The sequence below is a fragment of the Pleurodeles waltl genome, chromosome 2_2 (assembly GCF_031143425.1).
Source record: "Pleurodeles waltl isolate 20211129_DDA chromosome 2_2, aPleWal1.hap1.20221129, whole genome shotgun sequence".
NCBI lineage: Eukaryota > Metazoa > Chordata > Amphibia > Caudata > Salamandridae > Pleurodeles > Pleurodeles waltl.
The window spans coordinates 1,182,099,527-1,182,387,884 of record NC_090439.1 but is presented as its reverse complement, the minus strand read 5'-3'; the positions used below and the strand labels follow the sequence as shown (position 1 = coordinate 1,182,387,884).

Genomic DNA, 288,358 nt, shown 5'->3' with positions numbered 1-288,358 from the left:
GTTACGTCTCCACTCACACCTGCATGCACAACATCTTCAGCCACTACATCCATCACCAGCACACCCACCAGAACACTCCGCACACGTGCAGTCACCACCCCCACTACCATTTACACGTCCCCTGTGTCCTCTACCACTGTGTCTGTCACCCCCTCTTCCAAACCACACAAATGCAGGCAGCCACCCACCCAACAGCCATCCACCTCACGACAGCCTCCAGCACCAGCACCTGCACCTGCACCCAAAGACACCAGACTTCACTCTCCTACAACCACATCCTCTTCCTCCACTCCCATAACCACTACACCTACCCGTCCCTCTCTTTCTAAATTGCTTTTCCTTTCCAAACTTGACCTCTTCCCAACAACTCCCCCACCGCGTCCATCGAAAAAGACTCCAGTCAGCACCTCAGCCACCACAACCCCTGGACCTACAAGCACCATAGTCCAGGGATATTGGAGTCCACCACCTTCGAGGGCAGCTACATCGGCCAGCAGCAAAGGGACAGCCAGCCCACCCCCTGGGAAAAAATCGAAAAAAGGCAAGGCCCGGTGCAAGAGGACAGAGACGGCAGCCTCCACAGCCACCCCCCTGGCACCGTCAGGAAGTGGGGTGCCACCTGGCACATCTACAAAGGGAGGCAAGGGCCACAGAGACTCCAGGAAGGATGGCAAGGGCAGCACGGCCGACAAGTCCGGCAGCAGGCGAGCTGCCCAGGAGGGCCCAACCAGCCCCATTCCGGGGGTGAAGGAGGACACCCACAGGCACGGGACACCAGCACAGGAGGGCCCCGCAAGCGAGAAGTCGGATGGCGAGTGAACACCATATATGTGCCGGATCTGGTGCCCTGGAGACACATGTGAAGCACCGCTGAACAGGGCCCTTCAAGACCAGCACCGCTGAGCAGGGCCCTTCAAGACCAGCACCGCTGAACAGGGCACCGCCGTCTCAAGAACCGCTGAACAGGGCCCTTCAAGACCAGCACCGCTGAACAGGGCCCTTCAAGACCAGCACCGCTGAACAGGGCCCTTCAAGACCAGCACCGCTGAACAGGGCACCGCCGTTTCAAGCACCACTGAACAGGGCCCTTCAAGACCAGCACCGCTGAACAGGGCACCGCCGTCTCAAGAACCGCTGAACAGGGCCCTTCAAGACCAGCACCGCTGAACAGGGCCCTTCAAGACCAGCACCGCTAAACAGGGCCCTTCAAGACTAGCACCGCTGAACAGGGCACCGCCGTCTCAAGAACCGCTGAACAGGGCCCTTCAAGACCAGCACCGCTGAACAGGGCCCTTCAAGACAAGCACCGCTGAACAGGGCACCGCCGTCTCAAACACCGCTCCGCTGGGCCCTTCATCTCAAGCACCGCTCCGCTGAGGACCGCCGTCTCTGCACCGCTCCGCTGGGCCCTTCATCTCAAGCACCGCTCCGCTGGGGACCGCCGTCTCTGCACCGCTCCGCTGGGGACCGCCGTCTCTGCACCGCTCCGCTAGGCCCTTCATTTCAAGCACCGCTCCGCTGGGGACCACCGTCTCTGCACCGCTCCGCTGGGCCCTTCATCTCAAGCACCGCTCCGCTGGGGACCGCCGTCTCTGCAGCGCTCTGCTGGGGACCACCGTCTCTGCACCGCTCCGCTGGGCCCTTCATCTCAAGCACCGCTCCGCTGGGGACCGCCGTCTCTGCACCGCTCCGCTGGGCCCTTCATCTCAAGCACCGCTCCGCTGGGGACCGCCGTCTCTGCACCGCTCCGCTGGGCCCTTCATCTCAAGCACCGCCCTGCTGGGGACCGCCGTCTCTGCACCGCTCCGCTGGGCCCTTCATCTCAAGCACCGCTCCGCTGGGGACCGCCGTCTCTGCACCGCTCCGCTGGGCCCTTCAAGTCAAGCACTGCTGGCCCATTGGCAGAAGGGGCAGGCCCGGTTCTGTGTCGGGCAGGGCTGCACAATACACTCTGGGCACCATGCCTCCTCCAGTACCAGTGGAGTCTGTAATCCACTTGAGAGACTGTGGCTTTGCACTCCCCAGGATGGCCCAGTGGGCAACCCACCCACTGTCTAGACTTGAGAGACTGTGGCTTTGCACACCCCAGGATGTAACAGTGGGCAAGCCACCCACTGTCTAGACTTGAGAGACTGTGGCTTTGCACTCCCCAGGATGGCTCAGTGGGCAAACCACCCACTGTAGAGACTTGAGAGACTGTGGCTTTGCATTCCCCAGGATGGCTCAGTGGGCAAGCCACCCACTGTAGAGACTTGAGAGACTGTAGCTTTGCACTCCCCAGGATGGCTCAGTGGGCAAGCCACCCACTGGAGAGACTTGAGAGACTGTGGCTTTGCACTCCCCAGGATGGCGCAGTGGGCAAACCACCCACTGTAGAGACTTGAGAGACTGTGGCTTTGCACTCCCCAGGATGGCTCAGTGGGCAAGCCACCCACTGTAGAGACTTGAGAGACTGTGGCTTTGCACTCCCCAGGATGGCTCAGTGGGCAAGCCACCCACTGGAGAGACTTGAGAGACTGTGGCTTTGCACTCCCCAGGATGGCTCAGTGGGCAAGCCACCCACTGTAGAGACTTGAGAGACTGTGGCTTTGCACTCCCCAGGATGGGACAGTGGGCATGGAGGCCCCTTGTGGATCTGGCGTCGTGGACTCATGTGGCTGAGGTGCCCCCCTTTCCTTCCCCCTGAGGTGCCTGTAGTTTTGCTATCTGATGCCCCTGCAGTGTTCTCTCCAATGGATTTGGGTCTCCTGTGTGGGCTTTGCCCATGTGTTTTGGCCCAGTGGCCCACGAACAATGGCTGATACACATATCGGACTGGACAATTTATATATATATAGTTATAGATGTTTGATATATTTTATACTCAGCCTTACAATATAATTCTAATTTCATAATCATTTCCTTTTGTATTTGCATTCTTCTGGGGGGTTTGGGGGTGTAACTCTGAGTTATTGCTATGCATTGATGTGTGTGTTGCAGTGGGTGAGGGTGGGGGTGGGTGTGTCGTGTATGTGTGTCCCTTAATTTTTTCCCTCCCCTGTGTCGTAGGTGCTGTACTCACCGTTGTCTTCTGCGCCGGCGTTCGTACTCCTGGTAGAGGAGCAGGTAGACAATAGCTGGTAGGATGTGTAGTTCTGGTTCCATGCTGTCCAGATTCCTCGTGGAGTGTGTCGAGGTGAGCGTTTTCCCGTTCGTTGTCTGTTTCCGCCGTGTTTTTATCGGCGGGGCTCCCGCCCCGGAAAAGGTGGCGGATTGGTGAGTTGTGATAGGGTGGGCGGTAAATTGTCTTCCGCCTGTCTGTTGGCGGTGACCGCCGCGCTGTTTGTTTGTTCCGCCGTGGCGGTCGGAGTGTTGAAGTGGCGATCTCTGTTGGCGGTTTCAGCCAGGGTCAGAATTCCATTTTTTTGACCGCCTGCCTGTTGGCAGGTTGGCCGCCGCTTTAACACCGACCGCCAGGGTCCGAATGACCACCAGAAGAGTTACTAAAAATAAAGGTACTTTATTTTTATGACAATATGCCACAAGTATCTCAGTGAGTACCCTCAGTAAGAAGGTAAGTAAAATACACAAGTTATATGTACACAAACCACAAATAGGTAAGTAAGAGTCAGAAAAGTAATGCAAACAGTGTAGAATTACAATAGGTTGCAATAGGCAAGCATAGGTCTAGGGGCAACACAAGCCATATACTCCAAAAGTGGAATGCGAATCACAAATGGACCCCAGACCTATGGGAGCTTGTAGAGGGTCGCTGGGACTGTAAGAAAACAGTCAGGGTGTCCAGGATACTCCAACCCAAGACCCTGAAAAGTAGGAGTAAAGTACACTTACTACCCCAAAAGAGCACAATAGTCGTGATAGGGGGATTCTGCAAGAACAACAAACACCAACAGTGCACTGACAACGGATTCCTGGACCTGAGGACCTGCAAAGCAAGGGGACCAAGTCCAATAGTCGCGACAGTGTCCGGGGGGGCAGGAGCCCAGGAAACCCCGGATGAATGTGCAAGGAAGCTGCCTCCGGATGGAAGAAGCTTGGAATTCTGCAAGAACAAAGAAGACTAGGAACTTCTCCTTTGGAGGGAAGATGTCCCACGTCGTGATGAAGGTTGCAGAAGTGTTCCCACGCAGAAATAAAGCAAACAAGCCTTGCTAGCTGCCAGGGTCACGGTAGAGGTTTTTGGGTGCTGCTGGGGACCAGGAAGTACCAGGATGTTGCCCCTTGGAGGAGGAGACAGAGGGGGCACTCAGCAACTCAGAGAGCCCTCACAGAAGCAGGCAGCACCCGCAGAAGTACAGGAACAGTCACTTGGCAGATTTGTGAACCGGAGTCCGCACAGAGTTACAAAGGAGGGTCCCACGATGTCGGAGGCCAACTCAGTGGCTTGGGCACTGCAGGATGGAGTGCTGGGGACCCAGGCTAGGATGTGCACAAAGGAAATCCAGGAAGAGTGCACAGAAGCCGGAGCAGATGCAAATCACGCAGTACACAGGTTTGCAGTCTAGCGTGGGGAGGCAAGGACTTACCGCCACCAAACTTGGACTGAAGAGTCACTGGACTGTGGGAGACACTTGGACCCACCTCCTGTGTTCCAGGGACCATGCTCGTCAGGATGAGAGGGGACCCAGAGGACTGGTGATGCAGTCTTTTGGGGCCTGCGTTAGCAGGGGGAAGATCCCGTCAACCCACGAGGCTACTCCTCCCCAGCCCTTCACACCTATTTCCAAAGGGAGAGGGTGTAACACCCTGTCTCAGAGGAAATCCCTTTGTTCCTCCATCCTGGGCCAGGGCTGCCTGGACCCCAGGAGGGCAGAAACCTGTCTGAGGGGTTGGCAGCAGCAGCAGCTGCAGTGGAAACCCCGGAAAGGCAGTTTGGCAGTACCCGGGTTCTGAGCTAGAGACCCGGGGGATCATGGAATTGTCCCCCCAATATCAGAATGGTATTGGGGTGACAATTCCATGATCTTAGACATGTTACATGGCCATGTTCGGAGTTGCCATTGTGACGCTATACATAGGTAGTGACATATGTATACTGCATGCGTGTAATGGTGTCCCCGCAATCACAAAGTCCAGGGAATTTGCCCTGAACGATGTGGGGGCACCTTGGCTAGTGCCATGGTGTCCACACACTAAGTAACTTGGCACTCAACCTTCACTAAGTGAAGGTTAGACATATAGGTGAATTATGAGTTACTTATGTGCAGTGGAAAATGGCTGTGAAATAACGTGGATGTTATTTTACGCAGGCTGCAGTGGCAGGCCTGTGTAAGAATTGTCTGATCTCCCTATGGGTGGCAAAAGAAATGCAGCAGCCCATAGGGATCTCCTGGAACCCCAATACCCTCGATGCATCAGTACCATATACAAGGGAATTATATGGGTGTACCAGTGTGTAGGAAGTTGGCTCTGTATGTACTATTTTTTGCACTCCCCAGGATGGCTCAGTGGGCAAGTCACCCACTGGAGAGACTTGAGAGACTGTGGCTTTGCACTCCCCAGGATGGCGCAGTGGGCAAACCACCCACTGTAGAGACTTGAGAGACTGTGGCTTTGCACTCCCCAGGATGGCTCAGTGGGCAAGCCACCCACTGTAGAGACTTGAGAGACTGTGGCTTTGCACTCCCCAGGATGGCTCAGTGGGCAAGCCACCCACTGGAGAGACTTGAGAGACTGTGGCTTTGCAATCCCCAGGATGGCTCAGTGGGCAAGCCACCCACTGTAGAGACTTGAGAGACTGTGGCTTTGCACTCCCCAGGATGGGACAGTGGGCATGGAGGCCCCTCGTAGATCTGGCGTCGTGGACTCATGTGGCTGAGGTGCCCCCCCTTTCCTTCCCCCTGAGGTGCCTGTAGTTTTGCTATCTGATGCCCCTGCAGTGTTCTCTCCAATGGATTCGGGTCTCCTGTGTGGGCTTTGCCCATGTGTTTTGGCCCAGTGGCCCACGAACAATGGCTGATACACATATCGGACTGGACAATTTATATATATATAGTTATAGATGTTTGATATATTTTATACTCAGCCTTACAATATAATTCTAATTTCATAATCATTTCCTTTTGTATTTGCATTCTTCTGGGGGGTTTGGGGGTGTAACTCTGAGTTATTGCTATGCATTGATGTGTGTGTTGTAGTGGGTGAGGGTGGGGGTGGGTGTGTCGCGTATGTGTGTCCCCGTAATTTTTTCCCTCCCCTGTGTCGTAGTTGCTGTACTCACCGTTGTCTTCTGCGCCGGCGTTCGTGCTCCTGGTAGAGGAGCAGGTAGACAATAGCTGGTAGAATGTGTAGTTCTGGTTCCATGCTGTCCAGATTCCTCGTGGAGTGTGTCGAGGTGAGCGTTTTCCCGTTCGTTGTCTGTTTCCGCCGTGTTTTTATCGGCGGGGCTCCCGCCCCGGAAAAGGTGGCGGATTGGTGAGTTGTGATAGGGTGGGCGGTACATTGTCTTCCGCCTGTCTGTTGGCGGTGACCGCCGCGCTGTTTGTTTGTTCCGCGGTGGCGGTCGGAGTGTTGAAGTGGCGATCTCTGTTGGCGGTTTCAGCCAGGGTCAGAATTCCATTTTTTTGACCGCCTGCCTGTTGGCGGGTTGGCCGCCGCTTTAACACCGACCGCCAGGGTCGGAATGACCACCAGAAGAGTTACTAAAAATAAAGGTACTTTATTTTTATGACAATATGCCACAAGTATCTCAGTGAGTACCCTCAGTAAGAAGGTAAGTAAAATACACAAGTTATATGTACACAAACCACAAATAGGTAAGTAAGAGTCAGAAAAGTAAAGCAAACAGTGTAGAATTACAATAGGTTACAATAGGCAAGCATAGGTCTAGGGGCAACACAAGCCATATACTCCAAAAGTGGAATGCGAATCACAAATGGACCCCAGAAGTGAGGGGAGCTTGTAGAGGGTCGCTGGGACTGTAAGAAAACAGTCAGGGTGTCCAGGATACTCCAACCCAAGACCCTGAAAAGTAGGAGTAAAGAACACCTACTACCCCAAAAGATCACAATAGTCGTGATAGGGGGATTCTGCAAGAACAACAAACACCAACAGTGCACTGACAACGGATTCCTGGACCTGAGGACCTGCAAAGCAAGGGGACCAAGTCCAATAGTCGTGACACTGTCCGGGGGGGCAGGAGCCCAGGAAACCCCGGATGAATGTGCAAGGAAGCTGCCTCCGGATGGAAGAAGCTTGGAATTCTGCAAGAACAAAGAAGACTAGGAACTTCTCCTTTGGAGGGAAGATGTCCCACGTCGTGATGAAGGTTGCAGAAGTATTCCCACGCAGAAATACAGCAAACAAGCCTTGCTAGCTGCCAGGGTCACAGTAGAGGTTTTTGGGTGCTGCTGGGGACCAGGAAGTACCAGGATGTTGCCCCTTGGAGGAGGAGACAGAGGGGGCACTCAGCAGCTCAGAGAGCCCTCACAGAAGCAGGCAGCACCCGCAGAAGTACAGGAACAGGCACTTGGCAGATTTGTGAACCGGAGTCCGCACAGAGTTACAAAGGAGGGTCCCACGATGTCGAAGGCCAACTCAGTGGCTTGGGCACTGCAGGATGGAGTGCTGGGGACCCAGGCTAGGATGTGCACAAAGGAAATCCTGGAAGAGTGCACAGAAGCCGGAGCAGCTGCAAATCACGCAGTACACAGGTTTGCAGTCTAGCGTGGGGAGGCAAGGACTTACCGCCACCAAACTTGGACTGAAGAGTCACTGGACTGTGGGAGACACTTGGACCCAGCTCCTGTGTTCAAGGGACCACGCTCGTCAGGATGAGAGGGGACCCAGAGGACTGGTGATGCAGTCTTTTGGGGCCTGCGTTAGCAGGGGGAAGATCCCGTCAACCCACGAGGCAACCCACGAGGCTACTCCTCCCCAGCCCTTCACACCTATTTCCAAAGGGAGAGGGTGTAACACCCTGTCTCAGAGGAAATCCCTTTGTTCTGCCATCCTGGGCCAGGGCTGCCTGGACCCCAGGAGGGCAGAAACCTGTCTGAGGGGTTGGCAGCAGCAGCAGCTGCAGTGGAAACCCTGGAAAGGCTGTTTGGCAGTACCCGGGTTCTGAGCTAGAGACCCAGGGGATCATGGAACTGTCCCCCCAATACCAGAATGGTATTGGGGGGACAATTCCATGATCTTAGACATGTCACATGGCCATGTTCGGAGTTACCATTGTGACGCTATACATAGGTAGTGACCTATGTAAAGTGCATGCGTGTAATGGTGTCCCCGCACTCACAAAGTTCGGGGAATTTGCCCTGAACGATGTACATATTTGTATATACTGATTTTTGAACTTGCACTATCTGATTTTTATTGATTACAATCATTACAATCATTTAATTTTGTCCTTGCGTTCTTCCAGGGGGTGAGGGGGTGTATATGTAATGTTGCTGCATGTATGGTGTTGTATGGTGTTGTGGGTGAGGGTGGGGGTGGGGGTATTGCATGTTGCGTGTGTGTGTCACTCTCTTTTCCCTCCCCTCCTCCCCTGTGTTGTAGGTGTAGTACTCACCGTGGTCGTCGACGGCGTCTTTCCTGCTCCTGAAACAGAAGGAGGAAGACCAGCATGGGCAGGACGTGTAGTTCGGGCTCCATGGCGCCCTGGTTCCTCGTTGGGTGTCAAGAGGTGAGTGGTTTCCCTTCTGTGTACTGTTTCCGCTGTGCTTTTGATTGCGTTGGTACTATCCCTGAAAAGGTGGCGGATAGGCCTTTTATAATAGTGTGGGCGGTACTTTGTCTTCCGCCTGTCTGTTGGTGGTTACCGCCGCAGTGGTTGTTTCTACTGCCGTGGCGGTCGGAATGTTAAAGTGGCTGTCCGTGGGGGCGTGGTCTGGCCACGATCAAGGATGGCCGCCTAAGTGCCGAGCTCCGCTAGTCAGCGGGCTGCGGACCGAGGACGGCGACACCGGGGGCGCACGGAAAGCCCCCCCTGGCCATCGTTGCACTGGGGAGCAGGGACCGGCACTGAATGGAGGACTGGGGGAGAAACGGGAGACGTGCTCCCTTTCCCGAGCCCCCCTTGGGGAGCAGACAAGACGCTGAGGCCCGCGGCGAGGCCTGATGCCGTGGCCTCGCGTGCCAACGACGGGGGCGCACAGAAGGCTTACCCCCCGGGCTATTGTCAAATCAGGCATCGAGGGCCGGCATTGAGCGGCGGACTGGGGGAGAAACGGGAGACGCGCTCCCTTCCCCGAACGCTCCGCTGTGAGCAGACGACGATGCGGAGGCTCGCGGTGAGGCATGGAGCCGCGGCCTCGCGTGACGTCGGCCCCGAACCGGGTGACGTGCCTCTCCGCGCAGGGGTCTCCGGAGGCAGTGGTTCCCCCATGGCCCCCCCCACGCACCTCTTGCTCTTCTTCGCTGCCCTCTTCTTCCTTCCCTCACCCGGAGGCTTGGGGAGTGCCGGTGGGGGCCTGGCGGTCCGCGGGTAGCGGCAGGGAAGCCAGAGACCCCTCTCCCCCACCCGACCACAGGATCTTGATCCTCGGAGCATCTCTCTGAGGAAACACATATGGTTTACCGCCACCAGGTGGATGGGGGCATCACCTGAAGCCACGTCGGCCCCAACCTGCCTGCAGTGAAAAAGCACAGCAGTGGCCTGGGATACAGAAAAGGCCCCGTCCAAGAGGTACACCTTACTCTCACTTTTCCAAGGAGGACTATCGGGCAGACACCGGGGGCGACGAGGGTTGGTGAGTCGCTCCACTTACTCCCAATCCCCCCCCCACATCGCTTGTACTCTGGCGTGACCTGGTCCTGAAGGGGACTCTCCAGATCAACCTGGAGCAGGAACCGGCGGTCCCCCCGCACCTCCCCCCTTTTTTCTTTCTTCTTCCCTTGTTGGGGATTCAGGACATGCTACGTTCTCTAGGTGGGGGTGGACCGTCGCCCACAATGGGGCCTTATCGCGCCCCCCACATCAGTAGTCAATCGCGCTGACCTCCTTCTCCCTCCCTAGAGAACCGGAAGATTGCACGAGACAGCATCTGCACCGGGCCCCCCCCTCTGCACTGCACGGGTGACTTGAAGCCCGCTCCTCGCGACCCTGTTGTGCATCAACAACACACGCACTTGAAGCTGGTGATTAACTCTCCTTCCACCGGCCTCTCTCTGCTCCCTTCCACTTTTTTCGGGTCTACCGAGTCAAAGGTAAATAGCCCTTGGATCCCTACCTAAACGGGGGAACGCGCAATGCCCAGGTGTAAGACGGTGGGGAAAACACTGTGTAAACCAACCCGCCAACTACTTTTCTCTGAAGCCCTGCGTCAACAGAAACCACCCCCTGCGGAGGTCCCTTTACCTTCCCTCCCTAGCAGCATGGCAGGTGACACACAAGTTGCGACAATGGACCGTATACTGCAGGAGATATCGGCGGTGAGTCGCAAACTGGAGGGCATGGACAGTGCCATGGTGGCGCTGACAAAGGAGACAAGATCTATGGGCCTGGATATAGCGGGCTTCCAGTCGCAAATCTCCGGGCTTGATCAACGAGTGGCAACAGTGGAGACGCAGGTGGCCTCATGGACCGACAAAGATCAAGAACTCCGGCACCTTCGTAGTAGGCTGACTGACTTGGAAGACAGGAGCCGCAGGAATAACGTCCGCCTTCTTGGATTTCCGGAAGGCGTTGAGGGCACAGATCTGTTCTCCTACCTGCGGGAAATGCTACCCAAACCAACGGAGATAACGTTCGATCCTCCTCTGGAATTTCAAAGGGCACATAGATTGGGCCCCAAGAGACAAAATGGAAACGGCCGTCCCCGTTCCATCATAGTCTATTTGCTGCAACACATGCAGGCTTGTCAACTGCTTCAGGCGGCTAAAATACAAGGCCCATTTAAATCAGGCGCCCTGGAAATCCGACTCTCAGCTGATTTTTCCAAGGAGACTGCCGAACGGAGAAAAGCCTTCCTATCCCTCCGTAGTTGCCACCGTCACTTAGATGTGAAATTTGGCCTGTTCGAACCAGCCAGAATGTGGATTACCAACAACGGGGAGTCCTGGAACACTTACGACCCGGAGGATCTGAGAGTGTTTTTAGATGGGCTACATGACCAGTCCCAAACCATGGAACTGACAACCCAGACCCTCCTGGACACACAGGACCTATCCACAGGAGCCTGCCTTCCGGTACCAACACCTGCATCTGAAGGAAGGTCCACCACTGATCCCCAAACCAGGGGAAGAGACCTAGACAGACTCACAAAAACCTACGACGACAGGAGTCAAGTGCTCCAGGCAGTGGCGATATATACACAGACATCAGACAGAGACAAGTCCCATTCTCCTTTGAAGCCCACGGCGGCCCCTACCTGAGCAAAAGACAGCATTGGACTATGGGGGGGCGCTCGCAGCTGTTGCCTGCAGACCGCCCGGACACGCAGGTGGGACCTGGTGGCGGAGAGGACGAACCGGGTGATGAGTATCTGAATTTGTGAATTAACATATATATTGTTACGAGGGGCTTTCACTCTTAACTGTCCTTGTTTGTTGTTCCTTTTTTTTCCCTTTTTCTCATTGCTTGCCCAAGCCTGTTATAATCTTGCTACAATCTGGTTACAAACCGGTTATAATTTTGTTATAACTCTGCTATAATCACCCATACTTATGAATTTCCGCATATCTCTCGTACTTCTAATTTCTTTTTCTAGACGTCGAGAAATGGGGTCGCCTCTAGCAACACAGCCCCCGCTCAATTTATCTGTCAATTTAATTGCTTATTTGATTATAAGAAAAACACTAGACACCTCCTTAGAACCGTTGCACTGTTCTCACTTGTTAATAATCTACCTTCTTCTGGATTGCTTTTCGTGACTGTTGTTGATTGTCCTTTATCGGTGGTAGCGCATGTAGGAGGCTGGCCTGGCTTGTAGTAGGTACCAGAGGTACTTACAGCTTGTGCCAGGTCCAGTTACCCCTTATTAGTGTAGAAGAGGTCTTTCTAGCAGCTTAGGCTGATAGAAGGTAGCTATGGCAAAGCAGCTAAGGCTGAACTAGGAGTCATGTAAAGCTCCTACTATACCACTGGTGTCATAGTCACAATATCATAAGAAAACACAATACACAGAAGTACTAAAAATAAAGGTACTTTAAATTTATGACAATATGCCAAAAGTATCTCAGTGAGTACACTCAGTATGAGGATAAGTTATATACACAAGATATATGTACACAAACCAAAATTATGCAGCTTATAGCAAGAAAAGTAATGCAAACAGTGTAAAGTTACAATAGATTGCAACAGGAGCACATAGGTATAGGGGCAACACAAACCATATACTCCAAAAGTGGAATGCGAACCACGAATGGACCCCAAACCTATGTGAGCTTGTAGAGGGTCGCTGGGACTGTAAGAAACCAGTGAGGGTTAGAAAAGTAGCCCACCCCAAGACCCTGAAAGGTAGGTGTAAAGTGCACCTACTACCCTCAGAGAGCACAGAAGTCATGATAGGGGGATTCTACAGGAAGAACAAACACCAGCAATGCAACAACAGTGGATTTCCAGACCTGAGTACCTGTAAGACAAGGGGACCAAGTCCAAGAGTCGCAAAAGTGTTGAGAGTGGGCAGGAGCCCAGGAAATGCCAGCTGAGGGTGCAAGGAAGCTGCCACCTGTTGGAAGAAGCTTGGTGTTCTGCAAGAACAAAGAGGACTAGGAACTTCCCCTTTGGAGGATGGATGTCCCACGTCGTGAAGAAGCCTGCAGAGGTGTTCCCACGCAGAAAGACCGCAAACAAGCCTTGCGAGCTGCAAGGATCGCAGTTAGGGTTTTTGGATGCTGCTGTGGCCCAGGAGGGACCAGGATATTGCCACTTGGATGAGGAGACAGAGGGGGTGCCCAGCAACGTAGGCAGCCCTCACAGAAGCAGGCAGCACCTGCAGAAGTACCTGAACAGGCACTTAGAAGAAAAGTGAACCGGAGTCCACCCGAAGTCACAAAAGGGAGTCCCACGACGCCGGAGGACAACTCAGAAGGTCGTGCACTGCAGGAAGGAGTGTCGGGGACCCAGGCTTGGCTGTGCACGAAGGAAATCCTGGAAGAGTGCACAGGAGCCAGCAATGCAGTCTAGCGTGGGGAGGCAAGGACTTACCTCCACCAAGCTTGGACTGAAGAGTCACTGGACTGTGGGAGTCAGTTGGACACAGTTGCTGAGTTCCAGGGACCACGCTCGTCGTGCTGAGAGGGGACCCAGAGGACCTGTGATGCATTCTTTTGGTGCCTGAAGTTGCAGGGGGAAGATTCCGTCGACCCACGGGAGATTTCTTCAGAGCTCCTGGTGCAGAGAGGAGGCAGGCCACCCCAAGAGCATGCACCGCCTGAAACAGTCGAGAAAGCCGGCAGGATGAAGCGATACAAGGTTTCTAGTAGTCGTCTTGCTACTTTGTTGCGGTTTTGCAGGCGTCCTGAGCAGTCAGCGGTCGATCTTTTGGCAGAAGGTGAAGAGGGAGATGCAGAGGAACTCTGGTGAGCTCTTGCATTCGTTATCTCCAGAATTCCCCAAAGCAGAGACCCTAAATAGCCAGAAAAGGAGGTTTGGCTACCAGGTTAGGAGGATTGGCTACCAAGAGAGGTAGAAGAGGGGCGCGACCTTTTAGAAGGTGAAATAAGTAGTCAGGAAATAGAAAGGGTTTTCTCAGACCTTCCATACCACAAATCACCCGGAGAGGACAGATTCCCAGCTGAATTTTATAAATGGGTAGGGAAAGAGGCGACTGACATCCTACACGCGGCCTTAAACGAAGCCTGTACGACGCAGGCCCTGGTGGCTATCTCCAACATTGCCACAATAGCCATCATACCTAAACCCGGACGGGACCCCCTACTGTGTGGCAGTTACCGACCTATTTCCCTTCTAAACAATGACATCAAAATACTAGCAAGCATCCTAGCAAATAGACTACTCAAAGTTCTACCGTCCCTGATCCACCACACGCAAGTAGGGTTTGTACCGGGCCGCACCTCTAGGAACCACTTGTGCACCCTATGCCATACCCTATGGACCTCAAGGGACCTACCGGAGGCGGCGCTAGCTCTGTCCTTGGATGCCGAGAAGGCCTTCGACTGCATAGAGTGGCCTTACTTGTTTGCGACACTAGAGAGATTTGGTCTATGAAGTGGATTCATATCAATGGTGTGTATGATCAACCTACGGCAAAAATTAATTGTGGAGGCTTCCTCTCAGACCCCTTTCCGATCTGTAGAGGCACACAACAGGGTTGTCCCCTCTCGCCCCTATTATTCCTGCTGGCAATGGAGCCCCTTGCGGCAGCTTTCCGATCCTCCCCTTCCATAGTAGGCCTCCCACTGCCAGAAGGCATTTCTAAAATCTATTTATATGCTGATGACGTCCTACTAACTCTCATGGATCTGGAACGATCCATCCCAGCGTTACTGGAGATTATAGATGAATTTGCAACCCTCTCCGGCTACCGCATTAACTGGGTCAAGAGTGAGGCGCTCCCTCTCTCGCGGATGACTACGAGAGCGACCCTCCTAGGCTTCCCATTCCGCTGGACACCGAAACGCCTTAAATATTTGGGGGTGCTAGTCAATCCGGGACTGGAACACATGGTGGCGGACAATATTGACCCTCTCATCGCACGTACGAAAATTGACAATTGACTTAGGAAATTGGAACCAAATAGGCCTCTCTATGTGGGGCAGAGTACAGGTGGTCAGGATGGTCACGATTCCCCGCTTCACTTATATTCTGGGACTTCTCCCCCTGCAGGTGCCCCTTCACATGTGTAGGAAGTTGGCTCTGTATGTACTATTTCAAAGTTAGAAATAGCATGCACAGCGTCCAAGAGTTCCCCTTAGAGGTAAGATAGTGGCAAAAAGAGATAATTCTAATGCTCTATTTTGTGGTAGTGTGGTCGAGCAGTAGGCTTATCAGAGGGTAGTGTTAAGCATTTGTTGTACACACAGGCAATAAATGAGGAAAACACACAGAGACAATTCCAGGCCAATAGGTTTTTTAATAGAAAAATATATTTTCTTAGTTTATTTTAAGAACCACAGGTTCAAGATTTACAATTAATGCTTTAAATGAAAGGTACTTCACTTAGGAACTTTAGGAACTTTGAATTAGCGAAATAGCATATACAGTTTTCACATAAATGACATATAGCTATTTTAAAACTAGACACTGCAATTTTCAACAGTTTCTGGGGGAGGTAAGTGTTTGTTCGTTTTTGCAGGTAAGTAAACCACCTACGGGGTTCAAGTTTGGGTCCAAGGTAGCCCACCGTTGGGGGTTCAGAGCAACCCCAAATTTACCACACCAGCAGCTCAGGGCCGGTCAGGTGCAGAGGTCAAAGTGGTGCCCAAAACGCATAGGCTTCAATGGAGAAGGGGGTGCCCCGGTTCCAGTCTGCCAGCAGGTAAGTACCCGTGTCTTCACAGGGCAGACCAGGGGGGTTTTGTAGGGCACCGGGGGGGACACAAGTCAGCACAGAAAGTACACCCTCAGCGGCACAGGGGCGGCCGTGTGCAGTGTGCAAAGAAGCGTCGGGTTCGCAATAGAGATCAATGGGAGACCAAGGGGTCTCTTCAGCGATGCAGGCAGGCAAGGGAGAGGGCCACCTGGGGGTCGCTCCTGCACTGGAGGTCGGATCCTTCAGGTCCTGGGGGCTGCGGGTGCAGAGTCTTTACCAGGCATCGAGTCTTTGAAGCAGGCAGTTGCGGTCAGGGGGAGCCTCGGGATTCCCTCTGCAGGCGTCGCTGTGGGGGCTCAGGGGGGTCAACTCTGGCTACTCACAGCCTCGTAGTCGCCAGGGATTCCTCCCTGTGGTGTTTGTTCTCCACAAGTCGAGCCGGGGGCGTCGGGTGCAGAGTGCAAAGTCTCACGCTTCCGGCGGGAAACGTGTGTTGTTTCAAAGTTGCTTCTTTGTTGCAAAGTTGCAGTCTTTGTGGAACAGAGCCGCTGTCCTCGGGAGTTCTTGGTCCTTCTAGATGCAGGGCAGTCCTCTGAGGCTTCAGAGGTCTCTGGTCCCTGTGGAACGCATTGCTGGAGCAGTGTCTTTAGAAGTGGGGAGACAGGCCGGTAGGGCTGGGGCCAAAGCAGTTTGTGTCTCCGTCTTCTCTGCAGGTTTTCAGTTCAGCAGTCCTCTTCTTCTTAGGTTGCAGGAATCTGAGTTCCTAGGTTCTGGGGAGCCCCTAAATACAGAATTTAGGGGTGTGTTTAGGTCTGGGGGTGAGTAGCCAATGGCTACTAGCCTTGAGGGTGGCTACACCCTCTTTGTGCCTCCTCCCTGAGGGGAGGGGGGCACATTCCTATCCCTATTGGGGGAATCCTCCATCTGCAAGATGGAGGATTTCTAAAAGTCAGAGTCACCTCAGCTCAGGACACTTTAGGGGCTGTCCTGACTGGCCAGTGACTCCTCGTTGTTTTTCTCATTATCTCCTCCGTCCTTGCCGCCAAAAGTGGGGCCGTGGCCGGAGGGGGCGGGCAACTCCACTAGCTGGAGTGCCCTGGGGTGCTGTAACAAAGGGGGTGAGCCTTTGAGGCTCACCGCCAGGTGTTACAGTTCCTGCAGGGGGAGGTGATAAGCATCTCCACCCAGTACAGGCTTTGTTACTAGCCACAGAGTGACAAAGGCACTCTTCCCATGTGGCCAGCAACATGTCTGGTGTGTGGCAGGCTGCTAAAACCAGTCAGCCTACACAGGTAGTCGGTTAAGGTTTCAGGGGGCACCTCTAAGGTGCCCTCTGGGGTATTATGTTACAATAAAATGTACACTGGCATCAGTGTGCATTTATTGTGCTGAGAAGTTTGATATCAAACTTCACAGTTTTCAGTGTAGCCATTATGGTGCTGTGGAGTTCGTGCATGACAGACTCCCAGACCATATACTCTTATGGCTACCCTGCACTTACAATGCCTAAGGTTTTGCTTAGACACTGTAGGGGCATAGTGCTAATGCACTTATGCCCTCACCTATGGTATAGTGCACCCTGCCTTAGGGCTGTAAGGCCTGCTAGAGGGGTGACTTATCTATACCTGTAGGCAGTGTGAGGTTGGCATGGCACCCTGAGGGGAGTGCCATGTCGACTAAGTCGTTTTATCCCCACTAGCACACACAAGCTGGCAAGCAGTCTGTCTGTGCTTGATGAGGGGTCCCCAGGGTGGCATAAGATATGCTGCAGCCCTTAGAGACCTTCCCTGGCACCAGTTACAAGGGACTTACCTGGATGCCAGGGTGTGCCAATTGTGGAAACAAAAGTACAGGTTAGGGAAAGAACACTGGTGCTGGGGCCTGATTAGCAGGCCTCAGCACACTTTCAAATCATAACTTGGCATCAGCAAAGGCAAAAGGTCAGGGGGTAACCATGCCAAGGAGGCATTTCCTTACAACATGCTACAAAATATAGATGCACTTATAAGAGCATTCGTATGGGGCTCAAAGTGGCCACGCTTATCGCCTGCCAAACTCATAGCCCGTCGCTCCCCCTGGGGCATGGGGCTCCCGTCGGTGGAGCATTATTCATTGGCAATGCACCTGTCCCAGTTGTCTCACACCCTGACCAAGGAGCCAGACCAGCCTCAAGGGTTGCCATGGAAAGGTTGTTGCTAGCCGCGAGCGAGGACTTAGAGGGCCCTACCATGACGACCTGCCTTCCGCTAACCCGGTGAACCCTATTTTGAAGGCATCCCGGGCAGCCTGGCGAACGGCTACCCGCTTGCTTGGGATCCACCCTCTCCTACACGCTCAAGCACCCCTGTTGCGCAACAGTGGACTCCGGATAGGAGGCAAAGTGCTCAATTGGCCACAGTGGAAGAGGGCTGGCATCCACACCCTCTCCCAGATCCTGGAAAATGACACACTCAAATCTTTTATTAGACTACGGGAAGAATTTGATCTTCAGCCGAGCCAAGAGTGGAGGTACATGCAACTCAAGCACTGCATTAAGCATGGGACCGACGTTGCCCGACAGGGGTCCCAGTCCTCACCTGTGGTGTCCTATCTTCAACAATGGGGACAACAAAACAGAGTTATGCCGGGTCTATATGACCTACTAACCCGACAACTCTACGTCCAACCCCTTCTAGACAAACTACGCTTACAGTGGCAAACCCGACTACAACAGACATTTGACCCAGATGACTGGGAGGACATTTTAGAAGCCCTGGACAGAGGTACCCGGGAAGCACGCTTAAAGTTTTGCCTCTTCAAGATCCTGCACGATTGGTATTGGCCTCCTGCGAAATTGCATAGAACAGGACTGCTTCCACATGCGAAATGCTGGCGATGTCCAGAGACACACTGTGACCTAAAACATATCTTAATCGACTGCCCAACAATCCGACCAATATGGTACGTGATGGGCTCCACTCTAGCCGACTCCATGCCTCTTCCGTCACCACTCCCTCCCTCTCTCATACTTTTACATGACACGACCTCCCTCCCGGACCTCTCTAGACCCCGCAAAAGATTGCTGCACACAGCAATAGCCACCGCAAAAATCTGCATTCTCTGTCACTGGAGGTCGGAGCTCCGCCCAACCCCAGAAGAATGGATTATAACCATGACCCGTATTGCTATGCATGAAAAAATCATCTATAATTTGCAAGACCAAGCTCAAATATTCAACCAAGTGTGGGCTCCCTTCCTCACTGTGGGAAGACAATAGTCTTTAAGATGACACCTGCCACCCCTTCCCTTCTTCCCTTTTCCTTCCCCTGCCCCCCCTTCTTCATCTCCCCCCTTATTTTCTATTTCTTTCTTTTTCTTATTCTTTTTCCCTCCCTCATCCTTCCCCTCCCCCTTCTCCTTCCCCACCCCCCTCTTCCTCCTTCCTTTTTAGGGAAGAGCCTGCGTCGCATGCGCACCGCTAGCGAGACGCTTTAGGGATTAGAAAACGGCTTGGAGCCGTGTCCACGTCATCTCAGTGTCTTTCATTGGTTCGTGGGCTCGCCTGTTAAAATCGGCTTGCTTTCATTAGTGGAAGGCACGCATATGTGATGCCTTTTCTGGTGGTTAGCCCTCCTCGAGCGCAGCGACCAAGTACTGTAAACATGCGTGGTTCGCTGTTTCCAGTCAGGTTCGTGGACTACTTTTTATCTATTTTTGCAGCGCGATCTCGCTTGTTTGGGGTTGTTTTCGTCCATCTGGGTTGCAGTGCCTTTGGAAAGTTTTTCTTTCTGAATGTTTAGAGGCATCACACAGACGTCTGAGGGTAGGAAAAGGTCTTATCACAGCACATTAATCGCACAGCAATTTAGATTATGTAGTTAACAATTCTGTTTGTACTTCATAATAGATAGTTTGGTTGTCGTGGAAACTTCCAGTTTGAAAGCAGACGAGCGCATACTTGCTTTCGGTTTCCTCCGGGCCTTTACAAGTGGCCAACATTGCGGTATTGTAAGTGGCAGCGGACTGGCACTTTGTCCCAAGTTCGCTATAACTTTCTTGGGCTCTGCGAACTTCTTAGCTGGTCTGTAAAATTTGTCTCGCTCAATCCATAGTGTCAAATTATATAAACTGCACTATTGAAAAATTTAAAGAGATCTATTAAACCTGGGCAATGCTGTCATGCCTATTTACGTACATAATAAATAAAGCTGTGTTTTGCATACAGCGCTTCATTGCTATAAAGAATAGATGTCATTATTAATCCATTTAATGTTACTTGAGTTACCAACCTCAGAAGGAAGGAGGTCTAAATTGGTCCCGCAGCGGTGGGACTTTCAGATCAGTGCATATTCCAGCACCAAGCATTAATTGGTGGGGACATTTTATTAACGATGTAGTTAGCAGTTGAACAAATACATTCAACATTTTGAAAATTAAACTGTTTGGAAACAAAACAAACATTATTTAGATCCGTTTCTTATTGCATATGAGACATAACTGTCGAAAAAATCCGTGTTCCTTATTATTTGAAAGGGCCTTTCTGCAGGGTCACCCCCAAACTTTTTGCCTTCCTCCTTCAATTTTTCAGACCTCATTGTTGCTGTCTTGAGGACTCTGCAAACTTTACCACTGCTAATCAGTGCTAAAGTGCATATGCTCTCTCCCTTAAAACTTAGTGACATTGGCTCATACCCAATAAGCATATTTATTTTACTTGTAAGTCCCTAGCAAAGCGCACTACATGTGCCCAGGGCCTGGAAATTAAATACTACTGGTGGGCCTGCAGCACGAGAGGCGGCTGATGAGGTATTCGGGGCCCATGTTGTGGAGAGCTTTGTGTGCGTGGGTGAGGAGCCTGAAGGTGATCCTCTTGTTGACAGGGAGCCAGTGCAGGTGTTTCAGGTGGGCGGATATGTGGCTGTGGTGCGGAATGTCGAGGGTGAGGCGTGCGGAGGCGTTCTGTATGCGTTGAAGATGTTTCTGTAGCTTTGCGGTGGTCCCTGCGTATAGGGTGTTTCCATAGTCCAGACGGCTTGTGACAAGGGCATGGGTAACTGTCTGTAGGAGGCTGGCCTGGCTTGTAGTGGGTACCAAGGGGTACTTACACTCTGTACCAGGTCCAGTTATCCCTTATTATTGTAGAAGAGGTGTTTCTAGCAGCTTAGGCTGATAGAAGGTAGCCATAGCAGAGCAGCTTAGGCTGAACTAGGAGACATGCAAAGCTCCTACTATATCACTGGTGTCATATGCACAATATCATAAAAAAACACAATACACAGATATACTAAAAAATAAAGGTACTTTATTTTTATGACAAAATGCCAAAAGTATCTCAGTGAGTACCCTCAGTCTGAGGATGCCAAATATACACAAGATATATGTACACAATACCAAAAGTATGCAGTAATAGCAAAAGGAAGTAATGCAAGCAATGTAAAGTTACAGCACATAGGCATAGGGGCAACACAAACCATATTCTCCAAAAGTGGAATGCAAACCACAAATGGACCCCAAACCTATGTGAGCTTGTAGAGGGTCGCTGGGACTGTAAGAAAACAGTGAGGGTTAGAAAAATAGCCCACCGCAAGACCCTGAAAAGTAGGTGTAAAGTGCACCTATAACGCCCAGAGAGCACAGAAGTCGTGATAGGGGGTTTCTGCAAGGAAGACCAACACCAGCAAAGCAACAACAGTGGATTTCCGGACCTGAGTACCCGTGAAACAAGGGGACCAAGTCCAAGAGTCGCGACAATGTCGAGAGTGGGCAGATGCCCAGGAAATGCCAGCTGAGGGTGCAAAGGAGCTGCCACCGGATGATAGAAGCTGTGGATTCTGCAAGAATGAAGGGGGCTTGAAACTTCCCCTTTGGAGGATGGATGTCCCACGTCGTGAAGAAGCTTGCAGAGGTGTTCCCACACAGAAAGACCACAAACAAGCCTTGCTAGCTGCAAGGGTTGCGGTTAAGGTTTTTGGATGCTGCTGTGGCCCAGGAGGGACCAGGATGTTGCCACTTGGATGAGGAGACAGTGGGGGCGCACAGCAAGTCAGGGAGCCCTCACAGAAGCAGGCAGCACCCACAGAAGTACCGGAACAGGCACTTGGAAGAGGAGTGAACCGGAGTCCACCCGAAGACACAAAAGGGAGTCCCACGACGCCGGAGGACAACTCAGAAGGTTGTGCACTGCAGGTTAGTGTGTCGGGGACTCAGGCTTGGCTGTGCACAAAGGAAATCCTGGAAGAGTGCACAGGAGCCGGAGCAGCTGCAAATCACGCGGTACCCAGCAATGCAGTCTAGCATGGGGAGGCAAGGACTTACCTCCACCAAAACTTGGATTGAAGAGTCACTGGACTGTGGGAGTCACTTGGACAGAGTTGCTGAGTTCCAGGGACCACGCTCGTCGTGCTGAGAGGGGACCCAGAGGACCGGTGATGCAGTCTTTTGTTGCCTGCGGTGCAGGGGGAAGATTCCGTCGTCCCACAGGAGATTTCTTCAGAGCTCCTGGTGCAGAAAGGAGGCAGGCTACCCCCAAAGCATGCACCACCAGGAAACAGTCGAGAAGGCGGCAGGATAAGCGATCTTTTCTACTTTGTTGCGGTTTTGCAGGCGTCCTGAGCAGTCAGCGGTCGATCCTTTGGCAGAAGGTGAAGAGAGAGATGCAGAGGAACTCTGGTGAGCTCTTGCATTCGGTATCTGAAGAATTCCCCAAACCAGGGACCCTAAATAGCCAGAAAAGGAGGTTTGGCTACCTAGGAAGGAGGATAGGCTAGTAAGAAAGGTAAGAGCCTATCAGTAGGAGTCTCTGACGTCACCTGATGGCACTGGCCACTCAGAGCAGTCCAGTGTGCCAGCAACACCTCTGTTTCCAAGAAGGCAGAGGTCTGGGGAACACTGGAGGAGCTCTGGGCACCTCCCCTGGGAGGTGCAGTTCAGGGGAGTGGTCACTCCCCTTTCCTTTGTCCAGTTTCGTATCAGAGCAGGGCTGGGGGATCCCTAAACCGGTGTAGACTGGCTTATGCAGAGATGGGCAGCATCTGTGCCCATCAAAGCATTTCCAGAGGCTGGGGGAGGCTACTCCTCCCCAGCCTTCACACCTATTTCCAAACGGAGAGGGTGTCACACCCTCTCTCAGAGGAAATCCTTTGTTCTGCCTTCCTGGGCCATGGCTACCTGGACCCCAGGGGGGCAGAAACTTGTCTGAGGGGTTGGCAGCAGCAGCAGCTGCAGTGCAAACCCTGAAAAGGCAGTTTGGCAGTACCCGGTTTCTGTGCTAGAGACCCGGGAGATCATGGAATTGTCTCCCCAATGCCAGAATGGCATTGGGGTGACAATTCCATGATCTTAGACATGTTACATGGCCATGTTCGGAGTTACCATTGTGACGCTATACATAGGTAGTGACCTATGTATAGTGCACGCGTGTAATGGTGTCCCCGCACTCACAAAGTCTGGGGAATTTGCCCTGAATGATGTGGGGGCACCTTGGCTAGTGCCAGGGTGCCCACACACTAAGTAACTTAGCACCCAACCTTCACCAGGTGAAGGTTAGACATATAGGTGACTTATAAGTTACTTATGTGCAGTGTAAAATGGCTGTGAAATAATGTGGGCATTATTTCACTCAGGCTGCAGTGGCAGGCCTGTGTAAGAATTGTCAGAGCTCCCTATGGGTGGCAAAGAAATGCTGCAGCCCATAGGGATCTCCTGGAACCCCAATACACTGGGTACCTCAGTACCATATACTAGGGAATTATAAGGGTGTTCCAGAATGCCAATGTGAATTGGTAAAATTGGTCACTAGTCTGTTAGTGACAATTTGTAAAGCAGAGAGAGCATAACCACTGAGGTTCTGGATAGCAGAGCCTCAGTGAGACAATTAGACATCACACAGGGAACACATACATATAGGCCACAAACCTATGAGCACTGGGGTCCTGGCTAGCAGGGTCCCAGTGACACATAACAAACATACTGAAAACATAAGGTTTTCACTATGAGCACTGGGTCCTGGCTAGCAGGATCCCAGTGAGACAGTGAAAACACCCTGACATATACTCACAAACAGGCCAAAAGTGGGGGTTAACAAGGCTAGAAAGAGGCTACTTTCTCAGACTGTCTTTCTGGTTTCGGCGGGGATCCATCAGAAGATTATTCGGAGCATGCAAAGGGTGTGGAAGCATGATGATGAGACAGCATTGACTTGCTTGGTCATAATCCAGGATGGTCCAGGATGAATCCGAGGTTGCATGCGTGGTCTGAGTGGGTTGGTGCAGTGCCCAGAGCCGTGGGCCACCAGGAGTCGTTCCAGGTGGACGGGGATTGTCCGAGGACTTCCGTCTTGTCTGAGTTCAGATTCAGGCGGCTGAGCTTCATCCATTCCGCGACGTCTTTCATTCCTTCCTGTACATTGATTTTGGCGGTGGTTTGGTCTTTGGTGAGGGAGAGTATCAGCTGGGTGTCGTTGGCGTAGGAGATGATGTTGTGTTTGTGAGCGATGTCGGCAAGGGGGCTCATGTAGATGTACATGTCAGCAGTAGGCACATTAACCCACTGAGCTAGTACTTTGAAAGCTGACTGACAGGAAGAGCACATACGCCAAGCCAGAAAGCAACAAACCAAATCAGGCACGTTCAAGGAAATCACCCGAAAATCCAGCTTCACAGCTCTCAGCTCTCAGGACGTCTTTAGTGCATCAAAACCCTGTAGGCGGAAGGCAAGGCACTTCGAGGCACTAGAGGGGAGCGCTGAAGCCAGTTCATCAGGAGCAGGTCAGCGCCAAACCAATTCAGAGAAAAGCTGTAGGCTTCACCGAAGGGACAGGAAAGGGCGCGGTCTGTTTTCATCCGTCTGGCCTCTTCAATCATTCATGGGGCAGGGGTGGTTGGTGAGGGGGCAGCACAGAGTCCGACCTCTGACCGGAAGCCGCTCCGGTGGCATCACACAGGACCTCAGAGGGCGCTGATTGAGTGGTGCCAGCTGGTTCCTGCAGTGTGGGTGGACTGGGCACCCCGAAACCCTGCAGCTGTGAGGATCCAGTCGCTGGTTGTGCCGAGGGTGTGAACATGCCCGTGGAGGGCATAAAATAACTGCCCCTTTACCTGACCTGTTGCATCTCCTAAGTATAAAGAACTTCATTGTTTTCTGTTAATAATATGCTGAAAATTACCCAGGAGTTTACTTAAATCCTGTGAAGAGGTTAGGAGTCTGTACTGGGCACATGCTTGCCCACGATGAATGTGCCCACCCAGGGCACGAGATAGGGCAATACAAAGGATGAGAGGATGTGGCATAGCGGATAGAGATTGCAAGGATGCAAGCCAGTTTTAAGATTTATATTAAATACAGTATATTTCACAAGCAGGTAAAACGTAACAAGCACAAGCGCTGTGCAGGTGAAAACTTTAAGAATGATCCACATTTGCAGAAAAGGCCAGTTTTGTACTTTGAAGCAAGCACTGTAAGGATGGTTTGCAAGGTGTGAGAGACTGCATGATTTTTAGTTGGCTGTAGGGAATGCTTGTGGTGATATCAGGGAACTCAGCAGTAAAAACCACCCATCTGGTCATAAACAAGCCCATACACAGCTAAACAAAAAGACGCCCGCGCACTGACATTCTAGACCATCCATCGGGCACTGCTGACCGCCCCATGGGCCAGTCTGTCCCTGCTAGCCACACTTTCACAGTGAAAGAAGGTTCAGGTGTCGCAGCGCTATGTGCTCTGGCACATGGGAGGTATGTGAGGATTAGAATAGGATGCAGTTCTGATTTGGAGGAAGAGGCAGTACTCAGGACCTAGGAGGAAGGTGGGCTTAGTCCTGTTTCCACAAAGGGAACCTTCTAGGCAAGATAAGGCAGTGAGGGAGACTCTGCAGGCAGGGGTGTAGGAGACAATACATTTCTGGGGGGGACAGGGACAGCCTTGAGGACTTTCAATCAACCCTATACAAATTGTTCGTTGTTTACGAACTGCAGGCTCCGATAAATATACACAATCATATATATTGGAAGTGAAATAGGGAGAAAGGAAGGCATTTTTTCACAGTCTGAAAGTATCTTTTATTGTTATTTACATTCACAAAGTAATTAGCTCAAATGTGGAAATAACATGTTAATTAACCGTGCATCTTCATGCACCAAGCAAATCAAGGTAGGAGGGTAAAAAGGATGAACATACCCTTTTTGCCCCACACCCATCATGCCCTTGCCTCATGCCAATTGGAACCGCACTGGAGAGATCAAAAGCGATTAGGTACAATAATTGTAAACTGTGCTCAGCAACCACAGTTCTAATAACACTTCTACTCCTGTGTGTGATCTTGGGCAGCTCAGCTCCACATCAGTCATAACTAGAAGCATTTCAACTGAAGAAGCTCTTGGAGCTACAGGCTATATAAACATGGATTCTCTAATCTCTGTATAAACTGCAGTCACTAATTTCTTTAGAAACGGCTGTTTGTGATGCACCAAGTCACAGCGTGTAAAGAAAAGACATTCACTGATTATAAAGAAAAGACATCGGAAAATGACTATGATAGGGCTATTACAGTAGAGTTCTGACATTACAGTGCCTTCTGCCAGAGCTAGTAGCCAAGGTAAAAGGCAGATCAGGTCAAGGAGCATAATTAATGCAGCTGTTTAAGCAAAAAATGGAATGTTGCTTTTCTTTCTTCTGCTCTACTTTAAAAGCTTGGAATGACAGAAGCTATGCCCTAGGGTTTTAAGTGGTTTGTGGGAAAGTTGGTGGTGTGACCATGTATTATATGGGGTAAAATACCCCCTGAATACATAAGGATATTGCAAGTCACCTTAAAGTTCATACCTTATAAACAAGCATTGGCAAAGCCAATAGGTCTCGCCTATGCAATGTGTTTTAGCCATGCTGTACACTAGTGAGAATACTATTCAGCATGGCTCAAAGTTAATGGCATAAAGGAGAATGATGTGTCATTGACTGGTGTGACATAGGCCCTCATTCTGACCCTGGCGGATACAATCCGCCAGGGCCAAGGGGCGCGGGAGCACCGCCGACAGGCCGGCGGTGCCCCTAAGGGCATTCTGACCGCGGCGCTAACGCCGCGGTCAGACAGGGAAAACTGGCGGTCTCCCGCCAGTTTCCCGCTGCCCTGGGGAATCCTCCATGGCGGCGCAGCATGCTGCGCCGCCATGGGGATTCCGACCCCCTTCCCGCCGGCCTGGCTCTGGCGGTTCTTACCGCCAGAACCTGGCCGGCGGGAACGGGCGTCTTGGGGCCCCTGGGGGCCCCTGCAGTGCCCATGCCCATGGCATGGGCACTGCAGGGGCCCCCTAACAGGGCCCAACTAGGCTTTTCAGTGTCTGCGATGCAGACACTGAAAAGCGCGACGGGTGCTGCTGCACCCGTCGCACGCCTTCCACTCCGCCGGCTCGATTCCGAGCCGGCTTCCTTGTGGAAGGTGCTTTCCCGCTGGGCCGGCGGGCGATCTGATTCAGATCGCCTGCCGGCCCAGCGGGAAAGTCAGAATACCCCTCGCGGTCTATTGACCGCGGGGCGGTATTCAGGCGGCTTCCGACGGGCGGGCGGCAACCGCCGCCCGCCTAGGTCGGAATGACCACCATAGTGTCATGGAGTAAGTAGGGTGTCCTAAAATGGAGCAGTAAACTTAACTTTAAAGGAACAGGGGTCCTTTGAATAAAATGCCACACCACTCCCATAAACAATGATAATAAAGTAGTATGCAAATGGAATGTTTCATACATTTATTCAATCAAAATATAAAAGATCAAATGTAGTGGGAAAACATCAACAGGGGAAATCGAGAAAGACTGGCATTCGGGCATTACACAAGTTATCTGGATGACCCAATATCACCGATCACAATAAAAATGTAAAAAGTAACCTATATAGTACAGTGGTTTAGAGGAGGCTGGCCTGGATTTTATTGGGTACCTATGGTACTTACACCTTATACCACGTCCAGTTATCCCTTATTAGTGAAATGTAGTCAGTGTCTAGAAGCCAGGCTCTCTAGGGGTAGCTTTAGCTGAGCAGCCAAGACTTATCTAGGAGACGTGCAAAGCTCATGCAACACCACTGTAGTCACACAGTACTCACACACATGAAAGAAAAAACTCAGCGTTACAAAAATAAAGGTACGTTATTTTGGTGACACAAATGCCAAAAATACCATAGAGACTATACTCCCTTAGGAGGTAAGTAATACACCAATTATATACACTAGTATGCAGCAATAGCAATAAAAACAGTTAAAAAAGTGCAATTAGTGAAAATCACAATGGTTAGAAATGGACCTAGGGGAAACACAAACCATATACTAAGAAAGTAGAATGCGAATGTCGGTTTCCCACCTAGGCAAGGGTGGTGTGTAGAGGGGCGCTGGTAGTATTAGAAAACACCAAAGGTAAGTAATAGAACCCACCTCAGAGCCCAGGAAAGCAGGAGTAAATCACAGTAACTCTCCTAGAACACACAAGAACACGAGAGAGAAGATAATGCAAGAACCAGAAGATAATTCAAGACACAAAGGGTGGATTCCTGGACCTAAAGACCTGTGGAAGAATGGGACTAGGTCCAAGAAGCACAGAAGAGTCCAGGGAGGACAGGAGCCCCTGATAACCCGAATCAAGGTGCAAAAGAAGAACCACTGGTGAACAACAGCAGTCAGTACTGCACCCAAGAAGATGAATGCGGGTTCCTGGTTGGTGCAGATGATATCCCACACCGGATGGATGATGGCAGTCTGGTTTGCGTCACTGGATTCCGCCAACAAACCTTGGCACACGCAAAACTCACGGTTAGCGGAAAATGGCACTGCCTGGGACCAGGAGGGACCTGGTGGACTCTACCCAGGAGGAGGAGTCAGAGGGGGCTCTCAGCAACTCAGAGAGCCCACAAAAGACCAGCCAGTGCACACAGGAGTCCTTCATTACCTAAGCACCATATACTAGGGACTTATAAGGGGGCACCAGTATGCCAATTGTGGGTGAAATACTGTGTTACCAGTATGCAACAATCATAATTTAAGGGAGAGAGCATAACTACTGGCGTCCTGATTAGCAGGATCCCAGCAGACACACTCAAACACACTGGCAAACAGGCAAAATGTGGGGGTAACCAAGGTAGAAAGAGGCTACTTTCCTACAAGTTTAGCATCCACAATAATGATTTACAAGCTTTTATACACTGACTTTTACATGAATGACTCAAATTGTGAATCAAGAAGACATTAATCATAGTACCTATGCTTAGGACAACTTATGTACAATATCACAAATTCAAGTCAAGGTACTTTGGCTGACGATATTTCGATCCCCTAGACAAGTATCAGGATCATCCTAAGCCTTCGTTAAGCTTGAGTTAAAAGGGTTACAGAGTGCTTGTGACCAAAACGGCGAAGGTAAATCGGACTCACGTCTCATATGAGTGAGAAGGCGATCTGAATCTCTAATCAAGCGCCAATGCCATAAAGTAGTAGTAGAGTGGAGTAGTGTCACAGTGTAATAGAGTGTCGTAGAGTGGAAAGGCATAGGGAAGAGTGAACTGGAGTAGAGTGAAGGTAAGTAATGTGAAGTGGCATAGAGAAAGTTGGGTAGAGTGTTACAGTGAACATAGTACATTGTTGTATAGTGGAGTGCCATAGAGGGTTGTGCAGTGGCATTGAGTAGAGTATCGTATATTGAAGTGGCATAGAGTGGTGTGGAGTGGCATACAGTGGAGTAAAGTGGAATGGAGTGGCGTATAGGGAGTTGTGTAGAGAGTTACAGAGTGGAGAAAGTGTTAGAGTTTAATGGAATAGAGTGTCAGGGTCTAGTATCATGGAGTGTAATGTCAGAGTGAAGTGTCAGAGTGGAGTTGGGTGGTCTAGAGTGAAGTGGCATAGAGTGCAGTGGTGCAAAGTAGATTGGTGTAGAGTGTAGTGATATAGAGTGCATTGGTTTTGAGTAAAGTGGTGTAGAGTGCATTGGTGAATCCTGCACTGGTTTAGCGTACAGTGCAGTAGCGTAGAGTGGTGAAGAGTAGAGGGGAGCAGAGTGGAGTGGCACAGCATAGATTGCAGTGGTTCATAGTGCTGTGTCATAGAGTAATGCGTTGCATGGTAGAGTGGAGTGGTGCAAGGTAGAGTAGACTGGTGTAGAGTGCAGTGGTGGAGTGCAGTGATGCAGAGTAGAGTGGCATAGAGTGTAGTGGCATATAGTACACTGGTGTAGAGTGCAGTAGAGTGGCATATAGTTGAGCGGTGCAGAGTCCAGTGCTGTGGTGTAGAGTAGAGAGGAATATAGTTCAGTGGCAGAGTGCAGTGTTGCAGAGTAGAGTGTCATAAAGGGCAGTGCTGTTGAGTAGAGTGGCATAGAATGCATTGGTGTAGAGTGCAGTGATGTAGAGTGATGCAGAGTAGAGAAGAGTGGCGTAGAGTACAGTGGTGCAGAGTAGAATAGAGTGCAGTGGCATGGAGTAGATTGCTGCAGAGTACAGTATAGTGGTGAAGGGTAGATTGTTGCAGAGTGGAGCATAGTGATGTAGAGTGCAGTAGCATAGAGTGGTGCAGGGTACATTGGCGTGGTGTAGGATAGATTAGACTGGCATAGCATAGAAAAGAGTTGCGTAGATTGCAGTGGCATAGAGGAGATGATTTCAAAGTAGAGTGAAGTGCCCTACAGTGGAGTGGTGTAGACTAGATTAGAGTGCAGTGGTGCAGAAAAGAGTGCAGTGGGACAGAGCACAGTGGCATTGAGTGCGGTGGTGCAGAGTAGAGTGGCGTGGAGTTCAGTGGCAGAAAGTGCAATATTGCAGATTAGAGGGTCGCAGAGTACAGTGGTGTATTGCAAACTGACAGAGTGCAGTGACATAGAGTGTTGTGGCGCAGAGTACAGTGGCATTGAAAGCAGTGGAATAGAGTGCTGTGGTGCAGAGTAGATTGGCATAGAGTGCAGTGGGATAGAGTGCATTGGTTTTGAGTAAAGTGGTAAACAGTGCACTGGCAGAGTGCAGGGGTGTAGTGTACGATGGTTAGAGTAGAATAGCCTAGATTGCAGTGGTGTGGTGTAGAGTGGAGTGGTACAGCATAGATTGCAGTGGCGCAGAGTAGCACAGAGTGGAGAAAGGTGGTGTAGGGTGCAGTGGGATAGGCATAGAGTAGATTGTTTCAGAGAACAGTGAAGAAATGCTAGAAAAAAGATAATATACTTCAATATGCTGAAGTATGTAACGATAACAACAACATAAATAATAACGCTAGGCATAACGGCCCAAAATGAAATATGGCTTCTCCCTGTTAGCCACACTGTAATCAAGCCCTTCATTACCTAGATAACAAAACATTAAACATAAATGTTAGAAAAATATACCCTTCTAATAGCTAAATTGTTGTGTGAAAAGGTAAAATCTGGGCCCAATCTCGACTTCACTGTTTCACCAACTGGTGTGATCTTAGGCAAATACAAATATTGTGTTTCACAGAGTCTCCTTTCTAGCCTGCAGGTGTCAGGCTGAGAGGTACTCTGTTCTCTCTTTAGATCTTCCTCATTGTCTTTCAGCTCCTCTAGAAGGCATCCTGCAGTGCTCCTCTTCAAGGCAGCAGGTGATGCAGACGTAATCATCCAAAACTCTTTTCTCCTCCTTGTGCCCTTTGTTCTTATGAGCACCCTTAATGCCCACAGCTGTGAACAGGACAAACAAAAGGGCAGAGGGCGCAGGGGGCCTCCGGACTCACCTTCATTCTGTTACCATCAGATTGGAGGATGGTCGTTACAGGGCTATTATAAGTAGCGCTTTTGTGCGCTAATGGCCCTCTGAATAATAGATGTGAGAGGGGAAATTATTGTGTCCCCTTGTCCCCCCCACCTTCGTCCCCCGTGTCCCCCACCCTCCAAAATCTGGGGGGGATATATCCCCCGCGTCCCCCACACTTCCTACGCCCATGTCTGCAGGGGTGAGGAGGGTCATTGAGATGGTGGAGGGCTTGTGGTCCAATCAGAGGAGCACAATTTACCCCCGTGGCATGGTGGCATGCAAGGACTGATCACGGCTCTTACAAACGTGTTCAAAGAAGAAGCAAGAGAAAGCGATAACTGGAAACTGCTGCAGATAAACCGACTGTGTAAAGTGAAGCTGTACTTAGCTTCAGAGTCCACTAACAGACACAGGACACACCTCAGTTGGTGCAATAAAGATAAGGCTGAGGTGCTGCTGACGTGCAAGAGATATTGTGTAAGTCAACAATGGCAGAGACACCCAGGGTAGAGCGAGATCTCAAAAGCACCTTATCAGGCACTTTCCTGAAAGCGAACTGAGGACCTTTGAGCAGTGTACAACAGGTTTCACATTCAGCCACGCACAGAAACAGGCAGTGGTAAACCATCTGGCAACGATGGGACAGCCACGTTTGTCACTATTATCCCCCCGCCAGCCATGGGATGCCTTGAGGAGATATTTAGTGATCTCTTGAAGCTCCAGTACTTTATAAATCATGCAAATAATCCTAAACTGAGCATGAAATACCAGTGACAAGCACCACTAGTGCCTTGATATCCTCACAGGTGACAAGCAGCGCTCTACAAGTCCACCTTACATTACATTACAAGCAGTCATCTATAAGTCTATGACCTCATTTACAGAAGCTCCTGGAGAAGGTTAATCTTTGAGTCTTAGCAGCGATGCTATTAGCGTAAACCTTTGTTCAGATGATAAGGCTGGATCCTTATTACAACACTTCACTAACCGTCAACCTGCAGGAGAGGTGGACAACATATGTCATAGCTTAAATATATGTTGATTACACAGAGAAGTGTCTCCCTAGATGCAGCCAAAGAGTTCGGCTGAGAGTGGCATATGCCCCCCTGCACTACATAATTAGCCACAACTTTGTAAAATTCCTAGTAAACTTGCAATCTACCTACCTGGCTGGTTATTGCACCAGATGTCAACAACAGAATATCATGCGGCCTAAATATCTCAGCAAAAATATCCAAAATTAAAATATTTTATAGTAAGTTTATATGGCTAAGCATGGCTTTACTATAAATATTGCCACATACATGTACATACATACATATGACATATGCATATATATAATATACATATTACCTAGTGCGGTAGCCACTAGGTAGTTATCGTTAGGACCGAGGTGCTATAGAAAGAGCGTTTTTTCTTTCGCTAATAACTTTGACACCGTTTGATGAACCTTCACGAAACGTTCCAAGAAAATACGATGCTCACTTCAGCTTCTGTTTTGGGGTGATCTGTCAAGAGGGACCAAGAAAAAGGAGGGGACACCAAAACGTGCTTTCCCCATTCATTTTCTATAAGGATTTTGCACAGCGATAGCCCCAAAACCACTGGGCAGAATTATGCCAAATTTCGCACAACAGTTGGTCCAGAAAGAGCCCTTTTTGTTATTTAGTGGAAATCTGCTTCGTAGTTTTTGAGAAGTTTAAGGATTCGTGACACCTCCCAATCTCGTGCTGAGATCTCATTGGCTGCCAACACTTCAACAAGGAAGTGTTGGCAGCCTTGTTGGGACTCGGCTTCAGCTGATTCCCAGAAAAAAAGAGTAAAAAACACAAAAGCTGCCAGGATATGAACACCCTGACCCCTTATCTCTGGTGCCGGGGTCCCAAAGGGACCCCCTAGGGCTAAAAAGCATTTTTTTTGTTATTATTACTGTGAAATTGTGACAGGGTTGCAAATTTGCAGTAAAAATGTTTTTAAAAAAAGCTCAGACTCCCGCGCTTATTTTTAAATAAGCCAGCAGGTGGGTCAGGTCCCAGGGGCACTGTATTGTTTTCAATAGGGGGGTCCTCCTGACCCCCACAGCCCGTGGGCCACCACCTCCCCAAGGCAAAATGGTTTTATAATGTTGGGGAAACATGATGGCATCCCCCACTACCCCAGGGACCATCTTCTCCCGGGGTAATATATTAAAATATGTGCAGAGGGCCACACTGCCCCCACCCATGCCCCGGGGACCACCACCCGCTGGGGCATTACAGAAACTGGGTGCAGAAGGTGCACAGACCCCCCCCCCCACAGCCCTTAGGACCACCACCTCCCTGGGACAGTTAACCAATAAGGTGCAGGGGGCCTCACAGTCCACCACAGCCCCGGTGATCACAACCTCCCCAGGGCAAATGGTAAAACATCTATTTCGACCCCCATTAGCCCCAGGGACCACCACCATCCTGGGCTATTAGTGTTGGAGAGGGACCACGCAGCTTCCCTTGTGGAGCCGCTGAGGGCCCTGGGAGCTGCCACCCCCCAGGGCTTGCTCCTGCTATGTCCCAGGGTGCCCACCCATAGGACATAAATGTTTGTTTGTGGCTTGGCTGCATGAGCATGATACCCACTCCTGCACACATCGTTCCCACTTAAGGCAACACAGAAGAAAAGAACAGATGATATACGGAATGCTGAACAATGTAAACATTCAGCCCTAATCACAGATCTAGGTTTAAACCATTATTTTTTGTTCACCGTGCCACCCTAGTTTGGACACAGCCATATGCAAATCAGTCTTGACCCTGCTCCCCATGGGAAACATCCAGCCCAAACCTCCAGGACAGGTCCTCCCTGTACCAGAAACAAGGATTCTGGGACCGGATTTGGGGAATCACCCCTCATCCGCCAGGCTAGCTTGAATCCAGTGTCAGAATGAGCGAGGGACCCACGTCTGAGCATACCCTTCCCACTTAGGGCGACAAAAGCAAAAAGAAGAGATGATTGATGGAATCCTGAACAATGCAAACATTCACCATAGTCACAGATCTGAGATTAATACATCCTTTTCTTGCTCACCACATGATTCAAGTTTGTGCACTGCCATATAGAAATCAGCCTTGACCCTGCTTCCTGTGGGAACAGTCCAGCACGAACTGCCAGGCCAGATCCTCCCTGGACTGAAATCTAGCATCCTGGGACCGGTTTTGGGGTATCACCCTTCATCAGCCACGCTAGTTTGAATCCAGTGTCAAAAGGAGCGCAGGACCCACTTAGGGCGACAAAAGCAAAAATAACAAATGATGGACGGAATGCTGAACAATGTAAAATCTTACCACCAGTCACAGATATGTGATTAATCCATCATTATTTTTCTCACCACACCACCAAAGTTTGACCAATCCATATGTGAACCAGTCTTGACCCTGCTCCCTAAGGAAACTGTTCATCCCAAACTGTCAGTTGAAGTCCTCTCTGGAGCGGAAACAGGCATTCTGGGACCAGTTTCTTGGTATCACCTCTCATCAGCCACGTTAATTTGAATCCAGTGGCACAGCGACTTTGGGACCAATATCTGGGCACAACCTACCTACTTAGGGCAACAAAAGAAAAAGAACAAATGATGGACGGAATGCTGAATGATGCAAATATTCAACCGCCCATCACAGATGTGGGTTTTAGCCATTATTCTTTTGCTCACCACGCCACCCCAACTTGGAACTAACCTTATGCAAACCAATCTTGAACCTGCTCCACATGAGAACAGTCGAGCCAGAACTGCCAGGCCAGGTCGTCCCACAACCGAAAACAAGCACTCTTGGACTGCTTTTGGGGTATCATCCCTCCTAGGCCAGGATACCCTGAATCCAGTGGTACACTGAGCGCGGGATCCACGTCTAGGCGTACCTTTCCCGCTTAGGGTGACAAAAGAAAAAAGAGCAAATGACAGACGGAATGCTGTACAACGCAAACATTCACCCCCAGTCACAGATCTGGGTTTAATCCATTATTTTTTTGCTCACCATGCCACCCCACTTTGGACCCAGACATATGCAAATCATTCGTATTTCTGCTCCCCATTAGAGCCATCTGGGCCAAACTGCCAGGCCAGGTCCTCCTTGGATCGGAACAAGCATTCTGGGCCATGTTTCAGGGTATCACCTCTCATCAGCCAGGCTAGTTTCAATCCAATGGCACAGTGAGCACAAAACCCACATCTGGGCATACCCTTCCCATTTAGATTGACAAAAGCAAAAAGAACAGATGATGGACGGAATGCTGAACAATGCAAACATCCACCTGCAGTCACAGATCTGGGTTTAATACATTGCTTTTTAGCTCACCATGCCACCTCAGTTTGGACATAGCCATAAACCAAACAGTATTGACCCTCCTCCCTTTGGGAACAGCCTAGCCCGAACTGGCAGGGCAGGCTCTTCTTAGACAGGAACAAGCATTCTTGGACCTGTTTCAGAGTATCACCCTTCATCAATCAGGCTAGTTTGAACCCAGTGCCACAATGAGCATGGGATCCAAGTCTGGCATTTGCTTCCCACTTAAGGTGACAAAAGCAAAAAGTAGAGATGATGGCTGGAATGTTGAACAATGTAAACATTCAACCCCAATCACAGATCTGGGTTAAATCCCTCGTTTTTTGGCCCACATGCCACCCAAGTTTGAACGTAGCCATATGTAAATCAGCCTGGTCCCTGCTCCCCATGGGAACAGTCCAGTCTGAACTGTCAGGCCAGGTCCTCCTTGTACCAGAAACAAGTATCCTGGGACAATTTGGGAGTATCACACTTCATCAGCCAGGCTAGTTTGAATCCAGTGGCACAGTTAGCACAAAACACATGTCTGGGCATACCCTTCCCACTTAGGGCGACAAAAGAAAAAGAACAGATGATGGACGGTGTTGGAAATGGCCCTTTCTGCAGGGTTTCCCCTGTCTCTTTGGCTTCTGACCTCCTGTTTTTGATTCTTTGTTGAATTTAGTTTGGGCTGACTTTAGGACTCGAGCAAAAAGAACATATAATGGACGGAATGCTAAACAATGCAAACGTTCACCCCGAGTCACAAAGATCTCGGTTTAATCCATCATTTTTTAGCCAAACAAGACACCCCAGTTTGGACCCAGCCATATGCAAATCAGTCTTGACCCTCTTCCACATGGGAACTGTCCAGCCTGAACTGCCAAGCCTGGTTCTCCCTGGACTGGAAACAAGCATCTTGGGACTGGTTTTAAGGTATCACTCTTCATTAGCCAAGTTAGCTTGAATCCAGTGGTGCAGTGACCACAGGACCATGCCTGGGCATACCCTTCCCACTTACAGCGACAAAAGGAAAAAGAACAAATGATACACGGAATGCTGAACAATGCAAACATTCCCCCCAGTCACAAAGATCTGGGTTTAATCCATTGTTTTTTAGCCCACCACACCATGGACCTGGCAATGTGCAACTCAGTATAGACCCTGTTCCCCATTGTAACAGTCCAGCCCAAACTGCCAAGTCAGGACCTCCCTAGACCGGTAAAAGCATCCTGGGCCTGGTTTTAGGGTATCACCCTTCATCAGCCAGGCTATCTTGAGTCAATTGGTGCAGTGAGCAAGGGACCCACATCTCACTTAGGGTGACAAAAGCAAAAAGAACATATGATGGACGGAATGCTAAACAATGCTGAACAATGCAAACATTCACCCCCAGTCACCAAGATCTGGGTCTAACCTCTTGGGTGCCTTGGACGAGATGATCTGTTGCCTGTTTTCATTAGATTCCGCGATCGTGGAGCAGGAATCTCCACTAGCCACCAGGGATTTACTGTGTTGATTATTTTGGGGGCGACCCCTTGGGCAAGGGTCGCCCCCCCCCCGGGGGCAATTATTTTTAGTATTTCGCCCCCGCCTGGGGGCAGATCTGCCGTTTTTTCGGCGGATCTGCCCCCAGGGGGGGGGGGGGCGAAAACCACTAGACACCAGGGATATTGTGATTTTGCCATTATTTTGGGGGCGACCCCTTGGGCAAGGGTCGCCCCCCCCGGGGGATTTTTTTTTTGTATTTCGCCCCCCCTGGGGGCAGATCCGCCGATTTTTCAGCGGATCTGCCCCCGGGGGGGGCGAAAACCACTAGACACCAGGGAAAATGTATTATATTGATTATTTTGGGGGCGACCCCTTGGGCAAGGGTCGCCCTCCCACGGGGGCATTTTTTTTTTGTATTTCGCCCCCCCCTGGGGGCAGATCTGCCGATTTTTCAGCGGATCTGCCCCCAGGGGGGGGGCGAAAACCACTAGACACCAGGGATATAGTATTTTATGTTTATTTTGGGGACGACCCCTTGGGCAAGGGTCGCCCCACCCGGGGGCAATTTTTTTTTGTATTTCGCCCCCCCCTGGGGCAGATCCGCCGAATTTTCGGCGGATCTGCCCCCGGGGGGGGGCGAAAACCACTAGACACCAGGGATTTTATATTTTGTGTATATTTTGGGGGCGACCCCTTGGGCCAGGGTGGCCCCCCCGGGGATTTTTTTTTTGTATTTAGCCCCCCCCCCCGGGGGGCAGATCCGCTGATTTTTTGGCGGATCTGCCCCCGAGGGGGGTTGAAAACCACTAGACACCAGGGATTTATTTTTATTGTAAAGTTTTTTTTGGGGGGCGACCCTTTGGGCAAGGGGCGTCCCACTGGGGGACTAATTTTTTAGTATTTGCCCGCCCCCTCCCCCCCTGGGGGCAGATTGCCAATTTTTGGGCTGATCTGCCGTCGGGGGGGGGCGGGGGGGCGGGGGGGCAAAATCCACTAGACACCAGGGATTTTGTTTTTGTTGTTTATTTTGGGGGCAACCCCGAGGGGGGGCAGGATCCACTTAGGTACCAGGGACAACTTCTAAGTTCTTGGTGGTGGGGTGTTTGTCAACTGGCAAAGTATTTGTATTTGTGATTATAACAATTTATTTCTTCTTTTTCTTCTAGTTCAACGCTTTTGCTTCCTTTGCTGTGGATCTTAGCGGTTTTGGCAATAGTTGTCCAGTGGTTTGCATAGCTGCATGTTTTAGGTAAGTGAAAGCAATTTACTCCAAAGGAGTATTGTTGACATGCATGAATGACATGTTTGTAGGTGGTGTACTAAATGCAGTATTGTGTGTTTGACATTGTCCTTAGATTTGAGCACAGTGATGTTTGTGTTGTCATATGTCTAATTTGCTTTTTTCTTTTTAGTGGGATATCATTGGTGATTGCTGTGTCTGTGCAGAGTAGTTGCTTGATGAGTAGCTATTTCAGGCAACTGAGTGGTATAGTTTTTTGTAGTACATAACTCTTTGTGATAAAGCTACACTTTGTTTATTAATTATTTTAGTGCTAGTTGTTGTTGGCAATCCATTTGTTGTTAGGATCATGGCTAGCCGCAAAGTGACCGCTCAGCAGGTTGTTCGCATGCTCTTTGAGTCGTCTTCAGACCATGATTACGACACTGACTCTGCATCTGAGGCAGAGGAGGAAGCAGGAGATTCTGTAAGTGAGTTTTCTGTCCAAGAGTATTATTCTGATGAGGAAGCTACTCTCAGTGCAGATGAAGGGCCTGAGTTAGAGGAGGACATTGATGTGCCAAGAGTGCAGCAGCCTGGGGCTGAAGGGTTTCCCATTAGAAGACCTGACACCTGGATTGCCCCAAACATGGAGCAGCCACAGTTACCTGCATTTACTATTCTCCCAGGGTGTAGAGTTAATACGGAAAACTTTCTGCCTGTCCATTTCTTTCACTTGTTTATGGACGATGTATTTTTGGAAGAGATTGTGGAGCAGACAAATGTGTATGCAGAGCAATGTTTGCGGGACAACGCTGCCAGACTTAAGCCTCAGTCTAGAGCTACTCATTGGGTTCCCACATATCTGGAAGAGATGAAAAGGTTTTTAGGTTTGTCTTTTTTGATGGGGTTGATCAGGAAGCCGTCACTGGCTTCTTATTGGTCTACTAGTCCCTTGATGGCAACTGCTATATTTCCTGCAACTATGACACGTAATCGGTATTTGCTTCTTCTTCGTATGCTGCATTTTGTAGACAATGCTTTAGCCTTGCCACGAGATCACCCTGATTGTGACCGCCTTTTTAAGATTAGGCCTGTCCTTGATCATTTTGTGGATCGGTTTTCAGAGGTCTATGTTCCAGGCAAAGAGATAAGTGTGGACGAGTCTTTGGTCCTTTTCAAGGGGCGTTTAGTTTTTAAGCAGTACATTCCTAGTAAGAGGGCACGGTATGGGATTAAATTGTATCTGCTGTCAGAAAGCAGTACAGGATATGTTTATAATTTCCGGGTCTACACTGGTAGGGATTCCAGTATTGACCCTCCTGGTTGTCCGGCCACTTTTGGAGTTAGCGAAAAAATTGTGTGGGAACTTGCTAGACGGCTGTTTAACAAAGGTCACCATTTGTACGTAGATAATTTCTACACTGGAGTGCAGTTGTTCAAGGAGTTGTTTAGGGTGGACACTGTTGCTTGTGGCACAATCCGTTCTAACCGCAAAGGCTATCCAAGGGAGCTTGTCTGTAAAAAACTTGAGAGGGGACAGTGCAGTGCCTTGCGGAATAATGAGCTGTTAGCTATGAAATTTTCAGACAGGAGGGATGTGTACATGCTATCGACCATCCATGATGAGAGTACTTCCCCTGTGGCTGTTTGGGGTCAGGTTGCGGAAGTGCGCAAACCTGCGTGCATTTTGGACTACAATAGGCACATGGGTGGTGTTGATAGAGTAGATCAGAGGTTGGAACCTTACACTGCTCTTCGTAAGTCGTATGTGTGGTATAAAAAGTTGGCCCTACATTTATTTAATTTGGCAACTTTTAATGCCTTTATTGTATACAAGGATTGTTCACCTGAGTCAAGGATGACTTTTGTTAAATTTCAGGAGTCGGTGATAGAAAGCCTTATTGTGGTGGAACCGGCAAGAGTTCCTAGAGTAGAAGTGGTGGAGGATGTGGCTAGATTGAAAGATCGGCACTTTCCAGATCACATTCCTCCCACTCCCAAAAAAGACATGCCCACAAAGAAATGTAGAGTATGTGCCCGGAGATCAATCCGGAGGGAGAGCCGGATGTACTGCCCCGAATGCCCTTCAAAGCCTGGGCTGTGTGTGCCCAGCTGTTTTAGAAGTTACCACACAAGGAAAAACTTTTGGGAAATACCGTGAGCGTAAGTTGTCTGTTTTATATTTTCATATGTTTCACGGTTGGCATCTGTCGTGTATTTAGTTTGAGGTTTTGTGTTTGTAGTTTTGTGCTTATTTTATAATTAGTAGTTTATTTGTTGTTTATAAATAAAAAAAAGTGATTGCGGTGTGCGTGGGGTGGCGCTTGGCTGGCGGTGTGCGTGGGGTGGCGCTTGGCTGGCGGTATGCGTGGGGTGGCGCTTGGCTGGCGGTGTGCATGGGGTGGCGCTTGGCTGGCGGTGTGCATGGGGTGGCGCTTGGCTGGCGGTGTGCGTGGGGTGGCGCTTGGCTGCCGGTGTGCGTGGGGTGGCGCTTGGCTGGCGGTGCCAGCCAAACGGCAGTCCACACTCCCATCAGCTGGTGTGATTCTTGTATCAGGCATGTGGGTGTATGTAAGTGATGGGCCCTTGAGTGGCGCGGTCTGTCGATGTGAGTGTTGTAATGTGCTGGGCCCGTGGCTGGCGGTGTGAATGGTCTTGTGCGTGTCATGTATGAAAGGTGTGTGAATGGACTGTAAAGCGGTTGGTGCCTTGTCGCGGCTTTACAGCTCACGAGCTGTGAGTCATTGGTTTACTTTTTTGCCTTTCAGTTATTAGCAGTGCATTTCATTTTTGTGAAATCTCTTGTTAATAAAATTTGATCCACTGAACCATCACTCACCCTCGTGCCAAATCCAACCAGTATGTGTTGTAAAAAATGACAAAACCTGCTCCGCTGTAATCAGGCGTCGCAGCACACCTGTGACACGCTAGGTGCCTCGGGTGGGACCCCGATGATGAAGCATGCCACCAACTTGGTTGGTGGGTGAGGGGTCTTCTTCACATAACCTAAGTGTGTTTCTTTTCACAATTTTAGTGTTTGGCACATCACGGACGCATGTGCACACATCAAAATGATGTATTTTTGCAATATATCTTCAGGTTTTGGGCCTTATTCTGTTGCAGGCACCTGGCCCACCCACACAAGTGAGGTATCATTTTTATCGGGAGACTTGGGGGAATGCTGGGTGGAAGGAAATTTGTGGCTCCTCTCAGATTCCAGAACTTTCTGCCACAGAAATGTGAGGAACATGTGTTTTTTTAGCCAAATTTTGAGGTTTGCAAAGGATTCTGGGTAACAGAACCTGGTCCGAGCCCCGCCAGTCACCCCTCCTTGGATTCCCCTAGGTCTCTAGTTTTCAGAAATGCACAGGTTTGGTAGGTTTCCCTAGGTGGCGGCTGAGCTAGAGGCCAAAATGTACAGGTAGTCACTTTGCTAAAAACAGCTCTGTTTTCTGTGATGTTTCCACGTTGTGTTTTGGGGCATATCCTGTCGCGGGCGCTAGGCCTACCCACACAAGTGAGGTATCATTTTTATCGGGAGACGTGGGGGAACGCTGGGTGGAAGGAAATTTGTGGCTCCTCTCAGATTCCAGAACTTTCTGCCACAGAAATATGAGGAACATGTGTTTTTTTTAGCCAAATTTTGAGGTTTGCAAAGGATTCTGGGTAACAGAACCTGGTCCGAGCCCCGCCAGTCACCCCTCCTTGGATTCCCCTAGGTCTCTAGTTTTCAGAAATGCACAGGTTTGGTAGGTTTCCCTAGGTGCCGGCTGAGCTACAGGCCAAAATCCACAGGTAGTCACTTTGCTAAAAACAGCTCTGTTTTCTGTGATGTGTCCACGTTGTGTTTTGGGGCATATCCTGTCGCAGGCGCTAGGCCAAACCCACACAAGTGAGGTATCATTTTTATCGGGAGACGTGGGGGAACGCTGGGTGGAAGGAAATTTGTGGCTCCTCTCAGATTCCAGAACTTTCTGCCACAGAAATGTGAGAAACATGTGTTTTTTTTAGCCAAATTTTGAGGTTTGCAAAGGATTCTGGGTAACAGAACCTGGTCCGAGCCCCGCCAGTCACCCCTCCTTGGATTCCCCTAGGTCTCTAGTTTTCAGAAATGCACAGGTTTGGTAGGTTTCCCTAGGTGCCGGCTGAGCTACAGGCCAAAATCCACAGGTAGTCACTTTGCTAAAAACAGCTCTGTTTTCTGTGATGTGTCCACGTTGTGTTTTGGGGCATATCCTGTCGCGGGCGCTAGGCCTACCCACACAAGTGAGGTATCATTTTTATCGGGAGACATGGGGGAACGCTGGGTGGAAGGAAATTTGTGGCTCCTCTCAGATTCCAGAACTTTCTGCCACAGAAATGTGAGGAACATGTGTTTTTTTAGCCAAATTTTGAGGTTTGCAAAGGATTCTGGGTAACAGAACCTGGTCCGAGCCCCGCCAGTAACCCCTCCTTGGACTCCCCTAGGTCTCTAGTTTTCAGAAATGCACAGGTTTGGTAGGTTTCCCTAGGTGGCGGCTGAGCTAGAGGCCAAAATGTACAGGTAGTCACTTTGCTAAAAACAGCTCTGTTTTCTGTGATGTGTCCACGTTGTGTTTTGGGGCATATCCTGTCACGGGCGCTAGGCCTACCCACACAAGTGAGGTATCATTTTTATCGGGAGACGTGGGGGAACGCTTGGTGGAAGGAAATTTGTGGCTCCTCTCAGATTCCAGAACTTTCTGCCACAGAAATGTGAGGAACATGTGTTTTTTTAGCCAAATTTTGAGGTTTGCAAAGGATTCTGGGTAACAGAACCTGGTCCGAGCCCCGCCAGTCACCCCTCCTTGGATTCCCCTACGTCTCTAGTTTTCAGAAATGCACAGGTTTGGTAGGTTTCCCTAGGTGCCGGCTGAGGTACAGGCCAAAATCCACAGGTAGTCACTTTGCTAAAAACAGCTCTGTTTTCTGTGATGTGTCCACGTTGTGTTTTGGGGCATATCCTGTCGCGGGCGCTAGGCCTACCCACACAAGTGAGGTATCATTTTTATCGGGAGACGTGTGGGAACGCTGGGTGGAAGGAAATTTGTGGCTCCTCTCAGATTCCAGAACTTTCTGCCACAGAAATGTGAGGAACATGTGTTTTTTTTAGCCAAATTTTGAGGTTTGCAAAGGATTCTGGGTAACAGAACCTGGTCCGAGCCCCGCCAGTAACCCCTCCTTGGATTCCCCTCGGTCTCTAGTTTTCAGAAATGCACAGGTTTGGTAGGTTTCCCTAGGTGGCGGCTGAGCTAGAGGCCAAAATGTACAGGTAGTCACTTTGCTAAAAACAGCTCTGTTTTCTGTGATGTGTCCACGTTGTATTTTGGGGCATATCCTGTCGTGGGCGCTAGGCCTACCCACACAAGTGAGGTATCATTTTTATCGGGAGACATGGAGGAACGCTGGGTGGAAGGAAATTTGTGGCTCCTCTCAGATTCCAGAACTTTCTGCCACAGAAATGTGAGGAACATGTGTTTTTTTAGCCAAATTTTGAGGTTTGCAAAGGATTCTGGGTAACAGAACCTGGTCCGAGCCACACAAGTCACCCCATCTTGGATTCCCCTAGGTCTCTAGTTTTCAGAAATGCACAGGTTTGGTAGGTTTCCCTAGGTGGCGGCTGAGCTACAGGCCAAAATGTACAGGTAGTCACTTTGCTAAAAACAGCTCTGCTTTCTGTGATGTGTCCACGTTGTGTTTTGGGGCATATCCTGTCGCGGGCGCTAGGCCTACTCACACAAGTGAGGTATCATTTTTATCGGGAGACGTGGGGGAACGCTGGGTGGAAGGAAATTTGTGGCTCCTCTCAGATTCCAGAACTTTCTGCCACAGAAATGTGAGGAACATGTGTTTTTTTTAGCCAAATTTTGAGGTTTGCAACGGATTCTGGGTAACAGAACCTGGTCCGAGCCCCGCCAGTCACCCTTCCTTGGATTCCCCTAGGTCTCTAGTTTTCAGAAATGCACAGGTTTGGTAGGTTTCCCTAGGTGGCGGCTGAGCTAGAGGCCAAAATGTACAGGTAGTCACTTTGCTAAAAACAGCTCTGTTTTCTGTGATGTGTCCACGTTGTGTTTTGGGGCATATCCTGTCGCGGGCGCTAGGCCTACCCACACAAGTGAGGTATCATTTTTATCGGGAGACGTGGGGGAACGCTGGGTGGAAGGAAATTTGTGGCTCCTCTCAGATTCCAGAACTTTCTGCCACAGAAATGTGAGGAACATGTGTTTTTTTAGCCAAATTTTGAGGTTTGCAAAGGATTCTGGGTAACAGAACCTGGTCCGAGCCCCGCCAGTCACCCCTCCTTGGATTCCCCTACGTCTCTAGTTTTCAGAAATGCACAGGTTTGGTAGGTTTCCCTAGGTGCCGGCTGAGCTACAGGCCAAAATCCACAGGTAGTCACTTTGCTAAAAACAGCTCTGTTTTCTGTGATGTGTCCACGTTGTGTTGTGGGGCATATCCTGTCGCGGGCGCTAGGCCTACCCACACAAGTGAGGTATCATTTTTATCGGGAGACGTGTGGGAACGCTGGGTGGAAGGAAATTTGTGGCTCCTCTCAGATTCCAGAACTTTCTGCCACAGAAATGTGAGGAACATGTGTTTTTTTTAGCCAAATTTTGAGGTTTGCAAAGGATTCTGGGTAACAGAACCTGGTCCGAGCCCCGCCAGTCACCCCTCCTTGGATTCCCCTACGTCTCTAGTTTTCAGAAATGCACAGGTTTGGTAGGTTTCCCTAGGTGCCGGCTGAGCTACAGGCCAAAATCCACAGGTAGTCACTTTGCTAAAAACAGCTCTGTTTTCTGTGATGTGTCCACGTTGTGTTTTGGGGCATATCCTGTCGCGGGCGCTAGGCCTACCCACACAAGTGAGGTATCATTTTTATCGGGAGACTTGGGGGAACATAGAATAGCAAAACAAGTGTTATTGCCCCTTGTCTTTCTCTACATTTTTCCCTTCCAAATGTAAGACAGTGTGTAAAAAAGACGTCTATTTGAGAAATGCACTGTAATTCACATGCTAGTATGGGCACCCCGGAATGCAGAGATGTGCAAATAACCACTGCTTCTCAACACCTTATCTTGTGCCCAATTTGGAAATACAAAGGTTTTCTTGATAGCTATTTTTTACTCTTTATATTTCAGCAAATGAATTGCTGTACACCCGGCATAGAATGAAAACCCACTGCAGGGTGCAGGTCATTTATTGTCTCTGGGTACCTAGAGTTCTTGATGAACCTACAAGCCCTATATATCCCCACAACCAGAAGAGTCCAGCAGACATACCGGTATATTGCTTTCGAAAATCTGACATTGCAGGAAAAAGTTACAGAGTAAAACGTAGAGAAAAATTTATGTTTTTTTCACCTCAATTTCAATATTTTTCTTTTTCAGTTGTTATTTTCTGTAGGAAACCCTTGTAGGATCTACACAAATTACCCCTTGCTGAATTCAGAATTTTGTCTACTTTTCAGAAATGTTGCGGTTTCTGGGATCCATTGTTGGTTTCATGCCCATTTCTGTCACTGACTGGAAGGAGGCTGAAAGCACAAAAAATCGTAAAAATTGGGTATGTCCCAGTAAAATGCCAAAATTGTGTTGAAAAATTGGGTTTTCTGATTCAAGTCTGCCTGTTCCTGAAAGCTGGGAAGCTGCTGAGTTTAGCACTGCAAACCCTTTGTTGATACCATTTTCAGGAGAAAAACCACAAGCCTTCTTCTGCAGCCACTTTTTCATTTTTTTTTTATAAAAACAAAAATTTTCCCTGTATTTATGCCAATTTCTTGGCCTCCTTCAGGGGAACCCACAAAGTCTGGGTACCTCTAGAATCCCTAGGATGTTGGAAAAAAAGGACGCAAATTTGGCTTGGTTAGCTTATGTGGACAAAAAGTTAAGAGTGCCTAAGCGCGAACTGCCCCAAATAGGCAAAAAAAGGCCTGGCACAGGAGGGGGAAAAGGCCTGGCAGCGAAGGGGTTAATCCAAAGGACTGTGGGCACCTTACCACTGCTGACCAGTGCTAAAGTGTAAGTGCTACCTGTCTAAATTGAATTGGTGATTGGTTTATCCATGATTGGCATTTCTGATTTCCTTGTAAGTCATTAGTAAAGTCTACTATGTGTGCCCAGGGCCTGTAAATCACGTTACTAGTGGGTCTGCAGCACTGATTGTGCCACCCACCTGAGAAGCCTTCTAACCATGTCTGAGACCTGCCACTGCGGTGTCTGTGTGTGCAGTTTTAAACTGCCATTTCAAACTGGCAAGTGTACCCGCTTGCCAGGCCGAAACCTTCCCTTTTACTACATGTAAATCACCCCTATGGTAGTCTGAGAAAAGGCTTCTTTTGTCATGGTTAGCCCCCTACCTTTTGCCTGGTATTTGATGTGGTCTCAAAGTTGTTAGTGGCCAGGGCCCCTGCTAACCGGATTCCCTGGGCCAGATATCTTTCCCAAAACTGTTGTGATTCATTGGCACAATTGGCACCACCTTTAGCTGCCACTAGAAGCCTCTAGTAAATGGTACTTAGGTACCCAGGGCATGTGTACTAAGGGTAGGCCCTAAGGGTCGCAGCACAGATTGTGCCCCCCTCAAGGGCCATGCATCCAGATGCACCCAGCACTGCCATTGCAGGTTGAGTGTCCTGGTGAAATCCTAAAATGCAAACTTGACATGGCACACATCCTGTGTGTCTTGTCCACTATACATTACATGCAATATAGGTAATAACCCCTCTGGCAAGCCTTCTAGCCCTAAGGTAGGGTGCACTATAGTGTATGCGAGGGCATAGCTGCATGAGCAACATGCCACTACTGTGTCCTTGCCAAACCTAGGACACAGTAAATGAACAGAGCATCCATTTTAAATGCATGTGCTGGACACTGGTCAGTACAATTTTCCTAGATACACGATGGCTACTCTGAGCCCTGGGTTGTTTGGTATCAAACAAATCAAATTGATAAATCCAAACTGGTACCAGTATTGGATGTATTGCCAAAGATCCACAGGGGCCACCTTAGAAGTGACCCTTGCAAAGCTAACTAACCTTGGCATGGCTGCTGGCCAATCACAACCAGTCTGCCACTACCAGACAAGATTCTGGAACCTTGGGGTGAGAGATCCTGCTCTCTGGGTCCCAGAACAAAGCCCTTCCTGGGTGGAGGTGGAAACACCCTGTAGGAGGCTGGCCTGGCTTATAGTGGGTACCCAGTGGTACTTACACCCTGTGCCAGTTCCAGTTATTCCTTATTAGTAGAATGGAGGTGTATCTAGCAGCTTAGGCTGATAGAAGGTAGCTATGGCAAAGCAGCTTAGGCTGAACTAGGAGGCATGCAAAGCTCCTACTATACCACTTATATGCACAATAACATAAGAAAACACAATACACAGAGTTACTAAAAATAAAGGTACTTTATTTTTATGACAATATGCCACAAGTATCTCAGTGAGTACCCTCAGTAAGAAGGTAAGTAACATACACAAGTTATATGTACACAAACCCAAAACAGGTAAGGAAGAGTCATAGAAGTAATGCAAACAGTGTAGAATTACAATAGGTTGCAATAGGCAAACATAGGTCTAGGGGCAACACAAACCATATACTCCAAAAGTGGAATGCGAATCACGAATGGACCCCAGACCTATGGGAGCTTGTAGAGGGTAGCTGGGACTGTAAGAAAACAGTCAGGGTGTCCAAGATACCTGTAGGAAAGTACCATCTTGCCTGGCATGTTACCCCCATATTTCACTGTATGTATGTTGTTTTAGTCCATGTGTCACTGGGACCCTGCTAGGCAGGGCCCCAGTGCTCATAAGTATGTGCCCTGTATGTGTTCCCTGTGTGATGCTTAACTGTCTCACTGAAGCTCTGCTAACCAGAACCTCAGTTGTTATGCTCTCTCTTCTTTCCAAATTTGCACTAACAGTCTAGTGACTAAATTTACCAATTCACATTGGCATACTGGTACACCCATATAATTCCCTTGTATATGGTACTGAGGTAGCCAGGGTACTGGGGTTCCAGGAGGTCCCTATGGGCTGCAGCATTTCTTTTGCCATCCATAGGGAGCTCTGACAATTCTTACACAGGCCTGCCACTGCAGCCTGAGTGAAATAATGTCCACATTATTTCACAGCCATTTACCACTGCACATAAGTAACTTATAAGTCACCTATATGTATAACCTTCACCTGGTGAAGGTTGGGTGCAAAGTTACTTAGGGCCATATTTATACATTTTGACGCAAAGCTGCGCCGGCGCAGTTTTGCGTCAAAATTTATACCGCCGGCTAACGCCATTTCGATGCGCCGTGCGGGCGTCAAATTTATACTTTGACGCACGCTGGCGCAACCAACAGGTTTTTTTACGCACACAACGTCGTCAAGTCGTAAAGGAAAACAACGTTAACGCGACGTAAATGACTGTGGGTCGATTTACGACAGCGCAACCCGGAAAGCGCCGTTTTTTTTGATGCAATAGCGTCAAATGTACCCGCGAACACTGCCCTTTCAGCAGAGGAGAGCCAAAATGGATCCCAGATGCCACAACAGACCCCAGGAAGATGACAGCAGACCAGGAACCAGCCAGGATGATCCATACAGGAACCAGGACATATATAGAAAAAAAAGAAAGTGTCGCTTCAGTGCAGAGGAGCAGGAAATCCTGGTTAAAGAGGTGACCGAACACCAGCACCAACTGTTCATCACCTCTAAGTTGCCAATCAGCAGGAGAGAGGCCATATGGCAACAAATTGTTGACAAGATCAACAGTGTGGCTGACGTATGCAGGACAGTCACCGAGTGTAAGAAACGCTGGCATGACTGCAAACGTAGGACAAAGGAAAAAATGGCCAGGAACAGGAAGGCAGCACTGCAGACTGGAGGTGGGAGTCCATCACACCAGGAGGCCCTGGACCACATGGAGGAGATGGTCGCAGCCGTCATCCCTGAGGAGATCGTCACAGGGATTCAAGGACAGGACAACGCAGACTACCACGAGACAACGCACATGCAGGGTAAGTCGCATGGGGAATTAAAATGCAATAATGTGAACTGCAACCAAGGGGGGGGAATACCTACTACACAATGCATGTAAGTCAGCATATATATGGAGTGGCATGGGTAAAGGGGCACGGCAGGGGGGCATGCCCAGCACAGACAGAAGCTGGGGCACGACATAACACAGCACCAACAACAGTCCCATGGGGGCATCCTGTCATGACAACAATGGAGCTAAGGGAAAGCCGCGACAGGTGGGAAGGCCACTACGTCAAACTTACATCCTGGCACTCGTCAGTCAAAATAGATCCTACATCAACTAGGTCCCTATCAGTAATCCAGTAGCCAAAACAACAACTGCAATGTAACTGCAACAACAGTTGACACTAACACCTCTAATCTCTGTGCAGCTATAGTAGCCAATGGCAGTAACCTCCCCATGGAACATACATACCTAAATTAGGGGGTGAGGATGACATCTGCAATAATCTCCAGAAATAAGACAAAGGCACCAGTACACTCAAATGTCAATGCCCATAGTTGAAACATACATCAGCCAAAGTAAACAGCAATAGGAGCCACACAGCACTAAGGACACACACATGCTGCATACGTCAGGGTCCCTCACGTGCCTGGCTAACAAGGCAACATCACTAATGTCATACTGCTCAGACAACAACATTGAGGAGGGGACACATGCAACTGGTCACTGAAACACACCTGCACAGTCAGAGGACCAAATAGGAAATTGATACGATAAACAGGGCAATCCAATTAAACACACATTACCCAACATCAGCTGGAAACATCAACAATGTCTACATCCATATCACATCGTAACATTGCCATGCATAGGATATGCCACATAACAATTACAATTAGGTCAATGTGAACAAACAGATTTTGGGGCAGGTACTGAGAGAAAAATGTGCTGCCAGGCCAATCACAACACCCACAGCCAGTGAAAGGTCTCACCATAAGTATAGATATACACGGAGGGTCGAGTAGGACAAAAAGATGGCTATTCCCTAATTGGTACAAAGCAACACCTAGAGGCGATTAGGCAGACAAGTCTGATAACTCTATATCATACATGTGACACACAGGTGGGGCATAGGCCTATAACAATGCCCATATGAAGGGCAGCAGATACCAATACCAAACAAGATCACAAAGTAAAGTCATCAAAAGGCATGCATGTTACGTCAAAACTGTCACAACACAGACACTAATTGTACCCTGTTTCATTGCAGAGGAACATGGATCTCCTGCCGATATACCTGTCCCTGATTTCCCTGATGACATGGATGACGATCCCATAAACATTTCCCAGGAGACCATCCAAAAGGTCCTTGAAACCCTCCAGACCCCACCTTCAGTCACAAGGAGGAGCACAGAACAAGCAGCCATCACAGAAGAACCACCCACCACCCCAATTCTAAGACCTGCCAGCTCCAATGCAGCTGAGGACTCTGACGACACTGGCACCAGCTTTGAAAGAACTGTAGTTGGTGTACAGCGGGAGCTGGCCAAGGAGGTGCGGGAGGGGATGCAAAATATGGCAGCCAGCCTTGAGGGGGTGCGCTCGTGCATGTTGTCATCTGCAGATCAGGCAGCAGCTATGCAAGCCCTAACATCCATACTACAAGGACTACAAGAAACTATAAAGGAATTCACCACTGCAGTAAGGGAGTTGCCACAACACCTCGCACCCCAAACTTTTCACTGCATGCACGAATGCAATCATGACTCCCTCAGGGCTGACCTGGCTGCCTACCATTGTGATGTGGCTTCTATTCTCAAAAACCAGCAGGCCCACCTTGCAGCAGTACTGCCCTTAAGAACTTCACAGGGAGCAGCCCCCGGGATGTCTGACTCCACGTCTTCTAACACTGAGGTGTGTGTTGCCCCTTCACAACCAACAACAACAAGGACAAACCAGGCAACACACACATCAGAAGAAGAAGACATGGAACAGATCACATTCTCACGGAAGAGTACCCGGAAGCACTAGTCCCTGCACCATGGCCTACTTTGACCAAGGTCCTACGTTTTGTCAAATGCCAGTCTCACTACAACTATACTCAATGACTGTTCTGCTAACCACTGTATGACTTGTCAGCATTGCCAGTGAATGTCTCTCTCCTACTATTCGGCAAATCCTGTCCCTCTGCACTGTCTGTTACATCACCCCAGCATGTCAGGAGCATCATCCACACCCCTACTGTAGGATCACCATGTAAGAATGCACCAGAACGGACTCAGCAAACATGGACAATATACATTTTGCACTACAGCACCTATCAATAAATAGCACTTGCACACCTAATATGTCTCTGTGTAATTTGACACATCAACTGTGCAGTAGGTAACTCGAAAGTGCCTGTGTGACAACCATGTAGCTTGTCAATACAACTGTCCTGACATCATGTAGTCTGATACATCTGTGAAGTGGCCAGGATTGCATCATAGCCTGACCATCCTGAGGAGAATAACTGATGAAGGGACAAACCACACACAATTATGCTGTGTTGGACAGAATAATGCTCCAGCTATAGCAATCCAAGTCAACTAATGGTGGCTGATAAATGTAGGCACCATGCAATAGTAAAAAATGAATTTATGCAGCATAATCTAAGCAAACACAACTAAACACTGCATCAATCACCCTTTCTGAGTATACTTCCATGAAGGGAAGTAATGCTGAATTTATACACACATGATCTATGTCAGCAATGAAGACAACAAGACAAGAGTGTTAACAACACCTCATCTACAAAGATGTCCCTGAACATCACACTGCAGTCCGACCTAATAAATTTACCACAATACCAAGTCTGAAAGCACACTTTGTGATGTAGAATACCTACTCATCAACACAAATCCTTGATGATCTATGTAAACTACTGATGGTGGGTCTACCAAATGGTGGATACTTACCAAGTTAGCACAGGGTTAGCTGCCATGTCAAACCTCCATTTTCTGTGGTGTGTAGCATAGGACACAAATGTCATAGAAAAACATTCACCTACACTGATGTCAAGCCCATGATCAAGTAGCAGTTAACGCATAAAGCTAAGGGTTAACTATATGTTTATTCATATGTATTCACACCAGAGGCAACTAAGGGAAAAGTCATACCTACACTAATCTAACCTGACTACTCCTAACCCACAACTGTCCCTAACTAACCTAAGCTAAACTTACTCTACACATATAACGAATCGATCTAAACATCAACCCCCCACCCACCATTATGAGACAGGACACTTGCAGGACAACACATACTAACCTACACACATACTATACTATCCTAAACAATCATATATTTTTTTGTAATGTTTTTTTTTTTTTTTTAATATATATATATATATTTTTTTTTTACAACCAGACAGGAATCCCAACATTGACCAACTCCCACCCACCCACACAAAAATGAAAAATAGAAAGAATAAGGACCCCCTACCCTCCTCCCTAACACTAACTAAGCTAACAACCTACACTAACCTAACACTAATCCCCAAAACCCAACTATCAGTACAAAAAGGAAAGAGGAGAGAGGGGAGGGATAAATTTAAAACAAGCAATAAAGTAGTAGAGGTTGGCCCTCCGTAGGGTCCGCCTGATGGACCGAACCCTTTCTTAATGTAGGCCACATCCTGGCTTAGCTTGTCCACCTTGGTTATAAACCTGTCCATTTTCCTGTTTAATGCCAGGAATGCCGCAGGGTCAATAGGAGGGGCTGCTGCAGTCTGTGTGCTGGCAGAGGTGCACGGTGTGGGAGTTGTTGTTTGCCCACTGGACTGTCCTGCAGCTCGGAAATTGCTGGGTCCAGGTCGCGCTGCAGAGGCAGGGTCAACTGTCCCCGCCGTTGCTGGGGCCTCTTGGGTAGAACTGGTGGATGTGGTGGTGGTGGCTGTTGTGGGCAATGTTGGGCCACCCTGTGGTGAGGCCCACCATGCTCCGGAGGCCCGATCTGCTTGGTATTTTCGGGCCATCCTTCTGAACCCCGACTGCACCTGCAGGATGTGCCGGTATCTCATTGCACGCCTTTCGAACTGATGTCTCTGTGCGGCACTCATGTTTGCAGCTGTGAAGAGAAAGGGCAACTATTTACCATAGGAAATGCATTGGGTGAAATAGCACAATGGGTCAATTGCACATTACTTGTACTGTATTTGTAACAGCGATTTTCACAACATTGATCATTGAAAGTCTCAGAGGAAGTACATGGTAAGCCTGCATACAAAGGGCATCTCACACCTAGCATATCCATGTCTCTACATGATGGGTGACATCAGCCTAAACTTCTCATCCAAATAATGGGTAATGCAGCTGACATTATGGCTGAACCTCTTCCGCCTACTGAATTCACTACATATGTCACTCTATGTGATAACAATCACAACCCTCAATATATGCCATTTGTAATTGTTTTTTGCTAATATAGAACTCATGTGCCATAACCGAATGTGTACACTAGGTTCAAAACAAAGTTGCAAAAGGTCACAAGTATGCGTAACATACTGGTTGCTACAGTCCTAGGTACCCTATTCCCAAACCCATGGCAGTCTTTGAGGGTGGGGTGGGAAGAACAACCAACAATCCCATATTCAATGCACACCCAGGAGAGTATAGAAAGCTCAACAAGTATTTGCCTCCACACACAACACCAATGAAGGGCTAGCAAAAAATTGGAGTCAGCCAAACCTTGTCCTATCCAAGGTCCACACATGTCAAAATGTACTGACTTAGGCCAACATCACATACTACCAGTGAGGCATATTTTATCACACACACAGAGGAGCAAGAACACCCATGATCATGAGTAGAATTAACACCTAGGCCATTGCACTCTAGTCCCACACACTTCTAGTTCAACTTGTGGTAGTACATGCCCCCGGAAGATCCAACCTACAGTGTACTCAGTCCATCCTCAACTAGGGAAGCTGCATATTTAAGACAAGCCTTTTGCAGAAGCTATCTGGGAGAATGTCAGTCTGAAATGCAGACTCAGTCCAAGGCAAGTCCCAGAGCAACTCTTACATTAACCAGTGTATTCCACATGACTCATCCCATTCCCCATAGCGGGCCCGACTGGAATGGCCTACAGACCCTAAATCTGTGAGATGGATAAGCATAGGTCTACTGAAACTGAGGTGATATTTGAAATCCCACTAATGGAACAATACTAATGAATGGGCAGCGCATCAAACCTTGAATTCTGTTGAACACACAGTAGTCCATCATACATCACTAGCAAACAATAAAAATAGCACACATGCAACACTCACTGTAGGTGTCGGGGTCCTCAAAATGAGCCACCTCTCCCACGGTGTACGGTGCAGGTCCACCTCTAAAGCATGGAAGGAAGAATATACTCAGACTCCGTGCACTGACAAACAATTGCAATTACAAAGACAATGTGAGAATATGACATGCGTAATTAAACACTTTGACACATGCTCATACTGCATGGAATAATTCTTAATCAACATTTACATTGGATGAGTCTCATGCTACAGTTACACACCCTACTACACACATGCAGTGGCCAGGACAGTCATGTGGTGTCAAAGATGCACCTCCATTAGTATGCCCCAACAATATCGGGGTGCATTAATCTCATCATGTGCATCCCAGAGAGACATCCAAAAGCTGGTTACTTGAGGACTGCATGACCCCTCAAACTCAAACAGCCTATGTGGTCATTTTCATCACACACCAACCAGACACACATGTGACATATGTGTGGACAACATAGCTAACTTCAATTGACGTGAAGGCAGCATTCATTTATAGCATAATTTTGGGTTTACAAATTTCAGTCTAGCTATGGAGTCTACATATGTAGGTATGATGTTTCAACATCCATTTTTCACTGGCTATTGTGACCTGTAGAGTTCAAATAGAGGCATTAACGTGTTGCTTGTCTGACACAAAGGCAACACTACATTACATACAGCTACAGGCAACCGGTATGTGTAGAAAACATGAGCTACCTGACTGCTAGCATTTGTCTTCCTACACATTGTGCAACAATTACCCAGTAGGTTTCCCTAGCATTACACACAGTCAGCTATTTATCTAGCAGATTGGGTAACAATCATCACATGTCCCCACACAGCTTTCAATTGTTCACATGTAATTGATCTGTACTCACCAACATGGCCACCAATCCTGATTCCCAGGTGGTCCAGCAGATCCTGCTCCCTGGATATCAGATCAGCCCAGCGGTGCTTGAGTTGATGGTCATTCCTCAGGCTACCATAGACACGGACCAAGTGATGGCGCACCTTCCCCCACCAGACTTTACGTGCCTCCGTGTGATACCCCTGCATCACACAACCCCCAGCCTCCAGCATGAGTGGGAGGAAATGGCAAACAAGCCATATAAATCCCCCCAATTCCTCCTCACCCATCCTGGCAAGCCGTGGCCTACCTGACATCTCTGCACTAACAAAGTGCAAAAAGTAGGAAAAAAAGGAAAAGGGGGAAATGGGGAAAGGTAGAGTAGTGAAAAACAAAGAAAACTTAGGAATAAGAGCCCAACTAACCCCAAAATTACACTACCCAGAACACACTCCCACAGACAATAAAAGAAACACTGGACTTGACAAAAGTATACAATACAGACTCAGACAGTATTCAACACCAAGACAATGATGACAAAAGCACAATAGAGAAGTACACTGGACACAAAAGCACTAAAACACAGGACAACACTTTCCACACAGCCACACAGCCACACAGTCTAGAATAATCTGAGACTGCAAAGTGAAAGTGAAAGTACACCCACAGTACAGAATCTGTAAACAGGATATCCTATTACATCACATCCTGCCTAAAATGGCCGCCGTTATTATTTTTCCGTTATGCGTAATTTTTTCACGCATACAGATTGTGCGTCATATTTTTTGACGCATAAGAGTGCACATAATGCAGAGTCAAAAAATTTTCGGCATTGTTCACTTAGATTTGTGTGAGGCTTATTTTACAGTTCTAGAGTTGAAATTTAAGCCGCTGGCAAATATGATGACCAAATCTGAAAATTAATTTTGACTCTGCATTATATGCACTCCTGTGCGTCAAAAATTTATGACGCCCAAGATGTATGTGTGGAAATATGACGCATTATAGAAAATATGGTGGCCATGTAATGCTGGTTATTAATATATTTATTTTAAAATGACATTTTTTGACTCAGCATTATGTGCACTCCTATGCGTCAAAAATTATGACGCACAAGCTGTATGCGTGGAAATATGACGCATTTTGACAAATATGTCTTTATTTTGTCAAATTGTGAAAAGAATTTAGTCATGATCAAACGGTGCTAAGTGATACACATTTGGGGTTAGCTATGGCACATGTCCCTTATAGGATGTAAAGAAGGCATTCACAGTGTAATAGTAATGATTGCTCCAAATGGTTATTACCCATAATTGTACACATATTTTGGGTAATTGCTGATGGCTAATTTTAAATGATGAATGGGATACCAGGATGTATTCCTTAGCAAAAATGTGTCCACATTTATCATGGTAATCCAAATTATCTATGGGCCAAATAGGTAGTGCAATTGTCACCTACACTTTTTATGGGGGTAACCATATCCTAATTATGAATTTTTGTATCTTATATGTGTTTTACTTTTGACATGTAGGCCACACATGCGCCTTATGCATGTGTGTACTTCACATGTGCATATTTCATGTATATTTGGGGGGCGGTAGAGGTGGACTTAGGCCCCCAGCACCCTAGGGGTTGCCCTTCCAGATTTGCAAATTTATCCAAGGGTTTCATTTATTCAGTAATGCTAAACCTGCAGCAGCAGGCTCATGGAAGCCCATAGGGTATGATTCACTGTTTGCCATTCAATAATCCCATTTGCCCATTTGATGTTTGCCCTATTGATTCTTTGGAGCAATCTGACATACCATTTTGCATTCATATTTTTTGCTAAATCTTGACGTTCCTCATGTGCTGATGACAAATAGGTTGTTGATGTATGTGGCCCTTTATGCATTACCTGGTTTAGTGGCATGTTTCATTATTCCTGCTAGGTTCCAACTGGGACACTACTGTGATCGGCTGCTTGCAAATATGTTGTTGATTGGATGGCACATGTTTATATGTGTGGTCCAATGTAGATCCACTATCAACTGTCAGGGTGTATGTTGTCACTGTAACTTCCAGGTCTCCTCATGAGTTAGTGGCAGCTAATCTTGTTCCAATTGGGCATTGTTTGTAGAAAAAATGGAGAGAAGCCATTGAGGACATGGTCACCTACACATGGATGGTCCCACCCTGTCAATGAACACGTGTAATGAGACTTTCAAATGGGCAACCTTTTTGTGCTGAGTGAGAGAATGTCTCAGGTGTCTGGATCTGGCATGTGTCATTGCCACATTTGTACTCCAGTTGGCCTCTGTGGATGGTAATGTATAATGAAACATCATAGTCTCTGTGTAGACGTAAATGGCTGGTATTCAACACACAACTCATCTTTATCATTTGAAAAAGTGTTACTCAGAGTTTTGAACAGTCAGGGTCCTCATATGTGTTGACTTTTCATGGACATTATCTGAGGTTGCTGGTTTTGATGGAGGCCATTTACACCATCATACACTATGGTCCTGGTCCACTGTCACACTTTTAAGTTTAGGCATTAATGAAGGTCAGACAACGGAAGGGCCAAGATTTGCCTATTCATGGGCACTGTCACAAATCTGATGCAAATGACAGTCAGATGATGCACTACTATGTATTTGAGTATACATTGATGAGGCTAATGACAAATTATTGTCTGAGGTACAAAAGGTATTGGACAGCATGTGTGGTCCATAGGTGGACCCCAGGTATCTGTAGAGTGACCCACGGACAGGTGCCAGTCAGGCTGACAGGATGCTGGGTCAATCAGGTGCAAGCTCTTTCAGTAATTACATGATCACGTGTTCTGACTAGGACTGGTCAGAGGGAGCATTAGACAGTTGAGATATCACACTGTGTATGTCCTGTGTTGCTTTGAAGGTGACACATGAACCCTGATAAAGTGTTACACGGCAACATTAGTGTCAAAGCTTAATGATGTAATGGCTCACATTCAAACATGTATGCAGTAGGAGGCATCTTCAGGGACAGGGCATGTACATTTGGGTGGTGTGCATGGAGGGGATCACAGGTGTGGCCTCCATCTGTGTCTCACTAGTCCTGTCAGATGGGATTAGCTGATATATAGCCTACAATACCTTTCACAGAAGAATCAATCTACAGGTGATACCAGGCCCTATGAACTCCAAGGCAGTGAATTATATGAGCTGTGTTCCATGCAGTGAGATGGTAGTATGACAATGGTCGGCATAGTAAAGGGTGTGGCACACTGGATGACTCTTGTGAGTGTGTGTGTGTAGATGAGGGAATCTGAGTGTACACAAATCGGACTTCCAGGGACCACTTCAGACAGGTGGGGTGTGAGCAGCTGCAAGTGTGTGTATTGTTTTTAGAAAAGGGCTGACATGTAGATGGGATGTGATGTGCTGGATGCTTGTCATAGGTGTAGCACTTGTGCTGTGTATGTTCTGCTTATGTGTAACTCTAGTGACAAATAGTCATTGCAATGATCGTAAGTAGTTAGAATTACTGTTGGCAAGAGTCTAGTACTACATTCCTGTTCCTGAAGCATTAGCATGTGAACTGGCTGACGTATGAGGCCTGTCTTCCCCTAGTTGAGTGATGGTGTTTTAGTTGTGTGCCATCTGCTGCGATGATACATGTTTCCTACATGTATGTGAGTCATATGTGTGGTCCTCAGCTATTGCCCTTCAAAGGTGAACTGTACAGGATGTCTGTCATTTACATGGTGTGTGTATTTGACCATTGTATGGTGGCCATTACATTTGTGGTGTATATTTTTTGCGTGATGATTGTTATGTCATTATTGCTCAATGAGACGACATTCTTCTTCAGCTATTTCAAACTAAAGGTGGGCAGAAATGAATAGGCCAAACCATGATGTGGTGTTTGTTATCTGTGTTTATTTACAATTGTGCATTAAGTGGTGATAGTCAAAATTAAGAAAATAAATTATTTACAATCTGTTGGCGCCTATGCACTCCAGCAGCCGTGTTTGGTTGTTCCCCCTCCTGTTGCAGGCCAGCATCCTCCTCTTCGTCGTCTTCAGGCATGTATGGGTCTGGTTCCAGGAGGGGAATGTTCCTTTTTACACAAATGTTGTGCAATATGGCACAAGTGAGTATGATCCTACAGACCATCTCTGGGGAATATAGTAGGCTACAGCCAGTGTTGTCAAGGCAGCGGAACCTTGACTTTAGGATCCCAAAGGTCCGCTCGACAATGCTGCGTGTCCTCTTATGGGCGTCATTGTATGCCCGCTCTGCAGCAGTAGTCGGGTTCCCAAATGGTGTCATTAGCCACGGCTGGATGCCATACCCCTGATCAGCTGAAAGAAAAACACAGAATGGGATCATGTAGATGTAGCTGGCACTATTGAAAAGACCTTTAATGGCAGTAGTTGTCTTGTGTTGTCTGTGACTCTTTTGTGTACTAATGTGACAACCTATACTTGTAGGCTATACCTTCTGCATTGTGTTTTTTCCTTGGCTGAGCAAGTGTTTGTCTGCTAACCGTTTGTCAGCAGTATGTTTTGGAAATTGCAATAGAGTGTGTCCTCCCTAGCATTGTGACTTGTGATACAGGTGTCCGTGTGTCTTCACTGGGGGTGAGATGATAGTTCCATGCAGAGTTAAAATTGAAAGTGTTGTTAACACGTTCATATCAAAGTACCCTGGACATCCCATCCCTTTGAAACTTATGCAATGTATTAATGTAAAGGTTATTGTGACACTTACAATTTGCAAGGTGATATTTAGGCAACCACACTCATTAATGTCTTCACATTAAGCTGTAGAGTAAATTCCAATGTGTGACAGGTTCAATGGTGAGTTAAGAAACATGGCTAGTGATGTGAGGACCTCAGTGTGTTCCTGTCTAGGTGTTGCTGTTGTGGTGTATGTGTTGTGTGTCCTAGAGGGTTGCTGTGCAGTGCGTATATATGTAGGTTTCTGTACTTACCAACAAGTATTCCATTGCCATACCATCCATCCTGGAAGTGTTGGTTGATGGTGCTGTGACGGAAGATGAATGAGTCATGTACACTCCCAGGATATTTAGCCACAATGGTGGTGATCAATCCCTGGTGATCGACTATGGCCTGCACGTTGATTGAATGTGTGTGCTTCCTGTTGCGGTAGAGGTGTTCTGTTGCAGCAGGTGGCACAAGGCGTACGTGTGTGCAGTCGATTGCACCAAGGATGTGTGGGAAGCCACTGATGGCGTAGAACGCCTGTTTAGTTTCCTGCTGCTTCTGCAGTGTGTTAGGGAAGCAGATGTGGAGGGTTGTCAGGCGAATGATGGCATCCAGTACTTTTGGCAGCAATGCGGAGAATGATGGTTGTGATATTCCGCCAACCAGGGCACCAGTTGTTTGAAAGGAGCCACTTGCCAGCAGGTGTAGTACGGCAAGCAGCTTTATTTCTGTTGGGATAGTGCGGGGTGTCACCAAAGTGTGGGCCAACTGCTGTTCAATGTTTCGCAGCAGCTGCTGAATGGCCTGCCAGTTCAACCGGTACCTCTGTATGATGTCGTGTTCCCTGTGGCCATGCAGGGTTGTTCTTGGGCGGAATATCCTCTCCTGCCTTCTGCGCTGCCTTTGGGGTCCCTGCTGTTGTTGTTGTAGCTGCTGTTGTTGCTGCAGGGCTCTGCGTCTACGTGCACGCTGGATAAAAATCACCTCCATGTCTCCCTGTTGCTGCTCTGCTGCTCTGTTGTTTGTTCTGTGTGTTCTGATTCAATACAGGTGTGTTTGCCCCATTTTAACGCCTGCCCTGACCCAGGCATAAAATTTTGACGCACATCAGGCTTTGCGTCATTTTTTTGCTCCGCCTCCCGGCCGAGAGTCATTTTTGCCCGGAAGCATAAATACGACGCACGGCCGTGTGCGTCGTTTTTTGGACGGGAACGCCTACCCTGCACATCATTAAAGCAGGGCGGGTTGCCGCATCCAGAAAATGGTGCACACTGCGGATTTTTGTTGTCCGCATGCTCGGGCGTCAGGGTTTAAATATGGGGCAACGTTTGCGCTGATTGTGCGTCAAATTTTTTGACGCACAATCGGCACAAACGGAGTATAAATATGGGCCTTAGTGTGTGGGCACCCTGGCACCAGCCAAGGTGCCCCCACATTGCTCAGGGCAATTTCCCCGGACTTTGTGAGTGCGGGGACACCATTACACGTGTGCCCTACACATAGGGCACCACCTATGTGTAGTGTCACAATGGTAACTCTGAACATGGCCATGTAACATGTCTAAGATCATGGAATTGTCACCCCAATGTCATTCCGGCATTGGGGGGACAATTCCATGATCCCCCGAGTCTCTAGCACAGAACCCGGGTACTGCCAAACTGCCTTTACGGGGTTTCACTGCAGCTGATGCTGCTGCCAACCCCTCAGACAGGTTTCTGCCCTCCTGGGATCCAGCCAGGCTTGGCCCAGGAAGGCAGATCAAAGGACTTCCTCAGAGAGAGGGTGTTACACCCTCTCCCTTTGGAAAAGGTGAGAAAGGCTGGGGAAGAGTAGCCTCCCCCAGCCTCTGGAACTGCTTTGATGGGCACAGATGCTGCCCATCTCTGCATAAGCCAGTCTACACTTGTTCAGGGATCCCCCAGCCCTGTTCTGGCGCGAAACTGGACAAAGGAAAGGGGAGTGACCACTCCCCTGACCTGCACCTCCTAGGGGAGGTGCCCAGAGCTCCTCCAGTGTGCCCCAGACCTCTGACATCTTGGATTCAGAGGTGTTGCTGGCACACTGAACTGCTCTGAGTGGCCAGTGCCAGCAGGTGACGTCAGAGGCTTCTTCTGATAGGCTCTTACCTCTCTTGGGAGCCAATCCTCCTAACTTGGTAGCCAAACATCATTTTCTGGCTATTTAGGGTCTCTGCTTTGGGGAATTCTTCAGATAATGAATGCAAGAGCTCATCAGATTTCCTCTGCATCTCCCTCTTCACCTTCTGCCAAAGGATCGAACGCTGACTGCTCAGGACACCTGCAAAACCGCAACAAAGTAGCAAGACGACTACTAGCAACCTTGTATCGCCTCATCCTGACGGCTTTCTCGACTGTTTCCAGGTGGTGCATGCTCTGGGGGTAGCCTACCTCCTCCCTGCACCAGGAGCTCTGAAGAAATCTCCCGTGGGTCGACGGAATCTTCCCCCTGCTAACGCAGGCACCAAAAGACTGCAACATTGGTCCTCTGGGTCCCCTACCATCCTGAAGAGCGTGGTCCCTGGAACTCAGCAACACTGTCCAAGTGACTCCCACTGTCCAGTGACTCTTCAGTCCATGTTTGGTTGAAGTAAGTCCTTGCCTCCCCATGCTAGACTGCATTGCTGGGTACCACGTGTTCTGCAGCTGCTCCGGCTCCTGTGCACTCTTCCAGGATTTGGACTCCGGTTCACTTTCCTTCCAAGTGCCTGTTCAGGTACTTCTGCAGGTGCTGCCTGCTTCTGTGAGGGCTCCCTGAGTTGCTGGGCACCCCCTCTGTCTCCTCCTCCAAGTGGTGACATCGTGGTCCCTCCTGAGCCACAGCAGCACCCCAAAACTTCGACCTTGCAAGGGGACCACATCCAATAGTCACGACAGTGTCCAGGGGGGGCAGGAGCCCAGAACACCCTGGATGAAGGTGCAAGGAAGCTGCCTCCGGGTGGAAGATGCTTGGAGTTCCTCAACAACGAAGAGGACTAGGAAATTCCCCTTTGGATGGAAGATGCCCCACGTCGTGATGAAGGTTGCAGAAGTTTTCCCACACAGAAATACCGCAAACAAGCCTTGCAGTGGAGGTTTTTGGGTCCTGCTGTGGACCAGGAAGGACCAGGATGTCGCCCTTTGGAGAAGGAGACGGAGGGGGCATTCAGCAACTCAGAGAGCCCCCACAGAAGCAGGCAGCACCCGCAGAAATACCTGAACAGGCACTTGGAAGATTGGTGAACCGGAGTCCACGCAGAGTTACAAAGGAGGGTCCAACGACATTGGAGGCCAACTCAGAGGGTTGAGCAGTGCAGGACGGAGTGCTGGGGACCCAGGCTAGGATGTGCATGAAGGAAATCCTGGAAGAGTGCACAGGAGCCGGAGCAGCTGCAAATCACGCAGTACACAGTTTGCAGTCCAGCTTGGGGAGGCAAGGACTTACCTCCACTAAACTTGGACTGAGGGATCACTGTACTGTGGGAGTCACTTGGATAGAGTTCCTGTGTTCCAGGGACCACACTCGTCAGGATGAGAGGGGACCCAGAGGACCGGTGATGCAGTCTTTTGGTGCCTGCGTTAGCAGGGGGAAGATTCTGTCAACTCATGGGAGATTTCTTCTTGGCTTCTGGTGCAGGTTGAAGGCAGGTGATTCCCAGAGCATGCACCACCAGGAAACAGTCGAGAAAGCCGGCAGGATGAGGCGCTACAATGTTGCTGGTAGTCGTTTTGCTACTTTGTTGCAGTTTTGCAGGCGTCCTGGAGCAGTCAGCAGTCGATCCTTGGTAGAAGTCGAAGAGGGAGATGCAGAGGAACTCTGGTGAGCTCTTGCATTCGTTATCTGAAGAATTCCTTAAAGCAGAGAACCTAAATAGCCAGAAAAGGAGGTTTGGCTACCTAGAAAGGAGGATTGGCTACCAAGAAATGTAAGAGCCTATCAGAGGGTGTCTCTGACGTCACCTGTTGGCACTGGCCACTCAGAGCAATCCAGTGTGCCCCCAACACCTCTGTTTCCAAGATGGCAGAGGTCTGGGACACACTGGAGGAGCTCTGGGCACCTCCCCTGGGAGGTACTGGTCAGGGGAGTGGTCACTCCCCTTTCCTTTGTCCAGTTTCGCGCCAAAGCAGGGCTGGGGGATCCCTGAACTGGTGTAAACTGGCTAATGCAGAGATTGGCGCCATCTGTGCCCATCAAAGCATTTCCAGAGGCTGGGGGAGTCTACTCCTCCCCAGCCCTTCACACCTATTTCCAAAGGGAGAGAGTGTAACACCCTCTCTCAGAGGAAATCCTATGTTCTGCCTTCCTGGGCCTGGGCTGCCTGGACCCCAGGAGGGCAGAATCCTGTCTGAGGGGTTGGCAGCAGCAGCAGCTGCAGTGAAACCCCGGAAAGGCAGTTTGGCAGTACCCGGGTTCTGTGCTAGAGACCCAGGGGATCATGGAATTGTCCCCCCAATACCAGAACGGTATTGGGGTGACAATTCCATGATCTTAGACATGTTACATGGCCATGTTCGGAGTTACCATTGTGACGCTATACATAGGTAGTGACCTATGTATAGTGCACGCGTGTAATGGTGTCCCCGCACTCACAAAGTCCGGGGAAATTGCCCTAAACAATGTGGGGGCACTTTGGCTAGTGCCAGGGTGCCCACACACTAAGGGGCAGGTGTAGCAAGCATTTTGCATGGTGCAAACTGCGAAAATCGCAGTTTGCAGCATGCAAAATGCCGTTTGTGATGCTTATTCACAATTTGCGAGTCAGTACCGACTCCCAAATTGTGAATGCGATTCGCAAATAGGAAGGGGTGTTCCCTTCCTATTTGCGATTCGCATCGCTATGCTAAATTGCTTTGTGACCGCGAATGCGGTCGCAAAGCAATTCGCAGTTACCACCAGTGTCACACTGGTGGTAACCCATTCGCAAAAGGGAAGGGGTCCCCAGGGGACCCCTTCCCCTTTGTGAATGTTGCCAAAAAGGGGTTTTCAGAGCAGGCAGTGGTCCAATGGACCACTGCCTACCCTGAAAAACCGAAACCAATAGGTTTCGTTATTTTTTTTATTTTGCAACTCGTTTTCCTTTAAGGAAAACGGGCTGCAAAATAAATTTAAAAAACTGCTTTATTCAAAAAGCAGTCACAGACATGGAGGTCTGCTGACTTCAGCAGGCCACCATCCCTGTGAGTTCAGGGACTAGCTATGGGGTCACAAAATGCGACCCACCTCATTAATATTAATGAGGTGGGTCTTTGCGACCCCATAGCGACTCGCAGAAGGTATCTAAGACACCATTCTGCATATGGTTTTGTGACTCGGAAATTGCGAGTCGCTCCGAGTCGCAATTTCCGAGTTGCAAAACCTAGTTTTGCTACATCTGGCCCTAAGTAACTTGGCACCCAACCTTCACCAGGTGAAGGTTAGACATATAGGTGACTTATAAGTTACTTATGTGCAGTGAAAAATGGCTGTGAAATAACGTGGACTTTATTTCACTCAGGCTGCAGTGGCAGGCCTGTGTAAGAATTGTCAGAGCTCCCTATGGGTGGGAAAAGAAATGCTTCAGTCCATAGGGATCTCCTGAAACCCCAATACCCTGTGTACCTAAGTACCATATACAAGGGAATTATATGGGTGTACCAGTGTGCCAATGAGAATTGGTAAACTTAGTCACTAGCCTGCAGTGACAAATTTAGAAAGCAGAGAGAGCATAAACACTGAGGTTCTGGTTAGCAGAGCCTCAGTGATACAGTAAGGCACCACACAGGGAACACATATAGGCCACAAACGTATGAGCACTGGGGTCCTGGCTAGCAGGATCCTAGTGACACATAACAAACACACTGACAACATAGGGTCTTCACCATGAGCACTGGGCCCTGGCTAACAGGATCCCAGTGAGACAGTGAAAACACCCTGACACATACTCACAAACAGGCCAAAAGTGAGGGTAACAAGGCTAGAAAGAGGCTACCTTCCTACACACCCCCATCCTCAAGATGTGCCCTGTCCTGTTAGTGAACTTCAAAGGGCTTACCATTCTTGATACTTGATCCCCAAGCCTGCTGCTAGTAGCGGATGGCCACCCCCATTGCAAACCCCCACTTTTGGAGGGAGCAGCGGTGGCAAAACGCACAAAGGACAGGAGGAGTGGTCAGCCCCAGCTTGCACCACCCCTAAGGTGTTGTATGCGAGGTGACCCCTCCATTTAATTTCCTCCATCTTGTATGGAATGAAAATCGCCAATAAGGTGCAGGAAAGTGACCTCTGCCCACAGTAACTGGTCACTTAGTGGGTGTAGCCACCCTAAGGTAGATGACCCATTGGGCACTACTAGGTACTCTCCTAAAAAATAACTAAATACAGTATTTATTTGGCACTCCTAGACCAGAGTTTGAGATTCCAAGGACACAAGAAGATCAGCAACAAAGAAAACCCCAGGCTCAAGAACTGAAGTCTTGCTGCACAAAGACGAAGGCGCCAAACTCCGCCTGCTGCACCCACAACTCGACAATCACCGCTGAGGGGTTGCTCGGACATTAGACAGACACTACAAACCCCCAGAGTACCACCACACTTCTGAAAATAACTGAAGATCTTCCTCCAGAGTAATGTTGGACACCCAGAAACCTAGTCCACTCCGAATTGTAAAAGGACCAGGAGGCCCTGTTCAGCGGTGCTGGAGACGGCGGGGCCCTGTTCAGCAGTGCTGGAGACGGCGGGGGCCCAGGACAGCGGTGCTTGAGACGGCGGGGGCCCAGGACAGCAGTGCTTGAGACGGCGGGGCCCTGTTCAGCGGTGCTTGAGACGGCGGTCCCCAGCGGAGCGGTGCTGGAGACGGCGGGGCCCTGTTCAGCGGTGCTGGAGACGGCGGGGCCCTGTTCAGCGGTGCTGGAGACGGCAGGGGCCCAGGACAGCAGTGCTTGAGACGGCGGGGGCCCAGGACAGCGGTGCTTGAGACGGCAGGGCCCTGTTCAGCGGTGCTTGAGACGGCGGTCCCCAGCGGAGCGGTGCTGGAGACGGCGGGCCCTGTTCAGTGGTGCTTGAGACGGCGTTCCCCAGCGGAGCGGTGCTGGAGATGGCGGGGCCCTGTTCAGCGGTGCTTGAGACGGCGGGGGCCCAGGACAGCGGTGCTTGAGACAGCGGTCCTTCTATGCCCATCTGGCCAGTGGCTGGTGGGGTCCTCCTGGGCAGCGTGGTTGGGGCTCCTTCATTGCCCACCTGGGCTGTGGGTTGTGGAGCCCTCCTGGGCAGCTGGGCTGGGGCCTCCCTGGGCAGCAGCGATGGTGCTGGTGGGGTCCTCCTGGGCAGCGGGGATGGTGCTGGTGGGGTCCTCCTGGGCAGCGGGGAAGGGGCTGGTGGGGCCCTCCTGGGCAGCTGGCCTGCTGCCTGTCTTCTCCGCCCTGCTGCCCTTGCCCTCCTTGCCTGAAGGTCTGTGGCCCTTTCCTCCCTTTGGAGCTGTGGCAGGTGTCGGTGGCACGTTAGTGTCCCTGGGGGCTGCTGTCTGAGGGCTCCCGCGCCGGCCCTTCTGTTTCCTGCTCCTCTTCCCAGGGGGTGGGCTGGCTGTCCCCTTGCTGCTGCTCGAGGTTCCCGCCCTAGGAGCTGGGGGACTCCAAAACCCCTGCACCTTAGTCAAGGGTGCTGCAGGGCTGGTGGTGGCTGAGGTGCTCTTTTTACTCCTACCAGATGGAGGGGGGGGGGGTCAGGGTCAGGAAAGAGGTTAATTTTAGAGAGGAAAAGTTTTTTGGGAGCAATGGGAAGGGTAGGTGCAGTGGGTATGGGAGTGGAGGAAGAGGATGTGGTTGTAGGTGAGTCAAGTGTGCTGTCTTTGGGTGCAGGTGCAGGAGCTGGAGGCTGTCGTGAGGTGGATGGCTGTTGGGTGGGTGGCTGCCTGCGTTTGTGTGTTTTGGAAGAGGGGGTGACAGACACAGTGGGAGAGGACACAGGGGACGTGTAAATGGCAGTGGGGGTGGTGACTGCACGTGTGTGGACTGTACTGGAGGGTGTGCTGGTGATGGAAAGACTGGCTGATGGTGGGGTGCATGAAGGTGTGAGTGGAGACGTCACAGGGAGGGAGGAGGGAGACGAGGAGGTGGGGGACACAGAGGCGGTAGTGACTGTGGGCATGTCTGCATCTGGATGTTGCTTGGGTGAATGCTTGCGTGATCTGTGGTGCTTATGTTTGGATGAGCTGCTCTTGGGTGTTGAGGTGTGTGCAGGCTGGTCTGATGGTGTGGATGGGACAGGCAGAGGAACAGGAGACTGGGAGGAGGGAGTTAGTAGAGGGAGGCTGGAAACAGGGACAATGGCTGCCGTCAGTGCTGAGGCCAGAGCCTGGAACGATCGCTGATGGGCAGCCTGACCCGAATGAATGCCCTCCAGGTATGCATTGCTGCGATGAACCTCCCTCTCCACCCCCTGGATGGCATTCAAAAGGGTAGACTGCCCAACAATGAGCGTTCTGAGGAGGTCAATGACCTCCTCACTGAGGGCAGCATGGGTAACTGGGGCAGGGCCTAAGGTGCCTGGGGCGAAGGAGATGCCCGCCTTGGTGTGCGAGCGGGCACGGGGCAAACTCTGAGGGGCTGCTGAGAGGGCGGAGCTGGTGCGCTTGGTGGCGGCTGTACCTGTAGGCGCGGGGGGCACGGATGTTGCCGCCACCGCAAGGGAGCTCCCTTCCGAGGACGTGTCCGTGTCGCTGTGGTCTCCACGCGTCCCCGTTGTGGAGCCCCCCTCGCCCTCCGTCTCACTGGTCCAGTCTGATTCGGTGCCATGGGCCTCCTGGCCCATGTGAGATGCAGCTCCCTCCTGCCCCGATGCCACTTCTCCTCCGCCTGATGATGCTGATGCACACATGCACAAAAAGACAAACAAAAAGGGGGGGGGAGAGAAATAAATATATTTTGAGTGCATGGATTACCGCTACCGTTGGCGGACATGACAGACACAGATGCCCCCTGCACTACGTCGCGCACTTGGGGTCCGCTACGCAATCCGTGGCACATGCCCTACACGCCTAGAGATGACAACTGCACACATACATGACACAGGCCCAGGGATAGCTGTACTTGGCACACTACTGGGGGGGGGACACAGGGGCTTGCGGAGGGGCCTAGCCTACAGATTTCGCCCTGGCCTAGGGGGACCCACAGCCCTCCTCCCCCACCCAGACACCTCCACTGTGCGCCAACATAGCAGATTGTGCTTGTACTCACCCCCTTGTGTCTGCTGTGCTGCCCTCAGGCGCCCATCCAATTCAGGGTAGGCCACCGCCAGGATCCGGAACATCAGGGGGGTCAATTGACGGCTGGCACCCCGCCTACGTTGGGAGGCCATCCCCAGCAGAGACTCGGCGGTCTTCTTGGTCCCGCGGCGGATGTCCTCCCACCTCTTGCGGCAGTGGGTGCCCCGTCGATGGTGGACCCCCAGGGTCCGGACGTCCTTGGCGATGGCACGCCAAATCCCGATTTTCTGATGGGCGCTGACCTATGTGACACGGACAGGGAGAGAGAAATACAAAGTTCAAGTTTGTCTGCGTTATCGTTGGGAGTGGCCCCCCACCCCCGAATCCTGCCATGTGGCCCGCCACCCCCGAACCCTGCCATGTGGCCCCCCAGCCCTGCCATGTGGCCCCCCACCCCCGAATCCTGCCATGTGGCCCCCCACCCCCCAGCCCTGCCATGTGGCCCCCCACCCCTGAACCCTGCCATGTGGCCCCCCACCCCCGAACCCTGCCATGTGGCCCCCCACCCCCGAACCCTGCCATGTGGCCCATGATCTCATCTGTCGTGCGATTCATACCTCATTCGTTCGCCTTCCCACCTTCGGCCATTCACCCCACTCAACCCAGGCAGTGGCCACAAATCCATTTTGCAATTTACTTACTTGTTGGTCTGGAGGACCGTAGAGTAGCGCATACTGGGGGAGGACCCCATCCACGAGTTTCTCCAACTCTTCACCAGTGAAGGCAGGGGCCCTTTCCCCAGTCACAGCAGCTATTGTCCCTTCCAGACCGAGGTCACAGCAGCACTTGCAGTATAGGTCCTCTCCTGTGGAAGATCAGGTCTCGAGTGATTCATCAGTTAGAAAATGGCGGTCACGCCCGCGGCGGTGCGTACCGCGGCGGTGCGTACCGCCACCGCCGGCGCCCTTCGCCATTGGCTCCTGAAACCCATAGGCTTCAATGTTAACCAATGCGGCTTCGTGCCGCGGTCTTCGAACGCCGACCGCCGCGGTGTGCCACGCCAGCGCATTGACCTCACATCCCATTGTCACACTTCACAGGTCAGGCAGCCGCCATTTCGAGGGCCCACATGGCTTAATTTCTACTGCGTCACACAGGCCTAGGCCTTGCATAGCCACTCATACAAGCCATTCAATGCATACACAATTGTTTACTCTGCAAACTGTGGCCACGTACCTGTGGGTTGTTTGACTCTGTGCTCCATGTTGTCCTTCCTAGGCACCGTCCGCTGGGTTTGGCGAGGAGAAGGAGGAATGTCCCCGTGTACAGACCGCTGGTGGACCTGTCGACAATGGAAGAACGCCTCGTTATACTCACATACCGGCTTGACCGTGCCACTATACATGAACTGTGTGCCCAACTGAAGCCAGACCTGATGTCCCCCATCCGCCAACCCACAGGGATTCCCCCTCTGGTGCAGGTCCTGTCAGTACTCCATTTTCTGGCAAGTGGGTCATTTCAGTCAACAGTGGCCATTTCTTCAGGGATGTCCCAGCCTATGTTTTCCAAGGTGTTATCCAGAGTGTTGTCTGCCCTGATGAAATACATGAGGAGCTACATAGTTTTCCCTGAGGTGGGCGAATTGGCTACAGTGAAGGGTGATTTCTATGCCCTTGGACATATTCCCAACATCATAGGTGCCATTGATGGGACCCATGTGGCTTTGGTTCCCCCCAGAGAAAGTGAACAGGTGTACAGAAACAGAAAAAGTTACCATTCGATGAACGTCCAGGTGGTGTGTTTGGCTGACCAGTACATCTCGCATGTAAATGCCAAGTTCCCTGGGTCAGTGCATGACGCCTACATCCTAAGGAATAGCAGCATCCCTTACGTGATGGAACAGCTAGAGAGACACCGTGTCTGGCTATTGGGGGACTCTGGTTACCCCAACCTGTCGTGGCTATTGACCCCAGTAAGGAATCCCAGGACCAGGGCAGAGGAACGGTACAATGAGGCCCATGGGCGTACTAGGAGGGTGATCGAACGCACCTTTGGCCTCCTGAAGGCCAGGTTTAGGTACCTGCATATGATAGGTGGATCCCTGATGTACTCACCAAAGAAGGTGTGTCATATCATCGTGGCCTGCTGTATGCTTCAAAATCTGGCTTTGCGACGCCAGGTGCCTTTCCTGCAGGAGGATGGTCCAGACGGTGGTGTTGTGGCAGCGGTGGAACCTGTGGAGAGTGAAGAGGAGGAAGACGATGGGGATGAAACAGACAACAGGGACAGAGTGATAGCACAGTATTTTGGTTGACACACAGGTAAAATGTGAAAACGTACTTTTTACAATTTCTCCTACTCTCCTGCCTCTCTACTGCCTGTCTATTTGCCCCAGTGTATGTTGACTGAGTTGTGGCTTTTCCCTTCCAATTTCAGATCTGTGGCCCCCACTGCGTGTCCTCTGCTTCGTTTCCCCATGGACTACAGCTGTGTGGCAGCGGTTTGTTCGCATCCCTATGTACATAAACATTTTTGCCCTGTCATGTCTAATACATAATTTAGAAATCACAGCCAGACTCCTGATCGTTTTGTGCAATAATTGTGTTTATTGAAGTGCTCAAAATGGGATGGGTGGTTTCAATTGGGTGGGGGCTATGGTGAAGGAATGTCCATGGCAGAGTCCAGAGTTACAGTCACACAGGTGCATTGTCCGTAGGCCTGTGGAGAGATGGAGCAGGGGCAGTTTAAGGATGGACAGGGTGACAGGTCTCCTGTGCTTCTGTCTTCTGTCTTCTGTGCTTCTGTGCTTCTGTCTTCTGCTCTTCCGGTCTTCTGTTCTTCTGTCTTCTGTCTTCTGTGCTTCTGTCTTCTGCTCTTCCGGTCTTCTGTTCTTCTGTCTTCGGCTCTTCTGCCTCCTCCGTCTTCTTCCCCCGAGCCTGCCCTCCTGCTCCTTCCTCATCCCCCTCCCTCACTCGCCTCCCCCTCTCTCACCCCTAGCTAACCCGTTCGCTATCTACCTCCCTCACTCCTCCTATCTTCCTATCTCTCTAGCTCCCTATCTCACTATCTAACTCCCCCACTCTCCACCTCCTCCTATCTACCTATCTCTCTATCTATCTATTTCCCTATCTATCGACTTCTCTATCTATTTTCTCTATCTATTTCTCTATCTCTCCCCCCTCCCGCCACCCCCTCTACTACCTATCTCCCTATCCTCTCACTCTACCTCTCTCCCTCACCCACCTCTACAACCCCCCCTCCCCTATCTTCACAACCCTACTCCTATCTCTCTCCCTAATCTCCAAACCTCCTAACACTCACCCCCCTCCACCCTAAACCCCCCTCCCCCAGCTCCTCTCACTCTACCTGTCCCCCCCTCCCTCGCGCTTTCCCGCCGCGACCTCCTGCACGCCCCCGCCCCCCAGCTCCCATTCGCCCCCAGCTGACCCCTCCCCCCCTCCTACCTCTTATGGCGGCCGCTGCACGACAGTGGTAGCGACCCTTGACCCAAGGGTAGGTCGCTCCCCCTGCCGCTGCAGCTCCTCCAAGTTCCCGAGTTCCTGAGTTCCTGAGACCCACCTAACTGTAAGTACCCCCCTCCTCCCAGCCCCTCGCCCTGCCCCGCGCCACTCACCTTCTCTCCTGCTCCTGCTTCTTTTCCTCCTCTCTGTCTCTTCCTCCTCGCTCCCCCTCTGCAATCTTCTTCTGTGTTCTTCTGTTCTTCTCTTCTGTTCTTCTGTTCTTCCCTTCTGTTCTTCTGTGTTCTTCCGGTCCTCTGTGTTCTTCTTCTCTGTTCTTCTCGGTTCTTCTGTGTTCTTCTGTGTTCTTCTTCTATGTTCTTCTCGGTTCTTCTGTGTTCTTCTGTGTTCTTCTCTGTTCTTCTGCTCTTCCGGTCTTCTGTGCTTCTGTCTTCTGTCTTCTGTGCTTCTGTCTTCTGCTCTTCCGGTCTTCTGTTCTTCTGTCTTCTGTCTTCTGTGCTTCTGTCTTCTGCTCTTCCGGTCTTCTGTTCTTCTGTCTTCGGCTCTTCTGCCTCCTCCGTCTTCTTCCCCCGAGCCTGCCCTCCTGCTCCTTCCTCATCCCCCTCCCTCACTCGCCTCCCCCTCTCTCACCCCTAGCTAACCCGTTCGCTATCTACCTCCCTCACTCCTCCTATCTTCCTATCTCTCTAGCTCCCTATCTCACTATCTAACTCCCCCACTCTCCACCTCCTCCTATCTACCTATCTCTCTATCTATCTATTTCCCTATCTATCGACTTCTCTATCTATTTTCTCTATCTATTTCTCTATCTCTCCCCCCCTCCCGCCACCCCCTCTACTACCTATCTCCCTATCCTCTCACTCTACCTCACTCCCTCACCCACCTCTACAACCCCCCCTCCCCTATCTTCACAACCCTACTCCTATCTCTCTCCCTAATCTCCAAACCTCCTAACACTCACCCCCCTCCACTCTAAACCCCCCTCCCCCAGCTCCACTCACTCTACCTGTCCCCCCCCTCCCTCGCGCTTTCCCGCCGCGACCTCCTGCACGCCCCCGCCCCCCAGCTCCCATTCGCCCCCAGCTGACCCCTCCCCCCCTCCTACCTCTTATGGCGGCTGCTGCGCGACTGCGCAGCGGGCACGCCAGAGGCAAGCCCGTCTGCGCCAGTCCGCGCCTGGCCCGCGCCCAGCGCCACGACCCCTGGTCCCCAGCTCCCCCAAGCCCCGCTGATCCGCTACGACCCCACCACCGTCCACGCCCTCAACCCAGGGTGCTCCAAAACCTGCTTCCTAGCTCACCCCAAACGCACCCATGAACCCTTCGCCTGCAACTCCTGCAAACGCATCTTCCACCACGCAACTACCACGACCACAAGCCCACGCGCCATCAACCACCTCAAGTGCATCCTGATCAACGCTCGTTCCGTCCACAAGCACGCCGTTGAACTTTGGGACCTCCTGGACTCCACAGCCCCGGACGTCGCCTTCATCACGGAGACATGGATGAACGCCTCCTCTGCTCCAGACATCGCTACCCGCCATCCCCGAAGGCTACAAGATCTCCAGAAAAGACCGCACCAACCAAGTAGGAGGAGGTGTCGCCATCATCTTCAAAGACTCCATCAGCGTCACCACCTCCACCGAAGACACCCCCTCGCCGCTGAACACCTGCATTTTCAGATTCGCACCGACCCGAGGACCACCCTCAGAGGATCCCTCGTCTACCGTCCTCCCGGACCTCGCGCTCTTTCAGCGACGCCATCGCCGACTTCATCTCCCCGCACGCCCTCGCCTCACCGGACTACATCCTCCTAGGCGACCTCAACTTCCATCTGGAACAAAACAACGACCCCAACACCACCACCCTGCTCGACAACCTCGCCAACCTCGGCCTCAAACAACTGGTGAACACCGCCACCCACATCGCCGGACACACGCTCGACCCTATCTTCTCCGCCAGCAAACACGTCTTCTTCAGCCACACCTCTGCCCTACACTGGACCGACCACAGCTGCGTCCACTTCACATTCCGACGCGAGACCTCCCACCTCTGCACTCAACCCATCCCTCGTCGACAGTGGAACAAGATCCCTGAAGAGCAACTCTTCTCCGCTCTCGCCGCCAACCAACCCACCCTCACCACCGACCCCAACGACGCAGCTCTCAACCTCACAAACTGGATCTCCAACTGCGCTGACAACCTTGCTCCCCTCAAACGCACGCATCGACAGACCAACACCAAAAAACCTCTCTGGTTCTCTGACACCCTCAAAGAATCAAAGAAAACTTGTCGCGCCCTTGAGAAGGCCTGGCGCAAGGACCACACCGCTGACAACATGACCGCCCTCAAGAACGCTACACGCGAACACCACCACCTGATCCGCACTGCCAAAAGGAACTTTTTCACCGACAGACTGGACAAAAACAGCCACAACAGCAGAGAACTCTTCAGCATCGTCAAAGAGTTCTCCAACCCCAGCGCCAGCGCCAACGCCGTCACGCCCTCACAGGATTTGTGCAAATCCCTCGCCACTTTCTTCCATCGCAAGATCAGCGACCTCCACGACAGCTTCGGACACCAGACCCAACCATACACCACTGAACCCGCATCCCCGGACATCACCCTCAACAACTGGACCCACATCAACACGGAAGAAACCAAATCCATCATGAACTCTATCCACTCCGGCGCCCCTTCGGACCCCTGCCCGCACTTCATCTTTAACAAAGCCGACGACATCATCGCCCCGCACCTCCAGACCGTCATCAACTCTTCTTTTTCTTCTGCTACCTTCCCCGAATGCTGGAAACACGCTGAAGTCAACGCCCTACTAAAGAAACCTACGGCTGACCCGAGCGACCTGAAAAACTTCCGCCCCATCTCTCTTCTACCTTTCCCAGCCAAGGTAATAGAAAAGACCGTCAACAAACAGCTGACCACCTTCCTGGAAGCCAACAACCTGCTCGACCCTTCACAAACCGGATTCCGAACCAACCACAGCATGGAAACCGCCCTCATCTCAGTCACAGACGACATCAGAACCCTGATGGACAACGGTGAAACAGTCGCCCTCATTCTCCTCGACCTCTCGGCTGCCTTTGACACTGTCTGTCACCGCACCCTAATCACCCGCCTACGCTCCACCGGGATCCAAGGCCAGGCCCTGGACTGGATCGCCTCCTTCCTCGCAAACCGCTCCCAAAGAGTTTACCTCCCTCCGTTTCGCTCAGAACCCACCAAGATCATCTGCGGCGTACCTCAAGGCTCATCGCTCAGCCCGACACTCTTCAATGTCTACATGAGCCCCCTCGCCGACATCGTACGCAAGCACGACATCATCATCACCTCCTACGCCGATGACACCCAACTTGTACTCTCCCTCACCAAGGACCCCGCCAGCGCCAAGACCAACCTACAAGAGGGTATGAAGGACGTCGCAGATTGGATGAGGCTCAGCCGCCTAAAGCTGAACTCTGAAAAAACGGAAGTCCTCATCCTCGGCAACACCCCGTCCGCCTGGGACGACTCCTGGTGGCCCACGGCCCTCGGCACCGCACCGACCCCCGCAGACCACGCCCGCAACCTCGGCTTCATCTTGGACCCTCTTCTCACCATGACCAAGCAAGTCAACGCCGTGTCCTCCGCCTGCTTCCTCACTCTCCGCATGCTCCGCAAGATCTTCCGCTGGATCCCCGCCGACACCAGAAAAACCATGACCCACACCCTTGTCACGAGTCGCCTGGACTACGGCAACACCCTCTATGCCGGGACCACCGCCAAACTCCAAAACCGCCTGCAACGCATCCAAAACGCCTCGGCCCGCCTCATCCTCGACGTACCCCGCAACAGCCACATCTCCGCACACCTGAGACACCTGCATTGGCTCCCAGTCAGCAAAAGGATCACCTTCCGTCTTCTCACCCACGCACACAAAGCCCTCCACAACAAGGGACCGGAATACCTCAACAGACGCCTCAGCTTCTACGTCCCCACCCGCCTCCTCCGCTCCGCTGGCCTCGCACTTGCTGCCGTCCCTCGCATCCGCCGCTCCACGGCGGGTGGGAGATCTTTCTCCTTCCTGGCGGCCAAGACCTGGAACTCCCTCCCCACCAGCCTCAGGACCACCCAGGACCACTCCGCTTTCCGGAGACTCCTAAAGACTTGGCTGTTCGAGCAGCGATAACCCCCCCTTTCCCCGTAGCGCATTGAGACCCGCACGGGTGAGTAGCGCGCTTTATAAATGTTAATGATTTGATTTGATTTGACAATGTGGGACAGTGGGATGACATCAGGTGGTATCCTTTGCTGGCGGGGGTCTTGACATCCTACTCTGTCTTCTTGCGTGATCTCAGGGCCCTCTTCCGGGGTGGTTCTTCTCCTGCAGGAGGTGGGGTTCTGGTGGGCTGCTGTTGTGCGGGGGCCTCCTGTCCACTAGCGCCGGCGGAGGTGGTTGGCTGTTCTTGGTCGAGGCTAGTGGCAGGGGCCCTTTGTTGTTCGAGAGTGTCCGTCCTGGTGGTGAGGATATCTTTCAGCAGCCCTACCATGGTGGCCAGGGTGGTGTTGATGGCTCTGATGTCCTCCCTGAACCCCCTATACTGTTCCTCCTGCAGTACCTGGATCTCCTGGAACCTGGCCAGTACTGTCGCCATCGTCTCCTGGGAGCGGTTGTATGCTCCCATGATGATGGTGAGGGCCTCGTGGAGAGTGGGTTCCCTGGGACCGTCCCCCCCCTGTCGCACAGCTGCCCTCCCAGTTCCCGTGTTTTCCGGGGCCTCTGTCCCCTGGACGGTGTGCCCACTGCCACTGCCCCCAGGTCCCTGTTGTTGTTGGGGTGTTGGGTTATCCTGGGTGCTCTGTAGTGGTGGACACACCGCTGATTGACGCGTCCTGGAGACAGAGGCATGGGCCCGCTGGGTGGGAGCTGTGCTGGTGTTCCCAGTGGGGGTTGGGTCTGGTGTGGCCTGTGGCTGTCTGAGGGGAACCGACTGTCCCGAGGTCCCCGATGGTCCGGGCTGGTCATCAGGCTCCAGGTCGACAGAGCTGCTGTCATCACTGATGGCCTCTTGTGGGGGTGGTGTGGAGATTTCTGGACCCTCCTGGGCGGTGTGGTGGCGTTCGGGTTCTGCAGGGGTATAGAGGTATGGTTATTGTTTCAGTGTGTGCCATATCGGTGATTGTGTGGGTTCCCGTGTACCCCAGTGCTGGCATTCCTGTGTGGTGGCTTTAGTGAGGGTGGCTTGTGGGGGAGATGTGTATGTGCAGTGGGCATGCTTTGGTGATGGGTGTCCATGTTTAGTGGACGCATGCAGGGCTAGGTGTTGGGATGGGTGGGTTGTGATGGTGAGACATTTGCAGAGAGTAGGTGTGCTGGGGGTGGGGGTGAGGGTGGGGGTATGAGTTGGCATGCAGGTGGGGTGGGGGGGAAGTAGTATTGAAGAGGTGACTTACCAGAATCCATTCCTCCGCCGACTCCTGCGAGGCCGTCAGGATGCAGGATGTGCAAGACTTGCTCCTCCCATGCTGTAAATTGTGGGGGTTTAGGTGGGGGTCCACCGCCAGTCTTGTTCACGGCGACGTTATGCCTGGATACCATGGAACGCACCTTCCCCCGTAGGTCGTTCCATCGCTTCCTGATGTCCTCCCGATTTCTGGGGTGCTGTCCCACAGCGTTGACCCTGTCGACTATCCTTTGCCATAGCTCCATCTTCCGGGCAATGCTGGTGTGCTGGACCTGTGTGCCGAACAGCTGGGGCTCCACACGAACGATTTCCTCCACCATGACCCTGAGTTCTTCGTCCGAGAAGCGGGGGTGTCTTTGTGGTGCCATGGAGGGGTGTGTATGTTGTGTGGGGGGTGTGTTGTTAAGTGTGTTAAGTGTGGTGGTGTGTGTTGTTTAGTGCTTGGAGATTGTGTGGGTGATGTTGTGATGTGCCTCTGTGTGATGGTCTACTCTAGTCTATGCAGTGGTGTCTCTCTGTGTCCTATTCTCGCAATTTTTGACGTAGGGGTTTGTGGGTGATGTGGGTGCGTGTTTTATATTGTATTGTGTGTGTGGGAGTGGTGTGTGTCTGTGTATCAGGTGTGTGAAATTCAAATAGTCCAATGTTGGTGAGTTTTGTTCGTTTGTGTGTATTCTGACCGCGGCGGTGTGTACCGCCAATGGGATACCGCGGTTGAAAGACCGCCGCGTGGATTCGTGGGTCGGAATGGCATGGGCGTATTTCTGTTGGCGTGACGGTGGAGGTTTGGTCATCTCCACTTTTCCGCCGACCGCTGGTATGGCGGCCTTTTGTGGATGTCGGGTTTTTGGCGGTTTGGCTTTTGCGGGTCAGAATGACCGTGGCGGTTAACCGCGACCGTGGCGGGATTATGGCGGACTTCTGACCGGCGGTAAGCGCCTTTTACCGCCGAGGTCAGAATGAGGGCCTATTTGTGCTAAACTTAAAAAATTAATAACTCAGAACGTACTTACCTGATTTTTGATAATCTTGGTCTTAAAATTTTTATAATCTGAAATATTTTTGTAAATTGGTCTTGAGGTATTCTTTTGGGTGTGTGTGTTGCTTTATCGATACTGTGAGTATAACAAATGCTTTGCACCTCTCCAAGATTATCTTAACTGCTCGACCAAGCTACCATAAAAATTAGAGCATCAGATTATCTAGTTTTTACCTCTGTAAACCAACATGTGTTTGCCTGAACCCTCTGTACAGTGCGCCTAGTTTTTCACACTACATAGAGAGCCAGCCACCACAATGGCTATGTCCAACCTGGAATGGTGTGTTGAGCAAAAAAAAGACGGATTAATTAAACCCAGATCTGTGACTTGGGTTGAATCTTTGCATTGTTCACCATTCCATCCGTAATCTATTCTTTTTACTTTTGTCATCCTAAGTGGCATGTGTATGTCCAGACATATGTCTCATGCTCACTGTGCCACTGGATTCAAGAAAGACTGGCTGATGAGGAGTGATACCCCCAAACCAGTCCCAGCTTGCTTGTTTCTGGTTCAGGGTGGACCTGGCCTGGCAGTTTTGGCTGGACTGTTCCAATGGGGACCAGTATCAAGACTGATTTACATATGGCAGTGTTCAAACTGGGATCATTTGATGAACACAAAAAGGATGTATTAACCTCAGATCTGTGACTGGGGTGAATGTTTGCATTGCTCAGGATTCCATCAATCATCTCTTCTTTTTGTTTTTGCTTTTGTCGCCCTAGGTGGGAAGGTGTAGGAGGCTGGTCTGGCTTATAGTGTGTACCTTGTGGTACTTACACCTTGTGCCAGGTACAGTTATCCCTTATTAGTAGATTAGAGGTGTTCTAGCAGCTTAGGCTAATAGAGGTAGCTATAGCAGAGCAGCTTAGGCTGAACTAGGAGACATGCAAAGCTCCTACTATACCACTTACATCACTCAGCACTATATCATAAGAAAACACAATACTCAGAGTTACTAAAAATAAAGGTACTTTATTTTAGTGACAATATGCCAAATGTATCTCAGAGGATAAACCCCCTTAGGTGGTAAGTAATATACACAAAATATACACACAAACCAAAATCCGGTAAGTAAACAGTTAGAAAAGTAGTGCTAACACTGTAGAATACAATAGGATGCAATAGGCCTAGGGGCAACACAAATCATACACTAAGAAAGTGGAATGCGAACCACTTAGGGACCCCTGGCCTAGTGTACTGTGTAGAGGGTCACTGGGAGTGTAAGAAAACACTAAGGGTGTCCAAGATACCCCACCCCAAGACACTGAAAAGTAGGAGTAAAGTTACCCTACTACCCCAGAAAGACAGTAAAGTTGAGATAGGGGATTCTGCAAGGACAACAACCGACTGCAAAGCAGTGAAGACGGATTCCTGGACCTGAGGACCTGTAAAGGAAGGGGACCAAGTCCAAGAGTCACGAAAGTGCCCAGCGGGGGCCGCAGCCCACTAAACCCCGGATAAAGGTGCAAAATGGCTGCCTCCGGGTGGAAGAATGCTGAGGATTCTGAGACAACTGTAGATGCCAGGAACTTCTCCTTTGCACAGAAGATGTCCCACAGTGTGCTGGAGGATGCAGAGTTGTTTCCACACAGAAACACCGCAAACAAGCCTTGCTAGCTGCAAAGGTCACGGTTGAAGCCCAGGAAGGACCAGCAGGTTGCCACTTGGACGAGAAGACAGAGGGGGTGCTCAGCAACACAGAGAGCCCATGCAGAAGCAGGCAGCACCCGCAGAAGTACTTGAATGTGGGTTCAAGAAAACTGAGCATGGCAGTCGTCTCAACACTACAAAGGAGGGTCCCATGAAGCCGGAGATCAACTCAGTGAATTGAGCAATGCAGGACGGAGTGCTGGGGCCCTGGGCTGTGCTGTGAATGAAGGAATCCTTGCAAGAGTGCACAGAAGCCCTAGCAGCTGCAGTTCATGTAGTAACACAGGATTACTGTCTGACGTGGGGAGGCAAGTACTTACCTCCACCAAATTTGGACAGATGGACCACTGGCCTGTCGGGGTCACTTGGATCCAGCTCCTGTGTTCCAGGGACCATGCTCGTCACAATGAGAGGGGACCCAGAGGACCAGTGAAGCAGAAGTTTGGTGCCTGCGGTAGCAGGGGGAAGACTCCATCAAGCCACGGGAGATTTCTTCTTGGCTTCCATTGCAGGGTGAAGGCAGACAGCCCCCAGAGCATGCACCACCTGCAAACAGTCGAGAAAGTCGGCAGGATTAGGCGCTACAATGTCATTGGTAGTCTTCTTGCTACTTTGTTGCAGTTTTGCAGGCGTCCTGGAGCAGTCAGCGGTCGATCCTTGGCAGATGTCCAAGAGGGAGATGCAGAGGAACTCTGGTGAGCTCTTGCATTCGTTATCTGAAGAGAAACCCACAGGAGAGACCCTAAATAGCCCTCAGAGGAGGATTGGTCACCTAGAGAGGTAAGCACCTACCAGGAGGGGTCTCTGAAGTCACCTGCTGGCACTGGCCACTCAGAGGCCTCCATTGCGCCCTCACACCTCTGAATTTAAGATGGCAGAGGTCTGGGACACACTGGTGGAGCTCTGGGCACCACCCCTGGGGTGGTGATGGACAGGTGTCAACATCAGGACAGTGCGCGCTCTACGGGTGACAAAAATGCAAAAACCCAGCCTTTATGCAAGAGCATAATTCATGCATTGTGTTTATATGTACTATGTTAACCTTTTGCATTGCAGACTTTAACCTTGAAAAAACACTATTAATGATGTTTGCAATAACTGTTCATTTGTAAGGTATTGCTGCAGACTGACTGAGCGTGTTGGGGTGTGGTCCCTTTCTCTGACCTTTTTGAAGCTTTCTCTGTAGCATGACTGGGTATGGTTTGTGGGCTGGGCCAGACTCTATATAAGGGAGCCAGCCCAGCTCCACATGCTCACTATTCAGAGGTCCCGATGCAGAGCAGCATCAATATCCTGAGCTCCTGTTCTGGAGGCCTACCTTGACGTTCCAGGCGTCCCCTGCATTATCTTGGTGATCCTTGAGCAGAGTGGTAAGACGGAGGTCGGGCTGGGCCCCCGACCCCATTCTAAAAGACCCTTGAGTTTTGGGCCTACTCGTGAAACTTTCAGAGTACGCGATTCATTTACCTCATGTAAATCTTGGTGTTCTGATCGGCAAAGGCTTGCACGATCATTTCATGGCATTTACACATTCTTGTTAGAATCGGCAGTGTGCGCGATTCATTTACCGCATGTACAACTTGGTTTTCAGATCGGCAAAGGCTTGCGCGATCATTTCATGTCATTTACATATTCTTGTTAGAATCGGCAGTGTGCGCGATTCATTTCCCGCATGTACAACTTGGTGTTCAGATCGGCAAACGCTTGCACGATCATTTCATGGCATTTACACATTCTTGTTATAATCGGCAGTGTGCGCGATTCATTTACCGCATGTACAACTTGGTGTTCAGATCGGCAAAGGCTTGCGCGATCATTTCATGGCATTTACATATTCTTGTTAGAATCGGCAGTGTGCGCGATTCATTTCCTGCACGTAAAACTTGGTGTTCAGATCGGCAAAGGCTTACGCGATCATTTCAAGGCAATTAAAAAACTTTGATGTGTAATGTTTGTTGAAGTGCACACATTTATCCTGAGCCTATGGATTTCATGAGAAGATGACAAATTCAAGATGTGACGTTCTTTGTGCATATTAAGTCCCTAGTACAATTCCAATTGTTTTCATGGGAATGTTTCAGATTGCCTTTTGTTCTCATGATAAAAAAAAATGCAGCGTTTGTTCTGAAACAGTATTCTAGAAGGTTCTTGTATTTCTAGACATTATGTGATACTTTATGAAAAGCTCATATGAAACATTGCATTAATCATTCTTGATTTATTCCAGGTACCCAGAGTTCTTGAGGTCTAGTTAAATTCACTTCTTAGATTATCCATGGTTGCAGTAAGACAATGCTTAGAACCATAGTCTAGTGAAAGTCAATGTGATCATATTCTAATATTGTGTTGTTTAACCTTTTGCTTCCTACAGGTCTCCTTCCCAGCTGTTTCCTACCTAATCCCCTTTTCCCCACTTGGACTCTGTTTGGCTCTGTGACAATTCTATCAGAGTTTTGGAGCTGTCTTGTGTTGGACATGTTGGGAACGTGCACAAGCCCCAAGGATCTGGGGGATCACTCCCCTTTCCTTTGTCCAGTTTTGCACCAGAGCAGGATCTGGGGGATCCCTGAAACGGTGTAGACTGGCTTTTGCAAGTAGGGCACCACCTGTGCCCTTCAAAGCATTTCCAAAGGCAGGGGGAGGCGACTCCTCCCCAGCCCTGACACCTATTTCCAAAGGGAGAAGGTGTAACACCCTCTCTCAGAGGAAATTCTTTGTTCTGCCTTCCTGGGACTGGGCTGCCCAGACCCCAGAAGGGCAGAAGCCTGTCTGTGGGTTGGCAGCAGTGCTAGCTGCAGTGAAATCCCCCGAGAGCTGGTATGGCAGTACCCGGGGTACATGCTGGAGCCCCGGGGATGCATGGGATTCGCACCCCAATACCAGATTTGGCATGGGCGGACAATTCCATTATCTTAGACACGTTACATTGCCATATTCGGAGTTACCATTGTGAAGCTACATATAGGTATTGACCTATATGTAGTGCACATATGTAATGGTGTCCCTGCACTCACAAAGTCCGAGGAAATTGCCCTGAACTATGTGGGGGCACCTTGGCTAGTGCCAGGGTGCCCTCACACTTAGTAACTTTGCACCTAACCTTCACTAAGTGAAGGCTAGACATATAGGTGACTTATAAGTTACTTAAGTGCAGTGTAAAAGGGCTGTGAAATAACGTGTGTGTTAATTCACTCAGGTTGCAGTGGCAGGTTGTGTAAAAATTTGTCTGAGCTACCTATGGGTTGGAAAAGAAATGCTGCAGCCCATAGGGATCTCCTGGAACCCCAATACCCTGGGTACCTAGGTACCATATACTAGGGAATTATAAGGGTGTTCCAGTGTGCCAATTGAAATTGGTAAAAGTGTTCACTAGCCTACAGTGACCAATTTAAAGGCAGAGAGAGCATAAGCACTGAGATTCTGATTAGCAGGGCCTCAGTGACACAGTTAGGCACTACACATGTATACATATACAGGCCACAAACTATGAGCAGTGGGGTCCTGGCTAGCAGGATCCCAGTGAGACTTATAAAACACACTGACAAATACTCAAAAACATGCTAAAAGTGGGGGTAACAATGCTAGAAAGAGGCTACCTTCCTACAGGTAATACAGTAGGTTTTATTTTTCATCCTCATAAAGAATTAACCTGTCAAAAAGCGAGTGTTTGTCTGTGAACTGGAAAGAAGACAAGATAGGTGAGGGCCTGAAAGTGGTGCAAGATCACATCAAAGTTCTTGATTCATTTTTTGGGAGTGGGTGGTAGTTTGCAGAGCTGGTCAGAAAACATGTCCAAGGTCAAGCAAAAGATTACACTTTGGGGTCTGAGGTCACTTACTATGACCAGTAAAATTCTTGTTGCAAAGGCAGCATTCTATCAAGTCTTCTGTATGTTGGGAGGCATGGCCGGCAAGATGTCCGAGTAGTCGCATCTGAGCCCACCTCGTCTTGAAGATATCAGAAAAGAGGAAACAGCACTAGACAGTGCTGTATTAGAGAGGGGAGGTAGAAATCCGCTGGTAGACCTCGAGGTGCGGCGGAACAGCCTGACTCCAAGATGGCGGAGCCGATCATATGAAGGCCCAGTTTTGCCCCTAAAAGCTGTGGATTATTAGTAGAGGATCGAGAGTGGACCACTGAGAGGCCGCAGAACATCCCCTGAGAGGGGACCGTTCTGACAGATAGACCGACCAGCGCTAAACAGCAGCAAGACACTGGGTGGTCGGGAGGCTGCACCGCGTGGTCCGAATCAGCACGGTCCAGCCTTTTTCTCCGATGGCTGGGGGCCCAGAGAAGAGAGATAAGGCACTGACAGTGAGGCGAGAGGTAGGGCGAGGGAGGATTGGGGGATGGGAGGGAGCCGGGCCACAGATGGACCGACAAAGACATGCACTATAGTACTGCAAAACGTACTGAAGGGAACCTCAAGGCCCACACCGGACACTAGTACATGGGACCCGCCCCACCCCCCCACCCTCCTGCCTGCTCTGCGACTCAGAAGCTCTGAAACGCATTGGGCCCACAGGACCTGGAGTGGGCATCTATAGACAACAAAGGCACTAGACTGAGTCATGTAAGTGACTATCAAAGCCGCCCCCCTCCCATGCAGCAGGAGAAAACGTCAGTGCCTCCTCCCCCCTCTTTATTTCAAACGATATCAATAACATTGAACCACTAACTATTTGGCAAGTGGCACCCACCTGTGAGGTGATCGACTTGATGGATTGGGAAGACGAAGCTCTGGAAACTAGTAGGGTGTAGTGAGAGAAAGCCCCCATATGTCAATAGTTCCACCCTAAGACACAAGTCTCCCCGCCACACACTGAAGAGTCGCAGAAAGACGGGCAAGGATAAGCTTCAGAGGGGGGCCCATGCTAATAAAATTGTGCAATACACCATTCCCGGACAGGGATCAGGCGATCGTAGGACAGAGGACCCTCCTAATACGGAAGAGAGACCACAAACCCAAGACACGCACAAAATCCTGGAAGCTATGCGAGGCACCAGGGTGGCTCTTGAGGCAAAAATGGACATGATGGCCATGGATATTAACCACTTAAGACTTGACCTTCGCAAGGTGGCGGAAAGGGTCATGTCAACCTAAGGGGAGATCAATGAACTTCAAAATAAAGTCCGCACGCTTCAAGCCACTATAGAAACGCTTCAATCTGAGGTGACTCGAATGGCAATTTGGGTCGAAGATGTGGAAGGCCAATCCAGGAGGAACAATATACACTTCCTTGGGTTCCAGGAGAAGCCAGAGGGTCCCTCAGCTGAGCTGTTCCTGGAGGAGTGGATACCGAAAGCTTTTGAGCTCAATATAATTGTCGCATTTTTTCTCGATTGAGAGAGTGCATAGAACACTGGCTCCCCACCCCAAACCGGGGGCTCCCCCTCGAGCAATTGTGGCATGAATGTTCAGTCATAGGGACAGAGACGTGATACTCCAGTATATTAGAAGGCATGGTCCTCCTCGGTACCAGGACAGAGAAATTCAAATATGCCCAGACTATACGAAAAAAGTTCAAGATCTTCGTAATAGTTTCCTTGGAGTTAAACGTAGGCTAGGTGACCATGATATTCTGTACAGCTTGATCTTCCTGGCTAAACTGAGAGGGCAACGTGCAACAAAGGTACTATTCCTTGAGAATCCTCGAGATGCAACAGACTGGATGGACTCCATAGGGGTGAAACAAACATTGCCCTTTTCGAGACCTGACTGTGAGTCAAAAGAAAGATTGGCAACGCACGGAGCACTGCAGACCTACCTCATTCCAATCGGACTCCAAAATGGGTGAAAGACCTACAGGAAGAATAGTGGTAGCAGAAGACGGCACCTTGAGAGTAGAACCTAAGCATCTAACAGCGAGAAACCTTTTCTCGCCACACGCATCGACACAGGAAACTCGCGAGGGAGAAGAAGATGGAAGACCTGATAGTCAAGGCTGAAGTTGAAAATTGTGAGATGGAACTTGGATGATCATAGAGTGACAGGGAATTTGTAAAGCTCACTACTCACCCGTGAGGGTCTCAAGAGAGGAGGTGAAACAAAGATTGCTCCCAAAGACAGACTCTCATAAAGACTCCACTAAACAGGCTGCAAACAATATAGCAGCATCTACCAGGGGCCTGACGCATGCACCGCAATGATCCCTCTATTTGGAGCTGGCACTGGGTGTGGGCTTGGACACTCTGGATACGCTGAGTACATAACAGTTTCGTAATATACACTGTTTTGATTTAAGGGGAAGGGATTATTCAAGTGGGGCGGGACTCGCAGCCCTCTTGCTTACTGTTGAGCTGGGATTGACATGGGGTTACTGTCTGTTTGATCGGTTTCGTAGTTGCCATATGGAAAAAAGTGTTTATGTTTTTGAAGTTGGGGAGCTAAGGGAGAGGGGGGAACTGTCCATGCCACCATACCAAAATACTAGAACCTCGCCCAACGGTTGGTTGCCATACCATCAAGATAAATGTCGGGATCACAGAATGTTTACAAAATGATGACCTGGAATGTTCGTGGGTTGAATAACTATGTCAAACGTAACAGAATCTATGCTTATCATGAAGGTATGGTATATCGATAGCTTTTCTGCAAGAAACACATTTGTGGGGGGATTGAATAAGATATTTACGACAACGTTGGAGGGGCCGATTGTATGCCACCTCCTACTCTGGCTGAACACGAGGAACTCTGATATGGGTTGCCCCGGCGGTCCCTTTTAGGCTCATTAGAACCTTCAGGGATGAGGAGGGCAGATATACGATGATTGAAGGCACACTGGATGTCCACCCTCGAAGTATAGTGAGTGTATATGCTCCAACTGGTGATGGCGGAGAGTTTTTTGGGGCGATGCTGGGGACACTACACCTACCCCCAGACATGGGGATTATAATGGCAGGGGACTTTGACTGTGTTTTGAATGCTGAATTAGACAGAACTCCACCCTGTCAGGGCACTAAGCCACGGGCAACAGCAGCCCTGAGAATGTTACAGGATAGCCTTAGTCTTATTGACATTTGGAGGAGCCGGAATCAAACTACCTGAGCCTATTTCTGTTACTCTCCGGCATCTGATACTTACAGCCGCTTGCACGTATTTGCACAGGCATCAGAAGTACAAAATATCTATGGAGCCCAATATTTGGGGAGGAACTTGTCCAACCACTAGCCACTGTTGGTCACATACTGTTCCTCGCCCTCCGATACTATTATGGCTCCTGAATTCTTCATCGCTTAGAGATCCGGCTTTCAGGGACCAGATTGAACAAGGTCTGATAAGCTACTTTAGAGACAATTGGGGATCTACCAAAGAGAGGGCCCTGGAATGGGATGCAATGAACGTAGTACGAGGAGCTTGTATATCAGCGACAAATGGTATGAGACACACTCTGGAAAAAAAAGTGTCCTTACAAGAAAGCAAATTAACAAGCTTGGAAAAGTCTCTCCCGACAGGGCACATAGGGAAATCGGAGTGAAATGCCCAACGTCAGAAAGTAGGAGAGATATGGGATTGGCAGGACAAACACAACCGATCGGTCGGTTGCAGCCGGCGGTACCGGGAGGGTGACAAATCAGGGCGCCTACTGGCACGCTTAATAAAAACAGAACATCAACCCCAACCAATCCTAGAAATGCATAATGACCATGGAACACTAGTACACCCACAGCAGGCTGTTAATAAGATATTTGCATCCCACCTACAGAGGGTTTACACTGACAACCAGGGACTGATGGTGGATCAGCGAGTGCGCACTTACCTGCAGACAATCCCGCTCCCAAGTTTGACCCCAGAAGCTTGCGCGTCACTGGAGACTCTGATCAATCGATTGGAACTCTTAGCAATGAGGGCTTTAAAACCAGAAAAATCTCCAAATCCTGACGGCCTCCTGGATCAAATTTAGCACCAGTTCTCTGAAACTGTGGTAGATAGACTGCTAGAAGTATATAATGAGGTGTTGGAGAGGGAGGACCTGCCGGGCTTGATGAAGGAGGCACTCGTAGTGGTGATACCAAAGCCAGATAAAGACCCAACCAGACCTAGCTCCTACAGACCCATATCAATGTTAAACGTAGATCTTAAGGTGGTTAGTCACGTGATGGCGACATGGTTGCTGCCTTTCCTGCCACAGGCGCAGAAATACTCTACGTAATATTCGTCAACTGGCTCATGTGATGCACTCATTACAGGGGGAAGATAAAGATTGTGCCCTGGCCTTTTTATATATACAGCAGGTGTTTGATACGGTTAGTTGGAGGTATGTCTGGGGGGTGCTGGAAACCATGGACCTGGGCCCACGAGACATTAAATGGATAAAACTTCTCCATAAGTCCCCACAGGCAAGGGTACGTACAGGCCGCACAGTCTCGGCAGCAATAGAGCTTCAGCGTGGCACCCGACAGGGCTGCCCTTTATCGCCCCTGATTTTTGCTTTAGCTATGGAGCCGCTGGCATGTAGACTCCGACAAACACCTAAAGGTTGGGGAATATGGGTGGGAGCACTGGAACACATCGTCTCTCTTCATGAGGATGATGCATCACTCTATCAGAGGGAGCCAGTGGAGTCGTCCCGAGGCTGCTGGATGAACTTGAGGCATTCACAATAGTCTCTGGCCTCAAAGTGAATAGAACAAAATATTTTCTTTTCCCCTTAGGGGGATTGGTTGGCACCCCGATGAAGCGGCTCCCACTGGAAGACTTACCTTGGGTAACAGATGGAATCTGATACCTGGGAATGCAAATCACCCTAGATGTGGTTTCCAACTATGAAAAAAATATAGGCAGGGTGATAGACGGATTAAAGAGATCCATCCAGTTCTTGAACACTCTGAGGCTATCCATGATGGGCAAGGTAGCAATTATAAAGATGTCTGTGCACTATGCAGGGCACTTTTTATGAGATACCGTGGAAGACGTTCCGGGAATTAGATTCCCTACTGGTGAACTTACTTTGGAACAGGTGGAGGAGCAGGGTGAGTCTTGACACACTGCGGAGGGAGGGTAAACGTGGGGGACTTGAATTGCCAGACCTAGAATTATATTACCTAGCTGCACAACTGCAGCACGCAGTGAGTTGGTTTGATCCAGACCCATGCTGGGAGCGATCCCTCTTGCAGACTACGAACGCTCTGCAACCACTGGGATTGTTATTTCTGGGAGGTGGAAACACTTCCCACTACCGGCCCTCACCTGATACTCCTAATGGCAAAACTATGGGTGACAACTATACAAAAGAGCCCTCATGCTCACGATCTCGATATATTGCTCCTACCCCCCTTTACAGATCCAGAACTCAATGTCAGTAGAGCGTTGGCAAAGGGGAGGGTGTTTGACACTAGCTGATCTGTATCTGAACAGCCAGTTTATTTCCCTGCAAGACGCTATGGAAACTTTTGCGCTAGGGAGGGGACAGTTTCTTCAATATACAAAACTAGCGGCCACGGCGAGGCGACTATGACCAACATTCCCAGAGACCTCACACAGACACTCCTTCGTCTATTGTCCATGACAGGAGGGGGCGTAAATTAGTGACACACTTACATTGAGCATTACGATCGGATAGACCAGTGAAGCAACTAAAAATAGAGCGGAAATGGGGAATAGTAAGTGAAGAACCACTTCCCTCGATGACTGGTCCCAAACACACAAGGAAATTTGGAGGGTATCGGTTTGTGCCAGATTTAAACAAATACAATACTACGTAATACACATGACCCACCTCTCACCCAGAAGACTTCAGTTGATTTACCCGGCACGGGATTCCAAGTGCCCAAGATGCCTCATTGTGGAGTCTGATTTTTTACACAGAATCTGGCTCTGCCAAAAGTTACGTACATATTGGAGAGCTGTCACAGATTGTGGTATGCAGAACATGGGGCATGGAAGTATCTAACAGCATGTCTCATTCTGAATCCTGCCCTTTTGCTTATTTTTATGTCAGGAAATTCATTAAGAAACACACGTTAAGAGGGATGCCTTTGGGCCTGATCTCACTTGTGCTCATTCACAAAGTAGTTACTAGGGAACAGCTACAGGTACCAGTCAAGGGCTTTTCAGATCAGACTTCAAACACTATTTGGGCAAATGTTTCTGTATTGTAACTGCTTAATATTCATAGTGACCTGGCATGGTCTATGGCACATGGTTGCCTGCCTCTCCGCCATTTTTGTGTTCTAGAACCCGATTTTATGTCAGGAAGGGTTGTTTTTTAGATTAATCCAATGACCATCTTTTTTGGTACTGCCCTAAGGCACGGAAGGTGTAGACTTTAGTAGAAGTATGGCTCTCCCCGTAAAAACTTGCCTTATTACATATCTATGAGGCCATGCGAAGCCACGCAGGGTGGCTTTACGTTGCCTCATAGATATGATTGAGAGGCTTGCACCACCGGAGCATCTAAAACAGTGATGATTCGGCGGTGGAGGCCTCTTGTAAATAAGCCAGTTGGGGGTAACATGAAAATATTACATAGTGAAGCCTAACCAGCCTCACTGCATAATATTCCACTTTTCTACACTCACACTGTGGTAGTTTTCTTCATCTGATAAAAACACCAGGGAACAGTCTTGCGTCTGTCTCACTTGGAAGGTTATCGGATGGGAATGCAGGAGCCTGCCCCAGACAGAACTCTAATCCCGACAGGAAAACCACATTGAAAACACAAGCCAGAATGCATTTACCAAACCGGCAGCACAGTGCCCACGCTTGAAGACAAAGACCAAACCGAAAGACAAGAAACTGTTGCAGAGCTGCACCAAGGAACACACTTATATCAAGAAAGTGAAACTAAGGGGCTGATATACAAGCCTGTCTGTGCCACTGAAAAGTCACTTTTAGTGATGTTCCGGTAGTGCACACTGCAGGGCCTTCTTTACAAGGGCACGTAAAGCCACCCTGCATGGCTTTTCATGGCCTTGTAAATATGGACTGGGGCAATGCAGCACAAGTCACTTCGTTAAATCACCCTGCGACAAGGAAGAGTGACATGGACATTACAGTGGGTGCTCTCATGTAACAGCCATGGTATTTGACACATTCCAAGATGTTTGAGATTCCATGAACCTATGAATGTGCCAAAAGCCTAATCCTTCCCAGTGGAGGTGTAACAAGGAGAAATACCTTTATATCCCCTTGTTTTTCGCCTTTCCATGTGTGCTGAATTATGCAGCACACATAGAAGGATGAAAGCGCATGTTGTGATAGTTTTGTGTGCAGGGAAACTTGTAAGTATGATCCTAAATACAAAGGGGGTTATTTACAGCCCAGGCACAGTGTAAATGCCACGCAAAACCACTTTGTAAAGCAGTGAAGAGAATATCGCAGCATTGCCTTACACTGCGTCAGGGAGGCATTCCATGGGCGTTGCGGTGGGTGTTTCCACGCAACACCCATGGGTTTTGATGCAGTATCAGATTTACAAGAATCTGTAAACCTGGGAATGCATCAAAATCCTATGCCTCCCAGGGGAGGAGCAACAAGGAGAAATATCTTTATTTCTCCTTGTTTTTAATTTTTCTATGTGCGCTGCATTCTGCAGCACACGTAGAAAGAGGAAAAAGCCTCCATGGATCCTTTTAGTGCAGCAGTGTGTCCCTTCCTGCACAGAAACCATCCTGTCTGGGGCGTAGGCATCCTTGCACCATGGTGTAAGAGGGCATGCGTCTGTGCGAAGCAGACTTTTGTGCACCAGCACAGAGGGAGAGGACAGAAATGTGCAGTATCTTGTAGACACATGCATCTCTGCCGTTTCCCTGCGGGGCAGCGCAGTAAGGTCCCTTGCTGCGCTGCAGTACCCTGCGCCATTGGCTTGTAAATAAGCCCAAAGTGTGTCATTAACCTGAATCAGACTCATTAAAGTAAAGCTAATGCTGTCACTGCACAAACAATAAAGAGCACATCACAGATCAGATTAGAGATACCACAGGGTGGGACATTCCTCTATCAATGGGTGTATCCTAGGTTTATTGCCTTGCGATCTAAAACGTAAGCTTAGCAGGAGATTCACAGTATTAGGACTTACAGTAGCTAAAAGACAAATCGCAATACACTAGATGCGCGATCAGATCCCAACTAAGGAACGCTGGCTGGGCCACTTGTTGGCGTGAGCAGGGGTGGAAGAAGTACATATGAGACAAATGAGTAGAGATGCGAAACTACCAGAATTGCTGTTGACATGGAGACACATGATACAGGAGTTATCAGGGGCTATGAAGGAGCAACAATGGGGATTGGCCTCCCAATGGTCCCAGCGAGGGATACCATATGAGAGAATAGCTTTAGAATATAAACCAATAGAATAATCCATGATTTAGGTCGATAACCACCTTGGAAGAGGGCAAAAAAAACACATCATCAGAATAGAAGGAGACTGTGAGGTATAGATTTTCATTTTCGTACTATGGGTAGGGGGAGATGTTACGGTGAGAGAGGGGGGAATAGTTGGTAACGCTGGGGATTGTTTATGTTCATTTCTCCTATTTCTCACAAAAAAAGACGACAAAAGTCGAACTGTGATGGTATTCCATAAATGATGTTTGAGTTGTACTATTGATCACTTAGACTGCATGACAATTGTTGCACCCAAGATGTACGGTGTGGAGACATGTTGATACAATAAAAATGAAAAAAAGTCTTCTGTATGTTGAAGTGGTTTACCCCATCCCCTGCAACTGCCTGACCCTACTACAAAGGTGGGGTTCTCAGCTTATTTGGGGAGGGAACCAAGAATGAGTGGCTCATGTGACCGTGTTTAAATAAATCTTGTTTATTTGCAACATGATAAAAGGGATCATTTGTCAGGACAAAGATGAAAGGAAATGTTTGTGATATGCAGAACATGGGGCATGGAAGTATCTAACAGCATGCCTCATTCAGAATCCAGCCCTTTTGCTTATTTTTGTGCCAGGAAATTCATTAAGAAACACACTTTAAGAGGGATTCCTTTGGGCCTGATCTCACTTGAGCTCATTCACAAAGAAGTTACTAGGAAACAGCTACAGCTACCAGTCAGGGGCTTTTCAGATCAGACTTCAAAGGCTATTTGAGGAAATGTTTCTGTATTGTACCTGCTTAATATCCATTGTGACTTGGCATGGTCCATGGTACATGGTTGCCTGCCTCGCTGCCATTTTTGTGTTCTAGAACCCCATTTTATGTCAGGAAGAGTTGTTTTTCAGATTAATCCAATGACCACCTTTTTTGTTACTGCCTACACGGAAGGTCTAGGCTTTAGTAGAAGTATGGCTCTCTTCCCTAAATTCAGACGTGGTTTTATCCAAACAGTTTGCGGCATTTGGTCTGATCAGGTGCTGCTTCCCATGTCTGAAATTTTGGATTATTGTGAATTGCTTGAAAGATGCTCTGTGGAGATCCAGGAATCTCTTGCTTTTTAAAGGCCTTGATCTATGTTATAGGATGTTCTGTGGTCCAAGATTATATGTGCAAAGATATATTACAGAAGGGCAAAGTGACCTGAGTGATCATGGGTGATGTTTGTATTTTTTGATTTTGAGTTTTTGAAAAGACATGAGTTAACGTGTTTATTAGGTTTACTCTTTTTTGGCATATTAATTTTATCCCATATTGTTAGACCTGACAGCCTTAGGGTGGTCACCCCTAACTTTTTGCCTGCCTCCCTCTACTTTTTGGACACTGTTTTTGCTGGTTTTTAGACTCTGCGCACTTTACCACTGCTAACCAGTGCTAAAGTGCATATACTCTCTCCCTTTAAACATGGTAACATTGGATCATACCCAATTGGACTATTTAATTTACTTATAAGTCCCTAGTAAGTTGCACTGTATGTGCCCAGGGCCTGTAGATTAAATGCTACTAGTGGGCCTGCAGCACTGGCTGTGCCACCCACTTAAGTAGCCCCTTAACCTTGTCTCAGGCCTGCCATTGCAAGGCCTGTGTGTGCAGTTTCACTGCCACTTCCACTTGGCATTTAAAAGTACTTGCCAAGCCTAAAACTCCCATTTTCCTACGTATAAGTCACTCCTGAGGTGTGCCCTAGGTAACCCCTAGAGCAGGGTGCTGTGTGGGTAAAAGGCAGGACATGTACCTGTGTAGTTTACATGTCCTGGTAGTGTAAAACTCCTAAATTTGTTTTTACACTACTGTGAGGCCTGCTCCCTTCAAAGGCAAACATTGGGGCTGCCCTCATACATTATTGAAGTGGTAGCTGCTGATCTGAAAGGAGTAGGAAGGTCATATTTAGTATGGCCAGAATGGTAATACAAAATCCTGCTGACTGGTGAAGTTGGATTTAATATTACTATTGTAGAAATGCCACTTTTAGAAAGTGAGCATTTCTCTGCACTTAAATCTTTCTGTACCTTACAATCCACGTCTGGCTGGGTTTAGTTGACAGCTCCTTGTGCATTCACACACCCCAAACACAGGGTACTCAGCCTCACTTGCATACATCTGCATTTTGAATGGGTCTTCCTGGGCTGGGAGGGTGGAGTGCCTGCTCTCACACAAAGGACTGCCAAACCCCCTACTGGGACCCTGGCAGACAGGATTGAACTGAAAGGGGACCTGGTGCACTTCTAAGCCTCTCTTTGAAGTTTCCCCCACTTCAAAGGCACATTTGGTATAAAACAGGGCCTCTGCCCTACCACCTCAGACACTTCCTGGAGAAGAAACGTGTAACCAGAACCTGCATCCTGCCAAGAAGTACTGCCTGGCTGCCCAAAGGACTCACCTGACTGCTTTCTCTGAAGGACTGCTGCCTTGCTGTTGCCCTGCTGCCTTGCTGTTCCCTGGCTGTGGTGAAGAAGTGCTCTCCAAGGGCTTGGATAGAGCTTGCCTCCTGTTCCCTGAAGTCTCAGGACCAAAAAGACTTCTCTCTTGCAACTTGACTCCTCGTGCGGCGAAAAATTTGGCACACAGCTTGCTCCGCAGTGAAAAATTCAACGCACGCCGACCTGGGATGCCGCCGCTCAACTTCGCAAGCAAAAGATCGATGCACCGCCTGCGGTGGCACCGGAACTTTCACGCACGGCCCACCAGATCGACGCACAGCTGACTTGGGACGACAACGCCCGACTCCCCAAGGGGCAATGGATGCCGCGCCCGCTGTGAGGGAGACATTTCCCTGCATCGCCCACCGGAACGATGCAGAGCTTGCCAACAAGCCCAGGATTCCACGCACAGACCCCGGGGCGTCTGAAAACCCCGCACCCCGAAGAGGAGGCCCGTCCGCACGCCGGAAATCGATGCAACGTCTTGCCCGCGTGGAAAAGAACAACGCAAGTCTGTGTGTGAAGGGGCGAAACCGACGCACACACCATTTTCCACGCATCTCCTCCTCTGTGACCCTTTGCCGAGATTTTTTACTCCAACCAGGTACTTTGTGCTTGAAAGAGACTTTGTTTGCTTTTAAAAGACTTAAGACACTTTATATCACTTTTCAGTGATATCTTTACATTTTCTTATTGCATCTTTGATCGTTTTTGACCTGCAAATATCCAGATAAATATCATATATTTTTCTAAACACTGTGTGGTGTATTTTTGTGGTGCTATATGGTGTTATTGTATGACTTATTGCACAAATACTTTACACATTGCCTTCTAAGTTAAGCCTGACTGCTCTGTGCCAAGCTACCAGAGGGTGGGCATAGGATAATTTGGACTGTGTGTGACTTACCCTGACTAGAGTGAGGGTTCTTGCTTGGACAGAGGGTAACCTGACTGCCAATCAAAGACCCCATTTCTAACATTGGTGATCAGCGTGGAGGATAGGACTTGTATTTGTGCAGTGACATACAGTAGCTAATTATTCCACTACCTACCCACATTTGAAGGTCAACTTGATTTTTTATCTCTTTTTGCAACTCTGCTTTTCCTGTCCTTTGACTGAAATCCTCACTCAACATGTCTCAGGCTGGGTCTCAAGCAGGAGATTTTGACCTAGCCCTGTTGGAGACATATACTGTCAAACAGCTGAAAGGGTTCTGCAGGGATATGGGAGTACCCACCCAAGGTGCCTCCAGAAAGGAGGAATTTCAAATGGCGCTGAGGGCCTGGGCAGAAGCCCATTCAGCGGAGGATGCTGAGGAGGAGGGTCCAGAGGATGGCCCCTCAGAGGATTTCTTTCCATTAATGGAAAATGTTACCACTGCAATTGTGCCCCCTGCCAAACCAGGGAGCTGTGTCTCTGATCAAAGCCTGACCGCAGAGGAAAGGAGAGAGGAGAGAGAGTTTCAATTGCAAATGGCAAAATTAAAAATTGAGGCTCAACAGTAGGAAAGGAGGGCAGAAAGAGAAGCCAAACAAGCTGAAGCTGAAAGAGCAGGGAAGCAGATCGAAGCTGAGAGAGCTGAAGCTGCAGCTGAGAGAGCCTTGGCTGAATAGAAACTTTTGTTGGCTCATGAACTGAGTCTCAAGGAGCTGGAGATCAAGGCAAGACAGTCTGAGTCCAGCAGTAATGGTGGCAGCATACAGACAGGACCTGCTGGAGAAAAGAAGGTTTGTATACACAAAAATGTGGTGCCCAGTTTTGTGGTGGGAGATGACATAGATAAGTGGCTAGCTGCTTATGAAGTTGCACTAGAAGCTCATGTGGTTCCTGAAGGGCAATGGGGTACAGCTATGTGGAGTTATGTGCCAATACTGGGTAGGGACACACTTCTCACACTGGATCCTAAGGATTGAAACACATACCCACTTCAGAAAGCCAACTTACTTTCCAAGTTTGGGCTGACCCCTGAGGGATACCGTCAGAGGTTCAGGGACAGCACCAAACAATCCACACAAACATGGGTAGATTTCTTTGACTTTTCCAGTAAGGCACTGAATGTATGGGTGCGGGGCAGCAAAGTAGATGATTACAAAGGGGTATATGACTTGATTCTGAGAGAGCATATGCTCAGTGTTACTTTTACAGAGTTGCGCCAGCACTTGGTGTAGGAAAGTAGCCTCTTTCTAGCCTTGTTACCCCCACTTATGGCCTGTTTGTGAGTATATGTCAGGGTGTTTTTACTGTCTCACTGGGATCCTGCTAGCTGGGGCCCAGTGCTGATAGTGAAAACCCTATGTTGTCAGTGTGTTTGTTATGTGTCACTGGGATCCTGCTAGCCAGGACCCCAGTGCTCTTAAGTTTGTGGCCTATATATGTTCCCTGTGTGGTGCCTAACTGTCTCACTGAGGCTCTGCTAACCAGGACCTCAGTGGTTATGCTCTCTCTGCTTTCCACATTTGTCACTAACATGCTAGTGACTAAATTTACCAATTTACATTGGCATACTGGTACACCCATATAATTCCCTTGTATATGGTACTGAGGTACCCAGGGTATTGGGGTTTCAGGAGACCCCTATGGGCTGCAGCATTTCTTTTGCCACCCATAGGGAGCTCTGACAATTCTTACACAGGCCTGCCACTGCAGCCTGAGTGAAATAACGTCCACGTTATTTCACAGCCATTTACCACTGCACATAAGTAACTTATAAGTCACCTATATGTCTAACCTTCACCTGGTGAAGGTTGGGTGCAAAGTTACTTAGTGTGTGGGCACCCTGGCACTAGCCAAGGTGCCCCAACATTGTTCAGGGCAATTTCCCCAGACTTTGTGAGTGCGGGGACACCATTACACGCGTGCCCTACACATAGGGCACCACCTATGTGTAGCGTCACAATGGTAACTCCGAACATGGCCATGTAACATGTCTAAGATCATGGAATTGTCACCCCAATACCATTCTGGTAATGGGGAGACAATTCCATGATCCCCCGGGTCTCTAGCACAGAACCTGGGTACCGCCAAACTTCCTTTCCGGGTTTCACTGCAGCTGCTGCTGCTGCCAACCCCATCAGACAGGTTTCTGCCCCCCCTGGGGTCCAGGCAGCCCTGGCCCAGGAAGGCAGAACAAAGGACTTACTCAGAGAGAGGGTGTTACACCCTCTCCCTTTGGAAAAGGTGAGAAAGGCTGGGGGAGGAGTAGCCTCCCCCAGCCTCTGGAAATGCTTTGATGGGCACAGATGCTGCCCATCTTTGCATAAGCCAGTCTACACCAGTTCAGGGATCCCCCAGCCCTGCTTTGGCGCAAAACTGGACAAAGGAAGGGGGAGTGACTACTCCCCTGACCTGCACCTCCCAGGGTAGGTGCCCAGAGCTCCTCCAGTGTGCCCCAGACCTCTGCCATCTTGGATTCAGAGGTGTTGCTGGCACACTGGACTGCTCTGAGTGGCCAGTGCCAGCAGGTGACGTCAGAGGCTCCTTCTGATAGGCTCTTACCTCTCTTGGTAGCCAATCCTCCTAACCTAGTAGCCAAACCTCCTTTTCTGGCTATTTAGGGTCTCTGCTTTGGGGATCTCATCAGATAACGAATGCAAGAGCTCATCAGAGTTCCTCTGCATCTCCCTCTTCACCTTCTGCCAAAGGATCGACCGCTGACTGCTCAGGACGCCTGCAAAACCACAACAAAGTAGCAAGACGACTACTTGGAACCTTGTATCGCTTCATCCAGCCGGCTTTCTCGACTGTTTCCAGGTGGTGCATGCTCTGGGGGTAGCCTGCATCCTCTCTGCACCAGGAGCTCTGAAGAAATCTCCCGTGGGTCGACGGAATCTTCCCCCTGCCACCGCAGGCACCAAAATACTGCATCACCAGTCCTCTGGATCCCCTCTCAGCACAACAAGCGTGGTCCCTGGAACTCAGCAACTCTGTCCAAGTGACTCCAACAGTCCAGTGACTCTTCAGTCTAAGTCTGGTGGAGGTAAGTCCTTGCCTCCCCACGCTAGACTGCATTGCTGGGTACTGCGTGATTTACACCTGCTCCGGCTCCTGTGCACTCCTCCAGGATTTCCTTTGTGCACAGCCAAGCCTGGGTCCCCGACACTCCTTCCTGCAGTGCACAACCCTCTGAGTTGTCCTCCGGCGTTGTGGGACTTCCTTTTGTGACTTCAGGTGGACTCTGGTTCATTTCTCTTCCAAGTGCCTTTCCGAGTACTTCTGTGGGTGCTGCCTGCTTCTGTGAGGGCTCCCTTCATTGCCGGGTGTCTCCTCTGTCTCCTCTTCCAAGTGGCGACATCCTGGTCCCTCCTGGGCCACAGCAGCACCCAAAAACCCTAACAGCGTCCCTTGCAGCTAGCAAGGCTTGTTTGCGGTCTTTCTGCATGGGAACACCTCTGCAAGCTTCTTCACGATGTGGGACATCCATCCTCCAAAGGGGAAGTTCCTAGTCCTCTTCCTTCTTGCAGAACTCCAAGCTTCTTCCAACAGGTGGCAGCTTCCTTGCACCCTCAGCTGGCATTTCCTGGGCTCCTGCCCACTCTCGACACTGTCGCAACTCTTGCACTTGGTTCCCTTCTCTTACAGGTATCCAGGTCTGGAAATTCACTTTTGTTGCATTGCTGGTGTTGTTCCTCTTGCCGAAACCCCCTATCACGACTTCTGTGCTCTCTGGGGATAGTAGGTGCACTTTGCACCTACCTTTCAGGGTCTTGGGGAGGGCTATTTTTCTAATCCTCACTGTTTTCTTACAGTCCCAGCGACCCTCTACAAGCTCACATAAGCTTGGGGTTCATTCGTGGTTCGCATTCCACTTTTGGAGTATATGGTTTGTGTTGCCCCTATACCTATGTGCTCTTATTGCAATCTACTGTAATTTTACATTGCTTGCATTACTTCTTTTTGCTATTATCTGCATAATTTTGGTTAGTGTACATATATCTTGTGTATATAACTTATCCTCATGCTGAGGGTACTCACTGAGATACTTTTGGCATATTGTCATAAAAATAAAGTACCTTTATTTTTAGTATATCTGTGTATTGTGTTTTCTTATGATACTGTGCATATGACACCAGTGGTCTCTTAGTTCAGCCTTAGCTGCTCTTCCATAGCTACCTTGTATCAGCCTAAGCTGCTAGAAACACCTCTTCTACACTAATAAGGGATAACTGGACCTGGCACAGAGTGTAAGTACCCTTGGTACCCACTATAAGCCAGGCCAGCCTCCTACACTTGGTAGATAGTAAGCTGACTGGTCCCAGGAAGCTTGCTGAGGAGGCGGACCTCTGGGTTAGAACCAGAGTGTCCTGAAGGGTATCTGGGGGGGACACCCACAAAGGTTGTCAGGGTTCCCAACAGAAGAAAGAGGGGGGAGATAAAATTACAGATAAGGAACTCTCAAAAGGCCCCCAAAAGAATTCTCAGGGAGGGGGTGGCAACTATTCCTCTTCCAGATTTGGGAAAAAGACAAGGTATTTTGATAAATCATCATGGAAATAAATTCATCCCCAAATGCTTATAGTGCTACCACACCTGGGTTGACTAGTGTAGCGCTCGGGGGGGGGGGGAGACAGACCCAGATAGCTTTGGGGAGCAGGCAGAGGTTTTCCTAGTATCCCTGGGAGAAAGAGAAATGGTGCCCTAAGCCCACATGCCACAAAATACTTCCAAGTATATGCAGTGGGTCACCATTGATGGGCAAAGGTTGGAGGCTCTGCGTGACACAGGAGCCAGCATGACTACTGTCAAGTGTCAGCGGGTGTCATCAGAGCAGATAGTCCCAAATACATTCCACCAGGTCATAGTCGCTAACAATCGTGAGAGTCACCTACCGGTGGCTCTGATTCCCTTTGAGTGGGGGGGGGTCTCTGGTACTCTGAAAGTAGCTGTGAGTCCTGCCATGCCTGTAGATTGTCTGTTAGGCAATGGTCTTGAGCATACTGCCTGGAAAGAGGTAGAGCTCAGATCCCACCTGGAGATGTTAGGTTTGCCTGAGTGGGTCTGCATGACCACACGGTCCATGGCTGCCCGGGAAGGGAGTCAAGGGCGCCTGGAGCATGGAACAATGGCCCAGGCAGCTGCAAATAGGAAGGGCAAGAGGGGCGGGAAACCCGCCTCAAATGTTTCCACGATGGTGGACGGGGGCCCTGAGGAGGACGAGGCCCCTGAGCCAACTGAGGAGGACATGGCAAGTAGAGGGTGGGCCAACCAGGGCAGAATTCTGCATGGCGCAGAAGGAATGCCCCACCCTTGAGGGTCTGAGGTGACAGGCCACAGCCCAAGCAGCAGGTGACGCCTCTGGCACTCACCATATTTAATGGGAGAATGATCTCCTTTACAGTGAGCCTAAGGTTCAAGGTCCTAGGGCAGCCCGTGTGCTGGTGGTCCCCCAGTGTTACCGGGCCTTCCTACTGGGTCTGGCTCACGACATCCCCCTGGCAGGACACCTGGGCCAAGACAAGACCTTTAACAGGCTTGTCACCCACTTCCATTGGCCCAGAATGAGGATACCCTCAGATAATTTCTGCAGAGCTTACCCCACCTGCCAGGCTAGTGGGAAGACAGGGAAACAGCTTAAGGCTCCCCTGTTCCCACTCCCTGTGGTTGGCACCCCCTTTGAAAGGGTGGGCATCGACATTGTTGGTCCCTTGGACCCCAAAACTGCCTTGGGCAACAGGTTTATCCTGGTTTTGGTGGACCATGCCACCCACTATCCGGAGGCAATCCCTCTGAGAACAGTGACTGCACCAGTGGTGACCAGAGCCCTCTTGGGAATATTTACCCGTGTGGGATTTCCTAAGTAGATTGTGTCTGACAGGCGCACAAACTTCATGTCTGCGTACATGAAGTCCATGTGGGATGAGTGTGGGGTGACCTACCGGTTTACCACCCCTTATCATCCTCAATCCAATGGGCTTGTTGAGAGATTCAACAAGACCCTGAAGGGCATGATTAGTGGCCTGACCGAAGCCATGAGGCATAAGTGGGACGTCCCCTTACCATGCCTTTTGTTTGCTTACAGAGAGGTGCCCCAGAAAGTGGTGGGGTTCACCCCCTTTGAGCTTCTCCATGGTCACCCTGTCAGGGGACTCCTAAGCATTGTTAAAGAGGGCTGGAGAAAGCTCACAAGACACCTCTCCAGGATGTGGTCAGCTACATGCTGTCCCTCCTTAACCAAACCCAATGCTTCTGGAAGCAGGCCAAAGATAACCTTGAGGCCAGTTAAGAGGTGATAAAGGAGTGGAACAACCAGAAGGCCACTCTGGTTGAGTTCTCACCTGGAGACAAGGTTTGGGTGATGGAGCCAGTGGAGCCTAGGGCTCTCCAGGACCGCTGGACTGGCCCCCTTTGAAGTTAAGGAGCGAAAGGGGGAGGCCACTTACCTAGTGGACCTCAAGACCCCTAGGCACCCCCTAAGGGTTCTCCATCACAATCGACTCAAACCTCACTTTGAGAGGTCTGAGGTCAGTATGCTCCTGGTCACAGATGAGGGCATGGAAGAGGAGAGTGAACCTCTCCCCGACCTCCTCTCTGCAAAAGAAGGTGATGGGTCCGTGGGGGGTGTCATTCTATCTAACTCCCTGACTCTAAACCAGAAAGGAGACTGCTATGAGCTGTTAGAACAGTTCTCTTATGTGTTTATGTGTTCATGATTTTGACACTGGAGACAGCCCCCATGTAAAGAACAAAATTTACAGGTTATCGGATAAGGTCAAGGCCAGCATCAAGGAGGAGGTCTCCAAGATGTTGACCATAGGGGTTATTGAGAAATCCAGCAGTGCCTGGGCCAGCCCTGTGGTGCTGGTCCCTAAAGCTGCTGCCCCCGGTGCCAAGCCAGAACTCCGGTTCTGCGTGGACTACCGGGGTCTCAACTCAGTCACACGGACTGATGCTCACCCCATCCCCCGAGCTGATGAGCTTGTTGACAGACTAGGCACTGCCAAGTTACTAAGTACGTTTGATCTTACTTCAGGGTACTGGCATATCACCCTGACTGAGGGGGCTAAAGAGAGATCAGCATTGTCCACACCTGATGGCCATTACCAGTTCCGGGTGATGCCATTTGGGTTGAAAAATGCCCCCGCCACCTTCCAACGGTTGGTTAACGGGGTCCTAGCTGGCAAGGATGCCTACTGTGCCGCCTACCTGGACGACATAGCTGTCATCAGTTCCAGCTGGGAGGAACACCTGCTCCACCTCAAGGAGGTGCTTCAGGCTCTGCGACAGGCAGGCCTTACCATCTAGTAAGTGCCAGATTGGGCAGGGTTCAGTGGTGTACTTGGGACACCTAGAAGGTGGTGGCAAGTTGCAGTCACTTCAGGCCAAGATTGAAACTATCAAGGACTGGCAACCACCTAGAACACAGACTGAGGTGAGAGCCTTTTTAGGCCTCATTGGATACTACCGCAGATTCGTCAAGGGCTATGGTACCATTGTGTCACCCTTGACAGAACTCACTTCCAAGAAACAGCCTAGGTTGGTGAGTTGGACAGAGGCTTGTCAGAAAGCCTTTGATTCTCTGAAGGAAGCCATGTGCACGGCCCCCATGCTCAAGGCCCCTGACTACTCCCAGGAATTTAGTGTGCAGACAGACTCTTCAGAGCATGGCATAGGGGCTGTTCTAGCACAGCTAAATGAGGAGGGCTCAGACCAACCAGTAGTCTTTATTAGCAGAAGACTATTACCACAGGAACAGATGTGGAGTGCTATTGAGAGAGAAGCATTTGCTGTGGTCTGGGCACTAAAGAAGTTAAGACCCTACCTGTTTGGGACTCACTTCCGGGTTCAGACAGACCACAGGCCCCTCAGATGGCTCATCCAGATGAGGGATGAGAATCCAAAACTCTTGAGGTGGTCCTTTTCCCTACAGAGCATCGCCCGGGGTCCACGCCAACGCTGATGGTCTCTTCAGATACTTCTGCCTTAGCGATGAGAGCTCCCAGGATGTTGAGTAGGTCTCCCCACTTTCAGCTGGGGGGGACACATGTTAGACCTGACAGTCTTAGGGTGGTCAACCCTAACTTTTTGCCTGCCTCCCTCCACTTTTTAGACACTGTTTTTGCTGGTTTTTAGACTCTGCGCACTTTACCACTGCTAACCATTGCTAAAGTGCATATGCTCTCTCCCTTTAAACATGGTAGCATTGGATCATACCCAATTGGACTATTTAATTTACTTATAAGTCCCTAGTAATGTGCACTGTATGTGCCCAGGGCCTGTAGATTAAATGCTACTAGTGGGCCTGCTGCACTGGTTGTGCCACCCACTTAAGTAGCCCCTTAACCTTGTCTCAGGCCTGCCAGTGCATGGCCTTTGTAGTAGGGGTGACTTCAAAGCAGTTCCTTGAAGTGCACACTTTCCCCTTTCATCCCAGCCCTGGCTCAAGACTATCAGTACGGGGTAATCATCCCTTTGTGTAGGACAGAGGAAGCTGCCCATTGAAGTGTAAGTGTCAGCTCCCCATCTCTTCCTGACCAAGAACAGCTATCAGAATGCAGATGAATTTTCTGCCACACCCACCGTTCCTGTCTTTGTGGCTATCTAGAGAGAATGCACAAAGTGTAGTTGTCACCTACTCCGGACGTGTATTGGAGACAGGCCGTAAGGCACACACAGAGCAGTAAGAAAGGAGAAATGGCTACTTTCTAAAAGGTGCATTTCTAAATTAATAATGTTAAATCTAACTTTTTTTTTAGTAAAGGGGATTTATCATTAGAATTCCAAAGATATGAAGCATGACAAAGCTACTCCTTTCTGATCAGGAATTACAGCTTCAAGGTGTATTAAGGAATTGCCAATGCTGGCCTATGAGACGAGTAAGCCTTACAGTAGTGAAAAACAACTTTGTGTGTTTTTCACCACCAGGACATGTAAACTTAAAAGTTCATGTCCTACCTTTTACTTTCATAGCACCCTGCCCTATAGGCCACCTAGTGCCCATAGGGGTGATTTATTTCTAATAAAATGGGGTATAAGGCTTGGCTAGGGGTTTTAAATCCCAAGTCGCAGTGGCAGTGAAACTGCACACACAGGCTCTTCAATGGCAGGCCTGAGACATGGTTAAGGGCTACTGAAGTGGGTGGCACAATCAGTGCTGCAGGCACTCTAGTAGCATTACATTTACAGGCTCTGGGTATATGGTATACCACTTTAAATGAGAATTATAAGTAAATGAGCCAATTGTGTATACACCAATGTTACCATGTTCAGGGGAGACAGAGCACCTGGCCTTTAGTACTGGTCAGCAGATGTAAAGTGCTCAGAGTCCTAAAGCCAACAAAAATGTAAGGCAAGCAGGCAATCATTTGGGGGAACATCACAATAAGGCTGTCAGGTCTAACACTCACCAAAGACAATGAAATTGTCTACATCAAAACATTTTTGCTAATTCATAACTGAAGTAAAGCAATAACTCAAACGATAGTTGACAAATGCCCATATATTAAGCATTGAGCATTAAACGTGTATAAAATAGTCAGTGTAGTTCACTAAGGTTCCCAAGGGCTCCAGTGATCACACAGTGACATGACATGAAATAAAAACAAATATATACAAAATGGTTAATAGGATAAATCAAAATGTGTAGTAGACAAAGCACATCTTTTGTTGTGCATCTAAGTGATTGCATAACAATAAATCACCCTAGTAACCCCATGATGTTTCGGTCCCTTAAACAAACAAACAATTTACAAATTGATGACGCATCAGCCCCGATGCATCAAATTTCTTACGCTGCCCTATGATCCCCTAACTATGGCATATAATACAGAGCTCCATGGTGCACAGATGTGTCTGAAATCCTGACAGATATGTGACGCTAAACTCATGCATTGCTGGACTAGTGTCAAAAAATGTTGATACTCCCGCAGTGCGAGGAGGCCCCATAGGGAAAAGTCCTGCATCACTTTTATACTGCTCCGAGCATCAGTTTCACATCTGGAGCACTGCTAGCACACCCCGCTGCATCACCCAAAAACTCAAAGGCCTTGTAAATGAGGCCCCCTAGAGTATGAGCACAGTGGCCTTTAAAAAAAAAGAATTAAAAGGGTTAAAAGAGATGTGTAATTGGTTGAATTCAAATTCAAAACGATGGAGTAAAAAGAAAGAAAACTTGCTGAATTGCAAAGAGGTTAGCCAGCAGGTCAGAATCCAAGCTGAAAAAGTAGGATAGAATGGATGAGAAGGTGAACTGTGAAGGAAAGAAGCCAGTGACACTTCACACAAGGGATATGTGTCATCTCAGGAGGTCTCACTATAGGGATAAACTGAAAAATGAATTGAAAACTGAAAAATGTTTCCTTCTCTCACAATGAAATAGAAAACCAATGAAGTAAGTCAGCTAGTCGCCCTCTGTGCAAAAGAAAGTTAACTTATGACAAGTGGGTGTGTCCCATAAGGTAATGTGTGCAACAAAATCCTAGTAACAAGAGGTTCAATGTGGTCCATTCCACCTCAGGAGAAAAATTAATAACAGCATCTGGGGCTGAAGGGCAAAAACCTGGCCTGGAGGATGCCATTTTTGAATGGTTGTTCACTCCAGGTCTTCTCAGCCAGCGCTAGGTCATCTCTTTCCTCTGGCGTTCCCCAGGGCTCAGCTCTTGGCCCGATGCTCTTCAACATTTACATACGCCCACTAGTGGACGTGGAGGAAGGCTGTTCTCATAGGCTGATGATACGCAAATTAATTTTTCATTGTCATCGGGTCAGGGTTACAGCACTGAACTTATGCCTGAGCATGATCTCTACTTGGATGAGAAATAATGCACTTAAGCTTAACTATCCAAAGAAAGAGGTACTGATTCTTGGCCAGAAGTACTCGGAACCCTCCCTGTAGTGTCATCAATGGTTAAGAACCTCGGCTTTTGTAACTGGATGGGAAGCTATCTATGAAGCGTCAAGTACCCAAGGTGGCCTCTATGTGCTTTGGGGTGCTGAGAAGGGTCCCAAAGATCTTTGGCCTTATGCCACCACCTGCTCAGAAAGCTGTGGTGCAAGCCTTAACTCTCTCAAAAATAGATTATGGCAGCATCTTATATGTAGGAACAGATGAGACGGCCATTCAGCATCTACAAATGTTTCAAACGCCAATGCTAAGCTGCTCTATCACATGCCAAAAAGTGCATCGGCCTCTTATCTTCTCCCCGAGCTTCCTGTGAATAAACAGATACTATTTAAGGCCCTGTGCTTTATGCACATTCCATCAACGCTTTTGTTACAAGTTGTTCTAACAACTTACGTGGTAAAGGAATGCATTGTAAAGATGCACTCGTGGTTCGGACTACGTTAAAGATGTACAGCGTGGTTCGAACCCCAACTACAGTGTCTCAGCACAGAGGTTGTAATAATGCTCATTCAAATTTAGGAATATAAAATAATCTAAATAGGACATTGCATTTTATCTCTTTTTATATCCCTTCAATCGAAAAATAGGTGTCCTCCCAAACTGTATTATAGGTATGCACCAGTTGGGAAATCAAATACCATTTCATGAGAACACATGAATGGCCATCAGTTTCTAAAGTGGCAGAGTGCGACGCTGCAAATTTTGATGCATCACATCGCTGCATCATTTTTAATGTAAATTTGGCCCTTAGTGTTTACTAATGACTTGACACAATATACAAAACAGGTATTCTGCAGTGCACCAAACTGGCAAGCTTCAGGCATACATTTATGAAAACCTTTTCTACTGTTGGACCTGACCTTTTTGCAGGGTCATCTCCAAACTTTTTGTCTCCTTCCTCCTATTTCTTCTGACCTGTTTTTGTTGGCTTTAGGACTCTGGGCACTTTACCACTGCTAACCAGTGATAAAGTGCATATGCTGTCTGTGTAAATTGGATTGGTGATTAGATTATAACTGATGTATATATCTGATTTAATAGTTTGTCCCTAGTAAAGTGCACTATGTGTGCCCAGGGCCTATAAAGGAAATGCTACCAGTGGGCTTTCAGCACTAGTTGTGCCACCCACATGAGTAGCCCTGCAAACCTTTCTCAGACCTGCCAGTGCAGTGTCTGTGTGTGCAGTTTTAAACTGCCAGTTCAACCTGACAAGTGTACCCGCTTGCCAGACCCAAACCTTCAATTTTACTACATGTAAGTCTCCCCTAAGGTAGGCCCAAAGCAGCCCCATGGGCAAGGTGCAGTGTATTTAAAAGGTAGGACATGTACTGGTGTGTTTTACATGTCCTGATAGTGAAATACTGCCAAATTCAGTTTTCAATATTGCAAGGCCTATCTCTCCCATAGGTTAACATGGGGATTGCCTTTAAATATCTTTTAAGCACAGTTTCCCATTGGGAGCAGATAGAGATCAGGAGTTTGGGGTCACTGATCTCACAACCTAAAAATAACATCTTTTGGTAAAGTTGGTTTTGTTAAAGTTGGTTTTTAGATTCTCTGTTTGAAAATGCCACTTTTAGAAAGAGGGCATTTTCTTGCTTAACCATTCTGTGCATCTGCTTGGCTGCTGAATCCACATCTGGGTCAGACTGACACTTGGGCTGTTTGTGAATTCACTCTAGACAGTCCCCCAGAGAGAGCTGAGGTGTGTCCTGCATATCCTGATGAGTCTTCCTGGGCTAGAGTGGGAGGGAGGAGCTGACACCTGCACTTCAAAGGGCTGTGCCTGCCCTCACACAATACAGTCTCCAACTTCCTAAAATGTGTCTGGGGCAGGGCAAGGAAGAGGCAGGGTCTTCTGCACTACAAAGACTTTCCTTAGAAGTTTGCCTACTTCAAAGTCAGAAATGAATATACATATTGGATTGCTGGCTCCACAACTTCAGAACACTTCTGGACTGATGACATTTTACCAGGAAGAACTGGATGCTGCAGGAGGGACTGCCACTCTGTCTGTTGCTTTGTTGTGTTGGCCTGCTGCTTGCTGCTTCTGTCCTGGGAGTGAAAGTGACTGGACTTTGCTTTCTACATCCTGCTTTCCAAGGTTCTCCAAGGTCTTGAACTGAGCTTACGTCTGGTTGAGAAGTCTGTAGGACATCAAAGACTTCATCTGCCAGTCCTTGGGCTCTTCTGCTGAGAGTCCTGGTTTGTCAAGTTGTGCCAAATCAGTGCCTGGTGCTTAGAATTGGAAGCTCGTAACCTGAGAGGAAATCCATGCACAGAGGCCGATGTGGCAGAAAAATCGACACAGCGCCTGCACGTGGCTAAAAAATCAACGCAGTGCCGATTAAACTGACGCATCGCCCACTCGGCGTGGATTCATTGTTGCCGTGCACCTGGATTTTCCACGCAACGTCCCTAGACGTCATTTCTCTACACCAATGCTGCACCGCAGTAAGGAATCGATGCATCGCTAGTCTGGCGGGAAAAGAATCCATGCATTGCCAGCCGGGCGGGAAAAGAGTTAATGCATTGCCATCTGAGTGGAAAAAAAATCCTTGCATTGCCTGTTCAGTGTGAAAATAATTGATGCATTGCTTGCTTTTCCAATGCATCACCTCCTTTGTGGCCTGCATCATCTTTGTTTTTGACGCAGCAAAGTTACTGTGTGTTATAAGGATACAACCACTGTTTTCTCATATTTGAGCCTCTTTTAAAACTTTAAAAAGTGATAACTCTTCTTGTATATGTTGGATTTCTTTTGTTCTGGTCTTGCTTTACTCATATAAATATCGTCTATTTTGCTAAACTGGTGTTGAGTACTTTTGTGGTGTTTTCACTGTGTTATTGTATGTGTGTGTACAAATACTTTATACATTGCCTCTGAGATAAACCTGACTGCTTGCTCCGAGCTAGCAAGACGGTGAGTAGGGGTTATCTGAGGTTTGTGACTCCTTTACCCTGACTAGAGTGAGGGTCCCTAGTTGGACATGGTGTAAACTGACTGCCAACTAGAGACCCCATTTCTAACAGTATAATATTCTGTAATTCTATAATAGTATAATGTATTATAAAGATAATATTCTGTAATTCTATAATAGTCTGTAGTGTGCCAAGTTCCCTTGTGAATCATTAATGATGGTTATCTTGGGTTTTTGCTTACATATTTTGAGATCATTAGCTTCCAGCTTTGTTGCGTCCAGCATAGAAACTGGTGTTTACCTTTAATAAAGAGGTGCAAGCAGTATGAATAGATATTTTGTTATACTCTAATTTGGTTTGAATTAAACTTGTAAGAGTGTTATGTTTATTGGAGGAATAATATTCACGTTCCAAAGTTTTATTTTTCTTATAAAATTATTTCACTATCATTAGGAGCTTGTATTTGAAAAATGTGTCCAAAAATTGACAAAATTGTTTTACAAACTTTTTATCAAGTAATAAGGTGTTGTTGAATCACTATTTGTTTGATCGGGGAGTGTTGTTTAGTTTGTCGAAATCAACTGAAACAGGGGCGCGATCTCCTATGATAGTGGGGCGAATATTAGCATGAGTTAGATGCTGAAAAACATTTTGGGTAACAAAAATATAATCTAATCTGGATTTGGACTGATGTACAGGGGAGTAGAAGGTATAGTCTAAAACATCTGGATCGACCCATCTCTGGATGTGACTGCATTTTATAGTGTTTTTTGCATTTTGTTGTATATGTATCTAGGTAAAGAACTTCCATGAACAAGAGGGCTCATTAAGTGCTTGCAGTCTCCCCCTATGAAGTGATTTTCTGATGAGCAGGAAAGTAAGTGGGTAGAAAATTGTTCCCAAAATTGTGAATCTACCCATATCATCCTTAACCTCTTTTTCTACTTGAAAATGTAAGAGTTTATCAATTATTATGATTAGAATGCCATTTTTATAATTGACAGCAGGAGACCCAAAGGTGTGCCCAACCCATTTTGTGCATAGGGGTGAAAAGCCTGTTTCCTTAAGGTAAGTTTCTTGTTAAGAGTGCAATTTGACACTTTCATTTTGATATGTGAGTGAGATCTCTTTGGGGCATACTTAAGTGCCCCTAGCGCCATCTTAGCACCGCCATAGTGTCATTTTTTTACGTTAAGGCAGTGCTAGAGTGGCGTTTTCCCTTCGACATATTTACAAAGTGGCGCAATGCATGCATTGTGCCACTTTGTAAACCCTTGTGCCACATTATGCCTGCACCAGGCATAATGTATGCAAGGGGAGCTTTCCCCCGTTAGGGTGGTCGAAAAAATGTTGCAAGTAAATCTAATCGATTTCCTTGCGTCATTTTTTCAGCACTTTTAATGTCTGCTCAGAGCAGGGCTTAAAAGGGGGCACGCCATTATTTATAATGGCCCCTATGTACTCTTCAGGAGTAGCGCCAAAATGATGGGGCTACTCCTGCAGAGTACATCAATAGCGTCATAAAAAAGGACACTATTGCCCCCTACCCTTGGCCATTGTGTGCCGTATTTTAAATACGGCGCACACATTGTGGCGGTAAGGGGGTGCTAAGGGGCGCAAGGAAAGTGGCGCTATATTGCGTGCAGCACCACTTTCCCTAAATCTGTCCCTTTGTTTTCTTAATGGGATTTAACATTCCAGGAAATAATGTGCTCAGATAAGATATTTAGAGGTGTCATTATTAGTATAAAGGAAAACGAAAGATACATATATGTATGTATAAAAAACGCTGTCGCTGAAATAAAAACATAAATAATGAGGAGAGAAGGGAATGAAAATAGGAATGAGAAATATGAGGGGGTGAATGAAATCAAGGGAGAGGGTGGGAAGGAATGGAAAAGGAAGAAGGCGTACCAAGACTCCCCAATGTTAAAAGATGGAAGATGACAGAAAGCTTAATGACTTTAGCCATAAATTTCAATTATAGGTTGTAGAAAATTTGGTAGAGAGGAAGGGGGGTGATAGTTAGCAAAGAAACCAACCCGAAATAGACCCCTGGAAAAAAGAAACATTTACGAGAGATGTGGAGGAGGAAGAAACACTGGAACGCAACAAATGATAAGTAATAGCACAGACCATGGAATTGAAATTTGAGGAAGACTTACCAAGATGGACATAACTCTGGAAGATGTTGGAAACGTAGAGAAAAACATTGTGGTCTAACTGGAGCATAGTATTCCATAGCCATATGAAGGAATAAAAGGAATATAAGAATCTGCCAATGTAGGAAAGTAGCCTCTTTCTTGCTTGGTTACCCTCACTTTTGGCCTGTTTGTCAGTGTGGTTGACTGTGCCTACTGGGATTCTGCTAATCCGGACCCCAGCAGTTATGCTCTCTCCCTTATATTATGGTTATTGGATACTGGTAATCTAATATTTCACCCACAAATTGGCATACTGGTGCCCCCTTATAACTCCCTAGTATATGGTACTTAGGTACCTAGGGCATTGGGGTTCCAGGGTATCCCTGTGGGCTGCAGCATATCTTTTGCCACTCATAGGGAGCCCATGCAAAGGCTTCTACAGGACTGCCATTGCAGCCTGTGTGAAAAGGTGCATGCACCCTTTCACTGCCATTTACACTGCACCAGGTCACTTATAAGTCACTCCTATTGCAGGCCCTCCAGCCTTGAGGGTAGAGTGCAGAGTACCTATGTGTGAGGGCACCCCTGCACTAGCAGAGGTGCCCCCACGACCTCCAGGACCATTTTCCCAGACTTCGTGAGTGTGGGGATGCCATTTTACGAGTGTACTGGACATTAGTCACTACCTATGTCCAGCTACATAATAGTAACTCCAAACATAGGCATGTTTGGTATCAAAGAGGTTGGAATCATACCCCAATGCATTTGCAAGCATTGGTTGTATGATTCCATGCACTTTGGGGGCTCCTTAGAGGACCCCCAGTATTGCCATTCCAGCCTTCTGAGGTTTTCCAGCCAGCCCCAGCTGCTGCCACCTCTCAGACAGGTTTCTGCCCTCCTGTTGCTTGAGCAGCTCAAGCCTAGGAAGGCAGACCAAAGGATTTCCTTTAGGAGAGGGGTGTTACACCCTCGCCCTTTGGCAATAGGTGTTACAGGCTTGGGAGAGGTAGCCTCCCCAAGCCACGGGAAATGCTTGCATAATCCAGTCTACGCCAGTTCAGGGACCCCAGTCCCTGCTGTGGTGCGAGACTGGACAAAGGAAAGCGGAGTGACCACTCCTCTGTCCATCACCAACCCAGGGGTGGTGCTCAGAGCTCCCCCAGAGGGGCCCTGGACTTTGCCATCCTGAATTCCAAGTTGGCAGGGAACTCTGAGAGCATCTGAGTGGCCAGTGCCAGCAGGTGACGTCAGAGCCCTCCCCTGTAGGTGCTTACCTGGGCTATTTAGAGTCTCTCTCCTGGGTGGTTCTTCAGATTCAGATTGCAAGATTCCAGCAGGAATCCTCTACATCCTTTAATTCACCTTTTTACCGGAGAAACTGTATCTGGACCCACCAGGAACTCTACAAACTGCAACAAAAAGGCAAAGACGACTTCCGCAACATTGTATCTTCCGGTCCTCCCAGCAACTGCAACTGTTTCCCAGTCATGCATCCTCAGAGGACAGCCTGTCTTCAGCCTGCAACAGAAGAATGAAGGAAACTCCCTTGGAGTGAAGGAGTCACTCCTCTGCTTCAGCCAGCACCTCTCTGCATCGTCGACTGGCTGCGTGAGTCCCCTCTCCTGACGAGTTGCGTGAATCCTGCATCATGGGTGGTGGACTAAAGTGGTCCCAACAGTCCTGACGTCCTAATGTCCATCTTTGGTGGAGGTAAGAGCTTGGCTCCACATGCAAGTCAGTACTCCCATGCACTGTGTGTTTTGGAGTTTCCAAGGCTTGTTGGCATCCTTTCATGGAGTTCTTCATGCACTGTGAAGCACTGGCCCCCAGCACTCCTTCCTGTGCTGCACAGCTTCCTGCGTGGTTCTCTGGTGGCGTAGGACCCTTTGTTGTAGTGTTATAGTGCTGCATGGGCCTCCTTTTGCACCTTCTTTGTCCCTGTGCTGTTGGACTCCTGTGCATGCTGTCTGGTCTTCTGACAGCTCTCTGAGTTGGGGAGAGCCCCCTCTGACTCCCCCTCCTGGGTAGAGTCCACCAGGTCCCTCCTGGTCCTGGGCAGTGCCATTTTCCACTAACTGTGAGCTTTGCGTGTGCCAAGGCTTGTTGGCAGAATCCAGCAACGCAAACCAGATTGTAATCATCCATCCGGCTTGGGACATCATTTGCACCAACCACGAGCCCGCATCCATCTTCTTGGGTGCAGTACTGACTGTTGTTCTTCACCGGTGGTTCTTCTTTTGCACCTTCGTCCAGGTTAGCAGGAGCTCCTGTTCTCCTTGGACTCTTATGTGCTTCTTGGACTTGGTCCCCTTCTTCCACAGATCTTCAGGTCCAGGAATCCATCGTTGGTGTCTTGCAGTCTCTTCTGGTTCTTGTATTATCTTCTTTCTCGTGTTCTTGTGTGTTCTAAGAAAGTTACTGAGATTTACTTCTGCCTTCCTGGACTCTGGGTGGGGGTTCTATTACTTTGATGTTTTCTAATACTCCCAGCGCCCCTCTACACACTGCGCTTCCCTAGGTGGGAAACCAACATTCGCATTCTACTTTCTTAGTATATGGTTTGTGTTCCCCCTAGGCCCAATTCTAACTTTTGTGATTTTCACAAATAGAACTGTTTTCTAACTGTTTTTACAGACATTTCTGTATACTAGTGCATATAATTTGTGTATTACTTAACTCCGAAGGGAGTATTGTCTCTATGTTTTTTTGACATTTGTGTCACCAAAATAAAGTACATTTATTTTTGTAAAACTGAGTATTTTCTTTCATGTGTGTGAGTACTCTGTGACTACAGTGGTTTTGCATGAGCTTTTGCATGTCTCCTAGATAAGACTTGGCTGCTCAGCTTCAGCTACTCCTAGAAAACCTGGCTTCTAGACACTGCCTACCTTTCACTAATAAGGGATAACTGGACCTGGTATAAGGTGTAAGTACTATAGGTACCCACTAGAAACCAGTCCAACCTCCTACATTGGTGGTGCAACAATGGGATAAGTACTTGCAATTACCTTATCACTCTGTCACCGGTGCTTTCCACAGGAAAAATACTCTATAACTAGAACTACTGTATACACAGATAATACAGGGTTCTATTCTCTTAATTTCCTTTCCAAGCGACTTAGGGTTAGGTAGGTTAGGTTTTCCCTACACTACACTAACACACACAAATCATGCCTCCTGCTGGGCGTAGCTCTGAAGTCATGGGTACTCCCTATGAGGGCATGACCTTCAATGAAATGAAGGGGCTTTGCACAGATAGGAAACTAGATGTGGGGAAGAACCCCAACAAGAATTTCCTTTTGAGCCTCCTTCTTCAGGATGACCAGGAGCATGCTGGTAGCCAGGAGGAGGAGGAGGTAGAGGGAGATTCTGACCCCTTAGAATCAGAAAATCATCCTTCAGGTTCAGGGGAGGGCTCTTCCAAAGATCTTACACCTAGCAGACCCAATAGTGTAGCTGGTAATGGGAGGGAAAGTCCCACAGGTAGGGCTCCCTTCCCACCCAGAGGTCAAGTCACTATGGTCACAAAATTTAGGGAAAGATCTACCTCTGCCCATTCCCATATCACCTCTGTGTCTGAGGGATCCCATCGTACAACTCCAGGTGACGACTCCATAAATAGGGAGCTCAGGAAACTGAGACTGGAAGAGGCCAGGCTGAGGCTGCAGCAGCAACAGCTAGCCCTAGATGGGGAGGCCTTGGCTGTGGAAAGGGAAACCCAGGGGTTGCGGTTGGTTTCCCATTGTGGCAGCATTAGCAGTTTCAGGAGTTATGGAGTCAGGGAGAACATCATTGACTCTAGAAACTTGCATAAAATTGTTTCCCAATACAAGGTGGGGGATGACATTTACAAGTGGTTCACTGCACTTGAGAGGGCATGCAAGGTTCAGAGGGTCCCCCAAAGGAAATGGGCTGATATTCTGTGGCTGTCCTTTTCTGGCAAGGGGAGAGATATACTTCTCACTGTCAGAGTAGAAGACTCAGACAACTACAGTATTCTTAAGACTGCACTCTTAGATTACTTTGTGGACAGTTCTGTTAAGTCTTTAGAAGGCTGGTTACATGGCAGCAAAGTGTCTGACTATGACGGCTTATACTATCTTCTTTTGAGAGAACATATTTTGAATAACTGTGTGTCTGACTTGTTGCATCAGTACTTGATAGACTCAGATCTGACCTCTCCCCAAGAATTGGGAAAGAAGGCAGACAAATGGGTCAGAACAAGAGTGATCAGAAAAGCTAATACAGGGGCTGACAAGGAAAATAAGAAAGGTGGTGATAAGTATCAGGACAATGGTGGGGACAAACACAAAAGAAAAGACTCCTTATCAGGTCCACAAAACATTTTTTGTTCTTCCTCTTCTGCACACACTAAAAAGCCTTGGTGCTATGTGTGCAACGTAAAGGCCATAGGCCAGGGGACAAATCATGTCGAGGTTAAGCTCCTGAGCCTACCACCACTACTACATCCACTTCCACTTCTAGTGCCCTTAGAAGTAGTAGTAATAGTGGCGGGACTACTGCCAATAGTCAAGGCAAGGGTGTAGATGGATTCACTTTTGGGTCCGTAGTAGGAATAGGGGTAGGTGTAGAAACCCCCAAGACAGTTTCTGTCTCACCTGGTGGAATTGGCCTTGCCACCTTAGCCGCTTGTCCCCTTAACATGGATAAGTACAAGCAGTTGATTCAAATAAATGGTGTTTGTAGGAAAGTACCATCTTTCTTGGCATGTTACCCCCAAATTCTGCCTGATTGTCAGTATGTTTTGACTGTGTCACTGGGTTCCTGCTAGTCAGGACCCCAGTGCTGTGTCAGTGTGTTTCACTGTTTTCCATATTGTCACTGGAGTACTGATAATCAGAACTCCAGTGCTCATGCTCTCTTTATTCCTAAATTTGTCACTATAGTTTAGTAACCCCGTATTTCACTCCAAATTGGTATACTGGACCCCCCCTTAGAAGTCCCTGGTATATGGTACCTAGATACCCAGGGCATTGTGGTTCCAGGAGATCCTTATGGGCTGCAGCATTTCTTTTGCCACCCATAAGGAGCTCAGACAAATGCTTCTTTAGGACTGCCATAGCAGCCTGAGTGAAATAGTGCAAGCACTATTTCACAGTAATTTTCCCTGCCCCAGGTAACTTATAAGTCACCTACATATCTAACCTTCAGTTCCTGAAGGCTAGGTGCAAAGTTACTGTGTGTAAGGGCACCCCTGCACTAGCAGAGGTGCTCCCACGTTGTCCAGGACCAATTTGCCAGACTTCGTAAGTGTGGGGACACCCTTATAAGCGTGTACTACATATAGGTCAATACATATATGTAGCTTCACAATGATAACCCCGAATATGGCCATGTGAAGTGTCTAGGACTGTGAAATTGTACCCCCAGTCTGATTCTGGTATTGGGGGGCAATTCTATGCACTCTGGGGGCTCCACTATGGACCCCCATTACTGCCGAGCTCTCTGAGATTTACACTGCAGCCCCAGCTGCTGCCACATCACAGGCAGCCTTCTGGGGCTTGGGCAGCCAAAACCAGGAAAGGAAAAACAAAGCATTTCCTTTTGAAGAGGGGTGTTACACCCTCTCCCTTTGTAAATAGGTGTTAGAGCATGGGATGGGTATCCTTCAGAGCCTCTAGAAGTGCTTTGAAGGGCACAGATGGTGCCCTCCTTCCATAATCCAGTCTGCACTGGTTCAGGGACCCCCAGTTCCTGCTCTGGCATGAAACTGGACAAAGGAAAGGGGAGTGACTACTCCCCTGTCCATCACCACCCCAGGGGTGGTGCCCAGAGCTCCTCCAGAGAGACCGAGGGTTTAGCCATCTTGGATTCCAAGGTTTTGGGATACTCTGGGAGCATCTGAGTTGCCAGTGCCAGTAGGTGACGTCAGAGATGCCTCCTGGTAGGTCTATACCTGGTTAGGTAGCCAATCCCCCTCTCAGGGCTATTTAGGGTCTCTCCTCTAGGTGTTTCCTCAGATTCAGATTGCAAGACTCTAGCATGACTCCTCTGTATCCTCTCCTTCACCTTCTACCATCGGATCAACTGCAGACTGCTCCAGGAACATTACAACTTGCAACAAAGTATCCAAGGTAACTACTGCAACTCATTAACTTCAGCTCCTGCCAGCAACTTCAACAGTTTACAGGTCGTGCATCCTCAGAAGGCTCCCTGTCTTCAGTCTGCACTTGAAGAATTTAAGGAATCTCCTGTGGAGTGACGGAGTCACTTCCCTGCTTCAGAAGGCACTGTTCTGCAGAAACAACCGGTACTCTGGGTCCCCTCTTATCTCGACGATTGTAATACCTGGAAGAAAGGTGGTGGACTGAAGTGAACTGACTGTCCAAAGGTCCAGCTGTCCAAATTTAGTGGAGGTAAGATCTTGCCTCCCTGTGCCAGACAGTACCACTGTGCACCTCATGTTTTGCAGCTCCTAAGGCTTCTGTGCACATCTTACAGAAATCCCTCATGTACAGCGCAGCCCAGGTTGCCAGCACTCTAACCTGTGATGCTCAGCTCTCTGAGTTGTTCTCCGGCGCTGTGGGATATCTTTGTGTAGTGCTGCGATGACTGCCATTTGCAACTCCTTTGTCCCCGTGTTCTGAGACTCCTGTGGGTGCTGCCTGGTATTCTGAGGGCTCTCTGAAGTGCTGTGAGCTCTCTCTCTCTCTCTTCATCCTGAGTTGAGACCCCTAGGTCCCTCCTGGGCCCAGGCAGCACCTTTTCCCGCCAAACATGTTTCTTGCGTGAGCCAAGGCTTGTTGGCAAAATCCAATGATGAAAACGAGTCTGCATTCTTCTACTCGACATAGGACATCTCCTGCACCAGGCAGGAACCCACATCTGTCTTCTTTGGTCCATTTCTGACTTTTTCTTCCAACCAGAGGTTTCACTTTTGCACCTTCATCCGGGTGAGCAGGGGCTCCTGTTCTTCCAAGACTCTTCATTGACTCTTGTACTTTTTCTCCTCTGTCCACAGGTCTTCAGGTCCAGGAATCCATCACTGGTGTCTCGCAGCCTTGCTTGGTTTTTGCATTATCCTTTATCACAACTTCTAGTGTGTTCTGAGGAAACTTGCTGTACTTTACTCCTACTTTCCTGGGCTGTGGGGTGGGATATTTTACTTACCTTTGGTGTTTTCTTACACTTCCAGCGCCCCTCTACACACTACACTTGTCTAGGTGGGAGACCGACATTCACATTCCACTATTTTAATATATGGTTTGTGTTCTCCCTAGTCCCATTGCAGCCTGTGGCACTTTTTACTGTTTGCACTATTTTATGACTGTTTACTTACCTGATTTTGGTTACTGTGTATATGTTGTGGATAATACTTACCTCCTAAGGGAGTATAGCCTCTAAGATATTTTTGGCATTATGTCACTACAATAAAGTACTTTGATTTTTGTAACACTGAGTATTTTCTTTCATGTGTGTGAGTACTGTGTGATTACAGTGGAATTGCAAGAGCTTTGCACGTCTCCTAGATAAGCCTTGGCTGCTCAGCTACAGCTACCCCTAGACAGCCTAAGCTTCTAGACACTGTCTGCATTTCACTGTTAAGGGATAACTGGACCTGGTTTGATGATGATTAATGTTTATTTTATTAGTTAATTAAAACCATAAAAAATTATTCCTTCTACATGAAATTTTAACAAAACAATATTGGTGCAATAAGACATTTATATTACAATAAAAGTTATGAGGTAAAAATAGTATAATACATTCTACTATTCTGTTTGCCCCTACTAAATTCTGATTGTTGGTAAACAACTTTATTCCCTGGCTGGCTGTATACCCAGCAATGTTACCTAAGATCCTCCTCTCATTCTCAATGTATTTCATACTTGGCAGATGGATTTTGTTTCCATTGGCGCCCTACCTATCACTGGCTTGTTTCGGCAGATGACATTTTGGAGGAAAAAATTTCAAAAAATTTGAACCAGCCTAATATTCAATATGGTGTTTTGTGGATTGAATGCTTCAGTTAGTGCTTGTCTATAGGATCTGGGGCCAGATGTAGCAAGGCATTAGCGCCTCGCAAACGGCGAAAAACGCCGTTTGCGAGGCGCTAATGCCTGTGCGCGATGCAGAAACACATTTTGCGAGTCGGAACCGACTCGCAAAATGTGTTTCTGACTTGCAAATAGGAAGGGGTGTTCCCTTCCTATTTGCAACTCGCACCGCGATGTAAGTTGATTTGTGACCGCAAAAGCGGTCACAAATCAACTCGCAGTTACCATCCACTTGAAGTGGATGGTAACTCATTCGCAAACGGGAAGGGGTCCCCATGGGACCCCTTCCCCTTTGTGAATGATCACAAAAATAATTTTTCAGAGCAGGCAGTGGTCCAATGGACCACTACCTGCCCTGAAAAATACCGAAACAAAAGGTTTCGGTTTATTTTTCAAAGTGCAGCTCGTTTTCCTTTAAGGAAAACGGGTTGCACTTTGAAAAAAAAAACCTGCTTTATTGAAAAGCAGTCGCAAACATGGAGGTCTGCTGACGACAGCAGGCCTCCATGTTTGCGAGTGCCCATAGTCGGTATGGGGCCGCAATTTGTGACCCACCTCATTAATATTAATGAGGTGGGTCATTGCGACCCCATACCGACTAGCAGAAGGTGTCTGAGACACCTTTCTGCATGTGGTTTTGCGAGTTGCAATTTGCGAGTCTCTATGACTCGCAAATTGCAACTCGCAAAACCATACTTACCTACATCTGGCCCCAGATCCCTAAGCCATTTAGATATTTTTACAATAGACATCTTCTTTCAACAGCCAAAGCTGGGCAAATGCAGACCACATGCACCAAGTTTTCTTCTGCCAGATGACATAGGCGGCAGTCATGGGTGCCTACTCGCGGTCCCTTCTTCCATTTTGGCATGAGGTCTAGCTTTGGAACTTCACCCAGCCTGAGCCTTAGAAAGTGTTGTTTGATTTTCCATGAGTAGGGGGAAGCCATAAGTGGTGATTCATTAAAAGTTTTATATGAGTTAAGAATCAGCCAACCATGCAACCTTTTAGCCAGAACCTCCCTGTCTTCTAGCCAGCTATGTAATTTATTTGATTTATTCACTGCTTTGTTAATAGCCAAGGTGGGGAACGACTGGTCCCATACCTCACCTAAATTCAAAAGACTTTTACTCTTTTCCAGATTCCTTTTGTAATTGCTATTTCCTCTTTCTAAAATCATTTTCTGCCAGACTAGATTAGCTACTGACCCTTTTGGAGCGTGGCTCAGTTTGTAACAGCATTTGATATATGCTGCAGGACGGGCTAGCGACTGCTTGACCAACATAAATTCCAGTCTGACCTGGGCTGGGGAGGCATGCCCCGGTAACCGTAAAACACGCTTATATGTCTTTATCAGAAGCTTATCCAGGAGAGCTACCTCCAGCCCCCTCATTATTTCGGTACCGTAGGTGAGGGTTGGCAATAATTTTGCTCTCATTATGGCTGTCAATGGGTTCTGAGCACAACCACAGATTGAATTTGAGAGCTTGCCAAATGCACAAGCAAGTGCCTGCGCCTTATTTTTTATTGCTTCTTTTTGTAGCGCATAATTACATCTGGCATCGACCACGACTCCTAGGTATCTGTAGGAGCTTACTTCCTCTAAGATCTTTCCAGTCAGGTACCATTTACGCTGGCTAGTGGGTCTGCGGTTTAGAGTAATTATTTTAGATTTGTTATGGTTGATTTCTAATTTGTTTGTTCTTCCATACTATTCTAATTTGTTTAGCAGTTTTTGCATGCCTATTCTGGTGTTGCTAATTAGTAATAGGTCATCTGTGTATAACATATTACATAGTTGTTGGCCACCCAGGGAGGGGGAATGGAATGATTGATCATTTAACTTGGCAAATAGATCTGCTCTATACAAGTTAAAAAGTGTTGGGGCTATACACAGCCTTGTTTAACACCGACCCTTGTTTTAAGTGCTCTAGATAGGTGAGAGCCTTCTCCCAGTTTAATATTCACCCATGTATCAGAGTAGATCATTTTGATGGCATTTAAAATAGTAGGTGGTAACCCCCAAAGCTGTAGTTTGGCCCACAGTATGCCACAATGGATATAATCAAAGGCAGCTTTAAAGTCAGCAAAGCACAAATAGAGTCCTGGTTGCTTTTGCTCTTTTGGTGATCAGTCCCAGTGCCATAAGGTTTATTAGTGTTCCTTGGTGGTTGGTGAAGCCACTTTGACTGAAAGGGAGAATGTTTCCAAGTCTCCAAGTGTTTTAGCACACAAGATGAGAAATACTTGAGATCCACGTCTAAGAGAGTGATTAATCTGTAATTACTTGCGGAAGCCGCGTTCCCTCCCTTGTATATCGGATGGATTATAGATCCTCTCCAGGCTGCCGGAACAATTCCTGTTGCAGCCAGGAAACTGGCCCATCTTTCTGTTTCCTGTTTGAACAGTGCCTGGGGTAGACCGTTTGGGCCAGGTGCACAGTCGGTTCGCGACTTCCCTCTGATTTTTGTTAATTCTGATGCCGTGATCTTACAATCTTCTGGAGCGTCGGATTCCTGGTTTTTAATGAACCCCTGGGTTCACTGACCTTCTTCGGTGGGCAACTCTTTTAGATGAGACTTTAAGTGGCACACCCATGCTTCCTCTGTTATGTTTGCATTATTAGCTGCCTTTGGACCCTTATCCATTGTATTAATAATTTTCCCAAAACTTTTGGAGTCAGATGTTTTGGACACAAAATGTAGTTTGGCCCAAAGCGTCTCCTGACGATGTTTTTTAAAAGTCCATAGTTCCTTTTGAGCAGCTTCCTTTGCTTTTGCAGAGTGGCCAGTAATGATCCATTGTCTGGGCATTTACGCAGTTGCCTTAGTAGCTTACCTACAACTGCTTTCCTTCTGCGGGTCTGCTGCGGTAAGTGTAGACCTTGACGATAATTCAATTGTACTCCCTTTCTTGTATTTCCTGAGGAGTCTTTGTACATTAGATCGATGGCAAAGTTCTCCCAGACTGTTGTCTTTTTTTGCCCCGCTCGTGGCCATTGATTATAGCCTTAGTAGAGCCTATACTGCTTGGCTTCCTATAGTGTTGGATGACCATTTAAGTCGCTTTAGATTTTCAGTGCCAATCACCCCATCCAGGGCTACCGCTTCCTCTGGCTTATATGGTGATGAATGAATCCCGATTACCTGTGGCTTGTGATCACTTTCCACGTGGTCTATAATGCTGAAGTCAGTCACTAACGTGTACAAAGTAGGAGTTACCAGTGTGTAGTCTAGGTTAGAAACCGTTTTCCCAGAGGATCTTGTCCATGCTGGAGGGATGTCGGGTGACTTCTGACCATTTAGCACAAAAAGGCCAACCGATTCACTGGTGCGTATAAAACTCTCCCCTAACTTGTCTTTCCTGTATTTTGTTGGAAGGTTTGTCCGAGCACCATTGCCACTGTTTGGATATGATCTTCGCCAGGGTTGTGGAATAGGTAGAGATTGAAGTCATCCGAAATTAGCCAGTATGCCGATTGTACAGTTGGTTTAGTAACTTATTTGCTTCAACAGTTTTATTTTTTGGATTAATATATATATATATATATATATATATATATATATATATATATATATATATATATATATAGACTAAGATCAATGGTTCCTGTATATTCTTTCCCCATCCATCAAGCCTGACTAGTTGAAAAGGTAGATCTTCCGTCTTGTGCTCTGAGATCTTTGCTAGGATGCTCGTGCTAACATAGATTGCTAGGCCTCCCTTCGACCTGCCTGACTTGTTGTTTTTTGTGGCTAGTCTGAGTTATTCAATAAATCCTATTAATGATATTGATTCCATTGCCCAGGATTCCTGTAGGAGTATAATATCAAAAGAACTAAAACATTTTGTTACTGGTGGATCCTCCATCTTTGCCCGCAGGCCACCTATGTTCCACAAACAGATGTTTAATACGACTTGTGAGGGTTGTTCTTTAACTATTCAGCTGTTGCCCATCGCTGCCCATTCCCTTTCAGGATGCGATCTCTGACCTAAAACCACTCTTTAATTCCCTTCTTCTTTCCATATATAAACTCTCAACGGAGTCTTGGGTGTTCTCCTCTCGCTGATCATTTCTTCAGTGACTCTGCTGTGATGGATGGCAGCGTGTGCTCCATGCAAAACAGACCATGTGCCTTTAGGCATTTCCAGGTGTTGAGAGCCTAGTAGCGGGGTTGGATATCGCTCGCCTTTATAAATGACCACCTCAATACCCCAGGTTTTCAATAGGTCCTTCCTATCCATAATCTGTATGGGGCGGGCCGGCGCTGAAAAGATAGCAAGTGTTGGGTCCGTATGTTGGTTGCCTCTTGCTTGAATAACTTTTATTGCAGCAGTCATCCGAGGCCACATGCTGTAGGTCCGGAAGTGCTTTTATGAGTCTTAAAATAGTAGAGCAATTGAGAACATCTGTGGGGGACCTTGATGTGAATTTCAGAATCCAAAGCAGCTGGTAATTTGGTTCGTAATTGTTTGTACCCGTTTGGAAGGACTGGTTTTGTTCTGCGTGCCTGTTTTGTTCCTTGTAGCCAGCTTCACACTGTCTAGTACCATGTTAATTTTTCTTGCTGCTTAAATTGACCTGTGATAGTTGGCTGAGCTGCCCAGGCATAATGGTATTTAGCCTTATACTCTGCTGACCCCTTGGGGGGCTTGTTCTTTTGTACGTGTATTTGCCAGCTGTCGCAGGCAGCCTCAAAGACTGAGCGGCACCTGCTAAATCAGGGAGAGTTTTTATGTCTGCTTTTATGTTGGTACTTGTACTGACGTGGACAGAGATGTCTCTAATATACCTTCCACTTGATGCCGTGTGGTCCTTGCTTGGTTCATTCGGGACGATTTTGGTGGCTTTTGAGAAAGTTAGTTGGTGAGATCCTGCAGACTTCCTTCCTTTTCTTGCCCATTTTCATTCTCTTTTTGATAAAATTTGCGTTCTGGGTTTCTCAGGGTTCTCGTGCTTGTTGGCGGCTTGTGTCAGAAGATGATTCTCCAAGGTTTCCATACTGAGGCTTGCTGAAGTGTTACTTTCAACCAAAATTATTTTCTCTCTTATGGTGGACGATGAGGGCATTTAAGGGGAGTTGAGCATCTCCTCTTGTTTCTGCACAAGTGGTACAGATGTTAGCATAATAGCGAGGGGGTTGATATATGTGTGTTCATCATTTCGGGTAGGGCAAATTTCTTTTTGTATTCCTTCTAGGATTAGCGGCAGCTGAGATAATTTATCTACAACCTCCTTGCAGGAGCAGATAGTGGAGTAATTGGTTTGTTTAGGTTGGGCCCTTGTTATCAAGGCATTTAGTTTTTCCAGCTTGCTGTCAATTCCGGAACAAATACTGCCCTTATATTTAATAAGTGTACTTGGATGTCCATTTTATTTGAGTGAAACTGCAGAGCCATGACTGTTGCTTGTACTGAATTCAGGATTGCAGCCCACATTTTATCTGCCCTGCTTGCCGCTGGGGTTTGTGACCGTGAGTTGGACTTGTGGTCCCCGCTTGAAGCTCCTTCAATTGTGTTTGCTTTATGGGAGTCGTCCTGTGAAGATATCACTATTTCTACCCTTGATGTTCTATTTGGAAAACACGGTTGTGTATCCCAGAGCTCCTGTTCCTCACTTTCACAGCCATACATCGGAAAGGAGTTGAGTTTGTGGTTTGGCACAATGAGCTGCCTTGCTGGGAATCATTGTTCTAGGTTTTCCGCGATTGCTACCATCTCTGAGTCCAGAATAGGTAGTTTAACTGGGATGGATGTCTGATGATACTTGTCGGGACCTGGGCAGGTCTTCCTTACGATTTCCTCTTGTCCAAGAATATATGGGGCTCCTATTACGTGAGTAGATGCTACCTGGGCTATGCTCGGGGCATCTACTTTCATAGGCTGCTTTCTCATAATCATTACTGTTAGAGATAAAGAGGGGGGATGGGTAAATTCACTCTGGTTTTCTATCCAGCGCTTCCTTGATTTTGCAAATAGTGGGTGGGTGATGTGCTCCCCCCTGAATTTATTTGGATTGGTGCCAGAACTACTTTCAGTGGCCTGGAAATGCTTTGTTGGGCACAGATGGTGCCCATCTCTGCATAAGCCAGTCTGCACCGGTTTAGGAATTCCCCAGCCCTGCTCTGGCGCGAAACTGGACAAAGGAAAGGGGAGTGACCACTCCCCTGACCTGCACCTCCCAGGGGAGGTGCCCAGAGCTCCTCCAGTGTGCTCCAGACCTCTGCCATCTTGGAAACAGAGGAGTCTGTGGCACACTGGACTGCTCTGAGTTGCCAGTGCCATCAGGTGACGTCAGAGACTCCTTCTGATAGGCTCTTACCTTTCTTACTAGCCTATCCTCCTTCCTAGTTAGCCGAGCCTCCTTTTCTGGCTATTTAAGGTCTCTGCTTTGAGGAATTCTTCAGATACCGAATGCAAGAGCTCATCAGAGTTCCTCTGCATCTCTCTCTTCACCTTCTGCCAAAGGATCGACCGCTGACTGCTCAGGACGCCTGCAAAACCACAACAAAGTAGCAAAGACGACTACTGCAACCTTGTATCGCTTATCCTGCCGCCTTCGGCTGTTTCCTGGTGGTGCATGCTCTGAGGTAGCCTGCCTCCTTCTTGCACCAGGAGCTCTGAAGAAATCTCCTGTGGGTCGACGGAATCTTCCCCCTGCAGCCGCAGGCACCAAAGAACTGCATCACCAGTCTTCTGGGTCCCCTCTCAGCACGACCAGCGTGGTCCCTGGAACTCAGCAACTCTGTCAAAGTGACTCCCACAGTCCAGTGACTCTTCAGTCCAAGTTTGGTGGAGGTAAGTGTAGGAGGCTGGCCTGGCATGTAGTGGGTACCAAGGGGTACTTACACTCTGTACCAGGTCCACTTATCCCTTATTAGTGTAGAAGAGGTGTTTCTAGCAGCTTAGGCTGATAGAAGGTAGCTATAGCAGAGCAGCTTAGGCTGAACTAAGAGACATGCAAAGCTCCTACTATACCACTTGTGTCATATGCACAATATCATAAGAAAACACAATACACAGATATACTAAAAATAAAGGTACTTTATTTTTATGACAATATGCCAAAAGTATCTCAGTGAGTACCCTCAGTATGAGGATGCCAAATATACACAAGATATATGTACACAATACCAAAAATATGCAATAATAGCAAAAGGAAGTAATGCAATCAATGTAAAGTTACAGTAGATTGCAATAGGAGCACATAGGTATAGGGGCAACACAAACCATATACTCCAAAAGTGGAATGCGAACCACGAATAGACCCCAAACCTATGTGAGCTTGTAGAGGGTCGCTGGGACTGTAAGAAAACAGTGAGGGTTAGAAAAATAGCCCACCCCAAGACCCTGAAAGGTAGCTGTAAAGTGCACCTACTACCCCAAGAGAGCACAGAAGTCGTGATAGGGGGATTCTGCAGGAAGAACAAACACCAGCAATGCAACAACAGTGGATTTCCAGACCTGAGTACCTGTAAGAGAAGGGGACCAAGTCCAATAGTCACAACAGTGTCGAGAGTGGGCAGGAGCACAGGAAATGCCAGCTGAGGGTGCAAGGAAGCTGCCACCTGTTGGAAGAAACTTGGAGTTCTGCAAGAATGAAGAGGACTAGGAACTTCCCCTTTGGAGGATGGATGTTCCACGTCGTGATGAAGCTTGCAGAGGTGTTTTCTTGCAGAAAGACCACAAACAAGCCTTGCTAGCTGCAAGGGTCACAGTTAGGGTTTTTGGGTGCTGCTGTGGGCCAGGAGGGACCAGGATGTCGCCACTTGGAGGAGGAGACAGAGGGGGTGCCCAGCAAGTCAGGGAGCCTTCACAGAAGCAGGCAGCACCCGCAGAAGTACCCGGACGGGCATTTGGAAGAGGAGTGAACCAGAGTCCACCCGAAGTCACAAAAGAGAGTCCCACGACGCCGGAGGACAACTCAGAAAGTTGTGCACTGCAGGAAGGAGTGTTGGGGACCCAGGCTTGGCTGTGCACAAAAGGAAATCCTGGAAGAGTGCACAGGAGCCGGAGCAGCTGCAAATCATGCGGTACCCAGCAATGCAGTCTAGCGTGGGGAGGCAAGGACTTACCTCTACCAAACTTGGACTGAAGAGTCACTGGACTGTGGGAGTCACTTGGACAGAGTTGCTGAGTTCCAGGGACCACGTTCGTCATGCTGAGAGGGGACCCAGGGAACCAGTGATGCAGTCTTTTGGTGCCTGCGGTTGCAGGGGGAAGATTCCGTCGACCCACGGGAGATTTTGCAGAAAAGTACCATCTTGCCTGGCATGTTACCCCCATACTTCCCTGTATATATGTTGTTTTAGTGTATGTGTCACTGGGACCCTGCCAGCCAGGGCCCCAGTGCTCATAAGTGTGCCCTGTATGTGTTACCTGGGTGATGACTAACTGTCTCACTGAGGCTCTGCTAACCAGAACCTCAGTGGTTACGCTCTCTCATTTCTTTCCAAATTGTCACTAACAGGCTAGTGACCAATTTCACCAATTTATATTGGCATACTGGAACACCCTTATAATTCCCTAGTATATGGTACTAAGGTACCCAGGGTATTGGGGTTCAAGGAGATCCCAATGGGCTGCAGCATTTCTTTTGCCACCCATAGGGAACTCTGACAATTCTTACACAGGCCTGCCACTGCAGCCTGAGTGAAATAACGTCCACGTTATTTCACAGCCATTTACCACTGCACTTAAGTAACTTATAAGTCACCTATATGTCTAACCTTCACTTAATGAAGGTTGGGTGCCAAGTTACTTAGTGTCATATAAAACACACTGACAAATAGGGTTTTCACTATGAACACTGGGTCCTGGCTAGCAGGATCCCAGTGAGACAGTAAAAACACCCTGACATACACTCACAAACAGGCCAAAAGTTGGGGTAACAAGGCTAGAAAGAGGCTACCTTCCTACATACACTATTGCCCCTTACCCTGTGCCATGGTGCGCTGTATATTACATACAGCGCACAGATGGAGGCGGTTAGTGGGGCGCTAGGGGGCGCAAGGAAAGTGGTGCTGCATTGGATGCAGCGCTACCCTTCTCAAATCCGGACCTTAGGCACTCACAACCACCCCCCCCCCCAATGCTTCCAGGTATTAAGGGAGAAGATGCTCTATGGCCATGCGCTGCCCCAGGTGGCCAAGCGCTGTGTGTTTCTGCAGCAGTGAGGGCCAGAGGGCATCTGATGCAAGCGCGGGCGGGTCCTTCCTCTGTCTGGTGTCCGAGGGCAAAGGGTGGTTGTTCTGCACACAGCTCCGGTGCCAGGAGAGATGTTTACAGCAGGTGAGAGAGGGCAGCTTTCACTTCTCCCAGAGACCAGGAGGTGCGGGGCCGGGGCTGAGAGGACAGAGGGTGCGGGCTGTCAGGAGGGCCCTTTGATGGAGCTTGTGAAGGGACCACCCCACCCCGGTGACCCCAGGATTGCCGGATAGAAGCCGCAGTATCAGGGGTGGGCTCACCCGGTCTGTGTGTGAGACAGGCTGGGAGGCAGGGACCCCCCTTATCAAAGAGCTCAGATCCATAAGAGAGGGGCTTCTAGAGCGGGGTGACTCCGGGTACTCCACGATTCACACCAGACCAATCCTACATCCTCGAATCCCCTACACCCCCGGTCCCGGCCAGACACTGGGGAGCGGGACATCCCAGGACCGAGTCTAGGAGCTATGGAGGGGCCTGGCTCAGACCTGGGGGCTGGAAACGAGGGGCAGAGGAGGGAGAGAGACAGACGGGAGAGGAGGGACTCAGGACTGGGGCTTCGCCAGGACTCAGAGAGAGGAGAAGATGCGGAGTCAGGAGGTGAGATGCTGGAGGGGAGGGAGAGCCCTGGCAGGAGAGAGGCGCTGAAGGAGGGGTCTGGGACAGAGGGCCAGAGAGGCGAGGGAGACAGGGTTGAGAGGAGGGACTCAGGGGGGCTTCACCAGGACACAGAGAGAGGAGAAGATGCGGGGTCAGGAGGTGAGATGCTGGAGGGGAGGGAGAGCCCTGGCAGGAGAGAGGCGCTGAAGGAGGGGTCTGGGACACAGGGTCAGAGGGGGGAGGGAGACAGGGGGGAGAGGAGGGACTCAGGGGGGCTTCACCAGGACACAGAGAGAGGAGAAGATGCGGAGTCAGGAGGTGAGATGCTGGAGGGGAGGGAGAGCCCTGGCAGGAGAGAGGCACTGAAGGAGGGGTCTGGGACAGAGCAGGCGAGCCTGATACCGAGGGCAGGACCCGAGGGGTCCACACAGACATCACCCGGAGAGAAGAAGAGCTGGATGAGGAATCTCCTGAAGTTTATAGGTAAGAAGGTGGAATGACACCTGGAGAGCAGTGAAAGGCAGCAGCTGTGTCAGTGCGGGGGCTGTGGCGGGAATAGGAGGAGGAAGGGGTAGGGATTTCCACCCACCAGTATTTTCCCTGCTTGGTCTCTATTTTAATGTCAAGTCAAGTAAGAATAAGCACTGGCAAAACCAATGAATATGACTTGCATTTTTGTTCGTATTTCATACATGGTAATGTCAGTGCTTTCTGGGAATTAGTTTTGTTTATCAAATTAAGTAGGGATGCCTGTGCTATAACAGACAATAAATACAGCCACCAAAGCAGCCATCTTGTGACCAGTTGCATACAGATATAGTGGTTTTGTGGGCTCTGTGATACCAACCACCTGCACTCACTCACCACGGATGCTCTCACACAGATCATCTCACACGTATTCAATCAATGCACACCCCATGTCACACGCAGTCACAGCAGATCACACATGCCTCGCTCGTGCACTCACATCATCACATTGAAACATTCACCTACTCGTGCCAAGGACAGCCACTCACATCAGATGACCTATGAGGTGGATGGGTTGAGAGGGAGGTGGTCGCATGGATGGATGTTTAGCTGGATACATTGATTGATGTGAGTAGAGCAGTGAACTGGTCTACCAACTCATCATCCCAAGATAGCAGGCACACTGACGGTACAGTGGGGAAGAGAAACCATCGCACAAAGCCAGAATAACTTTATTTTTGTTTGCTGTTGCGTAGCCTAAGAATGCAACATCCTGCCCTTCAAAGCCACGACCTCACACACAATACAAACTACACAACGGAGCTCTAGTTGGTACAATATTCCCTTAACTACTTTCAGATAATGTTTGCAGAGCAGTGTTCATTCTGAGGTCTTCCCAATGTGAACCTGGTGTTGTTATTATGTGTTTGAATAAAATTAAACGATGACTTTTGTATAACTGCCTTGACCATTTTGATTAAACAAAAGGAATTGTCTACCCAGCCACCGGCCATATGGTACAAAATCTCTGCTATGTACCCAGCAGCCTGCAAAATAGTGCATCACCTCTGCTGCTTAGCAGGCAATAGACTAAATACTAAAGATGGTACAGAATCTGTGAAACAGCGAGATAAACAGTACAAAGGAGGTCTATGTTTATCCGGCGAAAAAGAAACAAGCATTTGCAATGCAATCGGTCTCGCATTTGTGAGAGTATAAGCTGTTGGCGTTGTAAATGACAATGGGCCTGATTAGAACTTTGGAGGAAGTGTTAATCCGTCCCAAAAGTGACAGTAAAGTGACGGATATACCACCAGCCGTATTACGAGTCCATTATATCCTATGGAACTCGTAATACGGCTGGTGGTATATCCGTCACATTTGGGACGGATTAACACCTCCTCCAAAGTTGTAATCAGGCCCAATGTCTTTTATTTATGTGTTTTGGTTTGGAGTGTAGGGGGATGTATGTGGTGTAGAATAGAAGTGTGCGGTTTGTATTTAGTGTTTTTGCACAATTGTGCAGTGTGGAATTGTGTGGCATTTGTGTACTAGAATTATGTGCCATGGCGAATATATATGGGTGAGAGCTGCATGGAACAGATAGAAAGGAAGACAGAGAGGCAGAGATAGTTTAATTAGGAACTGAGAAGATACATTGCAAGCTTCCCTCACAGAGAATGTACCACAGAAGCGTCCCTCACAGAGCAACAGATACAGCACAGGCAGCAGCAGTGCAAGCTTCCCTTACACACAGCAGATACAGCACAGCAGCAGTGCAAGCTTCCCTCATACACACACATAGCAGATAAAGCACAGACAGCAGTGCAAGCTTCCCTCACACACAGCAGAAACAGCACAGGGAGCAGTGCAAGCTTCCCTTACACACAGCAGATACAGCACAGCAGCAGTGCATGCTTCCCTCACACACTGAGCAGATATTGCACAGGTAGCAGCAGTGCATGCTTCCCCCTCATACAGCAGAAACAGTACAGGCAGCAGCAGTGCAAGCTTTCCTTAAACACAGCAGACACAGCACAGCAGCAGTGCAAGTTTCCCTCACACACAGCAGATAGAGCACAGCAGCAGTGCAAGCTTCCTTCACACACAGTGCAGATAGAGCACAGCTGCAGTGCAAGCTTCCCTCACACACAGTGCAGAGTGAGCACAGCAGAGCAGTGCAAGCTTCCCTCACACACAGCAGATACAGCACAGCTGCAGTGCAAGCTTCCCTCACACACACAGCAGATACAGAACAGGTGCAGTGCAAGCTTCCCTCACAAGCAAGGCAAATACAGCACAGCAGCAGTGCAAGCTTCCCTCACACACAGCAGATACAGAAACAACATCAGTTCAAGCTTCCCTCACACAAAGCAGATACAGCACAGCTGCAGTGCAAGCTTCCCTCAAACACAGCGCAGATAGAGCACAGCAGCAGTGCAAGCTTCCCTCACACACAGCACAGATACAGCACAGCAGCAGTGCAAGTTTCCCTCACACACAGCGCAGATACAGCACAGCAGCAGTGCAAGCTTCCCTCACACACAGCAGATACAGCACAGCAGCAGTGCAAGCTTCCCTCACACACAGCACAGATACAGCACAGCAGCAGTGCAAGTTTCCCTCACACACAGTGCAGATAGAGCAAAGCAGCAGTGCAAGCTTCCCTCACACACAGCACAGATACAGCACAGCAGCAGTGCAAGTTTCCCTCACACACAGTGCAGATACAGCACAGCAGCAGTGCAAGCTTTCCTCACACACAGCAGATACAGCACAGCAGCAGTGCAAGTTTCCCTCACACACAGCAGATACAGCACAGCAGCAGTGCAAGCTTCCCTCACACACAGTGCAGATAGATCACAGCTGCAGTGCAAGCTTCCTTCACACACAGTGCAGATAGAGCACAGCAGCATTGCAAGCTTCCCTCACACACAGCAGATACAGCACAGCAGCAGTGTAAGCTTCCTTCACACACAGCAGATACAGCACAGAAGCAGTGCAAGCTTCCCTCACAAACAGGGCAGATACAGCACAGCAGCAGTGCAAGTTTTCCTCACACACAGTGCAGATAGAGCACAGCAGCAGTGCAAGCTTTCCTCACACACAGCGCATATGAAGCACATCACCAGTGCACAAAGCATTGTCATCGACAATAGGTCTCACCTTTGTGACCTTATAAGTGTTTTGCCAGAACTAGCGGCTTTGCCAATGTCTTGAATCTATACTGAAGAGCACCGTGTCTGCTGTTGAAACACCACCAAGTGTACAAACTTTTAGTTAATAAAAGCTGGATATTTACCCACTAAAATATGCAGATTTCATTGGCTTTTGAAGGATGTACGGAGGGGTGAGTGAGCCTCTTGCTTAGGGATTTTTGGAGAAGCAATATGGGAGATTAACATAAAATAGGTATAGAAGCATATCTGGCAAACGTCTGAGATTCATGTCACTGTTTAACTAAATTGTCTTTAAAGTGGGAACAACTCAGAGCGATCATAAAGGGTTGTGCACTATTAACACGGGCTGTTCACTGGAAGCCAGTTAAAGACACTGGGAGGCCCTTGAACGTGCACTGAAAGGCCTGTTGTGGACTCTGGCAGTCCTGGGATGTGCAGTGGTAGTCCTGTAATGGGCTCAGGGGGGGCAGGGATGTTGCACTGGAAGCCAGTTATAGACACTGGGATGTGCACAGTCAGCCCATGAACGTGCACTGAAAGGCCTGCTATAGACTCTGGCAGTCCTGGGATTCGCTTTGCTAGTCCTGAGCTCAGGTGGGGCCAGAGATGTGCACGGGAAGCCAGTTATAGACACTAGGAGGCCTGGGATGTGCAGTGCTAATCCTGTGATGGGCTCAGGGGGGGACAGGGATGTGCACGGGAAGCCAGTTATAGACACTAGGAGGCCTGGGATGTGCACAGTCAGCCCATGAACGTGCACTGAAAGGCCTGCTATGGACTCTGGCGGTCCTGGGATGTGCAGTGCTAGTCTTGAGCTCAGGTGGGGCTAGAGATGTGCACTGGAGGCCAATTATAGACACTAGGATGCCTGGGATGTGCACAGTGAGTCCATGAACGTGCACTGAAAGGCCTGCTATGGACTCTGGTGGTCCTGGGATGTGCAGTGGTAGTCCTGTAAGGGGCTCGAGCGGGAGGGGTGCATGGATGTGCACTGGAAGCCAGTTATTGACACTAGGAGGCCTTGGATGTGCACTGAAAGGCCTGCTATGGACTCTGGCGGTCCTGGGATGTGCAGTGGTAGTCCTGTAATGGGCTCAGGGGGGCCAGGGATGTGCACTGGAAGCCCAGCTATGGGCTCTGCTGCTTATAATATTAGTAAATAAACAAATCAGAGCTGCTGACTTTGAAACACAGAAATCATGTTGGAGTCTCTGCGTCGGTTCAACATCCTGTAATGCTGAGCACATCATTTAATCTCCTTCTGCCTACAACAAAACAAAACATGTAGTGTAATTGGTGCTAATGCAAAGCCCTACAAAATCTTCGGGCCAAGTCCTGGCTATAAAAAAACTGCAAAAGAGTGCCGATTAAGAATCAGAATAACGGGGCTGTGATGTAAAAGCAGTTTACAGTGATGTGCTGCCCTCCGAAAGGGGGACACACACTGAGATGCTGCGGTGATGGTAATAAAACAGGGGACACTTCCGTGACACCCGTCGAGCCCTTGTATCACTCAGAAAGCTCTAAGAACGTCCCAGGTCAGGGGTGAGAGACACAACTGTTAGGTTCTTGCCTATTATAAAGGCAAGAGTAAAAATATCACGGACCCACAGGAGATTTCTTCTTGGCTTCCAGTGCAGGGTGAAGGCAGGCAGACCCCAGAGCATGCACCACCAGGAAACAGTTGAGAAAGCCAGCAGGATTAGGCGCTACAATGTCGCTGATAGTCTTCTGGCTACTTTGTTGCAGTTTTGAAGGCATCCTGGGACAGTCAGCGGTCGATTGTCTGTAGAAGTCGAAGACAGAAGTGCAGAGGACCCCTGATGAATTCTTGCAAGTCATAATCTGAGGAAAAGCCCACTGGAGAGACCCTAAATTGCCCTCAGAGGAGGATTGGCCTGGGACTGGGCTGCCCAGACTCCAAGGGGGCAGAACACTGTCTGTGGGGTGGCAGCAGCTGTAGCTGCAGAGAAAACCCCAGAGAGCTGGTTTGGCAGTAATGGGGGTCCATAGTGGAGCCCAAAGGATGCATGGAATTGACTCCCCAATACCAGATTTGTAATGGGGGGGACTGTTCCATGATCTTAGACATGTTACATGGCCATATTCAGAGTTACCATTGTGAAGCTACATATAGGTATTGACCTATATGTAGTGCATGCGTGTAATGGTGTCCACGCACTCACAAAGTCTGGGTAAATGGCCCTGAACTATGTGGGGGCACCTTTGCTAGTGCCAGGGTGCCCTCACACTTAGTAACTTTCAGCAAGTAAAGGTTAGACATATAGGTGACTTATAAGTTATTGTGTGCGTTATTTCACTCAGGCTGCAATGGCAGTCCTGTGCAAAGGTTTGTCTGAGCTCCCTATGGGTGGCAAAAGAAATGCTGCAGCCCATATGGATCTCCTGGAACCCCAATAACCTGGGTACCTAGGTACCATATACTAGGGAATTATAAGGGTGTTCCAGTATGACAATTGAAATTTGTAAAAGTGGTCACTAGCCTATAGTGACAAATTTAAAGACAGAGAGAGCATGAACACTGAAGTTCTGATTAGCAGAGCCTCAGTGACACAGTTAGGCACTACACAGGTATACACATTCAGGCCACAAACTATGAGCACTGGGGTCCTGACTAGCAGGATCCCAGTGAGACAGGCAAAATCAAACTGACATACATGCAAAATTGGGGGTAACATGCCAAGAAAGATGGTACTTTCCTACACTTACCTTCAGGAGAAACCTCAAGAGTTGGATGTTCGAGCAGTAGCAGCCCCCCCTTCAGCGCCTTGAGACCCTTACGGGTGAGTAGTGCTCTTTACAAATGCTTTGATTGCTTGATTGATTGATATACCTAGAAGCCTTTAACATGCATGTCTATTGGTGTGAGACGTTTCTTCCTTGTTATTAGATGGCACCCGCATATGCACATTTACAGATGACCATCATCCAATGCTTTCATATCCTTTTAAGGTAGTAGAATACCGATAGCACTTGAAGCGTGAGGGGCCTGAGGGGCTGGATTATGTGGAGCGCCAAACAGTCACTGGGTGGAACATTATATAGTGAGTATTTAAAGGAGGAAACTGGGAAAGAAAGAGGAGAGAAAACAGTCCCTCATATTCACTGCAAACCAGTCTGTCTCTTGTAGCCATTGCTTGCTTGAATGCTGGTATTGTCTTTGTCACTGCTTTTAGAATAGCGGTGTAAACGTTGGTAAAACTAACAGCAGTGCCTCCACACATTAGTCAAGCAATATGTTCTACACAAAGTCTATCAAGTCTAGTGAAACAGATCCCTTGTTCCAGCACTGACTACCTTCATTACTCCCTCTTCTACGTCCTCATCATCCCAGTAATTACAATATGAGGTGTCTCTGAAAAAAAGATTAACCACGCTCAGGGTCGAAGACCTTGCAGATACAGGACTCTTCCTTGTCTTTAGAACCCGATATGGGCCCCACCCACCAACAGCTCTTCCTGTTTTTACAATCCATGCATTTGGAGGTGCATTGTAGAATGGGATGAGGAGGACTTCATATCAGGGCAATGAAGATTGCCATTAAGTAATGGGATTATTTCCCCTTCACTTAAGTCCTACTCATCCCAGTAATAACAGTATGAGTATTGGAAATGGCCCTTTCTGCACGGAAACCCCCAAACATTTTGCTTATCTCCTCCCGTTTTTGCTGAATTTGTTTTTGTTAGCTTTAGGACTAGGGGCACTTTGCCACTGCTAAATAGCACTAAAGTTCATATGCTCTTTCCCTAAAACATGATAACATTTGCTTACCCGCAATTGGCATATTTAATATACTTATAAGTCCCTAGTAAAGTGCACTACATGTGCCCATGGCCTGTATATTAAATGCTGCTAGTGGACCAGCAGCACTGATGGTGCCACCCACTTAAGTAGCACTTTATAACATGTTCCAGGCCTGCCATTCCAGCCTGAATGCAGTGTCCCACCACCATATTGACTTAGCATTTAAAACCCCTTGCCAAGCCTTAAACTCCCCTTTTATTACATATAAGTCACCCTTAAGGTAGGTCCTAGGTAGCCCATAGGGCAGGATGCTATGTAAGTAAAAGGCAGGGCATATACTTGCTAGTTTTACATGTCTTGGCAGAGAAAATGCCCAAATTCATTTTTTATTACTGTGAGGCCTAGTCCTCTCATCGGATAAGATTGGGGATTCCTTAATACATTTTTTAAGTGCAATTCCTGAATGGAAGGAGGTGGAGCTGTCATGGTTAGTACCTACTGAATTGTAATGATAAATCTTCTTTAATGATAAAGTCAAATTTCTCATTACAATTTAAAAAATGCCACTTTTAGAAAGTTGGAATTTTCTGTCTTAGCCTTGTGTGCCTACTGCTTGTCACCAATAATCTTCTGGGGTGGGTGACAGCTGGGCCTTGTGCATTCCCTCTAGACAGCCACACACAATGGGACATTAGGTCTGTCTTGATGGGCCTTAATGGGCCATTAACTGGATTGATGGGGGGGGCAGAACTTAGCACTGCCTCACTTACACCTGAATAGGCTTGTCCTGCCCACCTACAACACGGCTTAAAGACCCTGCATTGTCACTCAAACCAGCTTGGATCCAGGACATGGGAGGCAGGGCATCTGTGCTTCAAAGGCATTCCTCTAGAAGTTTTGTCCACCTTCCAGAACTAGGGTACCAAAGTAGAAATACAGGAGCTCAGACACCACCACTTCAGTACGCATCTGGACCTGTAGGTACTCTGCCAAGAAGAAGGACTGCTGTGCTGCTGAAAGGACTGTCACTCTGCTGGACTGCTCCTTTGCTGGACTCCTGCTTTGCTTTGTTGCCCTGTACCTGCTGCCCGCTTACTGGGGAATGGGAAGGACTAGACCTTCATCTCTACAACCCAGAGTGACTCCAAGGGCCAGCTGGCTTGCCTCCTGTTTTCTGAAGTCTCAGGGACACAAAAGACTTCCAACCAAGCTGCTCCTACACCTGAACTTTGCCATCTGTGAGTCTGCATCACCAAGTGGTACCACCATAGACCTGAACCCTTAGAAATGGGCCTAAGGTGCGCTGCCCTCTGTGGTCCTCACCAGAACCCCTGCAAATCCCTGCAGTGCAACGCCACGTAGACCCTGCACTAGGGTTTATGGTACTGTGCTCAACAGGCCTAAGTGGGTCCCTGTATCCGGCCCGCACTCTATCATGGTTGGCCTGAAATATTGACTTTGTTCTTGTCCGGCCAGATACCCACAGTTGGTGCTTTGCAATTTTATGCACTATTTCACCTAAATCTTTAGAATTGCATATCTCAGGATTTCCTTATTGGATTTTTTATGTTTTGGTCTTGTTGTACTCATATAAATATTGTCTATTTTTCTGGTGTTTTCACTGTGTTGTTATAATGTACATGTTGCACAAATACTTTACACATTGCCTCTTAAGTTAAGCCTGACTGTTTTGTACCAAGCTACCAGAGGGTGAGCACAGGTTAATTTAGGGTGTGTATCTGACTTACCCTGACTAAGAATGTGGTTCCTTCTTGAACACAGTGCATATATATCAGCAAAAACATTCATAACAATCAACAATTACTTCATTGCTGATTGCAGCTCAGTCCAACCAAAATCCATACCACTTGAATTGAACAGCTCAAGCTTGTAGTGTTTAATAAATGTATGGTAATAGGACCCTGCTTTTGCCCTGCACATTTCAGAAACTGAAGCAAAATCTGCTTCAGCTCAGGATGTGGATGCCACTCTTGTCGAGTGACCTTCTATGTGTGTAGGAACTATTGTACCAACTGACTTGGAAGCTTGAATTATTGCCAAATGAACCCATATGCTAATGGTTTGTACCACTGACTTTTTCCTGAACTAGGAAATAAAAAGAGATCTAGAGGACCTAAACTTTTATATGCAGCCCAGGTAAATGGACAGACCCTTCTCACATCGAATGAAAATGGAATATTCAGGTCAGAGCCTGAGAAGAATACTAACTCCTGAGCAAGGTGAAACAACGATTGGAACTTTATAACAAATTTATATATTTATATATTATTATATATAACAATTATAGAACATCCCTTTGTGGGTAAAACATTTATGAGGGAAAGATGACATTATGGTCCACAATTTACTCAACACCCTTGCTAATGTAGTAGTTATCGGAAAAGCCATTTTACAATTCAGCCAAGCTAATTCTGCCTGCTCAAGAGATTGAAAAGGGTTGAGGTGTAAACCTTGAAGAAAAGTAGACAAGTGCCAGGTTGGAACAGGTATTTTCTTCAGTCTTAAACTCTTCAGGAGTCTAACCATTAATGGGATACTCATAGTGCAGTCTAAATCAATCTTTAGGGATTTAATTGCCGACCACTGAGAGACCAGTGTGGATGAAGCCAACCCTTTTCAGAAGCCTAACCGCAAAAACTCCAAAATTTGGAAAGGATCAACTTGTAAAGCTGAGAAGCCTCTTGACATGCACCACTTATTGAATGATGCCAGGTCTTTCCACAGGAAGATAACATTGAGGGTTTCCTTGAAGATTATATTTCCATAGTAACCATTTTGGAACAACCCATCTCCTCAAGCCCTACCTGTTTAACAACCAGGCCATTAAATTGAGCTGTTCAAGTTGAAAAACCAGTAATCAATCAAGAAAAATGGGAGAGGATGTTGAGTAACAGCAAGAGCTGTTGACTTTTGAGATGGGGAACTAGGTTATAATCTCGGCGTCAGCTCAACATGCTGTGATTCTGGGCAAATCACTTATTCTCCCTGTGCCTACAAAAAATTGAATGTGTCCTGTGTAATGTAACTGGTGCTCATGTAAAGTGCTCCAATACCTTCGGGTCGAGTTTGCGCTCTATGAAAACTGCAAAAAACAAAAACAATGAAATGGAGGAGGCTGGAGGGAGAGATGAATGAAAGATCTTAAGGACATTAAAAGGGAAAAATGGACGATGTGGGCAAAATGGTGCAATCTCCAACAGTGTGCTCCTCTCCTCCTGAATCTTCTGAAGCACTTTTGGGAGGAGGGTAATTAGAGGGAGGCTTACAGAAAACCCCTGGGCAAGCAGATCGAGAGAGCATCCACTGCCCAACTTGGGGAGCTGGTTTTGCTGAACAAAAGATTGGGAGATTTGCGTTGGTGATGGTAAGGCAAACATTTCTGTCTAAGTGGTCCCAAAACTGACACATATGCGATTGAATTACTTGGTTGACAGATAATAATTCACCAAACACAGGAGGTTCTGAATAAGGCTGTCTGCCTGCAAAATCAGTCACCCAGTCACCCTTGAATATAAATGCCTCCCAATGATAGAAAGTGGGTTTCTGCCCAAGTGAAGATCTGATTTGCTAGCCGATTCATGCTTTTTTCCTCGTACTGCCTTGGAAAATAAGATAGCACCTGGTAACCTAGTTGTCTGTCCCTCTTACTGAGTGGCTGGGGTTTGCAATATCTTATCTATCACAGCCAGCTCCCTCCAGTCGGAGGAATTGAGACTATTCAGCCAAGGTAAGAACCCTTCATCTCCAGATCCCTTAGAGTGGCTCCCAAGCCCCACAGGTTGGCATCTGTTGTTAATCAGAGGAGAACAGGCTACTTAAAAGAAATTCCCTTTGATAGGTTCTGTTCCACCAACCACACTGCAATGTAAGTTATCTAGGTCATTACAGGAATCAAGGCCTCGTAGTTTCTTGTGCTCAGAGACCAACAACTGAGAACATGATTCACTAAGAGTTTGTGGTAAAAGCAAGACCATGGAACCACAGCCTTCATGGCTGCCATCAGTACTCGCGCTCTCAACCAAGTCTTTGCTGTTGCCTTGGGCTGTCACAAGAGCATCTGTTGAATGGCCGTAATCCTTCAAGGACGAAGGATCGCTCAACCCAAATGAGTGTTGAAGTAGGCTCTGATGAAAACGTTTCTTGTGATGGTTGAAGATCAGCTCTTGAAGGACTTTCAGAACCAGCTCTATATTTTCTTGAGCCTTTAAGAGAGAGGAAGCAGACAACAGCAAGTCTCAAATTATGGAGAAACTGAGACATCAGACAGTCCAAAAGAAGGAACAACTGAGGCAAGTACCTTTGTGAAAACCCTGGGAGAAGTTGTGAGACCAAATGGCAGGGCTTGGAACTGGAAGTGCTTCTCTTTCAACACAAAAGGAAGGTACTGCTGACTGGATGGATGATGTGGGACATTAAAGTACATATTTTCAAGATCTAATGTCACTGGGTAATCGTTGTGAGCTATCAAGAGAATGAGTATTTGCAAAGAGATCATCTTGAATGTTTCCACCAGAACATACTTATTCAAGTTTTTCAAATCCAGAACCATTCTCAATGTCCCGTCTGGCTTTGGGACTAGAAAAAGAACAGAATTCTGTCCCTTTTTGGATACCGTTAAGCATTGATTGAGACTGATTGCTCCTTTGGTAATGGAGTAGGGCTTAACAAATTGTGTGGATGTTGTGAGAACATAATACGATAACCATTCCTCACTATCTCCAGTCTGACACTCAAGCTTCCCCCAATTTGGAGATGCCTTATGCTGGTACTACTGGAATGAGGAAGATCATGCATTGGGATAGTGAAGCTCATCTTTAAGTAATGGAGTCACTAATACAAACACCAGTGAATGCAAAGACATTTCCCATAATAAAAGGCAAAAAGCTTCTTCTGTTGGCCCTGCTCTGGACCAAAAGCCTTCAACTTCTGTCTGACTGGCTCCTTTTAGTCTTGGCTCAAATGTGTTTACACAACTAAGTCACATCAAAGTAAGAACACAATGTGCAAAAGGTATGGGAGTAGAATGGGGGGTGGAGTCATGAGGGGTGAAGTCACGAAGAGGAGAGTCTGAAGCCAACTTATACATTTCTTTTTTTTAAAACTCTGTTTCAAAGACATTGGCAAGAAGGGCACTTGGGACAGTAAATCTATTCTGGCCAACTTATTTGGGGAAAGGTCCGATGCAGCATTTTGAAATATCTTATTTGGTTAAGGACCCTGCTGCAGAGATATTAGTGTGCTCAGGAATTTTCATGGGATAGTAATAGTGGTATTATAACTCGACTGTATAATGCACTTGCTGGAGAGATATGTTTTTAGTCACAATTGTGACTCATAACTTAGCATATAGGGTTAATGTACCTGCTGCAAAGCACATGATGCATCTCACAGGTCATAGATTTGGATTTTAAGTAGATAGGTAAGTGGGTCTGTGTTTTTGACAGGGATCCTTTTATTATTTGCAGTTTATACGTTGCAATCTGTCTTATATAGCACAGTGGGTTATTCGGCTTCAAGAAAGTACATGCAAACTGTCATGAATGGATTTAAACCTTATTGTTTTTTATTCTTCATCTGTCATTATTTTAAGGTTGCAAAAAGGGTTCCTTTAGGTAGTAAGTCTTATTAGTATAGGCAACCTCCACCACTATGTTATGTTTTTATTTCTGACTTTAGGGGCTAGTCACAAAGATAACTCATGCTTTTGAGTAGTTTACACATATAGCCAAAAGCAGTAACGTTACTTAAAAGTGTAATAATAAATTACACATGAAGATCAATAAAAAGAGTAGGTTGCCTTTGTGAATAGCTCCCTCTGTGCCGTTCAGTATAGAAGATATGTGACTCCTACTCCATGTAACCCTCAATGTATTCTGTAACATTTCCTGTACATTGACTTACACACTTGTGTGATTTATTGTCTCTATATATTGTGTTTCCATGATGTAAAGTGCTCCCACACCGTGCACTTGGACGAGTAGTGCTATAAAAGAATTAAACGCCAAAATAAATTAATACAATTCATGTTTGAAATTGTGCTAGTGGTTGACTACGATATGAGCCTTGGTCAAGCAGCAACCACAATCGTAGTCAGGGTAAGGAACAAGCAAACCCCAAATTAACCTGTGCTCACCCTCTGTTATCTTGGCACAGAGCAGCCAGGCTTGATTTAGATGCAATGTGTAAAGTATTTGTGCAGCACTTAAACAGTGAATACACCACATGAAAAGGATCCCACACCAAGTTAGAAAAATGTAACTTAAGTTAAGAAATAAATGAAGATCAAAATGACAAAAATCCTAACAGTAAAACCAAAGTTACGATTTGTTAAAGAATAAACTGTAGAATAGCTCCTAAAAGCATTAAGTGGCAACTGGGATACCTGGTCATGCTTGACCGGTACAAAGTCACAAGTTGAGGCTGACCGCGATGGAGGACAGGTTGGCTACACGGACCTAGTTAGGCCTGTTTAACAGATTGCCTTAAATCATGATTGGGTATCACTGCATGGATCCTGATCAAAGAAGCTCTGCACAGCCGAAGCAATGAGTCGGTTCTGAGATGCGGTGAGGCTACAGGGTGAGGTCCTGCTGCATCGATATTGAGGATCTTATCGACGGGGCTTGTGATGCGAGGTCTGGGTATTGGAGAGGTGGTGCACAGCTTGTGATGCAATAGTTTGAAGGAGTTGCAAATCTTCGATGCGGAGGCTGGTGTCATCAGGGCTGCTGTTGATGAGAGATGCAAGGACCGGGCTGGAAATGCACCATTAGCAATGCATCATTTCAAAGACTGCATGGGTGATGCAGACCTTCAACAGGTCTAGTCCATGCAGCAGCTGCGGAGCATCAGTTCTGCTTGAGGATGCGTCGCTCAGCAGAGACGATGTAATTGTTCAGCTGGCAAGCACCTTAGGCCACTTCCAAGGGTCCAGGACTGAGGTGGCAGTCCAGGATTGGGGTGGCACCACTTGGTAGGGTAGACTTACAGATAGCAGAGTCCAGGTGCAGGTGCAAGGTTGCTGGAAGCCTGTTATGTCCCTGACTCTTCAGATCAGGAGGCTAGCCAACTAGCCCTTGGAGTTACTCTGGTGTCAAGTGATACATGTACAGTCCTTGTCTCCCAGGGCAAAGGGCAGGAGGCAGCAGGTCAGCACAGCAGCGAAGAAGTCCAGTAGAGTAGCAGTCCAGAAGAGTGTCAGTCCTTCAGCAGCACAGCAGTCGTTCTTCCTGGATGAGTATCCACAGGTTTAAAAGTGTACTGGACTGGTGGTGTCTGAGGCTCAATTCCTATACACAATGGTGCCTTTGAAGTGGGGGAGTTTTCAAAGGCATGTTTTTAAACTACACAGTTGTCCTCCCTTCCTGCCCGAGCTCCAAACTCATTACAGGGAGTTGTGCAGCTCTTTGTGTGGGGACAGGACACAGCTTATTCAGGTGAAAGTGAGGTTGTGCCTAGTTTCTCCCTCCCATTCTCCTAGGAGGGTCCGTCAAAACACATCTAAGCTCTCACTGTGTGGGCTGTCTAGATACCAGACTTGAAGGATTCATCTCTTCCCATTTGGAAATGACACAAAAAATGTAATAAGGCAACTCCAATGTTATTGTATTGGAGAGATAGGCCTTGCAAAACTGGAAAATGAATTTAAACGTTTTTCACTACCATGACATGTAAAACTTAAAAGTTCATGTCTGATTTTTTTAAATGCACAGCACTCTGCCCTTGGGCTGTCCAGGCCCTGCCTTAGGTGCACCTTATATGTACTAAAGAGGAACAGATGGGCCTCGCGCATGGTTTAACTTACCAGGTCAAAATGGCAGTTTAAAGCTGCACTCACAGCGTCTGCACTGGGAGACCTAAGACATGGTTAAGGGGCTACTTAGGTGGGCACAACTGGTGCTGAAGGTCCACTAGTCACACTTAATTTACAGGCCCTGGGCACTTGTAGTGCACATTACTGGGGTAAATTAACTATGCCAATTGGATATAAACCAATGTTACCATGTTTTAGTTAAAGAGCACAAGCACTTTAGCACTGCTTAGCAGTGGTAAAGTGTGTAGAATCTTAAGGCCAACAAAAATACCGGCAGCAAAAACAGGTGGGTTGTAGGGAAAACGTTAGGCAGAAACCATGCCAAGGATGCCAAGTCTAACAGAGCTATTACATTTGATATTATTGTAATTGCTCTTATAGACAGATGCATCGGACATTCTTACAGTGCATGCATATCTCTTACATATAAGGGTTGAGCAACATCACAAATTTGCCTCCAAATCATAGTTTCTCAGAAGCTGTTGTGAAGTGATATCATGCAGGGTGCCTTTGTTTCCATCTCTTGCACTTTGATCCTGGCTCTAGATGGATCTCAACTAGGAGTTTTCTTGAACAAAAGGAGATCTTAGTTTTGGGCTCAGTTTGAAGTAAAAATAAGAAAGCCTTCTTACCTCATGCAAGAGGCTACTTAGATCCAAAAGCAGACAGACTATGCAGGTGCCGCTGATTGTGTCCTGGTGTCAGCAAATTACACGGGAAAAAAGATTGCATGTTTAACTGGGGCCAGCAGGATCCTGGATCTGGGATTAATGATAGCTGCAGGTTGGATCCCCCCCATTTCCTGGAAAAAAATGACTTAGGCTCATTGTTAGAAATGGTGTTTTTGGTTGGCAGTCAGGTTGCCCTCTGTCCAAGCAAGAACCCTCACTCTAGTCAGGGCAAGTCACACACAATCCAAAATCAGCCTGTGCTCACCCTCCGGTAGCTTGGCACGAGCAGTCAGGCTTAACTTAGAAGGCAATGTGTAAAGCATTTGTGCAATAAATCATACAACACCATAGCATAACACCACAAAAATACACCACACAGTGTTTAGAAAAATATATAATATTTATCTGGGTATCTTCAGGTCAAAACGATCAAAGTTGCGAAACGAATTTGTAAAGATATCACTGAAAAGTGATATAAAGTGTCTTAAGTCTTTAGAAAGGAAACAAAGGCGGTCATTCTGACCCTGGCGGTCTTTGACCGCCAGGGTGGAGGACCGCGGGAGCACCGCCGACAGGCCGGCGGTGCTCCAATGGGGATTCCGACCGCGGCGGTAAAGCCGCGGTCGGACCGGCACCACTGGCGGGCTCCCGCCAGTGTACCGCCGCCCCATTGAATCCTCCACGGCGGCGCAGCTTGCTGCACCGCCGCGGGGATTCCGACCCCCCCTACCGCCATCCAGATCCCGGCGGTCCGATCGCCGGGATCCGGATGGCGGTAGGGGGGGTCGCGGGGCCCCTGGGGGCCCCTGCAGTGCCCATGCCACTGGCATGGGCATTGCAGGGGCCCCCGTAAGAGGGCCCCTACATGTATTTCACTGTCTGCTGCGCAGACAGTGAAATACGCGACGGGTGCAACTGCACCCGTCGCACAGCTTCCACTCCGCCGGCTCGATTCCGAGCCGGCTTCATCGTGGAAGCCTCTTTCCCGCTGGGCTGGCGGGCGGTCTGAAGGCGACCGCCCGCTAGCCCAGTGGGAAAGTCAGAATTACCGCCGCGGTCTTTCGACCGCGGAACGGTAATCTGACGGCGGGACTTTGGCGGGCGGCCTCCGCCGCCCGCCAAGGTCAGAATGAGGGCCAAAGTCTCTTTCAACCACAAAGTACCTGGTTTCTGGTGGAAAATCTCCTCAGAGGGCCACAGGAGAAGAGATACGTGGAAAAATGGTGTGTGCGTCGATTTCTCCTCAGCACACACAGACTTGCGTCGTTATTTTTCACGCGGGGAAGTCGGGCGTCGTTTTCCGGTGCGCGGACAGTCTCTTTCCGTGGATCGCGGGGAGTACCAGATGGCCCGGGTCTGTGCGTGGATTTTCCTGCTTGTTTTCCGGCTGCGCGTCATTCTGCGGGGCGGCGCGTTGAAGTTTTGATCTCACGGCAGGCGTCGCATCGATTTCTCCTCTAGAGGTCGGTCTGCGGGGCTGCACGTCGAAATTACGATCTCACGGCAGGCGTCGCGTCGATTTATTCTCTAGAGGTCGGGCGGCGTTGTCCTTGCGAGGCCGTGCGTCGAAGTTTTGGTCTCACGGCAGGCGTCGCGTCGATTTCTCCTCGGAAGTCGGGCGGCGTTGTCCTTGCGAGGCCGTGCGTCAAAGTTTCGAGCTCACGGTAGGCGTCGCGTCGTTTTCTCCTTCGAAGTCGGGCGGCGTTGTCCTTGCGAGGCCGTGCGTCAAAGTTTCGGTCGTCCCGAAGGCGTCGCGTCGATCAGCGTCGGTGTGCGGCGTTTTTCTTGCCGCGGAACAAGCTGAGCGGCGAAAAGTTCGGCGCACGGAGCGTCCAAGAGGAAGAGAGAAGTCTTTTTGGTCCTGAGACTTCAGGGAACAGGAGGCAAGCTCTATCCAAGCCCTTGGAGAGCACTTTTACAGCCAGACAAGAGTTTAGCAAGGCAGCAGGCCAACAGCAAGGCAGCAGTCCTTTGTAGAAAAGCAGACAGGTGGGTCCTTTGAGCAGCCAGGCAGTTCTTCTTGGCAGGATGTAGTTTCTGGTTCAGGTTTCTTCTCCAGCAAGTGTCTGATGAGGTAGGGCAGAGGCCCTGTTTTATACTAAGTTGTGCCTTTGAAGTGGGGGTGACTTCAAAGAGTGTCTAAGAAATGCACCAAGCCCCCTTTCAGTTCAATCCTGTCTGCCAGAGTCCCAGTAGGGGGTGTGGCAGTCCTTTGTGTGAGGGCAGGCCCTCCACCCTCCCAGCCCAGGAAGACCCATTCAAAATGCAGATGTATGCAAGTGAGGCTGAGTACCCTGTGTTTGGGGTGTGTCTGAGTGAATGCACAAGGAGCTGTCAACTAAACCTAGCCAGACGTGGATTGAAGGGCACAACAAGATTTTAGTGCAAAGAAATGCTCACTTTCTAAAAGTGGCATTTCTAGAATAGTAATATTAAATCCGACTTCACCAGTCAGCAGGATTTTATATTACCATTCTGGCCATTCTAAATATGACCTTCCTGCTTCTTTCAGATCAGCAGCTGCCACTTCAACAATGTATGAGGGCAGCCCCAATGTTAGCCTATGAAGGGAGCAGGCCTCACAGTAGTGTAAAAACGAATTTAGGAGTTATACACTACCAGGACATGTCCTGCCTTTTACCTACACAGCACCCTGCTCTAGGGGTTACCTAGGGCACACATTAGGGATGACTTATATGTAGAAAAAGGGGAGTTCTAGGCTTGGCAAGTACTTTTAAATGCCAAGTCGAAGTGGCAGTGAAACTGCACACACAGGCCTTGCAATGGCAGGCCTGAGACAAGGTTAAGGGGCTACTGAAGTGGGTGGCACAACCAGTGCTGCGGGCCCACTAGCAGCATTTAATCTACAGGCCCTAGGCACATAAAGTGCACTCTACTAGGGACTTATAAGTAAATTAAATAGCCAATCATGGATAAACCAATCAATAGTGCCATTTACATAGAGAGCATATGCACTTTAGCACTGGTTAGCAGTGGTAAAGTGCCCAGAGGTCAAAAGCCAACAACAACAGGTCAGAAAAAATAGGAGGAAGGAGGCAAAAAATTTGGGGATGACCCTGTCAAAAAGCCAGGTCCAACACTCATTTAAATGCATGTAGGTGCAATATCACTACAGCTTTAGTAATCTTCAAAACAGACACAGAAACACAATTATATTTGATTAATAAAAATAACAATAGGACACATTGAGGCCATTGCATTTTCATAGTGTAAATGCAAGCATTAAGGCACATGTTCTTTTCTGAGTGTGGGACAAAACCAGTAACAATAAATAAGTAATTTATTCACTTCTATCTGATCACAAAAGTGTGTAAAATGCTAAAATATAAGGGGGAGCTTAGGAAGATTTGGAGAAAATGTAGGAAGCTTGCCATCTTGCTTGGTATGTTGTCGTGGTGGCTGCCTCCATTCTCTAGGTCAGTGGTTCCCAACCTGTAGTCTGGGGTCCCCTAGAGGTCTGCGAAGCCCCCTGACGGGTTCCACAATGGCTTAGAAAATTAAATAATATTAACAGATTAATACAATGTATACAAATAATGGGACTAAACGTACAATTGAAAATTTTAAAACATACTGTAAATGTCAATTATTTTGAAATTGAAGGCTAAAAATTAAATTAGTAACTTCACATTGATTTGTGGGAGGTGTGCAGGTGCATCAAACAGAATATAGTATGAATGATCTGTAGCTTCAATGAAATTTAGAAAAGCTCCAACATTCCTATTAAAATTTAGAGTCTTAAAAAGTGTATATTTGTTTGCACATAAATAAAATGTGTTATAATTTGTGTAAGCGTTTGATGAATGCTTGTTTCTGTATTTCTCTGCATTGTTTTATGGTTCATATCATCAACAATGATTAGACTAGGGCGGTCCCCGGATTCCAATAATGACTCAGTGGGGCGAGGTGTGTGCTGCGATAGGGCTGTCACCTGTGCCGGAGCTTACACCCGAGGCTGCAAGTTGTGCCCCCTCCTAACCCTGGCCTCTCATGCTCCGCACTGGCATCCTTCAGACTGGCAATGCAGCAACATGATTGGCACTCATCGACAGAGCCCCAAGCAATGGGTGAGTGATCCCTACTGCACTGCCTCCTCACACAGAAGCACCCATGTTTTATTGTGCTGTAATCTCTATTCATTTTTGGAGTAATAAAAAATGGAGCACCTGGAGCAGGAACAAGTATCACTGGCAGATTTGTAAAAAATCCTTTTAAATAAGTGCGGTGTGAATGCATGCAGGAGAGAGTGTTTGTGTAGGGAAGTCAAGCTGCTTGTGTGTGTGTGTCCATATGTGAGAGCAGGTGTGTATGTGAGAGAAAGTTAGTTGGTAAGAGCCTGTGACGGCTACAGAATGAGAATGAGATTGAGTGTCAGTTGGTGAGTGAGTGAGTTAGAGTGACTGCAAATGAATGAGAGTGGGTGAGAATTAATAACAATGAGTGTAAAGGGGTATCATTGAGTGAATGAGATTCGAGTCAGAATGATAGTATGAGTGACAGTGAGTTAATGTACCTATCTCTGAGAATGAGTGAGTAAGAGTGAATGACAATAAATACAAATGAGTTAATGTAAGAGTGAGTCTGGTTGAGTAATTGTGAGTGAATGAAAATAATACTGAATATGAGCAGAAGGGAATGACAATGAATAATATACATGCCAATAGAACTGATTCAGACGAAAGACTCATGATTTGTTATGCCACAAATAGCTTGAGTTTTCGTGTCTAATGCCTAAAATTGATTCTGCCTCAAAAGAAGCCAACGGGGAGAAATCCTTTTCCTGATTATTTTGTCAAAATCTCCATCTTCTCAGTTTGAAAATGATGGCATGTATGAAATAAGAGTGAGCGAGAGTTAGAGTGAGTGCAAGTAAGTGTGAGTGAGTCAGTAGGAATAAGTAAGAATGTGTGCAAAAGAGTGAGTGGGAGTGAATGAGTAACAGAGAATGTAAATGAATAGGGGAGTGTGAATGAATGAATGTAAGTGAAAAAAGAATGTGGTGCTTTGCTTATGTGTCTGCCACTGTCCCTGGCACACTGAAGCTAATTTTTGGCTCTAGAGGCACTCGTCAAAAAATACTGGCACTGGGTTGCTGGGGGCACTTCTTAGCATGATAGGCACTTGAGCCAAAATACTGGCAATTCTTGGCATATTGCACTCTGGCATAATAGATGTAATTCCTGGCATATGGGCACCCATGGAAAATGTTGGTAGCTCATTGGAAGCAATTCTTGTCATAAGGGAGGACAACTGTGGCATATAGGAGGGGGGCAACATTGACAAAATCCTGTCTCTGATATACTAAGGTGAATTTTGACATCACAGGCAACCATGGCATATAAGCAGCGCACATGACAAAGTACAGACCCTCTTAGTTTTCAAAATGTCTCTGTGAGAGTCCCCCAAACCCCTTCAGAAGAGGTTTAGGTCACTCACTTTACTCATTTGCAACAGTTCAGGTAAAGTATTACACCTTCCACTTTAAAGGTCATGGCATCACCTTAATACAGGTGATATTTAAAACAGACACTTGTCTGTTCTGTTTTGAAATTCATACAGTTGCTAACTTCAGCAATGTCAATTATTGTGATGTTATTCAGGGTTAAGATCATGTGACATCACGTCCTGGGAAGATTTGAAGTAATAGGTCATATGATGTCACTTCCTGTGATGTTATTAATGTCAAAGTGTGTGTGATGTCAGTTTACCTACCCTAGCATTTTGGTGAACTGATATACATGCAAGGATGGGTGATGGAGAAAATCTGAGGAGCAGGAATGGTGAGAGAGAAAAAAAGCAAGGAAGGAAGAGGAGAGGGGGGAAAAGACAGGGACATTAGAGATTTTTAACCAGTCTGTTGTGCAGCAGGACAATGTGAAAAAGCTAGCATTACCTTCATCTTCTAACACTTTTACAGCACTCTTGAGTGTTAAGCATCAGCCCACCTCCCCCAGAGGTCAATCAAAGATGCAAAACAAGACAACAGTCACATGAGTGATCTCTGTGTGAGAGGCTGTGCTCAGAGGTGCTTAGCACCTCACTGTTGTCTCACTGAAGACCTGTAACCCTATGATATCTTCCTGTGTAGAAGCCCAGAGTGTGCTTAGTGATGTCAGGCACTGCAGGCTGCTCTCAGGCTTCATTCCTCCCAATCTCTCTGAGTAAGGGATACCCAGTTAAACCCTGTATATGCCCCACTCTTCCATGCCTGCCTCTTCCCCCACCTTTCCTGTCGACTTTCCCTCCCTGTCAGTGGTGTCCATCTCCCTGGCAATGAGAAGCCTGGATTACTCTGAGTCCACTTGTGATGTGAGACACTCCAGGTCTCAGGCTGGGTTCCTTTTATGCTCTCTGAGTAGGTAATAGTCAGGTTAGACCCTGTACCTCACTCTCCTGTAGAACTGCGGTCTCTGTGGCCACCCCTTGTGTAGAGCGCTGGTCTCTCTGCCTTCTGGTGATGAGAACTGGTGTGTGCCCATCAATTTAGTGCCAAGTATCCAGATTATATAGACTTCCCCGTGATGTCAGCTGATATAGGTCTGAGGCTGGATTCCTCACAAGCTCTCTGAGTAAGACATATACAACTAAGCCCTGTCCTTGCCCGACCTGTACCGTTGCCTTTCTCTGTACAATGTGAGTGGACACTTCAAAGGGGCGGCTCCTCCATTACAGCGAAGGAGCATCGCCCCACTAACAAACATGCCCCCAGATACTGCCCAGAGATGAAAAATAAATTGTTAGTAAAGTTAATTTATTAATATTTTATTTTTCATCTCCCATCCTGAACCGAGAGTCCAGGCAGGGCCAATTGAGTGCCAGAAGCAGGCGATGGCCACCCAGACATGCACACTTTAAACCTCTCAACCCAGCTGTCTTAGACAGCTGGATTGAGAGCAATCACAGGCCTCCAGTGCTCTAAGGAGCGCCGAGATAGACCGCTCCCTCCAATCCTGGCACTTCTCTTATGATGGTAAACAGCTTGAGAGCAGTGCCAGGATTGGTTAAAGGAGTTGTATGGGGCCCGATCGGAGCCTGGAGAGAAGTCGAAAACCAGAGGAGGACGTGTCATTCAGCACCTTCAAGCAAGTTAAGTTATTTTTTATTTTATTTATTTTTTGTACCCTCTACTTACATGTAGTGTGCACTTACTTGCATCCAATCCCCCCACCCATTTGCATGCCCCACCACTCCCTGTATGTGCCAGCAACCCCTGTTTTCTAACCATTTGTCCTGTCATCTTTCTTACAGACACTTTATCATTCCGAGTGCTGCTTGTGCTCTGTGCTCTCTGTGCACTTTTACTCCTGCTGGTGGTGACCTTGGCTGCACTGACTGGTAAGTCTCCTGCTCTGATAAAGTGCATGAGGGCAGAGATTGCTCTTTTGATCAGTACTTGAGGTGTCAGGTGCTGTCACAGACACATACATAGAGCCAGTGCTGGAGGTGTCAGGTGCTGTCACACATACATACATAGAGCCAGTGCTGGAGGTGTCAGATGCTGTCACAAACACATACATAGAGCCACTGCTGGAGCTGTCAGGTGCTGTCACAGACACATAAATAGAGCCAGTGCTGGAGGTGTCAGGTGCTGTCACAGTCATACATAGAGCAAGTGCCGGAGTTGTCAGGTGCTGTCACACACACATACATAGAGCCACTGCTGGAGCTGTCAGGTGCTGTCACAGACACATACATAGAGCCAGTGCTGGAGCTGTCAGGTGCTGTCACAGACACATACATAGAGCCAGTGCTGGAGGTGTCAGGTGCTGTCACAGACACATACATAGAGCCAGTGCTGGAGGTGTCAGGTGCTGTCACATACACATACATAGAGCCAGTGCTGGAGGTGTCAGGTGCTGTCACAGACACATACATAGAGCCAGTGCTGGAGGTGTCAGGTGCTGTCACAGACACATACAGAGAGACAGTGCTGGAGGTGTCAGGTGCTGTCACACATACATACATAGAACCAGTGCTGGAGGTGTCAGGTGCTGTCACAAACACATACATAGAGCCACTGCTGGAGCTGTCAGGTGCTGTCACAGACACATACAGAGAGACAGTGCTGGAGGTGTCAGGTGCTGTCACAGTCATACATAGAGCAAGTGCCGGAGTTGTCAGGTGCTGTCACACACACATACATAGAGCCACTGCTGGAGCTGTCAGGTGCTGTCACAGACACATACAAAGAGCCAGTGCTGGAGGTGTCAGGTGCTGTCACAGACACATACATAGAGCCAGTGCTGGAGGTGTCAGGTGCTGTCACATACACATACATAGAGCCAGTGCTGGATGTGTCAGGTGCTGTCACAGACACATACATAGAGCCAGTGCTGGAGGTGTCAGGTGCTGTCACATACACATACATAGAGCCAGTGCTGGAGGTGTCAGGTGCTGTCACAGACACATACATAGAGCCAGTGCTGGAGGTGTCAGGTGCTGTCACATACACATACATAGAGCCAGTTCTGGAGGTGTCAGGTGCTGTCACATACACATACATAGAGTCGGTGCTGGAGGTGTCAGGTGCTGTCACAGACATACATAGAGCCAGTGCTGGAGGTGTCAGGTGCTGTCACACACACACACATAGAACCAGTGCTGGAGGTGTCAGGTGCTGTCACATACACATACATAGAGCCAGTGCTGGAGGTGTCAGGTGCTGTCACAGACACATACATAGAGCCAGTGCTGGAGGTGTCAGGTGCTGTCACATACACATACATAGAGCCAGTTCTGGAGGTGTCAGGTGCTGTCACATACACATACATAGAGTCGGTGCTGGAGGTGTCAGGTGCTGTCACAGACATACATAGAGCCAGTGCTGGAGGTGTCAGGTGCTGTCACACACACACACATAGAACCAGTGCTGGAGGTGTCAGGTCCTGTCAGAGACACATACATAGAGCCAGTGCTGGAGGTGTCAGGTGCTGTCACAGACACATACATAGAGCCAGTGCTGGAGGTGTCAGGTGCTGTCACATACACATACATAGAGCCAGTTCTGGAGGTGTCAGGTGCTGTCACATACACATACATAGAGTCGGTGCTGGAGGTGTCAGGTGCTGTCACAGACATACATAGAGCCAGTGCTGGAGGTGTCAGGTGCTGTCACACACACACACATAGAACCAGTGCTGGAGGTGTCAGGTGCTGTCAGAGACACATACATAGAGCCAGTGCTGGAGGTGTCAGGTGCTGTAACACACACATACATAGAGCCAGTGCTGGAGGTATCAGGTGCTGTCACACACACATACATACAGCCAGTGCTGGAGGTGTCAGGTGCTGTAACACACACATACATAGCCAGTGCTGGAGGTGTCATGTGCTGTCACATACACATACATAGAGCCAGTGCTGGAGGTGTCAGGTGCTGTCACACACACATACATACAGCCAGTGCTGGAGGTGTCAGGTGCTGTAACACACACATACATAGAGCCAGTGCTGGAGGTGTCAGGAGGTGTCAGGTGTTGTCACAGACACATACATAGAGCCAGTGCTGGAGGTGTCAGGTGCTGTCACACACACATACATAGAGCCAGTGCTGGAGGTGTCAGGTGCTGTCACATACACATACATAGAGCCAGTTCTAGAGGTGTCAGGTGCTGTCACACACACATACATAGAGCCGGTGCTGGAGGTGCTCTCACACACACATACATAGAGCCAGTGCTGGAGGTGTCAGGTGCTGTCACACACACATACATAGAGCCAGTGCTGGAGGTGTCAGGTGCTGTAACACACACATACATAGAGCCAGTGCTGGAGGTGTCAGGTGCTGTAACGCACACATACATAGCCAGTGCTGGAGGTGTCAGGTGCTGTCACATACACATACATACAGCCACTGCTGGAGGTGTCAGGTGCTGTCACACACATATACATACAGCCAGTGCTGGAGGTGTCAGGTGCTGTAACACACCCATACATAGAGCCAGTTCTGGAGGTGTCAGGAGGTGTCAGGTGCTGTCACAGACACATACATAGAGCCAGTGCTGGAGGTGTCAGGTGCTGTCACACACACATACATAGAGCCAGTTCTGGAGGTGTCAGGTGCTGTCACATACACATACATAGAGCCAGTTCTAGAGGTGTCAGGTGCTGTCACACACACATACATAGAGCCGGTGCTGGAGGTGCTCTCACACACACATCTATAGAGCCAGTGCTGGAGGTGTCATGTGCTGTCACACACACATACATAGAGCCAGTGCTGGAGGTGTCAGGTGCTGTCACATACACATACATAGAGCCGGTGCTGGAGGTGCCCTCACACACACATACATAGAGCCAGTGCTGGAGGTGTCAGGTGCTGTCACACACACATACATAGAGCCAGTGCTGGAGGTGTCAGGTGCTGTAACACACACATACATAGAGCCAGTGCTGGAGCTGTCAGGTGCCTTCACAGACACATACAGAGAGACAGTGCTGGAGGTGTCAGGTGCTGTCACACACACATACATAGAGAGATGCTGGAGGTGTCAGGTGCTGTCACACACACATACATAGAGCCGGTGCTGGAGGTGTCAGGTGCTGTAACTCACAACACACATAGAGCCAGTGGTGGAGGTGTCAGGTGCTGTCACAGACACATACATAGAGCTAGTGCTGGAGGTGTCAGGTGCTGTCACATAAAAATACATTGAGCCAGTGCTGGAGCTATCAGGTGCTGTCCCACACACATACATAGAGCCAGTGCTGGAGGTGTCAGGTTGTGTCACAGACACATAAATAGAGCCAGTGCTGGAGGTGTCAGATGCTCTCACAGACACATACATAGAGCCAGTGCTGGAGGTGTCAGGTGCTGTCACACACACATACATAGAGCCAGTGGTGGAGGTGCCAGGTGATGTCACACACACATACATAGAGCCAGTGGTGGAGGTGCCAGGTGCTGTCACACACACACATATATAGAGCCAGTGCTGGAGGTGTCAGGTGCTGTCCCACATACATACATAGAGCCAGTGCTGGAGGTGTCAGATGCTGTCACAAACGCATACATAGAGCCAGTGCTGGAGGTGTCAGGTGCTGTCACAGACACATACAGAGAGACAGTGCTGGAGGTGTCAGGTGCTGTCACACATACATACATAGAGCCAGTGCTGGAGGTGTCAGATGCTGTCACAAACACATACATAGAGCCACTGCTGGAGCTGTCAGGTGCTGTCACAGACACATACAGAGAGACAGTGCTGGAGGTATCAGGTGCTGTCACACACACATACATAGAGCCAGTGCTGGAGGTGTCAGGTGCTGTCACATACACATACATAGAGCCAGTGCTGGAGGTGTCAGGTGCTGTCACAGACACATACATAGAGCCAGTGCTGGAGGTGTCAGGTGCTGTCACATACACATACATAGAGCCAGTTCTGGAGGTGTCAGGTGCTGTCACATACACATACATAGAGTCGGTGCTGGAGGTGTCAGGTGCTGTCACAGACATACATAGAGCCAGTGCTGGAGGTGTCAGGTGCTGTCACACACACACACATAGAACCAGTGCTAGAGGTGTCAGGTGCTGTCAGAGACACATACATAGAGCCAGTGCTGGAGGTGTCAGGTGCTGTAACACACACATACATAGAGCCAGTGCTGGAGGTATCAGGTGCTGTCACACACACATACATACAGCCAGTGCTGGAGGTGTCAGGTGCTGTAACACACACATACATAGCCAGTGCTGGAGGTGTCAGGTGCTGTCACATACACATACATAGAGCCAGTGCTGGAGGTGTCAGGTGCTGTCACACACACATACATACAGCCAGTGCTGGAGGTGTCAGGTGCTGTAACACACACATACATAGAGCCAGTGCTGGAGGTGTCAGGAGGTGTCAGTTGTTGTCACAGACACATACATAGAGCCAGTGCTGGAGGTGTCAGGTGCTGTCACACACACATACATACAGCCAGTGCTGGAGGTGTCAGGTGCTGTCACACACACATACATAGAGCCAGTGCTGGAGGTGTCAGGTGCTGTCACATACACATACATAGAGCCAGTTCTAGAGGTGTCAGGTGCTGTCACACACACATACATAGAGCCGGTGCTGGAGGTGCTCTCACACACACATACATAGAGCCAGTGCTGGAGGTGTCAGGTGCTGTCACACACACATACATAGAGCCAGTGCTGGAGGTGTCAGGTGCTGTAACACACACATACATAGAGCCAATGCTGGAGGTGTCAGGTGCTGTAACACACACATACATAGCCAGTGCTGGAGGTGTCAGGTGCTGTCACATACACATACATAGAGCCAGTGCTGGAGGTGTCATGTGCTGTCACACACATATACATACAGCCAGTGCTGGAGGTGTCAGGTGCTGTAACACACACATACATAGAGCCAGTGCTGGAGGTGTCAGGAGGTGTCAGGTGCTGTCACAGACACATACATAGAGCCAGTGCTGGAGGTGTCAGGTGCTGTCACACACACATACATAGAGCCAGTGCTGGAGGTGTCAGGTGCTGTCACATACACATACATAGAGCCAGTGCTGGAGCTGTCAGGTGCCTTCACAGACACATACAGAGAGACAGTGCTGGAGGTGTCAGGTGCTGCCACAGTCATACATCGAGCCAGTGGTGGAGGTGTCAGGAGGTGTCACACACACATACATAGAGCCGGTGCTGGAGGTGTCAGGTGCTGTCACACACATATACATAGAGCCAGTGCTGGAGGTGTCAGGTTGTGTCACAGACACATAAATAGAGCCAGTGCTGGAGGTGTCAGATGCTCTCACAGACACATACATAGAGCCAGTGCTGGAGGTGTCAGGTGCTGTCACATACACATACATAGAGCCAGTGGTGGAGGTGCCAGGTGCTGTCACACACACATACATAGAGCCAGTGGTGGAGGTGCCAGGTGCTGTCACACACACACATATATAGAGCCAGTGCTGGAGGTGTCAGGTGCTGTCACACATACATACATAGAGCCAGTGCTGGAGGTGTCAGATGCTGTCACAAACGCATACATAGAGCCAGTGCTGGAGGTGTCAGGTGCTGTCACAGACACATACAGAGAGACAGTGCTGGAGGTGTCAGGTGCTGTCACACATACATACATAGAGCCAGTGCTGGAGGTGTCAGAAGCTGTCACAAACACATACATAGAGCCACTGCTGGAGCTGTCAGGTGCTGTCACAGACACATACATAGAGCCGGTGCTGGAGGTGTCCCATACATATATAGAGCCAGTGCTGGAGGTGTCAGGTGCTGTCTCAGACACATACAGAGAGACAATGCTGGAGGTGTCAGGTGCTGTCACAGTCATACATAGAGCCGGTGCTGGAGGTGTCAGGTGCTGTCACAGACACATACATAGAGTCAGTGCTGGAGGTGTCAGGTGCTGTCACATACATACATAGAGCCAGTGCTGGAGTTGTCAGGTGCTGTCACACACACTTACATAGAGCCAGTGCTGGCGGTGTCAGGTGCTGTTACACACACATACAGAGAGCCAGTGCTGGAGGTGTCAGGTGCTGTCACACACACATACATAGAGCCAGTGCCGGAGGTGTCAAGTGCTGTCACAGACATACATAGAGCCAGTGGTGGAGGTGTCAGGTGCTGTCACACACACATACAGCCAGTGCTGGAGCTGTCAGGTGCTGTCACATACACATATTTAGAGCCAGAGCTAGAGGTGCAGTTGCTGTCACAAAAAACATACATAGAGCCAGTGCTAAAGGTGGGAGGTGCTGAAACAGACAGACACACACAAACACACACACACATACAGCCAGTGAAGATGTCTCACGTTCTGTCTTACACACACACACACATGGAGCCAGTGCTTGAGGTGCAGGTGTCCGTCACACACAGGCACACACATGCAAACACAAACACACACACACAGCCAGTGCCAGAAGTGTCTAATGCTCTCACACACCCACAGAGCCAGTGCACAGGTGTTGGGTGTTGCCATAAGTACCTAGAACAGGTGAAATGTACATGGGGTGTGCTAGTTTTCCACCTCATTCCCCTCCTTCTGCAGCTGAGGGATCAGAAACCTTCTTCATGCAGACAGCCTCTGTGTGTGCTCCGGTATAGGTCATTTTGGTGCCTTCAACCAGCTCTACTCAATGAATAAATACATTGAACTGCTTTTGCATGCAATCAACATGAAATAGCAGCATAACATGAATTAAACAAGCATTAGCAATGCAATAGGTCTTATATTTGTTAGCCTTAGAGCTATTGCCATTGTAAATGATAATGTTTTTTAGTTATGTGTTTTGGTGTTTTATGGGGCTCGCTTTAATAAAAGAAAATTCTACCCACATGAACTCATTTTGCGCATTTGAATAATGAAATATGGAATAAAAGTCTTACCGCTCTTATGACAGCTCCTTAAGGACAAAAAAACACTCTGTGGTATATTAAGATTGAAAGTTACAAACTGCAAATAACAATATAAACTCTATAGGAAAAGCAGTAAGCTATATGGACCTTGTGAACTGCATGGTACACGTTCTTTACAGCAGGCATATTAACCCTCACCGCTACCTTTTGATGAGTCAAAAGTTCCACAAAACAAAACTGTGATTTCTCAGCACAAGCCACATTAATCACCAGAGTTATCTTCACATTTTTATTGTTTCCTAAAATTTGCTAGAGCCAAAGATGGCAGGTATGGTTTAAACCATAATATACTTGCAAACGCGGTGCCCCCACCCGAAGTCGTCACCCGGTGTGGTGGCACCTGTGGCACTTCCCTTGAACCAGCCCTGCATGCAGCATTTGCAATGGCAGTAAAGCATTTCAATAAACCTTTAGACCTACATAAAATAGGGAAAAGAAAGTCATACAGCTTTGCATATAGCAGTAAACTGTTTTGCAATCTGAAAATAAATAAATTGAAAATATTGCTGCGTTCAATTTCTATAAAGGTAATTTGCCACATAATTGAAAAAATAAGTAAATAAATTGTACACTTGAGCGCGTTCCACCACCAGAAAGAAATCAACGCCAGTTGGTCGCAAGAAGCTTTAAATGAGAAAAAATATATTTCGCTTTAGGCTGCTTTTACAATATAAATGAATTGTCAGGAATTCACACTTAGTTGAAAAAGAGGGAAGAGTGCGCCTAAAAGTCTGGAGTAGTGTGAAACATTCACATTGTTTCTAGACATGTTGTGAAAGGAAACAGGGATGCTTGTTGTAAAGAAGGGCATCTTTGTGTCTGCACCATACTGTAGGTGGAATACACATTAAGGGAGTTGCCAGAAACCGGGGGATGTCAAACTTCCCACCCAGACTGTACGTCACTGCTGAAGCCAACCATATAGGGAGAACAACACATTTAATATAGTAAAGTAAGAAATAATAAGGTAAACTAAACACAAGGATTTACAAAAGTGAAAACTTTTTGGAAAGTGCGCAGACGGGGACAATTAAATAAAAACAAGTATGATTGTCTTTTTTGTTTGAACTGGAATGAATTACTGTCCAGTGCATTAGTGGCACTGATAATTAAGCTGGCAAAGTGTTTCAAATTAACAATGCACGTAACTGAGTGAAAGAAAAATAGTAATATAGCCAAACCTAAACATTTGGAAAATTGGAAACCTAACGAAAATAACACTAAGTTAGTGAAAAACGTTTTAAAATTAGGATTTACAATGTATACTTTTCATTTAAACTGAATAGCTATCAGAAACGTCAGTGGCGATCAGTTGTAGAGAACTGTTAGAAATTGGTAGTCAGTTGCACTCTGTCCAAGTAGGCACCCTCACTCAAGTCAGGATAAGAGAGATACCCACTCAGATAACCCTTGCTCACCCCCTTGGTAGCTTAGCACGAGCAGTCAGGCTTACCTCAGAAGCAATGTGTAAACCATTTGCACATAACACACAGTAATACAGTGAAAACACTACAAAAAGACACCACACCAGTTTTAGAAAAATAGCCAATCTTTATAAAACAAGACCAAATACAGTAACAATCCAACATGCACTAATAAAGATATGAATTTTGCAAGAATTACTTAAAAATACAGTTCCTTGCAGTCAATAACTCCACCTGCGACTATCACGGCGTTGTGATGAACAAAACCAACAGTTCAGGCTGGCAGCAGTGTTGTGGGCCAGTTACGGTGTTGAGAATTCCCACAAACAGTACCTTTGGAATTGCAGGGCATCGTGATCCTCGTGATGAGATCCGGAGAGCGGTATCGCTGGCGTTGCAATGTTGGTTTCTGGAAGTCGGTGTGGAGGTCATCGGGCCCTTAAGTCACATGCGTTGCAGATCAAACTCCGGGCTTATGAAGTCAGAAGCGCTGGCGTGGATGATGTTGGGGCTGCTGTGTGAAGTGAAACGATGCGACCTGCGGTGCCCGCAAGTCACGGTGCAGGCAGGGCAGTGTGACATGTGGTGTCACCAGATCACGGTGCAGGCAGTGGCGTTGTCGTTGCTGATGCGCTGATGTTGGTATGCCCAGGTCGTCAGTGCGAAGTGGGACGGGCTGCGTGCAGCATCCACGGGTCTCATGCAGACAGTGACATCTGTTGCCGACAATGGAGTTGATGTTGCTGGCATTGGTGGGCCAGGGCTGCAGTGCAGGACGGGACGGTCCTTCGTGTTCCTCACAAGTGGTGTCCACAGGCCACGTTGCAGGCAGCAGCGCCAGTGTCAACAGGTGCGTCGGCATCGGGAATGCCCAGGCTGTGGTGTGAACAATGTGATGGCGGAGTGCGGGGCCCACAGGTCATGGTGCAAGCAGTGGCACAGTGGCGGTGTCAGATGACAGCGTCAGTGAGACCAGGGTTGTGGTGCGAAGCGGGGCAGTGTGACTCCGTGCGGCGTCGGCAGTTCATGGTGCAGGCCAGCAGCATCGTTGGCTGCGTCACACTGGTTTTTCTTCCTAAACAGCACAAAGCACACAGTTCCCAGTACTGTAGGCAGATGAAACTGAAGTATTTGATATCCCTGAGACTTCCAACAGATGGTAAGCTCTATTCCAAGCTCTTCAAGAGCTTTCTTAACCATGAGTTCACCCTTTGCTCTCTTTTAAGGCAGGAGAAGTAACTGCAGGCCAACCCAGCAAAGCAACACAGCAAAGGGACTGTACTCATCCTTCAGCTCTTCATGTCTTCTAGTTGCAGAGGTTCCTCTTGATTTTAAGAAAGTTTCTAGAAGTCTGGGATCTTGGGTCCACTACTTATACCCCTTTCTGCCTTTGAAGTTGCCCAACTTCAAAGGGAAGTCTCTGTTGTTGACATGATCCTGCCTTGCCCAGGCCAGGCCCCAGACACACACCAGGTGGTTGGAGACTGCATTGTCCAAGGGCAGGCACAGTCCTTTCAGGTGTAAGTGACCACTCCTCCCTCCACTCTAGCTCAGATGGCTCACCAGCATATGCAGGCTACACCCCAGCTCCCTGTGTGTTGCTGTCTAGAGGAGAGGTGTAAACAGCCCAACTGTCAAACTGACCCAGACAGGGAATCCACAAACAGGCAGAGTCACAGATTGGTTTAAGCAAGAAAATGTCTACTTTCTAAAAGTGGCATTTTCAAACTAACAATCTAAAAACAACTTCACTGAAAGATGTATTTTTAAATTGTGGGTTCAGAGACCCCAAACTCAATTTTTCTATCTGCTCTCAAAGGGAATCTAGACTTTAAAGTTATTTAAAGGCAGCCCCCATGTTAACCTATGAGAGAGATAGGCCTTGCAGCAATGAAGACTGAATTTAGCAGTATTTCACTGTTAGGACATGTAATGCACAACAGTACATGTCCCACCTTTAACACCCTGCTCATGGGGCTACCCAGGGCCTACCTTAGGGGTACCTTACATGTAGGAAAAGGGAAGGTTTAGGCCTGGCTTAGCAAGTTGAATTTGCAGTTTAAAACTGCACCTACAGACACTGCAGTGGCAGGTCTGAGCCATGTTTACAGGGCTACTCATGTGGGTGGCACAACCAGTGCTGCAGGCCACTAGTAGCATTTGATTTACAGGCCCTGGGCACCTCCAGTGCACTTTACTAGGGATCTACCAGTAAATTGAATGCGCCAATCAGAGATAAACCAATCAACCATACCATTTATATAGGGAGCACTTGTATTTTGGCACTGATTAGCAGTGGCAAAGTGCGCAGAGACAATAAACCAGAAAAAACAGAGTCCAGTATACCATAAAAAACAGGAGTTTAGAAGGTAAAAAGACAGGAGAAGTATGCCAAAAAGCTGCCAGGTCTAACAAGAACAAACACTATAGCCTCTGCAATGCAGTTGTTTGGAGCGGATTCAATGTATCCCACGGACATTCTGTCCCATATGTGATCAATGTTTAGTTCACAGCTCCTTCATCTGCTTGTATTATGTGAAGCTTTCAGCAAGTACTATTTTAAATCATTAGATATACAATGTTTAAATAAAAAATGAATGCAGTTGAAACACATGAAACAGACCTAATAAAATCTTGGTCCTTAATGAGAGCATGTAGAAAGATGGGCACGCACCAACTCTTAGAGAGGGAGCCAGCACATAGTTTAAACACATTCCTACAATACATGAACTGATGCCCACTTACATAACAGTGAACGAAACTCCTGTAAAATTTGCAAAAAAATACCAACTTCCATTACGCGCCAAGTTATCGCAATGCAAACAGGTTCCTCCCACTTAAAAAATTCCAACAACGCACAAACAAATGTTCAGTTACAGATCCAAGCCAAAATAAACTACATACACATTCAATAAAAAAAAAATACACTACAATATGAGAGCATTTTCTTTTAAAGTTCCCTTTAATGTATCAACTTCTCTCCACTTTGCAAATACAGTTACCAATGCAGCGTCTCTTACTATTTCCACATTACAGTAAAATTAGGAAATAAAACTATAGAGCAAATAGGCAAAAATAAGCTGCATACAGGTTTAACAAATTATTATAAATCCTCTACAATATAAAAGCACTCTCCTTTAATGTAACTAAGTTCCCACCACACTCCGTAATATTTACAAAAAAAGCGGCCATTCATTACGCACCTGTTCATCAAAATATGTATGTATGTGAGTTCCTTCCACAAAAAAAAAAAAAAAAATTGAAACGTGCAAACACTTTTTCAATTACAAACCCAAACAAAACAAAAGCTGCACGCGGGTTCAACAAAAGCAAACAAAAAAATTCATAGTTCCAAACCAAATACTTCAACACACTGTGGGAAAGTTTACTGTAGTTAGGTGGTGCTGTGTAGGTGTTACCAAACAACTATAAAGGAGAGACTAAAGCCAAATGAACCACTACAAAGGAATGATATTTACAAGACAATCAAAAAAATAAATGAAAAGGCAAAGGGCTGGCTGTCAACAGACATATCGATTACTAAATGTCTCGGAGAGACAGCGCATGCGCTGCCTATGCTCGACCTAAAAATAATGTTTCTGCACTAAATTCATGTGAGAAAAGAAATCATGAATTGTACAATTCATATTTCTATATAGTGAATACTTATACAAATACACACATAAATATTGGGATTTTTCTAACAAAGATATACCAAGAATTACTGGCTCTGAATGATGGACCAATGATGCACATTGTTCTTATTAAATGTAGCATCATAAAAGCCTACAGCACCTTTCTTTAGCCCCCCCAAAGGCTAAGATTATGATTCTATTTCTTTTACTGCACATTTTCTTGGAGGAGCATGAGCTTTAGTGCCTGTTGCTTGGTTTCTAGCTGCGGACTCCTGTTTTGTGCGCTCCGTCAGCTTTTGCTTATCGGCAGCATGGAGTAGGCTCTCTGCATCATGTTTACATTTTGTGTTGCTGGAATGTGTTGCTTATACTTCTGCATTGTCTATTTGATGTCATTTGCCCTTGAAGACAGTCTTCACTGGAGTGGGAGCCACGGAAAAGTCTGCACTCGGTGGCCTCTGTGTTGCGCAAGGACAGTCCTATTTCAATACCTAGGCTTGCAACATACATGCGCAACGCTGACCCGCATTGTTAGAAATGCACAATCAGCGCATTCTGGCAGAAGGTTTGCACTCTGCCCACTAGAAGCACAAGTATTAAGGGACATATTTAAGAGCCCCTAGCACCACCGGAGTGTCCCTTTTCAAGACACTCCTGAGCTTTCGTAAACCTTAAGCAGCGCCAAAATCTAACGCCACCTCCGGGGTGGCGTTAACATGGTGCAACAAGGCATTCCTTCCTGCACAAAAACAATCTCACCCTCAACGCATCCATCCTTGCACTATGGTGCAAAGGTTGCTGTGCTGGTGCACGGCAGAAAATTTAGCACCTGTGCAGAGGGAAACACAGGGGTATGCCGTATTCTAGTAAATACAGCGCATCCCTGCATTTTTAAAATAACGGTGCATGACGCTGGCAAATTTGGCGCAGTCCACGCACCATCATTTTCTGTTAAATCTGGGCCTTAATATATTCAATATCAAATGACTTGTCCAGAATCCCTTGTTGGGCTCCTCAGGAGACTGGATCTCTGAGGTTGGAATAATTTGGAAAGTCTTAGTTTTGGGAGTCAAGGCACACACCGCCACAACTTATTTTGTAAAGAAAGTCTTTATACGACGTTTTGTTGAGGACAGATCCCCTACTGCCCTTTTAAGGTTAGCAATCTGTATATATTACCTTACTCCATGGCTGAATCACAGCCCTTTGATATGGAGCAGTGTCATGATTACTGTGGGACAGATGCCGCTAAGAACCTTTTTGAAGAGGAATGGTGAACGATTTGGACAGCTCCTTTCACCAATGTGTAAATTGTGCTTTAGCAGTAGCTCCTAAACTATTTACAAGACAGTTGAAGCACTACTCCCATTATCAAGAAGGGGATCTTGATTCAAGACCTCTGATCACTGAAAGATTGTCTCAGATAATAAGTCTTCCAAACCTAGTGCCAGCTCATTCAAATGATGTTGCAAAAATGATCTCAAACTTACCTAACTGATCATGGCTATGGTGCTCTGGCACCACCACGAGCCACTTCTGGTTCATGCACCCTTCAGGGCATCAGTATGGATTCAGACCATGCTAATTTCTCTCAAAAACACCTCCTTTTCATTGTGACACAGCATACAAGAAAAACAAACAACACCTCAATGGCTGCTGCATTGGTGATACTGTCAAAGGTCCTAACATTTGAACTAGATGACATTGTCCATCCTAGATTTGACAATTGGACCCTGAAGTAGCAAACTATCTACAAATCAGATTATGGGTACAAGGGTTCTAAGAAGGACGCGTACTTGTTTACAGACTGAATGTCGGGATCTGCCTTACCGGGTAAAGTTAGAGCTGGACTCTACTAAAATGACTTTTGTAAGAAAATCCTCAAAAGACCATAACAAAGGATGTGTAAATCCTGTGAGGCATACAGTACACATTCCTTGATTTGTCTGGTCACAATGAAGTGCCTTGAGATGACATTTAGCAAACCACAATGGCTTTCCCATTGACCCAGATATTTTGGCTAGCTGGACCCAGCACATAGTGTGCCAATCGAGTCTGCCAATTCCGCAGTTTCAGTATAGAGTCACTGTTCCATCCTGAAGAGAATTGATTTGTAATTTTCAGATTCAGCTTCAGCAGAAGGGAGCCTTGTGGTAGATGGCATCTTATTAGGTGACCTATTTGTGAAAAAACTCTGAAGCATTCTTGGAACAAAGCTCAATTGTCCCTCAAGAAGATCTTTTAACTCAGCCTTTTTCATAGGGCCAGGATACATAGAGGACGATCATGTGGTTGTTTCCTCAAACTAGGCTCCCAAATATGTTTCCTTACCGCAGATGTGGTTGGTATGATACCTCCAAAGGAGGTACATTTTTACCCTGTAGGGCCAGAGGTGACTACAGTGGAGCAGGATCAAGTGGATCCAGGACCTGTGGGAGCTAGTGGACCTAGTTCTGGATTTAATGGTATGATTTATTTGAATATCGGGTGTGACTTTGTTAGGCAGGGTACATTTGTTCCTTCACATTACTCAGAAAGCTTGGGTTCTGGATATGGTTCAGGGATTTGAGGTAGAATTTTATGGCACACCGATTAAGCACACTGCCCCAGACAGTTTGATTTTTCACACCTAGAACAGAGTTTTATAGATGCAGAGATTTATGTTGGAAAGAGCACCATTTATTAACCTAATTCCAGGGGGTTTTCTATTACTGTGTTTCTTGTGAAAGAAAGGGAAGGAGGAGTGTACAGGCTGGAACTGAGCCTGAGAGAATTCAATGGCTGAATTGTGCACAGGAATTTCAAGATTAATGGTCTCATTGGACCTGAATGATGCGTATCTCTTAATCTCAACATTTGCTTCTCACAAGTGCTTCCTTCAGTTTCAGTGCTGCACCCAATATTAAAAATTCACCATTCTCCCAATCGGCCTCTCAGCAGGTCCTTGGCGTTTCATCAAGTTGATAGAAGCTACAGGTTGATTCTCCTAGAGCCGGAGGGATCCAAACAATTGCTTATCTGGATGATCTAATGTTGGACTTTTGCTTATGCAGGGTCATCCCCAGTCTTTTTGCCTCCTGCCTCCTATTTTTTTCTGACCTGTTGCTGTTGGCTTTTCAACTCTGAGCACTTTACCACTGCTAACCAGTGCTAAAGTGCATATGCTCTCCGTGTAAATTGTATGTAATTGGTTTATCCATGATTGGCATATTTGATTTACTAGTAAGTCCCTAGTAAGGTGCACTAGAGGTGCCAGGGCCTGTAAATCAAATGCTACTAGTGGGCCTGCAGCACTGGTTGTGCCACCCACATAAGTAGCTCTGTAATCATGTCTCAGACCTGCCACTGCAGTGTCTGTGTGTATTTTTACACTGTAAATTCGACTTGGCAAGTGTACCCACTTGCCAGGCCTAAACCTTCCCTTTTCTTACATGTAAGGCACCCCTAAGGTAGGCCCTAGGTAGCCCCAAGGGCAGGGTGCAGTGTATGGATAAGGTAGGACATATAGTAATGTGGTTTATATGTCCTGACAGTGAAATACTGCCAACTTAGTTTTTCACTGTTGCCAGGCCTGTCTCTCTCATAGGATAACATGGGGGCTACCTGTAAATATGATTAAAGTGTAGATTCCCCTAGAGAGTAGATGAACATGTGGAGTTTGGGGTCCCTGAACTCACAATTTAAAAATACATGTTTTAGTAAAGTTGATTTTAAGATTGTGCGTTTGAAAATGCCACTTTTAGAAAGTGAGCATTTTCTTGCTTAAACCATTCTGTGACTCTGCCGTGTTTGTGGATTCCCTGTCTGGGTCAGTTTGACAGTTGGGTTGTTTTTCACCTCACACCCGACAGTGACACAAAGGGGGCTGGGGTGTAACCTGCATTTCCTGATTAGCCATCTCTGCTAGGAGGGAGGGGTGGAGTGGTCACTCTCATCTGAAAGGACTCTACCTGCCTCTGCCAATGCCGGCTCCAACCCCCTGCTGTGTGTCTGATGACTTGCCTGGGCAAGGCAGGATTTCACAAGTAGGTGTGAGTCCCCTTTGAAGAAAGGTGACTTCAAAGACTAAAATGAGTATAAGAAGGGCACCCAAATCTACAGACTTTAGAAACACTTCTGGAACCAAGAGGAACCTCTGCCTGGAGAAGAGCTGATAGCTGAGGAAGAAGTGCTGCCCTGCCTGTGACTGTGCTTTGTGGAGCTTTCCTGCAGTGCTGCTTCTGCCAGAGTAAGAGGGCAAAGACTGGACTTTGTGTGCCTTCCATCTTGTGAAGAAATCTCCAAGGGCTTGATTTAGAGCTTGCCTCCTGTTGTTTGAAGTCTCAGGGACAGCAAAGACTTCTCTCTGCCAGCACCTGGAGTCTCTGGAGAGACTCCTGCTCTGACAAGTGGTGCCCTATCCAGTCCCTGGGCCCTTGAAAGGAAAGCTGGTGGAAATCCAAGGAAATCGACTTCGGACGACTCCGGACCGCCGCCGCTGCTGAATCCGGTAACGCCGCCTGCACCTGACGCCGTGACCTTCGCTGGAACGCGACACTCTTCGCAGGCCCGTAGCCGCAGCAGCCCCGCTGAAGTCCGCGACTCCGTGGAAGTCGCCGCACCACGCAGTGACCGACGCCGCTTGAAGTGCACGGATTCAAAGTTTCGCACAGACGCCGCGATTCCTGACTTCGCGCCTCGGCTTGTTTTCACTCTTCACCATAGGTACTGTACTTGGGGGTCTACACGACTCCATGTCCGGCGCCGCTGGTGTCGGCTTGTTGGGAACGACTCCGTCACGACGCCGTGTTAACATCTCATTGAAGCATTTTTTGTTTCTAAGCGCTATTTTTGAGTTTAATCTTTAAAAATGCATAACTTGACTTGTGTATGTCAGATTTTTGTAGTTTTGGTCTTGTTTTGTTTAGATAAATATTTCCTATTTTTCTAAACCGGTGTTGTGTCATTTTGTAGTGTTTTCATTAAGTTACTGTGTGTGTTGGTACAAATACTTTACACCTAGCTCTCTGAAGTTAAGCCTACTGCTCTGCCAAGCTACCAAGGGGGTAAGCAGGGGTTAGCTGAGGGTGATTCTCTTTTACCCTGACTAGAGTGAGGGTCCTTGCTTGAACAGGGGGTAACCTGACTGTCAACCAAAGACCCCATTTCTAACATTGGTGATCAGCGGTTGGGATTTGGACTTGTATTTGTACTTGACATACAGTGATTAAGTGTACACTACTGTTTTGATCTCAGACCACTACGTGACCACATACTACTTGTTTGGTGATCTTTTGCTTTTTCTCTTAAGGACTCCTTTTTGTTCTACTTCCATGATTTTGCTGATCCCTTGAATGACTCTTTTTACTTTATTGGGAACTTGTTTTCTGCCGTTGGAACTTTGCACTTGTTGCCATCATGTCTCGATCTGGAGATGCAACAGCTGGAGCTGTGTTTGAATTAGGAAAACTGAAGAGGTACTCAGTTGCTCAATTGAAACAGTTCTGTGAAGATCTTGCCTGTCACGTTAAGAGCTCTGCCAGGAAGGGGGAGCTGCAAGAGGCATTGAGGGCCTGGGTGACAGCCAAGGAAGCTGGGGGGCACACAGAAGATATGGATGGGAAAGTGCAGAGTCTACACTGTGGTGTATTAGAGGTACCTGTTACACCTGGTGGGAGGTTCTCCAGGAGTGATAGCGGTAGGTCCTCTAAGGGTCTGACTACTAAAGATGTGCAGGACAGACAGGCAGAAAGGGCTCGCCGGTTGGAGGCAGAAAAGTTGAGGATGCAAAGGGAGTACGACAAGTGGGAAAGGGACTTAGAGATAAAAAGGATGATTTATGCTTACAAGCTTAAATTGAGAGAGCTGGAAGTCATGAGGGCTGAGTCCAGCTGGAATGGTGGCAGCAAAAATCTTGTATCCAGTACTGCTGAAGAAGTGCACATGCCCAGAGATGTGGTGCCCTACTTGAAGGAGGGAGTTAACACACGCCAGGAGGTTCAGGGGTATGAGGTAGCTCCAGTGATGCACAGGGTCCCTGAGGTGGATTGGGGAACTGGCATGGGGAGTCATATTCCTACTGGTGGGAGGGACACTCTACTGACTCTAGGTGAGAGTGACAGGGAGAGGGGTTCCCCCCAGGTAGAAGTCCTGGTTATGGAGTGTGAAGACATCCCAGAAGAGTGTGGGTTGAGTGTCAGGGACAGTCAGGTACTGTCTCACCAGTCTCAGGAGGGTGATGTGGGGTGCTTTTTCAAAGCAGAGTCACTGGATGGTTGGGTGAAGGGTACTTTGGTTAATTCATGTGAGGGGCTGAGTGATGTAATTGCTGGAGAGCATATGTCTAGTCCTTATTTTCCAGAGCTATGCCAACACCAGGTGGAGTGTGAGTTCTCTGACCCCAGGGAGCTTACAATGGAGGCAGACTTCTGGGTGAGTACCAGAGAGTCTGAAGAGGCATTTGGGGGTGCTCCTGAGAGGAGTGGTCTAGGTAGTTCCCAACCAGGTGAGGTAGGGAAGGATTGTAGTGTCCCAGGTAGGTCCCAGTGTAGTGGGATGGGTGAGGGACCCCATGTCCAGTCTCAGAGGAGAGGGAATGGGGATGGGTTGAGGCCCAAGGTGCCCGAGATCCGGTCCCAGGTCCTTGAGGGTTCCATGAGGGAACACCAGGAGGGGAGCCTAGCCTGTACCATAGGGCCATCTGTTGAGGGAGACCCCACAGTGTCAGGAGAACTTGGGGGGGTGGCTGTAGCCAGCGTCCCACCAGTTCAGGTGTCTGGCAGTACCACTCCTAGTGAGGGGGTGCAGAAGTCCAGCCAGAGGTTTGAGAGGGGGTTGCGGACCCCAATGGAGAACCTGGAGGGTAAGGGGTCAGCTCTGAGAGCAGAGCCCCCCATGAATGACCTTGGTGAGACCATTTCTGGGTTGGGGGGAATCCAGACTCTGTCAGATGGGCAGAGTTCAGGAGACCTGCGCCTGCCAGACTCTTGTGTGGCCCTTGGGGAAAGCGGTTCCCTGGTGGGGGGTAGGTGTTCCCCCCAGGAAGTCCTGGTGCGCCAGGCAATGATTCAACCGCAGGGTGGTGACTCTGGGTTGGATGATCAGGTTCAGGGGGTAAACTCTGACCTGATGGGGAGTAGGTGTGCTCCCAAGGAAGTCCTGGTGCGCCAGGCAGTGGTTCAACCGCAGGGTGGTGACCCTGGGTTGGATGACCAGGTTCAGAGGGTAAGCTCTGACCTGGTGGGGGGTAGGTATGCCCCCCGGAAGTCCTGGGTTGCCAGGCAGTGGTCCAGTCTGTGGGTACAGACCCTGGACTGGAGGATCAGGTGCAGGGGGTAAACCCTGATCTGAAGGGGTGGGCGGTTTGCCCAATCACCCCCCCTGGTGTGATTTCAAGGGGTACTCTCCCTGAAGGGGGGGTGCAGAACCCTGAGAGTAGGGGCAGGGGAGAAAGAGCCTCACCCCTGGCCCCAGTGCAATCTAAGGGTATAGACCCTGGATTGGGAGGCCAGGTTCAGGGTGTCCCCCCTGACCTGGAGGAAGGGGCTACTGCTAACAGTGCCCCTATGTAGGAGGCTGGACTGGCTTGTAGTGAGTACCAAGGGGTACTTGCACTTTGCACCAGGCCCAGTTATCCCTTATTAGTGTATAGGGTGTCTAGCAGCTTAGGCTGATAGATAATGGTAGCTTAGCAAAGCAGCTCAGGCTGAACTAGGAGACGTGTGAAGCTACTACAGTACCACTTAGTGTCATATGCACAATATCATAAGAAAACACAATACACAGTTATACTAAAAATAAAGGTACTTTATTTTTATGACAATATGCCAAAGTATCTTAGAGTGTACCCTCAGTGAGAGGATAGGAAATATACACAAGATATATATACACAATAGCAAAAATATGCAGTATAGTCTTAGAAAACAGTGCAAACAATGTATAGTTACAATAGGATGCAATGGGGAAACATAGGGATAGGGGCAACACAAACCATATACTCCAGAAGTGGAATGCGAACCACGAATGGACCCCAAACCTATGTGACCTTGTAGAGGGTCGCTGGGACTATTAGAAAATAGTGAGAGTTAGAAAAATAACCCTCCCCAAGACCCTGAAAAGTGAGTGCAAAGTGCACTAAAGTTCCCCTAAGGACAAAATAGTCGTGTTAGAGGGAGAATGCAAGGAAAACACAAATCAGCAATGCAACAACGATGGATTCCTGTCTGAGGGTACCTGTGGAACAAGGGGACCAAGTCCAAAAGTCACAAGCAGCTCGGAGATGGGCAGATGCCCAAGAAATGCCAGTGGTTGGTGCAAAGAAGCTCTTACTAGGCTGAAGAACTGTGAATACTGCAGGAACGACAAGGGCTAGAGACTTCCCCTTTGGAGGATGGATCCACCACGCGTTGGAGAGTCGTGCAGAAGTGTTTTCCCGCCGGATGGACGCCAACAAGCCTTGCTACACGCAAATCGTGCGTTTGGCGTTTTTGGACGCCGCTGGGGCCCAGGAGGGACCAGAAGGTCGCAAATTGGACCTGCAGAGAGAGGGGACGTCGAGCAAGACAAAGAGCCCTCACTGAAGCAGGTAGCACCCGGAGAAGTGCCAGAAACAGGCACTACGAGGATGTGTGAAACGGTGCTCGCCGAAGTTGCACAAAGGAGTCCCACGTCGCCGGAGACCAACTTAGAAAGTCGTGCAATGCAGGTTAGAGTGCCGTGGACCCAGGCTTGGCTGTGCACGAAGGATTTCCGCCGGAAGTGCACAGGGGCCGGAGTAGCTTGCAAAGTCGCAGTTCCCAGCAATGCAGCCCAGCGAGGTGAGGCAAGGACTTACCTCCACCAAACTTGGGCTGAAGAGTCACTGGACTGTGGGGGTCACTTGGACGGTGTCGCTGGATTCGAGGGACCTCGCTCGTCGTGCTGAGAGGAGACCCAAAGGACCGGTAATGCAGCTTTTTGGTGCCTGCGGTTGCAGGGGGAAGATTCCGTCGACCCACGGGAGATTTCTTCGGAGCTTCTGGTGCAGAGAGGAGGCAGACTACCCCCACAGCATGCACAAGCAGGAAAACAGTCGAGAAGGCGGCAGGATCAGCGTTACAGAGTTGCAGTAGTCGTCTTTGCTACTATGTTGCAGGTTTGCAGGCTTCCAGCGCGATCAGCGGTCGATTCCTTATCAGAAGGTGAAGAGGGAGATGCAGAGGAACTCGGCTGAGCTCATGCATTCGTTATCTGAAGTTTCCCCAGAGACAGAGACCCTAAATAGCCAGAAAAGAGGGTTTGGCTACCTAGGAGAGAGGAAAGGCTACTAACACCTGAAGGAGCCTATCACAAGGAGTCTCTGACGTCACCTGGTGGCACTGGCCACTCAGAGCAGTCCAGTGTGCCAGCAGCACCTCTGTTTCCAAGATGGCAGAGGTCTGGAGCACACTGGAGGAGCTCTGGACACCTCCCAGGGGAGGTGCAGGTCAGGGGCGTGGTCACTCCCCTTTCCTTTGTCCAGTTTCGCGCCAGAGCAGGGGCTAAGGGGTCCCTGAACCGGTGTAGACTGGCTTATGCAGAATTGGGCACATCTGTGCCCAACAAAGCATTTCCAGAGGCTGGGGGAGGCTACTCCTCCCCTGCCTTCACACCATTTTCCAAAGGGAGAGGGTGTCACACCCTCTCTCAGAGGAAGTTCTTTGTTCTGCCATCCTGGGCCAGGCCTGGCTGGACCCCAGGAGGGCAGCTGCCTGTCTGAGGGGTTAGCAGCAGCAGCAGCTGCAGAGAAACCCCAGGAAGGGCAGTCTGGCAGTACCAGGGTCTGTGCTACAGACCACTGGGATCATGGAATTGTACCAACAATGCCAGGATGGCATAGAGGGGGCAATTCCATGATCATAGACATGTTACATGGCCATATTCGGAGTTACCATGGTGAAGCTACATATAGGTAGTGACCTATATGTAGTGCACGCGTGTAATGGTGTCCCCGCACTCACAAAGTTCAGTGAATTGGCTCTGAACAATGTGGGGGCACCTTGGCTAGTGCCAGGGTGCCCTCACACTAAGTAACTTTGCACCTAACCTTTACCAGGTAAAGGTTAGACATATAGGTGACTTATAAGTTACTTAAGTGCAGTGTAAAATGGCTGTGAAATAACGTGGACGTTATTTCACTCAGGCTGCAGTGGCAGGCCTGTGTAAGATTTGTCAGAGCTCCCTATGGGTGGCAAAAGAAATGCTGCAGCCCATAGGGATCTCCTGGAACCCCAATACCCTGGGTACCTCAGTACCATATACTAGGGAATTATAAGGGTGTTCCAGTAAGCCAATGTAAATTGGTAAAAATGGTCACTAGCCTGTCAGTGACAATTTGGAAAGAAATGAGAGAGCATAACCACTGAGGTTCTGATTAGCAGAGCCTCAGTGAGACAGTTAGTCACTACACAGGTAACACATTCAGGCACACTTATGAGCACTGGGGCCCTGGGTTACCAGGGTCCCAGTGACACATACAACTAAAACAACATATATACAGTGAAAGATGGGGGTAACATGCCAGGCAAGATGGTACTTTCCTACACCCTACCATGTTGTCTTTTGGGGGGGCCACTCCTAGTTGGGTGGTTCAGGACCCCAGAAGAGAGGGCAGGGGGAGGGAAGCCTCACCCCTGGCCCTGGTCCAACCTGAAGGTACAGACCCCAGGTTGGAGGATCAGTTGCAGGTTAACATCCCTGCACTGGTGGAAGAATTGTGCAGGACTGCTTCTACAAGCACCCTGACAGTTTTTGACTCTGGGGGTGCCGCTTCTGCAGGGAGGGTACAGAGCCCCAGAGGGGAGGACCAGGGTCAGGTTGTCATCCCTGACCTGGTGGAAGAGAGAGTAGTCAAAGGGTGCCAGGCACCTGGGGCTACCGCCCCCCACTCTCCACAGTCACAGTGGTTAGAGAGGCCAGAGGTCGGGCTCTCATCCCTGACAGTTGTCTGGGGCCACTGTGGCTTGCTGTCCTGGTGGACAGAGTTGCCCCTGGGGGGGGGAGGACGAGAGTCACACCCCGGGGGGTGGAGTGGGCAACACCACTGTGTTGGCCCTGGTGGTACTATCTGCCCATTGCAATACATCTGTGAGCAAAGTAAAGTTAGGTGTTGCACAGATGGTGTCTGTAGATGTGGAGAAGGGTTCCCCATGGGTTAGCTTAGTGGGCCCTGAGAGTATGGACAGAGGGATCCAACTGGAGTCAGGAAGGCATAGAACTGGAACATGCCCCTGCTGTTGTGGGCCTGGGTCCTTGTTCTATCGCCCCAATCAGGGAAGTACATCAAGGTATTGATTGTTCTCCCCTGGCTTTAGGCTGGTAGGGGGTCGTGTTGGACTTTTGCTTATGCAGGGTCATCCCCAGTCTTTTTGCCTCCTGCCTCCTATTTTTTTCTGACCTGTTGCTGTTGGCTTTTCAACTCTGAGCACTTTACCACTGCTAACCAGTGCTAAAGTGCATATGCTTTCCGTGTAAATTGTATGTAATTGGTTTATCCATGATTGGCATATTTGATTTACTAGTAAGTCCCTAGTAAGGTGCACTAGAGGTGCCAGGGCCTGTAAATCAAATGCTACTAGTGGGCCTGCAGCACTGGTTGTGCCACCCACATAAGTAGCTCTGTAATCATGTCTCAGACCTGCCACTGCAGTGTCTGTGTGTATTTTTACACTGTAAATTCGACTTGGCAAGTGTACCCACTTGCCAGGCCTAAACCTTCCCTTTTCTTACATGTAAGGCACCCCTAAGGTAGGCCCTAGGTAGCCCCAAGGGCAGGGTGCAGTGTATGGATAAGGTAGAACATATAGTAATGTGGTTTATATGTCCTGACAGTGAAATACTGCCAACTTAGTTTTTCACTGTTGCAAGGCCTGTCTCTCTCATAGGATAACATGGGGGCTACCTTTAAATATGATTAAAGTGTAGATTCCCCTAGAGAGTAGATGGACATGTGGAGTTTGGGGTCCCTGAACTCACAATTTAAAAATTCATCTTTTAGTAAAGTTGATTTTAAGATTGTGCGTTTGAAAATGCCACTTTTAGAAAGTGAGCATTTTCTTGCTTAAACCATTCTGTGACTCTGCCGTGTTTGTGGATTCCCTGTCTGGGTCAATTTGACAGTTGGGTTGTTTTTCACCTCACACCAGACAGTGACACAAAGGGGGCTGGGGTGTAACCTGCATTTCCTGATTAGCCATCTCTGCTAGGAGGGAGGGGTGGAGTGGTCACTCTCATCTGAAAGGACTCTGCCTGCCTCTGACAATGCCGGCTCCAACCCCCTGCTGTGTGTCTGATGACTTGCCTGGGCAAGGCAGGATTTCACAAGTAGGTGTGAGTCCCCTTTGAAGAAAGGTGACTTCAAAGACTAAAATGAGTATAAGAAGGGCACCCAAATCTACAGACTTTAGAAACACTTCTGGAAGCAAGAGGAACCTCTGCCTGGAGAAGAGCTGATAGCTGAGGAAGAAGTGCTGCCCTGCCTGTGACTGTGCTTTGTGGAGCTTTCCTGCAGTGCTGCTTCTGCCAGAGTAAGAGGGCAAAGACTGGACTTTGTGTGCCTTCCATCTTGTGAAGAAATCTCCAAGGGCTTGATTTAGAGCTTGCCTCCTGTTGTTTGAAGTCTCAGGGACAGCAAAGACTTCTCTCTGCCAGCACCTGGAGTCTCTGGAGAGACTCCTGCTCTGACAAGTGGTGCCCTATCCAGTCCCTGGGCCCTTGAAAGGAAAGCTGGTGGAAATCCAAGGAAATCGACTTCGGACGACTCCGGACCGACGCCGCTGCTGAATCCGGTAACGCCGCCTGCACCTGACGCCGTGACCTTCGCTCGAACGCGACACTCTTCGCAGGCCCGTCGCCGCAGCAGCCCCGCTGAAGTCCGCGACTCCGTGGAAGTCGCCGCACCACGCCGTGACCGACGCCGCTTGAAGTGCACGGATTTAAAGTTTCGCACAGACGCCGCGATTCTTGACTTCGCGCCTCGGCTTGTTTTCACTCTTCACCAAAGGTACTGTACTTGGGGGTCTACACGACTCCGTGTCCGGCGCCGCTGGTGTCGGCTTGTTGGGAACGACTCCGTCACGACGTCGTGTTAACATCTCATTGAAGCATTTTTTGTTTCTAAGCGCTATTTTTTAGTTTAATCTTAAAAAATTCATAACTTGACTTGTGTATGTCGGATTTTTTTAGTTTTGGTCTTGTTTTGTTTAGATAAATATTTCCTATTTTTCTAAACCGGTGTTGTGTCATTTTGTAGTGTTTTCATTAAGTTACTGTGTGTGTTGGTACAAATACTTTACACCTAGCTCTCTGAAGTTAAGCCTACTGCTCTGCCAAGCTACCAAGGGGGTAAGCAGGGGTTAGCTGAGGGTGATTCTCTTTTACCCTGACTAGAGTGAGGGTCCTTGCTTGAACAGGGGGTAACCTGACTGTCAACCAAAGACCCCATTTCTAACATCTAATAATTCCACAAAATCAGTGTGAGTACTTTTTGAATGTATACACTTCCTGGAAGGAATTGAGGACAGCACTCACCAGTTGTGACTATTACACAAGGTTGTAAGAACGTTAGCATCCTCAATCCAGACAATATTTCAGGACCTCCCCATTACAGGGCCTTCAGGTGTTGAAGATTAAACATCTTCACAAGGGCCTGTCTTATGCAAATCATTTAACCTTATTGATGGAAGTAAGGCAGAACTGTCTTGGTGTCTGGAACATGTGGAGGCCTGTGATGGTAAGACTATTTTTGTGCAACAGTTATAGAGCTCAACACCAGCAGATGAGGCAGGGGTGCATGATGCAGTCCAGTCTTCACAGGAGGCAGATGGTCAGAGACAGAATTAAGACTTCACATGAATTGTCTGGAACTTCTTGCAGGATCATTTGCCTTAAGGACTTTGGGCCTGATTTGATTTCGGTGGATGGGTAACTCTACCACAAACGTGATGGATATGCTGTCTGGTGTTTTACAACTGCCATTCAGACAGGATATCCATAACATTTGTGATGAAGTAACCTGTCCGTCAGACTCTAATCAGGCCCTCTATGAGAAAATGAACTGCCGCATACAATTGAGGATGGACAGTATTTCTGCAGTAAGCTAAATCAACAAAATGGGGAGAACACAATCCTAAAAGTTGGTGCAAACAGCCAAGGATTTCTGGCAGCTTTGACTACAGCATCATGTTTCAGTGGTAGTGGAGTACATTCTGGGGCAACGGAATGTTAGATGGAACTAGAACTCCAGATATCTCCACAGCAGCAGCAATTAGATGCTGCATTCCCAAGTGTTTGAAACTTAAAATCAGAGATGGGGTCTTTTCAGCGTAAATCTTTTTGCCTCCAGACTGAACAGACAGTTGAAAACGTTCTTCAGCTGAAGGCTAGACCTAGCAGTGTGTGCTACAGACATATTCCTTCAGAATTGGAACTTATTCTGTATTTATCATATGACCTTCCTGTACAACTCAGGCCCTTATCAGATCTTCTCATGGGCCTCTTGCACCCATTGATTCGGTCACAGCAGGTTTGGGTCATGGCTTGAAGGGTTTTAGGAGTCAGTGGCAAATGTCAGGCATTTCTCAACAGGCTAATTTCTATATCTAACAAGTGTAGTCCTCCAACCTACATACATTATATTCTTCCAATTCGAAGAGATGGGTACGTAGGTACAACAAACAGGGTGCAGATCACTTGGGGTCAGACTTGCACTTGTTGATTAATTTTTTGTTGTATTTGGCTTGACCTATAGATCTGTAAATAATTTTAGACCAGCCATATTGCTAGGACATACACCCATAGGTGATAAGCTGGTCAGTGAGCATCTCTTAATGTTTAAACTGTTGTGGGGCCTACATCTCTCTATTACACCTAAACCTAGATATTCTGAATAACAGTATACATTTATACCCTCATTTATGAGGTTTGGAGCAGGGCAGTGGCGCAAGGATTCTTGCGGTGCTATCCAGCATTAACAAAAAGGGCAGGAGTGCACCGTATCTATGAGATGCAGGTCATTTGTGTCCTTTTTCCCCTGTGCTGGAACTCAATGGCTGCCATGAGTCCAGGCAGACACCCTTGCACCATGGTGCAAGGGTGTCTGCATTGCAGGAATGATTGTTTTTGTGCAGGAAAGGAAACCTTCATGCACAAAAACAATCACGAGAGACATTTTCAACTTTCTATGTGTGCTGCAGAAATAAAGGTATTTCTCCTTGTTGCGCCTCCCTTACACCTCCCCTGGAAAGGCATAGACTTTTGATGCATTCCCAGGTTTACAAAATCTTGTGAGTCTGGGAATGTATCAATTGCCATGGGTGTTACGTGGAAATACCCACTGTAATGCCAATGGCAACATGGAGACCTGTGCTGCATTGCCTCAGTCCAAATCTACAAGGCCGTGAAAAACCACACAGGGTGGCTTTACGTGGCCTTGCAGATATGGCCCTGCAGTGTGAGCCGCTGCACCATCGCAGTCAATTGTAAATAAGGCATTTAGGGCTAAAAACCCTTGAGAAATGGTTGCACAACCTTGATCATCAAGAAAGCAATTACTGTAAATTGCACTCTCAGGCACATTATTTCATGGGGTGCCCATCTGAGACTGATGGCTGCCCACGTTGGAAACTGAAGAGGAGCCCCTCAGCCCGTACAAGCCTCGTCGGCTCCCCACATCCACTGTATTGTAGCTGGGTTTGCTCTTTATATATAAATAACATAATTTGCATCACAACAGACTCCTGTGTTGACTTGAATTAAAAATGATGAATAGTAATGAGTCACGGAACATCAGTATGATAACAAGGTGAGATATTGAGGAAATTACGAGAGGAATAATGATTATTTCACATTTTCTGTTCTTAGGGCACTATTCATCACAGGATGTCCCAGTGCTTCATTACTTAGAGCCCTGCCCCATGGACTGGCTCTACAGTAGAAACAAATGCTATTACTTCTCGATGATGTATAAACAGGAAGGGGACTGGGACGAGAGCCAGAGGTTCTGCTTCTCACACAGCGGGTACCTTGCTCTGTTTGACACCGAGGATGATCTGGTAAGGACACGAAACAAACAAATAGTACATTTAGGACCACTTACCCATCAGTCAAAGCCATGCGGGGATTGTTAGTTGTTGTGGATGACGGACATCTCCAAGAAATAATGTCAAGTAATAATGTTACTATTCTGTATGAGATCCAGTTAGATTTATTCAAATCAAACCTTAGCACAGTCCTGTGTAGCTGTAGCACAGAGCAGTCAGTCTTAACTTAAAACAAAATATCTGTAAAACATTTATCAGTACAAAAACAGTCAATAAGTAAGAAATACAACACAATAAAAACCTCACTCCAATCTATATAAAGATTTTCTTCTTTAAATTGACACCAAAACAGCAAACATCTAATAAAGGGGACCAGAGTTATGCTTTTTAAAGGTTTTCCTAAATCACTGCAATTCAACCAAAAATATTTTTAAATCACTGTTTTCACTGCAATTTATTCAAAAAGGTTTTAAATCACTGTTTTTCACTCTGAGTGGTAGACTATGAGCCTCCACTACAAGGTATCAGCGAAATGCTAATATTTAGGGAGTTCCCAATGGAGCTCTGGTCAAATGCATGGGCCAGACTGGTCCCTATCAAACTTTCATCTTTCTACCTAATAACTTCTCTGGTTCATATTCTCACCAAAGGCTCATTGCCGGTGTTGGAAAAGGCCTTTCTGCAGGATCACCCCCAAACTTTTTGCCTTCCTCCTTCTCTTTTTCTGACCTCATTTTTGCTGGCTTTAGGACTCTGCACACTTTATCAGTGCTAAAGTGCATATGCTCTCTCCTTAAAATATGGTGACAGTGGCTCAGACCCAATTGGCTTATTTAATTTACTTGTAAGTCCCTAGTCAAGTGCACTACATGTGCCCAGGGCCTGTAAATTAATTGCTACTAGTGGGCTGCAGCAATGGTTGTGCCACCCACGTAAGTAGCCCCCTAACCATGTCTCAGACTTGCCCTTGCAGTGCTTGTGTGTGCAGTTTCACTGCCACTTCGACTTGGCATTTAAAAGTACTTGCCAAGCCCTAAACTCCCCTTTTTCCACATATAAGTCATCCCTAAGGTAGGCACTAGGTAGCCCATAGGGCAGGGTGCTATGTAGGTAAAAGGCAGAATATGAACATTTGTGTTCTATATGTCCTGGTAGTGTAAAACTCCTACATTAATTTTTACACTGATGTGAGGCCTGCTCCTTTCATAGGATAGCGTTAGGGCTACCCTCAAATACTGTTTGAATGGTAGATCCTGATCTGAAAGGAGTAGGCAGGTCACATTTAGTATGACCAGAATGGTGATACAAAATCCTGCTTTATGGTGAAGTTGGATTTTATATTACTATTTTAGAAATGCTACTTTTAGAAAGTGAGCATTTCTATACACTTAAATCCTTCTGTGCCTTCCAATCCACGTCTGACTAGGTTTAGTTGACAGCTCCCTTGTGCATTCACTCAAACAACCCCAAACACAGGATGCTCAGTCACACTTGCACACATCTGTATATTGAATGGGTCTTCCTGGGCTGGGAGGGTGGAGGGCCTGGCACTTGCATGTCAAAGGACAGTGGCCTGCCCTCACACAAAGGACAGCCACACGACCTACTGGGACCCTGGCAGACAGGATGGAACTGAAAGGAGACCTTGTGCACTTCGAAGCCACTCTTTGAAGTCTCCCCCACTTCAAAGGCACATTTGGGTATTTAAGCAGGGTCTCTGACCCTACCAACTCAGATACTTCTTGACAAGACACTCTTGTCACAGACACTTCCTGGAGAAGAGAACTTAAACCAGAACCTGCAACCTGCCAAGAAGAACTGCCTGGCTGCCCAAAGGACTCACCTGACTACTTTCTGAGAAGGACTGCTGCCGTGCTGTTGTCCTGCTGCCTTGCTGCTGCCTGGCTGTGCTGAGAAGTGCTCTCCAAGGGCTTGGAGAGAGCTTGCCTCCTGTTCCCTGAAGTCTCAGGACCAAAAGTACTTCATTCCTGCAAGAAGAACTCCCTGTGTGGTGGAAATCAACGCACAGCCGGAAGAAAACGACAAACAACCTCATTGCGGTGAAAAATTCACCACACGCCAAACCAAAACAACGCAGCCCGACTTCGCAAGGAGAAGATAGACACGGCGCCAACGTAGTGACCAGAAATTCGATGCACAGCCCAGCTGGAACGACACAGCACGACTTCCTTAGAGGAATCGCCTGCTGTGTGGTAGGAATTTCCACGCAATGCCCACTGGATCGATGCAGCCCCTGTGACTTTGTCCTGTCAGTGCCGGATTTCAAGGCATCGTCCCCGGGGCGTCCGAAAACCCCACAACCCGAATAGGATCCAAGACTGAGCACCAGAAATTGACACAAGGCATTCCCTGCATGAAAAATAAACGACGCATCTCTGTGTGTGGCCCAAGAAATCAACGCACACCTCCCTGTTTTCCACGCATCTCCTCCTCTGCGGTTCCTTGCGAGATTTTGAACGCAAATCAGGTACTTTGTGCTTGGAAGAGACATTTATTGCTTTTGAGAGACTAAAGACACTTTATATAATTTTTACAGTGATATCTCAACATATGCTTATTGCATCTTATTCGTTTTGACCTGCATCTTACTGGATAAATATGATATATTTTTCTAAACACTGTGTGGTGTATTTTGTGGTGTCCTACTGTGTTATTGCATGATGTTTTGCACAAATACTTTACACATTGCCTTCTAAGTTAAGCCTTACTGCTCAGTGCCAAGCTACCAGAGGGTGGGTACAGGATAATTTGGATTGTGTGTGATTTACCCTGACTAGAGTGAGGGTCCTTGCTTGGACAGGGCGTAACCTGACTGCTAACCAAAGACCCCATTTCTAACAGCCGGGGTCCTAGGCAGCACTGGATTTGGCATTTGGCTTGATGTTTGTGGTCAGGTGAAGTCCAGCTGTCCGGTGGGGAGACTTGGTTGTTGTTAAGCTTTTAAGGCTACCTACAAACTGGCAATGTACTGGAAGTTTAACAGCCTCAACCTCTGTGTCCAAAATATTTTTTCTTTGCTTTAGTGTCAAACCATACAGAGCTGTGGGGAGTTAGAATAATCTTTAGCACCAACCAAGAGTCTTGAGAGATAGGACTCAATCTGACAGGCCACTCCAGCAGAGTCCATGGCAGGCCCAATGACAACTGGCCACCATGCAAGTGCAGGGCCTCTTTAGCTCTTGCGCCCCTGAAGCTTAACAGGAGGCTAACTACCTAGCCCTTGGAGTCCACTCACTGGCCCTTGCACAAGTGTGAGCATGTCTTGCCCTAGGTGTTTCTTGCCATGGGTTTAACAGCAAGAGCACCCATTCTCTTTCTGAGGTCCTGTCTTGGTTTAGCAGGCGCAGTCTTCCTTGCTATAGCCTTTCTTTCTGAGAGCCACAGGTTCAGCAGATGATGTCCTACTTCTGTTCTCTATGAGTCCAGTGGTGTTCTCAGGCTGGTAGCCAGAGGTACCAGTTTATTGCCAATTTCAACTTTCTGGGTGAGGAGAACTCCCTAACATATGGGTGCAAAATTCCCTTGGGCATCCCTATCCACTCCTGCACCTTTTCCTGGGAAATTGGCACTAAACAACCCCTCTCTGTGCCCAAGTCCAAGATGTCAGACTCTTTCTTCCCTTGGTCACAAATGGAAGTTAGCACTTAGTGAATGGGCTAGTGTGCCCCATGTTAGCTAATAGGACTACCAGCCTGGTTACAGTGAAAACAGAAATTGTGAGTTTTTACTGTCAGGACATATAAACCATTATAGAACAATGGGCCAGATGTATGAAATTCTAGTTTTGCTTTTTCTAAATAGCGAATCCTAAGAAATCGCTATTTAGGAAAAGCAAATTGTAATATACAATTTTTGCGATTTCCTAACAGCGAGTTCTATGGAGTAGGAATTTCTAGTATGAAATTGCTATTTAGGAAATGCTATACCTTTTGATACTGTAGGCCTAAAGTCCTATAGGTACAAATGGTTTTGCATTTCCAAATTTGCGATTTCCTAATAGGAAATGCACAACTAAGGGTGCTACGATTGATGCATCCCAACAAATAGTGATGCACATGTAAAGCGTACAAATGCCCTAGGGGCAAGTGTGCATTCTATGACACTTTAAAAAAATAATTTTGGGCGCTGTTTTCAAATTACACATGGTTGCCATCGGATTAGATGCCCATTTAGCATTTAGGAAATGCTTTGTACATGCGCTTAGGAAATTGTAAATAGAAAGTCCCTATTTGCCATTTCCTATTTAGGGAATCACAAAATGCAATTTCTACGGGCTAGAAATTGCATTTCTCACCTGCATTTAGTACTTTGTACATGTGGAAAGGCAGTATTGTGTTTCTTAATGGACCGAAATTGCGATTCAGGCCGTTAAGAAATGCAATTTCCTTTTGCACATATGGGCACATATCCTTCTTTTTAATATTAGTCACCCTGCCTCATAGGTCGCTAAGGCCTACCTTAGGACTCACTTGTAAATACTAAAAAAGGCAAGTTTGGGGTGTGTGGCCTGATCGCTGAGCATGACGGCCTCATCTTAACTCTGCTCCTCGTGTCCGCCACTCATCCAATGTAATCCTGGCCCACATCGCACAGTGGACACTGCCATCTCGGTTCTCTTCAGCCCGTAAAACATGGAGTTGCCGAAGGCGACTTCTTAGGTGCAGCATTCTAAAAGTGCCTGGCGGAGACTGTCGGCCGCAGTTGGCTGGTGACATTGCCTCACAGCACTGTGTGGGAGTACACTATAATTGAAAGTGCTGCGGATATTGCCTTCCCCACTAGTGGTTGTAGCCAGGAAGGCCCTGTGAACCCTCCTGCTTTGTTAGGTGCATTGGGTGCATTGGGTGCATTGTCCCCCTCGCTGGTGGATGGAGATTGCTTGGCCCAGGCTGCTCACTGGACTGGACCTCCATGCACTGTGCGGCCTGGCAGTGATTGGCTCTGCACAGTGGGCCAGAAGTACACGGACTGGTTCCGGAGCGGAGGCAGCGGGCCCTGGGAGATTTCCTAGAAGGGTGGGATAGCTGGTGGCTTTGCCAGGGGTATGACAGTGTGGTAGTGTGACTATTGCTCTAGGCAAGACTGCTGGTTTAACGATGACAGTTGTTATGTTTGCAGGCAACTATGCCAGTCCTACAACAAGTCGCAACTGTTGGCCCACTCCTTCCGGCTCACAACCAGCACCTCACCAAAAACCCAAGCAGTAAAAGATGATTTGTGGCAGCCTTTACTCATGGACTCAAGAGTGTGAAATCTCAGTGAGTGTTGTGGTTAAACGGGGAGTATCCTTTTCTCACACTAACAGCATGTCTCAATCAAACACAGGCAATGAAGGAGATGCAGTGAAGTTTTCAATAGCTTGTATTAACAAAACTGCAATCTACGATAAGTTTCATGGGCTGCAATGATTAGGATAATGAATAATGCAAGAAGAAATTGTGAACACAGGAGTCATTAATACAAAGACCCCCACCCTTTTGCAATGACATAGAATGACATGAGATGTGAAATATATCCTAATACCATAACATAATGTACATAATCTCTAACCTAAAAGAGAGCTAGGTGTGTTAAACCTAATCTGCCAATAGCATGTCCATGAGAAGAGCCCCCAACCCTTGTTACCTTGGAATGAGGTCTCTAGCTCAGACTCCGTAGGGATATGAAGACTGGGTCAGCGTCAAGGCAGCATGCAGCATCGATAGCAGCGATGACATCTGGTCGGAATCCCTCTGACTATCTGTCTAAGTGAGGTCTATTTATACAGATCTGCTCGGAACCCTGATGTAGATCTGTTCCCAAACAATAGATAACAAGACAGGCTTGGGACAGCAATTTATTTAAACAATTCCCTCGAAGGCGTGACGAGGGAAAGTACCTAGGGCCATATTTATACTCCGTTTGCGCCGAAATTGCGTCGTTTTTTTTGACGCAATTTCGACGCAAAACTAACGCCAACTAACGCCATATTTATACTATGGCGTTAGAGGCGAATAGCGCCAAAGTTCCCGGAATGTGCGTCATTTTTTAGTGTGAACCCCTTCCTTGCGTTAATGATATGCAAGGGAGGCGTTCCCGTCTAAAAAATGACTCCCAGGCCTTTACGTGGTATTTATACTCCCGGGCAAAAGTGACGCCCGGGAGTGGGCGTGGCTAAAAACGGCGCATTTGCGCCGCTTTTTAACGCCTGGGTCAGGCATGGCGTTAAGGGACAAGTGGGCTCAAAATGAGCCCAGAGTGCCCTCCCCTGCCCCCAGGGACCCCCCCTGCCACCCTTGCCCACCCCAGGAGGACACCCAAGGCTGGAGGGACCCACCCCAGGGACATTCAGGTAAGTTCAGGTAAGTTTTTTTTTTTTTTTTTTTAATAATATTTTGTGGCATAGGGGGGCCTGATTTGTGCCCCCCTACATGCCACTATGCCCAATGACCATGCCCAGGGGACAGAAGTCCCCTGGGCATGGCCATTGGGCAAGGGGGCATTACTCCTATCTTTACAATGATAGGAGTCATGTTGATGGGGGATGGGCGTCGTTAAAAAATGGCGCAAGTCGGGTTAAGACGATTTTTTCGACGTAACCTGACTTGCCCCATTTTAAGACGCCCATGCGCCATTTTCCCCCTACGCCGGCGCTGTCTGGTCTACGTGGTTTTTTCCCACGCAAACCAGGCAGCGCCGGTCTGATTGCGCCGTCTAACGCCATTCCATAAATACGGCGCCCGCATGGCGCTTCAGAATGGCGTTAGACGGCGCAAAACTTTTTGACGCTAAACTGCGTTAGCGCAGTTTAGCGTCAAAAAGTATAAATATGGGCCCTAATGTGAATACCTCCAGTTTGTTTATCTTTGTCGCTTGATATTGACCCCAAGGTGAAACTAAAATATTGGCCTAAGTAGAAAAAATACAGCCATTTTGAAAACATATCATTAAATAATTGCACCAAAACAGAGCAAGCTGAGTATGGTAAAAGTCACTAGGTGACGGGGGCACAGGTCTGCAAGCCAGAAGGCTAAGCTAACTCCTGTTTCCCATTAAAACAAGATAGGATTCACTACAACAGTCCCTCTTCCCCTTCCTCAAGATACCAGGTGGAGACCTGTGGCTGAGAGAGAGGCAGCGGTGAGTGCAGATGCAGACACCCCGCCGCCCTTCTTACTTCATGGGGACATGTCCCTCCTGGCTGGTGGGGCAACCTAAATTGGACTGCTGCACTGTTGGGGGACTCTTTCAGTGATGCAGTCTGTTAAAGGTGAACATAGGTCTATCTAAACCTCCAACGCGTGGGAGACGGGTTGGTGGTGAGCGACTGGGGGCAGGGTTGCAGACTTGCTTGGTTCAGTGTACCCTTCTTTCTCCTCCAAGTCACCTGAGAGAGCTTGGACTGTGTGAGTCCTCCAGTGATAGTTCTCACCTGTCCTTTCTTCTGCCTGCACACATCCTGGGAATGCCAGAGGCTACTCCAAGGGGAGCATGAGGTTGTAGGGTGGCTTTGATCCCCTCCTCAGACCTGGGTCATCCAGGTAGACCGGTGGTGATCCTATTCCCCATGTGGGCACTGTGGTTCCTGGGAAGACCCTCGGACCGTATACTGGGTACATGATGGAAAGCCCGAGCCTGGTGCTGTAGATGACCACAGCTTGTAGTTCTGCAGATCTCTTATCTATATCTCCTTGGCAAACTCCTGGGGTTCAAAAAGGGCCCATGCATCATTCAGGGTGTAACTCCATTTGGGGGCCACGCTAAGAGAGAGTGTGCCTGTTGCAGAAGTGGCCAGATTATGTCCTGGTGCAGATGTCAATGGTATGCTTCCTGTCATTGCCTTTCTGGACATCCTGATTGCACCTGCAACTCTGTGAAGCCGCCTGTGCCATATTAAGGGAGACTGTCCTGGCTGTTTCACCCGTCACCAAGCAGAACACTAATATAGTTATGATTAGGTGAGTCACAGGGCCACTTTATATTTTACCCACACATGCCTCGCATTAAAAGCCAATCAAGTATGCCCAACGAGTAGGCTACTCTTTTACCTCAGGTACATGAGGTCAGGAGGGTGCTGTCCAAGATAACACAACGGTTTTGGAAGCCATAACCTAGTCACGATCATGCTAGATGCTAAGTTCGGGCAGTGGGTTAGGATGTCACATTGATCCAGCAGGTCTCTAGGAAGGTCATCGAACAAATCACAGAGGTTGAGACAAGGATTTTCTGAAAGGAGGATTCTGTCACTGCCTTACAACAGAAATGAAATACACTCACAGCCATGACCAAGGACTAGAGTAGAGGATGCTGAAGGCAGGGCTCGCTGCCACAACTTGAGATTTGTTGGCTTCCTAGAGGGGTGCGATAGCACATAGAGGGACAATTTTTATGATCGGTGGCTTCGGTCCGTGAGGCCCCATCACTTTGTTTTGTTATCGAGTGGACCCAGAGGGTGCTGGTGTGGTGAGCTCCTCCCATGGCCCAATTCCATCTGGCTATTTCCAGAATTCTGAACTATATGGACAGAGAGGCAATTGTCTGGCTACAGGACAGGATGACATACCAATCTCACCACTTAATGATATTTCTCGATTATATTAGGATGGTACAACAGCAACGGCAATCCTTCACAGCAGCGAAGCAATGACTTTGAGAACTGAAATTGCAATATATGCTCTCTTTCTCCACTCACCTGAAAGTAATTTTCAACTAGCAGACCTTCTTCTTTGAGTCACTAGAGTAGGTCTTCTGCTGGACCGACGAGAAAGTTACATTGAAGCCAAATACCTCACCTTGTATGGATTCAAACTTGGGTCACAGAAATAAAGGCGATCACTCGGTGAAGACTCCGGCAAAGCAGCACAGCCTATTTGCATCATGTTGGAGGAGTGCCCAGAGAGATGAGGCAACTTGAACTGGGGCAAGAAGTTAGCAGACCATGCACCAGTAGTTAACTAGACACTTCTGTAATACTGACACCCAAGTGTGAATTTGTTGATGTCCACAGAACAATGCGATGTGGTAAGAATATTTATTACCACACACCCTAGAGGCAGCGCTTCCCTAGTCTCTAGTGGCTTAATGTTGTTGGGTGATGGGATCCATTGGGGTAGGCCTGGCAGGTTCCCCTGTTGGGGTCACCAGATGATCTGCCCTGCAACAGATACTTCTTGTTTTTAAAGTGTGGGGGGAGAGTTGCATGTGCTGACTTGCTGCACATTCTCTTCCCTGCTATACCTGTTGCCCTGCCAAAAGTTCCACCCTGATACAATATGGCACCCACTGCATTAGATAACCCCACGGGTCACCTCCACGTAATATTGTGGAATGTCTGTGGCATGCTAGATAACGTCAAGTGGCTGGCAGTAATAAAACATGGCAAGAGTATAGGGGCTGACATTCTGTTGTTACAAGAAACCCACTTTCTGGGCACTAAAGTTCCCTGCTTGGGCAGGTTCAGTTACACTCAGTTGTTTCACTTGGGGTTTGTGAGAGCTTCCAGGGGCACATGCATCTTGATTCATCAACATGTACCCTTCCAACATGTTCAAACCTGGGGGGACCGTTAGGTTTGTTACACAGCAGTCATGGGTATATTATATGGTGAGAAACTTACACTCTTATGTGTGTATGCCCCTCCCCTCTAAGTAAGTCCTTCATGGATCTAGTCTCAGGCTGATGGAGTGATCTCCCGGATGGCTAGACAGAGCTGGGGAAAGATTGGAACAGAGTAAAGGATCCATTAGTTGACCGGTACTATGCTCTCGGACTCCCTTTTGGGGCCGGCAACTCCCATCTGTTCCTCCTGGGCACCTGCTTTGGTTCTGGTAGATGTGTGGAGGGAATATCATCCCTCCAGAGAGGTAGACACTTTTTTCTTCAAGGTACACAGCTCCTTCTCCCGCATTGATTATTTCCTGATCCCCATGCATATATGCATAGAGTCTCTAATACTACTATCCTGACAAAGGGGACTGTCTGACCACTCGCCAATAGCCATTAAACTTTGTGTTGGTCAGCAATGGCTGGTGTTTCATTGGCGTATTTCGTCAGGGAACCAACAGAATTCCACCTATACGTTACATATTGCCAAGTCCATTGAAGAGTACTTTACCCAAAATTTGGGTACCGTGTCATCTAAAGTGACACTGTGGGAGGCCTGAAAGCCCACACCATGGTGGGGTGGATATTGGCTACTTTGCTGGGGAGCGATGGCACCATGCGTTGGACCTGGTAGACCTTGAGGTGCAGATGCATGCTCTGGAGATCCAGAACCATCTAGTGGATGGACACATAGTACATCGGCAGCTAGGGCTGGCACAATAACAGTATCGGCTGAACCTGCTGCAAGATGATACACTGGCTTGACAGGTGGCCCAGAGCCACACTTATCAACGCGGGGCACAAATCTGGTAAAATGATCAACAGACTATCAGGGCACCCAGTACTCTTCATCTATCCCGATTCGAGACTCGTTAGGTGTATTGCTCACAGACACTGGGGAGGTAGCTCAGGATTTTGCTGTGCATTTCAATTCAGTATATGCTCGGAGAAAGGTCTTAACTCAGGAACATATAACCAAATTCATAGGTACACTTCCTCTTCAAACCCTCTCATCCATGGCATGAGATGAAGTGGAGGGTGTTATCACAGTGGAGGAACTTGCATCCACCCTGATACAGCTGTGGTCGGGGATGGCCCCTGGACTTAATCAGTTCCCCTGCAAATTTCTTTAGGCATGTATGCCCTAGCTCTGGAAACATCTGCTAGGAGGCATTCACTTTGGTATTGCCACATTGTCACCTAATTGAGGACATTCAGCAATTGTGGTGTTCCTTAAACTGGGTCGCCTTTCAGAGGACCACTCCTCCTACCATCCCATTTCTCTTTTAAATTTAGAAGTGAAGCTCTTAGCCAAAACACTGTCAAATAGAATGGTGCACTGTGTCCCTTACCTGATTCATCCATATCAGGCTGGATTTGTGCCTCATCGGCCCAGGTGCCACAATATCGAGCAAGTTTACAATGCTTTTCCCCTCACCAGTGTCTTGGAGGGGCCTGTGGCGGTACTTTTGGCAGACATACACATGGCATTTGACTCAGTGAGTTTGGAATATTTCTTCCTGTTGCTCCGACGGTTGAACTTTGGCCCCAGGTTCCTTGCTTCTATAGCTCCTCCACACGGATTTGATGACAACAGCGTGCGTAGCCGGGGCTTATTCAGATACCTTCCCAATACATTGGAGGACAAGGCAAGGCCATCCTCTACCCCACTGACTGTTTGCCCTCACTTCGGAGCCGCTGGCAGTGGGGTGAAGAAGCACTCTCAAATATACAGCTTTGAGTGGTGGGAGGGACCATCATATAAAATCACCCTCTATGCGGGCAATGCCTTGTTTTTCCTGACTGCCCCAAGACTTCACGTCTGCAAATCATGCACATATTTGGGGAAACATCTGGCCTCTTCTTGAACCAGTCAAAATCAACTGTATTTCCGGTGGGGGGGGGGGTCTGCATGAGATATCGACTTATCAATGGGGCTGATGATTGATGAGGAAGGGTTTAGGGACCTAGGTGTTCTACATGCACCCGGATGCTGCAGTGGTGTGGTCGTGTAACCTGGAGCTGGCTATGACTGGAATGAGGGAGAGGTGAAGTTTTGGTTGGTCCTGCCCTTCTCACTGACTGATAGATAGGCGTAAGACATCCCGCCAACCTGGTCCTGGAGGCTCAACTCCATTCTCAGCTGCTCCTCTGGGGGAGTGGGGCTTCATGTATAGATCTTAGTAAATGCTTCCACTCAAACCTTTTATGGATGCATTTCTGTGGCAGATGTGGGCTCCTACTGTAGTCCATCCCACTTACTGATCACTATTGATTGAGGGTATGACCTTCATTGTGACCCGGCATTTGTGACGGAAAAATGGACAATGGGGGACACCAATCTGACAGCCTATTGTATGGTGAGGATAATGTTGACGCCCTCTCTCCGGCGACCAGAGTGGTTCTAACCATGTGGAGGTGGTCTCTTCATCATCTGGTGGGAGAAGTTGACAGGGTGGACACAGCATTGGCGGGGACACACATGCAGCAGGTGCCCAAGCCAGAGAGCTTTAGAAAGTGGGACCTCACTGGATTCTCCACCCTGAGGGATATCATGATGGGTATGGTCCTTAAGTCATTCCAAGACATGCAGGTGGAGTAAGAACTCCACTTTAGTCAATGTCATTGATATTTGCAACTCTGTCATGTGTTAACCCCCTATATCTCAGCTTTGTCTGGTCTCCTGGAATTCAATCCACTGGAGGCTATATTCCTTTTGGGTGATCTGAGGGATCACATGATAAGCCCAAATTTATCTGACCCTTGCCTCTAATAGTCCAGACACATTTCTCACCCTCAGGGAGGCATGGGAGGTTGATATTAGGGCCTTAGAGAACGAAGATTGAATCAAGGCCCTGGGTGCTTCCTGAGGAGCTGCTATCTCAGCCCACCTTCGATTGATACAACTGAAATATCTCCACAGGGAGTACTACACATGTGATCCACTGTGGCATATGGGGGTGATGGCCTTGCCAGCTTGCCTTTGATGCAATAGGAAGAGGGAAAGTTCCTCAATACAGAATGGAAATGCTCCGTGCTGGATCGTTTCTGGAGTGGAGGGACGACCTGACTCAGGAGTGTCTCGCCTTAGTTTATCCCACTGAACTCAAAATGTATCCTGTCACAGATAGGCTGGGGGAAAACAGATATAAACTATCCCTCTTGTTTTGTGGGGTTGACCCTGGTGAAGCGAGATATTTCTCAGGAATAGAGAGCTGCGACATCCCTCCTCCCTCGTGGCCTGGAAGAAGGTGATGGATCAGTGCTTTACATGTGAAATAATAAGTGCCTGTGCCCAAAGCGCTGCTCAACACTTATTCTGCTGACTTTCTGTATTTCTTTTCCTCCATCTTCTCATCTTGTTTGTTTTTCCCTCTGTTGTCCTCAGGAATTGTCTGATGTGCTGGCACCCCCACTGGCAACCACCAGCTCAAATTAAGTCCTGGGATGGATTATTGCATGGGCTTAGAGGTGGAAATATACCATGTGAGGGGATGCCTGCAGAAAACCCAACGATTTGGCAAGGGTGGGCTGATTACAGAGGCATTGCATTAGAGTCTGTCTGACCCCCGGGATTATTGTTGGACTAGGAAATTAAAACATTTGGGGGGTAGTAGGGTGCAGTCTATTCTTGAGTTAACGTCAGTACTATGCCATTTTGGTGGGTGGAGGTGGGCCGGGTGGACACAGTTGGGCAGATCTTGGTTTGTATTTATGGGTATGTTGACAGCATCATTGTGTTATTTTGTCAGCCCACTGAGCTATGAAACTCCATCAAAACTCAATGAAATTTGTTTTGAAAAAAGGCAAGTTTGGACCAGGAAAAAGATTTATTTTGCCATGCTATGCCAAGTTGGCAGTTTTCAAACCTGTCCAACTTGGCAGTCCTTGAGTCACATGTTTACTTTGCCACTGCAGTGGTGGCACATTCAAGTGCTGTAGTCCACTAGTGACATTTAGGGGCAAATATATGAAAAGTGGTGCTGCACCTAGTGCAACACCACTTTTCATGCGCTCCTTAGCACCCCCAAATGCCACAATGGTATCGCCGTATTTAAAATATGACGCATCATGGCGGTAGTTAGGGTGACTAGTGTCATAATGTTTAATGCTAGCCCGGCGCTTTGCAGGATTAGCATAAAAAAGTATGACGCTATTCCTGCAAAGCACCAAGAGGCCCATTGTAATCAATGGGAGCCTTTTTTAAATGTTTACACTTAGCAGACGTTAGAAAATACTGATAAAAATGGCACAAGGGAATCCCATAGATTCCTTTGCGCCATTTTTAAGGCTCGCCCTAGCGCCGCTACGCCCCCCTTGCATACATTATGCGCAGCCATAATGTGGCGCAAGAGGTTACAAAGCATTGCACCGGTATGTAACTATGGTGTCGCGTTTTCTGCCTTCCAACGTCATATTACCGTCAACAAAAATGATGCTAATGTGGTGCTGGAAAGGCACAAGGTCAGCATAAATCTGGCCCTTAATTTACTAACCCTGGGTACACTTTATAGCATATTATAGGGGCTTATAGGTAAGTTAAATATACCAATTAGGTATAAGCCAATTGAACATCCACTTTGAGGGATCAGACCACATGCACTGGTGCCATGGCAGCAGGGTCCAGGGCACTTCAGAGTACAACAAATAGCAGCATCAGCCCACAAATGTAGGTGGTAGTTATAGAAAAGGAGTTATTTCCTTATAGAAGGCACCAACAATTTGTTGCCCTGCCTACGCACACCCTGCTTCCCATTCTACTATGGCATTTGGGTCACATTTTCTCCTTTTGTGAACAATTTGGTCTCCCTCCTACTGGTGAACATTAGTCAGGGCTTTAAGCAGAATTTTCAAATGTACAAATATCCCTTCAGCTATGCCGCTGCTAAGACCTACATCTTACAAAATATCTTACTTGGCTTGTTGCTTACTGCATCTGTCAGTGACACCTTAACAATATTTATTGCTTTACAAATAAAAATAGATTTGGTACACATGAAATTTGTTTTATTGGCACAGGAGGACTAGTTGCGAACTATGAAAGAGGAGTCAGTGTGTAGAAGCCAGGCTGTCTAGCGGTTGCTGTAGGCAGGACAGCCAAGGCTGAACTAGGAGACATGCAAAGGACTTGCAATACCACTGTAGTCACACAGTACTCACACACATGGAAGACAATACTCAGTGTTACCAAAAATAAAGGTACTGTAGTTTAGTAACACAATGCCAAATATATCGTAGAGACTATACTCCCTTAGGAGGTAAGTATTATATACAATATATACACTAGTAACCAAAAACAGGTAAGTGAATACTCAGAAAATAGTGCAAACAGTGAAAATCACAATAGGTTGCAATGGGCCTAGGGGGAACACAAACCATACATTTAAATAGTAGAATGTGGAAGTCGGTTTCCCACCTAGGCAAGCGTAGTGAGCAGAGGGGCGCTGGGGAAGTAAGAAAACACCAAATGTAAGTAAAATACCCCACCCCAGAGATAAGGAAAGCAGGAGTAAAGTACAGCAAGTTTCCTAAAAACACACTAGAAGTTATGATAGAAGATTATTTAAAAACCAGAAGAGACTGCAAGACACCAATGATGAATTCCTGGACCTGAAGACCTGTCGAAGAAGGGGGCCAAACCCAAGAACAGTTGAAGAGTCCAGGGAGAACAGGAGCCTCTGCTAACTGACAAGCAGGCCAAAAATGGGGATAACCATGCTAGAAAGAGGAGACTTTCTCACACCTTTGCCTTAGGCTTGCATGTGTTCTTTGTTCCCCATACTTCCTTGCTCCTTTTTGTCATTGTTTGACAATGTGGCTGGCAGCCATTTTGTGCATCCAGCTAGTGTTCCTTTGCCATAGGCTTGCAAGTGTTCTTTGTTCCCCATGTATCCTTGCCGATTATTGTTGTTGTTTGACCTTGTGGCAGGCAGTCATTTTATGCATCTAGCCAGTGTCCCTTTGTCATGGCCTTGCCTGTGATCTTTGTTCACCATGCCTTTGTGCTCCTTGTTGCTGTTTGACCTTGAGACTGGCAAAGAGTTTGTGCATCCGGCCAGTGTCCCTTTGACATAGGGTTGCATACAAACACCTGCAATTATTGATCATTTGCTTAATTTAAGTTTATATTGTAATTTTAATTTTAATTTCATTTTTCATTTTTTTATTTTCTTTTTTCTTTGTTCTTTTTCTTTGTTTTTCTTTTTTCCTATTTTGTCTATTTTAATTTTCAATTTTTTTATTTTTTTTATTTTGTCATTTTATTTTTTAATGTCTTGTTTTTTATTTTAATTTACATTTTATTTTTTTCGATTTTCAAATGTTTTTAATGTCCTATTTCATTTTATTTATTTCAGAATTTTGCCTTGATCCATCCATCCATCTTCCAAAAGTGCACAGCCAAACTACAGCATTCAGTTTCTTTAGGTGTATAATAATTCCATTTCATCCTGGACACCCTGGCTGTGGTGCACTGCAGACACATCTGCAGCATAACTCATGTTTTTAATGATTACTCTATTTACCCTGGACCACATTCCACCACAGGTTTTTAAGGATTATTCAATTTACCCATGCACCTCTCTCTGACTACCACAGGTGTCTCCTTTAAAACAGATGGAGATAAAGCAAAGAGCTACAGCTGCATGTTGTGTTGCCTGATTTGAAATTAAATTTTGTGGTTTGACTTTACAATGTTTGATCAAATTGGTATTTATTACATAAATAACCAACCACACTAATATTGCATTTGTCTGTACTATTTCATCCTACAACGATAACATGTTTAACTAAATACATGTTTTTCTTGCTTGGTGGCTTTTAGGTGCACAGAAAGAGAAAAGAAATAACAACACTTGCATAATTGCTGAAGAGAAGTCATGTACAGCTAATTTCTCCAATCTCTTCTGCTTGTGCAGCTTAGTGTCACTGCCAACTGGGAGCTTCAAGATGGCCTCAAAGAAGGTTGCACCCAAGAAAGTGATCAGTAAGAAGAAGCAGCAGCTTTCCATGAATGGCGTGGCAACCACAACCTTTTTTGGGAGATTCGTGCCTGCCTCATAAGCCTCCGGGGAGGACCTGGGAGCAGCACTCCTGCATCAACAATACCACCGCAACCTAAGCCCTAGACCATGTCTGTCAGTGAGGCAGTCACTCCAATTATGGTGATGCTGACGAGCAGTGATTCGTCCCTTTTGCAAAGTAGTACCAAATCATTTCAGCGAACAGAGTAAAGTGGACAGCAGTCACAGCCAGCAATACTAGATCTTCCTGAAGTTGAAGCATAAAAGGGAGGTCGAGCTTTCTGCTGAACAAGAACCTGGGACTTTTTATGATTAGCAAACAGGAGGAGAACAATGCGATATGCTCCATTTGCCATGCAGGTTTTCGTTGAGGTAAGCCTTGTTCACATTATGCTACTAGGGGCCAGACAACCCACATGAAAAAACATCACACAATCCAGTGGGAGGAGCATCTTAAAAATATTGCTGAACGTGGTTGCAGTGGTGGAGGGGAGCTGAGCCGGGAAACATTAGCTACAACTGGTTAAATCACGCTGGAAGGTGGGGAAGAAGAGGGTGACATCCTCACTCCAAGCAGCTCTGTCCCCAACAGTGTGCCAGAATCACTTGCCTCAGCGACCTCATAAAGGCACATGAAACTCAGATGCACATGGAGACACCACTGCATATGATGACTGCTCTGCGATGCACATTGAGTCTCCCACCACCTACATTTCAAAAGTTGCCTGTGTCAGTGGTCCCACAAAAGAAGAAATTCCAGGCTACTATTATGGACATATTTAGACAGGAGAGGCCCTTTGACCACAACCACCAAGTTGTACACTTGTATAATGGGAAACTGTCACAAATATTAGTGCTGGACCACCTCCCTTATTATTTTGTGGAAGGAGAGACATTCTTATAGTTTGTGGTAGGCATTTGCCTGAAATGAAAGTTTCCAAGTCAGACCTATTTTACCAAAGTTGCTGTTCCATCACTACATCATGACGTGCTACAATTGGTTGGACAAGCTTTGCAGCAAAGTGTTATCAGCACTATCCACCTGATAGAGACTGTGGAGTTATTGTCAGGCTCCTGATTACATGTACATCACTGCACACAAGATCTCTTTTGCGGGGTTAAAGTAAAAGCTATCTACATGTCATGGCCCTAAACACATTTATTGAGAGCATTGGTGGCGTGCAACTCTAGCCATGTTCACATTGGAGAAATCATATATCACTGCAAACATCTTGGTCAAATCTAATAGCAAGGTGTCTGAATGGCTCCGACCCAGAGGTCTCTGAATAGGATTTGTTGCCAAGGACAATGGCAGGAAGATAGTCAAGGCCATGGCAGATGGCAGATATATCAGGGTCCTGTATTTGGGGCACTGCATCAACCTTGTTGTCCAAGACATTCTAAAAAAAAAGACATAGGAACATAGTGACCACCTGCAGACAAATCTGAATTCATTTCAGACATTCTTTTAAAGCCCAGAAGAAGTTTTGGATTATTCAACTTGGTAACAGAGTACCAGTTAAAGCCCTGAGACTGGAGGTCTCAAAACGTGGAACTCAACCTATTATATGTTGCAGAGTCTGAGCAGTACAGACAGATCAATGAATATGTCATACTAAGAGGTTTGCAGTTGGAACGCTATGACAATTGATGTGGATAAATGGGGCCTAGTAAAATACCTGAAGCAGATGCTGCTTACTTTTGAGGTTTTCAGGCGGGAAGTTGGCAAGGAGGACAGTACAGTGGTCCAAGGTATCCCATTGTTGCATCTGCTACAGGAGCAGCTAAAGACGGTGCCTAAAAGGTGTACACTCGGAAGGTATGAACAAAAAAGTGCATGCTTAATTTGAGAGCTTGTAATGCAAGGCTGCAAAATGAAATTGTCTCACCAAAGAGTACATCTGTGTCACCCTACGTGATCCTTGCTCCAAAGTCTTCCCACTTTCATTCCATTTTCTGAAGGGGGTGTTTCAAATTGCAAGAGGTGGATTGTTGAGCAAGCTGTAGAACTGGAAGAACGGCTGGAACTTAGAGTCCCACTCCTTAATTCTGGGGTGCCTCCTTCAACTTCCAGAGAGGGCAGTCTTGTCTCACAGCAGCCAAAACTGGCAACAAGAACACCGGCAACAACAGCATCACAAAAATTGGACCTAACCTCTGCATTGGCTTGGTTTCAAGTGGCAGGTCTTTAGTCCAGTGCCGAGGCCAGGGCAAAAGAAGTCGAAAAAGTGGCATCACTAATGATACTTTAGAGGATCTTCCAGGAGTAGCTGAGTGCCTCAAAATAGGTATACATGGATCAAAACCGATTGGTGTATTGGTATGGGAAGATGAGCCAATGGGAAGAGCTCAGCAGGCTGGCACTAAAGTATCTGGCTTGTCCTCCAGCCAGTGTGTATGCTGAACGTGTGTTCAATGCAGCTGATGCAGTTGTAACAGTGAGAAGGACCAGTCTCTTACCTGAAAACATGGAGAAATTAACCATGATCAAAATGAACCAGCATTTTATACCACCTGATTACACCATTCCGGAAACATCACAGGAGGAGGAAGAGGACGATTGGTCAGAATCACGTATGTTTGCTGACCAACAACTGGATAAACAATAATATATATACTGCTTGTGGATCATTATGTTTGTGTTGGATTTATGCTGCCCCACCATTTTTTATTGGATTGGAGTTCGGCCCGTGTGCAGTGAAGAAGCCCCTCATTCCCTTTACTGGACACCATGTGTGCGTCCCTCACATGCCATTGCCTATACTTCTTTTTATATTACCTAGCAAGCCTGCCCCAGATGATCATTCATTACAAGACTGCAAGTGACAATTCCAAATTCCAATGTGTTTCTACCAAAACAGAGGTGATAATATTTTGTTCAACCACCATGTTTGAATTGGAAGAGGTACCTACTAAGTATTGCACCCATGGCAACATACTGAGTGATTATTGTGAGTGGTGAGTGATGATTTATATTGTGGCTGACAGTGAGGGAGGAAGTTCAACAAATTTGTAAACTTGTTTCTAATGATTTGCAGCTTTTTTGGGGCTGATGGGTGATCATTTTTTCCTGAAAATCATCAGACTTTCAAACTCAGTGAAATTTACCTGCAGGGTCCACTCCTGTTTTCTGGTTCTCAGAGAAGACCAGTCACTTTAGTTACCAACTACAAGTTTACACATTTCTTCTCCAATAGCAGTGCACTACACAGGTCTACCTCACTCAGTTTGGGACTGGGATGAAGTAACTCAGAATTAGGAGGAGGAGGATGGAAGGACTCAGGGTGGGACTACCTCAACAGCTAGAAGGAGAAAGTTATTGACTTCAAAGAAAAACAATGATAATGGTGAATACTATGAGGCCTAGTACTCACTCACCTCTGTAGGCCGGATAGAGGTGCATTTTATTGGAGAAATGCTGTTGAGTATGTGTTTGCTGCATTGCTAGCTCAAATGTGAAACTCCTCTTATGTTCTTGCTCTGCCTCTCAGTCTTCTTGATACACTCCTGCCTCCATATGAAGTTTACCTTGCTTCTTTTTGTCCTTCTCCTTTACTCTATAATACAGTTACTATTTTCTTCATTACACAGACCTTCTCCTAGTCCTCTGCTGCATGAACAAAACTTGTTGGAAGCTAAACACTCCAGCTTACCTACCAGATGGGTTCAGCAGGCACCCACGAGTGAAGGACATTCGAAGAAGAGTTGAGACGGACTGCCCAATTTGGCTATACAGTATCATTTTCCTTTTAAAATTCATAATATTTGGCACTGGGTGTGTTAGCTTTTTAAACCTAGAAGACATAACATGCAGAGATATACTATCTTGGGTCTCTCTGGAGCAGGAGGACTGTTTGCAATGTAGTTAACTGAACTGTGTCAAACTTATCCATTGATTGTTTCCTTCCACAACAGATAATGAAGGTGAGCTGTTCAGAGCCCTGATGAATATTGTCATGGTTTTTTTTGTGTAGTGTTTGTATTTGTCACACCTTTCCATAAATTCCCTTTCCCATCCATTCATCGAGTCGCTAACCCTCTTCACCTGAACTGCGTGATGTATTGAGGTGTGACTTAATTTTACACCATAAATGTATCATACACTTGCTGGGGCGGATGTGGTGAAAGCGACACCGACTCACTGCATGACCTTCTATTACCTGAGCAATATTCCACAATGGCCCCATCACCATCATCATTAAGGACTTGTGTTGCATGTAGTCTGGTCTCAGTCTTCCTAAAGTTATGATATGATATGACCCACTTACTTTCTGTTTTCTTTGAAACTACTAGACAGTGATCAATAACCCTTTGATTAATCCTGCAGTTCACATTGGTGGGAGTGGCACCTACTGTCTTGCCTGTTAGTGAGCTAGACTATTATTGAACAAGTTACTTAAATTTGGTGAAATTAGCTGGTAGAGACACAGACTAGCTGCAGATTCCTTATCTTAGAATTCTCCTCCAGGTGTCAGACTGGATCTGGCAAATTTTCCTCAGCTGTACCTCTGCATGTCAGTAGAGGATGTCAGGCGACACCGTAGCAACGTTGTCCCCAGACATGACCTCAACGGAGTCCATATAGTCCCTCCCCCAATGCACTGACATCAGTTTTTCTGTTACTAGAATCCGCACAACAGCGTGGGGCCACATAGAAACTCACAAAGGAACAGTGTGTATGCCAACAAGTGTGGATAAACATGATGTTACAATCACAATAATGAAAACACAACACAGACTGCCCCTAAGCGAGACTGAACATGGATGAGAAAACAGTTCGCAAGTGGGGAGGATGGGTGGGTCGATAAGGAATCTGCGGCTAGTCTGTGTCTCTACCAGACAAGGTGTTACGAAGGTAAGGAACTTGTCCATTTGATAGAGACAACTAGACACAGATTCCTTTTCTTAGAATTAGATAGCAAAGCAATATCAACCCAGAAGGCGGGTCGTGAATGCATTGCACCAGTCTTGCAATCAACAACTGGTCAACTAAGTGGATGTAGCCCACGAAAGAGGCAGGCACATTAAGAAAGGTAGTGTAATTTACTCACAAAGAATAGATGACGCACATATCAACAGAGGATATAAAAAGTCATGCCCGTAAAGGAAAAATCCCTGCCAATAAATAATTGAATGAAAGAAGGAGTAAAAATGTCCAAGATGGATTGTGAGAGATTGACACGTAACACCTATCACAGGACAATGTATAGAGAGTAATCTAGAAGGTAAGTCACTGGTAACCATGCTGGTACCAGAATGGGCAGGGTAAAGTTGGAAAAAACAGCTGTATTACCCTGATACATATGACTCCAAAATCAGAGTATATGTGTGCAAGAACACACAAAGAGAAAACAGAAGGATATGAAGCCAATACACAGAACCTTCAACCATCCTTAAAACCCAACAGAGGGATAGACTTGGAAGGGCATGGAATCTCATGCTTGAAAGTATCCAAAGAGTACATGTACACAAAAGACAAAACAGAACATCATAGGAGGAATGTTAATAGAGCCTTCGATTGGAAGTGGCATGACATAAAGGTTGGAGATCTGAATAGTACCTTGTGCTCCGAATACAATGAAATACACATGATGAGAGAATGAAGGGGAGGAAAAATAAACACCCTTCAACATCTAAAAGGCAACCAGGATGAAACGAAGTCAGCAAACAAGGGAAACAGATGGCGGAAGAACCATCTGCTCAGAGACACCAAAATAAACTGTGCAATACAGAAAGCACAGAAACACCATGCAAAATGACACTCATTGGGGAGGGTATAATCTCAAAAGGAGCAAAATTAATCAATGGAAGAAATCCACTGAGAGGAAACAAAATAAAGTGTGAAAAACCCTAAGGCAAAACAAGGGAAGAAGTGGGAACCTAAGGTTAGAACAGTGGATGCTGGTAGAGAAGCATAAACAAGGGCTATTCCTGGACTGGAATTGCAATAATCGATCTTAGAAATCTGGAAGGTTGGAAAGGAAGGCACATTATAAAACAGAGAAAAAACCTTCCCGCCCCAGAGCTACAAAAAAGTTGCAATACCAGGGAAATAAGTCTAAAATGACATACCGGCAGTAAACAACAACAGGTAAGAAAGAGACAAATACTGAAGGGGAAACAACCCTCCAAAAAGGGGTGAGAAAAGGAAAACCACAGACTAATTGACATGAACATCCCATGGGCATGCAATTACTTTCCCTCATGGGAGGAAAGTAGGCAATGGCAAGATACATTGCATAGATTGCATGGTGACTAAAACTCAATCTTAGTGGACTATGGAGTAAGAAGGAAGTCCACTGAGAAAGCAGTAGATGATTGAAGAGAAAAAGGAGTGTGAAAATGTTAAAGAGATATGCATAGAAACTACATACAATTCAGTATGTGACTCTGAGTGTGGACATAAACCACAGGGAAAACCCCCTTGCAATTACCGTGAGGGAACTGCAGTACCATAAATGGTTAGTACAGAAAAAGAAGATATAATCTTTTTTTTAAATATAGTAAAACAGACAAGAGATGTCTCACGCAGCCACCTTAAAAGATAGTAGGAAGGTGAATATAAGAACCTTCAGGGACCACAGAAGGTGGCCCTGAATGTGGAGAAAGATGAACAGAAAAGGAAATCTGGAATAGAAGGATGAGTAAATTTACCATAATAAACCCTATGTAAACATGGGAGAAAATATCTCCTGTATAAGAAGAATGGAAAAGGATGTATGCAAAATATGTATATCTATCCTAAAACATTAGGAAATAAATTGCTCCCGCAGGAGTACCAAGAAAGTTCCTAATAGGGAACAAGATGTAGGAAAGAGTAGTAAATAGCTTACACCAAAAGGCTCTAAAAGGCCATGGCTAAACCCAATCTCCACAAAATCAAAGAAATTGTAGGCGACCCAACTAATAGTAGAATACTAACAGAAAACATACCATAGGTGTAAGTAGACTCAAACCTGGTCTAAAATAAAAAAAAAAAGAACCAACATGCGTGGTACGAAATTAACCAAGATGTGTGGATTCAAATCACTGCTTTGGGGAGTCTCATGACACCAAAGGCTGATGACCTTGTGTCTTAACTAGACCACCTGTTCTTCACAGATTCGTGACCGCTGAACTAAAATTGTGTATACCACCAGCATATGCAAATGGAACTCTGATGGAAAAGTCCCAAAATGGAAGAAACATTGAAAGAACAATGAATCTGCAAAAAGCAGGAGTACACACTGGATGTGAACTGAAATTTAACACTGTCTATGATGAACAAAACAAATGCCAAAGGTGTGCACGCATAAAACACCCGTAAGGACCTCGGACCCCGAAAGCATCACGCTACGGTATAGATGTCTGAAATGAGCTTTAGAGAAGGACCTGACATTTAGTCCCACTATGAGAATCTCTAAAGTTGAGCACAGCCGAATCGGCCTGTTTGCCAAAAAGGGACTTGCCATCAAAATGCATGTCAAGCAATGAATCCCTCACAGGATCTGAAAAGTTCGAAGGTCTTATCCAAGCCCTCCGCTGTAGTGCAACTGAAGCAGCCATTATCCGTCCAATGAATCTGTGGTCTCCATACCATATTGAACAGTAAGTTTGGCTGCCTGTTGACCATCCCTTACTAAGGGCATAAGAGTGGTTCTAGCTTCTTCAGGTAGAGTAGGCAACATACGCACCACTGAATCCCATAGAACACAGGAGAAGTGAGCCAGCACCCAAGAGATGTTAGTGGAACTGCTCAGGCGGGACAGGAGGAATCTGCTTCATACCATGTGTCACCAAAGCAGTTTGCACTACAGAACTTTGAGTTGTCGGGTTGCAGCGAAGGCATAATAGATCTTCCGGTACTGGCCTATGTCTATAGGAGATTATGTGCTCCGCAAGGGGACCAGAATTTGGCTGGTTCCAAACACCCAAGAGGATGTCATAAAGAGCCTAACAATAAGGAAGGATCGATTCTATAGAAGACTGGCCAGGATGTAAAACATCTAGTAATGTATCATTTGACGACTGCACTGTAGGAAGCTGCAAGTGCAAAACCTCTGCAAACTGTTTGAACATATCTGCGAAAACTGAACTAGCCTCAGTCGCCAAACCAGGAGGCAAAGCATCAAGTCTGCACGCATTGGCCAAATCAAGCAACCAAACTGATTGCGGAATGTTGCCTGTAAAAGGAGGCTGAGAATGTTCAGGATCCTCCAAATGAGGGAGAAGAGGCCCAGGCCCCATAATAACATCCAATTTCAACAGCTCTGGTCCCGGTTTCGGTGTCAATGTCAGTCGAGAAGGTGAAGCCTCGACCTCGGAAGCGGCATCATCTGACTCTGGAGAAAGGTTAATAGGGGCGTTGAGTGACGTTGTGTGCACCACAATTGCCGAAGATGGTGTTGGAAGAACAGGATCAGGCACAGTCGATGGGGCTGTAAGAGGCCGTGCATCGGCGCCGATCTGACTTCGGAGTCAAAGTTGAGGGGCTGAATGCGCACTGAGGATGAAGCCTGTGGTGAAGACTCAATCAAAGCACCCGCCACCTCCTTACGGCCCAAAGGCGCTCCAGAGGGAAGGGGAAGACCCAAAGATAGCATGCAGGGATGAGTAGTAGTCCCGCATTTGGGTCAGAGTTGCCCCAATGCTGGGATAAGGCAGAAGGGAAGGGGTCGACACCAGCGCAGACTCTTCCTCAGAAAAGCTGGGTGAGTCATGCAGAGGCGGTAACATCGAGGACTTCACTTCGCCCGAGGACACTTACCTAGAGATGCTGATGAAACCAGAGACATCGTAGGAGCCATACGCAAATGACTTCAACAGCGATCTCTAGTGCACAAAGGAGAAGATGGACTCCGACGCCTCCGTGAACCATTTGAACAATGTGCTGCCCGTGCCACCAGGATCTTCATCCACCACTCCCGCAAGGACTTAGGCTTCAGTTGATGACAAGCATCACAATTGTCAGCATTGTGCTGTGTGCCAAGGCACCACATGCATACGAGTAGGGGTTCGTGACCAGCATCTGTCGAGCACAGGACCCACAGGGCTTAAAGCCTGAAGGCATATACACTGTTACAATTTTGAAAAAAACCTGAAAAAGAATAAAGGCCAAAAAGGGCCAGAGAAATGACTTTCTCTGAATCCATGTTGCTGAGCAGAATAGAAGAAACTGACATCAGCACGTCGGGGAAGGGATTATTATGTCTGGAGACAATGTTGCTACGGAGTCACTCAACGCCCTCGACTGATGTGCAGAGATACTGCAGAGGAAACATTTCTGGATCCAGTCTGATGCCTGGAGGAGAATACTCAGATAAGGAATCTGTGGCTTGTTGTCTTTCTCAGATACTACTACCACCCCCTTAGAAAAAAACCTGAAGAAAGAAGACTCCCTTGCTTCATCTTTTCAGACAAAAAAAGAACTATGGATTGAAATGAACTTGTTTAGTTAGTAATTAACTTCTACTAAAGAAGATATTCTTTGTGCTTATTTAGGTTTTTGTGGGCAAAATAGGCAATAGCAATTATCCCCTAGTGGTCAATATAGTTGCAGAGGGCAGTTGAGCTCGGGTATAGGTAAATGACATATACTTTTTTCAGCAGATTTGAAAATCAGGCTACACTAAAAGACAGCAGTGAAAACTGAAACACCAAAATAAACATTTGAGGCATAAATCAAGTAAAATAAATGATTTCCTTTTATTTTAACAAACAGGAATCCCACACTGTCCTCCTACAACAGACCCACTGCTCTCCCCAAACAAATAGCCTCATCCCCAAAAAAGTCTAACAAGAGTCCAAAGTAGAACCCAGTTTTGTCTCCCTCCCCATCCTCTACACCCACAACAAGTCCCTCCTACCAAAACAAAAAAATTAAAAAAGGGCTCAGAAGAGAGCATTGTATATTTGGGTCTGGAGCTGGTCGAGGCTCTACTCTCTCCTGTGAGCTGCCTCTCCATGCCATCCATCCAGTGCAGGATACGGTGTTAAAGGCAGTTATTTCCCCCTGGTCCTCCTCCAGAACCACCATGTATTTCACCTGTATACTCTCCAGCCTCTGCCACCACAGATGGGCTGCTATCTCCTGCTTGCTGGGTAGTGCTGGTTGACCATCAGGAATAACTATATCAAGAAAAACAAAATTAAAAAGAACAAATTGTAAGCAATTCTGTGAGCAAACACTTCTTCAGAAGTAGGTAGTGAATGATGCAGTAGCAGTACATTGCTGGTCCTCTACGGACAGTGGAATTTGATGTGATTATTATTAGGAGAGTCACAGGGTCAGTTTTATTTGTTTACACACACGTGCCTCACATAAAAATCACTGACTGTCTGATAGAAAATAATTAAGGCAGAATAACACCAGATTATAAAAAAACTGTGATTTCTTTTTTTTTGTTTAAAGGCTTTTCTAGTACCTAAATAGGTAGTTTTAGTTGGAAAAATGAAAATGAGTTTCCTCTCATCTATGAGTAAGGCATTATGCACTACTATTACTTTACCTTGCCACATACCCATCATCACAGACTTTAGCGCTGGTGGTGCCCAGTGGCGACAAGCTTTTTTGCCGCTCCCCTCCCATGACCTCCTACTTGGATTTCCTCACTGCCACCCAGCAAAATTGCCCTTCATCTCTCCATAGCCCCCCTACGCATACATTTAATTTGTTTTAAAGAACAGGTAACAGCTGACTTTACTAATCCACTCTTTACCGCAGGCACATAAACCTTCTGCTCTACTTTATGGCGTCAAAACTGCCACTGGACAAAAGTCTGATCTCTTTCTCTCGCAGGAACTTAATCACAGGAGTTATTTTTATTGTTACTTAAAGGATACATATATTTGTATATCTATCTATATCTATATATATATATATATACCACATACACATATATAGGGCGAGAGTGTATCTCTCTCCATATGTATACATAAAGAGATCACTTTTATGTCTCTGTGGTTTCCCTGGGGCCCATCGCAGCCCCCAGGGAAACCACACATGCAATGACAAAAGTGATATATATATATGTATATATCCAAGAGATTTCTCGCCCTCTTTAGTCTCCCTCTCTCTCTCTCTCTCTCTATATATATATATATATATATATATATATATACATATATAGAGATTTTTTTTAATAGCTGTGTGATTTTCTTGGGGGACGATCATGGCCCCCAGAGAAGCCACACATCTCTAAAAAAATAAAAAGAATAATTCCCCCAGGGGTCAGCCCTGCTCATGGGCGACCACGTATCAATAAAAACATTTTTTAAATGTATTTTTTTTTTTTAACCCCTGGTTCGTGATTCCCCCTCGGGTTAAACACACATAAACAATAAAATAAAAAATTCTGCCAAGGATTTTGGGTGAGGGGGTAGGGGGTCCATTTTCTAAAGGGCAGACCCCGAGTCAATATCCTTTTTTTGATAAAATAAATAAATAAATATTTTAACCCGGGGGGGGGCAGTGTGCCCCCCAAAGGGGCAAACACAGTTTATTTTTTTTAAATACCCCTATGGGGGGTCAGCCCATTTTCAAGGGGGCCGACCCCCCCAGATAACATCCCTGGTGTATAGTGGGGTTTCCTGGGTAAGGATTGCAGCACAGCTGCCATCCTTGCCCAGGAAACACTTTCAGGAAGGGCTTGTTTGAAAGGGGAGAACCTTCCCTTTCAAACTAGACCTTCCTGAAGGCCTTTTGGGCCCGTTTCCCCCACTGGAGCAAAAAGCTGCCTTACCTCCGCTTCCTGCTCCGGTTGGGAGAACAAACTGTGATGTCAGTCCCCGATGGGGATTATTGTGTTCAGTATGCAATGCACAGAAAACTTTGTAAATAAAGCATTAACTGAAGCAAATACACATTGTACAGCCAACACCACAGTCACAAATTGAACCATACTGCACTTCTTTGGTCATGGGTGACAAAGTGCCATGGGAAGGGCTGGGGTCAATGAACGATGATGGGTGGGATACATATCTGTCTCGCCAAACAAATACAGTGAGTCAAAGGATTATAACACAACTTAAAATACCCCCACTTTTAACCATAGCTTTGATAACCATAAAACTAAGTAAACAAAGAGGGTGAGCAGCATGCCCCTCTCTAGAAGAGCTCCCTTCTTTAGTCATCCAAGTAATTATTCAATCATCCGTTCATTCTTCCTACTATACTCACAGATAGCCACCATCATTTAAGCTTTACTTTCCCTCATCCAGTCTTTCACCAAAATTCACAATCCATTATCCATCCATTCGGTATCCACTATCCACCTTTTCTTTCAATCATCTTTTCATCGATTCATCCATTTACCTAATACTCATCCACACAACCTTTCACCCATTAATGCAGCCTTTCCTTTCACTAATTTCACCCATCCTTCCTTTTAACTTTCTGTTCTTTCCCATTTCCATAAAGCCATCATTTTTAGCATACATTATGTGTGCTTGCTTTTGCTGAGGTGCAGATAGAGCAGACCGTAACCCAATAATCGCTGTAGCTGGCAACGCAGGGGGTTCACAATCACGACAACGCCCTTGTAGCTAGTGAGTGTAATAGTAATTGTGAATAAGCTGCCTCCTCTCCCCTTGCCCCATGCCCTCCTGCAGCAACACTTGAGCTGGCACCACTGGTGGTCGGTGTGGCAAGAAAAAAACATTATACAGTTTTTAGGAGCCAGGTACACCTTCCCTTATTTTTTTTGCAACCACAATAAATCACTACAGTTCGGTTAGTACTGCAGTATCTTCTATCAAAAATATCGCTCTGGGCATTTTGTTGGTTCACAATGTTATCAAAGTCAGGTAGGTAAGCCAATCAAAAACATTTCATAATGAAGGGGCAGAGCTTTAGTCTATGATGATGATTGCTTGGAATCATTGAGCTCAATGAAGGGGTGGGGTCAACGAAAGACAGAAAAAAAGATGGATAACAGGAATGAAACAAAAATTGAATAGGGGAGTTGGAAAAAAGATTATAAAAAATAAACACTGCAAAAGTAAGAGTAGTCTAATAGTGAGCAGAGGGAAAAGTTAGGGAAATAATAATAATAAATATGACTTACTGGGGATAAAAGAGCCATCAGCATTGGCGCTGGTGGTTGGCACCTCCTCTCAGCTCTCTGTTCTGCCCCTATTCTTGCCCTTGTGTGCTGATGTAAGAAATATAGAAGATAAAAAATAGATTAGTGGGATAATTAATCTCCACAAAATTATTTTAACAGGCAACCACAGTAAAATTGTACTTATCTAAATCAGATTGCGCATGGTATCATTATGACGTTGAGTTGACTAAACCCCTAAAATTCTTTACCAAAAAGCTACATTTGAAACTGATCTTTCATTCTATTTTCATTTCTCACGCCCCTTGATGGACCAAACCACTCTTATGCATACTAGTAGTACTACACATCACTATGAAATTGCTTGGGACTGTACAAGCTACATAGATAAGTCACAGAGAACGTTAACTCACTGATATCACTAATTCACTACATTGACAGGAGGACAGAGGAGTCTGCATTGCAATGGCTTCTTAAATAATCAGCCAAAGCGAGCACCGAAAAGTGTGATGAGGTAGCGCCAAGGACCTGCCTAACTATACCTGGATCATATAACATTCCTACCATAAACTAAACATGACTTACCTCTGAGTGTGAGCAGCATGCTGTTTGGGAAAAAAAGTTAGCATTGTAGAACACACACACAAAAATATAGTTAATACTCACTGAGCCCCAGAATCTCTATGTGCAGGTCCTTCTCGCAGTCAATGATATCTGCTCAGTGGTGTGTCAGCCGATGGGCGAGGCGCTGTACATGGCTGGTGTGCTGCACAAATCTGTGCACCCACCCCCAATGTAGCTGACGCTCCTACAGGGGATACCCATGGCCAGGCCTGCCACCGGCTGCCAAGATGTAGGTGAGGTGGCGCTGCACATAAAAAACTAGTGCTGCCACCTCCACCTCACAAAAGATGAGTCAGGGCTGCACCCTTTAAGGGAGCTGCCACCCACAAGGTAGATGGCTGCTGCCGCTGGCTGCTTGGGAGCGCCTGGCGCTTCCCTGCTCTGCCATGGAGCTGGCCTGGGTGGGGTAAAGAAAATGTTTAAAAAAAACAGGGAAGGAAGGAAGAAAGAAAGGAAGAAAATGAAATAAGGAAGTAAAGGAAAAAATGATAAATTTTTAGCAGGATCCCATTGAGACAGGCAAACACACTGATATATAGGGTTTTCACCATGAGCACTGGAGTCCTGGCTAGTAGGATTCCAGTGACAACAGTAAAAACACCCTGACACACGCTTGTGGACCAATTCCATGCACCGTGGGTGCTACACCATGGACCTCCAGTACTGCCGTACCAGTCTTCTGAGGTATTCTCTGCAGCCCCAGTTGCTGCCACCTCACAGACAGGGTTCTGCCCTCCTGGGGCTTGGGCAGACCAATCCCAGGAAGACAGAACAATGCAAATGCATTTTTGGGACAGGGGTGTTACACCCTCTCCCTTTGGAAATAGGTGTTATAGGCAAGGGAGGGGTTCCCTCCCAAGGGAGGGGTTCCCTCCCAGAGCCTCTGGAAGTGCTTTTAAGGGCACAGATGGTGCCCTCGCTGCATAATCCAGTTTACACCATTTCAGGGAACCCCAGCACCTGCTCTGGCACGAAACTGGACAAAGGTAAGGGGAGTGACTACTTTCCTGTCCATCACCACACCAGGGGTGGTGCCCAGAGCTCCTCCAGAGTTTTCCTGGGTTTTGCCATCTTGGATTCCAAGGTGTTGTGATACTCTGGGAGCATCTGATTGGCCAGTGCCAGCAGGTGATGTCAGAGACCCCCGTGATAGGTCCATACCTGGTTAGGTGACCAATCCCTCTCTGAGGGCTATTTAGGGTTTCTCCTGTGGCTGTCTCCTCTGATTCAGTTTGCAAGACTCCACCAGGACTCCTCTGCATCCTCTGCTTCAGCTTCTGTCCATTGGATCAACCGCAGACTGCTCCAGGAACACTGTAACTGCAACCAAGTATCCAAGATGGCTACTGTGACCCTGCAACTTCTGCTCCAGCCAGCAACTGCAACAGTTTCCAGGTTGTGCAGGCTCTGAGGATTTGCCTGTCTTCACCCTGCACCAGAAGGACAGAAGGAATCTCCTGTTGAGTGACGGAGTCACTTCCCTGCTTCAGCAGGCACCTCTCTGCAGCGACGACCGGTACTCTGGGTCCCCTCTCCCGATGACGAGAGTGGATCCTAGAACACAGGTGGTGTACCAAAGTAAACCTGACTGTCCAAAGGTCCAGCTGTCTTAATTTGGTGGAGGTAAGAGCTTGCCTCCCCGTGTCAGACAGTACAGGACCCCTGTGTACCAAGTGTTTTGCAGCTCCTAGGGCTTCTATGCACTTCTCCAAGAAAGCCTTTATGCACACCGTAGCTCAGGTCCCCAGAACTCCATCCTGCAAAGCTCAGCTCTGTGAGTTGTTACCTGGAAGCGTGGGATCCCTTTGTGTAGTGCTGCAACAGCTGTCATTTGCAAATCCTTTGCCCCCGTGCTGTGGGGCTCCTGAGCAAGCCGCCTGGTCTTCTGAGGGCTCTCTGAGTTGCTGAGAGTCCTCTCTGTCTCCCTCTCCTGGGTAGAGTCGACCTGATCCTTCCTGAGCCGGGGCAGTGCCATTTTTACCAAAACCCAGCTTTTGCTTTTACCAAGGCATGTTGGGAGAATCCTGTGACGCAAACCAGACTGCATTCATCCATCCGGAGTGGGACATCTTTTGCACCAACCAGGAACCTGTGTCTGTCTTCTTTGGTGCAATACTGACTTTGTCTTCTCACTGGTAGTTCCTCTTTTGCACCTTCATCCGGGTTAGCAGGGGCTCCTGTTCTCCCTGGACTCTTCAGTGCTTCTTGGACTTGGTCCCCTTCTTTCACAGGTCTTCAGGTCCTGGAGTCCATCATTGGTGTCTTGCAGTCTCTTCTGGTTCTTGCGTTATCTTCTATCACGACTTCTAGTGTGTATTAGGAAACTTGCTGTACTTTACTCCTGCTTTCCTGGGCTCCAGGGTGGGGTATTTTACTTACCTTTGGAGTTTTCTTTCACTCCCATCACCCCTCTACACACTACACTTGCCTAGGTGGGAAACCGACATTCACATTCCACTTTCTTAGTATATGGTTTGTGTTTCCCCTAGGTCCACCGCAATCTATTGTATTGTCTACTGTTTGCACTATTTTGTAACTATTTACTTACCTGATTTTGGTCTCTAGTGTATATATTGTGTATAATACTTACCTCCAGAAGGAGTATTGCCTCTAAGATATTTTTGGCCTTGTGTCACTAAAATAAAGTACCTTTATTTTTGGTAACACTGAGTATTGTCTTTACTTGTGCATAAGTACTGTGTAACTATAGTGGAATTGCAGGAGCTTTTCATGTTTCCTAGTTCAGCCTAAGCTGCTCTGCTACAACTTCCCTATCAGCCTAAGCTGCTAGAACACTAGAATACTACTAAATGTCACAAATAAGGGATAACTGGACCTGGTATAAGGTGTATGTACCCAAACCCATTACAAACCAGGCCTTCCTCCTACAGGGATGAAGTTTTGGAAGACAGCATAATTACTGGGATCCTGGGGACTAAGAAGTCCAAAACAGAAAAAGGCAAGGCAGCAAGCCTTTTACTAGTATGCACCTGGATTTAGAAAAACTCCCCTTTATCCATCATGCCCAACACTTCTCCAATTTAGGAAAGAGTTGAAGACTCCTCTCTTTAGAGAATACTACATCACAATGCCTTAACTGTCCACAATCTGGCTTCCTATCTCATTCCTTATTGATTTTATGCTTCCCTTTGACCCTGTACAGTGTTCTGTTGCCCTTTTGGTAGATTTGCAGTAAAGAAATATCTGCATACATACACCTATTGTAGATGCAAGATTGTCAACAATACTAAAGTGTAGGAGGCAAAAAATTGAGAAGGTTTCTAAGATATTCACTTAGAAGTCCATCACTTTGTTACATGAACTTCATGCTATCACAGCTAGACATCAGAAAAGATAGTCTTGAGTAGCTTAAAATGCCTTCCACAGCCTTAGAAAGAAGGATAATTAATCAAAGAGAAATGACATACCATCATTTGGGAGCTATAATGTAATTTGTTCTCCCCCAAAGTTAAAGTACTTTAAGGGTGACATGGGCAAAGCTATTAGTAATACATTGAAACAGATGGTTGGAAAGACAATAAAAACTCTTCCTAACTATTAAGGACATGGAGGCAGGGATTATACTTTCTTCCTTCGCTTTTATTTTAACATATTTAAACACAACATTGATTTCATGCCATATAACACTCGAAAGTGAAAAACAAACTAATGATCCTAAGAGGCCTTGGGAACATATCAAGAGCCAATGCTGAATAACAGAGGCAAACTATTGTCCAATCAGGGGAACCACAGCTGAAGTAGTCCGTACTTGCCCTTGTGACCTCCTCTTTCATTGCGTGAGTCAGCTTCAAACAATTATCATTGATCTTGTTTAGTGGCCTCTGAACCTATAAAACTAAAGAGGTATCAGGAACAATCTTCAATGTACTATAAGCTAGTGAGAGCAAAAATATTCATTGGAAACAGCTGCATGTACAGAATACAGCGACTGAACATCACATAGCATATGTAATATTATTAAAAAAAAAAAAAACAGTACGTACTAGTAAGGGTGGGTTTAATAGAGAAGAAATTTGCCAGGTGGGATAATTCTTCCCTCCGTGTCCTTAATAGAATTGAAACTTTCATACACGTTAGCTAAGAAAAATTTGCATTCTTTGTCAAGTCCCAAGGTGAGGATTATGCTAGTTCAAAGCTTGCTTATTACCAGCTGAGCCATATCCAGCACCGTCTTGAAGTAAAATCTCTTAAATGTCAACTCTAAGGACCAGTCTGCTGTATTCATGATGTCCTCCAGATGGGCCCCTAAAGTAAAGACTTTAGAATCCATAGCTCCTTTAGCCATGACAATAATCAACTGTAGGCAGTGAAGGAACTTTCCCCTGTTTCAGAAAGGAATTCACAATGGAAGCAGTCAGGGAGCTGCCAATATGAGTGACTGGGGAACTGTAGGAAGCTGGCTCTGTATATACTGTATTAAAATGAGATATAGCGTGCACAGAGTCCAGGGGTTCCCTAGAGGCTTAGCAGAGGCTAAAGTCGATAATACTAATGCTCCCTTTTGTGGTAGTGTGATCGAGCGGTTAGGCTTATCAGAGGGCAGTGCAAAGCATTTGTTGCATCCACACAGACAATAAAGGAAGCACACACTCAATGACTAACTCCAGGCCAATGGTTCTTATATAGCAAAAATATATTTTGTTACTTTATTTCTAGAACCACAAGGTTCAAGTTGCAGGTAAGTACGTTTGCAAGTAGGTATTCAACTTATGTATTAATACCACTTTGTTCAGAATTGACAAGTTATACAGTTTTTAAACAAATAGCAATAATTTGCTTTAAAAGTTGACACTGCAATTTTCAGAAGCAATTCTGGGGGGAAAGAAAAGTTATCACAGTTACAATGTAAGTACAAGACTTGCAGTATCAGGGTTGGGATGTCCACAGGTTAGCGTTCAAGGTAACCCCAAACACCCACCACCAGCATCACTGGGCCGACTGGGTGCAGAGGTCAAAGTTGAGGTTGATTTAACATGGGCTTCTATGGAGACTGGGGGCAATCGGAATCAGGCCTGCTTGAAGGTAAGAACACCTCTTTGGAGGGCAGACCTGGAGAGTTATGAGGGGCAGTGGAAGAGCCACAGGACAGCACCATACACACACTCTCAGCGGCACAGGGGAGGCTGGGTGCAGAGTGCAAACACAGCATCGGGCTCCCAATGTCTCCTAAAAGGGGACCCAAGAGATCACAAAGATAGTGCAGGTGAAGTCCAAGGGGTCGGTTCTGGGAAACCAAAGGCTGGACAAGGAGAAGGGCCGCCTGCTGGATGCTTCTGTACTTAAAGTTGGATTCCCCAACGCCAGGGTGCTGCGGGTGCAGGGGTACCTTTTGGCATTGAGAATCTTCGTCCAGTTCTGTCGCGGTCAGGGGGGTTCTCCGGATTCAGGCTGCAGGTGTTGTTGTGACATCCTAGTTGGGATGCCATCTCACTTTTTTTTCCCACCAGCACACACAAGCTGCATTGGGAGTGTGCATGTGTTTGGTGAGGGGTCCCTTAGGGTGGCACAATATATGCTGCAGCCCTTAGGGACCCGCCCAGTCACAGAACCCTTGGTACCACGTGTACCTTTTACAAGGGACTTAGCTATGAGCCAGGGTGTGCCAATTATGGAACAATGGTGCAGTTTTAGAGGAAGAACAAAGATGCTGGGGCCTGGTTAGCAGGATCCCAGCACACACTTAGTCACGTTGGCATCAGATATCAAGCAAAAAGTGGTGGATACTGCAAAAAAGGAGCCAGTTTCCTACAGAAACAGTCAATGCTTACTGTGTGCAAAGCTGCACTATAAAGGATAGGGCCCAGGAACACTCTCGACCAGGAATGCAGGAGTTAAACACTGGTTTTCCCCAAAAACACACCAAAGGATAAAAATAGGAAAAAAAAGACACACAGAACAGCCTGCAAGGAACCAGCAGTGAATTACAGAAGAAGGAGACCCCTGGAGGGAGGGGACCAAGTTCAGAAGTGTCCGTTGAGTCCACGGGGAGTAGGAGATACTACCCACCCAGAGGTACCTTTTGGAGTTGGTCGACGATGAAGGAAGACAGGTCAGCACTGCAACACAGAAGTTGGAGAAGACTTCCTGATGCATGCAAAAGGTGTCCCACACTGGTAGCTGGATTGCAGATGAGTGTTGGTGAAGGAATTCCACCAACAAGCCCTGGCAAAGGCAAATTCATGGTTGGAGGAAAAGAGGTGCTGCCAAGGACCAACAAGGTCCAGGAGGACTCTACCCAGGAGGAGGAGTCACAGGAGACCCTCTACGTCACATAAGGCCCACAGGAGCAGAGGCAGCACCCACAGGTGTCCCACAGGACAGGGACACAGAAGTCACTGAAGCAGCCCACGCAGCACCACAGAAGTTGCTCCCACGTTGTCGGGGAACCACTCAGAGACCCAGGATTGCAGGAGGGAGTGCAGGGGGCTGGAGCTATACGTTGCCTGGAGTTCCCCTTGGAGGTGAAGCAAACAAGCCTTGGCAGCTGAAAAGGATGCTGTGTACAGGGTGCTGTCTTGCTTGGAATGGAAATGACTTACCAACACCAAAGTGTGACAGAGAGGACCAAGGGAGACTTTCTGGACCACCACCGGTGATGTAAAACCCACGCCACTCAGGATAAGGGGAGGTCCATGTAGCCGTTTGTCGTTGCAGCCAGGTACCTGAGGTTATAGGGGAGTGATGCCTTCACCCCAAGGGAGATTCCTTCTTCTTCTTGTGCAATCTAAAGACCTGCAGTCTTCTGAGGATGCACAGCTGGGGGAATGTTGCAAAGCTGTCAGGAATTCTGGATACAATGTTGCAGAAGAGTCTTCTCGTGGACCTGCAGCTTGTAGGTTACTGGAGGGTCCAGTTGCGGTTCCGGAGGCCAGAAGTTGAAGCAGAGGTTGCAGAGGAGCCCTGCTGGAATCTTGCAAGCCGAGTCTGAGGACCCACCCTAGGGGAAGACCCTATATAGCAAACAGGGGGCTTGGTCACCTAACCAGGTAACTACCTATCAGAGGGTGCCTCTGACGTCACCTGCCTGCCCTGGCACTCAGATGCTCCCAAAGTTCCCTGCCAACTTTGGAATCAAGATGGCAGAACCCAGGGACCCTCTGGAGGAGCTCTGAGCACCACCCCTGGGGTGGTGATGGACAGGGGAGTGGTCACTCCCCGTCCCATTGTCCAGTTTTGCACACGAGCAGGGATTGTGGGGCCCTGAACTGGTGTGGATTGGTTTATGCACAGAGGGCACCAAATGTGCCCTTCAAAACAAACCAGTGGCTTGGGGAGGCTACCCCTCCCAAGCCAGTCACACCTATTTCCAAAGGAAGAGGTTAATACCTCACTCCCCCAAAGGAAAACATTTGCTCTGCCTTCTTGGGCTTGATTAGATCAAGCAGCAGGAGGGCAGAAACCTGTCTGAGGGGTGGCAGCAGCAGGGCTGCCTGGAAAACCCTGTAACACTGGTGGTAGCAATGCTGGGGGTCCTCTAAGGAGCTTCTAGAGTACATGGAATCAAACTTGCAACAGTATTGGGGTATGATTCCGACATGTTTGGTACCAAACATGCCCAGGTTCGGAGTTACCATTATGTAGATGGACATAGGTAGTGACCAATGTCCAGTACACATTTAAAACGGCGTGCCCTCACACACAGGTACCTGCACCCTGCACTCTGGGCTGAGAGGGCCTACCATAAGGGTGACTTACAGTGACCTGGTACAGTGACCAGTAGTGAACACTGGTGCGTGCACCCAGTTCACGCAGACTGCAATGACAGGCCTGCAAAACCCTTTGCATGGGCTCCCTATGGGCGGCAGAATAACTGCTGCAGCCCATAGGTATCCCCTGTAACTCCAATGCTCTGGGTCCCTAGGTACTTGCATGGGGGCACCAGTATGAAAATTGTGCGGATAAAAGTTTAGTAGCAACCAAATGTAGAGGAGGCAGCATAATCCCTGGGGTCCTGGTTAGCAGGATCTCAGTGAACACAGTCAAACACACTGACAACAGGCAGGAAATGGGGGTAACCATGAAAGAAAGAGGCCACTTTCCTACAGTTCCCAATTAGAAGCCTGTGTGGTTGATTTGATACAGACCCGACTTGGGACGTACATCGAAATATCTACAGCACCCACCCTGATACACAGGACGCCAATATTGTTTCCTTCACAAACACACAATAGAGACCCCTCCGTTTAGCAGGGGGCTTCAGGTCTCCAGGTCAAGGATCCTACTTTCTGTGAAGGTCATGCAGCACATGGGTCCGACTCTAAATGAGGAGAAATGATGGAGTTGCTTGTCTAGCGCACTAAAAATAACAGGCATCATCAAGCAGATGGTGGACCGCCTCATGGAGCTGCACTTGAACTCAGCCACAAAGGAGCATACAACATTCCAGCAGTGGGTTAAACAACCATGCACACACATCTTGCACAGAAATCAGGAAAAGGCGAGAAACACTCTTTGTGGGTAGTGGAAAAAAGATAAGGGAGAAACATGACTTATCTTGATAATGAGTAGTGAAGAAAGAGGAGGTGACAAGGGCTATGATGGACTACTTCAGCTGTGATTTCCCCTGATTTGACAATGTTTCAGCTGTGATTTCCCCTGATTTGACAATGTTGACTCTATTATTCTGCATTGGCTTTTGATACGTTCCCAAGACCTCTTGGGATCAGTAGTTTGTTTTTCGCTTTCAAGTGTTATATGACATAAAATGGCTGCTGTGTTTAAATATGTTAAAATAAAAGCAAAGGAAGAAAGAACAGTTCTCTCCTCCACTAGTAGCAGTATTACATTTTATTAGCATGATTAATTAAAACCAACACCAATTCAATGCATCGCAACTGTGAGCTATAATACACACAAACGTGTGCATTAATGCGATTAAAACAGGCTATACAAACTGGCCGAGTGGGTTTTGCCCCACATAGTTTTCTTAAAACTTAAAACAAACAGAAAATTGAGGACAGATCCTCCTTAAAACCTAAAACAAACAGAAGGATGAGGACTAGTCTTTGATTCTGATCTTAGTTTTACAATGACAATACAGCATTGACTATCATCCCAAGTCTGGTGGTGCTTGGTTACACCTCGTGCTGGATGTAGGGCAATGACACCACTATCAAGCCTAGCTTTGCGCAGACCTTTCAGCCACCGGTTCGGCCGTATTTGACAAAGATTTGTACGCCTGCACCATAAACTTCGTCCCCCGGCAGGCAAAAGGAATCGAAGAGCCGCATAGCCAGCTGCTAACAGCTGGTCTGCAAGAACGTATGCCAAGGGCCATGAAGGTGTGTTTCAAAAGTATTTTCCTTTGCTCTAACAGAACTGGACATACACGGAAAAGATGCACAAGGGACTCTTGTTTGTACCCACAAAGATGACACGATTGTGACCTGTATTGCTGTTTCCAGGAGGAAACCATATCTTTGGTGGCTATCGACCCAAAGTGCAAAACCTTAAATTGTTGTTTCAGCGTTTGCCTAAAAAAAGCTGATAGATATTCCTGGGGCCTGAGAGTTTTGTATGAAGATAGTACCACCCGGGCATGTCGTCTTTTGGCAAGTGTGTTCTTATCAGTAATGAGTGACAATGACCAGGTTGCAGCCTTGACCATCCGGTAGAACTTCCCTTTACTCAAACTCATGCCCCAGGCAGTATCCTGGCCCAGGTCCTTTATTGAGTTGTTTAAATGGTTTCCCCATGAGCCGATAATATTACAGTGCTGTTGTTACTTGATCTCAAGCCAGCATAGGTTACTTATTGATCCTGTTTCTGTGGCTCGCAGTTTCCAGCAGAGCTTTACATACACATTCTTGCTCTGGAATATATGTTTTTTTAACTCAAATTCTAGGCGAACCTGAGCTGGTGAAGCTGAATTAGGGATCTGGAACACGGCTTTGTAAGCCATTGTTTGAATTTGATTAAAAACTGCTGTTTCTTTGCCCAGCATTATCTCGGCCCCATAAATGACTGTTGGCATTAACCGTGCTGTCATAACAGAGAGCAGATGATTGTATGATGGACAGCTCAGTTTTCATTTTAGTGTCTTAAATCCATATGTCAGGGCTTGTGCTTTTGCTTGAGCAGCAACCAGCAGGGGTTTGAAGGACAGATTTGGATCTACTAGGAAGCCTAGATATTTGTAGGTGGCAACGACCTCCACCTGAGTTTCATCGATGAACCATGAGCCAGATTTACCTTTCGAATCCACCAGTCTGAACACTTCGGTTTTGTTCAGATTCAATTCTAAACCGTGTTTGGTGATGTAATTAGTAAGAACATTAATACTACACTGCAGGCCGATTAGAGTTTGACTAAGAAACACAATGTCATCTGCACACTGTAACCATGCAACTGTGTCCTGAGCCAGGACTGGCGGATGGTTTGATATCGAGGAGAGAGCCTCTGCAAGATCGTCTAGGTATAAATTAAAGAGCATGGGGACCAAAACGCATCCTTGCTTTAGACCTTTTAAAGTATAAACTCTGTTGGTGACATGGCTGCCTGCTTCGTTCTTAACTTGCACCCAGGTGCCTGTGTATAGTTCCATCATCGTGGTCAGCAGGCAGCAGGGTAGACCCCAGCTTTTCAATTTTCCCATAGACGGGCTCTCAGGACCCCATCAAACGCTGACTTAAGGTCGATGAAACAGACAAATAGCCGACTTTTCTTGTATCTGGACTTAAAATCTAACAAGGCCTGGGCAGTCAGGTTGGTTGAGGTTCCCATGCCTGCTCTGAAGCCAGTCTGGCTTCGTGGTCAGAGGTGTCTCTCTTGAATCCAACCTGATAGTTGTGCCAGCAGAAATGGTGCATAAAGATTAGCTTCAACGTCAATCAGGGCTATTAGTCTGTAGTTCGTTGGAGAGGCAGGATTGCCCATTATGTAGATAGGGTGGAATATGCTGCCTTTCCAGGCATCTGTAAGGGTCCTGGAGCCATGGAGGTTGTTGAAAAGGAGCGCCAGATAGTAGGCCCAATATGTTACATCACCTTTAAATTGGGCGTTGGGAATACCATTCTGTCCTGCAGCTCCTGCCATTTTTAGCTTCTTTATGATGCCAATTAGCTGTTCGATATCGATGTCCTTGATGAAGTTGACATGGTCAGGGTCTGCCTTCGGCTTGACTTTAAAGCCAACATCAGATGACCTTGAAATGCTCCAGATAGTTGGTGAAAGGTCCCTTGGAATGTCTAGATGTGCTGGGGATGAGTATAGTGCCAAAATGTGGCCTTCCCAAGAGGCAGCATCAATGTCTGCATTGGAATACCATAATTTCCCATGTACAAGCCCGTTCACCAATTGCCAGAATTTACTATTGTTCTTTGTTTTGTTGGACATCAAGAGCGTGCCCCAAAGGTCTTTGTAGTACTGCCTTTTTTCCTTCCACCAGGCCTTCTTGTATAGTAATCTCAAATTCAGGAGCATTGAGTCATCTTGGTTCTTATTATTACGTGTTTCCTTATCCACTTTTTTAGATTCGTGTGAAGCTTGGTTTTCTAAATTGCAGAGGGCTCTATTGTACCATGGCTGCTCTTTGGTGACAACTTTTTGCTTTTCGTTTACAACAGACTGGATGATTTATTGGGAAATTTATATAGTAGTGCATCACTTAAGTTCTTCCAAGTCTTCAACCGGGCTCCTAGACACAAAACGGTATTTTCCTGATTTTCAAATTCATTTTTAAGCTCTTCAAGTGACCCCGTGTCACAATGTACTACTTCCATCACTTTCTCAATGCCTTGCCATTTTAACTTCTTCATGTTATAGGTCCTCGGACCAGCAATGATGATGTTTGAAGTTGGTAATCCCTTGCATGCCCATTTTAGCAGTATGGCTTGAGGAAAGTGGTTGCTTTCTGTAGATAGCGACGAGTGGCAGTGCTCCATCATTTATTAGTGTAAAGTCAGTTGTTGATTTCGTAGCTCTGTTTGAAAAGGTTACTGGTGGAGAATGATCTCCCCCTGAGTGCGTCTTCAAGCGACTTAGTCCCAGTATTTCAAGTCAATTATTTAGATATGGGCCATAATGTTTTTTCCCCTGTCTTGGGTGGCTTTCGTCCACATTGAAGTCACCGGACGCAATATGAGTGGCCTCCTTATACTGCCTCATCAATATTTTAAGTATGTTGAACATAGTTTCCAGATTTTTGCTGTTTAACTCTTTGTGCGGGTGAATGTAAACATTGGTTAACAGTAGTGAGTTAGTAGTCCCAGATGGCTCTTGGGAGTCCAACTTTTTTGGCAGCAGCCAGTCAATTCCAAGCTCTATTGGTTTGATGGCCCAGCTGATCTTGGTTGAGCATAGTGTGGTAAGACCACCATTCGATTGCCCAACATTTTTAGCTTAACTGCTGGAACATGCCAGCCAGCATAGCCAGAGATTTGGATGGGCTCAGTGCACCATGTTTCCTGGAGCATGATTACATCAAATGTCTGTAAGAACTTCAGTGCTGCTTCATCAGCGACCAATTGTTTTAAACCATGGCAGTTCCAAGTGCATATACGTAAGTGATCCTCAGTCGTAGTTTCCCAAACTCTAACCTCAGGACCAACTACTATCGTGGAACTTGGTGGGCTGTCACTCTACCCGATTTCCAATTGCGGGCATGCCGATGAATACTTGATGGCTACAGCCCTGATCAAGCGAGCTGAGGTTTCTTACTATGGTTATATTGTCATGCCTGCTTTGGGGCTTCTCTACTCTAACTGCTCCTTTCAACACTGATGCCTCTTTCACGGTTCCTGGGAGCAAGGGGCTAGGATATTGGCAGGGATCTTGCTTTAGTAAAGTAATGTCCCATGAGCAAAAGATGTCTTGATGAGACAGGATTTGAGCAGTAATATCAGAAGAAACCCATGAAGTGAGATTTGCCTCTTTATCCCGGTTGTACGGGTGCGGGACAAACTCCAGACTGCAGCTCGGCCGTAGTGATATGGCAAAGGGGCCGAATTTCATTAATGAGCCTGATGATTGATCCTCTGCTTAAGTTGTCAAAGGTACCTATTGAATTGTAATGAGGAATAAAGAGAAGTTTATGATTTCTCAGAGCCTTGGAATGCAAAAGTGAGTGTCTTCCCAGCGGGGATTTTGATGTCTGTGATTTCAGATTAGCGTTGTGTTTTGTGTGTTGAACCCTGTCGGGGGTCGGCAGGATATTAGCCAGTACAACATGTTGCAGGACATGACGAAGCTCAATTACTGTGGGAGATTGATTAAATACTATGTGATCATAGTCCTGAAATGCTTCATGCGTAAAGTGATACTAATTTACTTTGTGTGCACACTTCTTTCTTGAACATGCTGTTGTGAAACTGTTTTGCCAAGCAACCTCACTGTATGGTTCCTATACTGATCATCTGACTATAAGTTCAAATGCAACCACAAACTTGATAGCACATGGCCAACACCAATTCCAGAGGTTATGTGATGATTTAGATGCTTTGTCACTGCTGTGTGATGGATCAGTAGATTGGGCATTTTGTAGGAAGAAGGCATATGTTGCTCAAAGTGGGATCCAAAGAGGGGAAAAGAAGACCAATAGATCCTGAGTACGCAAGAGATCTTGATCCGCTGGTGCAGGGCCATAGAAACTGAAGAAGGTTTCAAGGTAGGGAATCAAGACTGATGGACCATTTCATAATATCTTTATGTTTTGTTACAAAAATCAACTACTACACAATAAGATCTCAATTGTGGTACCTGTTTGATGACAATTATGAGACTCAGAGAGAAACATCCCAAAACTTCATGACCTGTTGCTTTGCCCATTGGTACAGGCTGAATGAATAATGGTGTGTGGAGCTTCCAGTGAGCTGAGTGCTATTTTTCAGATGCTGGGCTCAATCTTCCTTTTCTATGCATTATTTTGGTGCAAGCACTCGAGCTGTTAGTTGAAGTGAATATAGTTTGTTAAGCTACCACTGTATAAACCACTCAAGAACATTTAGATAGTTGTTTACCTTGTTTTGTTGTTTTTGCACAGAACTGTCAGGTGTATGTGGGCTTGTCCCCTTAGTCCCCTCTTGCATTGCTCATCACCTGGTGGTGCAGAGAAGAGCAGCAAGAGAGGGGGAGACAACCTAGAGATAGGAATCTGTAGCTTTGGAAGATATAGGAGCTCTTTAAGTTCTATAATGAGAAAAAATGATCTGACAGATTTAGGGCCAGTTGCAGGGAAAGCTCTGAATACCAAAACCAAGGATGTATAAAGAATTTGCTTATGAATAGATAGCCAGTGCAGTTTTCTGAGCCCCCGAGGAGAGGAGCTTTTTCGGGGAAGCTTAAGAACAAGTCTTTCAGATGCATTTTGAACCACTTGGAGTCTATGGTGTTCCTAGCCCTTCCTACATAGAAGCTATTGCAGTAATCCAACCTTGAGGTTATAAGTGCAAAGGCTACAGTTTTCCCTGCTGCCTAAAGGAGAAATTCAAAAATATATTTCTAAGTGATTTGTTCAGTGAAAAGCACATACCACCTATTGATAGAACTTCAGGTCAAAAGGACAGAACATTATCAAATTTGACTCCTAGGTTTCTAGCCACTTTTTCCGGAGGTGGGGTAGGTGACCAATTGTCAAGCCACCAGTCTTGTGGGGAGAACATACTGTTCTTTCCAAACAGAAGCATTTTGTTTTTTAATACATGGCACTTAATATGATTCATTTTCATCCAGCGAATAATACTGGTGAAACAATTCTTGAAAATTTTCTCTGATCCTAACTTTTTTTTTTAATCCAGGGATAGGATCAATTAGTTTTAGTCCGCATAGGGAGTGGTAGAAATACCAAATATGTAAATCAGAGAGATGAGTGGGGCCACATAGATGTTAAAATAGTGATAGACTCCGTGATGAGCCCTGTGGAACACCATATTTCAATGATTTCTCTCCTGAAGTGAACTACCTAAAAGACACCATCTATCTCCTATTTGCAAGAAAAGAATGAAACCAAGTCCAGCCCTTCAATTAATACTAATTTCATAGAAATGCTGAAGAAGTACAGAGTGCAAGATGTTTTCAAAGGCTGCTGATAAATCCTGGAGAATTAGAACTGTGTTTTGGCCAAAGTCCAGTGTCACTTTTATTGTTTCTGAAACCTCAAGAGGTGTCTAACTCTAAAACCAGATTGAAACAAATGTAGGGACTTGGAATTTTCAGGAAAATCCATTAATTTTTCATTAACACGCTTTTCCAGCATTCTAGTAAGGGCAGGAAGCAGTGAAATGGGCCCTAAATTTGACAAGAATTGAAGGATCAGCCAATGTTTTTTCAAAAAAGGTTTTATTGCCACCAATTTGTGTGACTCTGGAACTACTGCTGAAGAAAGGGGTTATTTAATAAGTGGTTGATTACAGGATTGACAATCTAAAGATGACTGGTGGGCAAGGGGCAATGGAGAGCCAATTTTTCCAAAGAAGGATATCACGTCCGGATTCCTTAAAGGAAATAGATTGAAAGTTGGCCATAGGAGAATTTGAAGGCATAAGGCACTGGAAAGGACTTTGAGAACTGTCCACCACTCCACTATTGTTATCAAAGCCCTTTTCAATCATATCATTTTTTTCCTGGAAAAAAAGTAGATAGCCTAGCACAGAGACTGAGATGGAAGTATATCTCTTTGAGAAGCTTTAAGTTGCAGGAAGGTTTGAAAAGTCTTCTTAGGATCATTATTTGCTGCTTCAACTTGTGAAGTGTAAAATGACTTTCTGGTGTCCCTTATTGATTTGTGATATCCTTTTAGAGCTTCCTCAGCTTTTCTTCAGCTAAGGATACCATAAGCGAAGGTGCAGAAATGTCTGAGCATTTTGGGTCATTCTGAACTAATGCAGTTAGATCGCCTATGGCTTTTGTTATCCAATGATTAAATAGTCCATAGTCCTTGGCTAACTCTCCCATGAAAAAGGGGGAGGTGCAAGCTAACCGACTGACCAAATTGGGGAAAGTTATCTTCCAGCCCTTACAAACGTGCAAAATGGTGGAGTCCATTTGTCTAATAGCAGAACAAGGAGCTAATGATATACTGGAAGAAACTAAGAAGTGGCCTAACTGTGAGAGCTTTGGGCACCCCCAGAAGTAGTGACGGAAAGATAGTAAAAACCAAGGCCAGAATGACAGAGACCAGCCACACTCCAATTGCTCCAGGAGTGTTGCTCCAAAACACTGCATCATGCGTTCACAACACAGCTGTGCTGATGGGAGCGCCTTCATTCCTCCTTGTTGCAGCGGGAGATCCATTGTGCATAAAAAATAGCAACAGCAAAATGCCAACGTTTATAGGCAAAGTTATTGGAAATCCCCCGAAAATACTGAAGAAAATTGAATGACTGGCTGATGGTATTAAACTGAATATGGAGGAGAAGGTGTGAATGAAACCAGAACCAACAGCCCTAAAAAAGTTTGTGATTCCAGTTCTACTGGACTCATTAAATATCTGTCCCATGAGTTCGTCAAAGTGTCTCAGAACGTCTGTTCTTAAAAGGAATTGTATCTCTGCTGACGACCTTGCCACCTGAAGTGCGTAGGTCTCGCGTGCATATGTAAGGGTCACATGCTTTTGAAACAATAAAGCCTTGAGTCTGCTCAGCTTGTCAAAATTCACATTCGAATTAACTATGTGAAGCTAAATGTCAGCTACCTCTTTTATCTTAGTGGGGAGACAAAGTACGTTCCCGCAGCATGTAAAGATCTTAGAGACCGAAAAAACATAAACTATTCCAGCCCGCATCCCACAACAGTCTTCACCACTGAGGAGGGCATAGCTGCCATTTGAAAGCACCTGCAACGTAAGTCTAATCAAGGAGACCGGAACTCCATTCAGATAACAAACTAAATTTGCTGCAGACGCATTACACGCCCCATGGGAGGACAATCCTTTTACAAACCATTGAATGGCTGACCGAAGCCTTGCATTCACTACCGCTAAGAAAGACTTCTTTCATGCCACTAAGACATTTGTACGAGAAGGGTAGCTCCCACACCTCATGAATGTAACTATCTCCCAGCCTTTCATACCTGCCTACCAGAATGTGTTTTAAACAGGAGGCGAATTGAAGTAAAGAAATAGGCAGATTAATGACCCCATGTATTAGCCACTCAGTCGATGGTATTTCAGCCACAGTAAAAGGCAACTTTTCTAATTTCTCGATGTTTAGCATGACATACGTTGCTTCTTTCTTAGCCATTAGTTGTTGTTGTCGCGTTAGATTAAAGGAAGAAAATATTTTCCTTGCACTGAGATACTGCCAGGGAATGCGACCAGTCTTCAGTGTTTAGAGTGTCTAACCCAACTACATAATGGACCTTAGCTGACTCTGTCCATGGAGTAAGGAAGACATATCTGTTTGTATAATGTCTATAGCAGAAGAAACAATGGTATTTAAGGTATATATTTGGTCGGACAGGGTATTAATCCCATTATCCACATCAGCTAATGCCTTTTTTAGATTTTACTGGTCTATTTGCCTGAACCGGGCAGCTGCTTCTTGTTGGGAAAGCTTCCAAATTTCATTATATACTTCATGTAAGAAACGTTTTCTGCTGTGTTTTCTGGGGCCTAACAGGAAATCCTGTAAGTCAGTATTATTAAACAGGAGACAGAGGTGTTCTCTAACCGCATCTAGTGAGGAAGTCCTTAACCACCGCTGGCATAATTTCCCTACACTATATGTTGTAACTATACCCGGATGTTAGGATGATATATAGCGAGGGTCCGGCCTATTAATTCTAAAAACATTGGTGACTCCCATTGGTATCTACTGGCCACAATAATCACCCACCAAGATGTGTCAGTGAAACATTAAATGTACCATTCTGGACCCATTCTTCGAGCTGATCTTCAGTTGCATTTATATATTTTTGCCATTTATAACATTTTGCAGGGGCAGGGATACTGGGCGTGTTCAATTTTTTGATCTTTGCTAAGCCTAGACAACTTGTTTGTTGTACTGTTTCATTCAAAAATATCATTTGAACAGATATCAGGCATGCTCTAAATAAAGCGTTCTTCCCCCTTATTTGCCAATGTTTAGTTCCCCACACACTTTTTAAGTCAATCCACTTCAGCCAATATTCGTAGCCTTCTATAGTCAACTGGGAAACAAAGGAATCTGAATATATAAATTTTGTATCAGTCAATAATATGTGTATGTTTTTAGTAGGTGTCAATTTAAAATAATACGACTCAGCATTTTTAACATCATGCCCAGAAAAATATGTAAACTTTTCAGAATACATTTTGGAACTCCCTTGTGGCGGAGTCGGACAATGTTCCCATTGTGTATAATTAAAAACAGTTTTGGGACTACTTGCTCCATGTATGAAATGGTGCCCATAGTAATTATAGCAAAACATGTCACCATAATTTTCTTTAGATTGATATACTTCTTCGTTTTCAAATACAGTATAATACTGCAATTCAGCCATCATAGAATCAACTGTTTTCACATCCCAGTCATCAGAAACAATGCCTGGTATTATTATATCATTCATGAGAGTTTGAACACATATGATATTTGAATAACCTCCGTGGGACCGTATATATCAAATGTTACTTTATCCCAAACAATCCCAACAGAAATGGGTATCGCGGAAATGTTCACAAAAGACAAGTCTCTTCGGACCTTGTGTGATTAAAAATGTGGTTTTAGTACCTCATCCACCAATTCAACTGTTGATTTTTCAGGAAGAAAATGACCAGGTATTAATAAAAAGAAAGTGATGACAAAACCAATCCAAAGGAGGAAAGTAAGTACAGTCAGGGAAAGCCATAGATAGTTCCAAGGAAAAATAAAATATGTTATTTTAAGCCAGATCATTAGCTTACGTGCTCATGACAGTTCAGGTGTTGAAGAGGTGAATGAGTCTGAGACGTCGTCATTGAAGTCAGCAAAATATCCAGAAGCAGTTTGTGCAAAAACTGGAGCTGTGTTAGTTGGTGTAGCTGGTGTTTCTCATGGTGGCACATAATAAATAGCATCATCCATTTGTGTTGAAACTGTATCGAATCGATCAACCATTTCTATATTATTTGATGTTAGTGGAACCAATGCAAGATTATTTTCCACCCTCTCCAAGCTTGGAGAGGTGTCAGTGTTGCTGCTTACAACTTGTAGAGGTGCTTCTTGACCAGTAGTGAGAGGGATTCGGGAACTACTGGTTGTTCCTCTTGGTCTGCTGTGCAGGATCAGCCACATGGTGTATTTTGACATTGTTGATGGAGACAAAACGATTTTCTTTAGCACCTGCCAAAGGCAGTAGAATTACAGTTCTGGTACAGCTCTGGTACCGTGTATTCCCAAGACTGGGACTGGTGCTCGATAGGAAGGACCAAATTCCTTTTTCACAGCAACCTTTTCACATAATAGATCCCCAATTCTAGGAATCCAGCCGGTTGATGTTACAGGTACATCCTTAATTCCTACTGAGGCAGTACTAGCAGAAGAATTGTTGTCACTGAACTGTTGTAATTCCTGTAAGACAGTGACACGGCCATTTATGTCAAAAGGTGTTTCTGCCACCTCCATGCCAGGACCATCAAGATATGGAACATAAATTTGAGTTCCAAACAGACACTCATATGAAGTACGACCCCCCACGGACCTTCTAGGCAGATTGTTAAGTGCTCTCTGAACTCCATAGAGGTGATTAAGCCAACTACGACCCGTACTTGCTTTAAATCACAGTTTAATTGCTCCACAACACTATTTCCCTCTGGATGAAATGGAGAGGAGTACTGGAGTTAGACCCCCAACTAAGCCATGGGGTCCCTGAATGCCCTTGAGGCGAGAGCAGGGCCCTGGTCCTAGTGGAAAGCCGCAACTGCATATGTACCGATAAAGACTCGCAAATCTTTAATAACAGACCGAGCATCAGCCAAGCGTTGTAGCCACACCCATACAAATCTGGAGCATGAGTCAACAGTGACTAAGATGTATTTGTATGCACTGTCCGGTGTTAGGGGATCACAATGGTCCAAGTACACACATTGTAAAGGTTTATTTGAAATCAAGAGGGGTGTCTGCGGCGGGCGTTTGCCAGTGGAAACTTTAATTTGTTGGCAGATGTCACAACAAAGGACATACTGCTTGGTCTCTTTGTAGAGGCCTGGCCACCAATATCAGGCTTGTAAGATTGATATTGTAGCTGCCACACCAGCATGGACAGATGCCACCCCTTCATGCGCTGCTTTAATCGATTGTGGTCTTATATCTCTGTTGGGAATATCTCGCACCCCTATGCCTGGTATCTTGACTTCAGCATTCAGAAAGCCTCCCATTAGGTAGGAATATTTATCAGGAAATCCTTTAGGATAGGGCGTACCGTCAGCCGTAGCTTTCACAGCAGCCCATTTGTCTGCGTCTGGTTTTGAACTCAAACGAGTAACTGCGGCAACAGCAGCCACAGCCACTGCTGACTTTGCAGCTTCATCAGCCAGTGTATTTCCAGCAACATGTATTCCAACGCGCTGGTGTCCAAGTGGGTGTACAACATGGTAGTGTTTCTTTTAGATCTGCTACTTTCTCCCACAGAAGTCTGTGTTTAATGGTGTTGCCTTTAGAATCTCTGAACCCATTCTGGCGCCAATAATGCAGGTATTCATTGAAGGACTGGACACAATAGTACGAATCACAAACAATCAGCGTTGGCTGTGCAGGATCTGTATGTTCCAGTGACATCAACAGAGCTTTTAGCTCTACCAATTGTGCTGCACAATCCCCTAGGGCTTGCGTGAATGTATGGACAAAATGTATTGTCCTCCACATAGCCGCTTACGACTGCGCAAGCAGAAGAATATTGGTGGTTTGTGCCAATTGCAGGTTGTGCAGAGCCATTGGTGTACATGACTCTATGATATTGTTCGATAGGTAGTGTATTTGCCGGAACTGGGTATTCTAGTTCACACTGCAAAAATTCTTGAGTTTGTAATTTTGGGTGAAAAATGTAGTCTTCTTCATGGGCTGTCAAAGACATGGCCCATTGTATCCAACGTGGATGTAATGCTTTTGCGTTTGGAATGCTGGCTTTTGTGACAGCCTCTAGGGCTGGGATTGGGGAAACATCAATTATGCGTTTTCCCTGGGCTAGAGGTCTTTCTTTAATGACAGCCATCTGTACAGCAGTGAGAATTTTCTCAGTGGTAGCAAAGCATTGTTCTGCTGTTGAGTATAAGTGTGATTTGTATGCAATCAAGACTGTCTCACCTTCGTTAAATGTCACAGAGGTGAAACCAAGGCCCCAGTAATTACTCTGATGACCAGATGTGTTTTGTTGTCCCTTGCATGTAGATGTTGTTCTGCAAGCATGTCTGTCTGCAGAACTCGAAGAATGCATGTATGTTCAATTGTCCAAAATTTACTTGAAAAATCAGGACGTATTCAATCGTAAAAAGGTTTTATGCGAGTAGCATAATCTGGAATGTAAGTTCTGCCAAAATTTAGTAAACCCTATAGTGATTGGAGTTTTTCCATCATGTGTGGAGGTTGTAATTGTGCACAGTTTTCAAAAAATTGTGGCTCTAGGCTCTTTCCTTCACTTGATAGCTCATATTCCAAGAACAGGACATTGAGGAAGGCAATTTTTGTTTTTTTAAAGTTGAATTTATAACCAAATTCATCAAATCCAACAACAATGCTGGCTACCCGCCTTAAATGTTGTAGTAATTCATCATCCGTAAGATAAATATCATCTACATAGGACAATGCTTCAGGGTCAATCTCGTGCAAAATTGCAGTGACACGAGCTGTGAACAGTCCTGGGCTGTTCTTATACCCCTGAGGTAAATGACAGACTTTTTCTGAGAGCCTAGTGCACTGAAACTTTTCACGTGTCTACTCTCAGGCGCTATATTCTGTCAGAAAACCCATTTGAAATATCCAGTGTGGTTTTATATTTTTTCCGCACTATGTTGTTCATCAGTGCTGTGCTATGTGAGTTCTGTATTGCATATGTGCATGTATGACTGTTTAAGTGTCTGTAGTCTAAAACTATTCTGTATGAATGGTCCTGCTTGGCTACTGGGAATAAAGGATTATTCATTGGGGAGACACAGGGTTCCATTACGCCCTGGTACTCTAGTTGTGTGAGTATTTCTCTCACAGGTGCTCTTGCATCATATTTTATTGGATACTGAGGTTGTGGTTGAGGTTGATTTTTAATAGGAATTACATGGTAGGGGGATTCTCCATCCCATCCTACGTGATTGCGATATAATGCAGGTGCCTGTGCCAAAGCCCAATCAATGGCAAAGGATTCAGCGAGTTCCTCAGGAACAAGGGGTGAGAAGGAAGGTTTAATAACTTCTTCTCCAAATTCAGGTGGCCAATCTTGTTCAGCCAACAAAACATCATATATGTTTACTAGTTGATCTCAAAGTATTGCGTCTATTTTGCACTCAATGTCTCCTTCTAACTGTAGCGTTACTTTGTACACCATATCAGGTGTGGAGACACGCATGTCCACAGTTTTTACCTGTAGAAAGTCATCAGTTGCTTTCACCTCCAGATGCTCTAGAAGACTCCGGCGAACTATTGTGACATCTGCCGCGCTGTCTAGCAGTGCTAGTGCCCACTTCCTGTTCTTCAGGAGGACCCTCTTCTTGAGTGGCATGTCGAACTGCGACCGCTGCCTCTTTTTTCTTTTTGAATTGGGTTTTTTGTTGGGCTGGATTCTTTTCCTTTTTAACAGAAACCTCCAATAAGCGTTGTTATTCCTGTCTCGGTTTCACGTACTCTGTTCTTCGCTCTGATCTCCCACCTCTCTCATTTCTTTTTTCCGATGAGTCCTGAAAGGAACAAGATTGGCGTGTATCAGTATATTGATATCTATCAGGCATTTTTATGTTATCTCTATTTCTGAGGTTATATCTATTCCGTGGGTCTCAGTATGCGGAGATTCTCCCCTCTCTTTTTTAGGAGTTTTTTTTTTTTTTATCCCAGTGTTTTTTAGTACCCTCAGGAGCTTACTTGGTAGAATCTTTATTAGATGGCCCTGAAATTGTGGTTTAGTTGGTCTGGCCCCTAGACTCTCTCGACCAATGCTAAAATAGGTCTCTGTGATAATCTTGGGAAGCTCGCGTTCCTGTTGAGGAACGTCACGGAGCCGCATGCGCACTGCTAGTGCGACTGCTCCCCCTTTATGATTACTTGAAATAATTGAGGATACTGTGGCAAAATTGCCCATTAGTTGCATCCCCAAGCCACATATTCATCTTGAATTTGCTTCAACACTTCAGGCAAATTGCCAAGTGTCAGTGTACCATGTGCGGTTGTATAGAGCGCGACAAATACCGTGCCCCAAGTGTTACAGTTATCCACTGTAGGGGACATTCCAAATGGCAAGCACATTGTTAGAATTCTATGTTTATCCTGAGGTCCTGTATGGGGAAATACTGCTTCCAGCACATTTATTTTTTGTGCTAACCAAAACTGAGTTTCCTCTCGTTTGGCGGGTACTTTACTCATGATCGAATGTACAGTCGCAGGGTTTATACCTGGTGTTAATGCATGTGGTTGTGCTGATGCAGCACATGCTGGGTTTGTATTCAATGTTTGCATCACAAACTGTACTAATCGTCTATTTGTCGCTGTTAATTTGGTATATAAGCGTCGAACCTCAGCTACTGCTAAAGTCGCTATTGAGGGATGTGGTGTATAGGTGGCCAATAAAGACCAGGTAGGACCATCATTACTTAGAGGACCTAATCTTACTGGTAGTATTGTGTGGGGTAGGGCGCCAGCAAGCCAATTATTATGTTCTTGATAAGATAATGGTATTTCTAAATATGCATATGCCCTGTATTTTCCAGGTACATTTGAGAGTGTATAATGATGAAATGTGTTTGTGTTGCCATCAACTGCTGGAATGTGACCCAAGAATAAAAAAGTTCTGTTCTATAAGCTGGATGGGCGTCAACCACAAATGTGAATGGACCCCCCTGGGCCGTTAGGCCATTTGCTAATAAATGTACAGTCAGAGGTTGTCTCATATTGACTGCTATTTCTACATGTTGCAGGTTTGCTATACTAGATGAAGAGTATGTTCAGAGAAGGCACACCAAATAGGGTTCTGCCTTTTATAGTTCAAGCTTGAACAACTTCCAGCACCAGATAGGATAACCTACGTAGCTGGGGCGGAAATCCTCAGTACCACAGACGGCTCATATATTGAGGTATCATTGTATATAATGAGACTGAGATACTCGGGAGGACCAGAAAATGAGAGCCTGACCAAACGTTGGCGGCGCCATGTCGCGTAGGCTCTCATTATTCTAATGAGACTACTGGATTTTGAGCGGCAGAATCACCTGCGTGTGGGAAAAATGAGTCAGGCCCACTACAGGTGACACCTGGCGCTCCAATCCGGGTTTTGCTCCGGCTAACTAGCAGTGCCTCATCTCCACCTAAGAGCAGGGATGATTGGGCAGCCGAATGCATGACATACTTGGTTTCTCAGGGAAGCCATGGTCACTCAGGTCTCATCCGTTTTCTCTCAGTTACATTTAGTCTCATACATACAATAATAAACAGAGGCAGTATATCTTTCAATAAATTACTTTAATAAAACGACTGCATCCTAGTTAGCAAACCGTGAGCTGCAATAACCAGGACGACACAACATGACAATATTGAAATTGTGACAAGAAGAGTGAAGCATAAGAACAACGCTACCATATTGTAACGTAACATAGACTAACTCCTACCTAAACTTTAGTAGAGCACAGCATGTAAAGCTTTAATTCTGCCCTTCGGGTTCCCCTGGGAAGACAACATCCCCCATACCAGAGCAAAGCCTGCGGTCTGCAAAACAGCTGCAGTGAAGCATTTGAGAATCAGCATACAGACGTGGTTCTCTGGCTGGAATCTCCCTGTCACGTGTAAGGGACAAGAAAGTGTTTTTATAATAATATAGATGATATTCTAAGAAAATTTCGCCACCTAAGGATGTGTGTTTTCTACGAATATTGGAGACTAAACTTCTACCACGTTCACTGGCAATGTACTGTGCTGTAGCCTTGGAAGAAGCAGAGAGTGAGCAAGAATGTGTTGTTTGAAAACAGAGTGCTGGCATAGGCAAAAACAGTTAGATAAACAGAAAATAAAACAAGACCGTAAAAGTGGCTATTGTAACAATAAAATAAAGCCAAATAAAATATATCTAGGTGAGATTGCACAGCGGCCTGGCCTAGTGTGGTAAACTAACGTGAATGGAGCTATAGCTAAAATGGCTGCACAACACCCTGAGCACTATAAGGACAAGTTTAGATCCTATAAGAAGAAGAAATCCCAAACATGGTTGGAATGTGTTGATTCTTATTGGCGGTCACTGGATGGTTAGGTGAAGGGCAGTAAGGTATCTACGTATGAGGGGCTTTACAATCTGATTGCTTGGGAGCACTTGTACAGTTTATGTTTTCCAGAGCTGCGCCAACACCTAATTGACAGCAAGCTGACTGATCCCAGGAAGCTTGCACAGGTAGTGGACCACTGAGAGAGCACCAGGGTCCAAAAGAGGTATGGGCAAGACCACGAAAAGGGTGGGCAGGGTCCCTCGCAGAAGAAAGGGGGGTAAGGTTAAACAGGAGGAGTTCTCTAAAGGGCCCCAATCTGATTCCCAGGGTAAAGATTCCCAGCCCCCAGTGAGAAGAAGCCATTTTACTCCAAAGGGAAACCTGTGGCAGGGGATTCCCCACGTAAGTGTTATGCATGTGACCAGTTGGGTCATGTGAAGGAGGACCCCAAATGCCCCAAGAGTACACCGGCACCCACTGGTGTGCAGTCCCAGGATCTGGCTAGTGTAGCGCTTGGGGAGGAGTTGGTTCCAAGTGGGTAGGAGCCAGCTGAGTTGACCCTTGTCTCACTAGGGGACAGTGATATGGTCCAGAGAACCCTAGTGCCTGAGAAGTACAGGCAGTGGATGACCATAAATGTACAGAGGATGGAGGCTCTGAGAGACACAGGAGCCAGTGTGACTACAGTGAGGAGTCAGCTGGTGTCTGAAGAGCAGATTGATACCCGGGTACTGCACCAAGTAGTTGCAGTGGACAACTCAGAGCGCCTGTGAGTGGGGCAGGTTCCCTTTGAATGGGGGGGTCTCAGGTTCCTGGAAAGTAGCTGTGAGTCCTACCATGCCTTTAGATTGTTTGCTAGGCAGTGACCTGGAGGATTCCCCTTGGAAGAAGGTGGAACACAGGTCTCACTTGGAGATGTTTGGTCTGCCTGGGTGGGTATGCGTATCCACCCGGTCAATGGCAGCCCGTCAGGGTGGTCAAGATCCCCTGGAGCCTGAAACAGTGGCCCAGGGGACCACCAAGAAGAGGAAGGGCACTGGGCATAGAAAATCAGCTCCAGAAGTTCCCATGGTCTGGGAGGAGGCGGAGCCTGAGGGTGACACCCAGGAACCTACAGGGGAACAGGTGGCTGAACTGGGGGAGGTCCCTGAGCTGTCGCAGTGGCAGCAGGAAAGGGGGCCCACCAGTTATGCATTCTGTGAGGCACAGAAAACTTGCCCTATGCTAGAGGGACAGAGACAGCAGGCTGCAGCCCATGCAGCTGGGTAGGAGCCAGGTTCTCACCTGATCTATTGGGAGGATGGCCTCCTCTATAGTGAGCCTAAGGTTTCTGAGCCTGGGTCAGCTTGTATGCTGGTGGTACCCCAGTGCTTCAGGATCTTCCTACTGGGGTTGGCTCATGATGTGCCTTTGGCAGGACATTTGAGGCAGGACAAGACCTATAAAAGGCTTGTCTCCCACGTCTATTGCCCCCAGATGCACAAGCATTCTAGTGCACACTGTAGGTTTTGCCCAACTTGTCAGGCAAGTGGCAAGAGTGGGGGGAAATGTAAGGCTCCCCTCCAACCTTTACCGGTTGTTAGTACTCCCTTTGAGAGGGTTTTTGTTGACATTGTGGGGCCTCTGGATCCCAAGACTGCCATGGGCAATAGGTTCATCCTGGTCTTGGTGGATCATGCCAACCGGTACCCAGAAGCCATTCCTCTGAGATCAGTCACTTCCCCTGTGATGGGTCGTGCAATGATGGGGGTTTTTACCCGCATGGGGTTCCCCAAGGAAGTGGTATCTGATGGGGGTACCAACTTCATATCCACGTATATGAAGTCTCTGAGGAAGGTGTGTGGGGTGACCTACAAGTTTACCACACTTTACCACCCCCAAAGTAATGGTCTGGTTGAGAGATCCAACCCGCATCTTGAAAGGCATGATCATGGGCCTGTCAGAGCCCTTGAGGCGGAAATGGGACGTCCTCTTGCCATGCCTTTAGTTCGCTTACAGTGAGGTGCCTCAAAAGGGACTGTGTTTTAATCCCTTTGAGCTCATCTATGGCCACCCTGTGAGGGGACCCTTAAGTCCGCTGAAGGAATCTTTGGAGAAAGCTTCTAGTGAACCCCCCCAGGATGTATTGAGTTACATGCTGGCTCTGAGAAACCAGACTGCCTGCTTCAGGAGTCTCACACAAGAGAACCTAGAAGCAAGCCAGGAGAACGCTGGTATGACCAGAATGGCACTCTGGTCGAGTTTCAACCTGGACAAAAAGTATAGGTAATGGCACCAGTGGAGCCTAGGGCACATCAGGATAAGTGGACTGGGCCATAAGAGGTCGTGGAGCACAAGAGTGAAGTCACCTACCTGGTGGACTTGCAGTCTCCAAGGAACCCTTTAAGGGTCCTGCATGTCAACCGCCTCAAGCCGCACTTTGAGCGGACTGCACTGTCCATGCTCCTTGTGACAGATGATGGGGTGGAGGAGGAGAGTGAGCCTCTTCCTGACCTCCTGCCTGCATGAGAGAAAGATGGGTCTGTGGAGGGAGTGATCCTCTCCCCCTCCCTGACTGAAGAGCAGCAGAGTGACTCCCACCACGTGTTGGGACAGTTTGCCTCACTGTTTTCCCTGATCCCAGGGGTCACACACTTGTGCACACATGATGTGGACACTGGGGTCAGTCCACCCATTAAACAGAAGGTTTACAGGGTGACTGATAGGTTCTGGGCTTGCATTAAGGATGAAGTATCCAAAATGTTGACCCTAGGGTTTATTGAGCATTCCAGCAGTCCTTGGGCAGCCCAGTGGTATTGGTCTCAAAGGCTGCTGCACCTGGTGCCACCCCAGAACTCAGGCTCTGTGTAGACTACCGGGGACTCAATGCAGTCAGCAAGACTGACTCACACCCCATCCCCCGAGCTGATGAGCTCATTGACTGTTTGGGAGCTGCCAAGTACTTCAGTCCGTTTGACTTAACATCTGGGTACTGGCAGATTGCCTTAACTGAGGGGGATAAGGAGAGGTCAGCATTTTCTACCCCAGATGGACACTTTCAATTTAAAGTGATTCCATTTGGGATGTAGAATGCCCGTGCCACCTTTCAGAGGTTGGTCAACCAGGTGTGGGCTGGGCTGAATGATTTCAGTGCCGCCTACCTGGATGATATTGATGTGTTTAGTTCCACATTGAAGGAACACCTGTAACACCTCTGGAGGGTGTTAGAGTCCCTGCAAAAGGCAGGCCTCACTATTAAGGCAAGCAAGTGCCAAATAGGGCAGGGTTCTGTGGTGTACTTGGGACACCAGGTAGGGAGTGGTCAAGTGGCACCCCTACAGCCAAAAATGTACACCATTATGGCTTGGGAACCCCCCAAAACCCAGACTGAGGTGAAAACATTTTTAGGTCTCACTGGCTACTACAGGAGGTTTGTAAAGGGATATGGTAGCATTGTTACCCCCTTGACTGAGTTGACTTCTAAGAAGCAACACAAAAAGGTAATTTGGAGAGAGGCTTGCCAGACCACTTTTGATGCCATGAAGGCTGCCTTGTGCACAGCCCCTGTGCTGAAGGCACTTGACTACTCCAAGGAGTTTATTGTGCAAACAGATGCCTCAGAGCATAGTATTGTAGCAGTACTCTCACAGCTTAATGAAGAGGGCCTAGATCAACCCGTAGCCTTCATTAGCAGAAGGTTACTTCCCAGGGAGCGTAGGTGGCGTGCCATAGAATGAAACATGTTTGCTGTGGTCTGGGCGCTGAAGAAGCTAAGGCCCTACTTGTTTGAGACTCACTTCCGTGTTCAGACTGACCACAGGCCCCTCACATGGTTAATGCAGATGAGGGGTGAGAATCCAAAACTTTTGAGGTGGTCCATTTCCTTACAGGGTATGGACTTTATGGTGGGACACTGTCATGGTACAGAACACGCCAATGCTGATGGTCTGTCCAGGTTATTCTGCCTTAGTGATGAGAACTCCCATGAGGTTGGGTAGTTGCTCCCCACTTTCAGCTGGGGGGGACACGTGTTAGACTTTTCATCCTTGGCATGGTTTCCCTTCGCTTTTTGCCTCTGTTTCCCAGGTTGATGATGTGTGCTGGACTCTGTTTTTGCTGTTTTTGTTACTCTGGGCACTTTACCACTGCTAACCAGTGGTTAAGTGCAAGTGCTCCTATACAAAATGTGTATGTAGTTGGTTTATCCATGATTGGCATATTTGATTTACCAGTAAGTCCCTAGTACAGTGCAATAGAGGTGCCCAGGGCCTGTAACTCAAATGCTGCTAGTGGGACTGCAGCACTGGCTGTGCCACCACATTAGTAGCTCTGTAAACATGTCTCAGACCTGCCACTGTAGTGTCTGTGTGTGCAGATTGGACTGTAAATTCGACTTGTCAAGTGTACCCACTTGCCAGACCTAACCCTTCCCTTTTCTTACATGTAAGACACCCCTAAGGTAGGCCTTAGGTAGCTCCATGGGCAGGGTGCAGTGTATGGTTAAGGTAGGACATATAGTAATGTGTTTTATATGTAATATTGCTAAATTCGTTTTTCTCTGTTGCAAGGCCTGTCTCTCTGATAGGTTAACATGTATCTACCTTTAAACATGATTAAAGTGTAGATTCCCTTTGGGAGCGGATAGACATGTGGAGTTTGGGGTTTCTGAGCTCACAATTTAAAAATACATCTTTTAGTATGGTTGATTTTAAGTTTGTGTGTTTGAAAATGCCACTTTTAGAAAGTGAGCATTTTCTTGCTTAAACCATTCTGTGAATCTTTGTGGATTCCCTGTCTAGCTCAGTTTGATAGTTGGGCTGGTTGCACCTCTCACTAGACAGTGAAACAAAGGGAGCTGGGGTGTAGTCTGCATTTCCTAATGAGCCATATGTGCTAGGAGGGAGGGGAGGAGTGGTCACTCACACCTGAAAGTGCTGTGCCTTCCCTCACACAATGCAGTCTCCAACCCCCTGGTGTGTGTCTGGGGCCTGGCCTAGACAAGGCAGGATTTCACAAGCAAGAGAGACTTTTCTTTGAAATAGGCCTACTTCAAAGGGCAACATGGGTATAAGAAGGGCACCCAAAACCACAGACTTTCGAACACTTCAGGAAACCAAGAAGAACCTCTGCCTGGAGAAGAGCTGAGGAAGAAGAGCTGCCCTGCCTGTGACTGTGCTTTGTGAAGCTATCCTGCAGTTGCTGCTTCTGCCTGTGCAAGGCGACAAAGACTGGACTTTGTGGTATATTCCTGCTTGAGAAGAACTCTCCAATGGCTTGCCCCCCGTTGTTTGAAGTCTCAGGGACAGCAAAGACTTCTCTCTGCCAGCACCTGGAGCCTCTGCTGAGACTCCTACCCTGCCAAGTGGTGCCCATCCAGTTGCTGGGACCCTGAAAGGAGAAGCTGGAAGCCCAAGAGTGAGAAATCCACGCACCGACTGCCGTGCGGGGTAAAGATTGACGCGCCGCCGACTTCGTGGCTGAAAATCGATGCTCGCGTCTGGAGAAACAATGCGCAATATTGCTGACGGAGGCTGGTGAGATCTCAACCCGCGCTGCATGGTTTTCGGATCATCGTGCGGCTTGATTTCTGACGCAAACACCGCTGGGCATATAAAAACAATGCAAGGCCTGGCCGGACCCGAAAGTGCTGACCGGATTGATGCATGGCTCTCCTGTGGACAGAGGAAACGACGCACGCAGACCCAACTAAAGGAGAAACAACGCAAGGTTTCGCTCGTGAGTGATATCGACGCATCACAAGCCCTTTTTGATGCGCACTCGCCCATACAGGGTTATTTTTGACACACTCAAGGTACATATTCACGCTAGCAGCGTTAGCGTTGTGTTTAAAATTACATGAAGACTCTTTTAGCATTTTTAGTGATAAGTTGACTTGTGGATTTTTGTTGTTTTGCTCTTGTTTTGTTTAGATAAATATTCTCTATTTTTCTAAACCTGTGTTGTGTCATTTTGTAGTGTTTTCATGATGTTACTGTGTGTGTTGGTACAAATACTTTACACCTAGAACTCTGAAGTTACGCCTACTGCATGTGCCAAGCTACCAAGGGGGTGACCAGGGGTTAGCTGAGGGTGATTCTCCTTTACCCTGACTAGATTGAGGGTTCTTGCTTGGAGAGGGGGTAACCTGACTGCCAACCAAAGACCCCATTTCTAACACTCGGCCTGTGTATGTTACCTAAGTAGGTCCAGATGTTACTGCTGATGGTTTGTGGATGGTTAAAATATTGCAAATGTTCCAGATCCATGCACTTTAATGCTCATTTCAACATGCCACGTAAAACATCTGTTCAGCCAAATTCCATTCATTACTTCTTAACATCTCCACAGCAAGAGCTGGAGCAGCAACCACACCATTCATGATGCAGCATCAAGACAAGGAGTCATTCCATGAAAGAAAACCAACAAGCATTTGTAATGCAATGGGTCTTGCGATTGCTCAAGTTAGAACTATTAGCATTGTAAACTCCTAACTGGACTTTTCTTGCCACATAAATTGAAAATGAAAAGTAAAACAGTTGCAATAAGCGAGGCAATTCAAAGTGCCACGGCCCCCACAAGCTTGGCTTATCAAGACCGCATTTGCATTTTATTGCCTGTACTTTTCTACCATGAAGTCACAGCCCAGTGACATTCCCGGCATAGATCTCATAGAGAGTACAGACATCCACCTGAGGGATTGAGCCATTCACCAAGACGCCCTAGTTTCCCCTTTAAATAGCTCATAGAAATCAGCATATTTCTCCAACTAGATACTTGCTTCCTTACACTTGGTAAAAAAACATTGCTGGGGTGAAAGCTCTGCGGATTGATACATCTTTTGCTGAAAACTGAATGGGGTTTTCGCTAATTTGACGGAAGGTAGCATTAGAACAATCAGGTATTTTGTAACTTTGTTCCACTTTTGTTTAAAAAAATGACGCAAATGTGGAGCTAAAAAAGTATAAATATGGGCCATAGTATGTTGTTTATAGTGCTATGAAGCAGAAACACTGCGCCATCAAGGACAAAGTAACAGTGGATATGAGCATAAACCCCTGGATTATGGAGACAAAGGGGCATATTTATAGTCCCATAGCACCACCTTGCGACACATTAGCGCCATTTCTTTACGCTAATGTGGCCCAACGAGGCCAAAATCCTTGTGCCACATTTAAAAAGTGGAGCAATGTATACATTGCACCACTTTGTAACCCTTAGCGCTGCATTATGCCTACTGCAAAGGGGGTGTTTCCCCGTTAGGGGCTATCTGACACTGCAGGGGAAGCCATGCCATTCCTTCAGTAAGCACATAGCTGTGTGACAGCAGCTCCCTGCTTGCTGAAGCATTTCATCTCTGTCCCCTGTACGCGTGTAGACGGCAGAGATGAAACTTCAGATTTTGACAGCGGGATCTGCTTTAAAGGTCCTGCTGTCAAAACCCGAGGTCTTTGAAGGAGCCAGCCCGCGGCCCCCCTCCAACATTTACATAGCCCCTTGGAGGTAGTGGTCCCTGGTCCATGGGGATCTCATAGGGACCCCTTTATTTTTGTAAACATTTGCCCTGGGGAGGTGGCAGTCCCCAGGGCATTGGGAGGGGGTCAAAAGCCCATCCCGCCTTTTTTTAAAAACCCCAGTACTTGGCCCACCCGGGGGCATTAAATTCACGTTTTTAAAAATTTTACAAGTGGATTTACTGATCCACCACGTCGCCACTCGTAAAATAAAAAAAATGCTTTTGAGCCCTCGGGGGTCCCTTTGGGACCCCAGCACCAAAGCAAAGGGAACAGGGTGTTTGTACCCTGCCCCCTTTTGCTCTTTTTTGTTTTATTTTGGGGACTCGGCTGAATCCAAATTACAAGATGGCTGACAACACTTCAACAGCTTCTGTTGTTGAAGTGTTAGCAACCAATCAGATCTCAGCACAAGATCATTAGGAGCTGCAAGTCCTATGCATCCCTAGATATACAAATTTGTTTTTCCCCCAATTTCTCAAAAACTACTGAACGGGATCACACCAAAACAAAAAAACACTCTTTCTGGACCAGGACCTTATTTACTTCCAAAGTTGGTGTAATTCCATCCAGTAGTTTTTGCGCTATCGCTGTTCAAAATCCCTATAGAAAAATGAATGGGGAAAATGTGTTTTGGGACTCGGCCACACCACAACACCCCCCCCCCCCCCCCCCCGGACAGATGATCCTGAAACTTTTCAGTCAGTTTTTGTAAAAGTTTTGTGACAATTCATCAAGTGCTGCCAAAGATATAAGCACGTTAAAAAAAAAAAAATTGTATAGAAACGTGATCCTACCTATGATTACCTAGTGGCAACCGGCACTAGGTAATATATATATATATATATATATATATATTGTTTCTTGTGCCTGTATCTCCCTGGCTGCCCATTTCAATAAATATTTACAATAAATACCACTCACAAGAAGTATTGAAGCCAAATCATACTCTGCGTACAGCTGATTAGTTGAAAGATGTGGCGTTTTGTCAAGAACAGTTAACAGCCTACTGGGATCTCATGCCAGCCCATTCTAGGCCTACAGGCATTTGGTCCCGTCTTCAGACATTCCTAACGACTAAGATCTAGGAGACGTTGTTGGGTAGCCCCACGCCTGCTTGTACGCGAAAACTATATGGGTCTAACTTTGGAAGGCCTGAGCTTTGAAGACACTTTGTCACCAGGATGTGTCAGTAGAGTGCTTGATATCCCCCCGCCTTCCCTTTCCTTAGGGCCATTTCAGGATAAAGAATATATCGTTATTGTAGTTATCCTGTTTGGTCATACACTAATAATTCACAGGATTGTAACTAGTATATTAGCCTGTTGAACGTACACATTACAAGATGGATCCCTTGGGGATACCAACCGGACATTGAGGGATTGTGAAATCCTTGTGGTTATGGCAATTGTTATTCCTAAACGAAAACTAATACAACTTTAAAAAAAAAAAAAGAAGTATTGAAGCAGGTGAGCCACCTCAACAGGCAAATACCCACAACAAATATTTAGTAAGAACTTATGGCACAAAGAAAGATAAAACTGAATTATACCCAACACACTGAGAACAAAGCTAGGAATCAAGTAGTGTTTTAAAAATATTTATTCAGACATTTTTTCAAGCTATTCCTACTATATAAGAGTAAAGACGTGTTTGATTGAAATAATGATTTATTAGTTCATTCCAGCTAAAATTGTTTGAAAAATGTAAAAATTACAATGCTGGAACATTTTTCCTTCATGCAGAGTTTCTTGATGGACATTTCCAGAGGGCACCACATGTGGGTCGGTCTACGGAAGATAAAGGATGTAATCCACTGGGCAAATGGGACCACCTGCCGCAGTATCCTGTAAGTTTCTGTCACTTTTTAATATGAACATTGTTTTTGTGTCCAGGCTCCTTGATACCTACAATTTAGAGGTATGTGAGTATATCACGAACTCAAGGGTAGGCTCAGCTGGCTCCCTTGGGAAGTCAAGATCACTGACCATGGGTTTGACATAAGGTGTTATCTTGGCCAAATGTACGCTAGATAACATTTTAAAACTGCACTAAAAGTATAGTTTTAAGATGTGTTTACTACTATACGTTTACCGTGATTGATTTCAGTGGTGGCTGGTGGATTTTAAAAGTGGTCGGTGGAAGTTTTAGAGCCCCATGTGTAATACAAACAAGCATAAATTGAAAGAGGTGGGTGAGAAAACTCCTCCCCAGTTAGAACATTTATAGAAAAATTGATTAAAAGTGTGGTTTTTACAACCCATATTTAGTATATTTTTAAAGGTGTTCTAAATAGGGTATTTTATGCACAAATATAAAAAAAAAACATTAAATGCAAGCTCAAATATCCCTGGCATAATACCTAAATGGTCTGTTTTCAAAATGTCCTACAGCCCTCAAGCCAAGCACACACACACACACACATCCACCCCAAACAATAAACAGCCAAAGTGCTTCCTACCTCTAACACATTTCTGCCTTTAGTGCATTGGTCGATCAAGGCCATGAGAAATGGCTCCCACTCCTCCCTAGAGTACCTTCAGTCCAAAATTAATTGTGGTGACAAGTACCGGGTGAGGGGACGCACATTTGAAGTACATTAAAAAGGTCACACACATTAAAAAGCACCACAGACCACTTCTCATTTAGATGATCAGTGAAAGTCTGGATCTTCTCACAAAGAAAGGAGGTCTCCCTCGGACAGCCAGTCAATTCATAAGCCTAGAATCATACAGACAAAAGGGCCCTCACTTCAGCAGTCGCATCTTTCCCATAACTCAAAGCTCACCATCACCAATCCATGTCACCATGGAAAGAGAGAAAAAAACAAATGGATAGCTCCTGGAAGCTTCAGTGCCAAAGAAACATGGAATATGTGCATTGAGCTGTTTCAGGACATGAGAACTCCAAAGTGGTATATGTGACCCTCGAAGATGCCTACCTGGTAAAGTGGAGATAAAGTTGTTCTACCAGGTATGAGAAGCACTATACCACTCACAAAGCACTTTATGGCTTACAAGTAGAAGGTAAAACATAACATAAAAACCAATACAATAAACCCAGGGAAAAATTAGCAGCTTGGTGTTTGTGTCAATCCACTGTATCATGAATAGAAATGTGCTTAACAAACAAGCATGCACTGATGACAAGCTGTGATCTGCACAGTGAGTGTAATAAATACTTATCTCTAAATGCAGTTCATACCTGTTGAATGAATAATGTTCTTGCCGTTAGTGAGCGATGATGCTCTTATGGTCTGTCAAGACTGGATCTGATCTGCCTGTTCACAATGTGTGGTGAAGTCTTGGCTAGTGAATGAGATGAAGGATGAAGGTCACATCTGGCAAGGCCTGACCGTAGAATTTGGGCCACGCTCATGAACAGAGACAACTGTGGGGCACAGCATCAGGCAGTGACTGCTGCACACAGGGATCTTGGAGAACCCATCGCACATTCTGCAGGTCTGCCCCCATTCATGGCTTCCATCCCCCTGCCCTCACAGAGGCCCTGTAGGACACGAATTGTCTCACATGTTGGTTTCCCCCCACTTTTAACTCTCTCAAACAATAAGTGAATCTCGCTCTTTCAGCCCTATATGAGCTATAACAGAGGCAGCTATGGGTGGCACGAAGGAGGAGCTGCAGGACAGGAGGGCTATTTCTGGGTATGGTGATTGACCTTGGGTAAGTGAATCCTCCACACAGGGTGGCCAAACATCCCGCATTTTGCAGGTTTGTCCTCCAGTCATGGCTTCCAGCCACCTGTGCTCACAGGGTCATTGTAGGATGCCAATTGTCTCACATTTTGGCTCTGCACCACTTTTAACTCTGTCAAACAATAAGCACCTCTCACTCTTTCAGCACTTTATGTGCTGAGGAAGAGGTGAGAGAAGTAGCTAATGGTGGCTTGAGGGAGGAGCTGTAGGGCTGATAAATGAACCTCTCCTGGAAGCATTTGTTATTTTAGTAAGCATGTTTCAAAGACCAGACATATTGTCAGAGTGGTGGGCAGAAGCACAATGACATTATGATCTTCCCAGGATCAAGCAATTTGTTAAAGTAGTAGACCAGAAAATGTGGTTCACTGCCACTTGCTCTGTTCACCACCATATTGTAGGTTAGTGAACTAACCGTGAGACTGGGCACGTCCTCACTCCCACAAGTAATATGCAGCGCAATCAGAGCTGCCCTGGGGATTATGACTCCCCTACCGCCAGCCTGTTTCTGGCAGTTTGCACCACCAGGAAGAGGCTGGCGGTAAGGGGACTCAGGGGGCCCCTGCACTGCCCATGCACTTGGCATGTGCAGTGCAGGGGCCCCCAGGCAGAGCCCTGTTGCGCATTTCATTGCCCGAATTTCGGCAGTGAAATGCGCAATGGGTGCTACTGCACCCGCTGCACATCAGCATTGCCGCCGGCTCAATTACGAGCCGGCGGCAATGTTGAGGTGACATTTCCGCTGGGCCAGCGGACGGTAACTCTGTTACCATCCGCTGGCCCAGCGGAAATGTCAAAATAGGGAGCCAGCAATGGCGGTATTCTGGCGCTCACAACCTCGGCGGTCTGCAAGGCAGACCGCCGAGGTTGTAATGACCCCCTATGTCTCTTGGCTCCACGTTTCAGACTGGTCCAGCAAACCACAATTCAGATTCCAATGATTCCGGTGGCAAGGCCAAATGGCTGCCTTCCCAGGGAAACGTCTGTCGGAGACTGGCCTGGCTTATAGTGGGTACCTTGTGGTACTTACACCGTGTGCAGGTCCAGTTATCCCTTATTAGTAGATTAGTAGTGTTCTAGAAGCTTAGGCTGATAGAGGTAGCTATAGCAGAGCAGCTTAGGAAAAACTAGGAGACATGCAAAGCTCCTACCATACCAGTTATATCATACAGCACTATCTCATAAGAAACACAATACTCAGAGTTACTAAAAATAAAGGTACTTTATTTTTGTGACAATATCCCAAAAGTATCTCAGAGGATATACTCCCTTAGGAGGTAAGTAAAATACATAAAATATACACACAAACCAAAATCAGGTAAGTAAAACACTTAGAAAAGTAGTGCAAACACTACTGGAGGGGTGGAGGAGGAGAGAAATCCAAAAGTGTTAATTGGGAGTATATCCTTAAGTTACTCAACCCAAAGGCTTGGGATGAGTAAAGGAGGATGGAGGAGGGAAGAGTCTGTGGAAGGGGTTAGGGAGATCATAGTACCAGGGTGAGATACATGAGGAAGAATATAGTAGGGTTGTTTGGGAGTTCATGGTAGTAAAGTGAGGTTTGGGTGAGTTAGATGCGGAAGCGGAGAGAAGAACTTAGGCAGAGTTACTTAGGAGCTGAAAGTAGTATAATGGATTTGGGATGAGTCAGAGTGGGAATGGAAGATAGATTGATAGAGACATGACATATGGTGATGAGTAGATAAGGGTGATATAAGATGAGAGCAGGGATTCTTAGATATCTAGTATAGCAACCCACCCAGGAGCCATCCATGCAATGACCCACGAACATGCCAAGCACAGAACAACATACACACATACATACATATATATATATATATATATATATATATATATATATATATATATATATATATATATATATACACACACACACACACATGCACACATGATGTGCTCAAACATAGCGTAGCCAGGAGAAATATAGATCACTCCTAGTGACAGTATGGTAGGACTGTGTTTGTGTTTCACTCTTTTAGTCACCTGCTTGTTTTTATTGTGTTTTATCATATTGCAACACATGCTTTTTTATCTAAGAGGCAGTTACTTCAATATACCCATATTGAATTATATTATGCCTCTGTTGTCTTTGCCTGTGTGAGACTCTGGTAACTGAGAGAAAGGGATGAGATCCGATTGACCACAATTCCCCTGAGGAGTCTCTCTTCTCACGCACCCGGTTGCCACAATCATCTCGGCCAGAGATGCAGAGCTGCTAGTTAGCCGGAGAACATGGAGGGGCTGGCAGGGGTCATTTGGTGTGGAATCGTACTCAGTATTGACCAACTACATAGAGTGACACAGGGGATCCTGTGTGCACTGTCTCTTTCTTACTATTCCCTATTAAGAGACACAACAACTATACCTACCTGTTTTTTTATGGGGTATGTGGACATTATTCCACTAATTCCCCGTATACTGGTTTTAATCATGTCAGAGGTATCAGCATAGAATAAAAAAATATTAGTAGTTACCTCTAGTCATTTTTAACATTTTCATATATACCAATCCTTCACTCTGTTATTCTTGACCGGCTATACACGATTCTTAAAAGATCTCCGGCAAAGAGCCCCCTTGTGGGGCCCGTCAGGCATTGCAGCGCCGGCCTGACGAGGAGCTGGGCCCTATGATGAAGCATGTCACCGGATGGTGAGTGAGGGCTCTTGCTTCGAAAATTTCGGTTTTCATCTATTGATTGAACCATCCCCTTGAAAGAAACCTTCTGTATTGTTTGGAACCGTGTGTAATCTTTTTTGATTCATCGTACTCAGTACCCACAATCCAGGTGATTTTGTCTCCCAAATCCAGTAGCCTCATTAGCATAATTAAAATCTATGCGACAATAAATCTAACACCACCACAGCCCTGTGTATCACCACTGCATAAGAAGCACTTTTGTATGTCGGGGACACCCAGGGAAATGTAATTCTGTCCCTAGGAAAGTGCCTGACCCAATGGCATTTTGAAGATTAAGATACAAGTCAGCATCAGTGTAATGAGGATTTGGGAAGAAATTGGTCGTTCTCCTTATTGCTATCTTCAGTTTTTTGGAACATGCACCAGGCCTTGAAGAGAATTTGAAGCTAAAGAGGACCTCCGGAAGTACTGTTGCAAAGGTAGTGGGACAGAAGGAAAGTCATCCTCAACCGAGAGTTGTACTTTGATGATAGTATTGCATGTCATGGGAAGCCCCCTGGCTAACTTCAGTTCACATACACAATCTGAGTTGTGGCTGACTGTGCTACAGGTGCCTATGGAGCCAAGGTTCCAACAAATACATGAACAACTGGCAAGGCATGCGCTGAAGGAGTGGAGACATGGTCAGATTCCAGAGCTGGACAGGTTACTGGCAAGCGAAGTAATCTGTGTTAGGGAAGGACCCATCAGTGAAAGTCCGACGGGGGCCCTAAACGGATCTGGTGTTGACAATGGCCTGGGAAACTGGGGTCATAATAACTTAAGAATCAGAATCATATCAAAGTCTGACTTCTAAACCAACTATTTTGAATGTCGACTCAGAAACATTTGATTGGAGCACTAGTGTCAAGCTGAAGAAGAGCCTCACTAGGTTTGTTTATGGTTTCTCATCTTCTGACTTCATCTTGGACTTACCCAATGGAAAGTACCTCAAAACTTAAAGCACGAACCGCCCCACTTAATGTGCTTGGCTACACAGATTCTTTTTACCCAATCTCTGTTGGCCTTTGGATGAATCAGTGTCATTTGCTGCAGGACTTGGAATCATTTTTGGTGCTGAGGTGTGACCCACATGTGCTTGCGGCAAATATATCATTGTTTAATCATTGATATTTTGGAGACATTCCTGCATACGGGAAAGACGTTTTTTGGAAGAAAAAAACCTAAGTAAAGTAACCAAGAAAAATTAATATTGGAGCACTAGATCCGTGTCAAAGGGCAACCAATGACAGTGCACAAAGGGGAGGCACGTATGTGTGTCCCTGCATCCATAAGTCCTGAGACAGGACAAGGGGCGACAGAGACAGATGATGCCACCAGGAGTGCAGAGGCTATGCAGTTAATGGATCCAGTCTTGCTCCTTGAAAGATTCCCAAGGCAGCAATCTCCTGTTAGGAGAATCCATAAGAAACAAAATGACTAAAGTTGCAAGCAATTAACGATTGCAGAGCTTGAATCTGGCTCTGTTTCTCAAAATGGAGTATCACATCCTTCCCGTCAACAAAGGATAATTTGTATCTTTTCAGGTATTTAAATCTAAATGTTGGTGAACAGTTAAATAATGTACCAGAAAGCGAACAATACAGCAGCAACAGTGGTAAGGGTGCTGCAAAGCAAGTGAACAGTGTCTATTAGTTACTTCACTTACACATTGGTACATTAGGGGACCTTTGACCTCGACTGTCGCTAGACAGGCCAGATAGACGGCAAGAGCCTTGGCAAGACTCAAAATGTACAACAAAGACCCATGCGTCAGGTTAGCCGGCTAGCAAACGGATGCACTCATCCTCCATCTTGCAAATTACACTCTTGTATTATGCTAAGTGTTCACAAACAGTGGATAACAAGCAACGTTAATTCTAGTGAATCGTTTGGTTATAAATCATACACATTACTGTTCACAAGGATCACAGCCGCGCAGATTGCACAAAATATGTACAGAAAATATATGCAATAAAAAAACCTAAGGGCATAATTCTGCACGTTGAGACCTAGTAATTAGGAACCCCTCATGCTGTTGCAAAACATAACAGTGGTACTTCGGGGACAAAGGAAAATGGTGTTGACAACGCTGATAGTGTTGGCAACTTTCCTCCTTACAATGACAAATATTTATTTTACTGTATTTAGGTTTTCTTTTTGTACAGATGAGTTGACCGTTCCCTGGTTCTACGTAGAAAAGAATATTAACCATCTTTGGGACCAGATAAAGCCAATACACCTGAAGAAAATGTACACTTTCTGTATAATCAGAACGTTTTTGAGGGACGTTGTAATGTACAAACAGAATTACAAGTGCCACTAAACAATGATTATATGCTTCTCCAACGCCTCACAAACTTCCTCAAGCTCTTCTGAGATGGTGGACACTAGCACTTCTAAAACACTCTGCTCAATATTAAACATCCTTCTCATGTTCCAACCTTTACAGTGCCTTCAAATGTGCTTACATATTGCAACACTGATGACATGTTCTGTGAAAACTAAGAGTTACTCAAAATCGATGGAGTGGTAAGTACTCAGTATTAAGAATGAAGACCAGTGAGTGAATAGTTTGTCCTCATGTGCAGGACCTGTAATCATAGTAGGAAGGGAATAACTGAGCATTGATGAGGAGGTGATTGTGCAGGTAAATATACACACACACTCCTTGCCACTACTGAGTGCTTCCTAGCCATCACAGACACTGATTGCTGTCCCATTGTATCCACTTTGTTAAAAGCCTCCAAGGCTCACTCCAGCTGCATTGAATCCCCGCCTCCGCCTCTCACTGTCTAACTGTGCACAATGTCTGTCTTTGCAGGTGTTCGATAACAGACTTCGGGGAGTGCATGTTCATTGGACTCCGATCTCTGTGGCTGTCTGCTTGTCACCTCCCCAGACCTTACATATGTACTAAGGAGCCCTATGTGTGAACACCGCCACCGAGGGGGCTTCAGTGGATCTGTCTCTGCTGCTGGGTGGCGCTGCTGCATTTGTATGTAAGAGACCATACGTCTGGACATCCTGTGCGGAACCGAGGGGGCTGCAGAGAATCTGTGTCAGCCGCTGGATGGCGCTGCTGCAACAGCACTAAGAGGCCATAGTCTGAACATCTTGTGCTGCACCTTTGAGGGATTATGACCGCCAGGCAAAAGCTTCTTTCGACTTCTGTATTTGGTCTCCTTCTTTTTTTTTTTTTTCAAATATATTTTTATTATCAATTCGCTGTCTTACATTTGCAAGTCCATTTATGGCAACATCTTGTTCATATCATCTACATCATTTAAGAGATACGTATTTATACTAAACGTAACAAGTACTTTGTTTCACAACTTATTGTTCATTTTGACTGCCACTTGGTATTCGTTTATCACTAGATCTGGTGTACTAACGTTCCTACTTTAAGGGGTTATGCGCTCTGTGATTCTGTGTTACCATTTTGATTTGTATGGCCACATAACAGACTTAACTCAACTTTAAACTATGTATAAACATGATGGCTTCATGTGGGTGGGCCTTGGATTTGCTGGGGGAAGTCTCACCCGGGGCACTCCATTGTGTGGGGGATAGCTGGCCACCTTCTCTCACCCTCCTCAACAATTATGTGACAATTCTTGGCCGACCCTTCCCTGCCCCGTGTAACTCGGTGTGGCCTATTGGTTCACTTGTCAGTCTCCAGCTCTAGTTTCGGGGGCCTTCCCTAAGGGCCAATTCTATTAGGCGCATTGGCTCTCTCATCCTTATACCCTCTCAGGGTTCTATTTCTGCTGGTTCCACTTTGGGAGCTATTGGTCCCTTCATTAGGTCATCCCAGCTCATCACTAAGTCCTCCCACTCTGGGGCGATAGGAGTTTGGTGGATGCCTCTGGCTTCTTCAGCCTTCAGGACCTGTAGTTCAGCCCTGGTCCATCTCGTAATGTCGCTTTTCCATTCAGTGAGCGAGGGGTGGCTAGGGGCTTCTATAAAGGACCAGGGCCAGGTCTAGGAAGTGACCCCTGACTTTCCCCTGCGGGGTACCAGTCTTAAGGCCAAGCAAGCATATAGCGGGGGTTAGCGGCAGTTCCGTCCCAAATAGTCTTGACATGACCGCCATCATCGCCCTCCAGCCAACCTGGAGTACTGGGCATCTCCATACCATGTGGTCAAAGTCAGCATCCCCGTCCCCACATCTAGGGCATGTCCTGGGGGTCCCACCATATATGAGGAACAGTCGATGAGGAGTGAGGTACGTCCTATGTAGGTAAATATATTGGATGTATCGTAACCGGGTGTTACGTGAGATCATCCGGGGATAAGCCAATGCCCTGCTCCACTCTGCCTCGGACAGGTCAAGCCCAATCGTTCTCCCCCATCTTTCTCTCAGGGAATGCAGAGGGTCCAATGCAGCCTCAATCTGGGCCCGGTGTATTTTAGCAGTCAAATGAGATTCCTCTCCTGATGTCAACAGGAGGTGTAACACCCTGTGACAGTGGGTTCCGCGTTGATCGTTGATTGGTCAGCAAAGCTTTTCAGCACCCCTTCATTGAAGAGCTCCCCAACTGTCACTACTCCTGCTCTTGTCCATGGTCTTAGTCCCAGGCCCTCAGTCCCTTCCCTCCCGGGTCCATGGCGAGGACCGATAACGGCAGCGCTGGGGAATAAGGTGGGCCCACTCCGACCCTTCTCGCACATCTCTTCCAGCATGTCATCGCAACACTAGTCATTGGGTTGTCCCCTAGGGGGATAATCTTTCTATCTGTCATACGTGCTACTATCCGATCTGTGTCCATCACACCATGGGTGGTAAATAAATCCAGCTGTCCCCTACCCACTAGCCAACCGGACACCCATTGTAATTGGGAAGCTAGGTAATATGCCTCGAAGTCAGGGGCACCCAGTCCACCCATATGCGTCGGCCTGCATATGGTCGTCAGCGCTGTGCGTCTACGGCCATCATCCCATATTAGTTCCCAGAGCAAAGCGTTCAACTCACGAAACCACGCCGGAGGGATCAGTAACGGTAAATTAGCGAAGTAGTAGAGGAGGTGAGGAAGCATAATCATTTTAGACAATGCTACTCTGGCCATTATTGTTAACTTCAGTGATCGCCAGAACCCGACCGAGGACCGCAGGGAGCAGAGTTTCCTACTGAGATTACCGTCCCGGAGGTCACCCATTTCATGGAATATTTGAATTCCCAAATATTTGAAGGTCCGTGGGGCCCAGTTCACATCCCCTGGGCATGTTCCGGGGCGTACGCAGTCTAGCAGCATGGGAAACACAAATGTTTTACCTCGGTTAAGGCGAAGCCCTGACACCACCCCAAAGTCCTCCAGTATCCTCAAAGCCCATGGGACTCCACTGATCCCATCCCTCAGGTAAATATGTATATCAGCAGTGTATAGAGAGATAATGGGGCATATTAATACTCCGTTTGCGCCGAATTTGCGTCGTTTTTTTCGACGCAAATTCGACGCAAAACTAACGCCATATTTATACTTTGGCGTTAGACGCGTCTAGCGCCAAAGTGCACGGAGTTAGCGTAATTTTTTGGCCTGAACGCCTTCCTTGCGTTAATGAGATGCAAGGTAGGCGTTCCCGTCTTAAAAAATGACTCCGACGCATATGCGTCGTGATTATACTCCCGGGCAAAAATCACGCCCGGGAGTGGGCGGGTCCAAAAAACCCGCATTTGCGCCTCTTTTTAACACCTGGGTCAGGGCAGGCGTTAAGGGACCTGTGGGCTCAGAATGAGCCCACAGCTGCCCTCCCCTGCCCCCAGGGACCCCCCCCTGCCACCCTTGCCCACCCGAGGAGGACCCCCAAGGATGGAGGGACCCACCCCAGGGACATTAAGGTAAGTTCAGGTAAGTTTTTTTTTTTTTTTTTTAAATATTTTTTTTTGGCATAGGGGGGCCTGATTTGTGCCCCCCTACATGCCACTATGCCCAATGACCATGCCCAGGGGACACAAGTCCCCTGGGCCTGGCCATTGGGCAAGGGGGCATGACTCCTGTCTTTACTAAGACAGGAGTCATGAAAATGGCGCCTGGGCGTCGTAAAAAATGGCGCAAATCGGGTTGAGGCGATTTTTTTGCCTCAACCTGACTTGCCCCATATTCCCCTACGCCGGCGCTGCCTGGTGTACGTGTTTTTTTTTCGCGCACACCAGGCAGCGCCGGTCTGCTTGCGCCGGCTAACGCCATTCAATAAATACGGCGCCCGCATGGCGCTTCAGAATGGCGTTAGCCGGCGCTAAATTTGTTCAAGCTAAACTGCGTTAGCGCAGTTTAGCGTCAAAAAGTATAAATACGGGCCAATATGTTCAGTTGGTCCCCATTCAATTCCTTTAACCACTCCTTCCCGCCGAAGTTGGGCCGCCAGGGGCTCAATTGCCAGGGCGAATAACAGTGGGGATAGGGGGCATCCCTGTCTAGTTCCCCGATATACCGGGTATGTGCTAGATATTGTTCTGCCTGTCTTCACTCTTGCTAGTGGGGACGAATATAATAGGTCCACCCACTTTACCCAACCCTCCCCTAGTCCCATTTTTAACATCACAGCCCTGAGGTAGTCCCACCTAATCAAGTCGAAGGCCTTCTCGAAGTCCACCGCAAGCAAAACCCCTGCTGGGGGCTTCTCCTCGCTAGGCATATGTAAAATAGCGAATATTCGCCTCAGGTTCAGGGAGGTGCTGCGGCCAGGGACGCAGCCGTTCTGGTCCGCGTGCACAAGTGTGGTCATGAGGGGGAGCAACCTGCCGGCCATAATCTTACTAAGGATCTTAAAGTCGCTGTTCAGCATCGATAAAGGACGAAAGTCAGTCACCGATGCTTCCCTGGTGTTTGTCTTGGGGAACGGCACCGCCAAGGCCTTCCGTAGCGTGCACGCCAGCTCCCGACGAAGCAGTGCTTCCGTGTACACCTCCACTAGCTGGGGAACCAATAGTGATTTGTATTTTTTGTTAAAGTCCATGGGGAGGCTGTCTGTACCAGGAGTCTTCCCGGGGGCCAATTGCGATATGGCCTCACTTATCTCCTCCGCTGTCACTGATCCCTCCAGGCTATCCCTCTCTTCTGGATTCAGAATCAGCAGTGGGACATGCTGTAGGAAGCATTCAAAGGCCTCCGCCCACAGGTCGCTAGGTCTCCCATACAGGTGTGTATAATATTCCCTGAATGCGTCATTTATTGGCCCTGGACTGAGTCTACGGAGTCCCTCCTTATCCTGTACACTCGTGATGGGCTCACTATCCCCACCTGGGTGCACCAGCCACGCCAGCAGTCTCCCTGATATACCCTCCTCTGATTGTAATGATGCCAAATATTTTTGCATTCTATGACACCTAAGCTGCTCCTCAATCCGGGAATGCTCTCTATGGGCACAGTTATATTCCTCGTTCTCCTGAGCCTCAGGTCCCTGTCTCAATTCCCCTTCATGTATTTCCTTCTCTAGGGCAGACAATTCCCTTTCATGTGTGCGCTTCACCCCCACCGACTGCCCCAGGCAGAAGCTCCTCATCACCACCTTAAGTGTTTCCCATTCCGTGGCCCTGGATGGGGTAGATCCGCTATTGGTCTCAATATATTGTGCCAGGTGGCATCGCTGGGCGTCTCTGTACGCCTGATCTTCAAGTGCTGCAGGGGTCAGTCTCCACGATGGTATGGGGGGGCCTATCCTCCGAAACCCTTAGTGTCAGCAGCAAGGGATTATGGTCCGATAGAGTGCGGCCAAGATACTCAGTGTGGGTCATTTTACGTGCAAGGCCCGCCGTGCAAGCCACTCTATCAATTCTGGTGTGCACTCGATGGAGGCCCGAGTAATACGATTAGTCTCTAAAATTTGGGTGTTGCTCTCACCAGACATCCACCAGCCCCCAGGTGACCAGCCATTCGCATAGTTTTTTAGCTATTTTAGTTGACACTGCCCCTTGTAGTGGCGGGGTTGACATGTACATGTTTATGTCTAATACTGCATTGAAGTCCCCCCAATTAATAATTCTCCTGTGCGTTGGTGGGTAAGGTGTCTCGATAACCCTGTCATGAAGGGGACCTGGTCCTGGTTAGGGGCATAAATGCAGCTCATGACTATCGGGGTACCGTGTAGCTTTCCCTCCAGTATAACAAATCTGCCCTCCCGGTCTATGTTGGAAGAGTCTATTGTTAGAGGGACCCCGGCCCTGACCCATATCATTACACCTCTTGCGGAAGCTGAGTACTCCGTGGTGAACACCTGCCCCCTCCACCTGCATCTGTTTCTCCACCTTTCCTGTTGCTAAGTGGGTCTCCTGCAGCATTGCCACCTGTACTCCCCTTCTCTTTAAGTAGGAGAGAATTCTATGTCTTTTAGCCAGTGTGCCCATCCCCCTGACATTCCATGTTAAGAAATTGTAGTCTGCCATTTTAATATAACAATCTGATAATAGTATCCTTGGTCCTCCCAGGCCTCCGACTTGCCCCTTCGCATGTTCAGACCTTTGCTATAGTGCGACTTTACCACCCACTTTGCCAATTTAACTTGTAACTGTATACCCCAACTCCCACTCCCCAGGGCGCCTCCCAAACTGTAGGTTGCCCAGAAAACTGTGCAACAGTGCAACTTGCTCAAACATATAACTGCAGTTCTCGCCAGCCTGAATGGACAGGCGAGGTTCTGGTCCGGGGGGCGGGTGGCCAGGTCCAAAGGGGCCTCTCGTTCACACGTTGTACCATGTCTCCGGGCACTTCTGTGGTTGGATTATCCGAGTTCGTCAGCCGTTTGCGCGGTCACCTTTGGGGCACGCGCCAATCAACCTGAGTCCCCGGCCGAGGACCCCATTGTATCGTCCCATTCGTCCTCAAAGCCATCCAGGGCGGGACCCCTCTCCACCCACACGGGCCTCCGCCTCCAGGGCCGCCCTCCTGCCCTTTTCTTTCTGTGTTTGCGTTGGCGCCAATCGTGGGCGATCTCTGGGCCTCCGTCCCCTTGGGGCCTGCTGAGCGCGGCTCCCAGCCAGACCCTCCCATGCAGGCTGCCCCCTTTGGGACCCATGATTCTCGAGCCACTCCCACGCCTCTTCTGGGTACTTGAGGAAAGTGGTCTTCCCTTCCATCATCACTCTTAACCTGTCTGGGTACAGCAGCAAATATTGGATCCCTTCTTCTCTTAGGGCCCTTTTAACTGCTAGGAATGAAACTCGCTTGTTCTGAACATCCAGTGTGATGTTCGGGAATAGCGTCACCTCTCCGTTCGCTACTTTAAACGGGCCCATCTCTCTGGCCTTCTGTATGAGGATGTCTCTGTCTCTGTAGTGCAGTAATTTGGCAATCACTAAACAGGGAGGTCTACCAGGGGCAAGAGGCCTCAATGGCACCCTGTGCGCATGATCCAGCGTGTAGAAGGAGGTCAGGCACCCGGGTGCAACCGCAGTGCTTAACCATTTCTCCAGAAACTCCACCATGTTCACTCCCTCGCCCACCACGCGCACATTGTTCCTCCTGTTTCTCCCCTCCTCTCCACGTCCTCGGCTCTCTGTTCAAGACGTGACACTCTGGCAGCAAGGGAAATTACTTCAGCCGCCAGGTCTTTCTGCTTCGGTATGATGTCCGCCAACGTGGATTCCGTTTCTTTGACTCTGTCCACCAGTTTATGGTGGTCTGCTCTCAGTAGACCCACCTCAACCGCGACTTGGTTGATGTTGCGCTGTAGTGTTGTCTTTGTGTCTTCTATTGCCCCTAGTATTTTTTCTAGGGTATCCTGTACTTTAACTTGTGAATGGCCCTGCGTTTCCACTTCTTTGTGCCCAGATGGCGTCGCAGGGTCCATGGTTTTGCTCTTGAGTCGGCCCTTGGGGGGCATTGGATGAAAAAGGGGGTCACACCCCCAGGGCCCAGGCGGAGGCCCAATCGTTATCGTGTGCTCTCCTCCTTCTGTAGCCCCGCGCCTCAGTCACTACAGGCCAGTCCCGGCTACTGGGCGGGCACCAGGAAGTCCCCCCAGACACTACCCCGACTATCTCTAGCTTTCAGTTGCAGAGTCAGAGGGCTCCTTGTTGTCAGCCCGCGGCCGACTGCCACCCTCTTCAGCTCCAGTGGTCCCAACCATTCCTCCGCACGTTGTGTGCTCGGGGCCACGCCCCACCTGATCCTGTTGCGATGTCTCGAGGCCGCCCCCCAGCGACTCAGGGGTCCCCACAGAGGCCCGCCCAGGCCCTGTAATGCGTCGCAGGCCCTGACCCGGTCACACTCACTCGCAGTGTCTCAACCACCTCCTCAGTGTTCTCTCTGCGATGCCAGCATCACATCTAGGCGCACTCCGCCATCACACGGGCTCCAACCCCTCCAGGTGCCCCATCCACAGTGTTACTCACTCAGGAGTCACCGGCGTTCACCGACACCCGGGGCGATCAATGGTCTGCTAATGTCAGGCAGACTGCCACTTGTTTCCTCCGCAGGGCGCACCTCCTTGGTCGCCAGCTCCGTTGGTCACTCTTCTTCCTCTTTGGCTTGGGCCACCCAGGAGGTCGGCTCCTCCTCAGCACTGGGGCCATGCCCCCAGCCAAGTCCCCAGCAACTTCTGCCCGGTGCGACCGTGGGCCCGCTCACGCCCCAGGCGGGGTTGCGCCCATGCCACTTATTTCAGCTTCCTGTAGCCTAGCAGTGGCACCCAGGGACCCCCAGCCGGCAGAGCCAACCGCCGCCCGTGTCAAACTCAGGGCCGCCTGCTTCCTCCTGCAGACCCGGCAGCCGGCCCCGTTCCAGCTCTGGGCTGCGCCGTCAGTTCAGTGGTCAGTGCCCCCACTGGGGCCCCAGCGTCACGTCCACAGGACGGCCCCAGCACAACTCAGGGCCGCGCCGCAGAAAACAGTCGACTGCAGCTCCACGGGGCACTGCCCCTCTGGGGCTCCCCAGTCTATGCCGGCCTTCCCTGCTCCTCTAGGGCCCAGGGGTGGCCCAGCACCACTAGCGCCTTCCCACGGGGTCCAAGCACAGGCCTCAGGCATCGCTCCGGCGGGGAGACCGGCTCAGGGCCTCCAGTAGGTCTCCAGGCGTCTGCCTCAGCCCCGCAGCGGCCCGTGTCTTCGCGCGAGGCCCCGGCTCCAGCTGAGGGGACGGGCCGCTGGCCTCCTCCTCCGTCGGCCCAGCCAGGCCCACGCCGCAACACGCTCCAGGGCCAGGACCGGGCCCGGCGGCTTCCAGGACCAGTCCCCCAGTCCACCACCTCCGCGTGGGCTCTGATCAGCCCGGAGATGGCACCTCTGGATCCTTGGCCACGCCCCCTGGATTTGGTCTCCTTCTGTTGCAGGTCTTCAGGTCCAGGAATCCACTGTTTGTTGTTTGCAGACTTGGTTGGTTCTTGCAATAATCCCAATCAGGATGTGTAGTGTGCCCTAATGAAACTTGCAGTACTTTACTCCTGCTTTTATGGGTTCTGGGGTGGGGTAATTTACTTACCTTTACTGTATTCTTACTCTCCCAGCGATTGTGCACACACTACACTTATCTAGGGGGAAATTCGTGATCAGGCTTGTGCCTGATACTGACTAGACCTTGTTAGAGTGTCTTATTGTTTTATAAGTTAAACATTCGTATCTTTAAAAAGTCGATCAAACAGCATTTTCCTATTATGACTTCACATCTCTCCCTCACTCACTGACCTCAGCTCAGTGACCCCCCTACTGCCTACTACCCCCCTCTGAAGACAGGCAGGCTGGGCATGGAGGGGAGCTATGCCTGTGACATCACATCGATGCATCACTAGTTCCCTGGTGGAGGTGCGCGTGCAAACACTAGTGACACAAATGTGTACTTTTATTTCAGCTGATCCAGGCCTGCTTAGAAAATTCAAATCTTTATCGATAATCAGAAGTAAAAACAGTGACAACTTGAAAAATAGATTTTATCTTATTATTGCTTAGACAATCAGAAGGGCGACCCTCCTTATCTCGAGCACTTTGAAGTTTACTTTTTGGAGTAAGAGTTATGCAGGGAGTTGCCATGTCTTTAACATTGAATGAAAAGGAGCTCGAGCACAGTAGCTGAATTTACTAAGATTTCCGTATTTTGCTCAGTTTATAGAGAAGGTACAACAGGGCACAATGTGATGAGAATTGAATGCTTTGAAAGGGCTAATTTTAGGTTATGACAGACTAACATTGTGTCTGCACTGGAGTAACAAAGGCCCTGATTTATACTTTTTTGGCGCCGCATTTGCATAATTTTTTGATGCAAAAGTGGCGTAAACTTCCAAAATACGAAAGTATAAATCAGGGCCATAGTGTCTTGACTGACTTTTTCAAAAGTTGCACAAAGACTGCAGAGTCCAGCACGAGCTGTGGATAGTGATCTCATTACAGGGTCAAAGTTCTGAGATATCACTGACCGGCAACGACCTGGGGGATGTAAAACTGGTTCTGTAACTAAAAACACTAATCACGCTGGCCCTCAGTATGACATTGGCGGTAAATCCCACTTACCGCCATGCTGACTGCCGCCAACATAACGCCGCCTCGGCGGATACCCGCCAACCATATTATGACACACACATACCAATCCGTCACTATACAGCCACACACACAAGTCCGCCAGCCCAAAGGTCAGCGATAAACTGGTGGTAGCAAAACCCATACCGTTACGCCAACCAAACTACGCCCACAACATTATGACCCACGAATCACTGCGGCAGGCATTCAGTGGCGCTAAACCATTGGTGGTACATACCGCTGCGCTCAAAATACACACACCCAAACAAAACACCACCACATTGGACAAATCAAACTACACACCTGACACACATACACACACCACACCCACACCACTATAAAACACACACCCACACTACTCACAACCCTTTACGACTACAATTGGCACAAAAGAGATAGCAAGACCACAGACAAGACCATCACCTATACACCATCCACGCACCCCACATCACACACCCCAACACATACCCCTACACACCCTCACCCACACCACTCACACCACAACCATGGCACCACAATGACAACCCAGGTTCTTTGAGGAGGAGCTAAGGGTCATGGTGGAGAAAATCCTGCGGGTAGAGCCACAGCTATTTGGATCACAGATGCAGCAGATATCCATTGCTAGGAAGATGGAGCTATGGCGGAGAATTGTGGACAGGGTCAATGCTGTGGGACAGCACCCCAGAACAAGGGATGACTTCAGAAAGAGGTGGAATGACCTACGGGGGAAGGTGCGTTCCATAGCAGCAAAACACCAACTGGCTGTACAGAGGACTGGCGGTGGACCCCACCTCTTCCCCCACAACTAACAACATGTGAGGAGCAAGTCTTGGCAATCATGCATCCTGAGGGCCTGGCAGGAGTAGGAGAAGGACTGGACTCTGGTAAGTCAACTCTATACTACTATCACCCCCCTACCTGCATGCCATCACATACCCCCACCATTACCCTCACTCCCATCACTCCACCACCTCCTACATACCCCACCATCACGACCCACTCATCCCAATACCAAGCCCTGCATGTAGCACCAATGCATGGACACCTATCACCACAGCATGCACACTAGTGAGAATCACCTAGCCCATCAAATAACAACTCGCACAAGGCAAAGCTGCCAGGGCAATAACAACCACAGAGGGCGACACACCCATGCACATGATGTCACACACAGAAACAATAACACTGCATTTACATCCCCAAAGGTAACCCAGCCAATGTCACCGGGGAAGAGGTGCCAGCAACATCCAGTCCCCCCCAGAGGAGGCTCACAGTGATGACAGCATCTCAGCTCGCCTGGATCTGGATGACCAACCTGGCCCATCAGGGACCTGCAGACAGTCGGTTACCCAGGCACAGTCACACACCGCCACAAAGCCAAGACCCCCGCCAGGAAATAAGAATCTCCTGATTGTCACCCTTGTGTCCCACTCTGTTACCCTGTCCACCTTGAACTGCCATTGCTCCACTTCCTATGCCCACTTGGAAAATGCACCTGTCATACAAATAGACTGAACTCTATCGTGGACCTTCCTCCACACTTTGATATAACACAGTATGGCATATGTCAGATTTGTCAAAATGTATTCGTTTAACAAAGGTTCAAAGAATCCAATTCAACTGTACAGTAATGTTTACATTGGAAAGACCTGTAGGTGGCTGCACTGAACACACCAGGAGCAATAGTGGGGCACCAATATCTGCAAAAAGAGATGCTAAAGGGTACAGTGCGTGGCCATAGAAGTAGGAATGCACAGCCTGTCAGTGACAATGTCACACATCAAACTGTCAATTATGTGTGTATCAACACTTTCTTACCTGGGTCTCATTGGAAGTATTGACGAATAATTGCACTTCTGTTGTCCTCATCCTTATCCTCTGCCTCCTCATCTTCACTGTCCACAGGGTCCATTGCTGCCACAGGGCCATCCCCATCCTCCTTCTACTGCAAAAAAGGCACCTGTCAACGTAAGGCAAGGTTGTGCAACATGCAGCATGCCACGATGATCTGGCAGACCTTCTTGGGTGAGTAGCAAAGGGATCCACCAGTTAGATGGAAGCAAAGAAACCTGGCCTTCAGGAGGCCAAAGCTCCTCTCTATAATTCTTCTTGTTCGCCCATGTGCCTCATTGTAACGTTCCTCTGCCCTTGTCCTGGGATTCCTCACAGGGGTCAGTAGCCATGAGAGATTGGGGTAACCAGAGTCACCTGCAAATATTGAGGGACAACTGTTAGCCACACACTAACCCTTAGGGCCCACACCATACCCATACACCAACATATAGTGGGTGGGAACGAGGGCTCACCTATTGGCCACACCCTGTGCCTATGTAGTTGATCCATCACATTTGGGATGCTGCTATTCCTCAGGATAAAGGCATCATGCACAGACCCAGGATACTTTGCATTGATTTGGGAGATGTACTGGTTCACCAAACACACCATCTGCACATTCATTGAGTGAAAGCTCTTTCGATTTCTGAACACTTGTTCATGTTGCTGGGGGGACAAATGCAATATGCGTTTAATTCAATAGCCCCAGTTTTGTTGGGGCTATGTCCCATAGCATAGAAATCAGCTTTCACTGTGTCCAAATCCTCCACCTGGGGGAAAACGATGTAGATGCACATGTATTTTATCAGGGCAGACAACACTCTGGTCAGCACTACTGAGAACATTGGCTCTGACATTCGTGCTGCCAACCTCACTGTCACTTGGAATGAGCCAGTTGCCAGGAAATTGAGTACTGATAGCACTTGCACAAGAGGGGGGAATCCTGGTGGGGTGACGGATAGCAGAGATTAGGTCAGGCTACAATTGGGCACACAGCTCAGTGATTGTGGCCCTGTCAAGTCTATAGGTGAGGATAATGTGCCTGTCCTCCATAGTTGCCAAGTCCACCAGGTGTCTGCACACGGGGGATGTCTCCATCTCCTATTCATCCGCAGCAGTTGCAATCTATGGCGCAAAGGAGTGAGTAGTTGGTCATTATCTGTACATTATAAGCACTACAGAGCAATGCATTTAGTGATTGTTACATTAATGTGGTGGGATATGTCCATAATGTGTAGTTGTGTACTGTGACGCAGTTAGGATCCATGGCCTGCCCCCTTCTGAAATGGCGTCTCCCTGTCCTGTATGGCGGGACAGGTGGAAATGAGGTAATTCCTCTGACGTTGTGCGCCATTGCGGGAGAAGGTCGAGAACCGCTGTGCAACCCCTCATTGGTTTATATTGGGCCCTATGGGTTACAGTGGCCAATGGTGATGTACGCCGGCAGTGACGGTACGCACTGCCGCGGACGTGACCCCCATTTTCTATCTGTTCACTCACTTGCTACCTGACCTTCAACAGGAGAAGACCTACACTGCATGTGCTGCTGTGGCCTGTGTCTGGAACCGACCATGGCTCGTGTTACTCAGGAAAGGCCCCCTGCCTTCTCTTCGGCAGAGTTGGAGAGACCTACCCCAGTACCGACTGCTATATGTGCCTCAACAGGTGAGTACACCGTGTGTACAATGCATGGGGAGTGAATGCATGCTGTGTGTGCAGGCCTCATGTAGGGGGGTAGGTGGATGGGCCCTGGGAAGCGTGGTACATGTGTGCTAGGCCATGTCTGTGTGTAAGGGGATGGGAAGCGGTATGGTGGGGGATGAGTGTAACTGGCAGGACGGTGTGACTTATACCTTTCCCTGTGTGTATTTCCTCTGCCGGTCAGCGGCCATCAAAACAAGGGAATATGGCGTGCCATCACCAAGGACGTGCGGACCCTTGGGGTCCACGGTAGGCGGAGCATCCACTGTCGGAAACGGTGGGAGGACCTGAGACGCTGGGCATGGAAGACAGCCGATTCCCAGCTGGAGATAGCCTCCCAACAAGGAAGGGGTGCCCGTCGAACCCTGACCCCCCGATGGCCCGCATACTGGTGGTGGCCTATCCGGAGCTGAATGGGCACTTGGGGGCATCACAGCAGCAACAAGGGGGTGAGTACAGTACCCTAATATACAACTTGCACCTGGTGGGGTGGTATCCGGGTGGGGGCCTTGTGGGTGTCCCTAGGCCAGGCCTGGCATTGCAGGGTAGGTCCCATGTTGTGCAGGGTTCTGATGTGAAAGTACTCCAACCAAGCTAGGAGGCATCCAGTATTGGCCAGGGGTCTGTGGGTCTCAGGTATGATGCAATTGACGTTAGGTGTCCCTATCCATGAGCTGGTGACTAGCATTGTGACTGGCAGTGCATTGCCTAGTGCGTAATGCTATTTCCTGTGTGTGAGTGTGTTGTGTACGCCAACAGTGGTGTTGGTACCGCCATTGACCAAGTGTATCCTTTGTCTCTCCCCCCCACCTTTTTGTTTTGTCACCCTGTCCTTATGGTAATTAGCATCATCTGGCAGAGGAGCAGAGGCACGGGGACGGACGGAGCTGCACCCCACAGGACCCAGGGGGCCGAATCCACCGACCGTGAGGGAACCAGAGGGATTGAGGGGGGCACGACTGAGGAGACAGGAGGGGACAGTTCTGACACAGATACCTCCTCCGATGGAAGCTCCCTGGTGTTGGCGGACACCTCTGTGACCACCCCAGCCACAGCCGACACCCCCATACCAGCACCACCCTCCCAGCAGCCCCTCAGGGAGTTTCCCGTGCCCGCTCACCCAGGAGGGTGGGCATCTCCTTCACCACAGGCAATTCAGGCCCTGCCACAGTTATCCCTGCTGCCCTGAGTGAGGAGGCTATTGACTTCCTGCGATCCATCTTTGTTGGGCAGTCAACCATTGTGAATGCCATCCAGGGGCTGGCAGCCCAAATGCAACAGACCAATGCATGCCTGGAGGGCATTTACACTGGCTTGGCGGCCTAACAGAGATCCCACTGTGTCTGTGTCTCCTCCTCCCAAAGTACACAAACGCAAGCACTCAGACACCCAACAGCCATCCACATCACAACAGCATCCAGCCCATGCACTGCACCCAAACACATCAGACAGACACCTCCTACAACCACTCTCTCTTCCTCTACTCCCAAAACATTTCCTTCTTCCCACCCCAATGTCCCTAAGAAGCTTTTCCTCACCCCATCCCTCACGTCAGGCCAGGGCGGTCAAAACCCCGGCAAGCAACTCAGCCACCCAGTCCACGGGCACAGTAGTGTCCCCAACTACTCCAGGTGTGAAAGGATCCCGGCCACAAGCCAGCCAGGCGGACAGGTTGCCAGCCCCAAGTGCGTCAAAGAAGGGCAAGGAGTCAGCCCCAAGTGTGTCAAGGAAGGGCAAGGAGTCACCCCAACCACAGACCAGCAAGGACACTGTGCAGCCAGACACCAGCAGGCATACAGAGCAGACACACACCAGCAGGTGTAGTGAATCCTAGTTTGCTTTAATAGGGATACAGGAGTTAGCTTTGCCGTTGGCTTGCAGAACTCGTGCCCCCGTCACCTAGTGACTTTTAGCCTACTGTAGTGCTTTCCTCTTAGCTAGTTTCTAAGCACTAACATAACACAACAGAAATGCACTTCTGAGGTCAAAGAAGACTTTTATTGTTGTTAATTCTTCCCCAACCACAATATTTTATGTATGACGAATTAGTAGCTTTCAAGTCCGCGTTAATCAAACAAAATATATCAATTTGCAATATACACAGCAGGTTATATTTATAAGATATTGAATGCAAAGCAAAACAAATACTTCACCGTGTGGGAATTATCTACAGCTTCATCTTTCTAAGGTCTGCAAGCTGATGACCCCTGTCAGCCGCGAGAAAGAGAGATTCATCTACCCACACGGGATTGCTGGCAGCTGGCGCCAAGCTCCAGCACGAGGTCCGGCAGATTCGAATCTGACCCTCTGCAGCCTGTTACATTCGTTACAAAGGTGTGCCCCCTCCCCTCAGACCTGGGAAACTGAGCAAGCCCTTTGGAGACTGGCCAGGTCTCCAAGACTACTCCTGTTCCCAAGCTCAAGCAGAGAGAACAACACCCATGTACTCTCTCTTATCAGGTCTAGTCTACTGTAAGAACAAAACATCTTGGTTCATCTTGTGCAAAAACACAGCTTGGAAAAATACAGCTTGGATTCTCAACTGCAATGTCTAACTCCACGTTAAAGGCAATGGGCAGCTAACCTAAATATCAAATGCAATGTCTAGTGTCATATCAAAGCCAACAGGCATCTAAGCTGAATACAAAATGCAATTTCTTATATCATGTCAAAGCCCATAGGCAGCTGAGCTGAATATAAAATGCAATGTATAATATCATGTCAAAGCCAATAGGCAGCTGAGCTGAATATAAAATGTAATATATGATATCATGTCAAAGCCAATAGGCAGCGGAGCTGAATACAAAATGTAATGTATAATATCATGTCAAAGCCAATAGGCAGTTAAGCTGAATACAAAATGCAATATATAATATCATGTCAAAGCCAATAGGCAGAATATCTAATAGCATGTCAAAGTCAATAGGCAGCTAAACTGAATACATCATGTCAAAGCCAATAGGAATGCAATGTCAAAGCCAATAGGCGGCTAGACTGGATACAGCATGTCAAAGCCAATAGGCGTCTAGACTGGATACAGCATGTCAAAGCCAATAGGCAGAATACAGAATGTAATGGCTAATGCAATGTCAAAGCCCATAGGCGGCTAAACTGAATACAGAAAGCAATGGCTAATGCCATGTCAAAGCCCATAGGCGGATCAACTGAACAAAACATACCATGTGCTACTGGTGAACATTGAGCAACTAATATGCGCAGTGGTGAAACGCAAAGTCATTGGTCAAAACAAAACTTTATCAAATGGCCGTACATTCCGCCCTTTGACCAATGAATTTTTGTTTCACATATCTCTTGTTTCAAACAAAAACAAAAAACATCAGCACAAACAAAAAAAAACATTATGATCAAAGCAATCCCTGTAAAGCAATAGAAGTGAATTAACACATTGATTTCATAACCTTTCACATCAGATACATCTACACAGAAAAGACTGGGCAATTTTTATACTCTGAATGAGTCTCTAATTCAACAGTGTTAGCAATTTGATGTGGCATGAGTTCTGCTGATGTAAAGGTGCACGGTCCACCTGAAAAGTTTGCTGGAAGGTAAGCAAAAGTCAGAGTTCCATACGAGAGGGAAAAAAAAAAAAAACACAGCTTAGTTCCGGTGGAAGAATGCAATCAAACAAGTTGAACTTGAACTGAAGGCGCAGTTTGCGCAAAATGGATCCATGGTGCTGGCACTTTACTCAGCCAGGTTCAGGTTGGGGATTCGGTCCCTTCCCCGACCCCACACGCACACACCGGAAGGGGGACCACACAGCACACTCAGGGACAGTGGCGAAACGTGGTAGGATCTGCAAAAGAAACAAGTATGACTTTTCTTGCAAATAACATTTTTCATTTAAACTGCACCCTTCCTCTTTCTTTCCCTGTTTTATAATCAGCAGGACGTTTTTGAGGCCCTTTGTTATATTCTCTGCAGGATCACTTGGGGCTTCAGCCCACACATCAGCACTGAGGTTTGTATCTGCTGCGCCACAGCTTCCCTTTTCTTGCACTGTCAGAAGGGCTGGGGCAGACTCATTCTTTATCAAACCTCCATTCACTGCATTTTTGCCAAGTTGGGCCATTCTGTCTCCAATTTGTATGAATTAATCAGATTCTTTTCTAGGTATCAGCATAATTTCGATTTTTCCTTGGTAATTTGCAGCAATCACTCTTCCTAAAACCTGATCAATTTGCCATTTCTGTCCTGGTAACTTTCCTCTCCCCAACTGCTCTGTGACTGCTTGCATGACAGATTGCTTTTGTGCGTGCTGCACAGTTTTTATCAAATCTAGGGGAATGTGCATCTCTCTCATCTCTGCCCACCTGTAAGTGGCTTTTTCTCTCAGCTGTTCACATTTCTGGGGCACCCACTTAGCCATCCCCACTAAGGCAGAATTCTGGGTGTACACTTCTCTCTCTGAATTTTTCTCATTAACATCTGCAAGGTAATTGAACCAGTTAGGTGCTAAAACATTAGCAATGAACCAAAAATCAGCGTAAAAATGACACATCTCACGTAGCTCTTGCTTTAAAATCTGACACACATTATACAACTCCATTCCTTCTCCTGTGCCAGAAAACAACATTTCAGTCAATGAATCATTAGTAAAACAAACATGCTTTTTATCTTCAGTGGACACAAATTCAAATGGTGCACACAATTTCATTGGTAACTCTTTTATCTGTGGTACTCTAGCCCTGTCTTGCAAGTACCAGATCCATTGTATGATTCTAGCTAGGGGCACTATTTTCTTTCCTTGTTCATGATTTAAATGTACATAAGTATTTCCTTCTTGCACTGCGCAGAAACCTAAAGTCTGCATTATTTCATTTGCCAAATCACAAGCGCGCAGCTGCATATAATTTTTCACAGTGACCATATACTAAAGTGTTAGGATTTCTCTCAAATGAGGGCTATTCTTTTTCCAAAAATCAAACAAGCTAATGAAACTCGGTGTCTCTTTCTCTAAAATCTTTCGTTTTACTTGGGCATTTTGCAACGGTAACTCGTAAATCACATTCTGAGCTCTCTCGTCCGTGTTATCAGTTAAGGAATGCATTTTGTCTGCCAAAAACCCTGGCTCACACGGAAAACTCAGTGCAGCTAACCCCCTCATTACTGGAATGGGACAAGAAAGATTCTTCAAAAACAGCCCTTTTATAACTTTCAGTCGGGCTAATTTGCTCACGTAAATTCCTATTTTCATGTTCCAACTTCCTACATTTCTCCTGCATTTCTCTGTAAGCAGATAAAGGTATCCAGACCTTTCTGTCATCATTACTTCCAAAACACACGTTTTCTACATCAGGCATTCTAGCTACACATGCATTTTCTTCTGTAATTCCCCAAACAGAAAACAATTCACAGTTTTTCTTAGCACCATCAGGCAGTTTAACAACACATGACATGGTCTGCCGTGCTACTGTGATTCTCCAAACAACAAACAATTCACAGTTTTTCGTAGCACCATCAGGCAGTTTAACAACACATGACATGGTCTGCCGTGCTACTGTGATTCTCCAAACAACAAAAAAAACAATTTCTGTAACTCTCCAAACAACAAAAAAACAATTACACTTTTAAAGTGTGCACTTAGAAATCTACTAACTCGTCAAACCCCTTCTTAATCACCTCTTAATGACCGACACCCCACTCCTGGTACCAATTGTAGTGCTTTCCTCTTAGCTAGTTTCTAAGCACTAACATAACACAACAGAAATGCACTTCTGAGGTCAAAGAAGACTTTTATTGTTGTTAATTCTTCCCCAACCACAATATTTTATGTATGACGAATTAGTAGCTTTCAAGTCCGCGTTAATCAAACAAAATATATCAGTTTGCAATATACACAGCAGGTTATATTTATAAGATATTGAATGCAAAGCAAAACAAATACTTCACCGTGTGGGAATTATCTACAGCTTCATCTTTCTAAGGTCTGCAAGCTGATGACCCCTGTCAGCCGCGAGAAAGAGAGATTCATCTACCCACACGGGATTGCTGGCAGCTGGCGCCAAGCTCCAGCACGAGGTCCGGCAGATTCGAATCTGACCCTCTGCAGCCTGTTACATTCGTTACAAAGGTGTGCCCCCTCCCCTCAGACCTGGGAAACTGAGCAAGCCCTTTGGAGACTGGCCAGGTCTCCAAGACTACTCCTGTTCCCAAGCTCAAGCAGAGAGAACAACACCCATGTACTCTCTCTTATCAGGTCTAGTCTACTGTGAGAACAAAACATCTTGGTTCATCTTGTGCAAAAACACAGCTTGGAAAAATACAGCTTGGATTCTCAACTGCAATGTCTAACTCCACGTTAAAGGCAATGGGCAGCTAACCTAAATATCAAATGCAATGTCTAGTGTCATATCAAAGCCAACAGGCATCTAAGCTGAATACAAAATGCAATGTCTTATATCATGTCAAAGCCCATAGGCAGCTGAGCTGAATATAAAATGCAATGTATAATATCATGTCAAAGCCAATAGGCAGCTGAGCTGAATATAAAATGTAATATATGATATCATGTCAAAGCCAATAGGCAGCGGAGCTGAATACAAAATGTAATGTATAATATCATGTCAAAGCCAATAGGCAGTTAAGCTGAATACAAAATGCAATATATAATATCATGTCAAAGCCAATAGGCAGAATATCTAATAGCATGTCAAAGTCAATAGGCAGCTAAACTGAATACATCATGTCAAAGCCAATAGGAATGCAATGTCAAAGCCAATAGGCGGCTAGACTGGATACAGCATGTCAAAGCCAATAGGCGGCTAGACTGGATACAGCATGTCAAAGCCAATAGGCAGAATACAGAATGTAATGGCTAATGCAATGTCAAAGCCCATAGGCGGCTAAACTGAATACAGAAAGCAATGGCTAATGCCATGTCAAAGCCCATAGGCGGCTCAACTGAACAAAACATACCATGTGCTACTGGTGAACATTGAGCAACTAATATGCGCAGTGGTGAAACACAAAGTCATTGGTCAAAACAAAACTTTATCAAATGGCAGTACACCTACTTAGCCTGCTCTGTTTTAGCGCATTTATTAAATTATTTCTTTTAAGATGGCTGCCTTGTTTTGACTCAGGCCCATGTTTTGATTTCCCTTATCAATGCCACTGCGCTAAGGCGTCAAGACCAGGCGACAAATACAAACAAAACTGAAGGTGTTCGCGTTAGGTACTTTCCCTCTTCACGCTTTTGAGGGAATTGATTATACTAATTACCGTCCCAAGCATGCCTTGTTATCTATTGTTTGGGAACTAACCAACATCAGGGGTCTAGGCAGATCTGTATATATACTCCTAACTTTATCAGATAGATAGAGGGATTACAACCAGATGCCATCGCTGTGGCACGTTGCCTTGACACAGACCCAGTCTTCGTGTTCCTGCGGAGTCTGAGCCTGAGACCTCATTCCAAGGTAACAAGGGTTAGGGGCTCTTCTCATGGACATTGCATTGACAGATTGAGGTTTAACACACCTAGCTCTCTTCTGGGTTAGAGGTTAGGCCTATCGATCGGGGTATTAGGACATATCACACATTTCACGAGATCGAATGCTATTGCGAGATGGTGGGGGGTCTTTGTATTAATGACTCTTGTCTTTTCCATTCTGTTTCTTGTATTGTTCATTATCCTAATCATTGCAGCCCATGCAACGTATCGTAGATTGCCGCTTTTGATGAAATAAATATTATTGAACCCTTTACTTCATCTTCTTCTTTGCCTGTGTATGATTGAGACTTGTTGATGTGAGAAAGGGTCCTCTCCGTCTAACCACGATATCCCCTGAGATGTCATGCATTTTAGTCCATACGTAAGGACTGCCACAAATTATCTCTAACCATTTGGGGTTTAGGTGAGGTGCTGCTTGTGAGCCGGAAGGGTTGGGACGACTGTTGTGTTTTGTTGTAGGATTGGCATAGTCGTCTACAAACATAGGTACTGTCTTCCTAAATCAGCATTCTTGCCGAGAGCAAGAGTCAAAACTATGACACAGGCACAGAGTGTAGACAAACTAGCAGGGACATAGTGCAACCAGAGACCAGCAGGCACAGAGTGTAGGCACAGACCAGTAGGCAAGCAGTAGCACGCACAGAGTGTAGCCATATACCAGCAGGTTACTCCACTCTACTGCACATCACTCCACTCTATGCCACTCAACTTTATTCATCTTCACTCTACTCAATGCCACTACACACCACTTAATTCTATGCCACTCTATTCTAAGCTACTCTGGGGGTGATTCTGACCCCGGCGGTTCGTTACCGCCGGGGCCAGGGTCGGCGGGAGCACCGCCCACAGGCCGGCGGTGCCCCGCAGGGCATTCTGACCGCGGCGGTTTGGCCGCGGTCAGATGCGGAAAACCGGCGCTCTCCCGACGGTTTTCCGCTGCCCAATTGAATCCTCCATGGCGGCGGAGCGCGCTCCGCCACCATGGGGATTCTGACACCCCATACCGCCATCCTGTTCCTGGCGGCTCTGCCGCCAGGAACAGGATGGCGGTATGGGGTGTCGCGGGGCCCCTGTATTTCAGTGTCTGCTTTGCAGACACTGAAATACGCGACGGGTGCCACTGCACCCGTCGCACCTTCCCACTCCGCCGGCTCAATTCTGAGCCGGCGTCCTCGTGGGAAGGTTGATATGCACTGGGCTGGCGGGCGGCCTTTTGGCGGTCGCCCGCCAGCCCAGTGCAAATCCCAAAATACCCTCAGCGGTCTTTCGACCGCGGAGCGGTATTTTGGTGGGGGAAGTCTGGCGGGCGGCCTCCGCCGCCCGCCAGACTCAGAATGACCCCCTCTGTCACTCTGGTTTACGCTACTCTACTGTATCACTCTACTCCACTTCACTCCACTCTCCTGTTTGCCACTCCACTCTACTGACTCCACCCTACACCACTCCACGCTACACCACTCTACTTTACACTACTTGCCCCTCACAAAATGACATTCTGTGGTACTCTACGGCACTGCACTCTATGCCACTCGGCGTTGCTCTATGCCACTCCACTCAACCCAGTGCCACTCTGCTCTATGCCACTCTACTTTATAGCACTCTACTCTAATCTAAGCCACTCCACACCACTCTACTCTTCGTCATTACACGTCACTCCAGTCTATACCACTTTAATTTTCTCCACTCTACTCTGTGGAATTCTACTTTATGCAACATCTACTCTACGCCACTCCATCCCATACAATGGTACTCTATGCCACTCTATGCCACTTCACTCTATGCCACTCTTCTCTAGGCCACTCCACTTTACTTTATGCCACTCTACTCTACCCAGCCCCACTCCTCACCTCTCTATGCCACTCTACCCTATGCCACTCCACTCTATGCCATTCTACTCCATGTCACTCCTCTCCATGCCATTTTATGCCTTTCGACTCTGCCACTCTACACCACTCCACTCTGCACTACTCTATTTTAGTCCACTTTATGCATTCTACTCCATTCTACTCTAAACCATTCTACTCCATGCCATTCCACTCTGTCACTCCATTCGACACCACTCTATGCCATTCAACTCAATGCCACTGAACTCCACTCTACACTACTCTCTGTCACTCCAATCTACCCCAATGTACACCACTCTACTCTATGGCATTCTATACCATTCTACGCTATGCTAATCTAAACTACTCCACTTTGCTCTACAACATGGTATGCCACTTCCTCTACTCTAGAAAAGGCAGGGTGAACTAGGAAGCAAGACAGTGAAGGTTTTAGTGCTGCAGACGCCATGGAGAGGCATTGAGGCGTGTATCACAGTAACAAGACAGGGATGACATTGATTTTTAAGTCAATCAGAATTTCCAGATTTTTTTTCACAAGTTTGTTATGTTGATCAAGTAGGCATAATATCTACATAATAATAAGAACAAACCTCTAAGAACATTTATGCACTTCTCTATCTCGTCAGAAATAAAAACAAAGGGGTATTTGTTCCTTGTCCAGCTTCTGCCACCAACTGGTTTACGCTGCTCACAGCTACCACATGGCATAGGTCATGTCTAACACAGTCATCTAGTTCCGACTCTTCAGACTACAACATTGCATTCTGGGACTTGTAGAAGTTTAGTTTTAAGATGCTAATCTTTGCTGCTTGTTAACCATGAAGGACTGTGTGAAGGTGTCAGCATCACGAGGCACTGCATGTGCTGTACCAGGAGGGACTTCCAGCAGCACTAGAGAAGACTTCAGACCTCCTCCCTGACAGATGGAGATAAGAGCCATCCCTTCTAATTCACTGGAATATGTCTATGTAGGAAGCTGGGTTCTGGTTGCAGTACCCCCCACACTTTTTGCCTGGTTTTGGATGTAACTTCGGCTCAGATGCACTGGATTTCTGCTAACCAGGTCACCAGTGTTCCTTACCTAAAACAAAGACACCTGGTCACTTGATCATGACTGTCCTGCAGCCCACTGGCCTCCAAAGCCTTGGGAAGATGTCTTGCCTTTAATAAAGAACAAGAACAAGAACTCCCGTGGACACAGGTCCTATCTAAAAGAAACATCTCCAAAGAAGAAAGAAGTCTGCTGAGGAACTGCAAAACCACAGCCTAGAACACTTCTGCACCCAATGCCCACAATCCGAGTCCAAGTTACCGACCAGGTTAGTGAAGGTTCCACAGCACTTCTGACCCAGAGCCCATCAAAGGCTGACCTCTACTGGACTCCACAGCAACACCTGCAACCTAAATCCGAGGGCTCCCCCTGACTGTGACCTGCCCAGTAAGCTTTTTCTGATGACTAAAAACACCCCTGTACCCAGATCCCCTGGGCCTTGGGGCACTAGACCATTGGTGTCCATACGACTCCTGACATCTTAACTTACCTGGGCAGCTGTGGATTGACCTCTCCCTGCCCCCTAGCCAGAGCCTGCAGCCTGTTTCTGAAAGTGATTTCCTACATTAACTAACATTTGAATCCCGAGGTCCGTGCTTCAACCCCAGGAGATCCACCACTGACCCCTCTCTACTCACCTGTAAGCAGTGCTTCAGCGGATACCCACTGTCTCTTTTGGATAGCATTAGGCCTGATGCTGTGTTGGAACACTACACCCTGCCACCCCTGCTGCTGAGGGTGTAAGTTTGGTGCTGCCTTGCAGCCCCCTGGTGCTTGTCTCAAGCCCCGGACACCGTCACCTAACAGTGTAGGAGGCTGACTCTCTTTGTAGTGTGCAAAGCTAAGCACACTGTGCAGAGAGTCCAGGCAACCACACATTAGTTCACAGAGGTAAAAACTAGACCACCTAATGCTCTAATTTTTGTGGTAGCGTGGTCAAGCGGTTATGCTAATCTTTGAGAAGTGCAAAGCATTTGTTGTACTCACAGTATCAATAAAGCAAACACACACTCAAAAGAATAACTCAAGAGCAATTTACAAAAATACTTCAGATTTCGAATAACATTTTAAGACCAAGATCATCAAAATCGGGTAAGTACTTTTTAATTTATGAATTTCTGAAGTTTAATAAAAAGCAGTCTTTTGTGTGTAATTATTCACCACAGTAATCAATGGAGAAATACTTTAAAAATGCACATAAAATAATTTTACCAATGTCTCCTTTTGCAGGTATGTTGAGATCATTAGTAGGCACCATGGACCAGCTAGAGAAGTTCGGGCGGCTCCTGGTTTCGGCAGGAGCAGCTTAAGAAAGTCACTGGAGCTGGTGCTAGGCCACTGCGGGAGACCACTTGGAAAAGCACTGCACAGGTGGACTCAAAGGTAAGTCCAGTGGTCCCCTTGGAGTGTCATAGTTGGACTTTCGCTTCTTAGTGAGACTGCTGGTTTAGGGATGACAGCACTTTTGTTTGTAGGCGACTGAGTTACTCCTACAACAAGTCGCAACTGTCAGTCCAGCCCTCCCGCCTCACAAGCAGCCCCTCACCAAAACTCAAACAGCAATGTGATTTCTGGCAGCCTTATGCATGGACTCTAAAAAAGACCTCTCAGGGAAAACATGGTGGAACGGAAGTTACCATTTACTTGCGATAGCAACAAGTCTCTTACACACATAAGCAATGAAGAAAATGCAGAAGAGTTTTCAATATCTTTATTGAAAAGATTGCAATCTACAATAAAATGCATGAGCTGCAATGATTAGGATAATGAATAATAATAAAATAAGAATTGTGAAGGTGAGAGTTGTGAATATGAAAACCCCCACCATCTTATAATAAACATGAGATATGAAATTCCTAACCAAGAAAACCTAATCTCTACCCTAATACTAGATAGGTATGATAAACCTAATCTCCATTAGAAGCACCACCCAACACCTCTTACCTTAAGATGAGATCTGTAGATCAGATTCCATGGAGACACAAAGGCTGAGTTCTGCAGCAAGGTGACATGCAGCATGGATGGCATCTGAAAGGAACCCCTCTAATTGTTTGTGTGAGGTGTATTTAAACAGATCATGTAGGATTCCTGATGCAGGTATGTTCCTAAACAAATGATAATGGTGCAGACTTGTGTCGGCAATTTCATAAACAATCCCGAATAAGTGTGCATGATGTTTCTATCACACCTAAGTGGGAAAGGAACATGATGACAATACCTATGTGTATCACTGATCGTGACGCCGACAATGACGCCTTCTCAGAATCGCACTGATAATGAAAATCAAAACGTTTCTTATAAAATTTAAGCAATGATAAAAGCTGAAAGAAATAATAGAATAAATGGAATATAACAGAGCACACTAAGGCCCTGATTTATACTTTTTTTGCGCCAAATTTGCGTCATTTTTTTAAGCAAAAGCGGCGCAAACTTCCTAAATTCAATTATATCTTGTAAGTTTGTGCAACTTTTGTGTCAAAAAATGACGCAAATGCTGCGCTAAAAAAAATATAAATCAGGCCCTAAGTAGGAAAAAAGTTACTAGGTAAAAGGGGCAACAGGCCTGCAAAACAAAGGCTAAGCTAACCTCCTGTGTCCAGTAAGAAACTGAAATGGATTCACCACAGGAGTGTCGAGGTCACAAGGGGTGAGGGACCCTTAGGGCACAGCTGAATCTCCAGTGGAGGGCACAGGGCAGCTGGGGGCAGAGCGAATTGGTGAGCCAGGAGCTGTGCGCAAAGGTGCCCTTGGAAGCAGAAGGTAGGCCACTTTGAGGGTCGTTTGCAAGTCAGCAGGGGCACTCTAGTGGGAGGTCCTGGTGGTTTCTGGAGTCTCTTGATTGGGGTTTCCTCCTGGTGTTTTTACAATCCGGAATGGGCTGTGCTTTTGGATGTCTGATGTTAGGTGACCAGTTCCTAGAGCTATTGCTCGGTTTGGCCACTGGTGACTGCAGTGCCACCAAACTTGGCAAGCTTGTAGGGTTTGTCCTCATAATCCATCAGGTGGAGTTTGGTCTAGCTGCAGCATCCGGTTCCTTGGCCAGCAGCTGGTCAGGGAAGTGGCCTTCACTATGTATTTTGTCTTTGGTTGCAGGAGAGCGATGCCTTCACTCTGGAGGGAGATCTTTGGTGATTTTGAAAGTGCGGAGGTACTCTAGGGGTTTGTAGAGACATCTTTTCTTGGTGCAGCAGGACTTCAGTTCTCGAGCCTTGGGACTTCTTTGTTGCTGGTTTTCTTTTGTTCTTTGAATCTGATTATCTGGTCTAGGGATGCCGACTAAATACTGTATTTAGTGAGTGTTTAGGGGAGCACCTAGTAGTGACTGTGGCAAAGTAGCCTCTTTCTAGCTTGGTTACCACCATTTTAGGCCTAGTTGTCAGTGTGGTTGACTGTGTTCACTGGGATCCTGCTAACCAGGGCCCCAGTGATTATGCTCTCTCTTTTAAAATGGATTGCTGGACCCTTTTTCATCCCACAATTGGCATACTGGTGCCCCCATGTAAGCCTCTAGTTTATGGTACCCATGTACCAAGGGCATTGGGGTTCCAGAGGATCCCTATGGGCTGCTGCAGTTATTCTGCTACCTATACAGAGCCCATGCAAAGGGTTCTGCAGGCCTACCTTTGCAGTCTGCATCAACCGGCTGCATGCTCCCATTTTCACTATAAGTCTTTGTACCGGATCACTATATGTCACCCCTTTGGTAGGACCTCTCAGCCCAGAGGCCAGGATGCAGGTACCTGTGTATGAGAGCACCCCTGCACCAGCAGAGGTGCCCCACAAACTCCAGATCCTTTTTCCTGGACTTTGTGAGTGTGGGGACATTATTTCACTTGTCTACTGGACATAGGTCACTACCTATGTCCAGCTACATAATGGTAACTCTGAACCTAGGCATGTTTGGTATCAAACATGTTGGAATCATACCCCAATACTTTTGCAAGTATTGGTTGTATGATTCCATGCACTCTAGGGGATCCTTAAAGGACCCCCAGCAATGCGTCTACAGCCTTCTGATGTTTTCCAGGCAGCCCCAGATGCTGCCACCTCACAGACAGGTTTCTGCGCTCCTGTCGCTTTAGCAGCTCAAGCCTTGGGAGGCAGAACAAAGAATTTCCTTTGGGAGTGGGGTGTTACACCCTCTTCCTTTGGAAATAGGTGTTACATAACCCCCCCAAGCCACTGGTATGCTTTGAAGGGCACATTTGGTGTCCTCTGTGCATAAACCAGTCTACACCAGTTCAGGGACATCCAGCCCCTGCTCTGGAGCAAAACTGGACAGTGGAAAGGGGAGTGACCACTCCCCTGCCCATCACCACCCCAGGGGTGGTGCCCAGAGCTCCTCCAGAGGGTCCCCTGGTTTTGCCATCTTCAGTCTAAGGTTGGCAGGGAACTCTGGGAGCGCCTGAGTGGCCAGGTCAGACAGGTGATGTTGGAGCCCTCTCCTAATAGGTGGTCACCCAGCTAGGTGACTAATCCCCCTTTCAGGGCTATTTAGGGTCTCTCTTTTGGGTGGTTCCTCAGATTCTGCTTGCAAGATTCCAGCAGGATTCCTCTGCAACCCTTATTTCAACTTCTGACCAAAGAAACTGCATCTAGACTCTCCAGGACCCCACAATCTGCAACAAAGACATAGGGGGTTATTACAACTTTGGAGGAGGTGTTAATCCGTCCCAAAAGTGACTGTAAAGTGACGGATATACCACCAGCCGTATTACGAGTCCATTATATCCTATGGAACTCGTAATATGGCTGGTGGTATATCCGTCACTTTACCGTCACTTTTGGGACGGATTAACACCTCCTCCAAAGTTGTAATAACCCCCGAAGACTTTGCCTGCAACTTTTTTTCTATGGCTCCTTCCAGCTTCTGCAACCTTTCCCCAGTCGTGCATCCTCTGAGGACAGTCTTACTTCAGTTAACACAGGAAAGAAGAAGGAATCTCCCTTGGAGTGAAGGTGTAACTCCCCTGCATCTGCAGGCACCAACAGCAACTGTCTGCATGAATCCCCTCTCCTGCTGAGCTGCGTGGATCCTGCAACACGAGTGGTGGTCAGAAGTGGTCCAGATGGTCTTCTTTGCCAGCTGTCCAACTTGGGTGGAGGCAAGCCCTTGCCGGACCAAGCAGGACAGTACCCCATGCATCACTTGTATTTCCAGCTGCCAAGGCTTGTTGGCACTTCTTCCAAGGAGGTCTTCAGTCTTCGTGTAGCTCCAGCCCCCAGCACTCTTTCCTGCGAGGCACAGCTCCCTGAGTGACTCTCCTGTGGTGTGGGACTCCTTTTCGTAGTGCTGCATAGGCTCCTTCTGCACCTTCTGTGTCGCCGTCCTGTGGGACTCATGCGAGTGCTGCCTGTGCCTCTGTGGGCTCTCTGCAACGCTGAGGACTCCTTCTGACTCCCCCTCCTGGGTTGAGTCCTCCTGGGCCTTGCTGGTCACCGGCAGCACCACTTTCAGCCAACCATGGAAGAAAAAATATATACACTGTGGACCAACAGGATAGTAGAATCTCTGTGATATGATTATGACTGTTTATTAATTTTCTCTGCCCATGTAGAGGTTATTTGCCTTGGGGAAAAAGAGGAGTAAGAAATACCCTCTGGATAAGGATATGAGTTGGTGACTATCAACACATTTTGATATTAGTATAATCCGCTATGAATGCAGGTGAGTGTTTTGATACAATGATGATGAACTGCATGTTTGTTTTTATTTGAGCCAGCATTGATTGATTTGATTGCCCACAATGGGTGTTCTTATGTGATGTTTTAATAAAGTAATAAGGGTGATATTCAAAAGGGGTAAGTTTGTTGTGATTTAAACAAAGTCGGGGTGGAACTGGGATGATATAGGTGATGAGTTAAGGGATTCTTAAGTAATGGAGTGTAGGATTGGAACTTGTGTATTTTTATTTGGTGATTTATTTTCTTATATAGATATGGAATGAATATGGATTGGTAGAATATAAAATCGTCCTGAGGAAGATAGTAAAAAGGACTGAAACACACCGACACAAGTTGAATTGCTGAACTCATTGGAACTGGCCAAGAATAGATGAGATATTGGTTGAATTAATCAATTGGCCACACTGTATACCTGATTTGGGACAGCAAAAAGACAATAGACCAGGGAGGGTGTCTTGTGTGTGGTCTCCCAATTTCGTTAGGCCAGAGATTATGCAGAGGTCCCCTGTGGGGCCTGTTAGCTTTTTTATGATTGTCTGTTTTTGATGTTTTTTATTGTGTGTGCGATTATTTATTAAATATGACATTTTGATATTCCTTTATTAAGATTGATCATTTGAGTGAATAAATGTATGAGAAGAGAATTGAGTGGTGGATAGTATGATAATTCCCCCAGGGGCTATTTCTTTCAATTATTATTTAAAGTTGGACCCAATTCCTTTTGTTCAGCTTGAGGTAAATTGTCACACTTATTGTAGGAGGCTGGCCTGGCTTGTAGTGAGTACCAAGGGGTACTTACACCTTGCACCAGGTCCAGGTATCCCTTATTAGTGTAGAGGGGTAAAGGTAGCTTAGCAGAGCAGCTTAGGCTGAACTAGGAGGCGTGTAAAGCTCCTACTACACCACTGGTGTCATATGCACAATATCATAAGAAAACACAATACACAGATATACTAAAAATAAAGGTACTTTATTTTTATGACAATATGCCAAAAGTATCTCAGTGAGTACCCTCAGTATGAGGATAGCAAATATACACAAGATATATGTACACAATACCAAAATTATGCAGTGATAGCAATAGAAAACAGTGCAAGCAATGAATAGTTACAATAGAATGCAATGGGAACACATAGGGATAGGGGCAACACAAACCATATACTCCAAAAGTGGAATGCGAACCACGAATGGACCCCAAACCTATGTGACCTTGTAGAGGGTCGCTGGGACTGTAAGAAAACAGTGAGGGTTAGAAAAATAGCCCACCCCAAGACCCTGAAAAGTGGGTGCAAAGTGCACCTAAGTTTCCCAGAGAGCACAGAAGTCGTGAGAGGGGAATTCTGCAAGGAAGACCAACACCAGCAATACAACAACATTGGATTTCCTGACAAGAGTACCTGTGGAACAAGGGGACCAAGTCCAAGAGTCACGATCAAGTCGGGAGTGGGCAGATGCCCAGGAAATGCCAGCTGTGGGTGCAAAGAAGCCGCCATGGATGGTAGAAGCTGTGGATTCTGCAAGAACGACAAGGGCTAGAAACTTCCCATTTGGAGGATGGATGTCACACGTCACGTAGAGGCTTGCAGACGTGTTTCTGTGCAGAAAGCCCGCAAACAAGCCTTGTTAGCTGCAAGGGTTGTGGTTAGGGTTTTTGGATGCTGCTGTGGCCCAGGAGGGACCAGGATATCGCCAATTGCGTGAGGAGACAGAGGGGTCGTCCAGCAAGACAAAGAGCCCACTCAGAAGCAAGCAGCACCTGCAGAAGTGCCAGAACAGGCACTACAAAGTGGAGTGAACTGGAGCTCACCCGAAGTCACAAAAGAAGGTCCCACGACGCCGGAGGACAAATCAGGAGGTCGTGCACTGCAGGTTAGAGTGCCAGGGACCCAGGCTTGGCTGTCCACAAAGGAAATCCTTGAAGAGTGCACAGGAGCCGGAGCAGCTGCAAATCACGCGCTACCCAGCAATGCAGTCTAGCGTGGGAAGGCAAGGACTTACCTCCACCAAACTTGGACTGGAGAGTCACTGGACTGTGGGAGTCACTTGGACAGAGTTGCTGAGTTCAAGGGACCTCACTCGTTGTGCTGAGAGGAGACCCAGAGGACCGGTGATGCAGTCTTTTGGTGCCTGCGGTTGCAGGGGGAAGATTCCGTCAACCCACGGGAGATTCCTTCGGAGCTTCTAGTGCAGTGAGGAGGCAGACTACCCCCACAGCATGCACCACCAGGAAAACAGTCGAGAAGGCGGCCGGATCAGCGTTACAAGGTCGCAGTAGTCGTCTTTGCTACTTTGTTGCAGTTTTGCAGGCTTCCAGCGCGGTCAGCAGTAGATTCCTTGGCAGAAGGTGAAGAGAGAGATGCATAGGAACTCTGATGAGCTCTTGCATTCGTTATCTAAAGAATTCCCCAAAGCAGAGACCCTAAATAGCCAGAAAAGGAGGCTTGGCTACTTAGGACAGAGGATAGGCTAGCAACACCTGTAGGAGCCTATCGGAAGGAGTCTCTGACGTCACCTGCTGGCCCTGGCCCCTCAGAGCAGTCCAGTGTGCCAGCAGCACCTCTGTTTCCAAGATGGCAGAGGTCTGGAGCACACTGGAGGAGCTCTGGGCACCTCCCAGGGGAAGTGTAGGTCAGGGGAGTGGTCACTCCCCTTTCCTTTGTCCAGTTTCACGCCAGAGCAGGGCTGGGGGATCCCTGAACCGGTGTAGACTGGCTTATGCAGAGATGGGCACCATCTGTGCCCATCAAAGCATTTCCAGAGGCTGGGGGAGGCTACTCCTCCCCAGCCCTGACACCTTTTTCCAAAGGGAGAGTGTGTAACACCCTCTCTCTGAGGAAGTCCTTTGTTCTGCCTTCCTGGGCCAAGCCTGGCTGGACCCCAGGAGGGCAGAAACCTGTCTGAGGGGTTGGCAGCAGCAGCAGTTGCAGTGAAACCCCGGGAAAGGTAGTTTGGCAGTACCCGGGTCTGTGCTAGAGACTCGGGGATCATGGAATTGTCTCCCCAATGCCAGAATGGCATTGGGGTGACAATTCCGTGATCTTAGAGATGTTACATGGCCATGTTCGGAGTTACCATTGTGACGCTATACATATGTCGTGGCATATTTATAGTGCACGCGTGTAATGGTGTCCCCGCACTCACAAAGTCCGGGGAATTTGCCCTGAACAATGTGGGAGCACCTTAAATCTGTTTATTAAACTTGAAACAAAACAAGGCACAAAAGTATCAGTACTTTACATATGATTTGGTGGGAATACGCCCATCCACTCTCCAAATGCTTTTCTGAGCATTTGTATATTACTTTGCACAACATTGCTATATTTTAGTGTACTGGCTTTCCTTAAACATTATATAATTTGATAACATTTGACATGAAGATATATTATTCTAAAATATATATGTTGGCGTCAATTATTATAGTGAAGGCATATAACTGTACAGGCTCTAAAGGGGTACCTTTCCGTATGTGCGCTTTGGTATGGGGGTATAGCAGTATCATGGAGCGGCTGATGAGTAGGTATAATATGGGCAAGGCTCGATGGTACAATATCTTGGGGTTGTTTAGGGCAAACTCAATTATTATTAATAATTTTAGTAATTGCGTATCCTGAGAATTTTGAAGGGGCTGATTCATGGTGGGTATTTGTCATCCCTGGATTCAATTCTAACTACAAAGAGGTCCCAGCTTTCAGTCCCGTTCTGTATCTGGCCTCTATGTTGTAATTGCCTCAGGGTTTGAGATTCCGCCAGTGTGTAATCATGTAGGTCTCGGAGCCATAGGGAGTGGCGAGGGGCATTTGGGGCCTTCCAATGTATAGCTATCAGGCTCTTGTATATCACGAATGCTAAATCTACAAACTTGTGAGTGTGTTTATCATTTTTTGTGCGGTGTCGTATATTGAGCAGGCAGGATTCCGGAGTAGGGGTAAGCGTCTGGCCTATCAGGTCTGCGGTTGTAGCAACTATTTGGTTCCAACCAGTGTTGATCGTGTGACATTCCCAAACCATATGGTAAAAGGTTGCTGCAGGGGTAGCGCATCTTGGACATATGGAGTTAGCTCCTGGGTATATTTTATGGATACGGGCAGGGGAAAGATATGCATGATGCACGTAATTAAATTGCGTGTATCTTAGTCTGAAGTTGCGAGATACGGACTTAATCGAGGTGAGGGCTGTGTCCCAGGATTTTTGTGCTATTGGTGCAGGAAGGGCAGAATCCCAGCGAAGCTTGACCTGGGTTAGAGCTTTGCAGCTTTTGTTAGGAGTATTTTGTATAATGTGGTAACAACGCGTTTTCCCCCATAGAGAGTATTGTAGTAAGTAGGAGGGATTCGTTTGGCTCATTATGTCCACAGCCCCATATGTTACGTAGGAGATTAGTTATGGCATTGAATGTCAAAAAGGCACATGGTTGCATTATCACCGCAGCTACCAGTTCTGTAAACTTGATTGCTCTGGAGTCCTTATATAGGTCTCCTGTGTTCAGAGTATTAACTGCCCGTACATCATGATGAGAGGATAGTGCGTGGATGCCCGGCAACTGTAGTACTGAATTAGAGGAGAGTAGGGGAGGGGCTGCTTTTTGCCCTGTATGTATCCCTTCCAGCAGTGTCTAGCCGAATCTAGCAGGGGAGTGTTACGTAGTAGGTGAGGGAGCCCTGTTAGTAACCATGTCAGTATCGTTGTTGGAGTTATATAAGCCACCATAGCTGTAGACTCTGCATTGGACGGCTCGTTGAGCCATTTAGTGATCCATTGAAGTTGGGCTGCTGCATAATATAGCTCCATGTTCGGCATGCCCAACCCACCCTCCACTTGTGGATATTGTGTGGTGGTTATGGCTACTCTGCGTCTGTCTCTGCCCCATAGCAGGTCAGTTAATAGGGAATGCACTTTGTGGAAAAACGAGCGTGGTAAAGACAGCAGAAGTGCAGAGAAATAATATAAGAATCTTGGTAATATTAGCATTTTAACTATTGCTATCCGGCCCATAGGCGATAAGGGCAAGGAGCTCCAAAATGTCAAGGAGCCACGGGTAGAGCGAAGCAGCCTGTCAAGGTTAACTTCTTTTAGGTCTGACATAGAATGATATACTTGAACACCCAAGTATTTGAAGGTTTGGTGCGACCATGGTAGTTGATGCATGGGGAGGGATGCTCGACGTTCAGGGGGCAAGCAAGTAAGAGGGAAGATACAGGATTTAGACCAATTCACATG

General features: G+C 47.5%; 1 protein-coding gene across 1 annotated transcript; it reads left to right on the top strand.

Annotated features, from left to right (window-relative positions):
* Positions 1–129,669: 129,669 nt before the first annotated feature.
* Positions 129,670–254,393, top strand: LOC138275140 (C-type lectin domain family 2 member L-like). Its single transcript, XM_069219071.1, has 5 exons — positions 129,670–130,683; positions 153,387–153,473; positions 181,442–181,632; positions 246,442–246,545; positions 253,933–254,393. The coding sequence occupies exons 1-5, from the start codon at positions 130,068–130,070 to the stop codon at positions 254,042–254,044; spliced, it is 1,110 nt and encodes a 369-aa protein (XP_069075172.1). The 5' UTR covers positions 129,670–130,067; the 3' UTR covers positions 254,045–254,393.
* Positions 254,394–288,358: the final 33,965 nt, after the last annotated feature.

What these genes read in the sequence shown, in the direction of transcription:
- LOC138275140 (XM_069219071.1), top strand. Translation starts at nt 130,068, where the DNA reads ATGGAGGGGCCTGGCTCAGACCTGGGGGCTGGAAACGAGGGGCAGAGG. An exon ending in TTGACACCGAGGATGATCTG is followed by an intron (nt 181,633 to 246,441) that starts GTAAGGACACGA and finishes TCCTTCATGCAG; the next exon opens with AGTTTCTTGATGGACATTTC. An exon ending in ACCACCTGCCGCAGTATCCT is followed by an intron (nt 246,546 to 253,932) that starts GTAAGTTTCTGT and finishes CTGTCTTTGCAG; the next exon opens with GTGTTCGATAACAGACTTCG.